This window comes from Ascaphus truei, chromosome 6 (assembly GCF_040206685.1).
Source record: "Ascaphus truei isolate aAscTru1 chromosome 6, aAscTru1.hap1, whole genome shotgun sequence".
Taxonomy (NCBI): Eukaryota; Metazoa; Chordata; class Amphibia; order Anura; family Ascaphidae; genus Ascaphus; species Ascaphus truei.
The window spans coordinates 132,044,907-132,279,906 of NC_134488.1; the positions used below are offsets into that span (position 1 = coordinate 132,044,907).

Here is a 235,000-nt window from a genome sequence, read left to right on the forward strand (position 1 = left end):
CTCACATCTCCTGCACTTCACACATCTCCCTACCGCAACCGGACCGCGAAGCCCCCTACCCCGCTACACCATGCCACCAATGTCCCTCCCCCTATCCCGCTACCTCACACAGTGTAGCTCCCGCGGACCGCACAGCACGCCTCACATCTCCTGCACCTCACACATCTCCCTACCGCAACCGGACCGCGAGGCCGCGGCCTACACTCACACACCATGGCAACGATGTCCCTCCCCCTATCCCGCTACCTCACACAGTGTAGCTCCCGCGGACCGCACAGCACGCCACATCTCCTGCACCTCACACAGCTCCCTACCGCAACCGGACCGCGAGGCCGCGGCCTACACTCACACACCATGGCAACGATGTCCCTCCCCCTATCCCGCTACCTCACACAGTGTAGCTCCCGCGGACCGCACAGCACGCCTCATCTCCTGCACCTCACACAGCTCCCTACCGCAACAGGACCGCGAGGCCGCGGCCTACACTCACACACCATGCCACCAATGTTCCTCCCCCTATCCCGCTACCTCACACAGTGTATGACAACACCTACCACTGGAAATCAGATGTTCGTTGAAATAAAATTTGTTTTCCTAACTATTTTACTGTCTGTATAATGTACACAACACTCACCCACACAAAAACCCCTCATACACACACACACACACACGCAAACATCCTGTCATTCTATGCCACACACTACACTCAAAAACATGCCATTTTTAACATATGTATGACCAACAACACGCACTCACACACGTCACACACACAACATGCCTCATACACACACACACGCCATCACACACCAGCAACACACACACATGCTCTCACACACACCACACACCATGCCACCGATGTCACTCCCGCTATCCCGCTACCTCACACACTCTACCTCCCGCGGAACAACCAGCACGCCTGACATCTCCTGCACCTCACACATCTCCCTCCGCAACCGGACCGCGACGCCGCGGACTACAGTCAAACAGCATGCCACCAATGTCACTCCCGCTACCTCACACACTGTATGACAACACCTACCACTGAAACTCAGCTGTTCCTTACAATAAAATATGTTTTCCTAACAATTTCACTGTCTGTATAATCTACTATATATTTCTGAAAGCACTGTATGTCTGCGTCCCTAGCGGCAATCTCATTGGTCCCTTTGCCCGCCCGCCCCCGCACACCTCTCATTGGGCTCACACACTCACACCACCCCCTTGGCCCACCCCCCACACCTCTCATTGGGCTCACACACTCACACCACCCCCTTGGCCCGCCCCCCACACCTCTCATTGGCCTGAGGCGGAGTGACGGGCCAAAGGTCCAAAAAAAAAAAAAACACACACACACACATATATATCTCTGTCCTCTCCCCCCCCATCACACTCACCTCCCCCCCTCCCCGGTGCTCACCTCCCTCCCGCTCCACTCCCTCCCCGGCGGGGGGACACGCGCCCACCTAAGACGCGCCCGGAAGCCGCTCCACTCCCGCACTCACCTCCCTCCCACTCTTACCTCCCGCACTCACCTCCCGCTCCACTCCCTCTACACTCCACTCCCTCCCGCTACACACCACTCCCTCCCGCTCCACTCCCGCACTCACCTCCCTTCCACTCACCTCCCTCCCGCTACACACCACTCCCTCCCGCTACACACCACTCCCTCCCGCTACACACCAATCCCTCCTGCTCCATTCCCTCCCGCTCCACTCCCTCCCCCGCTCCACTCACGTCCCTCCCCCGCTCCATTCCCTCGCGCTCCATTCCCTCCCGCTCCACTCACCTCCCTCCCGCTCCACTCCGTCCCCGGCGGGGGAACAGGCTGCCACGCGGCGCGTAAGATGGCGGACCCCCTTCCTCCCTCGCGGCGCCGAGTAAGAAGATGGCGGCGGCCGGAAGTACAGGTAGGTGTCGCTCCCCCACCTCCCCCCCACCTGTGGCGCCGCACGAAACTGAGAAAGGGCGCATCACGGGTGTGTGTGTGTGTGTGTGTGTGTGTGTGTGTGTCACTGCCCCCCCTCCTGTCCACTGCCCCCCCCTCCTGTCCACTGCCCCCCCTCCTGTCCACAGCCCCCCCCCTCCTGTCCACAGCCCCCCCTCCTGTCCACAGCCCCCCCTCCTGTCCACAGCCCCCCCTCCTGTCCACAGCCCCCCCCTCCTGTCCACAGCCCCCCCTCCTGTCCACTGCCCCCCCCTCCTGTCCACTGCCCCCCCCCTCTCCTGTCCACTGCCCCCCCTCTCCTGTCCACTGCCCCCCCTCTCCTGTCCACTGCCCCCCCTCTCCTGTCCACTGCCCCCCCTCTCCTGTGCACTGCCCCCTCTCCTGTCCACTGCCCCCCCCTCTCCACTGCCCCCCCCTGTCCACTGCCCCCCCCCTCTCCTGTCCACTGCCCCCCCCTCTCCTGTCCACTGCCCCCCCCTCTCCTGTCCACTGCCCCCCCCTCTCCTGTCCACTGCCCCCCCCTCTCCTGTCCACTGCCCCCCCCTCTCCTGTCCACTGCCCCCCCCTCTCCTGTCCACTGCCCCCCTCCTGTCCACTGCCCCCCTCCTGTCCACTGCCCCCCCCTCCTGTCCACTGTCCTCCCTCCTGTCCACTGTCCACTGCCCCCCCCTCCTGTCCACTGCCCCCCCTGTCCACTGCCCCCCCCTCCTGTCCACTGCCCCCCCCTCCTGTCCACTGCCCCCCCTCCTGTCCACTGCCCCCCCTCCTGTCCACTGCCCCCCCCTCCTGTCCACTGCCCCCCCCCTCCTGTCCACTGCCCCCCCCTCCTGTCCACATCCCCCCCCTTCCCACCCCCCCCCCTCCTGTCCACTGCCCCCCCCTCCTGTCCACTGCCCCCCCCCTCCTGTCCACTGCCCCCCCCTCCTGTCCACATCCCCCCCCTTCCCACCCCCCCCTTCCCACCGCCTCCCCCCCTCCCCCCCTTCCCACCGCCTCCCCCCCTCCCCCCCTTCCCCCCCCCTCCCCCCCTTCCCACCGCCTCCCCCCCTTCCCACCGCCTCCCCCCCCTTCCCACCGCCTCCCCCCCCTTCCCACCGCCTCCCCCCCCCCTTCCCACCGCCTCCCCCCCCCCCTTCCCACCGCCTCCCCCCCCCTTCCCACCGCCTCCCCCCCCCCTTCCCACCGCCTCCCCCCCCCTTCCACCCCCTTCCCACCGCCTCCCCCCCCTTCCCACCCCCTTCCCACTGCCTCCCCCCCTTCCCACCGCCTCCCCACCCTTCCCACCCCCCTCCCACCGCCACCCCCCCCTTCTCACCGCCCACCCTCCTTCCCACCGCCCCCCCTCCTTCCCACCCCCTCCCCCTTCCCTCCCCCTTCCCACCGCTTCCCACCACCCTCCCCCCTCCCCACCACCTCCCCCCCTTCCCACCCCCTCCGCTCCCCTCCCCCCCCTCCCCTCCACCCCTTTCCCCTCCCTTCCCCTCCCACACTTCCACCCCTTCCCCCCCCACACTTCCACCCCTTCCCCCCCTCCTCTAACCCTTCCCCCCCCTCCTCTAACCCTTCCCCCCCCTCCTCTAACCCTTCCCCCCCTCCTCTAACCCTTCCCCCCCTCCTCTAACCCTTCCCCCCCCTCCTCTAACCCTTCCCCCCCCCCTCCTCTAACCCTTCCCCCCCCCCTCCTCTAACCCTTCCCCCCCCCTCCTCTAACCCTTCCCCCCTCCTCCACCCCTTGCCCCCCTCCTCCACCCCCTCCTCCCCTTCCCGCCGCCCTTCGCCTTCCTGCCCGCCTTACCGCCTCCCCACCCCCGCCTCTGCCTTTCACCCGCCCTTACTCCGGCCGCCTCTGCCTTTCACCCACCGCCTCACAGCCGCTGCATGCACTCAACAGACACCCGCCACACTCGACACATACCTGCTGCCTCCCGCCCCTACGCACCGACATCACTGACCCACCGCCTCACACCCTAACAGGACCCCCACTCACACACAGCACTCACAACCCACGCGCCACCCGCCGCCTCACACCCTAGCAGGACCCCTACTCACAGACAGCACTCACAACCCACGCGCCACCCGCCGCCTCACACCCTAGCAGGACCCCCACTCACAGACAGCACTCACAACCCACGCGCCACCCGCCGCCTCACACCCTAGCAGGACACCCACTCGCAGACAGCACTCACAACCCACGCGCCACCCGCCGCCTCACACCCTAGCAGGACCCACACTCAGACAGCACTCACAACCCACATACCACCCGCCGCCTCACACCCTAGCAGGACCCCCACTCGCAGACAGCACTCACAACCCACGCGCCACCTGCCGCCTCACACCTTAGCAGGACACACGCCTCACATTTTTACATCACTTATGGCACCAAAATATACATTGTACTGTGGTGTGGTTACAATAAACCATTTTTATACAACATCGTATTACATTTTCTTCCATCTTTCTTTTCAATATTATTATCCAACCTTTACAACAAACAGTCACCTATTGTTCCACAATTTATAAATAATACTACCTATTACGCATTTACATCCCGGGCAACGCCGGGTCTCTCAGCTAGTTATAAATAAAAATGACATTTTGCCTGTTTCTAGGCATTTTAATGGTTGTCACTCAGGTGATATCTCTAATTTCAAATGAATGGGAATAGAACATGTACCCATGCCAATAAGAGGGGGAGACAGACTCAAACTCCTTAATCAAAGGGAAATGTACTGGATACATGAACACGACGTTCTATCCCCAAAGGGTATTAACACAGAGTGGGATATCAAATGTTTTTTGTGAGGTATTCCTGCATGTGATACCATTGTTTTGTGAGGTATTCCTGCATGTGATACCATTGTTTTGTGAGGTATTCCTGCTTGTGATACCATTGTTTTGTGAGGTACTCCTGCTTGTGATACCATTTTTTTGTGAGGTATTCCTGCATGTGACACCATTGTTTTGAGAGGTATTCCTGCTTGTGATACCATTGTTTTGTGAGGTACTCCTGCTTGTGATATCATTTTTTTGTGAGGTACTCCTGCTTGTGACACCATTCCTTGTTATTTTCTTGTTCCATCCACTTTCCTGTTTTTTCTGGTTGCCCTTCCCACTCCACTAGCCTTAATATTGGCATTGTTGTGGTCCCAGTTTTAGAAACCTGGAGATATAGGGGGTTATGCACTAAGCAGTGATAAGTGCTTTTAAGTGAGATAAAAAGCCTTTATAGCGTGATACTGCCTGCTGTGGGATTCACAAAGCAGTGATAAGTGCTTTTAAGTAGCCATTATAGCGCGATACTGCACTGTTATCACTGCTTTGTGAATCTCACAGCAGGCAGCATCACGCTACAGTATAAAGGCATGTATCTCACTTAAAAGCACTTATCACTGCTTTGTGCATAGCACCCAGAAACCCCACGTATCACTGCTTAGTGCATAACCCCCAGTATATGCTGTGCTATACTTTATTCCAGATCATGATTGACGTTTTTGTGATCTTTAGATAATCATAACTAATCTATAAATCTATATTCTCGTGGCATTCTTATGTTTATATGATGGGCACATCTATTATGATATACTAATATGTAACAGATTTGGCTTTCTTGTGACTAATTCTATTTCAGGTGCAATAATTATGCTATTATACATTTGTGACAAAGATTGTTTCACATTTGCTAGTGGCCCTTTGCTAGGCTTTCATTTGAATAATATTAGTGGTACATTTCACTTCTGTGTGATTCATAGGGGGCTATGCACTAAGCAGTGATAAGTCATTTTAAGAGCGCAAAGTGCTTTTAGAACGTGAAGTTCCGCCGAGCGCTATGCACTAAGCTGCGCAAACGGGCACTCTAAAACGGGCTTTACCTTGAAATTTTTTCTAAGTCCAACTTTGATCGTACAATCAGCTGTTTGCGCTGAATCCTGCCCTTCTGCGGGATTCACTAAGCAACGCAAACTGATCGTACGTTAAAGTTGCGCTGAATAAAGCTCACCAGCTAAAGGCAGGTGATAAAAAAAGCTGGACTTAGAAAAAATTGTTTGTTTACCTTTTTGCAGGCGCAACACCAATACAACAGGCCGGCGGGTGTCCCCGGCTGACCCCGCAGGGGTCCCCGAGGGAGGCCGAGGGTCTAGCGGGTGTCCCCGGCTGACCCTGCGGCCGTCCCGGGTCCCCGCGGGAGTCCTGGGGTACCGCGGGCCTGCGGTACCAATGTTGTGCCAACAAAAATACTAAACATTATTTCTAACTAAATACACCCCCCTAACACATACAGTACAATAATGTGCAACATAACTATTATCCAGATATGGATAATAGATTATTTGCCCATTATTAAACACTGCATTACCATACCTAAATAAAGTCAATAAATACAGTAGCCAGCTAATCCAATAAATACAAGCAGTAACAACATCAACAATTATTTAATTAAACCATTAACCAATGAAACCAATTAATTCCTAAACAAACTCAAATTAATAGTAACACTAACCAATCAAACCAATTAAGTACAACAACATTAATGAATGTAAACATTAAAAGACAAAGAAATACATTCAAACAATCTCTGAAAGAACCATAAAACGCATTAGCCAACATAATACAACATTAACTACAAACGAACACAAATCGCAAACATTTTATTACATTAAGCACGGAAAATACAAACGTCGGCTTGAGTTTGTTTAGGAATTAATTGGTTTCATTGGTTAATGGTTTAATTAAATAATTGTTGATGTTGTTACTGCTTGTATTGATTGGATTAGCTGGCTACTGTTTTTATTGACTTTATTTAGGTACTAGCTGAGAGCCCCGGCGTTGCCCGGGATGTTTGTGGTGTGGGGGTGGCATTTGGGTGGGGAGTGGTCCACGCGGCCCATGGCAGTGTGCGGTGGTACTGCTACTGTGGCTGTACTGATGGTGATTGTATCGGTGTGCTGATTTGGGAGGGTTTGTTGCTGATGTGGGGGTGCGGATGTGGGTGTGCCGATGGGGAGGTGCCAATGTGTGGGTGCTGATGGTGTTGATGGGGGCTGGGAATGGTGGTGAGCCGAGAATGCCAGTGTGCTGGGGGGGGGGGGGGCATGGGATACCGGTGTGCTGATGTGGTGGTGCTGGGGATAGTGTATGTGTGTGTATACGTGTGTGTGTGTGTATATATACACACGTGTGTGTATACATGTGTGTATACATGTTTGTGTGTGTGTGTGTGTATACATGTTTGTTTGTATACATTGTGTATGTGTACGTGTGTGTGTGTATACATGTGTGTGTGTGTATACATGTGTGTGTGTATACACGTGTGTGTGTATACACGTGTGTGTGTGTATACACGTGTGTGTATACACGTGTGTGTATACACGTGTGTGTGTGTATACACGTGTGTGTGTTTATACACGTGTGTGTGTGTATACACATGTGTGTGTGTGTATACACGTGTGTGTGTATACACGTGTGTGTGTATACACGTGTGTGTGTGTGTATACACGTGTGTGTGTGTGTGTATACACGTGTGTGTATACACGTGTGTGTGTGTACACGTGTGTGTGTACACGTGTGTACACACGTGTGTGTGTGTGTGTACACACGTGTGTGTGTGTGTACACGTGTGTGTGTTGTGACAGAAACCAGGGGATGGTAATAAATTCCGTATATAGGGCTCCCAGGATACTAGACAGTTTCTATCCTGTTTGGCCTGGGAGTGCAGCCTTATAATACATACACTCCATCCCACAGTTTGGCAAGCGCTGGAACTGAGGGATGAGAGATCCAGACCAGAGTTTGTCTGCTGCCTGATTTCTGTCACCTGTCATGCTAATTAGGAATCAGGTATGAAAGACTGATTTCCTGTTTGCTCTGGTCTCCCCACAAGAGCCAGGAGGCTGGAAGGCTGCTGAACTACAGAGGGGAGAAGCCTCTTCCCCAAACAGGTTCAATCTTTCTGTTCATTTGTGTAAGACTGCAAAAGTACCATGTTTTGATGTTGGAAGTGGAAAAGCCACTTCCAACCCTGAGTCAGGGATATCTAAGTTAAGTTATCGCTCAGGTGAGCAGCTTTTGTTTTGATCTGTTTTCTGTTGTATGCACTGTGGCAGTCTCAGTGCCTGGGACTGAATAAACCAGGCATAGCCTGTTTAAAGGAACAGTACGTGACGCCTCATCATTTAACCTACCCTAAAAGACCGTGTTCTAAACAGTCCCGGACAAACGACGGAGCCCCGGAGTAAGCCGTTTGTCACATATGGTGGAGAATGCGGGCAGAGCACTAGGGGGTCTGCGGGTTGAAGAACTTTGAAAAAAAAAAAAAAAAAAAAAAAAGTTTTTTTCATCCTCTGCAAACAAGATGGAAGACGTGGTGGGTGCGCTGGTACGCAATGTCGCTGCCCAGAAAGACGCGAATGAAACCCAGCAACAGCTGTTAATAGCCCAGCAAGAAACTAATGCAAACCAGCAGCAGACGAATGCAGCCCATCAACAGCTGCTAATAGCCCAGCAAGAGATTAATGCCAACCAGCAACAGGCGAATGCCAACCAGCAACAGGCGAATGCAAACCAGCAACAGACGAATGAAGCCCTGCAAAACGCGAATGCAAACCAGCAAGAGACAAACCGCTTGCTGAGAGAGGAGCAACAGCGGTTCGCTCAGGGCTTACAGCAGGAACTCGAGATCCTGAGGGGGACTATCAGTAACCTTCCACTGGCAGCGGCAGCCCCAGTACCGAAAGTGACCAGGGCAAGCCACTACCTTCAGAAGATGGGACCCTCGGATGATGTGGAAGCCTATCTTCTCACGTTTGAACGCACGGCACAGAGAGAGGGATGGCCAGAAGCTGAGTGGGCTGGTCTAATCGCACCCTTCCTAAGCGGCGAACCCCAGAAGGCTTACTTTGATCTAGAGCCAGCCGAAGCTAACGTCTATGCAAAATTGAAGTTCGAGATCCTCGCCCGCCTCGGCGTAACCACGGCTGTTCGCGCCCAAAGGTTTCACGCATGGTCCTTCACGATGGATAAAGCCACCCGAAGCCAGATGTATGACCTCATCCACCTCGCCCGGAAGTGGCTACAACCCGAGATCAACTCAGCCAGCCACATCGTGGAACGGTTGGTCATGGACCAGTTCTTGAGGAAACTTCCCTCTGCCTTACGCCGTTGGGTCAGTCGGAGTGACCCCCACAATGCGGATGAGCTTGTGGCCCTCGTAGAAAGGTACAATGCAGCAGAAGAGCACCCGCAACCCACAGTCGTGGAGCAACCCCACTACCCGAGGTTCCAGGACTCTTCCAGAGACGGTAAAAGGGTACCGGGGTTAAGGGGCGCTGAAGAGCGGCGACCACCTTCACGCAGCACCAGCAACAGTGGTTCGCACACTAAGGGCAATAGCCAACATGGGGAGCCGGGAAAAGGCTCTAAGTGGGACACAGACTATGTACCTAAATGTGTAAATTGTCATGAGAGGGGCCACACAGCAAAAATCTGCCCACTAAATGATGAGCCCATGCAATGCAACAGCGTGGAACCTTATTCGCTGTTGTCCCAATGTATGGGCCCTAGCCCAGAGGACCCCTTGAATAACCATCTGTGGGCATTTGTAAAGGTTAATGGTAAGAGGGTTCGGGCACTTCTTGACTCTGGGAGCATGGTCACACTAGTGTCCGAATACCTCTTGCCCATTAAGAAGAAACAGGGAAACAGTTCACAAAGAGTGGCAATTTGTTGTATACATGGGGATAATCATGAATATTCCACTGTTGATGTTTTTTTTGAAACAGAGTTTGGTTCTTTAGATTTCAAGGTGGGTATTGTACCCAAACTGGCACATGATGTGTTAATAGGGACCGACTTTCCCCATTTTCTAAAAATGTGGTCCCCCGCTCAGAATAGCGCCCAGAGTTCAATAGCGGACCATAATGAAGTATTAGAAGAAACAAATCCTTTCCCTTTTTCAGAAATGGAGGTTGACGAGGGCCCAAATAAGAAGGGGGAAAAGGAGGAGTGCTGTAAAATTCCCTTCCCCATCACTACTTTGGTAGGGAATACCCCAAATCAAGATGTTGAGCAGACACTTACCACCCCAGAACCGGATAAGACCCTCGCTGACATAGAGGTCAGTCCTGGGAGTTTTAAGAAGGCCCAGTGGGAGGACCCCACATTAGCGGTAGCAAGGGGAAATATACGGGACCAGAATAGTACTCCTGGCCAACCAGATAGGTCACTTGCTTACCCCTACTTCGAGGTAGAGAACGACCTAGTATATCGGGTGATAAAAGGAAATCAGTTACAACTAAACAATTGTTGGTACCACGGACATTCCGTAACGTAGTATTACACCTCGCACATAGTCATCCATTGGGGGGACACCTAGGGGTGGAAAAGACAAAAGAAAAGGTTCTTCGAAGCTTCTATTGGCCTGGGATTCTGGCAGAAATTACGAATTATTGTTCCTCATGCCCAGAATGTCAGATCACCGCCCCGTTCAAGGCGTACCGCAGCCCATTGGTACCCCTTCCCATAATAGAGGTACCATTTGACCGGATTGCTATGGATCTAGTAGGACCCCTAATAAAGTCTGCTAGGGGACATCAGCATATATTGGTAATATTAGATTATGCCACCCGATATCCGGAGGCAGTTCCCCTACGTAGCACCTCAGCTAAAAACATAGCAAAGAGTTAGTAGTTCTGTTTTCCCGGGTCGGGATTCTAAAGAGAGACCAGGGAACAACATTTATGTCCCAAGTAACGAAAGAGCTATGTAAACTCCTAAAAATCAAGCATCTCAGAACCTCAGTCTATCATCCACAAACAGATGGTTTAGTGGAAAGGTTCAATAAAACCTTAAAGAGCATGTTACGGCGGGCGGTTGATAAAGAGGGGAAAAACTGGGATTGTTTGTTACCGTACCTGTTATTTGCCATTAGGGAAGTTCCCCAATCATCCACTGGCTTCTCCCCGTTTGAACTATTGTATGGCCGACACCCAAGGGGCTTACTGGATATAGCCAAAGAGACTTGGGAACACGAGGTTACCCCTTACAGAAGTGTAATAGAGCATGTTGCCCAGATGCAGGACCGCATTGCTGCAGTCCTACCCATAGTGAGGGAACACATGGAGAAAGCTCAAGAAGCACAGAGGAATACATATAATAAGGGTGCTAGGGTCAGAATTTTTTCTCCAGGTGATAGGGTACTAGTTCTGGTTCCCACCGTGGAGAGTAAATTCCTTGCTAAATGGCATGGGCCATATGAGGTCTTGGAAAGAGTGGGAGAAGTAAATTATAAGGTAAGACAGCCAGGTAGGAGGAAACCTGAGCAAATTTACCATATAAACCTACTCAAGCCCTGGAAAGATAGAGAAGTCTTGTTAACCCTAGTACCCCCAGGTCCGTCAGAGAATCAAGAAACTGACCCAGAGGTTAGCATAGCTGAAACCCTGTCTGTTCATCAGAACGAGAGGTTCAGAATTTAGTGAAAAGAAACAAAGAAATCTTCTCTATACGGCCAGGTAGAACTAGCGTAATTGAACATGACCTAGTCTCTGAACCGGGGGTCCGAGTTAACCTTAAACCGTACCGAATCCCAGAGGCCAAAAGAAAGGCTATAAGTTTAGAGGTTAAAAAAATGCTAAAACTAGGTGTAATTGAGGAATCCCAAAGTGGGTGGAACAGCCCTATAGTCTTAGTCCCAAAGCCAGATGGTACAACAAGGTTTTGTAATGACTACCGGAAACTAAACGCGGTGTCAAAATTTGATACTTATCCTATGCCCAGGGTAGATGAACTTGTAGAGAGACTGGGCAAAGCCCGATATCTCACAACCCTAGACCTAACAAAAGGGTACTGGCAGGTTCCCCTCACAGAAAGGGCAAAAGAAAAGACAGCCTTCTCAACCCCAGACGGCCTCTTTCAGTATAAGGTGTTGCCTTTTGGCTTACATGGAGCTCCCGCCACATTCCAAAGAATGATGGATAAAATTTTAAAACCACATGCTCGGTATGCTGCCGCCTACCTGGATGATGTGGTAATCCATAGTGAAGATTGGCAATCCCACCTTCCAAAGGTCCAAGCTGTGCGCGACGCAGTCCGGTCTGCTGGACTAACTGCTAACCCCGCTAAATGCACTATTGGTCTGGAGGAGGCCAAGTATCTGGGATATTCTATTGGCAGAGGTTTACTCAAACCCCAAACACTCAAAGTGGAGGCGATACAAAATTGGCCAAGGCCAGTTACAAAAAAACAAGTAAGGACCTTTTTGGGGTTAATTGGGTACTATAGAAGGTTTATTCCCAATTTTGCAACTAAGGCAACCCCACTAACTGACCTCACAAAAGCAAGAGGACCGCTAATGGTAAAGTGGTCCCCCGAAACCGAACAGGCCTTTAGAAGCCTGAAAGAAGCTCTCTGTGCCCAACCAGTGTTGGTCACACCTGACTTCTCCAAAGAGTTCGTAGTCCAAACCGACGCATCTGAGGTAGGGCTGGGGGCGGTACTCTCCCAGGAGTCTCAAGGTGAGGAGCACCCCATCCTTTATTTAAGTAGGAAACTAAATCCCCAGGAGAAAAATTACTCCATAGTAGAGAAAGAGTGTCTCGCAATAAAGTGGGCTGTAGAGACGCTCAAATACTACCTGTTGGGGAGAAAATTCCGGTTGGTCACAGATCATGCACCCCTTACCTGGATGTGTCAAAACAGGGAAAAGAATGCTAGAGTGACCAGGTGGTTCCTAAGCCTACAACCCTTTAAATTTTCTGTGGAACACAGGTCAGGGCACAAACATGGCAATGCTGACGGGTTGTCAAGGATGCACTCCCTAATATCCATGGTCGCTCATCCCTCGAGGTCTGAGCTGGGGGGGAGGATATGTGACAGAAACCAGGGGATGGTAATAAATTCCGTATATAGGGCTCCAGGATACTAGACAGTTTCTATCCTGTTTGGCCTGGGAGTGCAGCCTTATAATACATACACTCCATCCCACAGTTTGGCAAGCGCTGGAACTGAGGGATGAGAGATCCAGACCAGAGTTTGTCTGCTGCCTGATTTCTGTCACCTGTCATGCTAATTAGGAATCAGGTATGAAAGACTGATTTCCTGTTTGCTCTGGTCTCCCCACAAGAGCCAGGAGGCTGGAAGGCTGCTGAACTACAGAGGGGAGAAGCCTCTTCCCCAAACAGGTTCAATCTTTCTGTTCATTTGTGTAAGACTGCAAAAGTACCATGTTTTGATGTTGGAAGTGGAAAAGCCACTTCCAACCCTGAGTCAGGGATATCTAAGTTAAGTTATCGCTCAGGTGAGCAGCTTTTGTTTTGATCTGTTTTCTGTTGTATGCACTGTGGCAGTCTCAGTGCCTGGGACTGAATAAACCAGGCATAGCCTGTTTAAAGGAACAGTACGTGACGCCTCATCATTTAACCTACCCTAAAAGACCGTGTTCTAAACAGTCCCCGGACAAACGACGGAGCCCCGGAGTAAGCCGTTTGTCACAGTGTGTACACGTGTGTGTACACGTGTGTGTGTGTGTGTGTGTACACACGTGTGTGTGTGTACACACGTGTGTGTGTGTGTGTACACGTGTGTGTGTGTGTGTGTGTGTGTGTACACGTGTGTGTGTGTGTGTGTGTGTGTACACGTGTGTGTGTGTACACGTGTGTGTGTGTACACGTGTGTGTGTGTACACGTGTGTGTGTGTGTGTGTGTACACGTGTGTGTGTACACGTGTGTGTGTGTGTGTGTGTGTGTACACGTGTGTGTGTGTGTGTGTACACGTGTGTGTGTGTGTGTGTGTGTACACGTGTGTGTGTGTGTACACGTGTGTGTGTACACGTGTGTGTGTGTGTACACGTGTGTGTGTGTGTACACGTGTGTGTGTGTGTGTACACGTGTGTGTGTACACGTGTGTGTGTACACGTGTGTGTGTACACATGTGTGTGTGTGTGTACATGTGTGTGTGTGTGTACACGTGTGTGTGTGTACACGTGTGTGTGTGTGTACACGTGTGTGTGTGTGTGTACACGTGTGTGAGAACACGTGTGTGTGTGTACACGTGTGTGTGTGTACACGTGTGTGTGTGTACACGTGTGTGTGTGTGTGTGTGTACACGTGTGTGTGTGTACACGTGTGTGTGTGTGTGTACACGTGTGTGTGTGTGTGTGTGTGTACACACGTGTGTGTGTGTGTGTGTGTACACACGTGTGTGTGTGTGTACACACGTGTGTGTGTGTGTGTGTACACGTGTGTGTGTACACGTGTGTGTGTACACGTGTGTGTGTACACGTGTGTGTGTACACGTGTGTGTGTACACGTGTGTGTGTGTACACGTGTGTGTGTGTACACGTGTGTGTGTGTGTGTGTGTACACGTGTGTGTGTGTGTGTGTACACGTGTGTGTACGTGTGTGTGCGTGTGTGTGTGTACACGTGTGTGTTGTGTGTGTGTGTACACGTGTGTGTGTGTTGTGTGTACACGTGTGTGTGTGTGTGTGTACACGTGTGTGTGTGTGTACACGTGTGTGTGTGTGTACACGTGTGTGTGTGTGTACACGTGTGTGTGTGTGTGTGTACACGTGTGTGTGTGTGTGTGTACACGTGTGTGTGTGTACACGTGTGTGTGTGTGTACACGTGTGTGTGTGTGTACACGTGTGTGTGTGTACACGTGTGTGTGTGTGTACACGTGTGTGTGTGTGTACACGTGTGTGTGTGTGTACACGTGTGTGTGTGTACACGTGTGTGTGTACACGTGTGTGTGTGTGTGTGTGTGTGTGTGTGTGTACACGTGTGTGTGTGTGTGTGTGTGTACACGTGTGTGTGTGTACACGTATGTGTGTGTGTACACGTGTGTGTGTGTGTACACGTGTGTGTGTGTGTGTGTACACGTGCGTGTGTGTGTACACGTGTGTGTGTGTGTGTACACGTGCGTGTGTCTACGTATACGTGTGTGTACGTGTCTGCGTGTCTACGTGTGTCTACGTGTGCCTGCGTGTCTACGTGTGCCTGCGTGTCTACGTGTGCCTGCGTGTCTACGTGTGCCTGCGTGTCTACGTGTGCCTGCGTGTCTACGTGTGCCTGCGTGTCTACGTGTGCAGGGCCGGGGGGGGGTGAAGGGCAGGGCCGGGGGGGGGGGTGGTGAAGGGCAGGGCCGGGGGGGGGGGTGAAGGGCAGGGCCAGAGGGGGGGGGGGGTGAAGGGCAGGGCCGGGGGGGGGGTGAAGGGCAGGGGCCGGGGGGGGGGGGGGGGTGAAGGGCAGGGCCGGGGGGGGGGGGGGGGGTGAAGGGCAGGGCCGGGGGGGGGGGGGGTGAAGGGCAGGGCCGGGGGGGGGGGGGGGTGAAGGGCAGGGCCGGGGGGGGGGGGGTGAAGGGCAGGGCCGGGGGGGGGGGGGGGGGGTGAAGGGCAGGGCCGGGGGGGGGGGGGGGGTGAAGGGCAGGGCCGGGGGGGGGGGGGGTGAAAGGCAGGGCCCGGGGGGGGGGGGTGAAGGGCAGGGCCGGGGAGGGGGGGGTGAAGGGCAGGGCCGGGGGGGGGGTGAAGGGCAGGGCCGGGGGGGGGGGGGTGAAGGGCAGGGCCGGGGGGGGGGGTGAAGGGCAGGGCCGGGGGGGGGGGGTGAAGGGCAGGGCGGGGGGGGGGGGTGAAGGGCAGGGCTGGGGGGGGGTGAAGGGCAGGGCCGGGGGGGGGTGAAGGGCAGGGCCGGGGGGGGGGGTGAAGGGCAGGGCCGGGGGGGGGGGGTGAAGGGCAGGGCCGGGGGGTGGGTGAAGGGCAGGGCCGGGGGGGGTGGTGAAGGGCCGGGGGGGGGGGGGTGAAGGGCAGGGCCGGGTGGTGGGGGGCAGATCCGGGGGGGGGGTGAAGGGCAGGGGGGGGTGAAGGACAGGGCCGGGGGGGGGGAGGGTGAAGGGCAGGGCCAGGGGGGGGGGGGGGGAAAGGGCCGGGGGGGGTGGTGAAGGGCAGGGGGGGGGGGTGAAGGGCAGGACCGGGGGGGGGGGGGTGAAGGACTGGGCCGGGGGGGGGGAGGGTGAAGGGCAGGGCTGGGTGGGGGGGGGCAGGGCCGGGGGGGGGGGGGCAGGGGCGAGGCGGGGGGGTGAAGGGCAGGGGGGGGGGGGGTGAAGGGCAGGACCGGGGGGGGGGTGAAGGGCAGGGCCGGGGGGGGGGGGGGATGGTGAAGGGCAGGGCCCGGGGGGGGGGGGTGAAGGGCCGGGGGGGGGGGGGGGTGAAGGGCAGGGGGGGGTGAAGGGCACACACACACGTGTATACACACACACACGTGTATACACACACACACACACACACGTGTATACACACACACACACACGTGTATACACACACACACACGTGTATACACACACACACGTGTATACACACACACATGTATACACACACACACACACATGTATACACACACACGTACACATACACAATGTATACAAACAAACATGTATACACACACACACACAAACATGTATACACACATGTATACACACACGTGTGTATATATACACACACACACGTATACACACACATACACTATACCCAGCACCACCACATCAGCACACCGGTATCCCATGCCCCCCCCCCCCCCATCCCCAGCACACTGGCATTCTCGGCTCACCACCATTCCCAGCCCCCATCAACACCATCAGCACCCACACATTGGCACCTCCCCATCGGCACACCCACATCCGCACCCCCACATCAGCAACAAACCCTCCCAAATCAGCACACCGATACAATCACAATCAGTACAGCCACAGCAGCAGTACCACCGCACACCGCCATGGGCCGCGTGGACCACTCCCCACCCAAATGCCACCCCCACACCACAAACATCCCGGGCAACGCCGGGGCTCTCAGCTAGTATATATATATATATATATATATATATATATACATACACATATATACATATATACACACACACACACACACACCACACATATATACACACGCACCACACATATATACACACACACCACACATATATACACACACACACACCCTGCAGCCCGTTTTTCTCACACACACACACACACACACACACACACTGCAGCCCGTTTTTCACACACACACACACACACACACACACACACACACACACACACACACTGCAGCCCGTTTTTCACACACACACACACACACACACACACACACACACACACACACACACACACACACACACACACACACACACACACACACACACACACACACCTTGGTGCTGTCTGGTGGCTCTGCAGTTGCAATGCCGGGCAGGCTGCAGCCCCATTGGATGGGAGCGGTCACGTGACCGCTCCTCTGCTTCCCCTCAGAGGTTTTTTTTTTGTTTTTTTAAATGAGCTAGCAGCCCTTGTTTCCCGCTGCTGGCGGCCCTGATCGCGGCGCCCCTCTAGCCAAGCCGCGGCGCACCAGGGCGCCGCGGCGCACAGTTTGGGAAACACTGCTGTACCTGATTCGGCAGTCTGTGGTAGCAGACGTGAAGGTTTTGATAGCTGTGAAGCGTGGCCACAGAGCAGGTTGAGGATTAGAGGAAAGCGTTCCCAAAACTCAGTGAGGGGTGGGACAGTGTGGAAGTATTAGGGCATTGGTGTTGGACGCACGCCAATGAGAGGTGTGTGGGGGCGGGCATTGGACGCAGGCCAATGAGAGTCAGTGAGGGGTGGGACGCAGGCCAATGAGAGGTGTGCGGGGGCGGGCATTGGACGCAGGCCAATGAGAGTCAGTGAGGGGTGGGACAGTGTGGCATTGGTGTTGGACGTAGGCCAATGAGAGGTGTGCGGGGGCGGGCATGGCCTGAGCAGGAGTGACAGGCCCAAGGTCCAATGCGATTGACCCTTGGGACGCAGACATACAGTGATTTCACAAATATATAGTAGATGCTAATGCAGTGTTTAATAATGGGCAAATAATCTATTATCCATATCTGGATAATAGTTATTTTGCACATTATTTTACTTTATGTGTTAGGGCGGATGGGGGTCGTGTATTGATGTTTGATAATTATTTTTTTAATATACATTTTAATTATAGTGTACATGAGCAGGGGGTCTCCGAAGCTGAACAGCATTGGTTTCAGGTCCGAGGACCCCCTACTTCAGGAGATACAGGCCCCATTATGGGGTGCCGGTATCCCCTGCACTTTCAAGCGTCCGCTTCACGTGACCGGGACATTGAAATTCTGCAGGGGATACCGGCACCCCATAACGGGGCCTGTATCTCCTGAAGTAGGGGGTCCTCAGACCTGAAACCAATGCGGTTCAGCTCGGGAGACCCCCTGCTCATGCACACTATAATTAAAATGTATTTATTTAGTGTACGATCGCCTGTAACAGCCTTGCATGGAGATGGCAAATCTCCATGCAAATGTTACAAGCGGCTTTTTTTTCAATCAGCTAGCGTACGGGAACTTTAAGTGCGATTGCAGGGGGGAAATACATTGCACGCACGATAAGCCAGTTTTGGGCACGTCCGATAAAAAATGGGCTGCGGGCCTTAGTGAATCGCGCCGCCGGCTTCATTTTTATCGGACGTGCTAATTTTTTTCAGCCCGGCGCGAAAGCTCGGAGCTTAGTGCATAGCCCCCATAGTGTCATCAGAATCAGCAGGGTTTTTTCAAGGGATGTTTTAACATCTTATAAGATCGGTTGAGATATACGCCCAGATGAAGAGCCTTTTTATTCATTGGAGTGTGTTCTATATGGCTATCTTTAGTAAGAGCGGTTTCAGCAACATTGCTTGATTTAACTACAGGGGAGGGTATATGGCACGCTTGCGCATGCCCCCTAGCTGTTTTGAATTTCCCGCAACGCGGCTTTTCTAGCCGGCTCGGCTCTGATTGGTTGCTTGGGAAAGTTCCCACGCGCTGATTGGCTGTCCGCTCTGCTTCTATTTAATGAATGAAGCAGAGAATACTATAAGAAGCCTTGAGCCAATCAGATCATGTGTTACCCTTGAGTCTGAGCTGAAAGAGCGCGGGCGAGCTTTTCAAAGATGTTCCAACGTAGCGGCCGCGGCTGGGATTTTATCTCAATTTGAGTTCCAGGAGATTTGGACTAACTCGCGGTCAGGAGGGACCAAGTACTCAGAAGAGAACGTAGCGGTGGTGTATGGAATTTTATGCCGATTTAGGTTCCAAGAGATTCCGGGCAAAGTCCCGGTCAGGGTAAAACTCTCCCATAGAGTTCCCTGCACCTAGGACAGTCTAGTTTTAGACTCCAGTCCCCAATTAGCGTGTCTTTTTGTCTGTATTTTGTGTATCATTGTGTGTAAGCGAATTTAGGCCGAATAAATTACAATTTATTTTATTACCTTGTTTTGCTCAATGAATGATCCCGGGAAAAAAGTGTAAAAAATCTGGTCTCCCATGACAATAAGAAATTATTGGTTAAAGAAAGCCTTGGGATAAAGAAAGTCTTGGGATAAAGAAAGTCTTGGGATAAAGAAAGTCTTGGGATAAAGAAGGCTTGGGATAGAGAAAGGCTTGGGATAGAGATAGGCTTGGGATAAATAAAGGCTCGGGATAGAGAAAGTCTTGGGATAAAGAAAGGTTTGGATAGAGAAATGCTCGGGATAGAGAAAGGCTTGGGATAGAGAAAGGTTTGGGATAAAGAAAGGCTTGGGATTAAAAAGACTCGGGGTAAGAAAGGTTTGGGAAAGAAAAAGGCTCGGGATAGAGAATGGTTCACAGGCACACGCAGGCGCGTGCTCACGCTAGCCACACACATTGTAGCAATGTGTTTCATCGCGGCGAGCGCGAACGCACGCACCGCTTAGCATCACCCTGTCCACAGCCTTAGGTTTACACGCTCATCCCACAGCGCATTATAATATATTGCATTTCTCTAGCAATTACAGTAACATTACATGTTGTGTGTTATGTGCCTAGAGATCGTTCTGTTACTGGTAGATGCATTGAAGACGCTCTTGCAAAATTAAGGTTACAAAACTAACTGAGTGTGAGCAGGATATGTTACAATCAACTGAAGTCATCAGAGGAATGAGGATGAGTGAGGACCGCAGAGAAACCACATGCCCTGCATGGTCAGCAGCATTACCACACACTGGTCTGTTAGCTTCCTGTTCCATTGCACAGTATGTCTAAAACACACGTGATCAGGCAGTACACAATGTCATCTCAATACTCACAGCTCACCCTAACACTATTGACACTCCCAGCTCACCCTAACACTACTGACACTCAGCTCACCCTAACACTACTGACACTCACAGCTCACTCTAACACTACTGACACACAGCTCACCCTAACACTACTGACACACAGCTCACCCTAACACTACTGACACACAGCTCACCCTAACACTACTGACACTCAGCTCCCCCTAACACTACTGACACTCCCAGCTCGCCCTAACACTACTGACACTCACAGATCACCCTAACACTACTGACACAGCTCACCCCAACTCACCCTCACACAGCTCATACTCCATGTTCATCCTGAAACGCACGGCTCACCCTGACACAGCACACCCTAACACTACTGACACTCACAGCTCACTCTAACACTACTGACACTAACAGCTCACCCTAACACTACTGACACTCACAACTCACCCTAACACTACAGACACTCACAGCTCACCCTAACACTACTGACACTCACAGATCACCCTAACACTACTGACACAGCTCACCCCAACTCACCCTCACACAGCTCATACTCCATGTTCATCCTGAAACGCACGGCTCACCCTGACACAGCACACCCTAACACTACTGACACTCACAGCTCACTCTAACACTACTGACACTAACAGCTCACCCTAACACTACTGACACTCAGCTCACCCCAACTCACCCTCACACAGCTCATACTCCATGCTCATCCTGACACTCACAGCTCACCCTTAAACAGCACACCCCAACACTACTGACACTCACAGCTAACCATGACACTCACAGCTCACCCTCACACAGCTCATACTCCCAGCTCACCCTAACACTCCCAGCTCACCCTAACACTACTGACTCTCACAGCTCACCCCAACTCACCATCACACAGCTCATACTCCATGCTCATCCTGACACTCACAGCTCACCCTGACACAGCACACCCTAACACTACTGACACTCACAGCTCACTCTAACACTACTGACACTAACAGCTCACCCTAACACTACTGACACTCAGCTCACCCCAACTCACCCTCACACAGCTCATACTCCATGCTCATCCTGACACTCACAGCTCACCCTTAAACAGCACACCCCAACACTACTGACACTCACAGCTAACCCTGACACTCCTAGCTCACCCTCACACAGCTCACACTCCCAGCTTACCATGACACTCCCAGCTCACCCTGACACTCTCAGCTCATCCTCACACAGCCCTACCCTGACACTCACAGCTCATCCTCACACAGCTCAACCTGACACTCCCAGCTCACACTCACAGCTCATCCTCACACAGCTCACCCTGACACTCCAAGCTCACCCTGACAATCCCAGCTAATCCTGACAGTCACATCTCACCCTGACACTCACAGGTCATACTGACACTCACAGGTCATACTGACACTCACAGCTCACCCTGACACAGCTCACACTGACAGTCACAGCTCATACTAACACTCCCAGCTCACCCTGACACTCCCAGCTCACCCTGACACTACTGACACTCACAGCTCACTCTAACACTACTGACACTCAGCTCACCCTCACACAGCTCATACTCCATGCTCATCCTGACACTCACAGCTCACCCTCACTCTAACACTACTGACACTAACAGCTCACCCTAACACTACTGACACTCAGCTCACCCCAACTCACCCTCACACAGCTCATACTCCATGCTCATCCTGACACTCACAGCTCACCCTGACACTACTGACACTAACAGCTCACCATAACACTACTGACACTCAGCTTTTTTGGTACACATCCATGGTGATCCATGTTTATTGTCAATTATATATTGTTCACAATAGACAGGAGGCTATAACTGGATACGGTCACTGAACCGTGCCTCAGGGCTTTCTCTCTGCATATTTTATGCCAGCCCTTTAAAGGATCCCCTCTCCTCAGGGTGTTTTTCACCCATCTACAGTATCAGTTTTGTTATGACTATATGTGCAGGCGATTACTTCTCACCAGTCTGAGTTCACTTAGTGACCATGCGCCATACCACACGTGAACCTTCACGACACACTAGTCCTGATTCATAGGTCTGCCAATTTTGGCAAACACTTTATGCAATAGATTATTTCCTTTTGGATTCAGTACTGGTATTAGGTACTACAGTACCCTATCAGTTATTTTAGAAAATAGTATTGCAATACTGATTGCTGTATCTATTTCATCGGGATTTAATCTTTGTATATGATAGCCTACATACTATTAGGTACTATACAGACTAGTGTCTCCCTAGGTGTTTCTTCCTTATAAATCATTATTTGGAATTATTAATAGGAGTGTCATAAGGGAGTGGTCTTGGATCACTTCACCACATCCCTCTGTACAAACTATATTTTATATTATTAAATTGAATAAATAGTCATTTTAAGTTTTCAATTATTCTCACTTCATCGTTTTGAGTGCATTCATTGGGGAATCTTTCTGTTTGTTCTGTGAGTAGTCCCCTTATCCCTATTTGCACCTTATGATTTTCATTATTGTTATCTATTATTCCACTGTTACTTAAGCTGATGCGGGAGCCTTCCCCTCTTTCACCCATTCCCACTTTTTTATGTCCCGACTTTTACACCCAAGTTCTCAGAACCGAACGTAGATAGCGCAGACAGCAGACGTGCAGCAGCTCCAGGCAGAGATACAGCTAGCAGTCTACAAAGATTTGCTGTTGCATCCAGGGGTCCCAGGCAATCGGCAGGCACCGGTACACACAGACGGGGATAGCTGTGAAGTTACCTGGAGAGGATGCTCTTGTGATTCCATTCACCGAGAGCCAAGAGCGGGCAGTTGCCCGGGCAGTTGCCCAGGCAGAGGTGCAGTTGGCAGCTTCCAAGCTTTGGAAGCCAACCCTACACACCATCGCTCCTCTACATTTGGAGCCTCCACACACAGGACGTCGCAGGGATCAGGCAGGTAAGTCAGACCATGCCCGACCAATGTCCCCATGTATGTGATGTTCCCCATTGTGACTTCTGCTCAGACTGTGTGACAGGGAACTATCGGAGCTCAGTGCATTATACCGGGAGGTGGTGCGGGCAGATGCCGATCTGCTTGTGGACCTGGGTATGCGTCCTGTCTGGGTCCCAGCCCCAGGAGCTCTGGCTAGCACAGAAACAGCAAGGGACCAGCTAGTGGTTCCTGGGAAGTATAGGGAAGGCTCTGTGGAGCACGGGGAGACAACTCCCCAGCTTGCAGCTCCCCTCTGTGAGTGGAAGCGAGAGGTGTCAGGGAGATAGAGGGTCCCTGTTATGGATGATCCAAGTGGGACCCAGTGGGCTGATCGCTCAGTAGACCCTGGGGTTCAGCAGCACCCCCCCCCCCCCCCCCCATCAGAATGGGTACAGTGTCTTGATGGGGAGGGAAAGGTTAGAGAGGGAGATAAGGGGCACACAGCAGTAATATAGAGATTTAGTGACCCGCTACAATATCCTGACAGAGCCCCTGACTAAGCTGACCGACCAGAGGGCATTGATGCTGACAGCCTGGTCCCCAGAGGATGGACCAGCAGTTCAAAAGCTATGGTCCTGCATTGCTGCAGTCAGCAGCCCCAAGCCCTAGCAGCCCTTTCTGACCCCAGTGGTCAATGTCCCCAACCCCAGGAGTGGATACCGGGTGGCGGGGGGGTGGGGAGAAACAAGTGTGTTGCTACAACGGATCAGTGCCCTGATGGACGTGGTCCATTTAGGGGGAAAGGAATCCCACCATCCTGGAGGACTGTTTCAGCCACAGAGACTCTATTCTACCCCGGCAACCTCAACTTTTTTAAGGCCAGCAAGCCACCTGATATGGTGACTGTCCTGGAACCTTCATCTTGAGGGGGGAGGTGTGACGGGAGGGGGTAACCAGACTATACAATAAAGGGCAAGCCCCATTTTGGTTACCCCTGCTCCATGTATAAGGGTCCAAGACAGTTGGCTCTTGAAACCAGTAACATTGTATGATCCCATTATACTGTCTGTAATAAAACCATTTTTTGTGTTTTTCCCTTTCCGGGCATGTTGTCAAGCAGGGATTGCTAGGGTATGAGTTTCAGGGGGATCGGGGGGGGGGGGGGGGGGGTTGCAGAGGAACCATTGACAGAATGTGCCTAAGAGGTTGGGGTCCAGAGTTACTGATTCAGCAGGACAGTATATATATTAGTGACAAATTGGAACGGTATGATATAGTAATAAACGACATGAGTGTGTAAAACAGTCTAATTGTACACATCGTTCAGTGTGCTGTTATGCACATTCTCTACCTGTCATCATTAAATGGAGAACGCACAAAACTAGAGCATTTATTTTATTTATACATTTATAAAAATGTTTTACCAGGAAATTATATATTGAGAGTTACCTCTCATTTTTAGTATGTCCTGGGCACAGAGTTATAATGACAAAACATGGTTATATTAAATGAAGAGGTTATACATTCAATTTACAGATATTTCATGAACAGTTAAAGATAATATATATTACAGGCGTATGTAACAGTTACAGACCAGATTAAAATGTGAGACAGCTTTAGTTTTGAAAGAACTTAGACTGGTGGCGGATGTGAGAGTCTCCGGTAGACTGTTCCAGTTTTGGGGTGCACGGTAAGAGGAGGAGGAGCGGCCGGATACTTTGCTGAACCTTGCTACTGTGAACAGTCTTTTGGAGTCAGATCTCAGATAAGTGCTGCGTGTGGTAGGGGTGAGGAGCTTGTTCAGGTAGCTGGGTAGCTTTCCCAGAAAGTATTTGAAGGCAAGACATGAAAGGTGAACTTTGCGCCTAGACTCTAGTGTTGACCAATCTAGTTCTTTGAGCATTTCGCAGTGATGTGTGTTGTAATTGCATTGAAGGACAAAGCGGCTTAGTAAGCTGTAGAGGGTGTCTGGTTTACTAAGGTGGGTTTGAGGAGCCGAGCCATATACTATGTCCCCATAGTCTATAATTGGCATTAGCATCTGCTGTGCGATACGCTTTCTGACCAGCAGACCTAGGAGGGATTTGTTCCTATAAAGTACCCCTAGTTTGGCATAGGTCTTGGATGTCAGGGTATCAATGTGCATCCCGAATGTTAAATGGGAGTCGAGTCATGTGCCCAGATATTTAAAACTGACAGGGGGCTATAATGGTGTTCAAGGTCGCTGACATGGGGGAACGCTTGGACAATGGTATTGGGCTCGGTGGTTGTGGGGGCATGGTCGGCCAGGGCTGAAAGTTGGGTCTGGCCAGAGATGGGGGGGGGGGAGGGGAATTATTATGTGTGTATTGTGGAGGGAGAGAATTATTAATTGTGTATTGTGAGGGGTAATTGTTGTATTGGGGATTGTGGGGTTGAGAATTCTATGAGTATTGGGGGGATTGTGTGTAATTGTGTGTATGTGTGTGGAGGGGGGGATTGTGTGTGTGTGTTTGGGCAGGGAAGATGGGGAAATGAATGTGAGGGGGGATTGAGGGAGTGGAATTAAGTAAAATGGGGGTCAATGAGTGATAGCGATGGGGTGGATTGTGAGAGGAAGAATGGGTGAGTGAGAGGGGGGGAGAATGGGTGAGTGAGAGGGGGAGGGAAAAACATAAGGAGAGGGGGTGGAATAGAGGAATTAGAGGTGCTAAAGAAGGTGAGGTCAAAAGGTCATTTGAAAAAGGGGGGTGATGGAAACGCTATTCCTGGGCCTGGGAAAGATGTCGACGGCATGATTATGTTGGTTCTGATCCATAGCTCTGTCTTTGGTCCAAAATACCATACTGTAGTTACAACTTTGTCTAAAGTTTTGTCATACAGAAGCTACAGTTTTATTTAAAAACTGTTTGTTTTGTGAAATTCAGGATTCAAGTCTTGTAAAATCAGGTCAGAGAGTTCGCGGATGTGTGCATATAAGATTGTGTCATCCGCACACACGTGCATATACGCCCCCTTACACGCTGTAGGAAGATCGTTAATGAAGACTGAAAAGAGCAGGGGCTCCAGGACAGAGCCTTGCGGGACCCCGCAGGGGACATCCAAGAGGTTGGAGTTAGAACCCGAGATAGACACATATTGGGATCTACCTAGGTAGGAGTGAAGCCAATTTAAAGCATGTTCCCCTGTGTCAGAGCACTGACGTTTGTTTAGCAAGATCACACGGTCAGCACTGGCAAAAAGCCTTTGCAAAATCTAGGAATACTGCACCAGCGAGTTGTCCCCGTTCCATTCCACACTGGATCTCGTTGCAAACTTTTAGTAGTTACACCATGGAGTGGTTTGGGCAAGACCCAGACTGGAGGGACTAAGGAAATGTGTCTGAGTATAGTAATCGCCTAACTGGGAGTGGACACATTTCCCATGACTTTGGATGGAATGCGCAGCGACAGTGACAGCACAATAAGTATATTCAGTGATTGGACATGCACGCCGCTCTTGCTGCTCGGAGAGATGTCCCGGATTATACAGCGTGCCATGCATGACACCATTAACACATTGCATGTCAGTGCCACCTAGTGGCAATAATGATGCATAGCAGCACAGGTTATAGACAATGTGCTATATTATATGACACGTTAACATGGTAGAAAAGAGCACAGCGTACAGTACCATGTTCATCCTGTTATATGGGTGCAATAATGTCTGCTACATCTGTATGATCCTCTACCCAGTGACAAGCGCTCTCTGCTTCCCAGGTGTGTTCATGTGAGCAGTGTATGTGTTTATGCCATGTAGTGGCATGGCTCGTAAGTAGCATTTCTAACCAGATTATACCTTACCAGATATAAAACATTGTCTCAGCCCATGCAATGTGGTGTGGGACCAAACTAAAGGGGCTCGGAGATAAAATACTACAACGTGTTAATGGTAATAGCACTCTTAGTAATTATTTATTATTATTATTATTATTGAGTCATGAGATAGATAGATATTTATATAGATATATAGAGGTTTATGTACAGTATATATATATATAGAGAGAGCAATTGGAAATATTACTGTATGCTCAGTTGCATGTCTTAGACAGGTCTGCAAACCCGCCTTTCACCATTATCACCCAGCACTTCTACTGCAGCAAGGGATTCTGGGAAATGACATGCAAATGAGCACACCTTTTGCTTCAAAACCATTCAAAATGGTTCCCCTATAGGATATATATATATATATATATATATATATATATATATATATATATATATATATGTAGCCAGGTCTCCCTTTTCACCGCTGACCCCCCTCCCTTTCCAGCATACAGCCGCAGCGCACGAGGGAGTGAGGGGGCAGGTGCACGAGCAGCGCGTTGCCTTGGGGTGCTGGCCGGTTACCAGGGACACGAGCGGGCCGGTTGCCGGGGACGCGATCGGGCCGTTGCTAGGGCCGCGGTCGCGTCTCTACGGTTCCGGCGGCTCGGTAAGCGTAGCGCCGCCATTGCAGGTGCGCTGCACATGCGCAAGGGCACCTGAGCGCCGGGAAGACCACAGATAGATCGCGCATGCGCAGAAGATAGACCAGAGCTAGGGAGAAGTCGCGCGAGCGTGAGACTAAGCAGGGAAACAGTGAGGCAGCACCAGATAGCTTGCGCACGTGCAGGGCAGGAGAAAGAAAGCCCGCAAAGCCCTAGCCTACCAGGGAAGGCTCTTGGAGAGGACTACAAGTCCCATGAGCCTCTGCGCGCCCCACGTGATGCCAGGGAGCCAATAGGGCTTAGGATCTACAGGCAGGTAAGTGGATACAATTCGCGCGCTGAGCCCACGTTAGGCAGTCAGAGTCAGGAGCAGCCCGGGGAAGGAGGTAGGGTGCAGGAGTCAGGGACTCCCTGCACTAGGCCAGCGGCCCTAAGGTCCAAGTTAGCCCTGATTCCCCACCAGGTTAGTGAGTGTTGCCAGGGATAGCCTCAGGTTAGGGACCCCTGTCACTTACTGTAGTTAGAGCTGGGGAATAGAAAGGGACAAGGGGGGCTGAGTGTTAGTCTGCAGAGCGTTGCTGCAGGAATTAGGTGAGGTAAGCGACGTGAGACAACTGGGGGGTTCATAGCGGTAAACAATCCAGGGAGCCATAGCCCAGGGCCCGTGTTACGAGTAGGGTGGGTGCAGGGACCTACCTGCATAGGATAGGCAACCCCGCTGGCCCTAGGAGTTTTCCTTAAGCCACCTAAGGAAGCTGTGCTATAGAGACGGCCTATAGTACAGTGTGTGTCACGTTGTTATAGTGTTAGGTAGGGACTCAGTGGACGCTGCGGTTCCAGTGACGGAGTTCGGGCTCAAGTCGGGGCCACAGAGAATATCTCCAGGTTGGGATCAGACGGAATCATCACACGTCTGACCCTTTGTGAAGTTGTTGCTGATCCGAGCACCGGATTGCTCGGCAGGTACTATACAGTCATAAGTGCACCAACGGGCCCTTAGTGTAATTGTGACTGCACAGTCACCCATTGCTTCTCTCTGCAAGAGTGCGGGACATTGGGTGGGACTCTATGGACACTGGGTGGGATCACCTGGTGTTGGGAAAGCGTCCTGCGCGACGCAGTGGTAAGTGTCTCCTCTAGAGAGGGACACCGGTTATGTTGGTATTGTCATGATATGTGTTATCTTATGTTCCTAAGTAAATAGTATTAGTTATTATACCTCACCGTGTATGTGATTATTGTGATTGTCCTGCGAGGAACCACTCCCCCTCTGGTGGGAGCCATCGCAGGTGGAGGCGCTGAATTGAGTAAGTGGTTACCCCTAGTATATTGCCCCAGGTTCCCCGTGGCGGAAGCTCAGTCCTCCTGTGAGCCAACAGGTAACGCACCACACACCTGGTAACATTGTATGTTCCCTTTCACCCCACACTATATCTGCGATTGGGAGGGGGGGAATACCCGTTATATATATATATATATATATATATATATATATATATATATATATATGAACAAAGGTAGTAGCGCCAGAGTAAAACTATAAGTGAAATAATCCTAAATGGTGACTAAAGTGATTTAAGCTAAATAATGTGAATAAAATACATGAATTCTAATCTACATATATATCCATACAGTATAACAATATTGTGTAACACAATTAACTTAACAAAATGAATATAGTGTGGTGCAAAAGTGTAAAAGAAAAGTATATAAAAGTATATAAAGTCCAACCAGTCCTTTGATATTAGTCCATGAATATAGGTGAATAATGCTGATAAAGGGGTCTCCGGCTGCTCTCACATGGGATAAACCACATCCAGGGGTATCTAGAAATAAAAAAAGAGAGAGCGCACGCCCCATAGCATAAAACTGTGTATTTAATATTAAAAGGGGAAGGGAAGGGGGGGGGGGAAAGAAACACACTCACAAGATAAAAATGATAATTAGGCGATTTGTGATAATATCACCACCATCCGGTATCTGTGCTGCAAACGTCCGCACTTGTGGGCTCCCTCAGGGCTGCGTGAAGAGGTCGCAGCTCACCGGATGCCAGGGGTGTTGTTTGCCGACTAAAATAAGTCCACCGGAGTCCAGACAATCGCCTCTCCACTTCGAATGGCCGCCGTATGAATCCCACGCTGGATGTGGCCTCGTGCGCGTGCGCAGCGTCGTAATGACGTAATCGCGCTATCAGAGTCCCTGACGCGTTTCGTCACCACCGGGCGACTTTCTCAAAGGGCTGATAGTGGATAGACTGCAGTCCTGTATACTTATAGCCAGTTCGTTGCTTAGCAACCCGTAAATGAGCAAATATTTAACCCGTGATGTTCTGGTTAGAGTAGGCATTACTATATAGGATATATAATATATCAATAACTGGCAAAAGAACAAGATATGGATAAAGTTAAAATTATGAATAAATAATGCAGGAAGGATCTATGGAAAGACCAACATATTTTTTTCCAATAAAAACTTCCATTCATTATGAATATTTTAAAAATGGATTCAAATTACTGATATAAACTATTTAAATGAATTATGTATATGTATAATTTGCACCGGGTATATACATAATGATAATAATCCTGAGTTATCTAAAAAACATGAAATCAACAGGGGTGAAATGAATTAATATAAAATTACTCATTTGTAAAGCAATCTACTATATATTTGTGAAATCACTGTATGTCTGCGTCCCAAGGGTCAATCGCATTGGACCTTGGGCCTGTCACTCCTGCTCAGGCCATGCCCGCCCCCGCACACCTCTCATTGGCCTACGTCCAACACCAATGCCACACTGTCCCACCCCTCACTGACTCTCATTGGCCTGCGTCCAATGCCCGCCCCCGCACACCTCTCATTGGCCTGCGTCCCACCCCTCACTGACTCTCATTGGCCTGCGTCCAATGCCCGCCCCCGCACACCTCTCATTGGCCTGCGTCCCACCCCTCACTGACTCTCATTGGCCTGCGTCCAATGCCCGCCCCCGCACACCTCTCATTGGCCTGCGTCCAACACCAATGCCCTAATACTTCCACACTGTCCCACCCCTCACTGAGTTTTGGGAACGCTTTGCTTTTTGCAACACCTAATCCTCTAATCCTCAACCTGCTCTGGGGCCACGCTTCACAGCTATCAAAACCTTCACGTCTGCTACCACAGACTGCCGAATCAGGTACAGCAGTGTTTCCCAAACTGTGCGCCGCGGCTTGGCTAGAGGGGCGCCGCGATCAGGGCCGCCAGCAGCGGGAAACAAGGGCTGCTAGCTCATTTAAAAAAAAAAAAAAAAACCTCTGAGGGGAAGCAGAGGAGCGGTGTGTGTGTGTGTGTGTGTGTGTGTGTGTGTGTGTGTGTGTGTGTGTGTGTGTGTGTGTGTGTAAAACGGGCTGCAGGGTGTGTGTGTGTGTGTGTGTGTGTGTGTGTGTGTGTGTGTGTGTGTGTGTGTGTGTGTGTGTGTGTGTGTGTGTGTGTGTGTGTGTGTGTGTGTGTGTGTGTGTAAAACGGGCTGCAGGGTGTGTGTGAAAAACGGGCTGCAGGGTGTGTGTGTGTGTGTGTGTGTGTGTGTGTGTGTGTGTGTGTGTGTGTGTGTGTGTGTGTGTGTGTGTGTGTGTGTGTGTGTGTGTGTGTGTGTGTGTGTGTGTGTGTGTGTGTGTGTGTGTGTGTGTGTGTGTGTGTGTGTGTGAAAAACGGACTGCAGGGTGTGTGTGTGTGTGTGTGTGTGTGTGTATATATGTGTGGTGTGTGTGTGTATATATGTGTGGTGTGTGTGTGTGTGTGTGTATATATGTATATATGTGTGTGTATGTGTGGTGTGTGTGTGTGTGTGTGTGTGTGTGTGGTGTGTGCGTGTGAATATATTTATCAAAGTTGCACAATGTTAATAAATAATTTATTCTCACATGTCTTTTTTTTTTTTTCATTTTTAAATATTATATAATACACACACACACACACACACACAGCTACCAAGTGACAAACACACACAGTGATACCCGCCTACCAAGCGCGCTTGCTGTCTCCTCTGCCAGGACAGCGAAAAGCTCCTGGTAGAGCGAGCGGCAGCAAGCAAGAGCGAGCAGCAGCACCTAAGCGCTTACTATGTCCCAGGCCAGAGGAACTATAGCAGCGCTGATTACAGATGCAGGGGCTTTGTGCATCTGTTCAGCCCGGCTCAGCGACGCTGAGAGAGGGAGGCCCGGCGCGCACGCTGGAGGAGCAGCACCGGGAGACTGAGAGAGAGAGTGAGGTCAGAGAGAGAGTGATGTCAGAGAGAGAGAGAGAGTGATGTCAGAGAGAGAGAGAGAGTGAGGTCAGAGAGAGAGAGAGTGAGGTCAGAGAGAGAGAGTGAGGTCAGAGAGAGAGAGAGAGAGAGGTCAGAGAGAGAGAGTGAGGTCAGAGAGAGAGAGTGAGGTCAGAGAGAGAGAGAGAGTGAGGTCAGAGAGTGAGTGAGGTCAGAGAGAGAGAGTGAGGTCAGAGAGAGAGAGTGAGGTCAGAGAGAGAGAGTGAGGTCAGAGAGAGAGGGAGGTCAGAGAGAGTGTGAGGTCAGAGAGAGTGTGAGGTCAGAGAGAGTGTGAGGTCAGAGAGAGAGAGAGAGGTCTGAGAGAGTGAGAGAGAGTGAGAGAGAGAGTGAGGTCAGAGAAAGAGAGAGTGAGGTCAGAGAGAGTGAGGTCAGAGAGAGAGAGTGAGGTCAGAGAGAGAGAGTGAGGTCAGAGAGAGAGAGTGAGGTCAGAGAGAGAGTGAGGTCAGAGAGAGAGGGAGGTCAGAGAGAGTGTGAGGTCAGAGAGAGAGAGAGAGGTCTGAGAGAGAGAGAGTGAGAGAGAGTGAGAGAGAGTGAGGTCAGAGGGAGAGAGAGTGAGGTCAGAGAGAGAGTGAGGTCAGAGAGAGTGAGGTCAGAGAGAGAGAGTGAGGTCAGAGAGAGTGAGAGTGTGTGAGAGAGACACCAACTGCGCACTGCAACTGTTAGGTATGTATATACACCTTTGTTTTTACTTTGGGCGCCGCGTAAAAATCCTGATCGCCTTGGGGAGCCTTGAAAAAATTCTGATTGCCTTGGGGAGCCTTGAACCGAAAAAGTTTGGGAACCACTGAGGTACAGAATCTACACACAACGCACAAACACAGCACACACACACATTCACACAACACCAAACACTGCAGACTGCCTCTTCAAACCCCCCCTCCCCTCCACGCCACACATCTCCCTCCCGCAACCGGACCGCGAGGCCGCGGCCTCCACTCACACACCATGGCAACGATGTCCCTCCCCCTATCCCGCTACCTCACACAGTGTAGCTCCCGCGAACCGCACAGCACGCCACATCTCCTGCACCTCACACAGCTCCCTACCGCAACCGGACCGCGAGGCCCCCTACCCCGCTACACCATGCCACCAATGTCCCTCCCCCTATCCCGCTAGCTCACACAGTGTAGCTCCCGCGAACCGCACAGCACGCCTCACATCTCCTGCACCTCACACATCTCCCTACCGCAACCGGACCGCAAGGCCCCCTACCCCGCTACACCATGCCACCAATGTCCCTCCCCCTATCCCGCTACCTCACACAGTGTAGCTCCCGCGGACCGCACAGCACGCCTCACATCTCCTGCACCTCACACATCTCCCTACCGCAACCGGACCGCGAGGCCCGCTACACCATGCCACCAATGTCCCTCCCCCTATCCCGCTAGCTCACACAGTGTAGCTCCCGCGAACCGCACAGCACGCCTCACATCTCCTGCACCTCACACATCTCCCTACCGCAACCGGACCGCGAGGCCCCCTACCCCGCTACACCATGCCACCAATGTCCCTCACCCTATCCCGCTACCTCACACAGTGTAGCTCCCGCGGACCGCACAGCACGCCTCACATCTCCTGCACCTCACACAGCTCCCTACCGCAACCGGACCGCGAGGCCGCGGCCTACACTCACACACCATGGCAACGATGTCCCTCCCCCTATCCCGCTACCTCACACAGTGTAGCTCCCGCGGACCGCACAGCACGCCACATCTCCTGCACCTCACACAGCTCCCTACCGCAACCGGACCGCGTGGCCGCGGCCTACACTCACACACCATGGCAACGATGTCCCTCCCCCTATCCCGCTACCTCACACAGTGTAGCTCCCGCGGACCGCACAGCACGCCTCATCTCCTGCACCTCACACAGCTCCCTACCGCAACCGGACCGCGAGGCCGCGGCCTACACTCACACACCATGGCAACGATGTCCCTCCCCCTATCCCGCTACCTCACACAGTGTAGCTCCCGCGGACCGCACAGCACGCCTCACATCTCCTGCACCTCACACAGCTCCCTACCGCAACCGGACCGCGAGGCTGCGGCCTACACTCACACACCATGCCACCAATGTTCCTCCCCCTATCCCGCTACCTCACACAGTGTATGACAACACCTACCACTGGAAATCAGATGTTCGTTGAAATAAAATATGTTTTCCTAACTATTTTACTGTCTGTATAATGTACACAACACTTACCCACACAAAACCCCCTCATACACACACACACACACACGCAAACATCCTGTCATTCTATGCCACACACTACACTCAAAAACATGCCATTTTTAACATGTGTATGACCAACAACACGCACTCACACACGTCACACACACAACATGCCTCATACACACACACACACGCCATCACACACCAGCAACACACACACATGCTCTCACACACACCACACACCATGCCACCGATGTCACTCCCGCTATCCCGCTACCTCACACACTCTACCTCCCGCGGAACAACCAGCACGCCTGACATCTCCTGCACCTCACACATCTCCCTCCGCAACCGGACCGCAACGCCGCGGACTACAGTCAAACAGCATGCCACCAATGTCACTCCCGCTACCTCACACACTGTATGACAACACCTACCACTGAAACTCAGCTGTTCCTTACAATAAAATATGTTTTCCTAGCAATTTCACTGTCTGTATAATTTATTCTAAAACACTTCTCACACCACCACTCACACACAACACTCACCCACACAAAACCCCCTCATACACACACACACACACACGCAAACATCCTGTCATTCTATGCCACATATAACAAATCACACCTCACCTTCACCCTCATAATACACACACTACACTCAAAAACATGCAATTTACAACATGTCTATGACCAACAACACGCACTCACACACGTCACACACACAACATGCGTCATACACACACACATGCCATCACACACGCCACATACACACATGCTCTCACACACCACACACCATCACACACAACACACACACAAATACACAAACACATGCACACACACACGCACTCAGCAACGCCACACGCCCTCAACCACGCAACACACGTACTCACACACACACACCAACCTCCTCTGCTGATACAACACACAAAACAACACTTCAACATAACCTTAACTACCACACACAACACAACCACCACTAAACAAACACACACACCCAACCCACTGTTCCAATTACCTACCCTTCACCATACACACTACACTGAATACAATGCACATTTACACGTCTCACCACCCACTCCCATTGCACATCAACATCCCACCACACACAAACATATACAACAACACAACACCTCCGCTACTAACACACCTAGCACAATAAATCACCTCTTCCTTTCAATAACATATTTTACACAAAACATTACTATTTACACATCTGTCTAATTTATTGCACACAAACACTCAACTAACCAACACTGACACACACACTCACACACCACACACTCACTATCACATCACACACTCACTCATCCACACACACACCCCACACAATCAACAATCACAGACAATAATTACATACACAGTCACCCACCCACCCACTCAGTCACCCACCCACTCAGTAACCCACTCACTTAGTCACTCAAAAACTCACTTAGTCACCCACCCACTCACTCAGTCACCCACCCACTCACTCAGTCAAGTCACCCACCCAGTCAGTCACCCACCCAGTCAGTCACCCACCCAGTCAGTCACCCACCCACCCACCCAGTCACCCATCCAGTCACCCACCCACCCACACACCCACCCACCCACACACCCACCCAGTCACCCACCCACCCAGTCAACTCAGTCAACTCAGTCACCCACCCACTCAGTCACCCACCCACTCAGTCACCCACCCAGTCACTCAGTCACCCACCCAGTCACTCAGTCACCCACCCATTCAGTCACCCATTCAGTCAGTCACCCAGTCACCCACCCATTCAGTCAGTCACCCACTCACTCACCCAGTCAGTCACCCAGTCAGTCACCCACTCACCCACCCAGTCAGTCACCCACTCACCCACCCAGTCAGTCACCCACTCACCCACCCAGTCAGTCACCCACTCACCCACCCAGTCAGTCACCCACTCACCCACCCAGTCAGTCACCCACTCACCCAGTCAGTCACCCACTCACACACCCAGTCAGTCACCCACTCACCCACCCAGTCAGTCACACACTCACCCACCCAGTCAGTCACCCACCCAGTCAGTCTCCCACTCACCCACCCAGTCAGTCTCCCACCCAGTCAGTCTCCCACCCACTCTCCCACTCAGTCTCCCACTCAGTCTCCCACTCACCCACCCATTCAGTTTCCCACTCACCCACCCATTCAGTTTCCCACTCACCCACCCATTCAGTTTCCCACTCACCCACCCATTCAGTTTCCCACTCATCCACCCATTCAGTTTCCCACTCACCCACCCATTCAGTCTCCCACTCACCCACCCATTCAGTCTCCCACTCACCCACCCATTCAGTCTCCCACTCACCCACCCAGTCTCACACTCACCCACCCATTCAGTCTCACACTCACCCACCCATTCAGTCTCACACTCACCCACCCATTCAGTCTCACACTCACCCACCCATTCAGTCTCACACTCACCTACCCAGTCTCACCCAAAACCACCCACCCAGTCACTGACCCCACCCACCCACTCACCGACCCCACCCACCCACTCACCGACCCCACCTACCCACTCACTGACCCACCCAGTCACCGACCCCAGTCACTGACCCACCCAGTCACCGACCCTGAAAAAGTCACCCAGTCACCGACCCACCCACCGACCCAAACTCACCCACCCACCCACCAACCCAGAGTCACCCACCCACCCACCTACCCAAAGTCACCCACCCACCGACCCAAAGTCACCCACCGACCCAAAGTCACCCACCCACCAACCCAAAGTCACCCACCCACCGACCCAAAGTCACCCACCCACCGACCCAAAGTCACACACCCACCGACCCAAAGTCACACACCCACCGACCCAAAGTCACCCACCCACCGACCCAAAGTCACCCACCTACCGACCCAAAGTCAAACCGACCCAAAGTCACCCACCCAGTCACCGACCCAAAGTCACCCACTCAGTCACCAACCCACCCACCCACCCACTCAGTCAAGTGTCACCCACCCACCCACACAGTCACCCACACACTCAGTCAACTCAGTCACCCACCTAGCTGTCAAGGGGGGGGGGAGCCTAATCCTGTCGTACGCCCCCCCCCCCCCCAAAATTACATCCCGGGCAACGCCGGGTCTCTCAGCTAGTAAAGCAATAAAAAGCAATAGAAACTCATCCTTACAAAATGCACATATAGACAATATACTATACACATATCAGATAAAGAAAATAAATGAACACTACTAATACAATCAAAATATATGAATAATACAGGTAATACAGGCAAGAATATATATATTAAAAAATATATATATTTTTGAAAAAAGAAAATGGTAATAAAAAAGATAAATAACATTAACAAAACAGTCACCTGACAACCAAATGGCTCAATTACGTTTTACTGGTACCCCAATATATGTACATGTTAAAATGTATCAGAGTACTTAACCATCACAAATGAGGTAAAAATTACCCCCTAAAAATATAACAATAACACATATTCAATCATGTACATATATTCCCAGAGACAATGTACTTGAATATAGAAAAATTATTTCAATTAACAAATTTCCATATTGGATAGTGGCCCCAATCTAATTGTTACCAATGGATGATTATTACCAAAAAGGGGGCATAGGCAAGGAAAAAGAGAGAGAAAACTAACAAGGGCATATATATGTAATGAATAAACTACCTAAAATATGTAATTGTATAACCCATCAGAATAAGATAATATTCCAAATACAAATATTGAATATGATCCGTGGAAGATGATGGAAAATGTAAATGGAGGGGAGGGAAGGAGGGGGAAGGGAAGAGGGATGAGGGGATGGGGAAGGGGGGGGGGTGGAGGAAAAAGGGGGGGGGGAGGGGGGAAAAGGGAAGGGAGTGGGAAGGAAAGTGGGGGAACGGAAGGAATAAGGGAAGTGGAAGGAAGGATGGGAATTATTCAAGTACATTGTCTCTGGGAATATATGTACATGATTGAATATGTGTTATTGTTATATTTTTAGGGGGTCATTTTTACCTCATTTGTGATGGTTAAGTAATCTGATACATTTTAACATGTACATATATTGGGGTACCAGTAAAACGTAATTGAACCATTTGGCTGTCAGGTGACTGTTTTGTTAATGTTATTTATCTTTTTTATTACCATTTTCTTTTTTCAAAAAGATTATTTTTTTTTTAAATATATATTCTTGTCTGTATTACCTGTATTATTCATATATTTTGATTGTATTAGTATTGTTCATTTATTTTTTTTATCTTATATGTGTATAGTATATTGTCTATATGTGCATTTTGTAAGGATGAGTTTCTATTGCTTTTTATTGCTTTACAAATGAGTAATTTTATTTTAATTCATTTCACCCCTGTTGATTTCATGTTTTTTAGATCTCAGGATGATTATCATTATGTATATACTCGGTGCAAATTATATATATACATAATTCCTTTAAATAGTTTATATCAGTAATTTGAATCCATTTTTAAAATATTCATAATGAATGGAAGTTTTTATTGGAAAAAAATATGTTGGTCTTTCCATAGATCCTTCCTGCATTATTTATTCATAATTTTAACTTTATCCATATCTTGTTCTTTTGCCAGTTATTGATATATTATATATCCTATATAGTAATGCCTACTCTAACCAGAACATCACGGGTTAAATATTTGCTCATTTACGGGTTGCTAAGCAACGAACTGGCTATAAGTATACAGGACTGCAGTCTATCCACTATCAGCCCTTTGAGAAAGTCGCCCGGTGGTGACGAAATGCGTCAGGGACTCTAAGGCGATTGTCTGGACTCCGGTGGACTTATTTTAGTCGGCAAACAACACCCCTGGCATCCGGTGAGCTGCGACCTCTTCACGCAGCCCTGAGGGAGCCCACAAATGCGGACGTTTGCAGCACAGATACCGGATGGTGGTGATATTATCACAAATCGCCTAATTATCATTTTTATCTTGTGAGTGTGTTTCTTTCCCCCCCCCCCTTCCCTTCCCCTTTTAATATTAAAGACACAGTTTTATGCTATGGGGCGTGCACTCTCTCTCTCTATTTTTGTTTATATATATATATATCAAGCCAAAAGTTACGCAATTATGTTGCAAAAAAAACTGCACAAGATGTATCAAAAAAGAAAATCCTTTTGATTTTTAATGGGATATATACACACACATACACATACTATAGTATACACTATATGCATATGTATCAACACAAACACGGTGCAAGTCTGGAGCAAAACTTGCTGCATATTGTGCATATGGTGAATACATATTTAACATACAGTAGACCCCTAAATTATTTTCTGAACTGAAACATACTAATATGCAGACTAATCAAGCACTTATTGCCCAAAATGCCTACTGCTATTCAGTAAGCGGCGAAAAACGGCTGAATTACCCCAAAAATGTCACTAAAAAAAATCACCCAGGCAGCGGTGATAAGCCACTAATCGCCGCTTTTCGGCATGTTCATAAACTCGTGCAATTCTAGTAGCAGTGATTTGGCTATGAACGCCTATCACCGCTCTAGAATGGTGATTTTCTCCCAAAATGCTCACGCCAGAAAAAGTTGGCGTAAAGGTGTTGGAAACCTGCAGAGAAGCGGCGAGATGGGACTTAGAAAAAAATACTTTTTTTTTCATCGGATTCATGCCGGGAATCTCTGGAGCTGACACCGATTAATATCACCACCGGAGACCTCTGTACACGCACGGGGACACCTGTGGGGCCCCAGACACCCATGGGAACCACCCGAGGGCCCCCAGCCATCCGTGGGAACCACCCGAGGACTCCGATGACACCCGGGGGGACCACCAAGGGACCCCTGCTGGCCTATAGTATCAATCCTGTGTATAAAAAAAATAAAATATGGTTTTATGTGGGGGTACAGGGGGTGGGTTGTGTTTTTGTGGTTATTACTTATTTAAATATAAAATGTTATTACTAGTATATTGTAGCAGGGGGTCCCCGGACTGGAAATCAACACGGTTCTTTTCCGGAGATCCCCTGCTCTTCTACACTAGTAATAAAATGTAAATTAAAAATATATAAATTTCGGGCGAGATTTGCGCAGGGAGGGGCGGCTCCCTCTGAGCAGCTCTCTCAGCAGCAGATATAACTCACCGGGTGAGGCCTTTTCAGGGAGGCGTTCATTACGTCGCCGGCTACTCGCCCGTTTTATGAATTTTGCTATCACAGGTAATCAACGCTTTCTGATACCGTGATAGAACGGTCACAAAAACGGCGATTTAAATGGCCCGGCGATATTTTTTATGAATCCTTACAGCATAGGCCACGTAGTATTTTTTGAGGACCTTCTAAGACCACTTTCAATCGTACAGGTACTTTAGAGACAATTATGCAGTAACCTCTAGTAATAACCATGAGAAGCATATTATTGGTGTGATTGCCTTGTGAATGGAGATAGGAAAATGTTACAATGTTACAATGTGCTGCCAATTACAGGTGGATGGACTAATCACTAATGCATAGATGTAAAGTTATCTGTAAAGTTGCCACACCACCCTCATGTATCAATTTGACTCTTGAACAGTTCATGACAATATCAATTGTTACAATCTGTGCCCCTTATGCAAATAATGAAATGTCCTGACAATTTCAGGCGAGGATACCATCCAACATTCATTGCTTCTAATCCCTCTATTCGCAACTAGTCCCCTCACTTGAGGTCTTCTTTGGGGGTGTTCTAGTGCAGTCGGGTGAAGTGCGTCTCTTGGTCAGAAAGGGACCTGGACTTGCCCTGGCTATCGGTAGTTTTCCCAGGCTCCTCGCTGAATGCGCTTTCAAACGCGGAAAGAATGGACCTCCGGAATGACTCTTTGAAGTCCCTCCCCATGAAGACGTAGAGGAAGGGGTTCAGGCAGCTGTTGAAGAATGCCAAGCTGGTAGCTAGGGGGGTCCCAATATGGACAGCAGTTTGGAGCCCTTTGCTTTTCCAGCGGTCCATGACGACCTCCAGCACAGAGAAGATGTGGTATGGGAACCAGCAGAGGAAAAAAGTGGCCACTACAGCTGCCATTACTCTGAAAGGGCGGCTGGACCAGGCTAGGCGATTCCTCCTCAGCCTCAAAGCCATCAAGGAGTAAAAGACCAATATAAGGCCAAACGGGAGTAGGAAGCCAAACAGAAAGCGGACTGAAATCATGATCTGGTGTCTCATGGACCTGAGAGCCACTACCTCTGTGTCCTCAATGTCACTAGACAAGGCGTAGTTGTTGTAGCAGATGGTGACATTGCTGTAATTGTCCCTGATAGTGTCCCGGAAGGCCAAGTAAGGGGAGCAGAGGAAAAAGGCTGCTATCCAGATGAATAGGGACACTATGGAAGCCAGCCTGGGTGTCCTGTGGTTCTGTGACCACACGGGAAGTACCACAGAGACACAGCGATCAGCACTGATGACAGTGAGGAGGAAGACACTGGCAAAAAGGTTTAAGATAGCAATGGTGCTGTTGAACTTACACAGGAAAGTACCAAAGGGCCAATCGAAACCAAGGGCCGTGTATGCGATGCTCAAGGGCAGGAAGAAGGTGAAGATAAAGTCAGCAATGGCCAGGTTCAGGAACCACACGGTGTTGACCGTTCTCTTCATCCTGAAGCCAGCGAGCCAGATGACCAAACCATTTCCAGCCGTCCCCAACAGGAAGGCCACACTGTAAATTACAATGGATAGGAAGTGTAGAGGGTTTTCAAAATCAGAAGGCATCTCGTCAAGCAGTCCGTCGTCCTCCTCCCATTGAAAGGAAGGGGAAGGTGGGGAGAACAGAGGGGAGGTGGAGCTCTCCATTCTAAGGAACCCTGCAAAACACAAATACTTACATCACTGCTGAGGAAGGAATGAGTGAAAGAGGGGTCACTGGCTGTTATGTTATGCTAATAAGGAATTGGAGTTTGTTAATTGTCTATTATATATAAAACAGTCCAGAAAACCAGGCACTCACACATGCGTAGATACAGGTAGCAGTAGGGTGCAGACCGCCAAGGTGTCAGCAAAGCCTCTCTCTCTCTCTCTCTCTCTCTCTCTCTCTCTCTCTCTCTCTCTCTCTCAGGGCATGTCCTTTTCTCTGACACAGTAAACGACATGGGGCATGTTTATCAGAGCAAAAGTGCAGAGATTCAGGGGCAAAATAAACTGCACCCCATGTATAATCAAAATGATCCCATTGATCTGAATGGGATTTTGCCCTTTGATACTGTACATGCTGCAGATTGTTTTGCCCCAGAATTGCTCTGTGTTTGCCTTGATACATATATACCCCCTGCATTGGCAGGATAGCATTGGCATCTTAAGAGTGATGCATTTAAAGTGATCATTTTAAGTGACAATATATAGTTAGACTATTGTTTGACTAGAGGTGACTGGGAACTGCATCCTTTCTGCAAACTCTCTTACTCAAGGCAACAAATGGTGAGCTTACTGTAAATGACCACACTTTGATCCCATGCTTGTTAACCTGCATATTTTAACCCCACACCCCTTTACAACTTATTTTACTGCAGCCTCTCCCAAAACTGACTGCACAAAAATACCTCACACACCAACTCAGCCCACTGAAACCCAGAACTGACTCTAGCATTGCAATGCAGCAAAACATTTTACAAGGAACAGGCACACCCCTGCTGTTTAGTCTGCACACACTCACAACAGTTCCATGCATCACTGCCTACCTCTGGCATCATGAACCTGCTATGTATCTTACCTTTTTTCTTTCTCCTGGCCTCATGGAGATGTTACTCACTCTATACACTACAAACTCCTCCATCCTGGCCCACACCCAACATCACCATACACCCTGCACTACTCAAAAGCCTTGCACTATCTACGGAATGTTGGTGGAGAACTCTAAAAACCAGCACACCAACCACCGCACACTCTAATGGCAAACACCATACATCTACAACTGGCAAACAACTACCCAAATTTCTGCTCATACTATTACTCTTTTTAGCAGGTGATATTGAACCTAACCCAGGTCCTCCCATTTCAAATCTGCCCCATGCCCCTGAGAATTCCACCTTTAAGTTCCAAAAAGGGCTATCTGTCGCCCATATAAATATCCGGAGCCTGCTGACCAAACTGGACAAACTAAGGGCATGGTGCCTTATGCATAAACCAAAAGCCATCATTCTCATAGAAACATGGCTAACCCCTAAAACCCCTGTTGCAAATATCGCCATTCAGGAATACTCCATTTTTAGGAGAGATAGGTGAAAGAGAGGAGGAGGGGTGTTATTTTATATTGCAGACACATTACAATTTACACTGTTAAATTGCCCCCCAAGCCCACCCTCTTTTTAAATTCTAGTTGGCAAAATCTGCCTCCCCTTTTCTAAGCCCAACCTGCTCGCTGGTATCTACCGCCCCTCTAAAGCCCCTCTACAATCCCTGGCTGATATCACTCAGTTTATTGGCTCCATTTCCTCTCACAACGAGAAGAGTGAGCTGCTAGTTCTTGGGGATTTCAACTTCAACTGGCTTGACCCTAAAAACCATAAAATCCAGATACAACTCAAATCACTTAACCTATCACAACTCATTTCCCAACCCACACGGACAAACCTGAAATCGCATAACTATTCCTTGCTAGACTGGATTCTCTCCTCAAACCCCAGCAGAATCCAATCCTCTGGCATCCTTCCTGACATTTTCAGTGACCATGCAATAGTGTACTGTGTAAGGAAAATTAAAACGCCCCATTCAAGCCCTAAAGTTCTCCTCACTAGAACATTAAAAAACTTTAACCCACAACAGTTTCTGAATGACCTTACCAACTGCCCATGGCACATAATCGATTTAATTCCCGACCCTGATTCTGCGTTCGAGTATTTCCAATCCGAGTTCTTAAAACTCTGCGATACCCATGCTTCACTACGCAAAATAAGGGTACGGGGGACCTACATTCCATGGGTTACAACTGACCTTATTGCACTCTACCAGTTCAGGGATGCCTTGTGGAAAAGCTACAAAGTAACTAGCACTACCAAGGATCTCAATCACTACAGATGCCTGCGGAATATGTGCACAAGGCAAACAAGGCATACAAAAGCACAATATTACTCTGACAATCTCCACTAAAATACATCAAACCCAGCTAACTTCTGGAAGGTTATCAACAATATATTCCAGCCTCCTAACCATACCCAACCAAGTAATACCACTAAGGGGGATATTACTCTGACAAGCCCCACTGACATTGCAAATGCATTCAATGATTACTTTGTGGGGTGTGCTACTAACGTATTAGCGAAACGCAGCCCAAACCACAAACCTGAATCTCATCCTGGGAGTACCCACATAGCCCAACCCCCTCCCAACACTGCCCACAATTTTCAATTTGGCCCAGTATCTGAAGAGGAGATTACACAAGTGCTCCTTAAATTAAAACTAAGCAGCCAATGCGGACCTAAATTACTACAATCTAGGTTCCTACGATTTGGTGCCCCAGCCATTGCCAAACCAATTGCTTCCATCGTCAACTCTATCCTGTCTGCAGGCCATACCCCTAAGACCTGGAAAACTGCCAGAGTTGTCCCAATCTTCAAAAGTGGGGACAAAAACACTGTCTCAAACTACAGACCAATTTCACTTCTCCCAATTCTATCCAAAGTCATGGAAAAATGTGTCCACTCCCAATTAAGCGATTACTATACCAAGACAAATTTCCCTAGCCAATTCCAATCTGGCTTTCGTCCCAAACACTCCACCGTAACTACCCTGCTAAAAGTTTGCAATGAAATCCAGTGTGGAATGGAACAAGGACAACTCACTGGTGCAGTATCCCAAGATTTTGCAAAGGCTTTTGATACAGTTGATAATACTATCCTGCTTAACAAACTCCAGAGCTCTGGAATAGGGAAGCATGCTTTAAACTGGTTTCAGTCCTACCTATCAGGAAGATCCCAACATGTGTCCATCTCAGGCTCTAACTCCAACCCCCTGGATATCACCTTTGGTGTCCCGCAAGGCTCTGTTCTGGGGCCCCTACTCTTCTCAGTGTTCATTAATGATCTTCCCACAGCTTGTAAGGAAGCCTCATTATACATGTATGCAGATGACACAATCCTATAAGCACACAGCCATAGCATCTCTGACCTTCAACAAATACTTCAGTCTGACTTTTTGAGACTCGAAAACTGGATTTCCCAAAACAAACTGATTTTAAACACTGACAAGACTGTAACAATGGTATTTGGGACCAAGACTAAATTTTTAAAGCTTCCAGCGACTGAGCTCCTGATTAGAACCAACGCTAACACCACCCTAACACCTGTCACTAGTTTTAAATACCTGGGCTTATGGTTTGACTCCCACTTAACATTCGGGATGCACATTGATACCCTGACAACCAAGACCTATGCCAAACTAGGGGTACTTTACAGGAACAAATCCTCCCTAAGTCTCCTGGTCAGAAAGCGTATTGCACAGCAGATGCTAATGCCAATTATTGACTATGGAGACATAGTATACGGCTCGGCACCTCAAATCCACCTTAGCAAACTTGACACCCTCTACAATTCAATTTGTCTTTTTGTTCTCCAATGCAACTACAACACACATCACTGTGAAATGCTCAAAGAACTAGATTGGTCATCACTAGAGTCTAGGCGCAAAGTTCACCTTTCCTGTCTTGCCTTTAAATACTTTCTGGGCAAGCTACCCAGCTATCTGAACAAGCTCCTCACTTCTACCACATGCAGCTCCTATCACCTGAGATCTGACTCCAAAAGACTGTTCATGGTCCCAAGGCTCAACAAAGTATCCGGCCATTCCTCCTTCTCTTACCGTGCACCCCAAAACTGGAACAACCTACCAGAGACTCTGACATCCACCACCAGTTTAAGTTCTTTCAAATCTAAGGCTGTCTCACATTTTAATCTGGTCTGTAACTGTTTCATACGCCCATAATATATTTTCTTTAACTGTGCACGCAATGTCTTGTATATAATGTATACCCTGTTCATTTATGTAACTGTATTTGTAACCATGTATTATTTGTCTTAACTCTGTGCCCAGGACATACTTGAAAACGAGAGGTAACTCTAAATGTATTACTTCCTGGTAAAATATTTTATAAATAAATAAATATACCCCATGTTGTTTACTGTATCACAGACAATGAATAGCATACAGCAGGCCTGCACAACTTGTAAAGCGAGAAGGGCCGAACTGCTCCAAGGAAAAAGAAATTGGGCCGCACAGGTAAAATCATCATCATCATCTCTCCTCCAGCACCTCTCATCATCATCCTCATATCTCTCCCAGCACCCCTCATCATCATCCTCATATCTCCCCCAGAACCCCTCACTATCAACCTTTGCGATACTCCCCATCTACCTCTCATACCCCCATCTCTCCCCCTCACCCACACACATAATACTTTCTCTCCACATCAAACACACAATACCCCCCTGCACACCACACACATCCCACCCCCCTGCACCTCACATCATTCTCCCCCCCTACACCTCACATCACTCTCCCCCCTGCACCTCACATCACCCTCCCCCCCTGCACCTCACATCACTCTCCCCCACTGCACCTCACATCACTCTCCCCCCTGTACCTCCAATGACCCCTAGCTGCAGCTCCAATGACCCCCCCCCCTGCATCTCCAATCACCCTCCCATTCACCTCCAATGACCACCCCCTGCACCTCCAATGACCCTCTGCACCTCCAATCACCCCCCCTGCACTTCCAATCACCCCCCCTGCACCTCCAATCACCCCCCCTGCACCTCCAATCACCCCCCCCCCCCCTGCACCTCCAATGACCCATCTCATCAAGCAGTCTGTCGTCCTCCTCCCATTGAAAGGAAGGGTAAGGTGGGGAGAACAGAGGGGAGGTGGAGCTCTCCATTCTAAGGAACCCTGCAAAACACAAATACTTACATCACTGCTGAGGAAGGAATGAGTGAAAGAGGGGTCACTGGCTGTTATGTTATGCTAATAGGGAATTGGAGTTTGTTAATTGTCTATTATATATAAAACAGTCCAGAAAACCAGGTAGATACAGGTAGTAGTAGGGTGCAGACCGTCAAGGTGTCAGCAAGGCAACACATCTGATAGAGGATCTCTCTCTCTCTCTCTCTCTCTCTCTCTCTCGCTCTCTCTCGCTCTCTCTCGCAAAAGTGGAGAGATTCAGGGGCAAAATAAACTGCACCCCGTGTATAATCAAAATGATCCCATTGATCTGAATGGGATTTTGCCCTTTGATACTGTACATGCTGCAGATTGTTTTGCCCCAGAATTGCTCCGTGTTTGCCTTGATACATATATACCCCATACTGTATCGCAGAAAATAAATAGCATACAGTATGCCCCTGCACCCGTGTGCTGTTTTTAACTAGTCTTGCCCCAGTTTTGCAGCCCGGAGACTTTAGTAAATAGATCCCTAATTGCCACCAGTAAGTCTGCATAGTAAAACCTATTACTTTATAAACGCTCATTATAACTGAAACGGATTAAATCCATTTGGCGCTGACCTCCAGAGCAGACATCGCACGGTATATTACACGGTATATTACACGGTATATTACACGGTATATTACACGGTATATTACACGGTATATTACACGGTATATTACACGGTATATTACAGTGATTTATGTTGAATGGAACTTCCTACAATCTGGAAACATGATGAACAGATGTATAAAGCCTCACTGTGTACAGTGTCGCTGCCACGTGTGGCCCCGAAGAATTACCGCACGGACCTCTTGCAGTGCGACCGCGGCCCCGATGGATTAACGCATGGACCCCCTGCAGTGCGACCGCAGCCCCGATGGATTAACACTGGACCCCCCGCAGTGCGACCCCAGCCCCGATGGATTAACGCATTGAGCCCCCGCAGTGCGAACGCGGCGCAAACCATCCCTGGCACCCCGGACATTTGCTTGTCCGCCCGCTGTGCTGGGGACTGTAAGGCTGCGGCCAGGTGAATGAGAGCGTGCAGGCGCTCGGGCTCGGCACTCATTTTGCTTGCGGGATTTGTGGCCAGCCAGTTGCGCGCTCAGGGGGCGTTTCAGAGGCATGGCCATGACATCACAGAGCTCGTTCGCCCTCATTGGGCGAACCGCTCACAAGACGCGCCAGCAACAAATTTACTTGTCTCTGCAAGCAGCTGAGCGCCGGGCACTCACGGGCACGTGCAGGCTGGCCACACACATTGTAGCAATGTGTTTGATCGCGCTGAGCGTGTGCTTCAGCTCAGCATCACCCTGGTCGCAGCCTGGCCGCGAGTCAGTGGGTCAGCTGCATGGGAAGATGAGATCCGACTGGGTGGTGGGCATGGTGGAGGCGCAGCCGTGACATCACGTGGCTGGTTCGCCCTCATTGGCTGAACCGTCGCCACAAGAAAACTCAAAATTCTTGTCGGCAGAAAATCTGCTCGTGCATCGCGATTGCTACACGCACGCGCGCCGGTAGCTACTGGGACCCGCCCCATTGAGGGGCGGAGCTTGTTCCTGCAGCGCACACTGTAGCAAGCACAGCATTACCGAGGCATAAGTCTTACTCCATCTGCATGTGCACACAGACCCCACTTTCGGCAGCCTGGTCTATTGGTGTCTCCGGGTTAATGCCGGGTGGGGGGGGGGGGGGTGTCAGTCTTTCCTGTCGGTCTGGAAGATAATGCCCAATATAAAACTGAAACATTTATAGTGTGCGAGCTGAAATACATCCAATTCATTCATATCTTTCTCCAATCCTCCCTGAAAGGAACGTGGCCATTACAGCACTGCCCAGTGCATGTTAGCACCTGATTTCCATCCCGGCGATGGTATATTGAGCAGAATTTAACTTAATAAGGCTTTTAACCCATTTGCTGCCATGCAGACCCCTATAACAGGCGAGGTTACGTGCCACCTCCCACCTGGCTGGGATTTCCAATGCATTGCCAGGCTCTCTGGCAGCGAAGGAGTTAAACCCACTGATTGATAACTATATAGCAGCCCCCACATCCCGCAGAAACCGCCGCTAGTAAAGTGCGCGGGAAAATGTTATTAAATATCCCGCTGTGCATGTCAGTAGTGAGTGCCTTCTCCCCGTCTCTGACCCCGCACTCCCTGTGTGTGTCTGGGGCCATATACCTGAGCCCCTGCGTGCCGCGCCTGTTACCCTCTGTGTGTACGTGGCAGGACCACCCTCTGGTACGGGATGTGTTCATGTGCGTTCCCGGGCTGCAGAGTTTCGTACCTGCCGTGTGACGGTTTCCCTGGGTTCTCTCGGCTCACGGCAGGATCTGCTGCTCCTTCTGTCTGAATCAGAGGGAAAATCCAGAGCCCGGGTCCCTGTGTGACTCAGAGATACACTAACTCTTCCCTCCGTAACCACTTCCCTGCCAGGGAGCTGCCAGCACCCTGCCTCTCTTCTCATGGCCCTGAGCGGAGACTTGCAGAGCACTGCAGAGCACTGCAGAGCAATGTATACCTGAGCTAAACTACTGCATATCTGCGAAGCCGTGTACATCCTATGTACATTCAGATATGATCAGTAATGGGGTCTCTGTATAGAGACAGTCATTTATACTTGGGCGTGCAAAGTACGATGTGTGTATATATCTACACACGCACGATAGAAAGGCTGAGAATAAAGAAACCTAGTGAGGGAAGGTATGAAATGTAGAGATATGGTGAGGACCGCTCTATAACAAATAGTCATAACGGAATCACTAGGAAAAATCACAAGATTTTCACAGTGTGGTAAAAAAATGCATCACACTACAGTACTTTGTGTTTTTTTCCCCCCAATACTTGTTGCACGGCTTAAACTGCAGCCTGGAAGAGCTGCACGGAGATAAGCTGCATCTCCCTGCACAGAGAGAGCTGCATCTCCCTGCACAGCTCTTACAGGCGATCTCCCTGCACGGAGAGAGCCGTATCTCCCTGCACAGCTCTTACAGGCGATCTCCCTGCACGGAGAGAGCTGCATCTCCCTGCACATCTCTTACAGGTGATCTCCCTGCACAGAGAGAGCTGCATCTCCCTGCACAGCTCTTACAGGCGATATCCCTGCACAGAGAGAGCTGCATGTCCCTGCACAGCTCTTACAGGCGATCTCCCTGCACAGAGAGAGCTGCATCTCCCTGCACAGCTCTTACAGGCGATCTTCCTGCACAGAGAGAGCTGCATCTCCTTGCACGGCTCTTACAGGCGATCTCCCTGCACAGAGAGAGCTGCATCTCCCTGCACAGCTCTTACAGGCGATCTCCCTGCACAGAGAGAGTTGCCTCTCCCTGCACAGCTCTTACAGCCTGCATCTCCCTGCACATCCCTTACAGGCGATCTCCCTGCACAGAGAGAGCTGCATGTCCCTGCACAGCTCTTACAGGCGATCTCCCTGCACATCTCTTACAGGCGATCTCCCTGCACAGAGAGAGCTGCATCTCCCTGCACAGCTCTTACAGGCGATCTCCCTGCACAGAGAGAGCTGCATCTCTCCTAGAACATTTATATTCGTTTGGCATCACAAAACTATTTCAAACCTCTTGTACACATGCACACAATCAGATCACACACACACACACACACACACACACACACACACACACACACACACACACACACACACACACACACACACACACACACACACACACACACACACACACACACACACCTCTTCAGCAAATGGGGGCCCTGTACAACATTTGTGTATTAGTACCTACCCACCAGTCTCATTCATGGGGTTAAATAATAAATAAAAATTATATAATTTTTATTTATTAATTTTTTAATAATATACACTTTAATATATACACGTAACTCCTAAAAAACTGATTTCAAATATTTCTTTTTATTTTTTCCTATCCATTTTTTTTTTTCAATGCTATTTATTTCTAGGCATTAAATCAGAATAGAATATTTGTGTGTATGACTGAGAGAGGGTAGTGGGTGCAAGAGAGAAATATAGGGGGCAGTGGGTACAGGGGGCAGGCAGAGACGGGCACTGGGTACAGGAGGGAGAGAGAGTGAGAGGGGAAAGTGGTGCAGAGACAGGGTGGTGCAGTGGGTGCAGGAGGGAGAGAGACAAAGAAAGGGGCAGTGAGCAGAGACCCTGGGCAGGGAGTTCAGGAGAGATAGAGGGGGAGGAGGAAGAGGGGCAGTGGGCAGAGACAGAAGGGCAGTGGGTTCAGGAGGTGTGACAGAGGGGGAGAGGGGCAGTGGGTTCAGGAGGTATGACAGAGGGGGAGAGGGGCAGTGGTTGCATGAGTGAGAGAGACAGATGAGGGTTTGGGTGCAGGAGAGTGGGCAGTGGGTGCAGGAGAGGGGGCAGTGGGTGCAGGAGAGTGGGCAGTGGGCAGGGAAAAAGGTGCAGTGGGTGTAGTGGGCAGAGAGAGGGACAGTCTGTTTTGTACTTTCAACTTTATAAAAATGCCCTCAACTCAATGAAGTTAGTGGGAAGGTAATACCCCTCCTCCCCCCCTAACCCCCCCTTCTCCCCTCCCTCCTCCCCCCTCCCCCCACTCCTTGCCCCCCCTCCTCCTGCCCCCACTCCCCCCTCCTCCCCTCCCCCCACCCCCCCCCCCCCCTCTGTTTTCAGCAGCAGATGGGTATATATGCTGAATAAATTAGTTTTAGCAAAACAAATCCTAAAACCCCAAACTGACTGGCCGGGTTCCCTTGGGGAGTTTGCAGTAACCTGCCAGTACAATGAAGGAATGTGACCACGCGAGCCCGATATGAAACCGCAAGGACGGTATAAAGACAGCATTAGTTAAAGGGCTTCTGTTTGCTCTTCCACTGCCAGACATTTCAGCACGGACTGGATGTTTAGGGGGTGACGGTGGAGCCAAAACCTTTCTGCCACCCCATAGCTGCCCGGGAGGCCAAGCCGGCAGGAAGGTGAGAGGGAGGAGCAAGTCAGCTCTTCCAGAACAGGCTGGTAAATCACAAGGGGGCTATTTACTAAGGTAATACTCTTACTGACAGCCGAGGGGGGCATATGTATCAGCACAGAGAAAAGTGGGTTTAGATGCCCTGTTCAGTTTTTCAGAGCCAAGCTGGGGCACATGTAAGAAGATAAGGATTTTTTGGGGGGAGGGGGTGGGGAATAATTGCAGTATGTGATACATCTCATTATAATCCGTGCACCATGTAACTCCCCCCCCAACTCCTCCTACTGACTCTCCCCAGGGTGCAAGCTGGGGCAGAGACGCAGAATGTGATACATCTCATTATAATCTGTGCACCATGTAACTCCCACCCCTCCCCCCCCCCCCACTCCGTCTCCCCAAGGTGCATGCTGGGGCAGAGACGCAGAATGTGATACATCTCATTATAATCTGTGCACCATGTAACTCTCCCCCCCCCCCCACTCCGTCTCCCCAAGGTGCATGCTGGGGCAGAGACGCAGAATGTGATACATCTCATTATAATCTGTGCACCATGTAACTCTCCCCCCCCCCCCCCCCACTCCGTCTCCCCAAGGTGCATGCTGGGGCAGAGACGCAGAATGTGATACATCTCATTATAATCCGTGCACCATGTAACTCCCCCCAACTCCTCCTACTGACTCTCCCCAAGGTGCAAGCTGGGACAGAGACGCAGAATGTGATACATCTCATTATAATCTGTGCACCGTGTAACTCCCCCCAACTCCACCTACTGACTCTCCCCAAGGTGCAAGCTGGGGCAGAGACGCAGAATGTGATACACCTCATTATAATCTGTGCACCATGTAACTCCCCCCAACTCCTCCTACTGACTCTCCCCAAGGTGCAAGCTGGGGCAGAGACGCACAATGTGATACATCTCATTATAATCTGTGCACCATGTAACTCCCCCCAACTCCTCCTACTGACTCTCCCCAAGGTGCAAGCTGGGGCAGAGACGCAGAATGTGATACATCTCATTATAATCTGTGCACCATGTAACTCCCCCAACTCCTCCTACTGACTCCCCCCAAGGTGCAAGCTGGGGCTGTTGGGGGAATATTGGAGCAAATGCTTTGATACATAGGTGCTGGTTGAAAATGCTGATTTCTTCTCTCCAATATTGCCTTCAAACAAAGACCCCTATACGTGTTATTTATTAAATCAAACTGAAGAAAATTTATTTTTTGTATCACTTTTCCAGCAGAAAGACGTTAGTAAGATAACTCTATAAGAGGTTTTTACTAGAGTCCCCTGACTCGCATGAATCAAGGTAAAGTTGAGCAATTCTGGGCCAAAACAAAACTGCACTGTATGTATAAAAAAAGGTGTCTATTTATTAAAGTTTCCCGGCTACAAAATTAGGGCAAAAACAGAACCATATTCAGACAAGGAATCCCGTTGAAAGTAATGGGGGTTATTTCATTCATAAACAAGACTTTGCCCCCATAATCTGGGGACATGTCTCCAATATTACATTCCCCGGTGAAGCCGGGCACAAAAGCTAGTAGCACATAAAATCCCTTGAAATCAAAATGATGTTTTCCTTTGATACGTCTGGTACCAATGTTGTGCCCCAGAATTGCTCCCTTTTTGCCTGTGCTCCATAATCTCCTAAACGTCAAATTTCATTCATTACTTTTCTTGGTAAAAATGGTGGTGTTTTTGCTCCGGTTTTGATACGCAAGGCCTGGGACATAGCGCCTCTACAGTGCTGAGGTGCCTCATAGCGCCTCTACAGTGGCCTTAGACAGCGCGCCGTCAGGGGGCGGGCCAGTGACGTTACGGAGCTGGTTCGCCCTCATTGGGCGAACCGCTCACGTGACCGGCCCTGAGCGCCAAATTTTCAAAACTCGGTGGGACACGCTTCCGCACGCTTGCAGCGAGCCCCTGCTAAAGCCGCTCTCATTGCGGCTGCAGGGGCTCAGTTCCGAGCAGCAGCACGCCTCAGCACGGGTCAGCGCATAAGCGCTGACCATGCCCGAGGCCTTAGGCTTCATTAAATTGGGAGCGCCCTTCTCCTTCCAGGGATACGGAAGCAGGAAGTATATGGAATATTCAGTCTATCCTTCCCACCGCAAGATAAAATACATACGGAAACAAAGATGGACGGTCTATTGCACTGGTCCACGGTGCAGTGAATCAGGACACACTGTACAGCACAGCGCAGAGAATCAGGACATACTGTACAGCGCAGAGAATCAGGACATACTGCACAGCTCAGAGAATCAGAACATACAGCACAGCGCAGAGAATCAGAACATACAGCACAGCGCAGAGAATCAGGACATACAGCACAGCGCAGAGAATCAGGACATACTGTACAGCGCAGAGAATCAGGACATACAGCGCAGAGAATCAAGACATACAGCACAGCGCAGAGAATCAGGACATACTGCACAGCGCAGAGAATCAGGACATACAGCACAGCGCAGAGAATCAGGACATACTGTACAGCGCAGAGAATCAGGACATACTGCACAGCGCAGAGAATCAGGACATACAGCACAGCGCAGTGAATCAGGACATATAGCACAGCGCAGTGAATCAGGACATACAGCAGAGCGCAGAGAATCAGGACATACAGAACAGCGGAGAGAATCAGGACATACAGCACAGCGCAGAGAATCAGGACATACTGTACAGCGCAGAGAATCAGGACATACTGCACAGCGCAGAGAATCAGGACATACAGCACAGCGCAGTGAATCAGGACATATAGCACAGCGCAGTGAATCAGGACATACAGCAGAGCGCAGAGAATCAGGACATACAGAACAGCGCAGAGAATCAGGACATACAGCGCAGCGCAGAGAATCAGGACATACAGCACAGCGCAGAGAATCAGGACATACAGCAGAGCGCAGAGAATCAGAACATACTGCACAGTGTAGAGAATCAGGACATACAGCACAGCGCAGTGAATCAGGACATACTGTACAACACAGCGCAGAGAATCAGAACATACTGCACAGCGCAGAGAATCAGGACATACAGCACAGCGCAGAGAATCAAGACATACAGCACAACGCAGAGAATCAGGACATACAGCACAGCGCAGAGAATCAAGACATACAGCACAACGCAGAGAATCAGGACATACAGCACAGCGCAGAGAATCAGGACATACAGCACAGCGCAGAGAATCAGGACATATAGCACAGCGCAGTGAATCAGGACATACAGCACAGCGCAGAGAATCAAGACATATAGCACAGCGCAGTGAATCAGGACATACAGCGCAGAGAATCAAGACATACAGCACAGCGCAGAGAATCAGGACATACAACACAGCGCAGAGAATCAGGACCTACAGCACAGCGCAGAGAATCAGGACATACAGCACAGCGCAGAGAATCAGGACATACTGTACAACACAGCGCAGAGAATCAGGACATATTGTACAGCACAGCGCAGAGAATCAGGACATACTGTATAGCACAGCGCTGTGAATCAGGACATACTGTACAGCACAGCGCAGAGAATCAGGACATACTGTACATCTCTTTCCCCTGCACACATTGCTTTTTTATTGGATAGTGTAACAGGGGACTTATCCCTGTTCACAAATGTGCCTCTAATCCAGAAGTGTGGTGGTTAACGGCTGGTAGCAAATTAACTAACACCACCTGCCTGATTAGAGGTGGTAGAAAAAGCCTGCCTTTGAGACAGGAAGTGACTCCTTAGCTCTGAATGAGAGCTGACCTTTGGAGAGAACACACATCTCTGGAGCTGACCGGTCTTGAGCTCTGCCCAGCATAGCTGATTGCAAGACACCAAATAAGACTTCTAAACCTGGATGCTGATTTTCTGTGCACGCACGGGTGCGGTTCCAGGAGAGCAGAGAAGCTTACTCTACAGCAGCTAACAGATAAGACTTTCATTCTAAAGAGACTTCTTATATCTGCTTATGTCATGCTATGTGTTTGGGGCTGGGAGACCTGCTTAACTAGGAGTTGTGAATTGCATGGGATTTCACTAGAAATACTCCCAAAGGGAATTAAGCTTTATTTCCCCCCCCCCGTGTTGGATGATTTCCTGATGAAAAGGAAAAGGCACAATAAAGCCTTATTATAATTTCACCTTATAAAAGCCTCCAATTGTGTACCTCTGTGAACGTCCGTCTACATTTGGTGTCCGAGGTGGGACAAGAGGTGTCTTTGAAGTTAAAAAGGACCGGAGATTTTTATGTGAAATTTTTTGTTATGCTTTTTGGCCTACAAACAGTCTGGAAAAAAAAAAAAAACCCCTCATGCAGCAGAGATCAGAGTTAAAGGGATACACACTGTACTGAAACTTACAAAAACCCAGAAGAGACTGCTGAAGTAGCTAAACCTTATTTTGCCTATCACAAAGTGTAATATGGTCATTGAAATAGGGGTTTTGCCTTCCAGCCATAGTCAGGGTTCAAGAAGTGAGTCAGCCCTTAAAAAGGGATAGGTGTTTGTTGTTTTCAAAAGTTTCGCTGAAGCAGTGAATACAGATGGTGACCCACGAGTGGTACTGATTTTGCAAATAAAGGTTGCCACACCGTATAGGGCTACGAGATGTGAATGGAGTATATGCAGAAAAGTGTGAAAATTGATACAAGACTGTGCTGAAGCAGGGGAATTTTTAGCAAACAAATGCTGAGTGTTGAGTCACCCTGCCGGGAATGAAAGAATGTTTTTTTTTCTGCAAGTAAAAAAGTCTGCCTATATATATCTTGGGAGCAAAAACAGACACCCAAAGTATGAAGTGTGAATGCCATAATACCCAAAGATGAGACTGAAAATTACTGAACTCAGGCAGAAAACCAAATTCTGTTGCTGAAGCGGAGAGATTGCACCTAGCAAATAAATGGTGTAGAGCAAATAGACTTTTTTTTACCTAGCAACTGCACATCTTGTATACCTGATAAGAGAAAATGCATGCACAGTACTGCTGATATTGAAAAAAAAAAAATCCCAAGAAAGAAAGTCTACAGAGATGCCTGTGAGAGCTACGACCTCTACAAGCAAAATATGCCCATCTGTAGGACTACCAATATTCGGGGTTCTAGCAAATACAGCTGCAATAGTGCCTCCTGAGGTCAGGAAGAAAATTACACCTGATAGCCTAAAAATGGAGGACAAGATGCAGCGTTCCTGTAATGAACCCTACCCCACGGAAGAGTGGCCCTTCCAGTCCAATAAAGAGGAAGACCTCTCTTACGGGGAACCCGAACCGAGTCACACCCACAAAACACCCCAAGAATGGTGGGGGTGCCTGAACTCGGCACAAACAGAAAAGACCGCTCCCTTTGATGACGAATATGATCAGCAGGAGACAGAGCGGGAGCAGCAGATCACCCAATATTTCTGTCAGCTAAAGCAACTGCAAGAAAAGCCTGGCGTATATAATGAAGCTGCTAAAGTATCAAATAAAGAAGGAGACCCCAGTATTCCGGATGGGACGGAGTCATCCAAAACAAAGAAGCAGAAAAAGAAAAGCGGTTCTTCACTTACCGTGGAAGGAACAGACACATCCGCAGATCCTGTGGAGAAAAAGGGGGACGAGTTGCCCTGCAGCCTAGAGAAAATGGAGAATTCGTCCCGCGGGTAACCGAATATCCAGAGGGCCCAAGGCAGAAGTCGTGTACCCCAAAGAAGTGTCTGTCCGGTGCCAACAGTGAGGAACCCTCAACCAACCATCCCAGGGAAGTGGAGCCAGAACCAGTGAGTGACAATCCCTTGACCAGCCCTGAAGATGCCCTGAAAAATGCCAGGCATGACAGTGATCTGCTTTGTGAAGAATTGGAAAGGGAGAGAGAAAATAATGCTGAGCTACAGAGACTGTGCTCGCAATTTACTCTGCGGCCAAGACCGGATTGGAGGATCTCAACACTGAGCTAGATACTGCAAAGGCTACTATTTCCGCCATGGATGAAAAGCAGAGCCAATCTGATAAAATGGTGGCTACGCTAAAGCGGAAGTATGAGGAGGCACTGAAGCAGATGACAGTCTTCCAGCAAGAGGTTCACACTCTTCGTATAGAGCTGAATGCCTCACAACAGGAGGTCAACAGTGTCCGGATAGAAGTGGACGTATCTCAGAAAGAGGTTCAGACACTGCAGAGCACTTGATGCCTCACATCATGAGACCAACAGCTGCCGCACAGACCTGGAAGTTTCCAGAAAGGAACTACACAGTCTCACTGAGGAGCTGGACATTGCCAAAGAAACTATTGGTAATCTTGATACAGATCTCAAAGTCTCTCAGAAGGAGCTTCAGACCCTCAACCTAGAGAAGGAAGTCTCACGCCAGGAGAGTGTCATTCTCAAAGCAGATGTGCGTAAATGGAAGGAGGACTGCGAAGAAGCCCTGAAGAATACAGAGACTGAAAAAAGAGAAAATTCAAGATTAAAAAGAGAAAACTTAAAACTGAAAGAAGAAAATTTTCAGTTGACAGAAGAAGTCAAGGAAAAGTTTGAAGCAGAGCACCGACTGCAGAACCAACTGCAAGGTCTGCGTACACACCTCCAGTATGCTGAGGAGAAGCAGCAAACGCTACAGGAAGAAAAACTGCAGGCTGCTAAAGAGGTACAAGCGCTGCAGGAACGTCTGAATACCCAGTACGTCCCCACAGAGCAGTATGAGGAACTAAAGGCCACGCTGCATGTCACCAGAGCATCATTGGAAGCGGAGCTTCGATACCAGGTGACTCTGTATGAGAGGGAGCGTGAGAAGGCTCAGAAACTGGAGCAAGAGCTGAAGAGACAGGGAGACTGTTCCATTCCCTTGAGTCAGTACACCAAGGAGAAAACAGACACAGCGGCAACCTTGACGACAAAAATTACAGAGCTCCAGAATATGAAGGAGACTCTGATACAGACTCAGAGGAAGCAAAGTGCGCAGATAGATTCCCTGAGAAGAGACTTGCAAGACGCACTCAAACAGGTTGAGACTCTGCAGGCCAGTAACTTACAGATTCCTCCAATACAGAAAAAGGTATTGGCTCTGCCCAAGCACCAGTATCCCACAGTAACTAATGCCCGCGAGGACAAGGGTACAGTGGGAGTTGGGGACTCCACGCAACTTCAAAACAAAATTACGAAGTTTGAGCCACCTAAGAAAGCACTAGCCAAACCTACAGCTGCCCAACAGGCAACAAACAGAGGTAGGAGTGCAGAATCAAAGCCAGAAGAATCCTTAGCTGAGGAAGCTGAAAAAATAGGACGTTCTCTGGAAAAGGAGGTGGAGGTGCAACTCAGTCCCAAAGAAGCTGAACTGGCGACTCCATGGTGTGGAGAAACTGCAGAAAGACTGCTTCAAGAGCAGAAAACTCTACGGGCTAGTCCTAACTGCTCTACAACTGTTGCCATACACTTTGTCTACAAAAAGAGGAGTGCCCGACGCAACAGAAATCTCAAGAACGCGCACGCGATAAAAAGACTTTACGTGGAAAGAGTCCTCCTCGTGCGACTGAGGAGTGCTGATCTCAAGCATCTTCGGGAGGAGACAAAAATAAACTGGAGAAAGGGCTCCAATCCCAGCGGGACAAAGGGTTCTCTTCCTCCATCCACTCTCATTCAAGTCACAGAAAGATCTCGAATGAGAGTGGAAGGATGGGCTTTGGCCATGGTAAGCCCGAGCTTCCCACAAACAGGGGAGGTATGTAACAGGGGACTTATCCCTGTTCACAAATGTGCCTCTAATCCAGCAATGTGGTGGTTAACGGCTGGTAGCAAATTAACTAACACCACCTGCCTGATTAGAGATGGTAGAAAAAGCCTGCCTTTGAGACAGGAAGTGACTCCTTAGCTCTGAATGAGAGCTGACCTTTGGAGAGAACACACATCTCTGGAGCTGACCGGTCTTGAGCTCTGCCCAGCATAGCTGATTGCAAGACACCAAATAAGACTTCTAAACCTGGATGCTGATTTTCTGTGCACGCACGGGTGCGGTTCCAGGAGAGCAGAGAAGCTTACTCTACAGCAGCTAACAGATAAGACTTTCATTCTAAAGAGACTTATTATATCTGCTTATGTCATGCTATGTATTTGGGGCTGGGAGACCTGCTTAACTAGGAGTTGTGAATTGCATGGGATTTCACTAGAAATACTCCCAAGGGAATTAAGCTTTGTTTCCCCCCTGTGTTTGGATGATTTCCTGATGAAAAGGAAAAGGCACAATAAAGCCTTATTATAATCTTACCTTAAAAAAGTCTCCAATTGTGTACCTCTGTGAACGTCCGTCTACAGATAGCATCAGATTTTCACTCACACACAATTATTTCTTTTTTGATCAACAGTTTTATCTCCAAACACGTGGGACTGCTATGGGGACTTCTTTTGCCCCCTCCTACGCCAACCTTTTTATGGGTTGGTGGGAGATGTCCCACGTGTTTGGAGATTCCAACCCCTTTAGGCATCATATAGCGTTTTACAAGCGCTATATAGTTGACCTTCTTATGATCTGGAGTGGTGGGGAGGATGACCTGGAGAAGTTTTTTGATTATCTGGCAGATAACACACTGAATCTCAGATTTACGCATTTGTTTGATATGTATCAAATACAATTTTTAGATCTCAATTTATATATTGACATTGAAAATAAAATTCAATCTGATATATTCAGAAAAGAAAATGCCAGAAATTCATTACTTCATGCCAGAAGTTGTCACTCCCGCCCTCTGGTCAGAGGCATCCCAAGAGGACAGTTCCTTCGTTTACGTCAGAACTGTTCCTCTTTGGAGGAGTTTGTACACAGGGCGGGTGAGATGAGGGATAGATTTCTGTTGAGGGGGTATGCTAAAAAGGATCTTGATCAAGCCTATGACATAGCTCTTGGCACTGAAAGAGATGTGCTAATTAATATGGACAAGAGTCAATCCAGCCAGGGTGGATCAATCAAGAGCACTGATGCGCCCTACTTTATTACTAACTACAGCGAACAAGCCCGCGCTATTAAATCGATAATTTATAAACATTGGGCCACACTATCTTTGGACCCAATGTTGCAGAAAATGGTTTGTACTGGCCCTCGTGTAGTTTTTCGCAAAGCGGCTACATTAGGTAATTTCTTGTCACCAAGTATGTTACAGCCCAATACCCAAAAGAAAAATAGGTTATCTTTGTTTCCCAAGTTATTGGGTTCATACAAATGTGGTCATTGTACGATATGTCCCAATATGAGCAAATCAATACATTTTTCTAACCGGGATGAAACCCGCAGATTCAAGATAAAATCTTTTATGTCTTGTCAGACAAATTTTGTTGTTTACCTGTTGAGATGCGGATGCAGTAAACAATACGTGGGCCTAACGAGCAGAGTCCTTAAGATTCGCATTTTAGAGCACTTAAGGCTTATACGTAATCACGATATGCTGCATCCGGTATCTTTACACTTTAACACCTGTCCATTGGGTTCGGTGGGTTCCTTGCGATGTTTAGCCATTGAGCATATTCCTTTACCCCCTCGACGAGGAGATCGGATTAAAATCTTGCATCAACGAGAGGCCCATTGGATTTTTGCATTGAACACCCTGCAACCCAATGGACTTAATGTAGAATGGGATCTGCGATGTTTCTTATAATATGATTTGTATCTCTTTGTTTATTGGTTTAGGTAGAGTTTGCTTTGTCTTTGCATAATTTTAAGTTTTAAATCAGGATTACTTAGCTCATTTTATTTTAGGTGCAATGTTTTTTATCCTCCGCGTCTGTCTTCTTCTTTTTCTTTTTCTATTCACTTTCATCCCCACCACCCCCCCTCACCCCGCCCACCCCCCGTCCTCCTCTTTCTTGTTGCCCTTTATGTTTCATTGCTGTTTCCCCAGAATTATATCATTATTCAGTCCATCAGCCACTATATACTCAACATATGATTACTGTTGTGAAATGTATTTAGTTATCCTTTTCACTTAGTTTAATGGTTTTGTGGCTGTATTTTTATTGAAAGATTAATATCAGGGGTGCAGTTTTACTATGAATGTTGCAACCAGATTTTTAAGATACCCTTTGTGTTATTGCCTTATAATAATATGAGCCATATACTGTAGAATTGATCTAATTTATGAATGTTCTGTGGCCTCTCAAAATACATACATTACATAGACATGTCTTATGATAATGATATTGCTTTATAATGGGCATTTTTCTATGAAGGGGTTAACAATTCAATCCGTTTTCGCGGGCTTTTATAATATAAATGTTCAGGCTCATACCACGTCTCCCCACTCCGAGACGAAGCGCTGTACTCCTTTTCTCATACTGAACAGCACAGCGCAGTGAATCAGGACATACAGCACAGCGCAGTGAATCAGGACATATAGCACAGCGCAGTGAATCAGGACATACAGCACAGCGCAGTGAATCAGGACATACAGCACAGCGCAGTGAATCAGGACATACAGCACAGCGCAGAGAATCAGGACATACAGCGCAGAGCAGAGAATCAGGACATACAGCACAGCGCAGTGAATCAGGACATACAGCACAGCGCAGAGAATCAGGACATACAGCACAGCGCAGAGAATCAGGACATACAGCACAGCGCAGAGAATCAGGACATACAGCACAGCGAATCAGGACATACAGCACAGCGCAGAGAATCAGGACATGCAGCACAGCGCAGAGAATCAGGACATACTGCACAGCGCAGAGAATCAGGACATCCAGCACAGCGCAGAGAATCAGGACAGTCAGCACAGCGCAGAGAATCAGGACAAACAGCACAGCGCAGAGAATCAGGACAAACAGCACAGCGCAGAGAATCAGGGCATACAGCACAGCGAATCAGGACATACAGCACAGCGCAGAGAATCAGGACATACTGCACAGAGCAGAGAATCAGGACATACTGCACAGCGCAGAGAATCAGGACATACAGCACAGCGCAGAGAATCAGGACGCACAGCGCAGAGAATCAGAACCTACAGCACAGAGCAGTGAATCAGGACATACAGCACAGCGCAGAGAATCAGAACATGCAGCACAGAGAATCAGGACATACAGCACAGCGCAGAGAATCAGGACATACTGCACAGTGCAGAGAATCAGGACATACAGCACAGCGCAGAGAATCAGGACGCACAGCGCAGAGAATCAGAACATACAGCACAGAGCAGTGAATCAGGACATACAGCACAGCGCAGAGAATCAGAACATGCAGCACAGAGAATCAGGACATACAGCACAGCGCAGAGAATCAGGACATACAGCACAGCGCAGAGAATTATGACATACAGCACAGCGCAGGGAATCATGACATACAGCACAGCGCAGAGAATCAGGACATACAGCACAGCGCAGAGAATCAGGACATACAGCACAACGCAGAGAGTCAGGACATACAGCACAGCGCAGAGAATCAGGACATACAGCACAGCGCAGAGAATCAGAACATACAGCACAGCGCAGAGAATCAGGACATACTGCACAGCGCAGAGAATCAGGACATACAGCACAGCGCAGAGAATCAGGACATACAGCACAGCGCAGAGAATCAGGACATACAGCACAGCGCAGAGAGTCAGGACATACAGCACAGCGCAGAGAATCAGGACATGCAGCGCAGAGAATCAGGGCATACAGCACAGCGCAGAGAATCAGGACATGCAGCGCAGAGAATCAGGACATACAGCACAGCGCAGAGAGTCAGGACATACAGCACAGCGCTGAGAGTCAGGACATACAGCACAGCGCAGAGAATCAGGACATACAGCACAGCGCAGAGAATCAGGACATACAGCACAGCGCAGAGAATCAGGACATACTGCACAGCGCAGAGAATCAGGACATACAGCACAGCGCAGAGAATCAGGACATACAGCACAGCGCAGAGAATCAGGACATACAGCGCAGAGAATCAGGACATACAGCACAGCGCAGAGAATCAGGACATGCAACGCAGAGAATCAGTACATACCGCACAGCTCAGAGAATCAGGACAAACAGCACAGCGCAGTGAATCAGGACATATAGCCCAGCGCAGAGAATCAGGATATACAGCACAGCGCAGAGAATCAGGACATACAGCACAGCGCAGAGAATCAGGACATACAGCGCAGAGAATCAGGACATACAGCACAGCGCAGAGAATCAGGACATACAGCACAGTGCAGTGAATCAGTACATACAGCACAGTGCAGAGAATCAGGACATACAGCACAGCGCAGAGAATCAGGACATACTGCCAGCGCAGAGAATCAGGACATACAGCACAGCGCAGAGAATCAGGACATACAGCACAGCGCAGAGAATCAGGACATACAGCACAGCGCAGAGAATCAGGACATACCGCACAGTGCAGTGAATCAGGACATACCGCACAGTGCAGTGAATCAGGACATACAGCACAGCGCAGCAACCAAAGGGGTAATTTATCAAAGTTTCCCATGTGCAATACTAAGGTAAAAGTGGAGCAAAAAATGCCCCAGATTTATCCGCCCAAACAAACCCTGACTTCATTATTTCCCAATACATTACCTTTTCATGTAAGAAGTAATGTGCTGTAGAGTATTTTCGCTCTTGTTTTGCACACCGAGACATTATTACATTTCCCCCAAGGTGACTAGCGGCCCTTTGACCAAAACTTTCTAACTGTGTACGTACTGTAATAATGTTTCGCAGCTGCAAAAACGGGGCAAAATCAGTGCTAAAAACTGCACCAGAAGCTGGAGTTTTCCCCTTTGATGGACGTGGTGTCACCTTCTGCGCTGATTTCTGCGCTGGTTTCGCTCCAGTTTTGCAAGCGGGAGACTTTAGCAAATGACCCCCAGTGGTGACAGAAGAGCCCTATGCAAGCTGTGTCCCTCACCGAGGAGCGTCCTACAGACAGAAGCATCTGAGCGTTTAACGTACCGCTAGCTTCTAAGGTCTCGGGCATGGTCAGCGCCGTGCTGAGCCGTGCGGCTGCTCGAAACTGAGCCCCTGAAGCCGCAATGAGAGCGGCTTTAGCAGGGGCTCGCGCACGCTTCTGCACGCTTGCAGAAGCGTGTGTCTCACACAGTTTTGAAATTTGGCGCTCGCTGGAGCGCAGGGCCGGTCACGTGAGCGGTTCGCCCAATGAGGGCGAACCAGCTCCGTGACGTCACTGGCCCGCCCCCTGACGGCGCGCTGAGTAAGGCCAGGAAAAGCACCGCTTACCCTGAGCCTCAGCGCGCCTCCGCACTGTTTGGGGCACTATGTCCCAGGCCTAATTCCAGTAACTCCAACAAAAGCTTCATGGCAAGAGAGTCTGACATTGCTGAAGAGAAGGGGTTAAATGTTCAGAGCACAGATACAAACATTCATTCCTTTCCTGTGCTCCAGGGTTGGGAAGTCCTGGCAGATATAATTATCAGGCAGTGGGTTACAGTGGCGCCTTGTAACCAGTCACTCTCCGTTTCCTGCAATGTTCTGCTCTCCACTTTTCCCTGCAGAGAAAACCACGGATTGTGACCCTCCCCGTGACAGAGGAACAGAGCCAGAATGGAACCGTGGCCCATCCAGTCTGATTCTCCCTCTTCAGGAGCATAGAGGCAGAAAAGGATTATGGTCAAATAAAGCTGTCCCTCCCAGTGACAGGGACACAGAGACACGGGGAGTTTTTAGTTACGTCTCCCAACGTCAACACCCCTGCAAAGGAACAGGAAAACGCTATCTGCTGTCAAAGGGGTTTCTTTTCTTTGGGAAACGTCGGTCTGTTATTTGCACTGATTTTGCCCCAGTATTTAATCTTAAATGGGTTTCCCCCGCAGAGTCAGGCATGTCCTACACTAGGGCACATCGACCCAGAAACATCAAGCAGTGGGAAGGGAAACCGGAGTTATCTCCAACAATTAGTACATTTTTGGTCATGTTCCAGACTAGTTAAGTCCTCCAGCTTTCCTTACCAATGCGTGATGTATCTGGCCTTAATTTATCACTGTCTTTTGTGACTTTAAAACTAGGGCAACAATGCCCCAGATTTATCTACGAAGGGCAATTTCAACTTTAATGGCGCACAGTTCTGCCTCACTTTTGCAGCTAGGAGACTTTGATAAATAATTATGTAGCCATGCCATCTGTGGCTACTAGTTTGTCCCCTCCTGGCAGAGGAGCTGCACTTGAATGTCAGCGAGAGGCGGTGACATCAGTCCTGGGCATGACCAATCATGAGCAAGACCTGGTGTCCTCCTCCTGGTAGTACTTAAAAGGCAGGACCGGCCTAAATTTAGTAGTGCCTTCCCCCACTTGAGTAAGGCAGGTCACACAGTGGAAAGGCTGAGATTGGGCCTTCTCCAGTCCTCTTCCCTCTGGGGGAGAGTGAATGTGGACCATTCCTCTGCCTCTGCTAGAGAGGTGGGGAAGAGCTAGGATGGCTGCGGGTGCCCTTGGCCTGTACTGATGGTCCAGGGACAATCCTTCAGTGAGAGCTGTGATGTACAGAGTGAATAAACCAGTCCTGTTGTTATATACCTCCTGCCTGGTGCATGACCTTACTGAGGGGAGAGGTAATAGTTCTACTGTGGGAGATCACCTTCAGTTCCTGGAGCCTATGGCAGATGGAGGCACTGAACTGCTAAAGAGATATGTGGGCTATGAACCCCAGAAGCCTGATGATCCTGTGTCCCCACTACCACCGGCGGACGACTCCCCCCCCCCCCCACCCATCATCAGGTCAAACATGAAAAATACCAATACCCTCTAGATTCTTCCACTTAATGCTGCTTCAAAGCCTACAATACATAATTAACCATTTCTTATTTCGTACTTTCATTAAACCTCCTGCACAAAGCACAATATAATTAACCATTTTCGCATGTCTTCATTTAAAAGATGGGATCTTTAGTTCCAAATCTTGGTCAAAACATAAACCCAGCCGCCTGCCTGACCGCGGTAATTCCCAAAGGTTAGGTCCGACACAGGCGATACATTGTTACCTGGTCCCTGCTTCCCTCTTTCATATACAAGAGAATAAAATGGACTCCGACACGTTAAAAACACTTGCTGCCTACCAATTAGTGGATCACCTGGGTGGGTGGAGGTGGAGGTTCAGGCAGAAGTAAGCGATGGCCCAACGAGGATACAGAAAAGTTCTACTAGTAATGTCTACGAAGGGACCTATTGTCTGGCAATGGCTTGGTCTCTCCCGGGACATGTTACTGATTTGGCCTGTGCATGACCGTGTGAATTGTCCAGTATTTATTGGGGTATTGTGGGATACTTGAAGCTGGATGTCTTCTTGCCGCACTAATAATGTACGTCACCCGACGTTATTACATAATAAACTGTTTTATTTGCAGGTTGCAAACACACAACGTTTCGGGGATCTCCCTTCCTCGGGTGCAATATTTACCTGCACCTTACAAAGGAAAAGGGCACCCACTACAATTATCTATAAGGAGTGCGGTAAGATCCAAAACCTGTGTCCTGACTATTGTAGGGACGCCGTAACAGAAGGGCTGTGTCTAACTGTGGTTATCACTGAAGTATATTGCAGTGACCAAGCCTGTCCTACACAGCACAGGGTGGCAGTGATCAGACGTCAGTACCATTCCCCTGCACAGGATAACAGTGATATAGAGACAGACCGGAGCTATTATCCATCAGTCCTGTCCCTACCATACGATAAGATCAGTCTACTTTACTTACTGTGAAAGCAAACCGGCAGAGCTAGGAAAGGGTTAACCCCGGGACGGCCTTTATGTGTTGCTGGCCTTTCTGGAAGCGGAGAGGTTAAATAGGAGAATACTTTGCATAGAAAGCAAAGCTTCGCTAGTGAAATGGCAGCCGATCAGCGCCACACACTGTATCTCGAGCCCAGCGCATGAAATAACGGTTTCTGTACTTTGTACATTCCTGCGTCTTACCCAAAGCCACAACTGGCGTATTTTCTAAGTACAGCCTAATTGAGAGCAGGTGAGTTGATGCAGCTGTTTCCGCAGCAAATATATTTATTTTAGTTCACATTTTACTCTGGTCTTCCTATAAACAGAAAGGAGACCGGGGATTGTGGGACTGCAGCCTCATCCCTTTAGGTGTCATTCATCAAAGAAAACAACAGGAGTTCTTCTGGTGCAATTCTCTTGCACAGAGTTTGCACCCGGGAGACTTTGGTAAATGCCCCCCCCCCCCCCCCCATGACTTTGGATCAACACTGTGCAGTTTGTTTTTCTTGCCCCTGGTTTGCAGCGGGAGACTTTGCCACACGGGGCAGAATGTATCAATGCAAAAGTGGTGCAACCCTGGAGCAAGCAAACTGCAACATATGTATCAAATAAAATATCCATGTCCCGTGGGTGCTTCAGCTGCAACCCCCAACTGCTGGCCACCCACGCCACCCTCTTCTCAGAGCAGAGGCAGGAACGATGGTGCTGGTGTGAGCCGTAGCTTCTCCCTGCTCCTTCAGCTGCTACCCCCAGACTGCCTGTTGCCCCCCAACCCCTAAGCCAGGGGAGACCAACTCCAGTCCACATTGGCTTCCAACAGGCCAGGTTTTTGGGATATGCCTGCTTCAGCACATTGCTCAGTCATCAGTACTTCCAGGTGTCAGTATCAGTGTCCCTATGAGCAGCTCTTGAGCTGTCCAACCCTAGAGGTAAAGTTCTAGCTGTCTGTAAAGGGGCAGGTTCAATTTTGTGGGTTCAAAACGATTCGTTTAGGAATATTTAAATCCCCCTTAAGGTAGCTGTATCTATCTTGTGTAAACTGAAAATGGAGGAACAGAGAGTTAAAGCGGTTCAGCCACTTATGTATATATGCTAGCACCATAATTACTTTATAAACAAACAGCTAAGCTAACAATTTGGGGGACTTATTCATGTCTTTTCGAGATAAGATTGTTTGTCTAACATTGTAAAAACTATGTCCAAGTATTTGTTTACCATGGAAATGTAAAATGTTTAATTTACAATAAAACACATACTTGGCTGTCTTTCTGCTTTTTAATGGGTCAATCTGCTGCGTTTAACCTTTTCACCACGGTCCAGTCCCTGGAGGCTGGAACTGACCCTATAAGTTCGGAGGGTGGCAGGATCTGGTTACCGAACCGTTTTACGTACAGGCGTTTGTACAAAATAACAGAAGTCTCATAGTGGGGACAGATTTCTGTGGCTATGAAACAGAGCAACGCCTGAACCACAGACATCCTCAGTCTGACAAAAGATATGTTCGTGCTGCTTCACGGGCCATGAGCAAGCAGAGCAGCCGGGGAATCTGCCAAGGGGCTCAGTATCCAGGATGTGGCAGCTCCTGGGGATGGAATTCTCATCGTCCGGACTTCACACCGAGCCCCCACATACTGTACCTTTCATTTCACCGTGAGCTCTCATTCCCTTCGGGGAGAGACGGAGGAGAAGCAAACAGAATAACATGAATTTCATGTTTTAAATTCGATGTTTATACCCAGTGATTATACTACCTGTTTGAGGCAGATCATCCACGTGCACATTTACCCTTTGACGTTTCAATCGCTTTTATGTAGGTAATTACTTGGCCAATGAAAGTATCACACAACCTTTCTGTTTCATGTTATGTTTTTGTTCTCCCTTATGCAAGAGACCTGCACACATGAAAACGAGACAAGAGACCTGCACACATGAAAACGAGACAAGAGACCTGCACACATGAAAACGAGACAAGAGACCTGCACACATGAAAACGAGACAAGAGACCTGCACACATGAAAACGAGACAAGAGACCTGCACACATGAAAACGAGACAAGAGACCTGCACACATGAAAACGAGACAAGAGACCTGCACACATGAAAACGAGACAAGAGACCTGCACACATGAAAACGAGACAAGAGACCTGCACACATGAAAACGAGACAAGAGACCTGCACACATGAAAACGAGACAAGAGACCTGCACACATGAAAACGAGACAAGAGACCTGCACACATGAAAACGAGACAAGAGACCTGCACACATGAAAACGAGACAAGAGACCTGCACACATGAAAACGAGACAAGAGACCTGCACACATGAAAACGAGACAAGAGACCTGCACACATGAAAACGAGACAAGAGACCTGCACACATGAAAACGAGACAAGAGACCTGCACACATGAAAACGAGACAAGAGACCTGCACACATGAAAACGAGACAAGAGACCTGCACACATGAAAACGAGACAAGAGACCTGCACACATGAAAACGAGACAAGAGACCTGCACACATGAAAACGAGACAAGAGACCTGCACACATGAAAACGAGATGAGACAAGAGACCTGCAGACATGAAAACGAGACAAGAGACCTGCACACATGAAAACGAGATGAGACAAGAGACCTGCACACATGAAAACGAGACAAGAGACCTGCACACATGAAAACGAGACAAATCGCCAAAAGACCCTTTGTTGTTCTTTCCTGTTTTTAAATGGAATCTAATAACACATTTCACATTAGTCCATACGGGCATTTTTATTTCTCTTGGGATCGATGCATCAAAGTATATCGCTCCCGCCTGGTCCATGCACGTCAGTTTGTAATTCCGGCATTATCAGCACAAGGAGTTGGGGAGGAACGGACATGTGCTATAATATTGTATTATTATAACCCGGAGGAATAGCATGTTAAAGATACTATTTAAATGAGACAGCATGGCCAAAGTGAACAACGAGTCTAAACAACTGCACTGAACCTCACTAGAGACCATGCTCAGAGCCCATAACCAGTGGCATCATTGATTTCACACCAAGGAGTCATGACATAATCTTCCCAATATGTCCTTTGCACCCCCCCCCCCCCCCCCCCCGCAATGCATATATGGAATTGGGTCAGAACCACTGACAAGCATGGACTCTTGTGCAGACATTGCTTCGTTCACAGTCTGGTGATCTCTACATCTCCCAAACTGCCGGCCCACGTTTCTTGGGTGTTCCCCATCTCTGTCTCCCCCGCCTGCGACAGATAATACTTTCCATATCTCTTCCGACAGCATCTTCTGACCCACAGAAAGTACATTGTGATGATGCACACCCAATACAGACAATAGGCTACAAACCCATACATGAGATACATTCTCTCCTGATGCTTCTCTGGGGTCTCCCAATCTTGTGTGAGAGCTTCTGCAGTGGCACACACCAAGCCCCCACAGAGAATGGTACACCAGACAGAGAGGGGAACAAGAGCCACATAGTTGCCCACGCGATTCCTCCGGCCTGAAGTCCCCCAGCACGTCTTGTTGATGGTGAAGATGGCAAAATACTTGGTGGGCAGAAGGCTAGCCATGTACAGCAAGGAGTAAGCTGACATGAAGACCATGACTGGGTTTCTCTGTAGCCAAGCGGCATAGAGCCCTTTAATTAATCCCACAAGCTGAATGCAGAGCAACACCCAGAGAATGTGCCACAAGCCCCCCGTGTAGAAGATCTTCACTACTGTGACTGTGACCAAGAATGGGAAGAGTCCTGACACCACAGACTCGTAGGTCATCCAGATGTGGTGCTTGTGCCACCACTTGGCGTTGTACAGCCACTCCCGGAAGTAGGACTTGGTCCAGCGAGTCTGCTGGTTCAGCCAACGCAGTAACTGAGCCGGAGTCTCTGTGTAGCAGATTGAAGAGAAGATGTATCTGGGGAGTGATACAAGAACATAAAAGGGGAATATCAAAGTTTCATAGCTGAAAAACTAGCGCATAAAAAACCCCAATAGCTTTATCAAATATAACATCTTATTTAAAACAATGGGGATTTTCTTTGTGTTAGCGCCTGTATTACAGCCGGAAAAGTGACCCTCGGGTTATATAAACTAGATGTAAAACATTGCTTTTGAGGTGCGTTTTAGGCCTTTATTCAATATGCTGTGAAAGTTACGTTCATTTCCATGGGGGCTCAGAGGCTTTTCTGAGAAGCATCTTTATAGCACATTAAATAAGGGTGTGTGTGTCTGTGCATACATTCCTCTGTGTGTATCAGTAAATGATTTATGGCAAACAAAGAGAAAAAGTCCTTGGCGCACTACCAGGTATATTAAACCTGGTGAATAAGTTCCCATTTCTCTGAAAGAAGGAACAGTTCGTAGATCTCACAGATGATCTTTCAGATATTCTTTGCCGGTGAATGTATATCTGAAATCAGATAAAACAGAAGGACCATTGCGCAGTACTCTCTGATACTGGAGATCCCACCCACACAGCTGCTAGCTACTTACATGAAAGTAGATAGCAAGAGGCCTTGAAAGGTATCTTTAGCTGGTGCGCTGGTGTATGAGACTGGATAGCAGTGGGTCTTCAGGTGGTGATAATTGCCCTCTCCACATGGATCAATCACAGTCACGGAAGATACATAAAATAATAAAAAATGCCAATGGTGTAGTACCATTAAATACGTGAGTGAGACCGCAATCACCATATGTTCATATACTATATGTAGTCTATGACAGGTGCTGTAAAGGGTAGATGCACAATAGTATCAGTGTAGATCAAAAAGATTTGATCAGAAAGAAACCCTTTATAATTAGCACTCAGAATGTCACACTTATTATTTTAATGGACAAAATAGTCCTGCAGTGAATTACTGCTTGTATGTCTGGTACTCCCGAATCACCGAGGATATCAAAAATAATAAAATTTTATTAATTCTACATAGAAATTTTAAAAACACAGATACATTCTTAAAAATCCCTATAGTCATGTGGTAGATATGTGCAAGTCAATAAGGTAAGTGCAAATGACTCTTCAATATATTTACATATCCTGACATCAATTCTCAAAGCTGTGAGATCTATGAACTGTTCCTTCTTTCAGAGAACTGGGAACTTATTCACCAGGTTTAATATACAGTACCTGGTAGTGCGCCAAGGACTTTTTCTCTTTGTTTGCCATTTGTCTCTAGCCTCATGGATAGGCTTATTGTACAGTCCTAGACAGTCCCCCTCCCACCCCCCACTCACTCTTGGTGACTGTGGGGTCTCTTTGCACTATTGGTTTATCCTTACACAATTAGGGTTAATCAATCTCACAATATTTGTTATCATTACATTGATCTGCATATATGTTTGTTGAGTTTCACGTTTATGTAAATAGGTTGAGCGCTTAGTATATGTTTTAGGTTCTCCTTTCTTTCAGTAAATGATTTAGGGGTTGGTTTAGGATGAGCTAGGGAGGAGCACTGTCCCATGAAACACGTTTCATCCCTTTTTCTGCCAGATCTGAGATGCCAGGAAACGCCCTGGCCAGGGATGTTCTGTAACTGCAAGACATTTCATTACCAAGTTTCTCCAAATGACACTCTGACTGCTCATTGGCATGTCATCACCCAGAATCCCTAGCTGCAGTGGAAGCACTGTTTGCTCAGTGATAACGGGGATAGGCGGGGTTGCAGATCTCTCTGAGACGTGCAACTTTAGCCACAAGTGGTAATTCAATTTCATACAAACCTAAGTAGAAAAATAGATTTCTGTGAATCATGAGCCACTTTTGTGATTCTCAAGAGCAGACAGACAAGTAACACCATACATTGGGAAACTGCTCTGTCCATAAACATCTTTGATTATCATCAAAGCCTTTGCTGTAGCAATAAGTTGGGAAGTATATATATACAGTTATGTGAAAAAGAAAGTACACCCTCTTTGAATTCTATGGTTTTACATATCAGGACATAATAACAATCATCTGTTCCTTAGCAGGTCTTAAAATTAGGTAAATACAACCTCAGATGAACAACAACACGTGACATATTAAACCGTGTCATGATTTATTTAACAAAAATAAAGCCAAAATGGAGAAGCTATGTGTGAAAAACTAAGTACACCCTTACTGCTTCCATAGGAATTAAGATGCTAAGTAGCAGATAGGTGCTGCTTGATTAATTGATCATCAGCAAGTGTGGCCACCTCTATAAAAGCCGAAGTTTTATCAGTTTGCTGGTCTGGAGCATTCAGGTGTGTGTTAACACAATGCCAAAGAGGAAAGACATCAGCAATGATCTTAGAGAAGCAATTGTTGCTGCCCATCAATCTGGGAAGGGTTATAAGGCCATCTCCAAACAATTTAAAGTCCATCATTCTACAGTGAGAAAGATTATTCAAAAGTGGAAAACATTCAAGACAGTTGCCAATCTTCCCAGGAGTGGACGTCCCAGCAAATTCACCCCAAGGTCAGACCGTGCAATGCTCAGAGAAATTGCAAAAAACCCAAGAGTTACATCTCAGACTCTACAGGCCTCAGTTAGCATGTTAAATGTTAAAGTTCATGACAGTACAATTAGAAAAAGACTGAACAAGTATGGTTTGTTTGGAAGGGTTGCCAGGAGAAAGCCTCTTCTCTCTAAAAAGAACATGGAAGCATGGCTTAGGTTTGCAAAGTTGCATCTTAACAAACCATAAGACTTATGGAACAATGTCCTTTGGACAGACAAGACCAAAGTGGAGATGTTCGGCCAACATTGCACAGCGCCACGTTTGGCGAAAATCAAAAACAGCATATCAGCACAAACACCTCATACCAACTGTCAAGCACGGTGGTGGAGGGGTGATGATTTGCCCTTGTTTTGCAGCCACAGGACCTGGGAACCTTGCAGTCATTGAGTCAACCATGAACTCCTCTGTATACCAAAGTATTCTAGAGTCAAATGTAAGGCCATCTGTCCGACAGCTGAAGCTTGGCCGAAATTCGGTCATGCAACAGGACAATGATCCCAAGCACATCAGCAAATCTACAACAGAATGGCTGAAAAAGAAAAGAATCAAGGTGTTGCAATGGCCCAGTTAAAGTCCAGACCTCAACCCGATTGAAATGCTGTGGACCTTAAGAGAGCTGTGCATAAACAAATGCCCACAAACCTCAATGAACTGAAGCAACATTGTAAAGAAGAGTGGGCCAAAATTCCCCCACAACGATGTGAGAGACTGATAAAGTCATACAGAAACAGATTACTTCAAGTTATTGCTGCTAAAGGTGGTTCTACAAGCTATTGAATCATAAGGTGTACTTAGTTTTTCACACATGGCTTCTCCATTTTGGCTTTATTTTTGATAAATAAATCATGACACGGTGTAATATGTCATGTGTTGTTGCTCATCTGAGGTTGTATTTACCTAATTTTAAGACCTGCTAAGGAACAGATGATTGTTATTATGTCCTGATATGTAAAACTATAGAATTCAAAGAGGGTGTACTTTCCTTTTCACACCAGTGTGTGTGTGTGTGTGTGTGTGTGTGTGTGTGTGTGTGTGTGTGTGTGTGTGTGTGTGTGTGTGTGTGTGTGTGTGTATATATGTATATATAATTTTTTTCTTTTTCTTGCACTTCATTTTAGATTTGTGTCACTATACTAACTAGGGTACTCCTGGTTTGAAAGCAGTTGTAACTGCACTGATGCTCATACAGTGCTCCTAAGCTGTAACCCCTAAGAGACACATACATGTCACACACCCCTCGCTGGTGGATATATTAGTGTTTTGCTTCCGCTTTTCTCTATGCAGTGGGAGAAATACAAGGACCTGGTATAACATGGCCAGTGTAGGAACCGGCTAAAAGGAGTCACTGTCACATGGTTGCAGGCGGGAAATGTTTTGGCCAACAGGTTGAACTAAATGACCCACACTTATGAGAAGAATTAACAAAGAAAAACCATATAGTAATGACCTGAATAATGTGGGTGTAGCACTGGGGCGTCTTTGTTTATTGAAACAGCTGTTTTCTGGTAACATTTAGTGTACAGTTATTGTGATAATGAGGTAAGCGCAGATCTTACTGCTAGCAAAGGAACACGAGGAATCCTGTTATCTCGTTAGTGTCACATACCTCCTCCCTAAATCTCCCTATTTAATCTGCTTTTAATGCATGTTACAAATCACTCTAGGCAGCCATAACTGTTCTTTGTAATACCCCTAGTGCTGGGGGGCTCAACTCCATTCCTCAAGACCCCCAACAGGTCAGGTTTTCAGGCTATCCCTGCTTCAGAACAGTTGGCTCAATCAGAGGCTCAGTCTTCGACTGAGACTGAGCCTCTGATTGAGCCACCTGTGCTGAAGTAGGGACTGATTAAGATACCTGTGCTAAAGCAGGGATATCCTGACCTGTTGAGGGGTTTTGAGATCTGGAGTTGAGCCCCCAGCATTAGTGGAGACGTGTAGCAAAGTCTCTGGGGTGAGAAAGCAGTGCCCACAGCTGTGCAAATGTCGTGTCAGTGACGGATCATACGACCCTTCCCAAAACAGGAAGACATCTTTATTCTAATGTACACAGCTGCGGCTAAACTTACTCTCAGGCGGCCTGCACCGCGGGTAATTTAAAACCCCGTGCAGACGCGGCCGTTTTTTTTTCCGGCGCCGCAGGCGCTTCTATTGTTCAGCGCCATTAGGCGCTGATTGGAGAACCGGCCGCGCGCGGCAGTGAGATGCGGTTGGCGCGTGGCCAATTCCGGCCGGGAAAAAAAAAAAGCTGGAAAAAAAAAGCGGGTAAGCGTTAGATTAAGTGTCAGTGTGTCACTGTGTATTTCAGGGACCTAGTCACAGGGTAAGGGAAGTACCAGGTGACTTCGGTCCACCTGGGAACGGGCCAGAAGAAGGGGTCTGTACCCCGAAACGTTACGTTGCCCCCCTTGCCCTGCCCTTTTTATTTCCTGTGTTTTTTTCTTCCTCTCCTTTCCTCTCTTTCCTTCCCCATCCCTGTCTTTGTCCCTGTTCCCGTATATATACGTTGTCCCTCTGTTGCGGTTTGATGACGTTATATGCATCATTAATGTTTAATTAAATTTGACTTTTTGGCTGATCCTTTATTATTTCTTTTTTCTTGGTGTGCTGGGAACATTTATGTTCTATTTGATTATTTGAGAGGAACGAGGGTCCTCTCTGTTCCCGTCTGCACCCGTTATTGCTGCACAGACTTTCTTAGTGTGTGCTGTCTGTACTTACTTTGTTATATCCAATAAAAGGTATCATACCCCTCCTCCCTCACTCCCTACTTTATTACTACTTTGATCAATCTGGAACCTTTAGTCCCATATGGGAGACCCCTGTGCCTTTCCTTGTGCCCTTGGAGCTGGACGAGTCACATACACCTTGTTTGTTACTCTGTTACTCTGTGGTAAGAGTGAGACTTACTCTCTGTTACTTTGAGCAGAAGAGTTATCTGTAAAATTAAGGGGCACAAAACCATAATAATGGATGTTATGTATCAATGCAAAATCAATGCAATTATCGTCATTTTCACCTTGCATCTACATGCGTACCTATGTCACGCGCTTTGCACGCCCTTATCTGTTAGATTGTGATTTAGCGCTACAAAAACACAGATTAAAATGAGATATGCCAAGTAGAACTAGCTGTGAGCCCAGCTGCGATAGTGCCGAGTCAAAGAGTACTTCAGTATTAGGTGAAACCTTTGATGAGATGTATGACATTGAGCCCCTCTGTGCATCACTTTTCTCCCTTCAACTCTCCACGTTTGGAGTGTTTAAGGAGACCTACTTGTATGACTTCTAGGAATATGCACCAGATGTAGGAATCTGTGCTCCGAAGCACAGTGCAATGCATCAGCACACTTCCCCTGCTCCAATAATACGTTGATACATATTACCCAATGTGTATAAGAGCTGCTTCCCAGGGATCTAACTCACTTGGTGCCATAGCCCATTCTGAGTATCTGATTGGTCAAGTGCCGGTCATCACCAAAGGTGCAGCGAATCCCGAAGAAGGTCTGGTGGTACCAACATTCCAGGAAGTTCTGCAGAAGGTCATTCCTGTAAAGTCCTAGGAGGAAAGATCAGACACACAGCCTTGTAACGGACTGATAATGCTCCATCCCAGCAGCAGGGAAACCTGGCAGCCCTCAAGCTATATCCATCATAAACAAATGTAACTGGCTGCCCTGGTCCTTCAAGGAATATGGGATACATGAAGATGTCAGGTACCTGACATCACCTGAGCCCACCCAAGCGGTCCTTATACTTCTACAGATTTACATCACTGTTACTATTCCCTGTGTCAACCTGTCCTAGAGGTGCTAAGGGGTTCGTCTCTGCAAACTGCTGAGCTATAAGGTCAAGCATCCTGGGGGTTATCTATCCATGTCTCCTGGCTGCAAACCTGGGGCACAAATACTGCACCAAATGTATTTAGGACAAACAATGGGATGTTCTAGTTTGATAGATCTGGGCACTAGTTTTGCCCTGGTTGTGCAATCAGCAGGCTTTGATAAATTACCCCCTCTGTCTTCAGGCCATTGTTCGGTGATTGTTCAACTCTTAGATCCTATGGTCTGATTTCCTGTGCCTGTTGCATTTAGTCATCTAGCCCTAAAGGTGGAAGGGTATTTAAGTGACACTCAGTATGCCTGTATGTTTCACCTGAGCTGTCCAGTTTCACCTGTTTCTTAATCCACCTGGTTATAAAGATACAAGTCATTGTGTACCTAGACCCAGTTCCAGTTGGGAGAAGATGTTCATATCTCCAGTTGTCCCTTGATTCAACCAGCCCTAGAGGTGACATACCAAGAGGTCCACTGATGCAGTTCACACAGTTGAAGTAGGACTGGCAGGCTCTCTCCATGTTAAATGCCATCCAGTACCTCAGGCTGCTCATGAAGCTGATTACGGATTCTGAGTGATTGAGGATCCGCACATCTCCTCCCACCGCTCCGTACTGATCGCTGGACTCTAGGACCTTCACCAGCTCCACGGTGGCCAGGCGGTGCAGCTTAGTGTCTGAGTCACATACCTGCCATACAGAGGAGAAGAGAGGACAGACCTCACGCTGCTTCATGGGTGAGAGACACAGTACATAGCAGTGCAAGCATTTTGAGGGCCCTACACAAAATAGTTACGGAGCCCTTCAGCACACCCATTATTTCCACAAACCAATAGTTCTTCACACAAAACTATGGCCTAAATCCACCAATAGTTAATATTGGTATTGATTTGAAAAATGTACACACACAAACACATACAAAATCACACACACACAAACACACACAATACATTAGGATTAGTTTAAGGTTACAGTAAGAACATTTCCATTGAATGTTTAAATTCTAATGTCTGCTCTCATTCTGCCTTACTTGTCAAAATTAGATTGTAAGCTCTTTGGGTAAAAGATATATATCCCTTTATAATTATATGTACAACACTGCATATATTTTCGTCTTTTTCCGGAAAAAAATAAATATATTATTACGGTAAAAAGACACAAATGAGTGAGTTCTGCATTTTCTGAGCGAAACCACTTAACCACTAAAATGTTAATAAAACACTGAACTGCATCTAGTATTTTAGAATGAGTTCCGGGGCCGAGCCTGGTGGGTTAATCAGCAACTGCTGCGTTTGCTTGTGCCCTGGTAATCCCAATGGATAGATTTGAGAACCAATTTGTATATACATTTATGGAACTGAAGTGGAGATATTGTAAGTTCCCGATATCAAAACATTCATCATAAATGTAGTATCTATCATTCAGTGTTCCTAAAGCACTAGGGTGTTCTGAAGAAGCAGACATGGGAACTCAACTATATTTACCGTGTTCACTGGGAAACCAGGTGGTACGCAGAAGCAGAAGGGAGCTGGGGAAAGTGTGGTATTAATATATTCTGGTTGCGGCACTTATAGACAGAGCCACATATGGGTGCTGGAAAGAAGTATCAATTTGATCCAAATAATTGTGGCTAATCAAGTTTCAAAAATGTAGAAGTCTACATTCACAAAACCAATTTTAAGTAGAGAAAATGCCCATTTACCAGGAACATAAACACACGTAGCAATGCGTGGGACCTGTAAATGAGCTCTTTATATGGTGCTGGAGCAACTTCCATTGTAATGTAATAACTCTGTTAATTAAGAAAGAAATCACCATGACCAGACGTAATGTAAAACTTTGTCCTGGTTTATAAGATTCTACTACGTATGGAACCCACGACCAACCACCAGTGCCCGCCCACCACCAGCACCCACCCACTACAAGTGCCACTATCTGAGTCATCCCATCCATCTCTTTGCTGCCATAGGGGAACACCAAGCGTTGAAACAAATAGTAAATGTGGACTTGGTCATTCTGTGCCTGTGCTGACACCCTATGGATATCTGCAGCAACTACAACCCAAGGACGAATAATTCCCCACAGATGGGGGTAGATCCACAGAGCTGCGTTACATCCGGCCTACTAACGTGACGCTACCGAAATAAGGTAACATCTCATTAAGTGAACAGGTATCCACAAAGCTAAATATATGTGTAGCCGAGTCCCCCTACCCTGTCTCCGGTGCGGGGGAGCTGTTTAGTGGTTTCACGGTGTGAGGATTGGACCCCGGCTCTGCCCCCGTGACGAGACGGGTGACGAGCGTCGCGCTACAAGGCTGGGGGACACTGAACGCAATCTATTTCAGACCCCTATGGCCCTTTCTATTACTGTGTGCAGATCTAAGCTGAAGACTGGTTTGTGACTAATGTGTGTGTGTGTGTGTGTGTGTGTGTGTGTGTGTGCGACACCCTGCTAGAAATGTCCTTTGCCCTGTATGTAAGTCCTGGTAGTTGCAGGCAGTGCCGTGATTAAGCCCTCACAAGGCTCTGACGTGCGTTAGATATAATTATGTTTCTATAATGTTGCACTTCCTAGGCACGTCGGGCGTTGTGCTTCTTTAGAAGTTGCTAGATGGTCATATGCCTAGTGGTGTGACCAAGTGGCAACAGTTAATCTGGCCAGATACTGGGGCAGAGTGTCGACCAGGTCCTGAGTATAAAGGTGGGGACCCACCCTTTTTGTACCCAGACCTCCAGGGATCCTGAGTCCATTCAGACCCCAGTCTCCAATTACCATCAGAACCACCGAGCAACATGCTGCTCACAATCTGGTGCTCTAAAGTCATCCTCATTAGTCTCTTGTTAATGGGAAAAACAGTCCAAACGTATACGTAGCGGTGTGACATTAATCCTCTAATATTAAAGTAAGTTATTTACTCACGGCTTTATGAACGGTGACGCATATAGTCCCGCAGCTCCGCGACTCGCACATCCACGTGTGGCCGGTTACTAATCTTCTTGGGGTGCAAAAGTAACAGGCATAACAGATAGCACAATGCTGTTGAACGGCAACACACTCACCAACTACCGGATTCGTCTCCTGCCCGGTGCATGTAGTCCCGCAGGCTCCGTGACTCCGCGCATCCACGTATAGCCGGTTTAATGATATTCTTGGGGTATAATAGCCAACTGGCATAACAAAAGGCACAATATTGTTGAACTGAAACACACTCACAAACCGCTGGACCGTCTCCTATCCGGCGCCCTCCCAGGCGAGTTCCGTGCAGAGGGTGGACATTCCAAACAGGAAAAAATGCCGGTGCACGGCTTCTCACAAAAGAAATATTGGGATATATTGATCAAAAGGATTTATTCATATAAAAACATGGAAAAGTACTGACACAGACACTCTTACGCGTTTCACACGCAGGGTGCTTTATCAGAGGATTTTATTTGATAAAGCACCCTGCGTGTGAAACGCGTAAGAGTGTCTGTGTCAGTACTTTTCTATGTTTTTATATGAATAAATCCTAAAAGCAGCAGAACACCTTTGTTGTTCTCCAGCAGGGACAGTATCCTAATGTTGGGCACTTATGGGACTCTTAATTGACTATGAGAAAGGCAGACTAGAGGGAGTGGTCTCTGAATTAGACACCAGCCTAAAAGACATCTCTAGGTTTAACAAACTGGATGGCTTTGAAGAGAGTGAATGTAAACTCAAATTGAATATGAATAAATTCAAAACAGAGATCAAGGAGCGGAAACACCACATGTGAGAGAAGCGAAGGATTATGGATCTGGGATTATATATAGACACCAATACAGAGTTATCAAATATAATACTATGAACTATTCATCAACAGAAACCTCAGAAAATGAGATGACAGGCGCGGCCACTACACATACCGCGTTCATTCGTCAACCAACTAGTTCTGCCGGGTTTTTAGACCAATCACTGTTAGGTCTAAGACCAGACAAGGCAAGACAAGAACTAAGGTCAAAAAGGGGCAAAGGTACACAGATCGGCCTAAATGATCATGAGACTATTGACTCTTTGCAAATGTTTAATTTGTCACAAGAACCATTTAGTCAGTAACAACTTACATTACTAAGGAAAGACCTATCCTTTTTCACCCACATCTGATTTGAATCTTTTTGAGTGTGTAAAAGATGTGAATCTTTTTGGACGACGACTTTTGTTGCACAAATACCATCTGAAAAAAAGTTATGAGAACCCAGGTGAACTGGATGCAGCAGATAGAGGCAATCTGGCAGACCTAGTAGCCTTGCTGGAACAAAATAAAGATACAGGGAATTACAATCAAGGTCCTTTCACTGACTTGAAGAAAAAGAGTCACTTTACACCCCTTATGTCTATATGTCTGGCTGTTGATCTATTTGTCACCTGTGTAACCACAGACCTGGTAGCCCAACTGGCTACACTACAGTCTAGTGACAATCTGACACATTTAGAGAGGATAGGGCTCAAGGAATCAATGTCCAATACACTATATACTATCAAACCTTCAGACAAAGGCGGTAATATAGTGATTCAAGATACCAGGAAATATGTTACTGAGAATAAAAGACATGTTAGCTTGATAGTAGCCCTACAGTTCAATACAAAAAAGAACTTATGGTCATAGGTTTGGACAGGAAACAAAAATGAGTATGACTTTATGTCTCCGAAGGCACCTACTGTAGCTACTTTCTACACTCTCCCAAAAATCCATAAACACAGCCTAAATCCACCTGGCAGACCGATCGTGTCTGGGAACAACAGTCTTACAGAGCATACGAGCATCTGTTTGGATAAGGTTCTTCGTATCTTTGTGACGACTTTACCGTCATTCGTGTGAGAAAGTCCCACGGGACGAAACGCGTTGGTTCGTTTGCTTTTTTCACCCTCCTGTGAGCTCGTTCAATAAACACCCTTCAGTTTTATTCTGGAGTTGCCCGTGACATTTTTTTCATTCAGGATTTCTTCTGATTGCTGTGCTCCTTTGCTCCATCCACCATCATTTCCTTTAAATGTAAGCCAGGATTTCCAATGCAAACAACAGCTAATATAGCAACACGTTAAAAAAAAATCCCAATGATTTCAAAACGATTTCTTTGATAAAGCTGATGATGTCTTTGGTAGTAATATTGCCCCAGGTTTGTAGCCATGCGGCTATAATAAAAATGTCCCCCTCTCCCCCACTCACACAATGTGTATGCTGAAGAGCCTTAAATAGCCATGGTTCTGTGTCTGTAACTTTCTTAAAGGTGAAAATGCTCCCTCCCCCCCACCCCAAAAAAAAAGTTTCTGTCCCCCTAGGTGGGAAGCAGGGGGTCTCCGGAACAGAAATGATTGGTATGAGACTGCCGCGTCCCAAAATAAAGCAACCGCAGCTCACCAGGATAGGAAAGTATAAAAAATGTTTATTAGACTACATAAAAACGAAAAAAAGACAAACAAATACAAAAAACCCCACCTCCTACGCGTTTCAGGCTACAGCAACCCTTTCTCAAGGAGTATAGTTTGGTCTGTGAGGAAAGCTCCTTAATATAGCCCCTCCTGTGAACTGAACAGCAGCTGTGGATTGCAATATAATCAGACAGAATCACATTGGTTGTTATGACGATTGAAATGGCTTGCATGTTAAAAGACACACTTTGGTTCCTGAAATTACTTTTAAACCAATAAGATATATATATAATATATAGAGTATAGTGTATCTATATTATGTCTCTTCATGGTAGAAAGAGCATCAGGTAACAAGTTTTAGCCAAAGTAAAAAACTGCTTAGTAATACATTGCACAATACAAAATATACCTAAAAATAAAAAACAGTTAATTATTTTGTCTGATACAACAAATATGAACATAGGAACTGCTATACGAGAAATAAAAAAGAACTTGATAATCATAATATAGTAAATATGTTAAGGAAAAAAGAAACACAAGGATATTGGACACAAATCATATGTATCAACTGTACCATGAATATATTATTTCTCAGTATGAGAATATCTTATTGGTTTAAAAGTAATTTCAGGAACCAAAGTGTGTCTTTTAACATGCAAGCCATTTCAATCGTCATAACAACCAATGTGATTCTGTCTGATTATATTACAATCCACAGCTGCTGTTCAGTTCACAGGAGGGGCTATATTAAGGAGCTTACCTCACAGACCAAACTATACTCCTTGAGAAAGGGCTGCTGTAGCCTGAAACGCGTAGGAGGTGTTTTTTTTGTATTTGTTTGTCTTTTTTTCGTTTTTATGTAGTCTAATAAACATTTTTTATACTTTCCTATCCTGGTGAGCTGCGGTTGCTTTATTTTGGGACGCGGCAGTCTCATCCAAATCATTTTTGCCTGCATGCTGTTTTTCGGATTGGAGAGACGCACTGTGGCCTGGAGGACGTGCCATATGGGATTTGTTGCTGCACGGAGCGAGGGGAGCGTTCCCGGACGGACCGGAAGCAGGTGTACACGCCACCGGCACTCAGGAGCTCCAGCAACTTGAGTAAGAAGCAGACGGAGGCAGGTTGGAGAGATTTGTGGGGTCTGCACCAGGACCGGAACAGACGGACCTGTGGAGGTAACGGAGGCTACACTGAGGGATCCCAAAGAGAGGTAATATTACTTTCCTCCAACGGTGTATATATCCCATGTAGCGATTTCCAAAGGAACTCCCACTCCACATACTCCTTTCTCTGGTCCCATCTCCAATCAACTTATTCTACATCCCACGTTCTTCATTCAACCTCGTAACACAGACCACAGTTGTCCCATACACTATTGCCTATTATTCATTATTTTTAAGCTCTCCGTTTTAGAGCTTTGGGTAGCCCCTTTTTTTGAGGTCTCCGGAACAGAACCCAATTAATTTCAGCTCCGAAGACCCCCTGCTTCCCGAGATACTGACCTCTGTAGGGGGCGCCGGTAGCAGCTCCGCAAGATTAAAGTTCCCGGTCTCACAGACCAATAGGAAGCCGCCAGGGATGATGTCACGGCTTCCTATTGGCCCGCTGAATGCGGAAGCCTTAAATCCGCCATTTCGATAGCCCCACATAGCCCAGCCGGAGCTGCTACCGGCACATCTCCGGAAGCAGGGGGTCCCCGGAGCTGAAATGAACGCGGTTCGGTTCCCGAGACCCCCTGCTGCAATCCCACCACTATACAGAACATTAAAACAGGGAAGCAGGGTCGCTGATTTAACCATTTAAGCAAAGCTACATCCGTCGCACGGTAGGGACACAATCAGTATTAATGTTATAAAAACAGAAAGCGAGTCTTTATAAAAGAAAAAAAATGCTAAATGTCACAAAATGTAACCCCTTCACTGCCAGAGTCATCTCTGTACTGCTGGATAAGAAAGATATGGTATTCTAGACTAGCAGATAGAAATAAGTGATAACGGCCCATATATACTAAGTGGTGTTATGCAAAAAGACACATTTTAAGTGAATGTGAGGTAAAGTGTCCTCCAGCCCTGGAATATGTCTAGTGGAAAACCGCTGTTAGTAAATATGGACCATAACCCACACTCCCTAAACAGGTCTTCCCTCAACTTTGATGTGTGATCCAGTTGCTGAGGCACTCATCAGTTTATCAACAAAATAATTCATTAAAGCTACTATAAACTGGTGTAAAAACTGCAGTTAAATATTGTCATTTAGATCTGTGGCAAAGTCTCATCAGAATTACAGTAATTTTAAATGTAATTTTAAATTCTTGCTTTTCTGATCATTTTAATGCAATACAAAAACAAGAACTCAATAGGTGTACTTCTTCCACAGGTTCAAAACATCTGCTTCATTTACCCCAATGTCCCACGTTAAACAGAGATTAAACTGCACACAAGGATTCTGGGAAACGACATGCAAATGAGCACACTGGTGTCTGGGTGTATACAGTATATGCATGCAAATTATTTTATTGACACTATACATTAAAATTATGGTATGTTTTGTTTTCGAACAGGGAACCATACTGGTTAGTCTGCATCCCCCTTAGGCCTTATAACCATCACATATCAACCACTGGCAAAAGGTGATCTCGGAGTTGCTTACCTGGATATAATCCACAGAGTCCCCCAGGGCTTTGAATGCTGTGTACATGACTTCTCTCTTCCCCCCCCACTTCTGCATGATGCACACACACCGCTTGGTACTCACTAGCTCCTCCACTCTTTGCTTCCCATGGTCTATAACAGTATGATCGTAGCTGCCCTTGAGGTGGTCTCCCTGACCAGCATCTCCTCCACCTCCTCCTGTTTCCAAAGCATGGTAATTCCCTTCCCAGATGTATGTCCCCACCTCCTCTCTCGTAAAGACCTCCTTGAACATCTCCATCATGTATAAGTCTTCTTTAGTGTTCCCGTCCACCACCATAACGATCTTCAGCAGGACCTGTGGATACCTGGATTCTATGGCTGACACCAGACACTGCCGTAGGTACCAAGGGTCCTCTTGAAAGGCGGAGATTACCAAACCTACTTTCTTGGTGTAGCTGCATTGAAGCTTCTGCCTCTCCAGGCGTTTGTGCTCACAGTAGGCAAAGAGGCTTTGGCTCAAGAGGTGGAAGATCAGCATGGAGCCATAGATACTTAAGGAGGTCAGGCAGAAGGAGTCACGGGTCAGCTTTAAACCTACGGTGTTGGCGGCGAGTACCCCAGCGCACAGGGCAGTGGCAAAAAGCCCTGTAAGAATACATCTGACACCGGAGGTGGGGGTGTCTTTGAGTGTGTGGTCCCTCATGCCTGTGAAGTGAAGGAAAAAGAGGGGCATTTGGTTGGAACATACTGTACACGTACTGCAAGCACACTGCCCTGCATACTGTAACATGGGATTGTGTCCCACAGGCTGCGGGAGGAGCAGCAACTACATATTAGTCAGACTGGTGAACAGTGCCCCCTTTTGGACAGAAGCAGTTACTGCTATCTGCTGGAGACCTCTCCTGCTGCAGCATCACACCCCTGGAGCTGCCAGCACTAAATTTGGTCACTTAGACCGTCCCGGGGTCTAATCCCCCCTATCCAGCATGCCCGGCTCCCCCTCCCCCCATACCCAGCACACCCGGCTCACCACACCGCTCCCCAGCACACCTGGCTCCTGTGACAGGACAGAACCCCTGTCTAAAATAAAAAGGCTGTATTGGTCTGAGAAATCCAGCAGGGAGCTGGTTAATTGCAGCTACAGATGCAGTGGCCGTTATTCGAACACCACATGGTGTATACCTCGGTATACCCAGGTCATGGCGCAGGATTTCTTCCAACCGTACCGCCTTTAGATGCGAGAGCAGGCGAGTGCAGAAAATGGCATGTTAGTGTTGTGGCTTTTAAACACCTGAAATTGACAGGGTGTACACATCACAATTCATTCATTGTGCAGTACTGTACACATCACAATTCATTCATTGTACAGTACTGTACACATCACAATTCATTCATTGTACAGTACTGTACACATTACAATTCATTCATAGCATTGCAGATAATTGCACACAATCCATGAAATTCAAACAAAGCAACCGCGATAAACACGTGTGCCTGGGGCGATTGGCAGCGTTCATGCTGCGTGGAGTACAGCAGCGCACACGAAAACAGCGCCGTGATTTGTTTCAATAACGGCTGCTGCATCTGTAGAGACAAGTAACCAGTCTCCACCTGGCTCATCAGACAGGTAGAAAATCTTCCTGCTGGGACTGCAGAGGATCTCTGGAGCACAGAGGGACTGTGTTGGCAGAAGAGATTCCTAGGAACAAGTGGTCCTGGGCAGAGGACTGTGCTTCCCGCAAGATCCCCAGGAACCAGACCTATTCCTGGGCACAGAGAGTGCCTCCTAATGGACACCAACCTAGACCCAGAGACTGACATAAAGGGCCCCCTGCTTCCATGTGGACTTTGGGATCATAGGTTGGCAAGAGGCTTATCCTCCCAGCCCTGCAGATAGGGACAGGTAGAGTGAGTTATCCCTTACACGGGATAGGATGTTTGTTTATTGTGTGTACTTCCTTAAACTAAGCTACGGGCTGAATAAAATCCATGGTTTTTCTTCCCCAAATATGTCTCCCTGATTGTACTCTGCAAAGGCCTCTTATATATGGTGTCAGAAGTGGGTGGCCCTTGAATGTGTAAGACCGTCTGGGAGAATTTGTTATGCCTTTTTCTGCTTACAGTTCCTGCAACAAAACCAAGAACCGAAGAACCACATGCAGTGGTGACCACAATTAGGCGGCGTTTATAGTGGCGTGCGAGCGAGCGACGGTCCTCATGGCGTCACGCGTGCCTGTTCCTCGAGCGATTTGTACTCATAGGGTTTGCGCGACGGAGACGCAGAGGCGTGGCTGTGACGGCACCAGGCTGGTTCGCTGTAATTGGCTGAACCGGTCACGTGACGCGGCCGTCGCCGTGCGAAAAGACAAAATGATTTGTCTTTTGAAAAATCTGCTGCATGGTTGTTCTTAATCGCACAAGCAGCCGCACACTGTGGCCTCATAGAGAAGAGGGGCGGGCACATTACCTGCCACACACTAATACCCAGCACAGGGGCGGGAACATTACCTGCCACACACTGATATCCAGCACAGGGGCGGGCACATTACCTGCCACACACTGATACCCAGCACAGGGGCGGGTAAATTATCTGCCACACACTGATACCCAGCACAGGGGCGGGCACATTACCTGCCACACACTGATACCCAGCACAGGGGCGGGTACATTATCTGCCACACACTGATACCCAGCACAGGGGCGGGCACATTATCTGCCACACACTGATACCCAGCACAGGGGCGGGCACATTACCTGCCACACACTGATACCCAGCACAGGGGCGGGCACATTACCTGCCACACACTGATACCCAGCACAGGGGCGGGCACATTACCTGCCACACACTGATACCCAGCACAGGGGCGGGCACATTACCTGCCACACACTGATACCCAGCACAGGGGCGGGCACATTACCTGCCACACACTGATACCCAGCACAGGGGCGGGCACATTACCTGCCAGACACTGATACCCAGCACAGGGGCGGGCACATTACCTGCCACACACTGATACCCAGCACAGGGGCGGGCACATTACCTGCCACACACTGATACCCAGCACAGGGGCGGGCACATTACCTGCCACACAGGGGCGGGCACATTACCTGCCAGCACAGGGGCAGGCACATTACCTGCCACACACTGATACCCAGCACAGGGGCGGGCACATCACCTGCCGCACACTGATACCCAGCACAGGGGCGGGCACATTACCTGCCGCACACTGATACCCAGCACAGGGGCGGGAACATTACACTGATACCCAGCACAGGGGTGGGCACATTACCTGCCACACACTGATACCCAGCACAGGGGCGGGCACATTACCTGTCTCACACTGATACCCAGCACAGGGGCGGGCACATTACCTGCCACACACTGATACCCAGCACAGGAGCGGGCACATTACCTGCCACACACTGATACCCAGCACAGGGGCGGGCACATTACCTGCCACACACTGATACCCAGCACAGGGGCGGGAACATTACCTGCCACACACTGATACCCAGCACAGGGGCGGGCACATTACCTGCCACACACTGATACCCAGCACAGGGGCGGGCACATTACCTGCCACACACTGATACCCAGCACAGGGTCGGGCACATTACCTGCCAAACACTGATACACAGCACAGGGGCGGGCACATTACCTGTCACACACTGATACCAAGCACAGGGGCGGGCACATTACCTGCCACACACTGATACCAAGCACAGGGGCGGGCACATTACCTGTCACACACTGATACCCAGCACAGGGGCGGGCACATTACCTGTCACACACTGATACCCAGCACAGGGGCGGGCACATTACCTGCCACACACTGATACCCAGCACAGGGGCGGGCACATTACCTGCCGCACACTGACACCCAGCACAGGGGCGGGCACATTACCTGCCAAACACTGATACCCAGCACAGGGACGGGCACATTACCTGCCACACACTGATACCCCGCACAGGGGCGGGCACATTACCTGCCACACACTGATACCCAGCACAGGGGCGGGCACATTACCTGCCACACACTGATACCCAGCACAGCGGCGGGCACATTACCTGCCACACATTGATACCCAGCACAGGGGCGGGCACATTACCTGCCACACACTGATACCCAGCACAGGGGCGGGCACATTACCTGTCACACACTGATACCCAGCACAGGGGCGGGCACATTACCTGCCACACACTGATACCCAGCACAGGGGCGGGCACATTACCTGCCACACACTGATACCCAGCACAGGGGCGGGCACATTACCTGCCACACACTGATACCCAGCACAGGGGTGGGCACATTACCTGCCGCACACTGATACCCAGCACAGGGGCGGGCACATTACCTGCCGCACACTGATACCCAGCACAGGGGCGGGCACATTACCTGCCACACACTGACACCCAGCACAGGGGCGGGCACATTACCTGCCGCACACTGATACCCAGCACAGGGGCGGGCACATTACCTGCCACACACTTATACCCAGCACAGGGGCGGGCACATTACCTGCCACACACTGATACCCAGCACAGAGGCAGGCACATTACCTGCCACATACAGATACCCAGCACAGGGGCGGGCGCATTACCTGCCACACACTGATACCCAGCACAGGGGCGGGCACATTACCTGCCACACACTGATACCCAGCACAGGGGCGGGCACATTACCTGCCACACACTGATACCCAGCACAGGGGCGGGCACATTACCTGCCACACACTGATACCCAGCACAGGGGCGGGCACATTACCTGCCACACACTGATACCCAGCACAGGGGCGGGCACATTACCTGCCACACACTGATACCCAGCACAGGGGCGGGCACATTACCTGCCACACACTGATACCCCGCACAGGGGCGGCACATTACCTGCCACATACAGATACCCAGCACAGCGACGGGCACATTACCTGCCACACACTGATACCCAGCACAGGGGCGGGCACATTACCTGCCACACACTGATACCCAGCACAGGGGCGGGCACATTACCTGTCACACACTGATACCCAGCACAGGGCGGGCACATTACCTGCCACACACTGATACCCAGCACAGGGGCGGGCACATTACCTGCCACACACTGATACCCAGCACAGGGGCGGGCACATTACCTGCCACACACTGATACCCAGCACAGGGGCGGGCACATTACCTGCCACACAGGGGCGGGCACATTACCTGCCAGCACAGGGGCAGGCACATTACCTGCCACACACTGATACACAGCACAGGGGCGGGCACATTACCTGCCACACACTGATACCCAGCACAGGGGCGGGCACATTACCTGCCACACACTGATACCCAGCACAGGAGCGGGCACATTACCTGCCACACACTGATACCCAGAACAGGGACGGGCACATTACCTGCCGCACACTGATACCCAGCACAGGGGCGGGCACATTACCTGCCACACACTGATACCCAGCACAGGAGCGGGCACATTACCTGCCACACACTGATACCCAGCACAGGGGCGGGCACATTACCTGCCACACACTGATACCCAGCACAGGAGCGGGCACATTACCTGCCACACACTGATACCCAGCACAGGGGCGGGCACATTACCTGCCACACACTGATACCCAGCACAGGGGCGGGCACATTACCTGCCACACACTGATACCCAGCACAGGGGCGGGCACATTACCTGCCACACACTGATACCCAGCACAGGGGCGGGCACATTACCTGCCACACACTGATACCCAGCACAGGGGCGGGCACATTACCTGTCTCACACTGATACCCAGCACAGGGGCGGGCACATTACCTGCCACACACTGATACCCAGCACAGGAGCGGGCACATTACCTGCCACACACTGATACCCAGCACAGGGGCGGGCACATTACCTGCCACACACTGATACCCAGCACAGGGGCGGGCACATTACCTGCCACACACTGATACCCAGCACAGGGGCGGGCACATTACCTGCCACACACTGATACCCAGCACAGGGGCGGGCACATTACCTGCCACACACTGATACCCAGCACAGGGTCGGGCACATTACCTGCCACACACTGATACCCAGCACAGGGGCGGGCACATTACCTGCCACACACTGATACCCAGCACAAGGGAGGGCACATTACCTGCCGCACACTGATACCCAGCACAGGAGCGGGCACATTACCTGCCACACACTGATACCCAGCACAGGGGCGGGCACATTACCTGCCACACACTGATACCCAGCACAGGGGCGGGCACATTACCTGTCACACACTGATACCCAGCACAGGGGCGGGCACATTACCTGCCACACACTGATACCCAGCACAGGGGCGGGCACATTACCTGCCACACACTGATACCCAGCACAGGGTCGGGCACATTACCTGCCAAACACTGATACACAGCACAGGGGCGGGCACATTACCTGTCACACACTGATACCAAGCACAGGGGCGGGCACATTACCTGCCACACACTGATACCAAGCACAGGGGCGGGCACATTACCTGCCACATACTGATACCCCGCACAGGGGCGGGCACATTACCTGCCACACACTGATACCCAGCACAGGGGCGGGCACATTACCTGCCACACACTGATACCCAGCACAGCGGCGGGCACATTACCTGCCACACATTGATACCCAGCACAGGGGCGGGCACATTACCTGCCACACACTGATACCCAGCACAGGGGCGGGCACATTACCTGCCACACACTGATACCCAGCACAGGGGCGGCACATTACCTGTCACACACTGATACCCAACACAGGGGCGGGCACATTACCTGTCACACACTGATACCCAGCACAGGGGCGGGCACATTACCTGCCACACACTGATACCCAGCACAGGGGCGGGCACATTACCTGCCGCACACTGACACCCAGCACAGGGGCGGGCACATTACCTGCCAAACACTGATACCCAGCACAGGGACGGGCACATTACCTGCCACACACTGATACCCCGCACAGGGGCGGGCACATTACCTGCCACACACTGATACCCAGCACAGGGGCGGGCACATTACCTGCCACACACTGATACCCAGCACAGCGGCGGGCACATTACCTGCCACACATTGATACCCAGCACAGGGGCGGGCACATTACCTGCCACACACTGATACCCAGCACAGGGGCGGGCACATTACCTGCCACACACTGATACCCAGCACAGGGGCGGGCACATTACCTGCCACACACTGATACCCAGCACAGGGGCGGGCACATTACCTGCCACACACTGATACCCAGCACAGGGGTGGGCACATTACCTGCCGCACACTGATACCCAGCACAGGGGCGGGCACATTACCTGCCGCACACTGATACCCAGCACAGGGGCGGGCACATTACCTGCCACACACTGACACCCAGCACAGGGGCGGGCACATTACCTGCCGCACACTGATACCCAGCACAGGGGCGGGCACATTACCTGCCACACACTTATACCCAGCACAGGGGCGGGCACATTACCTGCCACACACTGATACCCAGCACAGAGGCAGGCACATTACCTGCCACATACAGATACCCAGCACAGGGGCGGGCGCATTACCTGCCACACACTGATACCCAGCACAGGGGCGGGCACATTACCTGCCACACACTGATACCCAGCACAGGGGCGGGCACATTACCTGCCACACACTGATACCCAGCACAGGGGCGGGCACATTACCTGCCACACACTGATACCCAGCACAGGGGCGGGCACATTACCTGCCACACACTGATACCCAGCACAGGGGCGGGCACATTACCTGCCACACACTGATACCCAGCACAGGGGCGGGCACATTACCTGCCACACACTGATACCCAGCACAGGGGCAGGCACATTACTTGCCACACACTGATACCCAGCACAGGGGCGGGCACATTACCTGCCACACACTGATACCCAGCACAGGGGCGGGCACATTACCTGCCACACACTGATACCCAGCACAGGGGCGGGCACATTACCTGCCACACACTGATACCCAGCACAGGGGCGGGCACATTACCTGCCACACTGATACCCAGCACAGGGGCGGGCACATTACCTGCCACACACTGATATCCAGCACAGGGGCGGGCACATTACCTGCCACACACTGATACCCAGCACAGGGGCGGGCACATTACCTGCCAAACACTGATACCCAGCACAGGGGCGGGCACATTACCTGCCACACACTGATACCCAGCACAGGGGCGGGCACATTACCTGCCAGACACTGATACCCAGCACAGGGGCGGGCACATTACCTGCCACACACTGATACCCAGCACAGGGGCGGGCACATTACCTGCCACACACTGATACCCAGCACAGGGGCGGGCACATTACCTGCCACACAGGGGCGGGCACATTACCTGCCACACACTGATACCCAGCACAGGGGCAGGCACATTACCTGCCGCACACTGATACCCAGCACAGGGGCGGGCACATTACCTGCCGCACACTGATACCCAGCACAGGGGCGGGAACATTACACTGATACCCAGCACAGGGGTGGGCACATTACCTGCCACACACTGATACCCAGCACAGGGGCGGGCACATTACCTGTCTCACACTGATACCCAGCACAGGGGCGGGCACATTACCTGCCACACACTGATACCCAGCACAGGAGCGGGCACATTACCTGCCACACACTGATACCCAGCACAGGGGCGGGCACATTACCTGCCACACACTGATACCCAGCACAGGGGCGGGCACATTACCTGCCACACACTGATACCCAGCACAGGGGCAGGCACATTACTTGCCACACACTGATACTCAGCACAGGGACGGGCACATTACCTGCCACACACTTATACCCAGCACAGGGGCGGGCACATTACACTGATACCCAGCACAGGGGCGGGCATATTACGTGCCACACACTGATACCCAGCACAGGGGCGGGCACATTACCTGCCACACACTGATACCCAGCACAGGGGCGGGCACATTACCTGCCACACACTGATACCCAGCACAGGGGCGGGCACATTACCTGCCACACACTGATACCCAGCACAGGGGCAGGCACATTACTTGCCACACACTGATACCCAGCACAGGGGCGGGCACATTACCTGCCACACACTGATACCCAGCACAGGGGCGGGCACATTACCTGCCACACACTGATACCCAGCACAGGGGCGGGCACATTACCTGCCACACACTGATACCCAGCACAGGGGCGGGCACATTACCTGCCACACTGATACCCAGCACAGGGGCGGGCACATTACCTGCCACACACTGATACCCCGCACAGGGGCGGCACATTACCTGCCACATACAGATACCCAGCACAGCGACGGGCACATTACCTGCCACACACTGATACCCCGCACAGGGGCGGGCACATTACCTGCCACACACTGATACCCCGCACAGGGGCGGGCACATTACCTGCCACACACTGATACCCCGCACAGGGGCGGGCACATTACCTGCCACACACTGATACCCAGCACAGGGGCGGGCACATTACCTGCCACACAGGGGCGGGCACATTACCTGCCACACACTGATACCCAGCACAGGGGCAGGCACATTACCTGCCGCACACTGATACCCAGCACAGGGGCGGGCACATTACCTGCCGCACACTGATACCCAGCACAGGGGCGGGAACATTACACTGATACCCAGCACAGGGGTGGGCACATTACCTGCCACACACTGATACCCAGCACAGGGGCGGGCACATTACCTGTCTCACACTGATACCCAGCACAGGGGCGGGCACATTACCTGCCACACACTGATACCCAGCACAGGAGCGGGCACATTACCTGCCACACACTGATACCCAGCACAGGGGCGGGCACATTACCTGCCACACACTGATACCCAGCACAGGGGCGGGCACATTACCTGCCACACACTGATACCCAGCACAGGGGCAGGCACATTACTTGCCACACACTGATACTCAGCACAGGGACGGGCACATTACCTGCCACACACTTATACCCAGCACAGGGGCGGGCACATTACACTGATACCCAGCACAGGGGCGGGCATATTACGTGCCACACACTGATACCCAGCACAGGGGCGGGCACATTACCTGCCACACACTGATACCCAGCACAGGGGCGGGCACATTACCTGCCACACACTGATACCCAGCACAGGGGCGGGCACATTACCTGCCACACACTGATACCCAGCACAGGGGCAGGCACATTACTTGCCACACACTGATACCCAGCACAGGGGCGGGCACATTACCTGCCACACACTGATACCCAGCACAGGGGCGGGCACATTACCTGCCACACACTGATACCCAGCACAGGGGCGGGCACATTACCTGCCACACACTGATACCCAGCACAGGGGCGGGCACATTACCTGCCACACTGATACCCAGCACAGGGGCGGGCACATTACCTGCCACACACTGATATCCAGCACAAGGGAGGGCACATTACCTGCCACACACTGATACCCAGCACAGGGGCGGGCACATTACCTGCCACACACTGATACCCAGCACAGGGGCGGGCACATTACCTGCCACACACTGATACCCAGCACAGGGGCGGGCACATTACCTGCCACACACTGATACCCAGCACAGGGGCGGGCACATTACCTGCCACACACTGATACCCAGCACAGGGACGGGCACATTACCTGCCACACACTGATACCCAGCACAGGGGCGGGCACATTACCTGCCACACACAGATACCCAGCACGGGGCGGGCACATTACCTGCCACACACTGATACCCAGCACAGGGGCGGGCGCATTACCTGCCACACACTGATACCCAGCACAGGGGCGGCCACATTACCTGCCACACACTGATACCCAGCACAGGGGCGGGCACATTACCTGCCACATACAGATACCCAGCACAGGGGCGGGCACATTACCTGCCACACACTGATACCCAGCACAGGGGCGGGCACATTACCTGCCACACACTGATACCCCGCACAGGGGCGGCACATTACCTGCCACATACAGATACCCAGCACAGCGACGGGCACATTACCTGCCACACACTGATACCCAGCACAGGGGCGGGCACATTACCTGCCACACACTGATACCCCGCACAGGGGCGGCACATTACCTGCCACATACAGATACCCAGCACAGGGGCGGGCACATTACCTGCCACACACTGATACCCAGCACAGGGGCGGGCACATTACCTGCCACACACTGATACCCCGCACAGGGGCGGCACATTACCTGCCACATACAGATACCCAGCACAGCGACGGGCACATTACCTGCCACACACTGATACCCAGCACAGGGGCGGGCACATTACCTGCCACACACTGATACCCAGCACAGGGGCGGGCACATTACCTGCCACACACTGATACCCAGCACAGGGGCGGGCACATTACCTGCCACACACTGATACCCAGCACAGGGACGAGCACATTACCTGCCAAATACTGATACCCAGCACAGGGGCGGGCACATTACCTGCCACACACTGATACACAGCACAGGGGCGGGCACATTACCTGCCACACACTGATACCCAGCACAGGGGCGGCACATTACCTGCCGCATACTGATACCCAGCACAGGGGCGGGCACATTACCTGCCACACACTGATACCCAGCACAGGGGCGGGCACATTACCTGCCGCACACTGATACCCAGCACAGGGGCGGGCACATTACCTGCCACACAGTGATACCCAGAAAAGGGGCGGGCACATTACCTGCCACACACTGATACCCAGCACAGGGGCGGGCACATTACCTGCTACACACTGATACCCAGCACAGGGGCGGGCACATTACCTGCCACACACTGATACCCAGCACAGGGACGGGCACATTACCTGCCACACACTGATACCCAGCACAGGGGCGGGCACATTACCTGCCACATACAGATACCCAGCACAGGGGCGGGCACATTACCTGCCACACACTGATACCCAGCACAGGGGCGGGCACATTACCTGCCACACACTGATACCCCGCACAGGGGCGGCACATTACCTGCCACATACAGATACCCAGCACAGCGACGGGCACATTACCTGCCACACACTGATACCCCGCACAGGGGCGGCACATTACCTGCCACATACAGATACCCAGCACAGGGGCGGGCACATTACCTACCACACACTGATACCCAGCACAGGGGCGGGCACATTACCTGCCACACACTGATACCCAGCACAGCGACGGGCACATTACCTGCCACACACTGATACCCAGCACAGGGGCGGGCACATTACCTGCCACACACTGATACCCAGCACAGGGGCGGGCACATTACCTGCCACACACTGATACCCAGCACAGGGGCGGGCACATTACCTGCCAAACACTGATATACAGCACAAGGGAGGGCACATTACCTGCCAAACACTGATATACAGCACAAGGGAGGGCACATTACCTGCCACACACTGATACCCAGCACAGGGGCGGGCACATTACCTGCCACACACTGATACCCAGCACAGGGGCGGGCACATTACCTGCCACACACTGATACCCAGCACAGGGGCGGGCACATTACCTGCCACACACTGATACCCAGCACAGGGGCGGGCACATTACCTGCCACACACTGATACCCAGCACAGGGACGGGCACATTACCTGCCACACACTGATACCCAGCACAGGGGCGGGCACATTACCTGCCACACACTGATACCCAGCACTGGGCGGGCACATTACCTGCCACACACTGATACCCAGCACAGGGGCGGGCGCATTACCTGCCACACACTGATACCCAGCACAGGGGCGGGCACATTACCTGCCACACACTGATACCCAGCACAGGGGCGGGCACATTACCTGCCACATACAGATACCCAGCACAGGGGCGGGCACATTACCTGCCACACACTGATACCCAGCACAGGGGCGGGCACATTACCTGCCACACACTGATACCCCGCACAGGGGCGGCACATTACCTGCCACATACAGATACCCAGCACAGCGACGGGCACATTACCTGCCACACACTGATACCCCGCACAGGGGCGGGCACATTACCTGCCACACACTGATACCCCGCACAGGGGCGGCACATTACCTGCCACATACAGATACCCAGCACAGGGGCGGGCACATTACCTGCCACACACTGATACCCAGCACAGGGGCGGGCACATTACCTGCCACACACTGATACCCCGCACAGGGGCGGCACATTACCTGCCACATACAGATACCCAGCACAGCGACGGGCACATTACCTGCCACACACTGATACCCAGCACAGGGGCGGGCACATTACCTGCCACACACTGATACCCAGCACAGGGGCGGGCACATTACCTGCCACACACTGATACCCAGCACAGGGGCGGGCACATTACCTGCCACACACTGATACCCAGCACAGGGGCGGGCACATTACCTGCCACACACTGATACCCAGCACAGGGGCGGGCACATTACCTGCCACACACTGATACCCAGCACAGGGACGAGCACATTACCTGCCAAATACTGATACCCAGCACAGGGGCGGGCACATTACCTGCCACACACTGATACACAGCACAGGGGCGGGCACATTACCTGCCACACACTGATACCCAGCACAGGGGCGGCACATTACCTGCCGCATACTGATACCCAGCACAGGGGCGGGCACATTACCTGCCACACACTGATACCCAGCACAGGGGCGGGCACATTACCTGCCGCACACTGATACCCAGCACAGGGGCGGGCACATTACCTGCCACACAGTGATACCCAGAAAAGGGGCGGGCACATTACCTGCCACACACTGATACCCAGCACAGGGGCGGGCACATTACCTGCTACACACTGATACCCAGCACAGGGGCGGGCACATTACCTGCCACACACTGATACCCAGCACAGGGACGGGCACATTACTTGCTACACACTGATACCCAGCACAGGGGCGGGCACATTACCTGCCGCACACTGATACCCAGCACAGGCGCGGGCACATTACCTGTCGCACACTGATACCCAGCACAGGGGCGGGCACATTACCTGCCACACACTGATACCCAGCACAGGGGCGGGCACATTACCTGCCGCACACTGACACCCCGCACAGGGGCGGGCACATTACCTGCCACACACTGATACCCAGCACAAGGGCGGGCACATTACCTGCCACACACTGATACCCAGCACAGGGGCGGGCACATTACCTGCCACACACTGATACCCAGCACAGGGGCCAGGGGCGGGCACATTACCTGCCACAAACTGATACCCAGCACAGGGGCCAGGGGCGGGCACATTACCTGCCACACACTGATACCCAGCACAGGGGCGGGCACATTACGTGCCGCACACTGATACCCCGCACAGGGGCGGGCACATTACCTGCCACATACAGATACCCAGCACAGGGGCGGGCACATTACCTGCCACACACTGATACCCAGCACAGGGGCGGGCACATTACCTGCCACACACACTGATACCCCGCACAGGGGCGGCACATTACCTGCCACATACAGATACCCAGCACAGCGACGGGCACATTACCTGCCACACACTGATACCCAGCACAGGGGCGGGCACATTACCTGCCACACACTGATACCCAGCACAGGGGCGGGCACATTACCTGCCACACACTGATACCCAGCACAGGGGCGGCACATTACCTGCCGCATACTGATACCCAGCACAGGGGCGGGCACATTACCTGCCACACACTGATACCCAGCACAGGGGCGGGCACATTACCTGCCACACACTGATACCCAGCACAGGGGCGGCACATTACCTGCCGCATACTGATACCCAGCACAGGGGCGGGCACATTACCTGCCACACACTGATACCCAGCACAGGGGCGGGCACATTACCTGCCGCATACAGATACCCAGCACAGCGACGGGCACATTACCTGCCACACACTGATACCCAGCACAGGGGCGGGCACATTACCTGCCACACACTGATACCCCGCACAGGGGCGGCACATTACCTGCCACATACAGATACCCAGCACAGGGGCGGGCACATTACCTGCCACACACTGATACCCAGCACAGGGGCGGGCACATTACCTGCCACACACTGATACCCAGCACAGCGACGGGCACATTACCTGCCACACACTGATACCCAGCACAGGGGCGGGCACATTACCTGCCACACACTGATACCCAGCACAGGGGCGGGCACATTACCTGCCACACACTGATACCCAGCACAGGGGCGGGCACATTACCTGCCACACACTGATATCCAGCACAGGGGCGGGCACATTACCTGCCACACACTGATACCCAGCACAGGGGCGGGCACATTACCTGCCAAACACTGATATACAGCACAAGGGAGGGCACATTACCTGCCAAACACTGATATACAGCACAAGGGAGGGCACATTACCTGCCACACACTGATACCCAGCACAGGGGCGGGCACATTACCTGCCACACACTGATACCCAGCACAGGGGCGGGCACATTACCTGCCACACACTGATACCCAGCACAGGGGCGGGCACATTACCTGCCACACACTGATACCCAGCACAGGGGCGGGCACATTACCTGCCACACACTGATACCCAGCACAGGGACGGGCACATTACCTGCCACACACTGATACCCAGCACAGGGGCGGGCACATTACCTGCCACACACTGATACCCAGCACTGGGCGGGCACATTACCTGCCACACACTGATACCCAGCACAGGGGCGGGCGCATTACCTGCCACACACTGATACCCAGCACAGGGGCGGGCACATTACCTGCCACACACTGATACCCAGCACAGGGGCGGGCACATTACCTGCCACATACAGATACCCAGCACAGGGGCGGGCACATTACCTGCCACACACTGATACCCAGCACAGGGGCGGGCACACTACCTGCCACACACTGATACCCCGCACAGGGGCGGCACATTACCTGCCACATACAGATACCCAGCACAGCGACGGGCACATTACCTGCCACACACTGATACCCCGCACAGGGGCGGGCACATTACCTGCCACACACTGATACCCCGCACAGGGGCGGCACATTACCTGCCACATACAGATACCCAGCACAGGGGCGGGCACATTACCTGCCACACACTGATACCCAGCACAGGGGCGGGCACATTACCTGCCACACACTGATACCCCGCACAGGGGCGGCACATTACCTGCCACATACAGATACCCAGCACAGCGACGGGCACATTACCTGCCACACACTGATACCCAGCACAGGGGCGGGCACATTACCTGCCACACACTGATACCCAGCACAGGGGCGGGCACATTACCTGCCACACACTGATACCCAGCACAGGGGCGGGCACATTACCTGCCACACACTGATACCCAGCACAGGGGCGGGCACATTACCTGCCACACACTGATACCCAGCACAGGGGCGGGCACATTACCTGCCACACACTGATACCCAGCACAGGGACGAGCACATTACCTGCCAAATACTGATACCCAGCACAGGGGCGGGCACATTACCTGCCACACACTGATACACAGCACAGGGGCGGGCACATTACCTGCCACACACTGATACCCAGCACAGGGGCGGCACATTACCTGCCGCATACTGATACCCAGCACAGGGGCGGGCACATTACCTGCCACACACTGATACCCAGCACAGGGGCGGGCACATTACCTGCCGCACACTGATACCCAGCACAGGGGCGGGCACATTACCTGCCACACAGTGATACCCAGAAAAGGGGCGGGCACATTACCTGCCACACACTGATACCCAGCACAGGGGCGGGCACATTACCTGCTACACACTGATACCCAGCACAGGGGCGGGCACATTACCTGCCACACACTGATACCCAGCACAGGGACGGGCACATTACTTGCTACACACTGATACCCAGCACAGGGGCGGGCACATTACCTGCCGCACACTGATACCCAGCACAGGCGCGGGCACATTACCTGTCGCACACTGATACCCAGCACAGGGGCGGGCACATTACCTGCCACACACTGATACCCAGCACAGGGGCGGGCACATTACCTGCCGCACACTGACACCCCGCACAGGGGCGGGCACATTACCTGCCACACACTGATACCCAGCACAAGGGCGGGCACATTACCTGCCACACACTGATACCCAGCACAGGGGCGGGCACATTACCTGCCACACACTGATACCCAGCACAGGGGCCAGGGGCGGGCACATTACCTGCCACAAACTGATACCCAGCACAGGGGCCAGGGGCGGGCACATTACCTGCCACACACTGATACCCAGCACAGGGGCGGGCACATTACCTGCCGCACACTGATACCCCGCACAGGGGCGGGCACATTACCTGCCACATACAGATACCCAGCACAGGGGCGGGCACATTACCTGCCACACACTGATACCCAGCACAGGGGCGGGCACATTACCTGCCACACACACTGATACCCCGCACAGGGGCGGCACATTACCTGCCACATACAGATACCCAGCACAGCGACGGGCACATTACCTGCCACACACTGATACCCAGCACAGGGGCGGGCACATTACCTGCCACACACTGATACCCAGCACAGGGGCGGGCACATTACCTGCCACACACTGATACCCAGCACAGGGGCGGCACATTACCTGCCGCATACTGATACCCAGCACAGGGGCGGGCACATTACCTGCCACACACTGATACCCAGCACAGGGGCGGGCACATTACCTGCCGCACACTGATACCCAGCACAGGGGCGGGCACATTACCTGCCACACAGTGATACCCAGAAAAGGGGCGGGCACATTACCTGCCACACACTGATACCCAGCACAGGGGCAGGCACATTACCTGCTACACACTGATACCCAGCACAGGGGCGGGCACATTACCTGCCACACACTGATACCCAGCACAGGGACGGGCACATTACCTGCTACACACTGATACCCAGCACAGGGGCGGGCACATTACCTGCCGCACACTGATACCCAGCACAGGCGCGGGCACATTACCTGTCGCACACTGATACCCAGCACAGGGGCGGGCACATTACCTGCCACACACTGATACCCAGCACAGGGGCGGGCACATTACCTGCCGCCCACTGATACCCCGCACAGGGGCGGGCACATTACCTGCCGCACACTGATACCCAGCACAGGGGCGGGCACATTACCTGCCACACACTGATACCCAGCACAGGGGCGGGCACATTACCTGCCACACACTGATACCCAGCACAGGGGCCAGGGGCGGGCACATTACCTGCCACACACTGATACCCAGCACAGGGGCGGGCACATTACCTGCCACACACTGATACCCAGCACAGGGGCGGGCACATTACCTGCCACACACTGATACCCAGCACAGGGGCGGGCACATTACCTGCCACACACTGATACCCAGCACAGGGGCGGGCACATTACCTACCACACACTGATACCCAGCACAGGGACGAGCACATTACCTGCCAAATACTGATAACCAGCACAGGGGCGGGCACATTACCTGTCACACACTGATACACAGCACAGGGGCGGGCACATTACCTGCCACACACTGATACCCAGCACAGGGGCGGCACATTACCTGCCGCATACTGATACCCAGCACAGGGGCGGGCACATTACCTGCCACACACTGATACCCAGCACAGGGGCGGGCACATTACCTGCCGCACACTGATACCCAGCACAGGGGCGGGCACATTACCTGCCACACAGTGATACCCAGAAAAGGGGCGGGCACATTACCTGCCACACACTGATACCCAGCACAGGGGCGGGCACATTACCTGCTATACACTGATACCCAGCACAGGGGCGGGCACATTACCTGCCACACACTGATACCCAGCACAGGGACGGGCACATTACCTGCTACACACTGATACCCAGCACAGGGGCGGGCACATTACCTGCCGCACACTGATACCCAGCACAGGCGCGGGCACATTACCTGTCGCACACTGATACCCAGCACAGGGGCGGGCACATTACCTGCCACACACTGATACCCAGCACAGGGGCGGGCACATTACCTGCCGCACACTGACACCCCGCACAGGGGAGGGCACATTACCTGCCACACACTGATACCCAGCACAAGGGCGGGCACATTACCTGCCACACACTGATACCCAGCACAGGGGGGGGCACATTACCTGCCACACACTGATACCCAGCACAGGGGCCAGGGGCGGGCACATTACCTGCCACACACTGATACCCAGCACAGGGGCCAGGGGCGGGCACATTACCTGCCACACACTGATACCCAGCACAGGGGCGGGCACATTACCTGCCGCACACTGATACCCCGCACAGGGGCGGGCACATTACCTGCCACATACAGATACCCAGCACAGGGGCGGGCACATTACCTGCCACACACTGATACCCAGCACAGGGGCGGGCACATTACCTGCCACACACTGATACCCCGCACAGGGGCGGCACATTACCTGCCACATACAGATACCCAGCACAGCGACGGGCACATTACCTGCCACACACTGATACCCAGCACAGGGGCGGGCACATTACCTGCCACACACTGATACCCAGCACAGGGGCGGGCACATTACCTGCCACACACTGATACCCAGCACAGGGGCGGCACATTACCTGCCGCATACTGATACCCAGCACAGGGGCGGGTACATTACCTGCCACACACTGATACCCAGCACAGGGGCGGGCACATTACCTGCCACACACTGATACCCAGCACAGGGGCGGGCACATTACCTGCCACACACTGATACCCAGCACAGGGGCGGGCACATTACCTGCCAAACACTGATATACAGTACAAGGGAGGGCACATTACCTGCCACACACTGATACCCAGCACAGGGGCGGGCACATTACCTGCCACACACTGATACCCAGCACAGGGGCGGGCACATTACCTGCCACACACTGATACCCAGCACAGGGGCGGGCACATTACCTGCCACACACTGATACCCAGCACAGGGGCGGGCACATTACCTGCCACACACTGATACCCAGCACAGGGACGGGCACATTACCTGCCACACACTGATACCCAGCACAGGGGCGGGCACATTACCTGCCACACACTGATACCCAGCACAGGGGCGGGCACATTACCTGCCACACACTGATACCCAGCACAGGGGCGGGCACATTACCTGCCACATACAGATACCCAGCACAGGGGCGGGCACATTACCTGCCACACACTGATACCCAGCACAGGGGCGGGCACATTACCTGCCACACACTGATACCCCGCACAGGGGCGGCACATTACCTGCCACATACAGATACCCAGCACAGCGACGGGCACATTACCTGCCACACACTGATACCCAGCACAGGGGCGGGCACATTACCTGCCACACACTGATACCCCGCACAGGGGCGGCACATTACCTGCCACATACAGATACCCAGCACAGGGGCGGGCACATTACCTGCCACACACTGATACCCAGCACAGGGGCGGGCACATTACCTGCCACACACTGATACCCCGCACAGGGGCGGCACATTACCTGCCACATACAGATACCCAGCACAGCGACGGGCACATTACCTGCCACACACTGATACCCAGCACAGGGGCGGGCACATTACCTGCCACACACTGATACCCAGCACAGGGGCGGGCACATTACCTGCCACACACTGATACCCAGCACAGGGGCGGGCACATTACCTGCCACACACTGATACCCAGCACAGGGGCGGGCACATTACCTGCCACACACTGATACCCAGCACAGGGGCGGGCACATTACCTGCCGCACACTGATACCCAGCACAGGGGCGGGCACATTACCTGCCACACAGTGATACCCAGAAAAGGGGCGGGCACATTACCTGCCACACACTGATACCCAGCACAGGGACGGGCACATTACCTGCCACACACTGATACCCAGCACAGGACCGGGCACATTACCTGCCACATACAGATACCCAGCACAGGGACGGGCACATTACCTGCCACACACTGATACCCAGCACAGGGGCGGGCACATTACCTGCCACATACAGATACCCAGCACTGGGGCGGGCACGTTACCTGCCACACACTGATACCCAGCACAGGGACGGGCACATTACCTGCTACACACTGATACCCAGCACAGGGACGGGCACATTACCTGCCACACACTGATACCCCGCACAGGGGCGGGCACATTACCTGCTACACACTGATACCCAGCACAGGGGCGGGCACATTACCTGCCACACACTGATACCCAGCACAGGGGCGGGCACATTACCTGCCGCACACTGATACCCAGCACAGGGGCGGGCACATTACCTGCCGCACACTGATACCCAACACAGGGGCGGGCACATTACCTGCCACACACTGATACCCAGCACAGGGGCGGGCACATTACCTGCCACACACTGACACCCAGCACAGGGGCGGGCACATTACCTGCCACACACTGATACCCAGCACAGGGGCAGGCACATTACCTGCCGCACACTGATACCCAGCACAGGGGCGGGTACATTACCTGCCGCACACTGATACCCAGCACAGGGGCGGGTACATTACCTGCCACACACTGACACCCAGCATAGGGGCGGGCACATTACCTGCCACACACTGATACCCAGCACAGGGACGGGCACATTACCTGTCACACACTGATACCCAGCACAGGGGCGGGTACATTACCTGCCACACACTGATACCCAGCACAGGGGCGGACACATTACCTGCCACACACTGATACCCAGCACAGGGGCGGGCACATTACACTGATACCCAGCACAGGGGCGGGCACATTACCTGCCACACACTGATACCCAGCACAGGGGCGGGCACATTACCTGCCGCACACTGATACCCAGCACAGGGGCGGGTACATTACCTGCCACACACTTATACCCAGCACAGGGGCGGGCACATTACCTGCCACACACTGATACCCAGCATAGGGGCGGGCACATTACCTGCCACACACTGATACCCAGCACAGGGACGGGCACATTACCTGTCACACACTGATACCCAGCACAGGGGCGGTACATTACCTGCCACACACTGATACCCAGCACAGGGGCGGACACATTACCTGCCACACACTGATACCCAGCACAGGGGCGGGCACATTACCTGCCACACACTGATACCCAGCACAGGGGCGGGCACATTACCTGCCACACACTTATACCCAGCACAGGGGCGGGCACATTACCTGCCACACACTGATACCCAGCACAGGGGCGGGCACATTACCTCCCACACACTGATACCCAGCACAGGGGCGGGCACATTACCTGCCACACACTGATACCCAGCACAGGGGCGGGCACATTACCTGACACACACTGATACCCAGCACAGGGCGGGCACATTACCTGCCACACACTGATACCCAGCACAGGGGCGGACACATTACACTGATACCCAGCACAGGGGCGGGCACATTACCTGCCACACACTGATACCCAGCACAGGGGCGGGCACATTACCTGCCACACACTGATACCCAGCACAGGGGCGGGCACATTACCTGCCACACACTGATACCCAGCACAGGGGCGGGCACATTACCTGCCACACACTGATACCCAGCACAGGGGCGGGCACATTACCTGCCACACACTGATACCCAGCACAGAGGCGGGCACATTACCTGCCACACACTGATACCCAGCACAGAGGCGGGCACATTACCTCCCACACACTGATACCCAGCACAGGGGCGGGCACATTACCTGCCACACACTGATACCCAGCACAGGGGCGGGCACATTACCTGCCACACACTGATACCCAGCACAGGGGCGGGCACATTACCTGCCACACACTGATACCCAGCACAGGGACGGGCACATTACCTGCCACACACTGATACCCAGCACAGGGGCGGGCACATTACCTGCCACACACTGATACACAGCACCGGGGCGGGCACATTACCTGCCACACACTGATACCCAGCACAGGGGCGGGCGCATTACCTGCCACACACTGATACCCAGCACAGGGGCGGGCACATTACCTGCCACACACTGATACCCAACACAGGGGCGGGCACATTACCTGCCACATACAGATACCCAGCAAAGGGGCGGGCACATTACCTGCCACACACTGATACCCAGCACAGGGGCGGGCACATTACCTGCCACACACTGATACCCCGCACAGGGGCGGCACATTACCTGCCACATACAGATACCCAGCACAGCGACGGGCACATTACCTGCCACACACTGATACCCCGCACAGGGGCGGCACATTACCTGCCACATACAGATACCCAGCACAGGGGCGGGCACATTACCTGCCACACACTGATACCCAGCACAGGGGCGGGCACATTACCTGCCACACACTGATACCCCGCACAGGGGCGGCACATTACCTGCCACATACAGATACCCAGCACAGCGACGGGCACATTACCTGCCACACACTGATACCCAGCACAGGGGCGGGCACATTACCTGCCACACACTGATACCCAGCACAGGGGCGGCACATTACCTGCCACACACTGATACCCAGCACAGGGGCGGGCACATTACCTGCCACACACTGATACCCAGCACAGGGGCGGGCACATTACCTGCCACACACTGATACCCAGCACAGGGGCGGGCACATTACCTGCCACACACTGATACACAGCACAGGGGCGGGCACATTACCTGCCACACACTGATACCCAGCACAGGGGCGGGCACATTACCTGCCACACACTGATACCCAGCACAGGGACGAGCACATTACCTGCCAAATACTGATACCCAGCACAGGGGCAGGCACATTACCTGCCACACACTGATACACAGCACAGGGGCGGGCACATTACCTGCCACACACTGATACCCAGCACAGGGGCGGCACATTACCTGCCACACACTGATACCCAGCACAGGGGCGGGCACATTACCTGCCGCACACTGATACCCAGCACAGGGGCGGGCACATTACCTGCCACACAGTGATACCCAGAAAAGGGGCGGGCACATTACCTGCTACACACTGATACCCAGCACAGGGGCGGGCACATTACCTGCTACACACTGATACCCAGCACAGGGGCGGGCACATTACCTGCCGCACACTGATACCCAGCACAGGGACGGGCACATTACCTGCCACACACTGATACCCAGCACAGGGGCGGGCACATTACCTGCCGCACACTGATACCCAGCACAGGGACGGGCACATTACCTGCCACACACTGATACCCAGCACAGGGACGGGCACATTACCTGCCACACACTGATACCCAGCACAGGGGCGGGCACATTACCTGCCGCACACTGATACCCAGCACAGGCGCGGGCACATTACCTGTCGCACACTGATACCCAGCACAGGGGCGGGCACATTACCTGCCACACACTGATACCCAGCACAGGGGCGGGCACATTACCTGCCGCACACTGATACCCCGCACAGGGGCGGGCACATTATCTGCCACACACTGATACCCAGCACAGGGGCGGGCACATTACCTGCCACACACTGATACCCAGCACAGGGGCTGGCACATTACCTGCCACACACTGATACCCAGCACAGGGGCCAGGGGCGGGCACATTACCTGCCACACACTGATACCCAGCACAGGGGCGGGCACATTACCTGCCGCACACTGATACCCCGCACAGGGGCGGGCACATTACCTGCCACATACAGATACCCAGCACAGGGGCGGGCACATTACCTGCCACACACTGATACCCAGCACAGGGGCGGGCACATTACCTGCCACACACTGATACCCCGCACAGGGGCGGCACATTACCTGCCACATACAGATACCCAGCACAGCGACGGGCACATTACCTGCCACACACTGATACCCAGCACAGGAGCGGGCACATTACCTGCCACACACTGATACCCAGCACAGGGGCGGGCACATTACCTGCCACACACTGATACCCAGCACAGGGGCGGGCACATTACCTGCCACACACTGATACCCAGCACAGGGGCGGGCACATTACCTGCCACACACTGATACCCAGCACAGGGGCGGGCACATTACCTGCCACACACTGATACCCAGCACAGGGACGAGCACATTACCTGCCAAATACTGATACCCAGCACAGGGGCGGGCACATTACCTGCCACACACTGATACACAGCACAGGGGCGGGCACATTACCTGCCACACACTGATACCCAGCACAGGGGCGGCACATTACCTGCCGCATACTGATACCCAGCACAGGGGCGGGCACATTACCTGCCACACACTGATACCCAGCACAGGGACGGGCACATTACCTGCCGCACACTGATACCCAGCACAGGGGCGGGCACATTACCTGCCACACAGTGATACCCAGAAAAGGGGCGGGCACATTACCTGCCACACACTGATACCCAGCACAGGGGCGGGCACATTACCTGCTACACACTGATACCCAGCACAGGGGCGGGCACATTACCTGCCACACACTGATACCCAGCACAGGGACGGGCACATTACCTGCTACACACTGATACCCAGCACAGGGGCGGGCACATTACCTGCCGCACACTGATACCCAGCACAGGCGCGGGCACATTACCTGTCGCACACTGAACCCAGCACAGGGGCGGGCACATTACCTGCCACACACTGATACCCAGCACAGGGGCGGGCACATTACCTGCCGCACACTGATACCCCGCACAGGGGCGGGCACATTACCTGCCACACACTGATACCCAGCACAGGGGCGGGCACATTACCTGCCACACACTGATACCCAGCACAGGGGCGGGCACATTACCTGCCACACACTGATACCCAGCACAGGGGCCAGGGGCGGGCACATTACCTGCCACACACTGATACCCAGCACAGGGGCGGGCACATTACCTGCCGCACACTGATACCCCGCACAGGGGCGGGCACATTACCTGCCACACACTGATACCCAGCACAGGGGCGGGCACATTACCTGCCACACACTGATACCCAGCACAGGGGCGGGCACATTACCTGCCACACACTGATACCCAGCACAGGGGCGGGCACATTACCTGCCACACACTGATACCCAGCACAGGGGCGGGCACATTACCTGCCACACACTGATACCCAGCACAGGGACGGGCACATTACCTGCCACACACTGATACCCAGCACAGGACCGGGCACATTACCTGCCACATACAGATACCCAGCACAGGGGCGGGCACATTACCTGCCGCACACTGATACCCAGCACAGGGGCGGGCACATTACCTGCCACATACAGATACCCAGCACTGGGGCGGGTACGTTACCTGCCACACACTGATACCCAGCACAGGGACGGGCACATTACCTGCTACACACTGATACCCAGCACAGGGACGGGCACATTACCTGCCACACACTGATACCCAGCACAGGGGCGGGCACATTACCTGCTACACACTGATACCCAGCACAGGGGCGGGCACATTACCTGCCACACACTGATACCCAGCACAGGGGCGGGCACATTACCTGCCACACACTGATACCCAGCACAGGGGCGGGCACATTACCTGCCACACACTGATACACAGCACAGGGACGGGCACATTACCTGCCACACACTGATACCCAGCACAGGGGCGGGGACATTACCTGCCACACACTGATACCCAGCACAGGGGCGGGCACATTACCTGCCACACACTGATACCCAGCACAGGGGCGGGCACATTACCTGCCACACACTGATACCCAGCACAGGGGCGGGCACATTACCTGCCACACACTGATACCCAGCACAGGGGCGGGGACATTACCTGCCACACACTGATACTCAGCACAGGGGCGGGTACATTACCTGCCACACACTGATACCCAGCACAGGGGCGGGCACATTACCTGCCACACACTGATACCCAGCACAGGGGCGGGCACATTACCTGCCGCACACTGATACCCAGCACAGGGGCGGGCACATTACCTGCCACACACTGATACCCAGCACAGGGGCGGGCACATTACCTGCCACACACTGATACCCAGCACAGGGGCGGGCACATTACCTGCCGCACACTGATACCCAGCACAGGGGCGGGCACATTACCTGCCACACAGTGATACCCAGAAAAGGGGCGGGCACATTACCTGCCACACACTGATACCCAGCACAGGGGCGGGCGCATTACCTGCCACACACTGATACCCAGCACAGGGGCGGGCGCATTACCTGCCACACACTGATACCCAGCACAGGGGCGGGCACATTACCTGCCGCACACTGATACCCAGCACAGGGGCGGGCACATTACCTGCCACATACTGATACCCAGCACAGGGGCGGGCACATTACCTGCCACACACAGTGATACCCAGCACAGGGGCGGGCACATTACCTGCCACACACTGATACCCAGCACAGGGGCGGGTACATTACCTGCCACACACTGATACCCAGCACAGGGGCGGGCACATTACCTGCCACACACTGATACCCAGCACAGGGGCGGGCACATTACCTGCCACACACTGATACCCAGCACAAGGGCGGGGACATTACCTGCCACACACTGATACCCAGCACAGGGGCGGGCACATTACCTGCCACACACTGATACCCAGCACAGGGGCGGCACATTACCTGCCACATACAGATACCCAGCACAGGGGCGGGCACATTACCTGCCACACACTGATACCCAGCACAGGGGTGGGCGTATTACCTGCCACACACTGACACCCAGCACAGGGGCGGGCACATTACCTGCCACACACTGATACCCAGCACAGGGGCGGGCGTATTATCTGCCACACACTGATACCCAGCACAGGGGCGGGCACATTACCTGCCACACACGGATACCCAGCACAGGGGCGGGCACATTACCTGTCGCACACTGATACCCAGCACAGGGGCGGGCACATTACCTGTCGCACACTGATACCCATCACAGGGGCGGGCACATTACCTGCCACACACTGATACCCAGCACAGGGGCGGGCACATTACCTGCCACACACTGATACCCAGCACAGGGACGGGCACATTACCTGCCACACACTGATACCCAGCACAGGGGCGGGCACATTACCTGCCACATACTGATACCCAGCACAGGGGCGGGCACATTACCTGCCACACACAGTGATACCCAGCACAGGGGCGGGCACATTACCTGCCACACACTGATACCCAGCACAGGGGCGGGTACATTACCTGCCACACACTGATACCCAGCACAGGGGCGGGCACATTACCTGCCACACACTGATACCCAGCACAGGGGCGGGCACATTACCTGCCGCACACTGATACCCCGCACAGGGGCGGGCACATTACCTGCCACACACTGATACCCAGCACAGGGGCGGGCACATTACCTGCCACACACTGATACCCAGCACAGAGTCGGGCGCATTACCTGCCACACACTGATACCCAGCACAGGGGCGGGCACATTACCTGCCACACACTGATACCCAGCACAGGGGCGGGCACATTACCTGCCACACACTGATACCCAGCACAGGGGTGGGCACATTACCTGCCACACACTGATACCCAGCACAGGGGCGGGCACATTACCTGCCACACACTGATACCCTGCACAGGGGCGGGCACATTACCTGCCACACACTGATACCCCGCACAGGAGCGGGCACATTACCTGCCGCACACTGAGCACCTGAGTCTGTTGGAGGGAGAGTTCTGTTTCCTTTTAAATGTGTCCCAAGTTCTAAAAGTGCTTCAACCCCTTCAGTGCCGGAGGGGAATGGGGGGCATTGCTCTGCAACGCGGCACAAGCCCTCGTAGCGGCTTGAGGCAGGACACGGGACATCGGCTGAACAGGTGGGACAGGGGACACAGGTGATAGGAGACACAGGTGACAGGGGACACAGGTGACAGGGGACACAGGCTGCACAGGTGACAGGGGACACAGGCTGCACAGGTGACAGGGGACACAGGCGGCACAGGTGACAGGGGACACAGGCTGCACAGCGGGGACAGGGGACACAGGCTGCACAGCGGGGACAGGGGACACAGGTGACAGAGGACACAGGCTGCACAGCAGGAACAGGGGACACAGGCTGCACAGGTGACAGGGGACACAGGCTGCACAGGTGACAGGTGACACATGCTGCACAGGTGACAGGGGACACATGCTGCACAGGTGACAGGGGACACAGGCTGCACAGCGGGGACAGGGGACACAGGCTGCTCAGCGGGGACAGGGGACACAGGTGACAGAGGACACAGGCTGCACAGCAGGGACAGGTGACACATGCTGCACAGGTGACAGGGGACACAGGCGGCACAGGTGACAGGGGACACAGGCTGCACAGGTGGGACATGGGACACAGGCTGCACAGGTGGGACAGGTGACACATGCTGCACAGGTGGGACAGGGGACACAGGCTGCACAGGTGGGACAGGGGACACAGGCTGCACAGGTGGGACAGGGGACACAGGCTGCACAGGTGGGACAGGGGACACAGGCTGCACAGGTGGGACAGGGGACACAGGCTGCACAGGCTGCACAGGTGGGACAGGGGACACAGGCTGCACAGGTGGGACAGGGGACACAGGCTGCACAGGTGGGACAGGGGACACAGGCTGCACAGGTGGGACAGGGGACACAGGCTGCACAGGTGGGACAGGGGACACAGGCTGCAAAGGCTGCACAGGTGGGACAGGTGGGACAGGGGACACAGGCTGCACAGGTGGGACAGGGGACACAGGCTGCACAGGCTGCACAGGTGGGACAGGGGACACAGGCTGCACAGGCTGCACAGGTGGGACAGGGGACACAGGCTGCACAGGTGGGACAGGGGACACAGGCTGCACAGGCGACACAGGCTGCACAGGGGACACAGGCTGCACAGGTGGGACAGGGGACACAGGCTGCACAGGTGGGACAGGGGACACAGGCTGCAAAGGCTGCACAGGTGGGACAGGGGACACATCAGAGGAGGAGTAGGGCGGGACAAGAGCAAAGTGACAGACATTGGGGCGGGGGACAGGGAGAGAGACAGACAGGGGGGGGACGGGACAGGGAGAGAGACAGACAGGGGGGGGGGGGGACAGGGAGAGAGACAGACAGGGGGGGGGACAGGGAGAGAGACAGACAGGGGGGGGGGACAGGGAGAGAGACAGACAGGGGGGGGGACAGGGAGAGAGACAGACAGGGGGAGGGGGGGACAGGGAGAGAGACAGACAGGGGGACAGGGAGAGAGACAGACAGGGGGGGGACAGGGAGAGAGACAGACAGGGGGGGGGGACAGGGAGAGAGACAGACAGGGGGGGACAGGGAGAGAGACAGACAGGGGGGGGGACAGGGAGAGAGACAGACAGGGGGGGGGACAGGGAGAGAGACAGACAGGGGGGGGGACAGGGAGAGAGACAGACAGGGGGGGGGACAGGGGAGAGACAGACATGGGGGAGCACAGAGGGAGAGACAGACATGGGGGGGAGCACAGAGGAAGAGACAGACATGGGGGGAGCACAGAGGGAGAGACAGACATGGGGGAGCACAGAGGGAGAGACAGACATGGCGGGAGCACAGAGGGAGAGACAGACATGGGGGGAGCACAGAGGGAGTGACAGACATGGGGGGAGCACAGAGGGAGAGACAGACATGGGGGGAGCACAGAGGGAGAGACAGACATGGGGGGAGCAAAGAGGGAGAGACAGACATGGGGGGAGCACAGAGGGAGTGACAGACATGGGGGGAGCACAGAGGGAGAGACAGACATGGGGGGAGCACAGAGGGAGAGACAGACATGGGGGGAGCACAGAGGGAGAGACAGACATGGGGGGGCAGAGGGAGGGACAGACATGGGGGGGCAGGGGGAGAGACAGGCATGGGGGAGCACAGAGGGAGAGACAGACATGGGGGGAGCACAGAGGGAGAGACAAACATGGGGGGAGCACAGAGGGAGAGACAGACATGCGGGGGGCAGAGGGAGGGACAGACATGGGGGGGAAGGTGGAGAGACATGCATGGGGGAGCACAGAGGGAGAGACAGACATGGGGGGAGCAGAGAGGAGAGACAGACATGGGGGAGCACAGAGGCAGAGACAGACATGGGGCTAGTACAGAGAGAAAGACATGGGGGGAGCACAGAGGGAGAGACAGGCATGGGGGGGAGCACAGAGAGAGAGACAGACAAGGGAGGGCACAGAGGGAGAGAGAGACATGGGGGGATAGAGGGAGAGACAGACATGGGGGGAGAACAGAGGGAGAGATAGACATTGGGGGTAGAGGGAGAGACAGACATGGGAGGGGATAGAGGGAGAGGCAGACATGGGGGGAGAACAGAGGGAGATATAGACATGAGGGGGCACAGGGAGAGACAGACATGGGGGGCAAAGAGGGAGAGAGACATGGGGTGGCACAGAGGGAGAGAGACATGAGGGGGCACAGAGGGAGAGAGACATGGGGGGGCACAGAGGGAGAGAGACATGGGGGGCACAGAGGGAGAGAGACATGGGGGAAGCACAGAGGGAGAGATACATGGGGGAACACAGGGAGAGACAGACAGTGGGGGGGACACTAGAGAGACAGACAAGGGGTGGAGAACATAGGGAGAGACAGACATGGGGGCCCAGAGAGAGAGACACATGGGCGGCACAAAGGGAGAGACAGACATAGGTGAGCACAGAGGGAGTCACAGACATGGGGGGGAGCACAGGGGGGTGACACAGGGGGGGGGCACAGAGGGAGATACAGAAATGAGGAGGGCACAGAGGGAGAGACAAACATGGGGGGCACAGAGGGAGACAGACATGGGGGGCACAGAGGGAGACAGACATGGGGGGAGCACAGAGGAAGAGAGATTTGGGGCAGGGAGCACAGAGAGGGAGGCAGACATGGGGGGCATGAGAGGGAGAGAGATGTGGGGCAGGGAGCGACAGACTTGGGGGAAAACAGGGAGAGACAAACATGGGGGGAACACAGAAGGAGAGACAGATATGGGGGGACACAGGGAAAGACAGACATGGGGGGGCACAGGGAGAGACAGACATGGGGTGGCACAGGGAGAGACAGACATGGGGGGGCACACAGGGATAGACAGATTTGGGGGGGGATAGAAAAGAGACAGACATGGGGGGAGAACAGAGGGAGATATAGACATGAGGGGGCACAGGGAGAGGCAGACATGGGGGGCAAAGAGGGAGAGAGACATGGGGTGGCACAGAGGGAGAGAGACATGGGGGGGCACAGAGGGAGAGAGACATGGGGGGGCACAGAGGGAGAGAGACATGGGGGGCACAGAGGGAGAGAGACATGGGGGGACACAGAGGGAGAGACAGACAGTGTGGGGGAGACACTGGAGAGACAAACATGGGGGAAGCACAGAGGGAGAGATACATGGGGGAACACAGGGAGAGACAGACAGTGGGGGGGACACTAGAGAGACAGACATGGGGTGGAGAACATAGGGAGAGACAGACATGGGGGCCCAGAGAGAGAGACACATGGGCGGCACAAAGGGAGAGACAGACATAGGTGAGCACAGAGGGAGTCACAGACATGGGGGGAGCACAGGGGGGGGGCACAGAGGGAGATACAGATATGAGGGGGGCACAGAGGGAGAGACAAACATGGGAGCACAGAGGGAGAGGCAGACATGGGGGGCACAGAGGGAGACAGACATGGGGGCACAGAGGGAGACAGACATGGGGGGAGCACAGAGGAAGAGAGGTTTGGGGCAGGGAGCACAGAGGGGGAGGCAGACATGGGGGGCATCAGAGGGAGAGAGATGTGGGGCAGGGAGTGACAGACTTGGGGGGAAAACCGGGAGACAAACATGGGGGGAACACAGAAGGAGAGACAGACATGGGGGGGCACACAGGGATAGACAGATTTGGGGGGGCACAGGGAGAGACAGACGTGGGGGACACACATGGATACAGATTTGGGGGGGGCACAGGGAGAGACAGACATGGGGGGGCACAGGGAGAGACAGACATGGGGGACACACAGGGATAGACAGATTTGGGGGGGCACAGGGAGAGACAGACGTGGGGGACACACATGGATAGACAGATTTGGGGGGGCACAAGGAGAGACAGACATGAGGGGGGGCACAGAGGGATAGATAGAGGCAAACAACAGCACTAGTTCTATCACAGAAAATAATTGTATTAACCTGTATGGGGGAGGGTGCGTGAGTCTGTGCATATACTAGGAAAACGCTATATTTTATACCGCGTTGTGGTATAAGCGCGTAACCTTTGCTTGTATTATGTGTGCATGGTCAGTGTTCTGTTTTATCCGTGACATCGCAAGCCGGGCGCTAACTCCAATCAGCAGCTTCTAGCAAGAAAATCAATTCTATATAGCCCAGGTCCTCTGGTCTGCCGTTTCCCCCCCCACCCTCCCCTTACCTCCGCGGCCGCGGGGGATGTTGCGGGTGGCGGCGGGCTCGCCGGCGGCTCCCTGTGCAGGATGCCGCCATGTTTAAGGGCCGGGCGCACGCGCGGAGTTTCGTGCATGCGCAGGAGTCGTGGCGGCCATTACAGTGAGCGCATGCGCAGTACGCTCGGAGCACGCGGCGGCTGATATGAAGTGGCTCCGCGGGGACTACAAGCCCCATAATGCATAGGGGCATGCAATCACATATGCGCAACCAGCCAATAGGGCTGCCAGGATCACGGCTAGCTAGGGGTTAGGTTTGGTGCGAATCTGAGACCACATCAGTCGGAGATGGGACACAGAGAGGTGAGGGTGTAGGTGCAGGGTGTCTGTGACCCCGATAGGCCCCAGCTAGGCCCCGACTCCCCTTTACGTTTGTGGCAGCAACAGGGACAGGCTTTTAGGTAGGGACACTGCCCCATTAGCTGTTTGTCAATAGGGAATACAGCTGCGCAACGCTTAAGAGGGAGGTGTGACAGTAGGGGGAAATGTGGCTGCTGTTTATAAAGGTTAAGTCTGCCATTACCCCTACCTGTCAGTAATACCTTGGTATTGTATTACTGTATATGTTATGTATATATGTATCTTTGCTTGGTTCCAGCACCTCAGGAATCAGGGGTTAATATGTTTGCAGTAGAATTGTTGCAAATGTTATGTTGCAGTCCTGCCCACCAATCAGGGCCTGGCATGTAGGCAGCACCTTCCTACCCACCAATCAGGGCCTGGGCAGGTAGGCAGCTCCTTCCTACCCACCAATCAGTGCCTGGGCATGTAGGCAGCACCTTCCTACCCACCAATCGGTGCCTGGGCAGATAGGCAGCTCCTTCCTACCCACCAATCAGTGCCTGGGCATGTAGGCAGCACCTTCCTACCCACCAATCAGTGCCTGGGCAGATAGGCAGCTCCTTCCTACCCACCAATCAGTGCCTGGGCAGATAGGCAGCTCCTTCCTACCCACCAATCAGGGCCGGGCATGTAGGCAGCTCCTGGCCCTGAGTGTTGCAATATTATGGTTCAAGTGTAGGTAAGTGTAGACCCCATGCAGACAGGCTGGAGAGAGTTACAGGGGAGGGAGACCCCTAGCAGACAGGAGGGAGACCCCTAGCAGACAGGCTGGAGAGAGTTACAGGGGAGGGAGACCCCTAGCAGACAGGAGGGAGACCCCTAGCAGACAGGAAGGGAGACCCCTAGCAGACAGGCTGGAGAGAGTTACAGGGGAGGGAGACCCCTAGCAGACAGGAGGGAGACCCCTAGCAGACAGGGAGGGAGACCCCTAGCAGACAGGCTGGAGAGAGTTACAGGGGAGGGAGACCCCTAGCAGACAGGAGGGAGACCCCTAGCAGACAGGGAGGGAGACCCCTAGCAGACAGAGGCTGGAGAGAGTTACAGAGGTGTTGCTGTGACAGGGAGAAACTGCAGTGTCCACTCCAGTGCTGGTCTCAGGCCTGAAAACCAGTCCTGTAGGCACTGGGCAAAGAAAGAGAACAGGGGAAATCTCTGCAAGAAGTTCCCTGCGACTAGTTAGGCCGGGCATCCCCCAGTTGGGTATGTGTGATGTTTGTGTCTTTTGTATAGTTGTGGATATGTTTTTCCAATAAATTAATTGTAGCCAGGTTGACCCTCTCTGCCCCGCGACCCCCCCCCCCCTCGTTACCTCCGCTGCCGGGGGTCACTCGACAGACCGCCGGCACTTCTGGAGGGTGGGGGCCGAGCAGGGAGTGCTCCGGAGGTCCCCAGCGGCTCCCGAGCAGGGCGCCGCCATCTTGCGCAAGTTCGCGCATGCGCAGTGCAAAAATACACGCAGCGGTCAGCAGAGACATTGCGCATGCGCAAGGATATAGCGCGCGAACCCTACCCTACCAGGGAAGGCTCTTGGAAGGGACTACAAGACCCGTGAGCCTCAGCAGCACCCCCATGACGCCAGGGAGCCAATAGGGCTACAGGAGCTCCCTGCTTGCAGGGAATAGATACATTTCGCGCGCTGGAGAAGCGAGGTAGTCCAGACCAGGAAGAGCTAGGGGTAGGAGGTGCGTGCAGGGGTCTGTGACCCACTGCATTAGGCCAGCAACCCCCCTAGGCCCCAAATAGGTCCTAAGCCACCTTATAGCTTGTGGTGCTGTAGGGACAGGCCCTAGGTTAGGGACCCTGCCCCATTAGCTGTTTGCCAGTTAGGGACACAGCGGACGCTGCGCTTCCCGCCAAGAGGCTTGGGCGCAAGCCTACGCCATAAAGAGAACTGGACTATCTTCAGGGTGGGATCGCCCCTGACGGATCACCACGCGGGTGGATCCTGGATGTCGTGCAGGAACTCGACTGATCCTTTGTGAAGATCCTTTAAAGCCAGGTGCCGCCGCACCAGGCAGGTATCGTTATAAGTGCACCAACAAAGTACTCACACATAGTGGCAACGCTGACCACGTGACAAAGGGGTTATACTGTGGACACGGTGTGGGGGTACACGGTGGTGAGCACGGGGTATACGCTCCTAAGCGGGAGTGACTGACACTTGAGACTTTGGTACAGTTATTGAGTTGATAACATATGGTTAATGTGAGTGTAAAGTGTTATGTTGATGCTGCATATAGTAAACGGTTATACCTATACTCCAGTGTATGTGATTACTATATGCGGGTCCTGTGTAGGGGACATTCTACACTCCTAGAATCCTGCACAGGTGGAGGCGCTGATCAAGAAACGTTCCAGAGAGCACCCCAGGTTCCCAGCAAGCGGAGGCTCAGGCCCCTGGTGAACCTGCAGGTATACGCACCACACCCGGTAACACATAGGTCCCCCCCTCACACACAATCTGTATGCGGTTGGGTGGGGGAATACCCGTTACATAATTTTATAAACTCTCGTGCTCTGTCTGGCGATATTGATCCCTGGTATTAGTCCTGGTCTCCCGTGACACTGCCCCATTAGCTGTTTGTCAATAGGGAGTACAGCTGCAATGATGCGCAGCCCGGACAGCTTGTGATCTGGGACCAGATCACACCCAAAGTGTATAGAGACTATCTGCATGCGGGACACGCCGGCCGATACCACCCACGCGGAGGAGGACTCATCGCAAAGGCGGGCACCATCGCTGGATCAGCAGATCCTGTACAGCTATCAGTCGGCGCGCCCGTACCCGGCAGGTACCTACCTCACTAAGTGCACCAACCAACTAACACACACCAGGGTGGCAGCGCTGACCACATATAGGGGTGGTGGCTGTATCCTTGCGGACACCGGGGTGGTCGGTTGCCCGAGGGCCCCGTCCGGTACTGTGGGCACGGTGTGGGTTACACGGTGGTGGGTTATGGCTGTGTGAGGCTTGATGGGTAGCTGTAACCAGTAGCATTATTATTCTCATAACTGTTATATAGATAGTTATAGGAAAAGGTTGTTGTTAATTTTATACAGTGTGTGTATCAGTATTTTAGGGTTCCTGTGAGGGGCTCCTCCCACTACGCTGGGATCCCTCCCAGGTGGAGGCGCTGCACCGAGATTGTTGTTGCTATATCACCCAGGGGCTCCCCGTGGCGGAGGGTTGGGATCTCTGTGAGCAAACAGGTAATGCCAGCACCAGTAGCCTCTCTACACTAGGGGGAAAGAGAGCTACTTGTACATATATATTCAATATTTTCAACATTTTGAATGAATGAAAATCATAGTACGTTCGCTATCCTTCAGCGAAACACAATAAGTTCAATACAATTTCTCAGCCACCATTTCCACCCCTCCCCACCAACATTTGCAGTAATAATAAATATAGTCAATCAATTGATTTATATTATTACGGCTCCAAGAACTCGCGGCGAGGAAGTAGCTGTCATCTAGGGTTGCCAAGTGGCTTCTCCAAAAATACTGGCCACAAGGGTGAAAGGTGTGTCACTCACGCACACACACACACACACACCTCCGCTCCATCTGTTTCCTCCTCTCCTTGGCCCCACCCCCAGGCTCCTGACACCTCCTGCTGATTGGCTGCATTTCCCAGCAGCAGCAACTCAGGGTGGAAGAAGCTACCCAGCCCCCTAACAACAGCCCTGCCCTCTCCCTCTGGGAAATCCCGCGGCCCCCCAAGCCGGTCACTATGTCCAGAGAAATAATATCAGGGACAATGCCAAACTCTTGCATTTGTGTAAGATGGGGGCCTCAACTCCAGGCCCCAAGACCCCGCCAGCAGGTCAGGTTTTAAGGATATCCCAGCTTCAACACAAGTGGCTCAATCGAAGACTGAGACTCACCTGTGCTGAAGCAGGGATATCCTTCTAACATGACCTGCTGGCGGGTTTTGAAGACTAGAGTTGAGAACCCATGGTGTAAGGCAGGGGTGCGCAAAGGGGGGGGGGGGCGCCCCCGTGGGGGCTACAGAGGTCCCACGCTCTCTCTGAGAAACCGCGCGAGGACTCTGCAGATTCAACTACCTGATCTTCGGCGACGCATCACCATGGTAACCGGTGTCAAATGATGCTACACATTTCACACCTCTCCCCTTAATCAGCCAATAGAGAACCTCACTAGAGAAGAAAAACATGCGTTACAAACCCTCAAATCAAATAAAAACACTGTCATTAAGGGAGCTGACAAGGGAGGGGCAGTAGTGGTCCGGGACAGGAGTCAGTGTAGGGCTGAAGCTCTTCGTCAGCTTGGGGACCCTACTCCATATGCCACGCTCCATGGAGATCCCATTGTCCCTTTTCCCAGGGAATTGAAGTCGTTATTAGAACTGGGGGACGTTCTTGGTATACTAGAACAGCGGTGCGCAAACTCCCCACACCTGTGCCCCCCCCCACCTGCTCCTTCCTCTCGTGCCCCCCCCCCCCCCTCATGTCTGATGCGTCAAATAACGCGGTGGGGTCATGTGACGTCACGTGACCCGCAACGTCTTTTGCCGTCACGTTTCCATGGCAACGGGCGTGACCAGGGACGCGTGACCAGACCCCCCAGAAAAATCTTGGGGCCCCCCCAGTTTGCGCACTGCTGTGAAAAGAAACTCGGTATATGTCGATACAGAGTATAGCCAGCAGGTGGCAGCAAATATTAATTACTAAATAAGCAGGACCTGTATGAGCTTATAAAGGTCCATGTTAAAATATACTGTTTGTGCTCATTTGCATGTCATTACCCAGAATGCCTTGCTGCAGTGGAAGCACTGTATGCTAAGAGATAATGGGGAAAGGCACGGTTGCAGACCTGCCGAGATGTGTGAATGTGCTCACAATGGGTATTTTTATTTACGAAATAATATTATTCATTAGATTTAGAGACGTACGTGGCTGGTGCCAAAGTTCTGCAGATCTGTTCCTGTCTGAGAGCCAGGCTCCTCTCTTTCCTATCTATGAAACCATTTTACACCTTTAATCAAATGCTTGGGGAGAGGGGAGGACTGATACGTGATACAATGCATGTGCTGCTTCTCCTTTCTGCTTAAGCTGCAGGACTCTAGTAACAAGTCATTGTATTTTGTAGGCTTTCTGGGTCTGTGTAAAACTGTTAGAATTAAATGCCCAGCCTGTCACTGGTATTCACAGTCTCAGAGATACGAGATTATTCTCTCCGTAACAGACACAGGGTCTCAATCATAGAGAACTTGCAATTTCCAGGTAAGGCCAGTTGTTTGTCCAGAGTCCCAAAAACGCACTGATTTTGGCCTTTGGATGGCGACACCTCTGGTATCGTAGGGTGTGGAAGGTGAAAGTAAAAGTGAAATGCTGCAAAACTTTAGCATGTTTTGGTTTCCTGTGGGTTTTTTTTCTTATTTTTTGTTATCGTTGAAATTGTTTTTTTCCATAACAATAAAACATAATACATTTTACCAAGACAACCGTGATTACAATATTCCTTTACATTTAACGGTATAGTAAACCAGTAAATTATATATTCAAATTACATATATTTTAGACAATGAGAAGAAAAAAAAAACTAAATCCAATTTTAAATCGATAAGTCCTGCCTGCAATGCATCAGAAATGTGTATTTCTATCGGCACGTTTCCCCGTTACCCACAGTTCCAGTTCCAAACAAGATATACGGTCACCAACTTGTTGTATAACCCTCAATGGAGAGATGCAGTGTTTTTATATTGATCAAAGTCTCACACAATCTGCTTCAGGTTTATTAAACAAAATGATGTTTTATTGGATTTTTTGCTGGAAGAATTACGTTGCTGTTTTTGCACAACAGATTTGCCCAATTTTAGCAACTTTTGAAACTATTTTTTATTTGTTTTTAATCCACCTTTGTCTGTCTTGAGATGTCTGGGGAAAGGTCAACATAGACAGTAACTGTGATATACTGAGGTAATCAAAGCAACTGAAGCTAATTTGATTTCCTTGTATCGGGTCTGGGTAGTTCCTTATCAGGTATGACACCATATTAAATGCCCCAGGGTGTTCAGAGAGGTACCTACAGTAGGTGTCTAGTAATGGAATTGGTTGTAAAGCTGACAGGGTGAATTTGTCTGGATAAATATCCAGCAGTTTTAGCTGAGAGAGAGACGGGTTAGCATCACGACCAAACAGAAGGATTCCTCTCAGAAACAGATAAAGCAGCCATCTTAGATGATATCCGAATTTATCTGGACATCATCGCCATTTTGTACTATTTTTGTATTTATCTTCAAAATAAACGTTTCTGTTGGTGTTCGAAAACCAGAATGCTGAGTTCTGTTATGCTGGAGCAATCGATAAAAAAAGACAAAGGACATTTAACAATAAAATATGGACATTTTCCTCCCTAGAAACGCTGCTGTGAGGATGTTTCCAATGTAGGCCTATCCTACCTCTCCTAACAGCACATTGCAGGTCTATCCTACCTCTCCTAACACAGCACATTGCAGGCCTATCCAACCTCTTCTAACCAGCACATTGCAGGCCTGTCCTACCTCTCCTAACACAGCACATCACAGGCCTATCCTACCTCTCCTAACACAGAACATTGCAGGCCTATCCAACCTCTTCTAACACAACACATTGCAGGCCTATCCTACCTCTCCTAACACAGCACATTGCAGGCCTATCCTACCTCTCCTAACACAGCCCATTGCAGGCCTATCCTACCTCTTCTAACACAACACATTGCAGGCCTATCCTAACTCTTCTAACACAGCACATTGCAGGCCTATCCTACCTCTTCTAGCATAGCACATTGCAGGTCTATCCTACCTCTTCTAACACAGCACATTGCAGGTCTATCCTACCTCTCCTAACACAGCACATTGCAGGCCTATCCTACCTCTTCTAACCAGTACATTGCAGGCCTATCCTACCTCTTCTAACACAACACACTGCAGGCCTATCCTACCTCTTCTAACACAACACATTGCAGGCCTATCCTACCTCTTCTAACACAGCACATTGCAGGCCTATCCTACCTCTTCTAACACAACACATTGCAGGCCTATCCTACCTCTTCTAACACAACACATTGCAGGCCTATCCTACCTCTCCTAACACAGCCCATTGCAGGCCTGTCCTACCTCTCCTAACACAGCACATTGCAGGCCTATCCGACCTCTCCTAACACAGCACATTGCAGGTCTATCCTACCTCTCCTAACACAGCACATTGCAGGCCTATCCTACCTCTTCTAACCAGCACATTGCAGGCCTATCCTACCTCTTCTAACACAACACACTGCAGGCCTATCCTACCTCTTCTAACACAACACATTGCTGGCCTATCCTACCTCTTCTAACACAACACATTGCAGGCCTATCCTACCTCTCCTAGCCCAGCACATTGCAGGCCTATCCTACCTCTCCTAACACAGCCCATTGCAGGCCTATCCTACCTCTCCTAACACAGCACATTGCAGGCCTGTCCTATCTCTTCTAACACAGCACATTGCAGGCCTATCCTACCTCTTCTAACCCAGCACATTGCAGGCCTATCCTACCTCTCCTAACAGAGCACATTGCAGGCCTATGCTACCTCTTCTAACACAACACATTGCAGGCCTGTCCTACCTCTCCTAACACAGCACATTGCAGGCCTATCCTACCTCCTAACAAAGCACATTGCAGGCCTATCCTACCTCTTCTAACACAGCACATTGCAGGCCTATCCTACCTCTTCTAACCCAGCACATTGCAGGCCTATCCTACCTCTCCTAACACAGCACATTGCAGGCCTATCCTACCTCTTCTAACACAGCACATTGGAGGCCTATCCTACCTCTCCTAACACAGCACATTGCAGGCCTAACTAACCTCCTCTAACACAGCACATTGCAGGCCTATCCTAACACAACACATTGCAGGCCTATTCTACCTCTCCTAACACAGCACATTGCAGGCTTATCCTACCTCTCCTAACACAGCACATTGCGGGCCTATCCTACCTCTCATAACACAGCACATTGCAGGCCTATCCTACCTCTCCTAACACAGCACATTGCAGGCCTATCCTACCTCTCCTAACACAGCACATTGCAGGCCTATCCTACCTCTCCTAACAGCACACTGCAGGCCTATCCTACCTCCTCTAACACAGCACATTGCAGGCCTATCCTACCTCTTCTAACACAACACATTGCAGGCCTATCCTACCTCTCCTAACACAGCACATTGCAGGCCTGTCCTACCATTCTACCTCTCCTAACACAACACATTGCGGGCCTATCCTACCTCTCATAACACAGCACATTGCAGGCATATCCTACCTCTCCTAACACAGCACATTGCAGGCCTGTCCTACCACTCCTAACAAAGCACATTGCAGGCCTATCCTACCTTTCCTAACACATGTTTTAACATTAAAATGAACGGGATGTGCAAAACTGTTTATTTTAGCTTCACATCGTCATCTTTGTATATAACAATGCTAGTATAAATATTTCAGTTCAGTTCATGTTTAGATTTTCAATGGTCCCTTCAGTCAGAATAATCTATTTCTAATTTTTGGGGCCTCTTAAACTTGACATCGTTTAGGGCCTCGGAGGGTCAAAGCACGGCCCCCCTTGCACCACTTTTGCCTTAATACACATAACCCCTCCTTACCCGGCTCAAAACGAGTGTCACATCAAGATGTATTACAGGCACACCCCGGTTTAAGGACACTCACTTTAAGTACACTCGCGAGTAAGGACATATCGTCCAATAGGCAAACGGCAGCTCACGCATGCGCCTGTCAGCACGTCCTAAACAGCAATAACGGCTCCTTACCTGTACCGAAGCTGTGCGCAAACAGGGAGACTATGGAGCCTGTTACAAATGCGTTATTTACATCAGTTCTGCACGTATATGACGATTGCAGTACAGTGCATGCATCGATAAGTGGAAGAAGGTAGTGCTTCACTTTAAGTACATTTTCACTTTACATACTGTACATGCTCCGGTTCCATTGCGTACGTTAATGCGGGGTATGCCTCTATTACTGTACATGTGGAGATCGGGGTCTCCGATTACCTTTCTCAGTGTGCTGGCATCCGTGCAAGCTGGGCTTATAAGTAGTGATGTTGCCGGTTACTAGAGCAGCCCCATTGTGTTACTCCAAAGTGCATATTAAAAGGAGCTCCAGTGGAGTAACGTGTATTCCCCTCATTGGCTGGGAAGTGACTCACCCTCATAGCGTGGCCCTATATTAAATAAGGGACACGTTCCCTAACTGTAAAAACAACAAAGGTGACCATACATCATTACACACATAGTTCCACACGCAGACAGGAAACACTCGATATACAATGAGATCCCCCATCTGTCTCTCCTCCTGGGAACCTGAGTCTAGAACCTCACTACAGTCTAGTGATATCACAGGTCACCATGCCTCCAGGGGGGGGTATTTTTACTTGTTAACCTGGACCAGGTGACAGGGTAAGGGGAGGGGTGTTACACTGCAGATAACCCATACAGTTAACCCTCTAAGGCCCTTAACGCTTTAAGGTGATACAGTAATCCCAAAGTGGGATTACATACCCATACCCCCTTAATACATATACCCCCTTAATACACATACCCCTTTAAATTCACATATCCTCTTGCGTCAATTTAACAACAAGAAACGTATTTTTACTGTGTGTGCACCTAGAGATCTATATTCAGTACTAATGCTTCCCAGGTGCAAAACGTGGGCAAAACCAGGCAGAAAATGGGCACCAAAACGTATTAAAGGAAAAGATCAAATTGCTTTCAATGAGATTCCTTTTCTTTGATTGATCTGGTGCTGTTTTGGGAGTTTTGAAACTAGGGGACTTAAGTAAATATCCCCCATAACCCTGCGAGTGTCTATTTCCCACTGCCTATAATTTGTGGAGATGTGATAGCAGCAATAAGCTCCGATTTGAAAGGAGTCCTCACTGTGCTATCATTATGACACTGCAGTATCAGACAGGCTCCTGCAATAGAACAGGTTAAAAGGTCTGTTAACCAAGGGTAGCACTATCTGCTCAGCTCAGCCAAACTGGTATAACAGCTGCATTACATGTCACGGGCGTGAACGCCTCTCTGTGGGCGTGATAGGCGGCTCAGTGACAGGCGTCAGGATATAATTTCTTAATAAGCACCATTTTATGGGCAATTTTTGAAATCAGCTTTTCCATTTCACAAATGAGTGCGTACATTGGCTGTGAAAGTGAGACGGTAAGAGGGGACGGGAGGTGGGTGTATTTTTTATGTACATAAGGTCAGATGGGCATGCAGGGCTCACAGACTGGGCTGCAAAACTGGGGCAGAACCAACGTAGTATAGCTAGGGTCGCCAGGTGTCCTGTATTGAACCCGACTGTCCTGTATTTGGACACACTGTCCAGTAAAAGATTACAGGTAATGCTGGACATGTGTGTGTATACCGGTATTACCTCTCTGGGCGGGTATGTGTATACCGGTATTACCTCTCTGGGCGTGTATGTGTATACCGGTATTACCTCTCTGGGCGTGTGTGTGTATACCGGTATTACCTCTCTGGGCGTGTATGTGTATACCGGTATTACCTCTCTGGGCGTGTATGTGTATACCGGTATTACCTCTCTGGGCGTGTATGTGTATACCGGTATTACCTCTCTGGGCGTGTATGTGTATACCGGTATTACCTCTCTGGGCGTGTATGTGTATACCCGTATTACCTCTCTGGGCGTGTATGTGTATACCGGTATTACCTCTCTGGGCGTGTATGTATATACCAGTATTACCTCTCTAGGAGTGCATGTGTATACCGGTATTACCTCTCTGGGTGTGTGTGTGTGTATACCGGTATTACCTCTCTGGGCGTGTGTGTGTATACCGTTATTACCTCTCTGGGCGTGTGTGTATACCAGTATTACCTCTCTGGGCGTGTGTGTATACCAGTATTACCTCTCTGGGCATGTATGTGTATACCGGTGTTACCTCTCTGGACGTGTATGTGTATACCGATATTACCTCTCTGGGCGTGTGTGTGTGTACTGGTATTACTTCTCTGGACATAGTGACCTGAAGACTTGTGGGGCAGCTGGATTTCCCCGAGCAGGGAGAGAGAGCAGGGCAGTTGCTAGGGAGCTGGGCAGCTTCCTCCATACTGGTTGGCTGCTGCTCGGTATTGCAGCCAATCACGGGGAGGTGTCAGGAGCACAGGGTGGGGCCAAGGAGAGGAGGAACCAGTATGGAGCGAAGAGAGGTGTGTGTGTGTGTGTGTGTAACCCAAGCGCATCGTACCTTTCACCATTGTGTCCAGTATTTTTGGAGAAGCCGCCTGGCAACGCTGAGTATAGCAGCGGTTCCATCAAAAGGGAAAATCTGATTGATTTGAATTGGTAAATCCTACAGACTCCAAAAGTCTCCAGACTGCAAAACTAGACTGAGAATCAGATCCACAAAAGGGTGCTAAGCCGAATGGCAGTCAATGAAAGCTTAGCAGCCTTTGTGGATCTAGGCCTTAGGGCCGTACTCTACGCCTGCCAAAATGGCTGTCCTGGCCATTCTCAGCTGAAAACAACCATTGAGGTCCAAGGCAATTTTGTCCAAAATCAGCTTTAATGGGCTATGCCAGCAGATAAAGAATTACCATTTAAGGCACGGATCCATTAATAACTTAACGAGCCTGTAACAAATCGGTCTCCATTATATGTACCTCTGCACACATCTCTTACAGAGACGTTACGTTAACGCCACGTTAAGTGCTAAAATAGGACGCTCTCTTTCTCCTCATTAGAGATTTGCAAAACTGTCAAAATCCGTTTCGCGGAACGTCCCGAGCTTTCCATGCATAGGATAGTTACAGGTTCAACCCGCGCCGATTCATCCAAAACCGCCATAGGATACAATCCGTGGATTCTGTGTCTCCCCGTGCGGATTGTTAAATCCGAAGATGGATTGTCGGTGATAAAAACACGGACAGACAGAGAGATACAGATATATATATGTGTGACTTCCCAGGTGGCAAACAGATCTGGGGTCCCAAGTGTGCCTGCTGCGGGGCACAGTTCCTAAAACCCGTGCTGCTGTGTGCTACGGAACCCGCAGAGGAAGATGCGGCTAACCCGCCTACCTCAGCTACAGAGGGCTCGTCCAGGTGAAGAGGAAAGACAGCAGCCAACCAGCCGTGGTGGTGCGCCAGCCGGCGGACCACACACGTGAAGCTGAAGCATCTGCTGCGGACCCTGCTGTGGACCCGCTGCGCCTCGATATCCCTCGGCAGCAAGCGCTGGTGCGGCTGGAGCCGCGGAAGAGGCTCCCAGCCGTGGCGACTCCCAGTGTGTTGGAGGGACATCCAGAGACGGGACCGGAGGAAGAGGAACCCATCGCAAGCCAGCGGAGTGGTGCGGAACCTCCTTACTCCCCACAGGCTCCGATGGAGGCGGCCGTGGAAAAGGTCCGAACTAAGGCTCCTAACCTGAGGGTGAGCCTGTGCGCTCCAACCCAAATGGTCCCAGGACTGGGATCCAACGCTCACGAGTTTCAAGACAGTGAGTGGACTGCCCCAGAAGTGTCGGGGACAGGTCCCCAGACTGTCGCGGTGGGAACTGACAGCGTCCCCGAGGACCTGTTGGCCACCATGAATCACCGCAGTGGTAAGGTATCAACCCTTTACCCCCTGCAGGATGAAACAGAGACATTGCCAATTGCTCGCTTCCCATTGGAAGCCTCGCAAGTACTCAGGGAAAAGGACTGTGTTGCGAGTGATTCAGTGAAAATTGCCTCCTTTAAGCCCAAAAAGGAGCGCTCCATTCACCATGTGGTGGACCGCGGAAAAGGTCAAGGCCTCCTGGCCTACCGCATCCATGTCGCGGATGGCCGGGTAAAGGTCTGGCCAAGAGACACTGTGCTATTCCTTCCACCAGGGGGAGGAAGTAGTACGGAAACGGTGACTGTTACCCCAGAGCGTGCTCGCCCAGAGATTCTCCCGGGGGAGGCTCACAAACTTAAAAGTGAGGTACCCCCACATGATCAGTTAGGGGCACCCCACCATTGGTCTCAGCAAACAGCTAAAATTCAGCTGGCCTTGGGTATTACTGTGTGTGATATGCCATGTATCAGTGATGTTAAAGTCAACATGTTAAGTTGTACAGTTTATGCAATGCATTTTTATTGTGTAACTTTCTGTAATGTGAAGCTGTTCTCCAAGCGGGGACGTTGGTATTTTCACCAGGGGGAGAGTATAAGTGCGTTACCCCTGGTTCCCCTGATCTTCCTTTGCCCCCTGCCTTACCCCTGTGGCAGTAGGGGAAGGGGACGGCGACTTCTCCCGACGGGCACCGCCATCTTGGTTGCGGCGCGAGGTTCGCGCAATGCGCAGAGGTTGGCCAGGGTAGCGGTGGCCATCGCCAGTGTGCCGGAGCTCTGGGAGGTTGCGTAGGCGCAGTTAAGCATCACGGCGGCCATTACAGCGTCGCACATGCTAGTAAAGATCGTGCACGCGGTCCCCATAGGAAAGAGCTGTGTCAAGGACTACAATTCCCAGCAGCCTCTGGGGACTGCACTTTAACCCTGGTCAGAGGCAGCATTGAAGCCAATAGAGCTGGCAGATTCTCATGCTGCAGAGTTGCAACAATGTTGTGTGCAGACAGGGTTTTTGTCTGTTGGATCCAGGAAGAGATTGGGGAAGGTAGTGTAAACCGAGCAGGGCTCTGCTGTACTAGGCCAGAGAACCCCCTGGCCAGAGGTAGGCCCCACTCCCCACTAGGTTAGTGGGTAAGTTCATAGGGAAGGCCCGTAGGTTAGGGACCCTGCCCTTAGGTGCGTGTGTGTGCGTCTTGTCAGTGTCACGGCTGTCAGTGCTGTGAGTACTGACAAGAGGGCATCGTGTGTGTGTGCAGCACGTTCGCTGCAGGCACCAAGTAGGTTGCAGTGCGTTGCGGCAGGAGTTGTGAGGATCCGTTAGGAGTCAGGACCGGGAAGAGCTAGGGGGAACGGATTAGGGCAGTAACCCCTAGGCCCCAGATAGGTTTTCACTCCCCAGCTTGTGGTGCTACAGGGACAGGCCCGAGGTTAGGGATCCTGTCACAGTAGTACTAGTGTTAGATAGGGACACATCGGACGCTGCGCTCCCAGAGAACAGACTTGGGCTCAAGTCTGTGCCCACAGAGACAGAGACTATCTCCAGGGTGGGATCGCCCCTGGCGGACCCATGCGAGGAAACATCGGATCAGACGGGATCACCAAGCGGCAGATCCTTTTCGAAGTCGCTTGCAGGCCCAAGTGCAGGAGCGCTCGGCAGGTACCCCCATAAGTGCACCAACGTATCCTAACATATCACAACTACACATATTGGCAGCGCTGACCACGGGACAAGGGGGTTGGGCTGTGGACCCAGTGGGGATATACGGTGACTGTGGAGTTACTCGCTAGGGGGGAGTGTTAGTAGTGTATGTTATTAAGTGTGTTATTTCCTGCATATATAAACTGGTTATATACATTCCTGTGTATGTGTTTATTGTATATGCGGGTCCTGTGTAGGCAACCTTCTACATCCCTAGAACCCTACACAGGTGGAGGCGCTGTTATGTAAAATCGTTCCAGAGGATTCACCCCAGGCACTCACTGGCGGATGCTCAGACCTCCTGTGAGCCTGACAGGTATAACGCACCACACCTGGTAACATAGGTTCCCCCCACATTTACTGTATCTGCGATTGGGGGTGGGGGAATACCCGTTTCAGATAATATATATCTGTGTACACACACAGACACACACGCAGACCAACACATTCACAGATAGAGACGGACACAGAGTGTGTGTATGTATACTGTTTTCTTTCTAGCTGCTTCTAAAATTAGAGGGTACTGTATGTCTTTATATATATATATATAGGGTCACTTTCTTTCTGGGGTCGCCCTATAATCGGGCAAATACTGTACATCTTACAGACTTCTAAGGTGAATGTATCCTGTCTCCTATCTGCAAAATGCGGATAAAAACCTGCACCAGATTTGTGAAGGAAGAGTACTGACACCAGAATTTTGTGCAATGTAGCCCCATTGTTGCTGTGAGACGTTGGTGAATGACCCTCACAGACCCTTACATTTCTGACCGACCGGTTAGACCTGCTATCAGGACGTTACGCGACATTCTTGTGCCGCAGTGATTTCTGCAACATTCCTGTCTTTTTGAACAGCGACATTAACTGAAGTTTTTCCCATTATTAGTTGGACAGGTTTCGTGCCGTGTGTCCCACTGTGCTGGAAGTTTTTCATTCCAAGCACATGAACCAAAGGGGACTTTTTATCAAGATTTGATTATCCAATTCCAATGCTACAATTAAGAGCCATTCATAGTAAATATCGGGTCTTGAGACCAGATATATCAGTGGGCCGTGCAATTCTGGGGAAACAAAATGTATTAGATTAGGGGTGGCCAACTTCAGACCTCAATGGCCACCAGCAGGTCAGGTGTTCATAATATCCCTGCTTCAGCACAGGTGGCTCAATCAGCAGCTCATGTGGCCAACTCCAGTCCTCACGGGCCACCAACAGGCCAGCTATTAGGGATATCCCTGCTTCAGCACAGGTTGTGCAGTGTTTGAGCCACTGATTGAGCCACCTGTGCTGAAGCAGGGATATCCAGAAAACCTGGCCTGTTTGTGACCCTTGAGGACTGAAGTTGGCTGCCCCTGCACTAGATGTATTAAAGAAAGAAAAATCCAATGGAAATCATTGTGATTTTTTTGGTTTCTTCTACCGCATGCAGTGTTTTTGCCCCAGAATTGCACCACTTTTGCCTTGAGACAGATGCCTCTTTGGCTTGTTAAGGTAAGGGGCTGGTGGCCCGTGCGCACGTGGCCCCGCGGCTCTCCGCCTACCGCAGCGGGTCCTCAGCCTCAAGGTAAGAGTGGCCCGAGATAATAGATGGCTTACGAGGCAGAGTAAACGGTTCCAATTGCTTCACGCAGAAACAGGTCCCGTCTTCCTAAAACCAGGGCCAACTGGGAAAAGAATTGCCAAGAAAAATGGGCGATATCCTTTAACGTGTGCATCGGACCCAAAGATTTTCAATGCGAGTCCTTTTCTTGGATAAATATAGTGCGTTTCCCCCAGTGTTGCCTTAGTGCAACCTCTTCGGGTACGTTACTCAGGTGCATTTTCAGCAGGGCTGGCTGGTGGGTTTGCGGGGATTGTACAGGGCCTCTTATCAGGTCCAGCGCGGCATCTCCTCTTCCAACAACGCAGCATCAACATGTCTCCATAAATGAGCTGACCAGGACAGTCCTTTCAACCTACCCTTGTGTGTCTCCTCACAGCACCATAGGAGGTTTAACCCCTAATTAACCAATCTCACAAGGAGTCACTTTCACCTTGATTATAAGTCTGTGGGGTTGTGTTGTGTAGGTTTATTTAATCCCTACATTGCCACATCTCCGTAATTATATGTAACCCTGGTCCCCCGTAGCCCTTACCTCCTGGAGCGGGTGCGCTAGGCAGCGGAGACGGGTTTCGGTGCCGACGGGAAGGTTGCGCTGGCGAGCGCATCGCCGGAGGTTTCCGGTGGCTCCCTTTGCAGGGCGCCACCATATTGTGATAGGCCGCGCATGCGCAAGATGCCGCGCATGTGCAGTATAGGCAGAGCGGTGGTCATTAGTTAGAATAGACTCTGCAAGGGAACTAAAACACCCAGCAGCCAGTGGGGCTGCTAGCCATGTGGTGCCCCACAGCCAATAGGGCTGCAGCTTTCCCCTACACCAGAATATAGATACATTTTGCACGCTGCAGCCACGTTAGTCGGAGCTGGGACGATATCAGGGAAGGGTGTATGTGTGCAGGTGTCTGTGGCACCTGCACTAGGCCAGATACCCCATTAGGCCCCAGCTAAGCCCTGACTCGCCTCAGCTTGCGGTTGCTGCAGGGGCAGGCCCATAGATAGGGACAATGCCCCTGTGGCATTAAAGTGAGTGACACAGCCAGGACGCAGCTGCATTCTGGCCTCAGGTGTTCTGGGACCAGACACCCATCTACTGCAGAGACTATCAACGGTGGTACATCACTGTGGGACCCACCCACCGTAGAGGCGGAGGCTTCGCGGGTTACTGTAACCGCTCCGTGGATCCCATCATATGTACAGCATCTGCGCGCCCGGGTGTGGACACACCCGGCAGGTACCAAACTAAGTGCACCAACTCACCTTCACATTAGTTGGGGCAGCGCTTGGGTGGGTGGTTGATTCTGGGGACACTGGGACGGTCTGGTGCCCGGAGCACCTCAATACATTGGGGTAAACCCCGCAGGATATGGACACGGTGTTGGGAAAGGCACGGTGAGGGGTTGCGGCCCTGTGAGGCCTAATATTGCGGTATTGGTGCTAATGTTATGATTGTTCTATGCCTATAGTAAATTGTTATTGTTTCACTGCATCAGTGTGTGTGTATTGGTCATATATGGTCCTGCACGGGGCTATCCCACATAGGATCCCGGGCAGGTGGAGGCGCTGTCACCCATCGAATCAGGTACAGCCCAGGCTCCCAGCAGCGGAGGTCCAGGCCTCCTGTGAGCCACAGGTAACGCACCACACACCGTAGCCACCATATCTCCCTGGTGGTGGGGAAAGTGCGCTGCATATATACTCTAGCACCCACTAAGTGCAAAATGTGGGTATTATTCGTCTATCGTCGCTGTATTACTCCATTACCGTAAATGTATCTATTCAAAGTGTGTTTTATCTATCACCATCAATTCATTACTCAAGGTCTCACAAGCTGGCATTGTCCGTAGTATTTCGCGTATCGTTGTTTCATTGGTTATCACACCAATAATATACCATAAGTGTACTTCAAGGTGGTCACGGTATCACGAGTTTCCTTACAAGTTATACAGTGATGTGTGCGTTTATTTTCTTCACACATTCACCGGATGTCACTTGTTCGAGGGACCAGCGCCAAGGAGGACTACATCTTTTCCATTACTCAGGCTGATTGAGCGCCCACAATGTGGCTTGCTTGTTCTAGTTCTAGTTTCCCCTAATACCTAGCCCAGAGGTGCACCTTCCTCGTTCCCTGTCAGGCTGAGTGAGGGTTACCTTTCTTGCATGCTTTGTTCTGTGCCTGACTCATGGAACGCTTCACTTCTGAATATAGCCTCTACATGTACGTTCTTATACATCAATAACAATAGAAATATCTCAATAAGATACACCCAGAGATGTAGCGAACATGCGATGTCTCTGCTCATGTCCACTAGCTCGGGATGTGTCACGGTAGGTGACGTTTTCCGGGTTAATGACGCCTTGGTCATGTTCAAGTGGGAAACGAACATACTGCTGTATAGGGAGGTTTCTTTGTCCTATACAGCACTGCAGTCTGAGTAGTTCTCTATGTACAGTAGGACTTTTCAGGCCTTGTACAGCTGATTGTCTAAGCCAGGGGAGCGCAATCTTTTTTCCCTGCGCCCCCCTGACGGCTGTCCCCCTCTCCTCGCGCCCCCCCCCACCCCCACTCCTTACCTTGGCTCTGACGTTCTTGCGTCATGATGTCACGTTGCTGTGGCAACACGTCACCAGGAGCCGTCTGAACCAAGTTAAGGAGAAGTTTAGCGAGGCCTTGCAGCTCCCCCGGCATTAATTTAAATGCCTCTGGGAAGCGCGCAGGGCCTCTGTGAGTCTCGCGCCCCCCCCCGCAGCGCGTCTCGCCCCCCCCGCAGCGAGTCTCGCGCCCCCACTTTGCGCACCCCTGGTCTAAACTATCTATCTGGTTGGGTCTCTGCCGCTGTGTCCATACTGGACTTTCTAACATATTTCCCAAGAACAAAACAAGAGTGACAGTGCTTAATTATACCCTATAAATTGCTCAGTAATCCAGTTAATCAATAAGTGGCTTGTTTATGTAGAGAGTTGGTTAATGTAGCTGACAAAGAAGGGCAGAGGATCCAAAATGGACCCGGCGCCCTCGTAATGGCCGCCGGGCGTCCGGGGTTTGCTGGGATTGGCTTTCTCCTCCCCTCCCACTCACCACGAGGCAGCGTGGAGTTGCGCACGCAGCAGCGGGGGGGGGGGAGCAGGAGGGCGGGCTATTTAAACCCTCAGCGTGAGGGAGAATTCACTAATCCTGTTTTTTCTTTCTCCCTGCAGGTACCCGTGAGCGTGTCTCCCGATCGACCGCAGCATGAATCCGGAAGGGAGCAGCAGCACGAGGCTGACCAACAGCCAGCCCAGCCGCATCCAGCCTCCTGATCGCCGGACATCCGCCGGCGGCCCCACGGAGGCTGTGGCCCGAAGAGGAGGAGCAGCAGCCGCAGCCCTCTCCCAGCCGGGGAAGGAAGCGGGCTGCCAGGCAGGCTAGCTCCGCCCCCCAGCCTCACTCCCAGCCCTCTCCCAGCCGGGGAAGGAAGCGGGCTGCCAGGCAGGCTAGCTCCGCCCCCCAGCCTCACTCCCAGCCCTCTCCCAGCCGGGGAAGGAAGCGGGCTGCCAGGCAGGCTAGCTCCGCCCCCCAGCCTCACTCCCAGCCCTCTCCCAGCTGGGGAAGGAAGCGGGCTGCCAGGCAGGCTAGCTCCGCCCCCCAGCCTCACTCCCAGCCGGGGAAGGAAGCGGGCTGCCAGGCAGGCTAGCTCCGCCCCCCAGCCTCACTCCCAGCCCTCCCAGCTGGGGAAGGAAGCGGGCTGCCAGGCAGGCTAGCTCCGCCCCCCAGCCTCACTCCCAGCCCTCTCCCAGCTGGGGAAGGAAGCGGGCTGCCAGGCAGGCTAGCTCCGCCCCCCAGCCTCACTCCCAGCCCTCTCCCAGCCGGGGAAGGAAGCGGGCTGCCAGGCAGGCTAGCTCCGCCCCCCAGCCTCACTCCCAGCCCTCTCCCAGCTGGGGAAGGAAGCGGGCTGCCAGGCAGGCTAACTCCGCCCCCCAGCCTCACTCCCAGCCCTCTCCCAGCCGGGGAAGGAAGCGGGCTGCCAGGCAGGCTAGCTCCGCCCCCCAGCCTCACTCCCAGCCCTCTCCCAGCTGGGGAAGGAAGCGGGCTGCCAGGCAGGCTAGCTCCACCCCCCCAGCCCTCTCCCAGCCGGGGAAGGAAGCGGGCTGCCAGGCAGGCTAGCTCCGCCCCCCAGCCTCACTCCGGTGCCTGCCCACAGCAGAGCAGGGAAGGGAGGGCTGCTGTACCCCCCCTCATGGGAGAGCACATTCCCCATCACCCTGCCGCTCTGGTCCCCGCTCCCCCTGCTGCCATGACCCCCCCCCCTCCCTGCAAAAACGGCCCCCCTTCCTCCCCAGCTTCCAACCACCCTCTTCCTGCAGCTTTGAGCCATGCTCCCACTGTTGGCCTGCCCCCCCCTTCCGCTGCACAGCACATCCCCCCCCTTCCGCCCATATAACCCCCCCCTGCTGACCAGACCCCCCCATGGCCGGGCCGAGCCAACCCACCGCCGCTGCAGAGTTACCCGCCGCGTTCCTGGCGCCTTACCCCCACGCGCCTTACGCCCACATGCCTTATGCCCACGCGTCCCAAGCCCCCCCGTACGCACCGGCACATTACACGCACTACGCCCCTGCGCCGTATGCACCTGCCCCCTACGCCCAATACCCGGCGCTAGCACATGTACCCGCACACCATGCCCCTGCACCTTGTGCACCTGCGCCAGATGCGTCTGGCGCGCCGGCACCAGCCTTGGATCCATCAACGGCAGTCCCACTGCCCCTGGCTGCGGGGTGCCCCCCCAGTGTCCCGGGCCCCTCCCCCAGTGGATGCGCCGGTGCCAATGGGCGCCGGTGCCAATGGCGCTGGGAAGCATCACCGATCCGGGGAGCAGCACCAGGAGCCGTGCAGCGGCCAAAAGACCCAGGACCGGTCACCCAGGTGCACAAGCCACAGGATCAGGTGAGCATGATAATGCAGCATTGGAAAGTAATGATGATGATGTTGATGTTAGTGATGGGGTGTCGGTTTGGTCAGGGTCGGACTGTGAGTCCCAGGGGTCAGACAGCGAGGATAGTGAGAGCGCAAGAGCGAGCAGCGAGTCAGACGCAAGCAGCGGCGCAGACAGCGACGATACCCCAGGGGTAAAACGCATAATGAAACAGGTAGAGGCGTTGAGCAAGGCGGTAAAACTGAGAAGGACAGATAAAGGAAAACGCAAAGCGTGCAAAGACAAAGGGGCGGCTTCCACCCACAGCGGGGAGGATTCGTTTGCAGTCGAAACTTGCTCCCTTCACACACAGCTGCCCAGGAGAACACAGAGAGACATAGGTAACAGGAAGTATGTGGATATGTTTACGCTGTTTGTAAAGGCGCGAGCAGAGAGGAAACGCGCGCGAGAGGCGGGCGAGAAAGGGCAGGTAGTGAGGAATAATGCGAACTGGATTATGGGTTCCTTTCAAAACATCCCAAGGAATTGCATAATGTGTTGAGATACATGAGTGTGATACAGAACATACATGACGAACACGGGGGGTCAGCGTGGCGGGATTATGATGAGCAGTTCAGGCACAGGTGGCAGGGAGATACACGGTTGAGTCTGGGGAAGATGGACATGGAATTGTGGATGAAGCTAGTGGGAAACACGAAATGGGGGTAACGCGCCCTTTCGCAAGGGGCCGGGCGGTCGGCCCGGGAGTCATTCAGCAAGCAGAGGCAGCAACGGGGAGTGCTGGGCGTTTAACGATAAATACTGCAAACGGGGGGAGAGTTGCAAGTACAAGCATGTGTGTAGCCAGTGCGGGGGTAGCCACCCCGTTAAGAAATGCTTCAAAGCCCGGGGCAACCGCAGCCAGGGGAGAGGAAGGGAGGCACCTAACACAGGCCCCAACACCGGTCAGCCTTAGCGGGCTGAGCTATTGGTTAAGGGGGTACCCCGACCAGGAGAAAGCAAGGTTCCTGGAAGGGGGGTTTAGAAAGGGGTTTCACATACCAGTGGCGGGGGGTGGTACAAGCTAGGGGTGTTAGCCGGAACTTGAAATCCACTGCATAGTTAAAGGAAAAATAGAGAAAGAGATAAAATTGGGGTGTATGGCGGGCCCATTCGCATCCCCCCCTATCGCCCAGTTAATTATTTCCCCGCTGGGTGTAGTGCCAAAAAAGAACCCGAGCAAATTCAGGCTAATACAACACCTGTCATACCCAAGGGGGGGTTCTGTGAATGATGCCATAGACCCGGAGCTATGCCGGGTACAATACCAATCATTTGACACCGCCATAGGGATAATTACAACATGTGGGGAGGGAGCACTATTGGCAAAAATCGACATAGAATCAGCCTTCCGGCTGTTACCTTTGGCCCCCAGCAGCTTCAGATTCACAGGGTGTAAATTTGAGGGTGCGTATTACATTGATAAATGTCTCCCCATGGGTTGCGCCATTTCATGCGCCTACTTTGAGGCTTTCTTGCATTGGTGCATAGTCAGTAAGACGGGGACTAGCACAGTTGCGCACTATCTGGATGACTTCCTGCTGGTGGGTCCCCCGGGTTCACTGCAGTGCAACAGTTTGCTGGAGAGTACTCAGGGGATCATGAGGGAATTGGGGGTTCCCATAGCAGAGGAGAAAACCGAGGGCCCAACAGAAATCCTGTCATTCCTCGGTATAGAGATTGACACGCTGGCGAGGGACTCACGCTTACCCGCAGACAAGGTCAGGAAGCTTAGAATGAACCTAGGTCAGGTCAGAGAGGCCAGGAAGGTGACCCTGAAACAAATGCAGTCACTGCTGGGTCTGCTAAACTTCACCTGCAGAGTAATCCCCATGGGCAGGATATTTAACCGCAGGTTGGAAAGGGCCACTGTGGGGGTAAAAATGCCCCAACACCGTATCCGAATCACCAAGGAGCTTAGGGCAGACCTGGAGGTATGGGGGGTTTTTCTCAGGGAGTTTAATGGGAGAAGGCTGTGGGTTACGGACGGCGAGACCAGCGACGCCCTGCAATTATTCACTGACGCGTCAGGGGGGCACGGGTTCGGGGCATACTTTAGAGGGGTGTGGTGTGCGGGTTCAAGGCCAGCTGACTGGGCGGGGACGGGGCTAACTAAGAACATGGCTTTCCTGGAGTTGTTCCCCATTGTAGTAGCGGTAGAGCTATGGGCCAAGGAGTTAGCGAAGAAGCACATAATATTCTGGTCAGACAATTTGGGGGTAGTGGAGGCAGAGAACGGCCTATCGGCTACGTCACCACCAGTGATAAGGTCGTTGCGCAGGCTGGTCCTGCAGTGCATGCAGGGGAACATAAACTTTAAGGCAAAGCACATCCCCGGGAAGCTTAATGTACAGTAGAGGCAACTCTTATTCGAGCAAAAACCAGTGGCAATTCCCCAAAAAACCCAGGAAACACCCAGGCACATTCTGAATACATGCCTTAAACTTTCCTTAAACTAGCCCCAGCATTTCTGCATTGATTAATGGCCTATCAGATTAACAGCGGGGGTCCCTGGCAGTCCCATTCAAACTGAATTGGACTGCCAGGGATCCCTGCTGTGTTAATCCTATGGGTCGTTAGTCAATGCAGAAATGCCTTAAACGTGCCTCAAACTAGCCCAGAACATACCCAGCACATACCCAGCACATACCCAGAATGTAACCCGGCTAGTTTACGGCAAATGTTAGAATAAACGTTGCCTCTACTGTAATTGCAGACGCGCTATCCCGCTTTAACTGGCCTGCATTTAGGCGGGCAGCCCCAGACGTGTAGGCAAGAGGTTTCACCTGCCCAAATTATCTGTACCAGCTAGGGCAGAGGGAGTGATGGCTTTGGTGCAGCAATCGCTAGCCCCCCACACCTGGAAGACGTACAACAACGCATGGCGGCAATGGCGCAGTTTCAGGAAGACCTCCAAGGGGAGTGGTAATGTTAGCAGAACCCATCAGCTAATCAATTTTTTACTTACCCAGAAGCGGGCGGGCATGTCAAGGGCTAAGGCGGGCAGTAGGCTAGCGGGTATTGCCTTTTTCCTGAAGTTGGGGGGGCAGACGGACATCACCAAGGACTTTCTCCTCAGGCGAATACTGATCGGGTGGGGCAGAGGGGAGATAAGAGGGAGCCGGTAACGGTGGAGAGGTTACAGAACTTGAACCAGGCAGCAGAGTCAGTATGCGCAGGACCGTTCAAAATAAATCTATTTAAAGCGGATTTCACTTTTGCCTTTTTTGGAGTCTTTAGAGTAGGGGAACTTGTAGCAGCGTCAAAAGATAGCGGGGACACTGGCCTGTTGCTAGGAAATGTGATTATAGGGGAGGAGACAGTGGCATGCCGCATACACAGGTCAAAAACTGACCAAGCAGGGAAAGGGGCCTGGGTGCACCCGAGACGGCACGAGAATAGGAAGGTGTGCCCTGTGAGGGCGGCAAAGCGCTACGCCAGGCAGCGATCGCAAGGGGGCGAGGTTTTCCTGTCACATAAAGATACAACTCCCCTAACCAAGTTTCAGTTTAACACGATTTTTAAGCGTTGCCCGGAGGCAGGGGGCATAGATGCCACCAATTTTGGGACCCACTCGTTTCGGATTGGGGCAGCAACGGTAGCCTCCGAGCAGGGACTGCCGATAGCGCAGATTAAGGAACTGGGGAGGTGGAAGTCAAACGCCTACAAAGGGTACATTAGGTCCCAGCAGGGGCGCAAGTAGATGATCGTGCAGTTTTCTAACATGTTTTCTGTCTTCACAGCGGGAGAGGCAGGCGCAGCGCGGGAAGTCTGGCTGATCAGTCATTCTTTCACGTTCTGGGCCCGGGAGCGGGCAGCGAGCACGCTGGGTCTGCAGCTGGGAATCCCACAGGAGAGCATGAACATACGATGGCTGGGTAAGAGAGGAATGTGCTGGAGAGATTTGGTGCCGACCAAAACAAGTGCGCTAGCAGTCTATGGCAGGAAGCCCCACGTGATAATGATCCACCTGGGCGGGAACGACATGGTGGCCACCAAGTCTTTAGACTTAATCCTCCAGATACACGCCGACTGCGCCAGACTTAAAGCCCTCTGGAGTGACGCAGTCATTATTTGGTCAGAGATCAGACCTCGGCTGGCATGGAGGGGGGGCGCAGCTGGGTGGGCATCGAGAAGGCAAGGCGAGAAGTCAACAGAGACATCCGTAAGTTCATACTCTCTTGTGGGGGGCTGACGGTGAAGCATGGGGAATTCGAAGACAGGGGGCGCAGTTGGCACAGGAGGGACGGGGTGCACCTGACGGACGAGGGCCTGGATATTTTTATTGACAACATGCTCAGACCATTACAAGCGATCAGCAGTCAGGGCTTAGGGGTCACAGCTTGGTGTGTGGGGTGAGTCCCCAGTAAGTTGCCTTAATGGGTCCTCCGGGTGGCGGAACTGTCAGGCCAGTCATCATAGGGACACCGTAAATACCCGAAATGGGGCTCCACCCGATGCGGATGGGCCGCCAGGTAACGGTCCCCTGGAGAAGATCGTGCGGGCTGGAGGCGCCGACGCAGGCGGTCGGTCGCTGTACCCCTGGCACCAATCTTAGGTAGCTGGGCTCTATCCTATGCGGGTAGGCCCAGGCGGCCATGAAAAGGGGGACCTGGGGAGTACGGATGACGGGGCCGTGGTAAGGGGCGAGAGTGCTCCTCGCGGCGGAGACTGTGTCTCCCGGTTGACGCGTGTCGTCATTTATGGCCTGACAGTTATTTGATAGTTTTGTTAAACAATAAAGCTGTGACCATTTTTACTTCCACAAAAAACTGTGTCGTCTAAGTTTGTATGGTGGGGTAGGCAAACCACGCAGTAGGCCCGCTAGGCCGTTATAGCATAACTCGTCATAACAACATTCTGCAAACAAATAAAAAATGCCATTGGCTTCCTACATCAAACGTAATCCTCCTTATAGATTAAAGGTAACTGGTTTGGAGCCTTGTTGCAACACAAAATAAACCTTAGTGAAAAGAACAAAACACGCAAAAGATAAACTTAAATAAAACTGTGAAATGCCAACGTGATGTGTCAAATGATGACCGATCCTGCCTGGGATGAAGCGCTCAGAAAACAGTCCCCCAGTCCGTTCAAATAGAAAGTTTTGAGGGTAGCTAAGGCACAAACAACCCCAGGAAAACATTGTGCTTCAAAATACAGGTGAATATTCACCCTCCCCCCCCCAAAATTCATCTCAGTCCTTCCAGTGTTTGAAAAATGTCCTGATGAGAAAGAGAAAGGACATAGTGTAAGCTATGTGATGCTAACACACATCAGAAGACATGAATCACACTTACAGGATACGTACATGTAGGGATTACTTTATCTATACTCAGACAAATGCCTTGTATATTCATTCCTATCTTATCACTGATACTGTGGAGTTTAGATAATAGACAGTAAAACCGTGGTGACATTTTCAGGATTGTATATAGGGTTTATTTTGTGTCACTTCCTTATAGGAAGTATTGATAGCATTCACAGGTAAAATAACAAATAGCTCAGGGTGTTTCACATTGATTTATATGATACACCCTGTCACTAACTGCACACCTGTCAGTATATGTGCCATGGGTTAATACACACAACTATGCAGCTGATCCAATCTTCACCTACACAAAATAACTCTCACGAATAATATCTCCTCTCAATCAGTCACAATATATCATGACATTGCTTTTCAAAAATGTAATTTGCAGTCGTTGGTCCCTATCAACTAAAGCAAATCTGCTGTAGCAAAATGTGGCTGAAAATGTAAATCACTCTCTACAAACAGTTCAATCCAAGCCCAAAGATATACTTATTCAGGTTTAGATGTAATATACGAAAGTAGTCAAGTGCTTGGTTTACAGAAAAAAAGATTATTACAAGAACAAACAATACAATTTAATCAGTTTCATCAAATAAAAAGGATAAACAACCAGAATTCCCTAACATACAGTACGTTACCAAACATGCACAGTGCCAGATTGTGCCTGGAAGGCTCTTTGAGTTGAGAATATGAGACTTTACGTCTCTAGTTGGCATAGGCCCCTCAGTCGGTTAAAATGTCATTGTTAATCACAAATGCATGCTTTTTATTCCAGAAATCCTTCTGCCTTGCAAACAGAATGGGACCACCCTTCTGGGGAGGTCCTTACCCACCCGTTTCATCAATCTCTCTATACCAGGGGCGCGCAAAATTCCTGAGCTGCGCCCCCCCACCCCCCCACCCCCACCTGGCAGCCCCACCATCCCTCATCAAGGAGCCAGCGTCATTTGGCATTGAGTCACCTGACTGCGGCGTCATTTGCCGCCACGTTGCCGTGGCGACGTGTCGCCAAAGAGCCAGCAGAGAGCAGGTGAGGGAGTTACAGAGGCCTCACGCCTCCACAGGCATTTAATTTAAATGCCTTGGGGAGGAGCGCGGGAGTCTCTGTAACCATTGCGCCCCCTTTAGAAATTCTTGCGCCCCCCAGTTTGCGCACCTCTGCTCTGTACACTTCTTTAACCCACGTTGTGCTCACTTGCATGTCATCCCCCAGAATCCCCGGCTGCCGAGCAGCGCACGGTTTGCTAAGCGATAATGGGGAATGACAGGGTTGCAGACCTGCCTGAGACGTGCAAACCCACGAGTGGTATTTTTATTTACTGTCAATCTTTCTGGGTAACATTTTAAAGGGGAAAAAAAGACTTTTAAAAATTAACTGAATATATAAAAGATTTCCTAACTTCATTTCTATAATATTTAGACGCACGCCATGTTCAGTGTTGCGCCTGTATACGTAATATGCATGCCTGATAAACGTTATGTGTTTAGTGCTCTGTCGGAGTGACAAATGGAAACCTCACATATGCAGTTTAACTAGTCCAGAATTTTTGGGCTCCATTGGACAGCTGAATGTGCTGCTTAGAAATATATGTCTTTTGTATCCTTACGCTTCACATGTGATACAAGATATATTTTATTTCTAATATAGACCTCAAACTAAATGTGACCTATTCGTCACCTCTCTGTAATTCACAGTAAAAGTCTACACGGATCACAACGGTGATCCAAAACACCAGCACGGCACAGGAGTAGAAAAACTAAAACATGTAGCCCGATGTTTCCAGACCCCTGAAGAAGGTTCCACCAGGAGACCGAAACGTCGGGCGTACATGTTTGCTTGTTGGACTGAATTTTTTATTTGTTCTACTCCTGTGCCGTGCTGGTATTGTGGGTTCGTTATAGACTGACCGTTACCCCTTTTTGCCTTGCACCATCTGCCTGTATAGGCACTCTACCTAGTGTGTGCCGCCATTTATATGCTGGTTCACATATATGTGAGGTCCCTTACTGCAGTGATTGTGGGGACCCTAGTCCGCTAGTCGGTTTATTATTGGAGCTATATCAGCAGCTTTCACCTATTCTATTTGGGCTTATTCAGCCATTCAACCACAGGGGGGTTGCACCACAGGATTCTCCTATCAAGATATATTTTTTGTCTTAAAAGGCTTTTTTTTGCAGCACCACACATTTGCTATTTTACCTTACTAATGCTGTATATACCTGCTGTCTCACCGAGATCTGAGCCTCCGCTAACTTGGAGCCTGGGGCAACAATAGTAAATGGCAGCGCCTCCACTTGCCCAGGATCCCCTAGATGTGAGATTCCCCTGGACAAGAACAATAATAACAAACCACAAGTATATGTAACAGTTTACTATATATATATATATATATATATATATATATATATATATATATATACACACACGTTGGGCCTAATAACACATATGCATGAAATAACATTAGCGAACATACACACTTATATGGCAGTTATAACCTTGAATGACATATACACATATAAGAATGATATAGCTGTATACCAGTAGTTCAGAGTGCACCCACTGTGCAAGTGTCCCTTCCCCACCACCGTGTGCACCCCACACCGTGTCCAATGTACTGGACCAGTCCCTTGGTCACTTAACCTTTAGTGTCCCCAAGAAACCCACCCCCCAAGGCGGGATCAGCGCCTGTAGGTACCGGTGTTGGTGCATTTTATAATAATACCTGCTGGGCGCTCCAGCACCTGGTCGCTGATACTTCGAAAAGGATCCGCAGATCCAGCGTCGTCTCTCACGAGTAGTTCCTCACTGTCAGGGAGGTCTCTCACGAGGCTTGACTCCGCAGTGCAGTCTGATCCCAAACTACAGATCACTTTGTAGCGCAGGAAAATGCTGTGTCCCTGACTGCTACTATCAGTAAATGGTAAAGTCCCTATCTAGGGCTGTTCCCTGCAGTACCACAAGCTTGTGGTGACTCAGGGAATGAGCTGAGGCCTAGGGGGATATTCTGGCCTATGCAGTGGGACACTGACCCCATGCACTATGCACCTCCTCTCCCCTTGCCTCCCAGCACCAACTGTCACCAACTGCCTCTTTTCTCCAGCGCGCGGAATGTTTCAGAATCAGAGAGCAGAGAGTTCTGACAACCCCATTGGCTGCTGTGACCACCTGGTATCCCAACTCCCTGAGGCTCATGGGACTTGTAGTCTTCCCTGGTAGTGGCCGCCGCTAGGGATGCTCCTATCTAAAATGGCCGCCTCTCCTGTATCACTGCGCATGCGCAACTCTATCTGTAGGGGCCGCCGCAACTATCGTGCTACTGTGCATGTGCGAATTGCGCCTAACATGGCGGCACCCTGAGCCAATACTTATGGGAGTCCCCGGCGCCGCGGCCGCCCCGACAGCTCCTACTAGCACCAGGGTAAGAAGGGGTGGTACATGACCTATTCGTCACCTCTCTGTAATTCACAGTAAAAGTCTATACGGATCACAATGGTGATCCAAAACACCAGCACGGCACAGGAGTAGAAAAACTAAAACATGCAGCCCGATGTTTCCGGACCCCTGAAGAAGGTTCCACCAGGAGACCGAAACGTCGGGCGTACATGTTTGCTTGTTGGACTGAAATTTTTATTTGTTCTACTCCTGTGCCGTGCTGGTATTGTGGGTTCGTTATAGACTGACCGTTCCCCCTTTTTGCCTTGCACCATCTGCCTGTATAGGCACTCTACCTAGTGTGTGCCGTCATCTTGTGTACAGGCTCTCTACCTAGTGTGTGCCGCCATCTTGTGTACAGGCACTGTACCTAGTGTATGTCGCCATCTTGTCTACAGGCACTCTACCTAGTGTGTGCCGCCATCTTGTGTACAGGCACTCTACCTAGTGTGTGCCGCCATCTTGTGTACAGGCACTCTACCTAGTGTGTGTCGCCATCTTGTGTACAGGCTCTCTACCTAGTGTATGCCGCCATCTTGCCTTATTCACAGGGGACATTTCAAGGATGTGCGGTTCCCTTGAGGCTGACAGCCAGGGTACTGTCACCAGACTTCCATAATATACATATTTCACTTTGAGTGGTCCACCAATGATAACCCCCAGGTTACGCTCACTGTGAGTGGTCCACCAATGATAACCCCCAGGTTACGCTCACTGTGAGTGGTCCACCAATGATAACCCCCAGGTTACGCTCACTGTGAGTGGTCCACCAATGAGAACCCCCAGGTTAAGCTCATTTTCTAGATCCACACAGAACCAGGAAGGGACTTGACCTGTCATTAAAAAAAAATAATCCCTCTGACGTGCTAGATTTATTCAAATACTTAATCTCTCACAACATTTGTTACACAACCCTTTTTTTAAACTAATAAAACAAAGTGTCTCATTTCTGCCACTCTTAGATTTCTCATCATGTCTGTGTACCCGCCCATACAAAGTTATTTCTTTTTAAAATATATATTTATTTTGCGTGTTTTTCAAAGTTTCTGATGGGACCTTGTATCTTAATATACTGTAATACTATTAAAAGTTATATTTTAGCATTCAACTATATCATCTCTACTTGAGTGCATTATCTAACATAGTATTCTGTGTTTTTGGAGTGTTCTACAGTACATTGGAACCCACTTGACTTGCACCTCCTCATCACCCATGTCCTATAACTGCTCCCCTCAGGGGATAGTGAGGAGAAAAGGTGAAACCCCCACGCCCAGGGGCCTAACCAAGGTGGATCTGATTCATAAGCTTCAAACATTCATTGTTATACCTCGTTTCTCTGTTCTGGGGTAACGGGACATGATCTGTGGGAGTCCTGAGACTTATCTCTTACAGCTGCATAGCCGTGTGACAGGTGTATGAAAGAGCTCAGAGTTTGGTCCATCACGCCATACAGACAATCCCCTGCACCTATAATGCATCCACTGATACAGCTAATCCCAGGTACCATTTATAAGTGATTTACTTAAAGGGGGTGTGACTTGTATACGTTCTGGAATAGTGTTGGTAAAGGGAACACACGTGCCCCAAAAGTTAACCCTACTGGCTGCCAGAACAAGGCAACACTTCTTGGTGGCCATTCTGCACCTTAAAATGTTATATTTTAATGGTCATATTGTGATAACATCCTCTTTCTAGAACGTGAGCAATGGGAGCTGGTCTATATCAAGTCTCGTTGTCCACCTGTGTGGGCCACTCCCCCTGACGTGATGGACCATCTGCACTGACATGCTGCACCTTCACATGATACAGCTGGAGGGCTAGTTCACCTGGTTAACCTCCCGCTTGCCTTACTACACCTACTGTACAACTTTTTTTTTTTTTTATAACTTGTATTTTTATTGAGGTATAAGGTACAGGAGCATAATATAACATAACATTGATATAAGCAATGAGAACAATATTCAGCTAATCCATAGAGATGTTACATTGCACTGGGGGTACAACTTGACTTTTTTATGGCTATATCAGGACAGACTCCATCATGTTTTCTCTGATAAACCTGGTTGGACCAGCTTTGCAGAGAAACATTCACTCATGCCTTCCGTCATTTGCAAAGCCAATGGGTATGGTAAAGCTTGTGACGGCTCACTGCACAAGGAACGTCTTTTCACGCACTGCTCCGCTTTCTGACCGTGTGTGAGTCAGATGGAAGAACGCGCCTCCTACATTTTTACGCAGATTGTCGGCCAGGATCTGACAGATTTGTGGACAGTAGTAAAAGTTAAAAAAAGAAACTGGCAATGTATCATACAGGTGTCATGTAACCCCCCACCCCACTCATCCCGTCCTCCTGCACCTCGCCCACATGCTCATTGGACAAAAGTCAAAGCAATACACCATGATGCGTCAATGCAAATAGACACAGGGTTAAATTGACTCTCCAAGGCCAACACTTCGGGTGCAAACATCAGTGCCGGATTTATCCAAGCTAAAGACCTCGCTGATTTCAGTGGGATCTCTTTGTTCTTTAGGTAGGACGACAACACTAAGGAGTCTGAAGGACCACTACTTTTTTATCTACAAAAATGAGAATACTACAAGGTTTTTTTTTGTTTTTACACACATATATATATTCTGATTTCTTTCTAAAGAAAGGACATTTATTTCAAAATAAGGTATCCCCTGACCTGGTTTTCTAATAGTACACGGGAAGTAGAAATGCATAAGTTTTCATCTATGAAGACCTCAGCTGTCTACATTTCTCCAGCACCAGTAGTTACTAGAAAGGTTTTTATAATATAAATATTGTATACAGTACATCTTTCTAAATGAAGGCCTAAAAGAATTGTCACAATTTTAAGAATACGTAGATTTTAGACTTGGTACAACTGGGTTTTTTTGTTGTCATTTTGACCACTATATTTAAGTAATTCATTAGAGGGTTTTTTTGCCACCGTTTTTTATCTGGAAACGTTCTCGTTCCTCCTCGCCCCATCACGTCAATTATCCCACAACGTCCAGCCCAAAATAACTTGCACAACGTCACATTGGGCATCTATGGAACATCAAATCTGCCCTTTCACAGACTCCCAGACCCTGAGTCATAAGTGCAGTCCCGGTGGCTTGCCGTGAAGAGGTTAATGACATACAGTGCAGTAGTTACACCCAAATGACTAATTTGGTTTAAATGTATTTCTTTTTTAAACCCCCTTTCTTTCCATGTTGTTTTAAGGCCGCCCTGACTGGGAGGCGCACAGAGCTGTCGCCTCCAGTCCTGTCCTGTGAACTCCCAGACCCATCTCCTTCACCTTATAGAGCTGAGAAGCCCGAGGAGCTGAATGTTCCGCCCCATAACACACCTTCACAGTGACACGGGAGGAATAGGTCTGGGGCATTTCTGACATTTCTAGTCATTCGTTTATCCCGAGGCTTCTCACACAGCTTAATAATACAGCACTGACTGCCAGTCTTGGGGAATGATTATAGAAAATAATTAAGAATATTAGACACTTCTTTCTTTTTCATAATCTCCGGTTGTCGGTGCGGGTATTTGTGTCTGCCTTGGCATACACTCTCTCCTGTTGTTGGTGCGGGTATTTGTGTCTGCCTTGGCATACACTCTCACTCCTGTTGTCGGTGCGGGTATTTGTGTCTGCCTTGGCATACACTCTCACTCCTGTTGTCGGTGCGGGTATTTGCGTCTGCCTTGGCATACACTCTCTCTCCTGTTGTCGGTGCGGGTATTTGTGTCTGCCGTGGCATACACTCTCACTCCTGTTGTCGGTGCGGGTATTTGTGTCTGCCGTGGCATACACTCTTTCTCCTGTTGTCGGTACGGGTATTTGTGTCTGCCTTGGCATACACTCTCTCTCCTGTTGACGGTGCGGGTATTTGTGTCTGCCTTGGCATACACTCTCCTGTTGTCGGTGCGGGTATTTGTGTCTGCCTTGGCATACACTCTCCGTTTGTCGGTGCGGGTATTTGTGTCTGCCTTGGCACACACTCTCTCTCCTGTTGTCGGTGCGGGTATTTGTGTCTGCCTTGGCATACTCTCTCCTGTTGTCGGTGCGGGTATTTGTGTCTGCCTTGGCATACAGTACACTCTCCTGTTGTCGGTGCGGGTATTTGTGTCTGCCTTGGCATACACTCTCTCTCCTGTTGTCGGTGCGGGTATTTGTGTCTGGCTTGGCATACACTCTCTCTCCTGTTGTCGGTGCGGGTATTTGGGTCTGCCTTGGCATACACTCTCACTCCTGTTGTCGCTGCGGTATTTGTGTCAGCCTTGGCACACACTCTCTCTCCTGTTGTCGGTGCGGGTATTTGTGTCTGCCTTGGCATACACTCTCACTCCTGTTGTCGGTGCGGGTATTTGTGTCTGCCTTGGCACACACTCTCTCTCCTGTTGTCAGTGCGGGTATTTGTGCCTGCCTTGGCATACACTCTCACTCCTGTTGTCGGTGCGGGTATTTGCGTCTGCCTTGGCACACACTCTCACTCCTGTTGTCGGTGCGGGTATTTGTGTCTGCCTTGGCACACACTCTCACTTCTGTTGTCGGTGCGGGTATTTGTGTCTGCCTTGGCAACACCCTCTCTCCTCTTGTTGGTGCGGGTATTTGTGTCTGCCTTGGCATACACTCTCACTCCTGTTGTCGGTGCGGGTATTTGTGTCAGCCTTGGCATACACTCTCACTCCTGTTGTTGGTGTGGGTATTTGTGTCTGCCTTGACACACACTCTCACTCCTGTTGTCGGTGCGGGTATTTGCGTCTGCCTTGGCATACACTCTCTCTCCTGTTGTCGGTGCGGGTATTTGTGTCTGCCTTGGCATACACTCTCTCTCCTGTTGTCGGTGCGGGTATTTGTGTCTGCCGTGGCATACACTCTCACTCCTGTTGTCGGTGCGGGTATTTGTGTCTGCCGTGGCATACACTCTTTCTCCTGTTGTCGGTACGGGTATTTGTGTCTGCCTTGGCATACACTCTCTCTCCTGTTGACGGTGCGGGTATTTGTGTCTGCCTTGGCATACACTCTCCTGTTGTCGGTGCGGGTATTTGTGTCTGCCTTGGCATACACTCTCCGTTTGTCGGTGCGGGTATTTGTGTCTGCCTTGGCACACACTCTCTCTCCTGTTGTCGGTGCGGGTATTTGTGTCTGCCTTGGCATACTCTCTCCTGTTGTCGGTGCGGGTATTTGTGTCTGCCTTGGCATACACTCTCCTGTTGTCGGTGCGGGTATTTGTGTCTGCCTTGGCATACACTCTCTCTCCTGTTGTCGGTGCGGGTATTTGTGTCTGGCTTGGCATACACTCTCTCTCCTGTTGTCGGTGCGGGTATTTGTGTCTGCCTTGGCATACACTCTCACTCCTGTTGTCGCTGCGGTATTTGTGTCAGCCTTGGCACACACTCTCTCTCCTGTTGTCGGTGCGGGTATTTGTGTCTGCCTTGGCATACACTCTCACTCCTGTTGTCGGTGCGGGTATTTGTGTCTGCCTTGGCACACACTCTCTCTCCTGTTGTCAGTGCGGGTATTTGTGCCTGCCTTGGCACACACTCTCACTCCTGTTGTCGGTGCGGGTATTTGTGTCTGGCTTGGCATACACTCTCTCTCCTGTTATCGGTGCGGGTATTTGTGTCTGCCTTGGCATACACTCTCACTCCTGTTGTCGCTGCGGTATTTGTGTCAGCCTTGGCACACACTCTCTCTCCTGTTGTCAGTGCGGGTATTTGTGCCTGCCTTGGCATACACTCTCACTCCTGTTGTCGGTGCGGGTATTTGTGTCTGCCTTGGCACACACTCTCTCTCCTGTTGTCAGTGCAGGTATTTGTGCCTGCCTTGGCATACACTCTCACTCCTGTTGTTGGTGTGGGTATTTGTGTCTGCCTTGACACACACTCTCACTCCTGTTGTCGGTGCGGGTATTTGCGTCTGCCTTGGCATACACTCTCTCTCCTGTTGTCGGTGCGGGTATTTGTGTCTGCCTTGGCATACACTCTCTCTCCTGTTGTCGGTGCGGGTATTTGTGTCTGCCGTGGCATACACTCTCACTCCTGTTGTCGGTGCGGGTATTTGTGTCTGCCGTGGCATACACTCTTTCTCCTGTTGTCGGTACGGGTATTTGTGTCTGCCTTGGCATACACTCTCTCTCCTGTTGACGGTGCGGGTATTTGTGTCTGCCTTGGCATACACTCTCCTGTTGTCGGTGCGGGTATTTGTGTCTGCCTTGGCATACACTCTCCGTTTGTCGGTGCGGGTATTTGTGTCTGCCTTGGCACACACTCTCTCTCCTGTTGTCGGTGCGGGTATTTGTGTCTGCCTTGGCATACTCTCTCCTGTTGTCGGTGCGGGTATTTGTGTCTGCCTTGGCATACACTCTCCTGTTGTCGGTGCGGGTATTTGTGTCTGCCTTGGCATACACTCTCTCTCCTGTTGTCGGTGCGGGTATTTGTGTCTGGCTTGGCATACACTCTCTCTCCTGTTGTCGGTGCGGGTATTTGTGTCTGCCTTGGCATACACTCTCACTCCTGTTGTCGCTGCGGTATTTGTGTCAGCCTTGGCACACACTCTCTCTCCTGTTGTCGGTGCGGGTATTTGTGTCTGCCTTGGCATACACTCTCACTCCTGTTGTCGGTGCGGGTATTTGTGTCTGCCTTGGCACACACTCTCTCTCCTGTTGTCAGTGCGGGTATTTGTGCCTGCCTTGGCACACACTCTCACTCCTGTTGTCGGTGCGGGTATTTGTGTCTGGCTTGGCATACACTCTCTCTCCTGTTATCGCTGCGGTATTTGTGTCAGCCTTGGCACACACTCTCTCTCCTGTTGTCAGTGCGGGTATTTGTGCCTGCCTTGGCATACACTCTCACTCCTGTTGTCGGTGCGGGTATTTGTGTCTGCCTTGGCACACACTCTCTCTCCTGTTGTCAGTGCGGGTATTTGCGTCTGCATTGGCACACACTCTCACTCCTGTTGTCGGTGCGGGTATTTGTGTCTGCCTTGGCACACACCCTCTCTCCTCTTGTTGGTGCGGGTATTTGTGTCTGCCTTGGCATACACTCTCACTCCTGTTGTCGGTGCGGGTATTTATGTCAGCCTTGGCATACACTCTCACTCCTGTTGTCGGTGCGGGTATTTGTGTCTGCCTTGGCACACACTCTCACTCCTGTTATCGGTGCGGGTATTTGTGTCTGCCTTGGCACACACTCTCACTCCTGTTGTCGGTGCGGGTATTTGTGTCTGCCTTGGCACACACTCTCACTCCTGTTGTCTGTGCGGGTATTTGTGTCTGCCTTGGCACACTCTCTCACTCCAGTTGTCGGTGCGGGTATTTGTGTCACCCTTGGCACACACTCTCACTCCTGTTGTCGGTGCGGGTATTTGTGTCTGCCTTGGCACACACTCTCACTCCTGTTGTCGGTGCGGGTATTTGTGTCTGCCTTGGCACACACTCTCTCTCCTGTTGTCGGTGCGGGTATTTGTGTCTGACTTGGCACACACTCTCACTCCTGTTGTCTGTGCGGGTATTTGTGTCTGCCTTGGCATACGCTCTCACTCCTGTTCTCGGTGCAGGTATTTGTGTCTGCCTTGGCACACACCCTCTCTCCTGTTGTCGGTGCGGGTATTTGTGTCTGCCTTGGCATACGCTCTCACTCCTGTTGTTGGTGCGGGTATTTGTGTCTGCCTTGGCACACACTCTCTCTCCTTTTGTCTGAGCGGTTCTTTGTGTCTGCCTTGGCATACACTCTCACTCCTGTTGTCGGTGCGGGTATTTGTGTCTGCCTTGGCATACACTCTCACTCCTGTTGTCGATGTGGGTATTTGTGTCTGCCTTTGCACACTCTCTCTCCTGTTGTCGGTGTGGGTATTTCTGTCTGCCTTGGCATACACTCTCTCTCCTGTTGTCGGTGCGGGTATTTGTGTCTGCCTTGGCACACACTCTCTCTCCTGTTGTCGGTGCGGGTATTTGTGTCTGCCTTGGCACACACTCTCTCTCCTGTTGTCGGTGTGGGTGTTTGTGTCTGCTTTGGCATACACTCTCTGTCTGCTGTTGTCGGTGCGGGTATTTGTGTCTGCCTTGGCACACACTCTCTCTCCTGTTGTCGGTGCGGGTATTTGTGTCTGCCGTGGCATACACTCTCACCTGTTTTCGGTGTGGGTATTTGTGTCTGGATCCAGGCGGCTGGCCGATGAGTGAGCAAGGATGTATAATTGGGCGCCAGGAACTTTTGTAGTATTAGGTTGGTACCTTCGGCTTATCAACTCTATTTAGTTGGTATGGAAATCCCTTTAGGAAGTGCGAGATAGGACCCATTTAAATATTAAAAAGCATTGTCTCAAATGACCAAATGTGTGTCCTTTTGGGAAGTTTTAATTGGTTAATAAAAGTTAAGTCATATTTTATTGTGATGGGATATAGTGTTCCCTTCACCCTGGGGACTTGTTCCTCATGATCCTGCAGTATTTGTTGTAACATAGTAGACACATTAATTGATGCTAAAATTCTTTTTGTAATGTTATTCTTATAAAACAATAAAGTAAAAAAATAAAGTAATATAAAACACCTGTATAAATTATGAGCTTTAAAGTAAGTCGCAGGTGCTGACTCATATGTCTTTTTTTTAAACTTTACTATTGTAAACATTCCTGCATGACAGTATTCATTTGCTTGCAGGCACTGACCTGCGGGACTGAATTACAGTTTGGTTCAAGGGAAGTTGGATTAGGTGTGGAGTAATAGCCCGAAGGGAAGTGGTATGCAGTGTGTATTGCTAGCATTGGTACAGTAAGTAAGCTTAGAGAGTGTACAGTTGGTTAATTTATTTTGATTGTGTGGGTATTGGGCGTTTGCGGCCAATTTTTTGAGAAATTGCAGTGGGTGTGAGAGCTACTGTAATTGTGCTCTAAACACACCTGATTGGTGCGAGATTTAAACAAAGGTTTGTAACGAATCCTTGAGCCTGGGAGCCCTGGGCTGCGTGACTGAATTGCAGTGTTGATTAAGTGTGGAGTTTTAATAACTAGAAGGAGTAGAAATAAAAAAAAGGGCGTCTGGGGAGCTTTAATTAATAGCTAGAGGGAGCAATATGATATCATATTCATTACTGAAACATGGTGGGATGAAACTCATGACTGGGCAGTTCATTTAAAGGGTTATTCCCTGTATCAGAGGGATCGAGCAAATAGAAGAGGAGTTGGAGTATGTTTATATGTTAAACCGGATCTAAAACCTATTACAATAGGGCCCCGCTTCTCTGCGTTCCACTAATATGGCGGTACTGTTTCCTGACCACCCATGTATTTGTCATGTTTCCGCGCATGCGCAGAAGGAGCTGACCGACTCCGCGGATGCGCAGAATGCTGCATTCTTGGACGGCGTAGGAGGGACGGGATATCGCCGGTGAACATAGCTTTTTTTGTACAGAGCGCACAAATTATGCTATGTTTCGCCTTTCGGCGGGGACTGGAACCGAACCCGCCGTATGAGTGGGGCCCACCTGTATAAGGGATGATGTTTATGAAGGGAATGATGAAAATGTAGAGACCTTGTGGATAGAAATTAGCAGTGGAGGTAAAAGTACAAAGAAATGTTTGTGGGAATATGCTATAAACCACCAAATATCTGTGAGATTGAGGAAGCTAAAATACTTTTGCAAATGGAGAAGGCATCAAAACTGGGTCATGTTTGCATAATGGGGGATTTTAATTATCCAGACATAGACTGGGGCAATGAGATTAGCATTACAATGAAAGGACGCAGGTTTTTGGGGGTGCTTAAAGATAATTACATGACCCAAATTTTTGAGGAACCTACCAGGAGAGTGGCAGTACTGGATTTGGTCATATCAAACAATGTAGAAGTAATAACAAATATTCAAGTCTTGGAACATTTGGGTAACAGTGATCATAACATGGTCTCATTTGAAATAAAATGTTCAAAAACCATATTACTTGGGTTTAACAAAGACCTTAAACGTTACAAAGTTAGATAAGTACACTTATCAGTGTATATCATAGTTGGCTTGATGACTGAGGCCCGCGCTCTTCCCCAGCCCAACTCCCGTAATCACAGTTTAAATGTTGTGGTGGTTAAATTAACACCAACAACATTTAATGCTGAATGCCGGGGGAGAGCGCGGCGCCTCAGTAAGTGCCGACATGTCCTCCTGCTGCTATGACGTAAGGGTGGACAAGAGTCCCTGTGTGTCACATGAAGTCATCTGGTGATGTTGCGTCGTCAAGGTGATACATAGTAGTAGGAGGAGATGTCAGCCCGGGAGGAGGTAAAACGCCACAGTACAGTGGTGTATACCCATGTGTAATAAATATATATAGCCTGGCCTTCGGCAGCTATGTATTCTTCTGGGCCTTTCCTCTGTCAGTCCTGTTAGAACAGGCAGTGGAAAGGTTAATTCCTTCAGTTAGCCTGTTTGCATTTCAGCTCTGAGTATTGTAGCAATATTCAGGGGCAGGCCTAAGCAACCTTTGAGCATGTTAATCCAAAGGGTGGATATGGGTTGGAACACCCCCTGATGTGTGTGAGCCAATCGGTATCCAGCTTTGAGTTGTAATGATTTAAAGTTAGAGACACTCCCTGAGGATATTCAAATTGAGACATGTTTCCTAAAATAAGTTATCAGTTAGGATGAGGAGTTAGTCTGAGAGAAGATCTTGAGGAGAGAGGACAGAGAATGGTTCTCCCCCTCTTGCCCCACCTGGGTAAGGAGGGGGGGAGGGGAAGTTAAGCTGCCATGAGCAGAATGGCAGAGAGCAAGATCAGGCCTATGATGTTCTGCTGTATGCTGTGTATGCTGCTCTGAATAAACAACCACAGAAAGAAGCTGCTGTGTGTGCGTCCCTGTTCCTGGTGTCTGGAGAATGGAGTGTCAGTGAGGGTCTCTCCTCTGGAGACCCCAGGGGATCCCTACTGGCTGGAGGCGCTGTGCACCCTAGAGAACAAGAACAAGGTAACCTGTCCCACCACCACCTCCTGTCCCTGTCCTGGTTCTCCCCACAACACCGCGGAGCCCTCAGACCTCCTGTTTGCCAGCAGGTCACAGCACCAAGACCGTGTACAGTAACCAGAAGGAGTGTACCCCACCCAATCTCATGTAGGGGGGGGGGTGAAAGATGGTTACATATAAAAGAAACAAGTCTAAAACAATGTGGCTGAATAACCATTTAGGGGGGGGGATGTTCAGGAGGAGACCGATCCCCCTGTATATTGTTACTCGCGCTAACAGAATGTTCAGGAGGAGACTGATCCCCCTGTATATTGTTACTCGCGCTAACAGAATGTTCAGGAGGAGACTGACCCCCCCTGTATATTGTTACTCGCGCTAACAAAATGTTCAGGAGGAGTCTGATCCCCCCTGTATATTGTTACTCGCGCTAACAGAATGTTCAGGAGGAGTCTGATCCCCCCTGTATATTGTTACTCGCACTAACAGAATGTTCAGGAGGAGTCTGATCCCCCTGTATATTGTTACTCGCGCTAACAGAATGTTCAGGAGGACTCTGATCCCCCCTGTATATTGTTACTCGCGCTAACAGAATATTCAGGAGGAGTCTAATCCCCCTGTATATTGTTACTCGCGCTAACAGAATGTTCAGGAGGACTCTGATCCCCCCTGTATATTGTTACTCGCGCTAACAGAATATTCAGGAGGAGTCTAATCCCCCTGTATATTGTTACTCGCGCTAACAGAATGTTCAGGAGGCGTCTGATCCCCCCCTGTATATTGTTACTCGCGCTAACAGAATGTTCAGGAGGAGTCTGATCCACCCCTGTATATTGTTACTCGCACTAACAGAATGTTCAGGAGGAGTCTGATCCCCCTGTATATTGTTACTCGCGCTAACAGAATGTTCAGGAGGAGTCTGATCCACCCCTGTATATTGTTACTCGCGCTAACAAAATGTTCAGGAGGAGTCTGATCCCCCCTGTATATTGTTACTCGTGCTAACAGAATATTCAGGAGGAGTCTGATCCCCCCGTATATTGTTACTCGCGCTAACAGAATGTTCAGGGGGAGTCTGATCCCCCTGTATATTGTTACTCGCGCTAACAGAATGTTCAGGGGGAGTCTGATCCCCCCGTATATTGTTACTCGCGCTAACAGAATGTTCAGGGGGAGTCTGATCCCCCCTGTATATTGTTACTCGCGCTAACAGAATGTTCAGGAGGAGACTCATCCCTCCTGTATATTGTTACTCGCGCTAACAGAATGTTCAGGAGGAATCTGATCCCCCTGTATATTGTTACTCGCGCTAACAGAATGTTCAGGAGGAGTCTGATCCCCCTGTATATTGTTACTCGCGCTAACAGAATGTTCAGGAGGAGTCTGATCCCCCCTGTATATTGTTACTCACGCTAACAGAATGTTCAGGAGGAGTCTGATCCCCCTGTATATTGTTACTCACGCTAACAGAATGTTCAGGAGGAGTCTGATCCCCCTGTACATTGTTACTCGCGCTAACAGAATGTTCAGGAGGAGTCTGATCCCCCTGTATATTGTTACTCACGCTAACAGAATGTTCAGGAGGAGTCTGATCCCCCTGTACATTGTTACTCGCGCTAACAGAATGTTCAGGAGGAGTCTGATCCCCCTGTATATTGTTACTCACGCTAACAGAATGTTCAGGAGGAGTCTGATCCCCCTGTACATTGTTACTCGTGCTAACAGAATGTTCAGGAGGAGTCTGATCCCCCTGTACATTGTTACTCGCGCTAACAGAATGTTCAGGAGGAGTCTGATCCCCCTGTATATTGTTACTCACGCTAACAGAATGTTCAGGAGGAGTCTGATCCCCCTGTATATTGTTACTCGCGCTAACAGAATGTTCAGGAGGAGTCTGATCCCCCCTGTATATTGTTACTCGCGCTAACAGAATGTTCAGGAGGAGTCTGATCCCCCTGTATATTGTTACTCGCGCTAACAGAATGTTCAGGAGGAGTCTGATCCACCCCTGTATATTGTTACTCGCGCTAACAGAATGTTCTGGAGTAGTCTGATCCCCCTGTATATTGTTACTCACGCTAACAGAATGTTCAGGAGGAGTCTGATCCCCCCATCTGTATATTGTTACTCGCGCTAACAGAATGTTCAGAAGGAGTCTGATCCCCCTGTATATTGTTACTCGCGCTAACAGAATGTTCAGGAGGAGACTGATCCCCCTGTATATTGTTACTCACGCTAACAGAATGTTCAGGAGGAGTCTGATCCCCCTGTATATTGTTACTCACGCTAACAGAATGTTCAGGAGGAGTCTGATCCCCCCCCCCTGTATATTGTTACTCGCGCTAACAGAATGTTCAGGAGGAGTCTGATCCCCCTGTATATTGTTACTCGCGCTAACAGAATGTTCAGGAGGAGTCTAATCCCCCTGTATATTGTTACTCGCGCCAACAGAATGTTCAGGAGGAGTCTGATCCCCCCTGTATATTGTTACTCGCGCTAACAGAATGTTCAGGAGGAGTCTGATCCCCCTGTATATTGTTACTCGCGCTAACAGAATGTTCAGGAGGAGACTGATCCCCCTGTATATTGTTACTCGCGCTAACAGAATGTTCAGGAGGAGTCTGATCCCCCTGTATATTGTTACTCGCGCTAACAGAATGTTCAGGAGGAGACTGATCCCCCTGTATATTGTTACTCGCGCTAACAGAACGTTCAGGAGGAGTCTGATCCCCCTGTATATTGTTACTCGCGCTAACAGAATGTTCAGGAGGAGTCTGATCCCCCCTGTATATTGTTACTCGCGCTAACAGAATGTTCAGGAGGAGTCTGATCCCCCCTGTATATTGTTACTCGCGCTAACAGAATGTTCAGGAGGAGTCTGATCCCCCCTGTATATTGTTACTCGCGCTAACAGAATGTTCAGGAGGAGTCTGATCCCCCCTGTATATTGTTACTCGCGCTAACAGAATGTTCAGGAGGAGTCTGATCCCCCCTGTATATTGTTACTCGCGCTAACAGAATGTTCAGGAGGAGTCTGATCCCCCTGTATATTGTTACTCGCGCTAACAGAATGTTCAGGAGGAGTCTGATCCCCCCCTGTATATTGTTACTCGCGCTATGAATTCAGTAGAATGTCCTGAATGTGTCTCTCAATGCACAAGAATGTTCTTTCAATACGCAGTACGCAAACACTCACCATTACAACGTAGTCTTGCCTCGTGGGATTGGAGAAATCTGCGGGGGAGGAGATCGAACACTTACATAGTTATTTCCAGGAGGTTCATCATGTTAGTCCATCCTGAGAAAGGTCCTGATAGATAGAAGGCCGAAATGCCGATTCACCTATTAAACCTCCAGAAAATGTCCTCCTCTTGAAATAAACATAACAACATTTATTAAGTCTGAATAAAAACATAGTAATATCAAAAATATATCATACTAGTTAAGAATGGATCTGTGTGCCGAAATAGCGAATAAAGTGCGTCAAAATTGACCGCCAAGTTCAACTTACTAAGGGCCTCATGCAGAGAGCATCGTTATTTCAAAACTCGCCATTTTTTGTACAATTTCGCGCAGAAAACTGCAGAAAATGGCGAGTTACGAAAAACGCACCAATTTTTTTTTCCTATTTCTAAAACTCGCCTCGCGGCTGGCGAGAACCTCCATCTCGCCTCCAACTCTCCGAATGCAGAGAGGTACGAACGGCATGTAGCGGCTGTTCGCGCCAAGAAAATGGCGCGATTTTCTCATTTTGCCGCGCCAGGAAAAGATGGCAAGAAGATGGCGCTCGCCGCCTATAGTAAAGGGGACAAAAAAGGCGCTATTTTTTGTTTACACGTTTCTGAAGCGCGCATCTTTCCCATTTCAACTCGCCACACGCATCCATGTTAAACATAGCAGAATGCGCACTTTTCTGCATATGGAGAATAAAACTCTCCAAAAAAGCTACTTTTTATGAAATTCGCCAATTTGAAAATTCTATGCTCTCTGCATGAGGCCCTAAGTCTGTTAATATTCGAAACATCAACACCTAATTTCTCCAGAAAGGCGGCTACTGTCTGTTGCGGAGATCGCGCGCTGTCTGTCGCAGCGAAGAAGCGTTGTCTGTCGCGGTGATCGCGCGCTGTCTGTCACTGTGATCACGCGCTGTCTGTCACTGTGATCACGCGCTGTCTGTCGCTGTGATCACGCGCTGTCTGTCGCGGCGATCACGAGCTGTCTGTCGCGATGATCACGCGCTGTCTGTCGCGGCGATCACGCGCTGTCTGTCGCTGTGATCACGTGCTGTCTGTCGCGGCAATCACGAGCTGTCTGTCGCGGTGATCACGCGCTGTCTGTCGCGGCGATCACGCGCTGTCTGTCGCGGCGATCACGAGCTGTCTGTCGCGGTGATCACGCGCTGTCTGTCGCGGCGATCACGCGCTGTCTGTCGCGGCGATTACGCGCTGTCTGTCGCGGCGATCACACGCTGTCTGTCGCGGCGATCACGCGCTGTCTGTCACAGAGATCACGCGCTGTCTTGAAATCAAACAAAAATGTAACATAACCAGCTGTGTGATCAATCTCCACAGCTATTTTTTGATAACCGGATGGCCCAGCACCTCACGTTAAGAATATGGGCTGCCAGCCATACGTCAGGAGACACTGCCAGCCATACGTCAGGAGACACTGCCAGCCCCACGTCAGGAGACACTGCCAGCCATACGTCAGGAGACACTGCCAGCCGAACGTCAGGAGACACTGCCAGCCATACCTCAGGAGACACTGCCAGCCATACGTCAGGAGACACTGCCAGCCACACGTCAGGAGACACTGCCAGCCATACGTCAGGAGACACTGCCAGCCACACGTCAGGAGACAGCCAGCCACACGTCAGGAGACACTGCCAGCCATACGTCAGGAGACACTGCCAGCCATACGTCAGGAGACACTGCCAGCCACACGTCAGGAGACACTGCCAGCCACACGTCAGGAGACACTGCCAGCCACACGTCAGGAGACACTGCCAGCCACACGTCAGGAGACACTGCCAGCCATACGTCAGGAGACACTGCCAACCACACGTCAGGAGACACTGCCAGCCACACGTCAGGAGACACTGCCAGCCACACGTCAGGAGACACTGCCAGCCACACGTCAGGAGACACTGCCAGCCACACGTCAGGAGACACTGCCAGCCACACGTCAGGAGACACTGCCAGCCACACGTCAGGAGACACTGCCAGCCACACGTCAGGAGACACTGCCAGCCGTACGTTAGGAGACACTGCCAGCCACACGTCAGGAGACACTGCCAGCCATACGTCAGGAGACACTGCCAGCCATACGTTAGGAGACACTGCCAGCCATACGTCAGGAGACACTGCCAGCCACACGTCAGGAGACACTGCCAGCCACACGTCAGGAGACACTGCCAGCCACACGTCAGGAGACACTGCCAACCACACGTCAGGAGACACTGCCAGCCACACGTCAGGAGACACTGCCAGCCACACGTCAGGAGACACTGCCAGCCACACGTCAGGAGACACTGCCAGCTATACGTCAGGAGACACTGCCAGCCACACGTTAGGAGACACTGCCAGCCACACGTCAGGAGACACTGCCAGCTATACGTCAGGAGACACTGCCAGCCACACGTCAGGAGTCACTGCCAGCCATACGTCAGGAGACACTGCCAGCCACACGTCAGGAGACACTGCCAGCCACACGTCAGGAGACACTGCCAGCCACACGTCAGGAGACACTGCCAGCCGTACGTCAGGAGACACTGCCAGCCACACGTCAGGAGACACTGCCAGCCACACGTCAGGAGACACTGCCAGCCATACGTCAGGAGACACTGCCAGCCACACATCAGGAGACACTGCCAGCCACACGTCAGGAGACACTGCCAGCCACACGTCAGGAGACACTGCCAGCCACACGTCAGGAGACACTGCCAGCCACACGTCAGGAGACACTGCCAGCCGTACGTTAGGAGACACTGCCAGCCACACGTCAGGAGACACTGCCAGCCATACGTCAGGAGACACTGCCAGCCATACGTCAGGAGACACTGCCAGCCATACGTCAGGAGACACTGCCAGCCACACGTCAGGAGACACTGCCAGCCACACGTCAGGAGACACTGCCAGCCACACGTCAGGAGACACTGCCAACCACACGTCAGGAGACACTGCCAGCCACACGTCAGGAGACACTGCCAGCCACACGTCAGGAGACACTGCCAGCCACACGTCAGGAGACACTGCCAGCTATACGTCAGGAGACACTGCCAGCCACACGTTAGGAGACACTGCCAGCCACACGTCAGGAGACACTGCCAGCTATACGTCAGGAGACACTGCCAGCCACACGTCAGGAGACACTGCCAGCCATACGTCAGGAGACACTGCCAGCCACACGTCAGGAGACACTGCCAGCCACACGTCAGGAGACACTGCCAGCCACACGTCAGGAGACACTGCCAGCCGTACGTCAGGAGACACTGCCAGCCACACGTCAGGAGACACTGCCAGCCACACGTCAGGAGACACTGCCAGCCATACGTCAGGAGACACTGCCAGCCACACGTCAGGAGACACTGCCAGCCACACGTCAGGAGACACTGCCAGCCGTACGTCAGGAGACACTGCCAGCCACACGTCAGGAGACACTGCCAGCCACACGTCAGGAGACACTGCCAGCTATACGTCAGGAGACACTGCCAGCCACACGTCAGGAGACACTGCCAGCCACACGTCAGGAGACACTGCCAGCCACACGTCAGGAGACACTGCCAACCACACGTCAGGAGACACTGCCAGCCACACGTCAGGAGACACTGCCAGCCACACGTCAGGAGACACTGCCAGCCACACGTCAGGAGACACTGCCAGCTATACGTCAGGAGACACTGCCAGCCACACGTTAGGAGACACTGCCAGCCACACGTCAGGAGACACTGCCAGCTATACGTCAGGAGACACTGCCAGCCACACGTCAGGAGACACTGCCAGCCATACGTCAGGAGACACTGCCAGCCACACGTCAGGAGACACTGCCAGCCACACGTCAGGAGACACTGCCAGCCACACGTCAGGAGACACTGCCAGCCGTACGTCAGGAGACACTGCCAGCCACACGTCAGGAGACACTGCCAGCCACACGTCAGGAGACACTGCCAGACGTACGTCAGGAGACACTGCCAACCACAAGTCAGGAGACACTGCCAGCCACACGTCAGGAGACACTGCCAGCCACACGTCAGGAGACACTGCCAGCCACACGTCAGGAGACACTACCAGCCACACGTCAGGAGACACTGCCAGCCACACGTCAGGAGACACTGCCAGCCACACGTCAGGAGACACTGCCAGCCACACGTCAGGAGACACTGCCAGCCACACGTCAGGAGACACTGCCAGCCACACGTCAGGAGACACTGCCAGCCACACGTCAGGAGACACTGCCAGCTATACGTCAGGAGACACTGCCAGCCACACGTCAGGAGACACTGCCAGCCACACGTCAGGAGACACTGCCAGCCATACGTCAGGAGACACTGCCAACCACACGTCAGGAGACACTGCCAGCCACACGTCAGGAGACACTGCCAGCCACACGTCAGGAGACACTGCCAGCCACACGTCAGGAGACACTGCCAGCTATACGTCAGGAGACACTGCCAGCCACACGTTAGGAGACACTGCCAGCCACACGTCAGGAGACACTGCCAGCTATACGTCAGGAGACACTGCCAGCCACACGTCAGGAGACACTGCCAGCCATACGTCAGGAGACACTGCCAGCCACACGTCAGGAGACACTGCCAGCCACACGTCAGGAGACACTGCCAGCCACACGTCAGGAGACACTGCCAGCCGTACGTCAGGAGACACTGCCAGCCACACGTCAGGAGACACTGCCAGCCATACGTCAGGAGACTCTGCCAGCCACACGTCAGGAGACACTGCCAGCCATACGTCAGGAGACACTGCCAGCCACACGTCAGGAGACACTGCCAGCCACACGTCAGGAGACACTGCCAGCCGTACGTCAGGAGACACTGCCAGCCACACGTCAGGAGACACTGCCAGCCACACGTCAGGAGACACTGCCAGCCATACGTCAGGAGACACTGCCAGCCATACGTCAGGAGACACTGCCAGCCACACGTCAGGAGACACTGCCAGCCACACGTCAGGAGACACTGCCAGCCACACGTCAGGAGACACTGCCAGCCACACGTCAGGAGACACTGCCAGCCATACGTCAGGAGACACTGCCAGCCATACGTCAGGAGACACTGCCAGCCACACGTCAGGAGACAGCCAGCCACACGTCAGGAGACACTGCCAGCCACACGTCAGGAGACACTGCCAGCCACACGTCAGGAGACACTGCCAGCCACACGTCAGGAGACACTGCCAGCCATACGTCAGGAGACACTGCCAGCCACACGTCAGGAGACACTGCCAGCCACACGTCAGGAGACACTGCCAGCCACACGTCAGGAGACAGCCAGCCACACGTCAGGAGACACTGCCAGCCCCACGTCAGGAGACACTGCCAGCCACACGTCAGGAGACACTGCCAGCCATACGTCAGGAGACACTGCCAGCCACACGTCAGGAGACACTGCCAGCCATACGTCAGGAGACACTGCCAGCCATACGTCAGGAGACACTGCCAGCCACACGTCAGGAGACACTGCCAGCCATACGTCAGGAGACACTGCCAGCCGTACGTCAGGAGACAATGCCAGCCCCACGTCAGGAGACACTGCCAGCCACACGTCAGGAGACACTGCCAGCCACACGTCAGGAGACACTGCCAGCCATACGTCAGGAGACACTGCCAGCCACACGTCAGGAGACACTGCCAGCCACACGTCAGGAGACACTGCCAGACGTACGTCAGGAGACACTGCCAACCACAAGTCAGGAGACACTGCCAGCCACACGTCAGGAGACACTGCCAGCCACACGTCAGGAGACACTGCCAGCCACACGTCAGGAGACACTACCAGCCACACGTCAGGAGACACTGCCAGCCACACGTCAGGAGACACTGCCAGCCACACGTCAGGAGACACTGCCAGCCATACGTCAGGAGACACTGCCAGCCACACGTCAGGAGACACTGCCAGCCACACGTCAGGAGACACTGCCAGCCATACGTCAGGAGACACTGCCAGCCACACATCAGGAGACACTGCCAGCCATATGTCAGGAGACACTGCCAGCCACACGTCAGGAGACAGCCAGCCACACGTCAGGAGACACTGCCAGCCATACGTCAGGAGACACTGCCAGCCACACGTCAGGAGACACTGCCAGCCACACGTCAGGAGACACTGCCAGCCACACGTCAGGAGACACTGCCAGCCACACGTCAGGAGACACTGCCAGCCACACGTCAGGAGACACTGCCAGCCACACGTCAGGAGACACTGCCAGCCACACGTCAGGAGACACTGCCAGCCACACGTCAGGAGACACTGCCAGCCACACGTCAGGAGACACTGCCAGCCACACGTCAGGAGACACTGCCAGCCACACGTCAGGAGACACTGCCAGACGTACGTCAGGAGACACTGCCAGCCGAACGTCAGGAGACACTGCCAGCCGAACGTCAGGAGACACTGCAAGCCACGCGTCAGGAGACACTGCCAGCCGTACGTTAGGAGACACTGCCAGCCACACGTCAGGAGACACTGCCAGCCACACGTCAGGAGACACTGCCAGCCGTACGTCAGGAGACACTGCCAGACGTACGTCAGGAGACACTGCCAGACGTACGTCAGGAGACACTGCCAGCCCCACGTCAGGAGACACTGCCAGCCACACGTCAGGAGACACTGCCAGCCACACGTCAGGAGACACTGCCAGCCACACGTCAGGAGACACTACCAGCCACACGTCAGGAGACACTGCCAGCCACACGTCAGGAGACACTGCCAGCCAAACGTCAGGAGACACTGCCAGCCACACGTCAGGAGACACTGCCAACCACACGTCAGGAAACACTGCCAGCCACACGTCAGGAGACACTGCCAGCCACGCGTCAGGAGACACTGCCAGCCATGCGTCAGGAGACACTGCCAGCCATGCGTCAGGAGACACTGCCAGCCACGCGTCAGGAGACACTGCCAGCTCTACACGTTTCCTGGCAGCAACCACTTCATCATCTCCTGAGCGGCACACCTCCCACGGAGAGCGGCACACCTCTCACGGAAAGCGGCACACCTCCCACTGAGAGCGGCACACCTCCTACAGAGAGCGGCACACCTCCCACAGAGTGGCACACCTCCCACGGAGAGCGGCACGCCTCCCACAGAGAGCGGCACACCTCCCACGCAGAGCGGCGCACCTCCCACGCAGAGCGGCACGCCTCCCACAGAGAGCGGCACACCTCCCACGCAGAGCGGCACACCTCCCACGGAGAGCGGCACGCCTCCCACAGAGAGCGGCACGCCTCCCACGGAGAGTGGCACACCTCCCACGGAGAGCGGCACACCTCCCACGGAGATCGGCACACCTCCCACAGAGCGGCACACCTCCCACGGAGAGCGGCACACCTCCCACGGAGAGCGGCACACCTCCCACAGAGAGCGGCACACCTCCCACAGAGAGCGGCACACCTCCCACGGAGAGCGGCACACCTCCCACAGAGAGCAGCACACCTCCCACGCAGAGCGGCACACCTCCCACTGAGAGCGGCACGCCTCCCACAGAGAGCGGCACACCTCCCACGCAGAGCGGCACCCCTCCCACGCAGAACGGCACCCCTCCCACGGAGAGCGGCACACCTCCCACGGAGAGCGGCACGCCTCCCACGGAGAGCGGCAAGCCTCCCACGGAGAGCGGCACACCTCCCATGGAGAGCGGCAAACCTCCCACAGAGAGCGGCACGCCTCCCACAGAGAGCGGCACGCCTCCCACAGAGAGCGGCACGCCTCCCACGGAGAGCGGCACAGCTCCCACGCAGAGCGGCACACCTCCCACGCAGAGCGGCACACCTCCCACGCAGAGCGGCACACCTCCCACGGAGAGCGGCACACCTCCCACGCAGAGCGGCACACCTCCCACGGAGAGCGGCACACCTCCCACGCAGAGCGGCACCCCTCCCACGCAGAGCGGCACACCTCCCACGGAGAGCGGCACGCCTCCCACGGAGAGCGGCACGCCTCCCACGCAGAGCGGCACGCCTCCCACGCAGAGCGGCACGCCTCCCACGCAGAGCGGCACGCCTCCCATGGAGAGCGGCACGCCTCCCACGGAGAGCGGCACGCCTCCCACGCAGAGCGGCACGCCTCCCACGCAGAGCGGCACGCCTCCCACGCAGAGCGGCACGCCTCCCACGGAGAGCGGCACGCCTCCCACGGAGAGCGGCACGCCTCCCACGGAGAGCGGCACACACCTGAAATCTCTGGCTATGCCTCAAAAATGGGACATTTCTTTTATCACAGATAAGATTTTACTATCTGACTATTCTATGGGACTTTATATTAATACAGGCTGTTAGGTACCACTGATTACATTTGTTTATTTGATATGTCACTGTATTATTTATACATTTTTGGATAATAATTATCCCATAATTTTTGTATTCACATTTGATTTATATCTTTATTTTTCTTAGGTGATCACTTTAGCAGCCCACTATTACATTCCCTTCAATATGCTATGTTTTACATGGCTGTGAGTACGGGCACCTTGTGGGTACATTTCTTACGGTTATTATTTTGTGATAAAGTACACATTTTAATGTTCAGTTGCATCCTCATGGAAGATGGTATCGCCCGCCACAAAAGAAAATGTAAAGAAAAAACTAAATGAGGTCACGATAATGGAAAAGCTTACGGCCTTCCTCAAACGCTCAATGGAAAGTTTCTATAAAATATGGGAGCCTTGGCTGACCCACTAACCCAACCCAAAATATACCCTGCTTGGTAATATGAGCGTAGGAAGGCCTCAAAGCATAGATGAAGGAGTCCCAGCAGTCGAGAGGAGGGGGGACACTTAAAGCAGCATTCTGCCCGTTTTTTGTTTGCTTCTTTAAATCTAATTAGTGGCGTCTCCGACGCCCAGAAGCCACACAGCGCCCCCGGCCTGGCATTGGGCAAAATATGTACTAACTGGACACAAACTGGTGGCTGGGTCAGGGCTCAGCGCTGTCAGCTGATCATTGTGTGGCTTTCTATTGGTGATCCCACAGCCATGTTTGTAGTCTGGCAGCCATATTTGCATTTTTATTGTGTCGATATCGGCAACAACAAAAAAAACTCCAAATATCTCAAGAACCGCCTGGTCTCGGATGTTGAGGGACCACGAATAAGCTCCGTGCGACCCTTCTAGTTGAGGAACTAATCCCTTTCTAGAGGAATGCTCTTTTAACGTGAAATTAACCTAACTTACCGTCTCGTTAACACTATTAGTGTATCATCTTTTTTCCTACATTTTTAATTACATTTGGCGTTACTTCTTCCCAGAGAATAAAATAGGGCATTTAAAGTGTTTGGATGGGTGTAACGCCCCAGTTAGGAATAATTTAAATAACTTGGCGTCTGTTCCCGGCGTTATTTCCCTCTACTTTCTCTCCCCGCTTTAGATTTATTTCGGGGTCTGGATAGGAGTATCCCCGACACAGGCACATTGTCACGTTATTGGAAGTTAATGCCACGTTATTCTATTTATGTGATGTTAATAAGAGGGGGTTGGGGTGCTGCATTTGCATATAATTATCTCTGAGGATACCATGTTAATTCAGGAACATAAAGTCTATTCCTGTTTAAGGTAACATCACATTATTAGCCTGGATTTAACAAAGCTTTGAGAATCCGACCCTAAGAACCTGTTACCATGTAGCGTGCTGTGTGCTGTGTGCTGTGTGCTGTGTGCTGAAGAGGCAGAGGTCCAAGCATGGGGTCGTAGGCTCCTTAAGGGCTGCAACGTCCTGATTGGCGTGAGCTGGGGGGGTAGGCTAACCCCTCGCCCTTCCCCCTCGGAGTGGGGAAGGGTGCTTGTCCCCTCCCATTCAGGGGGAGGGGGGAGAGGGTATAACGTGTGGGCCCCCAGGGGAGAGAGACAGAGCTAACGGAATTCCCACCCACCCATCCCCAATGTTTTGCTATTGTATTAAACTGTTTGGAGTATTATTAACATGGTTTTGTATCACACAGGAGCAGTTTGTCTCCTCGTCACAGCGCCAGCCAAGCTCTGGAGACGGAGAACGGGCGAGGACTTTAGGGTCTGTCCGTCAGCTGGAGCCCTTAGAACAGCTCGGCAGGCTGGAGGTGCCGGCTGGAGGGCCGGGCCGGCCTATGCCCAATCAACGCTGGTAAAAGGCTGGGCGCCAGCTTTAGGGCTGGGCCTAAGCTGACCCTAGGGGTGGGAGGGCGAGGGAAGCAGCCCAACATCGGCTGATAAGGATCTCCCCCTCCCACTTTACTGTGCTTTGGGCGGGGGGGGGGGGGAGGCGCGGCCATTTGCTGGCTGCTGGGCAAGGATCTCCCCCCCCCATTTTGCATGGAGCATGCTGGGCTGGCGGGCAGGCTGGTAGGATTTTAACAGCGGATGTTAAAATAAAGCTGTGACCTTTTCTTCCAACATTGTGTGGTCTCGCATTATTTGGTTTAGCGTCACAAAGGAGGGGCGGCGCATAAAGCCTTTATGTGGGCTGCGTGCTGCGTGCTCACTTTTGCTGCGCTTTGGGTTGGCTCATGTGGGCGTCTCCACCTCCCAGTCTCAGTCTGTTGTATTCAGACCAGTCGGGCTACATTCCCCGTGTCAACTTTCTATGAGATTTCTAGGTTCTGTCTCCAGTTTGCTGCCTCATGAAAACATTTGAACTCAAAATGATATCACTGACACACACAAAAAAGAGGTCTTAGTGCTGATAAAGGGTTTCTTACTCACTACCAGCATTTTGTTTCATGTTTCTCCCTATCTCTTCATTGATCTTACTATTGAACCCCTCCCCCCCCTTCACACTGCTGATGGATGGTCCTACGTACCCTCCACATTTCTCACTATCCAGTTCATTCATTTATTGCCCTGTTTGTTTCTTTACTATCCCCTATGCCAGGGGTGGGGAACGTCCGGCCCGAGAAATCATTTGGTCCGGCCCCCGAGAAGCAAGCCTGCAAGAAAGGTTAAAAAAAACAAAAAACCTCCCCCTCTCCTGATTGGCTGCCCGTGCTGTCACTCTGCCAAGATTTTATTTTTGGCCCGCCTCTTCCGACATGGAGCAAGTGTAGGGTGCAAGCCGGGTCTCCCCTTCCCTCAGCACTGCCCCCCTCCCTTCTCCTCCAATAATGCCGGGCTCCTTAGGCTCCGCCCCTCTGTCCCTCCCTTTAGCTCCGCGGGCCTGCCAGTCTCATCTGCAATGGCCATGCTGCTCCAGCAGCCCATCCACGGGCCCCAGGTAACCCACATGCCCCCTTATACTCCCTCCCAGGCACCTTACCCACCCCAAGGGGGGAGAGGCCTTATGTTTGTGTGTGTTTGCAGAGGTGGGCTTATTGTGTGTGTCTGCCTCTGTCACTGTGTGTCACTGTGTGTGTGTGTGTGTGTGTGTGTGTGTGTGTGTGTGTGTGTGTGTGTGTGTGTGTGTGTGTGTGTGTGTGTGTGTGTGTGTGTGTGTGTGTGTGTGTGTGTCAATGTCACTGTGTGTGTCTGGCACTGTCACTGTGTGTGTCTGGCACTGTCACTGTGTGTGTGTCTGGCAATGTCACTGTGTGTGTGTGTGTGTGTGTGTGTGTGTGTGTGTGTGTGTGTGTGTGTGTGTGTGTGTGTGTGTCACTGTCTGTGTGTGTGTGTGTGTGTGTCTCACTGTCTCTGTGTGTGTCACTGTTACTGTGTGTGTGTGTCACTGTCACTGTGTATGTCTCACTGTCAGTGTGTGTGTGTCACTGTGTGTGTCTCACTATCACTGTGTGTGTGTCACTGTCACTGTGTGTGTCTCACTATCACTGTGTGTGTGTCACTGTCTGTGGCTGTATCCTCCCCTCCAAATTCCATCAACATGGCTGCGCGACGTCACGTAATGCCCATTGCCATAACATGCATAACGCGGCATCAAGTTGACATGACAAGGGGACGTATTATGGCGCAGAGGCATCACGTGATGCCACATTGTCATGGCAACATGTCACTGCCTGACGTCAGTGTCTCGTTGTCATGGCAACGGGGTGCGTCACGTGATGTAATTTGTTTTATAAATAATTTTTTAACGTGGCCCGGTTTTTCATATTGAAAATCTGGTCACCCTAAGCAAGTGGTAAGTCTGCTCCATGCCTCCGATTTCCCCCCCTCCTGGCGCACGTCCAAGTCCAGAGCAGCAGCCGCCTGAGGTGATGAAGATCCTGAGTATTACCCGGGCGGCGCGGGTAAGCAGCGCTCCGGGGGGGGGGGGGGGGGGGGAGAGGGTATAAGCGGAGTGGGGCTTGGGGGATGGGGGGGAAGGGGGTATAAGAGGAGTGGGGCTTGGTGGATGGGGGGGGAAGTGGGTATAAGAGGAGTGGGGCTTGGAGGATGGGGTGGGGGTATAAGAGGCTTGGGGGATAGAAGAACGAGTCTGCGGAGGGAGAGACACCTCACTACCGTCTCTCCTCCCCGCACCGGGCAGCAGCTGCGGAGGAGGGCACCTGCCCCACAGTGCCGCAGTGTAAGAGGAGAGGGAGCTATGCAGGGCCCTGACAGGGGAAGGGCAGGAGGGCCCTGGGACACCACCAGGCCTGACGCCTAATCCCAGCATCATTGGTCTCCTTGACTTCAATACATGTTGTATGATTAACTTTTGCAGACACCCCCCCCCCTAATGATCTGTGCCCCATAAAATGACTCCGTGTGATCTAAGCTGTCAGACCGTCCCTCATGCATCTCAAATTGCCACTTCTTGCAGCTGATTGTCATTCTTGTTTAGAGAGTGTCTGAAAGTGAGTGACAGAGAGTGTGTATGAGTGAGAGGGTCTGAGAGAGTGTGTGATTCCCCCCCCCTGCTCCGATTTTTGTGTCTGTGAGAATACAGACGCCAACCCACAGTCAGTCATAGTCACCCACCACCCAAGTGTCAGTCAGTCACCCAAGTGTCAGCCAGTCAGTCAGTCAGTCACCCAAGTGTGAGCCAGTCAGTCAGTCAGTCACCCAAGTGTCAGCCAGTCAGTCACACAAGTGTCAGCCAGTCAGTCACCCACCCAAACCTGGAAAACCAATTGCGAGTAGCAACATCATCAATACCAGCTAACATCACATGCCTCACCAAAGAGAAGCAGTTCCAGCCATCACATTAGGGGTGAGTTAATTAAATGTTTGACCAAATATAGCAGGCTAATTTTTAAGTTGATAATTTTGTATGGCCCGCGAATGATGTTATAAATATCCAAATGGCCCTTGGCAGAAAAAAGGTTCCCCACCCCTGCCCTATGCCATTCACAGTCTCAAGGTTCAACAAAGTATCCGGCCGGCTGCTCCTCTTTCTCTTACCGAACACCCCATAACTGGAACAATCTACCGGCCACTTTTAAAGCCGCTTGGAGGCTAAGCTCTTTCATAACTAAAGCTGTCTCACATTTGAATCTGGGCTGTAACTGTGTCATATGCCTATAATCCTATATTATCATTAACTGTTCATGCAATGTCTTTATACATAATGTTCATTTAATGTAACCATGTATTTGTCACCATGTATTATTTGTCATAACTCTATGCCCAGGACATTCTTGAAAACGAGAGGTAACTCTCAATGTATTACTTCCTGGTAACACATTGTTTTATAAATAAATTCCTTCTACCTCATATATTTAAGATTGTTATCTGTGTGTTTACATCTGTGTTATTAAACTTCTGGAATATTGTGTAAATCAGTATTTCCGTCTGAAGGAAGAGAGGAGAACTCTCCAAAGCTTGTCTTATAATATCAATTATTAGAAGATTATCCAAGGATAGCAGCGGAGCACAGCCGAACGACGGGATCATCACCAGCAATGAGAGGGTTAAAATTCTTCTTTATTGAAACATGGTGCAGTGGGGGAGACAGCAAAAAACTCTAACGCGTTTCAGGCTATGCAGCCCTTTTTCAAAGAGTGAAATTGCGTCTCCACTACTCGCAGCTTTAAAGGGGAAACCCCGCCCACTTTTCCCAGAGATGCCGTGCGGTTTTCGCGCGAGTGCTATTGAGTCTCTGATTGGTCAGAGTAGCCCTCCAACTGGGAACTAGAGCGGAGAGGCGTCTCTGGTAGCTGTGGATACCAGCTAGCCTTCTGCTTGGTCAGAGTTGATCTCCAATCAGATTACTGATTTGGAGATGCATCTTTGGTGGTCAGGGTTACCCGTTCAGCCGCGGGAGTGGGGGAAATGACAGAGGGTATAACATACAATTGTGAGTGACAACAGACATATAAAAATACAAATCAATGACAACGCAATCAATTTCCTCGTATGGATAGACACAGGATGTAGAATAACCTAAAGTATATTGTTAATGTACAGTGTCTAGTTATATCAGAAAAATATATAATTCCTTCTAGCCCTTAATTTATTATCAATCAATATATAGGGCAAAGAATTGTTCATGATAATATTTAGTGATGAACAGTATGTTCCTATTTTTGTGCAGAACAATAGATGCTGAATCCATAGAGAATGAATACACAAATGCAAAGAGAAGGCAACAGAAGAAGATGGGAAGATAAATAAATAAATAAACAAGGGGGAAAGTACTCATTTATCCTCCACCTCATGAAGGAACTGAGATAAAGAGGGGCTTTTCTTTGCACCCATTTTTCAGTCCTAAAACTGTAATAAGTAACCATCACAGCACCATTTCAACTCCATCTGGGTGATAATCTGACTATAATTATGTGGCACAGCGAGTCCTTTAATTATAGCCATCCATACAGGTTACTTTAATAAAAAAACAATAGTCAGTTGGGATGGGACACGTGTAGCTAATCCAGCTATTAGTGTATCTCACAGGTATCCCAGGTGTGCTCCACAAGGGACATTAACCTGTCAACCCGGAAGTGGAAGTAGTTGCATGTTGTTACAGTTCCCCTTATAACAGACAAATAACATGGCAAAACAATGGGTGCAAAAACATTATTTGTACATTTAATTACTTGAGCCATTCAATAGCTACCCCGCAGCCAGCGACAAATACAGTCACTGTGCCGTCTGCCAGACACTTACTGAATTGAAGTTCAAATAAATAATACTCGACAATAAGCAGACGGTTATACCACTGGCTTTCCGCATCGCACAAAGGGTTATTGGGTTGACAGGTGTAAGGCACTGCTCCCGCCCTGCTAGGTGACAGAGTGCTGCGGTGTCCTCTCATGGTGGGAGAGGCTGTTCTATAGCCCATGCTTGGTGGCAAAGTTTACAGTTGTCCTAGGAGATAGAGGCGTGCTCAGGGCCATTGGCAGGGCGGGGGGCAGCCTGGACTACTCCCACAGACGGCATACTACAGTGTAGGGCACAATCTGCAGGCTGCTGGAAGGTTTCTCCATAGAACTTCAGTGGGCTTCCACCAAGTACTTCCACAGGCCTCTGGCAGGCCCCTGCAGCAAGTCCCTATGCAGGACTTCCACAAGCTGCATGTAAGTCCATGTGGGTGGTCTCACTGTCCTCCTACACACTCTGCTCCAGGCTCCCTCCTCTGCTCAAGGCTCCCTCCTCGACGGAGCCCCGGATGCTGCCGTCCACACTCGTCCACGAGAACGCTGATTTTGGGCTGCTTTTCCTGCTTGTTATCATCTGCTCTCCCCCCCAGTTCCATAACCCCTTCTCCCTCCCCCCACAAGACAGATACCTTCTTTTCCCACCACAGACTCATACCTAGCCCCCCCACCCAAGCACATACATTCTTCACCCAGGTCTATATATTCTTCCTCTCTCTTGCCTTGTCCTGGGCCCAAATTCTGCTGGTGGCCAAGGCAGTGCTAACTCTCAACGGGGAGCAGCAGGCCACAGTGGTGTCCTCTCAAGATGGGAGAGATGGTGCTAAAGCCATTGCTTTATATTGAGAGAGAGAAGCAAGGCATGTCTCGGCCTGTTGTACAGAGCTTCAAGAGGTGTCCTGGGCCCCTCCTATCACTTTGCAGCTTCTCCTGTTCCTAGTGCTCATTCAGTCAATAGAAAGGTCTCCTGGAAATTATGGGTTAAATTAGTAGGAGGCAGATATCCATATTTACGATACCTTTTGACTTTGATGAAACAAAAAAGTGCGCTCTGTCCCAGTTATCCTTCTCTCTTCAAAACGGGCACTGCTGTCTCTCTGCTGCTCCTGTTCTCCCGTGATCAGCGGGGCAAATTCAGACAAGCACAAACACAAAGACAGGGCGCAAGAGAAATAAACAAAAAACTAAGTCAGTAAAATATTCAATAACATTTATATTAAAAAGGAACATTCATCACTTACAATAAAATAGATCATGCAGATCTGAACATCCGCTCATCAAAGGAGGATCGGGCCCTGCAGGTCCAGGACCCCGTGATTTATAGTCCCAGTTGGTAAAAGGGAGTGAGCTGTAGAACCCGCAGATGATAACAAGCAGGAAAAGGAGCCCAAAATCAGCGTCCTCGTGGATGAGTGTGGATGGCAGCATCCGGGGCTCCGTCTGTTACGCCGGTGCTGCCCGCAGACCAGACCCGTCCCTTATACTGAGGTGGGGACGTATATGTGCACCACCCGCAGCAAAAGGAGCGTGTCCGGAGTGTGGTGTTTTAGGCGTTGCCAGGCCAGGTGGTGTTTAGCTTTAGCAATACTTGCCGGTACCGGTAAAGAAGTTCCGTAGTCGTTGCCATTAGCCAAGGACAGGGATTGGAGAATTCCGGAAGGTGGGTGTCCAAGCAGGGATCGAGAGCCAGAGATTGACGTCCGCCAAGCCAAGTCGTGTCCTGAGTAAATAAAGAGAGAAAGTGCCAGAGTAGACATCCGCAAGTGGAGACTATGACGAGCGATGTGGGAATGGCAGGACAGGCATAATATAGTGAGGCTGGCGGATAGGGAGAGGGGGCAGACCTGGAGGAGTGCATGGAGCTGTCCTGGATAGGCTGCCTAAAGATGAATACAGGTGAGCAGTCTTTGTGCCTGATTGAATTCTGTGAGAGTGTTGGGGGCGGGGCCTCACTGCAGGAGCAGTGAATAAATGAAGGGGCTCTGGCGCGCGCTCTGTAACGGGAGAAGGCGCGCGCCCGTGTACAGTGGCAGCCGCCATAGCTCGAGCCGCTTGCGGCTCAGCAACCGACCGCCGGGGACGAAGAGGGAGTCCCCCAACCACAGCAACCGGACGGGGCCGACGAAGGGGGCGCCCCGCAGTAGTGGCTGGGACATGAAGTGAGGGGAGGTCACGTCGCGGCCATCGTGACCCCCGGATCCTTACACCGTCGTCACTGAGTTGCGTAGCTGCGGAGTGACCACAACGCATTTCGTGTCAGAATTACGCTTCATCAGGGGATGGATCTTAACGGCCCCAAGGCATTGCTTAAGTACAAAAACAAAAAATCGTACCCGAAAGCCTATTGGGACACCATAATGTTTATTCTAAATCCTTCAATCAGTGAAAGGGCATGCAAATGAGGAACTACCCAGCACGAAGTGCAGACCTAACAAACAATTATAAAAACCTGACATAACAGCAATTGAAACAACAACACAAAGCTAATATGAAACATAATACACAGAAAATATAAATGTCATAACTAACAATCATAAAAAACCTAACACAACAACAATTAAAACAACAACACACAATACTAATGTTTGCATATGAAAATAATACAAATAAACATGAATGATGCAATAATATACACGATTATATACCATGAAATCATCCAAAGATAATGACCTTCTGTGGCATCACAAATTTCAATACTAATAATCTTCTCTAACCTAATTGTAAATACAAAAAAAAGGGAGTGAAAAAATCAAGGAATATAAAAAAATAATAATTAATCCCTACTAAATATAATAAATCAATGTAACAATATTCAAAATATTATAGCACACAAAACTCACATAATCATGATCAATATATCTAAGAAATGAGTTACAGTAAAGTGATTTAAAATGAATAACAGTAAAACAACAGAGGTAACAGCAATAAGAAAAGGGGTGAGTCCCACAAGACTCTTAACGGCGGGGGACAAAAATAATCAATTTATTAAGCAAACTGTAGACAAGACCAATGCTAACAAACTAGAATTAAAGCACTAAAAAACATTCATTTCATTCTGACGCGAAACGCGTTGCGGTGTGGTCGCTCCGCAGCTACGCAACTCCGTGACGACGGAGCCCCGGATGCTGCCTCTTCCACGAGGACGCTGATCTTGGGCTGCTTTTCCTGCTTGTTATCATCTGCGGGTTCTACAGCTCACTCCCTCTTACCAACTGGCACTATAAATCGCGGGGTCCTGGACCTCTTGACTTTGTGATGCACCTCTGAAATCTTGCAACATATTTACCTCCCCTGCCTCTCGTAGGAGACTGTTCCATGCATCCACTACCCTTTAAGTTTAAAAAACAAAACAAAAGTGTCCTCATGTTTACCCTGAGATTGCCGCACTCTGAACCGGAAATCCCAGTATTCCTCTGCAGAGCGGCGTACTGTAGATATTATGACTATTGACTACAGATGCAGCGGCCGTTATCCGAACATTTCACGGTTTGTATTCCTGGGCGTACCCAGGTCGTGCCGCGTGATTTCTTCAAACTTTCCCGCGTTAAGACGCGTGTTTACTAGTGTTTTTATCGGGTGCAGAAAATGGCATTTTAGTGTTGTCTGCCAGGTAGCAAGGATTGCCGTTCACCAGGTTTTCACTGACGGTCGGACCGTTATTGTAAGCCGGGGCCGGTGCTGGTGCCGGCGCCGGCACATTGCTGGATTTGGACAGGTGTGACTGGTGTAATTGGCGGCATTCGCGCGGCGGTGTTCACGGCAGAATAACGAGTGAACGCCGCGCGGAATACTGCAGAGGTCACGAGAACGGCTCCGTGAAATGTTCGGGTAACGGCCGCTGTATCTGTACATGTCAATATATATTGAGTACCAAATGTGATGGAGTTATTCACAAAGGCCTCCCAGCTGCCAAACGCTTTCAGGTTTACCAATAGAAAAACGTAACCCTGTGGCTTTTATGACAATAATCGTGCCCCAGGTTTGCACCAGAGGAATGTTCATATTGATATTTTGATAAAAGGGGGAGGATTCTTTACTAAAATTTCCCGACTACAAAACCCCAGGTGCTCCTAATGGAATCCCTTTTCTTTCATTCATCGGGTGCTGTTTTGAGCACATAGACCACGTGTGCGCCCATGTTGGAGTCATTTAAATAATTAAACCATTTGGTAAAACAAATCTGTCTGAAGACGGGACCGTCGTAGTATTGAAAGCGCACACTCTGTGTAACCACGTGCTAGCTATTATAGGTACCACTTCTCCTTTACTTTTGTTTGCATAAATTAGGAAAAGACGCCTCCAGTCCGCGTTTTGAGTCGTTATATTAACGCCCCCCATGTGGACTTCTCAGTCACAAAACCGGACATCTGTACCTACAGTATGCAATGAGTTAGCGCTATAACTCCACCATTATCACAACTCTACATGGGCCCCAAGGTTTAATGTCCCGGTTCCATTCACCAGCTAGGGTGGCCAGGCGGCTTCTCTAAAAATACTGGAAACAATGGTGAAAGGTGCAGTGTGCTTGACACACACGTGCACACGCGTACACACACACACACACACACACACACACATACATTGCTGTTTCCTCCTCTCCTTGGGCCCAGGCTCCTGACACCGCCACCTGATTGGCTGCATTACCCAGCAGCAGCCAATCAGGATGGAGGAAGCTGCCCAGCCCCCTAGCAGCTGTCCTGTTCTCTCCCCGCTCTGGGAAATCCCGCGGCCCCCACAAGTCGGTCCAGTCACAATGTCCAGAGAAGTAATACAGGTATACACTTACATGTCCAGTGTTACCGCTAATTTTATACTGGACGGTGTCCAAATTCAGGACAGTCCGGTTCAATACTGGACACCTGGCAAACCTATGACACCAACACGTTTGCAATAAGGTGAAAAGAACTTTCTGGCTGTCATTTGTTTTTAAGAGGGATCAGCAACGCATTGCAAAGCAACGGAATTGGCCTCCGTAGCAATCATGGGGTTAATAAGCTTTCATTAATAATTACTGGAGAATTTCCTAACCAGCACAGATCACGCCCATGATGTAAATATATGTCCCACCGAGCCAAGATATAGTGTGTGGGGCGAAAGAAAGAATTGGAGACCACACTGCCTAATAAGATGCTAAACCCTAACTAATCTGAGGGGAGGGGTGCTATGGGACTGAGCTGAGGGCAAATACATAAAGAGAAAGAGTCCCTGTAAACAAGCTCTCTTCCTCCACTAGAGCAATACATTGTTTATTGTGAAAACGAGAAAACAAATGGAGTTAAAACCTAATAGATGCGGAAGTGCTATAAACCGTAATGTGCTAAGTGTAAATGGGTCCATCAGGTAAATGCCTAATGCCACTATGGTGTGGAACAAGCTGGTATGGATGTCCTTACAGTGTAGAGGCAGACACAGGTGACTCCCATGAGTCTGAGTAAGTAGCCCTTGAATGTACCCTCCACTAAATAGAGATATAATGATCCCTAAAGAATCACTGTGTGTAATGGAATGATTCTCCCCCAGGACCAGGCTCTGGTCACTAAGATGCACACAATTTCCAAAATATAAAATGCTGAAAATATTAGTTAAATAGCATTTAACTCTTTGGGTGCCACTGAGTCCTGCCCCTTTCTGCGACCCCTTTCTGCGACCCCTTTCTGCCGGGGTGATCGATTCTGCTCGCCAATGGAACGCAGAACGCGATCCGTCGCGTTGGGGATAGGAAGATGACGTCTCCTCTTCCATTTCCCGGATGAAGTGACGCTGCGACCACCTGATTTCCCCGATGAGCGGTCACGTGATCGCGGTTTTCCGGAGAGGGACCGTGGGCTCCTCTGGCAACCAATGGGTTAATAAACATAATCCTAATGTGCCGGAAATCGCGCTGATTAACCCGGCATTTCCTCATTTCCTGCCTCTCTGTCATGCCACACTGAGAGCCGAAGCTTCCTTCAGAAATGCCACCCTGATTAGTGAGATCGGGCTCAGTCGTTGCCCGCGCTCACCCCTCTGCTGGGTTTGATGACAGGGGAGTTCAGTCACTCCTTGTTCTTCCACTACTACAGTAAATCACAGACCAGAGAGATAGCTCAGTCATTCTAAGTCATCACTCCACCCCTCTCTGTCCTTGGGACGTGAGAGGTAGCTCAGCCACACGGGCCCCTGTTGGTTTGTGTGACTGTGATGGCTTTTAGGAGAGGCCGTGACATCATTCATCGGTCACTTTCATGTTCCACATGTATTTTACTTGAGAGCAGCCAAGCCTATTTCCAACATTACAGAGAGCCACACTGGAATGTGGGCCTGCCTGTTACCTATATGTAGCCGGAGGACAGCGAACAAACTGCTTGCAATATTTATTTATTTACTCATAACATGTTTTACAGTGAGAGTTCCCTCTCGTTTTCAAGTATGTCCTGGGCACAGAGTTATGGTGACAAATACATGGTTACAAATACATAGTTACATTAAGTGAACAGGGTTATACATTATATAGAGAATAAGACATTGCATGAACAGATAACACACACACACACATTCAGTGGGGCCGATTCACAAAGCAGTGATAAGTGGTTTTAAGGGCAATAAATGACTTTATAGCGCGATACTGCCTGCTGTGCGATTCACAAAGCAGTGATAACAGCGCAGTATCGCGCTATAATGTCTTTTTATCACCCATAAACAGTCAATGAAAAATAAAGTCGTCCGATAGGCCAGAAAATAGCAAACACGCCGGCGGGGGTCTCTGGGTGGTCCCCGCGGGTGTCCGGGGATCCTCGGGTGGTCCCCGCCGGTGTCTGGGGGTCCCCGCGGGTGTTCGGGAGCCTCCAAGTGGTCCCCACAGGTGTCCAGGGGACTCCAGGTTCTCCCGTGGGTGTCTGAAAGCCCCACGGGTGTCCAAGGGTCCTCAGGTGGTCCCCATGAGGGTCTGGGGGTCCTCTGTTGGTCCCCGTGGGTGTTCGAGGGGCTCCAGGTGGTCCCCACAGGTGTCCGGGGGACTCCAGGTGGTCCCGTGGGTCCCTGCTGGCCTGCGGTACCAATCCTGTGCCGCAAAGACTATTGTGCCATACATTCTAATAAATACACCTCCCTTCCCCACCCCTCCAAACACATACAGTACAGTAATGGGCAAAATTACTGTTATCCAGATATGGATAATAGAGCATTTGCCCATTTAAAAAAAAAAACATTAACCAGCAGCATAAAATAAATAAAACTTGTACAGTACTTACCCCTGCCAGGATGAAGGCTGTCCTCATCCTCCTCACCGTCCTTGTCCTCCGTGGCAGCAAAAGTACAATAAAAATACAGTACAAACTTATGGCCCCTAACCCCTTAATCACCTTAGCGGTTGGTAACCGCTATAGTAATTAAGGAGTTAACCCACTGTGATGGTGAAGAGGTAGCCAGGCTCCCTAATAAAGGTTAAGCCCATTTGGATACCTCTGATCCATGTTTTGGGGTTCAGGAGTGTCAGTTCTTGGACCCAACTGTAAAAGCATTACCTGTAATTATGCGACAATAAAGAATTTTTGTGTTTTTACCTTTCCAGGGATGCCAGTAAGCAGGGATTGCTGTGGTTTGAGTTTCAGGGGGGGAGGGGCGGGGGTGAAAGTATTGTCAGACTGTGTCTATCTAGTTATGGCCCAGAGTTGCTGGTTTCCCTAAAAATGAACCCAGAAATCAGGTTGGATGGCTGGATGCATGTAGGGGTCCCTGCTTCAGCACAGCCCAGAAAGGTAAATAGGGCATAGGGATGTGAGGTGTCCCTGAAACAGTCAAGGGGTCCTTAGGTTATTGGGGATACCCAGGTCACCCAGAACCGGTATAGGGGTTCTGGGGATACTCCAATCATCTACAAGGTACAATCTATCTACAATAGATTGTAAGCTCCTCGGAGCAGGGACTCCTCTTCCTTAATGTCACTCTTATGTCTGAAGCACTTATTCCCATGACCTGTTATTTATATTATTTGTTATTTATAATTACAACAAATTTCCCATGCCCCTTGATTCATTCAGATTTCCAGGTAACCCTGATGTGTCTACCAACTTGTCTCTGATTGGTGTCAGAGAAATTTCTCACACTTTGGATTGGGCTATAGTATTTTTTGTAATGAAAGTCAGAGATATTATAACCCCTTGTGCCCATGTGATAGTGAGTTTCCAAGTGTTCTCCAGTCCTCTATGATTCTCTGATTCTAAGTTTCCAGTTGCAAATCTCCAGCAAGAAAAGGGCTGCTTCAGCAAAAGCTGCCTGGAATATTTTCTGTCCTGTTTTTGCAACTGTTCTCAGGGATAGGATTCCCTGCATCTAGAAGAGCCTAGGTTGTTACCACAATTCCCAAGTAAGTGAGTATTTTTGCTGTAGTTTGTGTAACATTGTGTGTTTGCCTTTTCCTTTGAATAAATTTACAATTTATTTCCTTAACTTGCTTTGCTCAATGCATGATCCTGTTAAAAAGGTGTAAATGGCCTGGTCCCCCATGACACCCACCATCCCCCGCTACCCACCTGGTAGGCCTAACCACCCACCCTGAGAACACTACCCCCACTATTCATTGATTGGCATAGTGTTAAAGCATGCTTTAACACTATAGCAATAAATGGGGAAGCTAAAAAAAAAAACAGGTCCAAAATAAAACACATTGCATAGAAAAATAAATACATTACAAATGACAATAAACCAAGTAATTGACACAGTGGTACATCATGGCCATATTATATGGGTATGATTTACCACTATCACAGACAATGGTCAACCTAATAAAAAAAAACAACCACCAACAATATCAATTGAATCAAAACAATCACCAAATAAACAACAATAAACAAGTAAACACAATAAAATAACCAGCAATCAATAAAGCAAATACCAAACAAGCACCAGAATTAAAAATTCAATCACCAAAAAAACACATCAATTAATAAAATAAAATTCCAAATAATCACCATTATTATAAAGCAAACAACAAAACGTAACAGAAATAAACAATTGAAAACACCACCAAAAGTTCTCATCATTAAAAACCTAAACACAAAAAAATGCCGAAATTATTAAAAGCAAAGAACCAAAATACATTTAAAAGACATAAAGCAAGCATTTGCAAAAAAAAAAAGAAAAAAACCCTTGCTTGTCACTGTATGTATGTATAGCCCTGAAGGGGCTTACATAAATACAGTGGCAATCAGTGGGCAATGAAAAAACCTGCAAAATAAAAATAACATACATCCAATGGTTTTTCTTACCTTTAGATGTCTTCACCCTCAGTTTCTCGTGGTCCAAGCATCCTCTCGAACAAAGCCAGGATCCAAAACAGCAATGGGCCTCAGCTAAAGTCCAGAGTCCTTTTCTTTTTTCTTTTCTTATTTCTTCTTTCTTCATCTTCATCTGTTAATTGTAAGCTATGATACCTCAGCCTTAAGTCCTGCCGCCCCTTTTTTTACAAGTCCAGGGCTTTCTTTCTGCACTGTTAGTAATGCCACTAATGCCACTCATTAGTTAGTAATGCCACTCATAACTATCAGGTTGATCCCAAAATGTGTCTATCTCGAGGTCTAACTCCACCCCCTGAGATATCACCTGCGGTGTCCCACCAGGCTCTGATCTGGGGCTTCTACACTTTTCAGTCTTCATTAAAGATCTTCGTACAGCTTGTAAGGGAGATTCAAAGCATATGTTTGCAAATGACACAATCTTATATGCACACAGCCCTCATCTCTCTGACCTTAGACACATACTTTAATCTGATTTTTAATACTTGAAAACTGGATTTCCCAAAACAAACTGTTTCTAAACACTGACAAGACTGTAACAATGGTATTTATTTATTTGCTTTTATTTATAAAATATTTTACCAGGAAGTAATACATTGAGAGTTACCTCTCATTCTCACGTTTGTCCTGGGCATAGAGTTAAGATGACAAATAATACATGGTTACAAATACAGTTACATAAGTGAACAGTGTATACATTATATACAAGACATAGCTTGCACAGTAGAGATAATATATATTATAGGCGTATGTAACAGTTACAGGCCAAATTAAAATGTGAGACAGTTTTAGTTTTGAAAGAACTTAAAATGGTGGTGTCTGTGATAGTCTCCGGTAGATTATTCCAGTTTGGGGTGCACGGTAAGAGAAGGAGGAGTGGACGGATAATTTGCTGAACCTTGGGACCATGGACAATCTTTTGGAGTCACATAGTTACATAGTTACATAGTAGATGAGGTTGAAAAAAAGACGTACTGTACGTCCATCAAGTTCAACCTATGCTAAATTAGACAACAGATACTTTATCATATATCATACTTACTTGTTGATCCAGAGGAAGGCAAACAAAAAAACCCCAGAGTCATATCATCCAATAATATCTCATAAGGGGAAAAATAAATTCCTTCGTGAGTCCAAGAATTGGCAATCAGATTAATCCCTGGATCAACATCCTTCCCATGTATACTTATTTGATTGACATTAGCATCTGCTGTGCGATACGCTTTCTGACTAGCATGCTTAGGGAGGATTTGTTCCTGTAAAGTACATCTAGTTTAGCATAGGTTTTGGATGTCAGGGTATCAGTGTGCATCACGAATGTTAAATCAGCAATAGTCAGCAAAGTCCTGAGCGGAGATGGGGGAAGGAGAGGCAGCTGAGGGTGGTTTGAGTAGAGTATCAGAGAACCGGGGGGTTGATGGAGGTGGATAAGGGGAGAAGCGAGATAGAGAGAATGAGATGAGATGATGGTCAGAGAGAGGAAAAGGGGAAATGGAGAAATCGGAGAGAGAGAGAAGTTTTTAGTGAAAACCAGGTCTAAGTAGTGGCCATCCTTGTGGGTGCTGGCTGCAGTCCACTGTTGAAGGCCAAAAGAAGTGGTTAGAGAGAGAAAGCGTGAAGCCCAAGGGAGAGAGGGGTCATCAATGTGGCAATTGAAGTCCCCAAGGAGAAGAACAGGGGAGTCTGAGGAGAGAAAGAAAGAGAGACAGGATTCAAAGTGAGAGAGAAAGGCAGAAGGGGGATGAGTAGAGGTAGGTGGGCGATAGATGCCTGCTACATGGACAGGGAGAGGAGAGAAGATCTGAACAGTGTGAGTCTCAAAGGAGGGAAAAGCAAGAGATGGAGGAATAGGAAGGGTTCAGTAACGGCAAATAGAGAAGAGCAGGAGCCCCACGCCTCCACCCCTGCCATCAGTGCACGGAGAGTGGGAGAAGGAAAGGCCACCATAGGAGAGGGCAGCTTCCAGAGCAGAGTCAGACTGAGTGAGCCAGGTCTCAGTTATAGCAAATAGGAGCAGAGAGTGAGAGAGAAAGAAGTCATGCACAGAGAGGAACTTGTTAGAGAGGGAGCGAGCATTCCAAAGGGCACAGGAGAAAGGGAGAGAGGAGGGATGATGACAGGGGATGGGTATGAGGTTGGAGGGGTTAACACCAGAAGGAGTAGAAGTTGCATGTGGGAGGCGAGGACGAGAGCAAGTATAAATAAGGCAGGGACCAGGATTGGGAGAAATATCCCCAGAAGCAAGGAGGAGAAGCATGGATAGCACTTAATGTAACCATGTATTTGTAACCATGTGTTTGTCATTATAACTCTGTGCCCACGACATACATGAAAACGAGAGGTAACTCTCAATGTATTACTTCCTGGTAGCACATTTTATAAATAAATATATGAAAGAAGAGAGCTTCACTTGCAAGCTGTATGATTTCCTCTGTGATGCATCTGGTGCAACCTTTTTTTGCCCCAGAATTGTACAACTTTTCCTTGGAACAAAGTCCTGTTTTTAGTATTTGTTATTTTCATGATATGATTACATTGGTTATACACATATAATTCCATTCAATAATAAAGTCTATACATGTACCTGCACACGGATATCCGTGTCTCCTCCACTGTACCCCAACTCCACCCATTTAATGTAGTTTTATATCCTTATTTCTTATGATTTACTTATAAGTACAGTAGAAACAAAGGGGGTTTATTTATCAAAGGGTGCACACCCTGCCCAGAGCAACACAGGACCCCAAAAACATCCGTTTTAACAAAAGCAATAAGTCCAGTTGAAAGCAATGTAATATGTTCATTAGTAACTCGTATTTTACACTATATTGTATTCTACAGCTCAACCCCGTTATAGCGCGTTCTGATACAACGCGAATCCGCTTATAACGCGATGAAAGCGCGGCTCCCAATTTATGTATATATGAATACTTTACAACACGATTATTGGTGTCTTAAATGCTTTATTGTACAATGCAAACAATTGTACATAATTTCTAACGTGATCCGCTTATAGCGCAATGTGATTCTTTGGACCCCAAGCACAGCGTAATAAGGGGGTTGAGCTGTACCAATTTGGGAGCAAATATAAATTATCCCAATATCTCCCCACGCCTGCTCAATTACTATGGCTATGTCCCTGATGGCGTGAGCTGCAGGGACAAGAACCACCTCTCAATGGGGCCGGCCTCACTAGCTGCCCTGGCGCGCAATTTGCCGCCGCGATGCACGACCAGATTTTCTAAATACTAGGAAATTGTCTTCAGAACTGGAGATGGAGCGCTGGCCACCCCCCCACCCCCCCCCCCGGCGGTTCAGCCACTGAGGGCGAACCAGCTAGATGACGTCATGGCTGCGCCCCATCACGCCCCCACCCTCCCATCTTTCCTTTACAGCTTCACCACAGACCGCAGATCGCGGTTTTAAGCGGTGCAAGCGCCGCCAGGATGCCAGGCGCGCGTGCAGCAGCCGCCACTGGGGGCCTAGCCTAAGGATGGGTCTAGCAGCGTGCGACTTACTTTAGCTGCACTATACCTAAGGGTTCCGGTTTTAAGGATAAAGCACCAGACACCAGTCACTGTTTTTTATTTTGGTCGAACCCAATAAAGTCTGGAAAACTACGAATTAAATTGATATTAGCCACCAATACCTTTCATTCGGGGAGTGTCCTAATGTGGTGCGTTTCCCGCATGAATATGGCTGCGTGGGCGCGGGACGAGGCGGCAGCACCAGGTAGCCAACGGAAGGTGGAGTGAGGCAACCAGGTACTGCCACCCCTACCCCTGGCACAGATCCCTATGCCACTGGCACACATATCTCCTGATCCCCGCACAATGATCCCCTGCCCCAGCACAGACTCCCAGCCCCCGGCACAGACTCTCAGCCCCCGGCACAGACTCCCAGCCCCAGGCACAGACTCCCAGCCCCCGGCACAGGGTTCCAGCCAACGGAAGGTGGAGTGAGGCAACCAGGTACTGCCACCCCTACCCCTGGCACAGATCCCTATGCCACTGGCACACAAATCTCCTGATCCCCGCACAATGATCCCCTGCCCCCAGCACACAGATTCCCAGCACACAGATCCTCTGTCCCCAGCACACAGATCCTCTGTCCCCAGCACACAGATCCTCTGTCCCCAGCACACAGATCCTCTGTCCCCAGCACACAGATCCTCTGTCCCCAGCACACAGATCCTCTGTCACCAGCACACAGGTCCCCTGCCCCTGGCACACAGATTCCCAGCACACAGATCCCCTGTCCATGGCACACAGATCCCCTGTCCCTGGCACACAGATCCCCTGTTCACGGCACACAGACCCACAAGCAATAAGGCCCCCTGTCCCTGGCACACAGATTCCCTTCCCCCAGCACACAGATCCCCTTCCCTCAGCACACAGATCCCTGTCCCCGGCACCCAGACCCCCAGCACACAGACCCCTTCCCCCAGCACACAGATCCCCTGCCCCAGCACAGACTCCCAGCCCCCGGCACAGACTCTCAGCCCCCGGCACAGACTCCCAGCCCCCGGCACAGACTCCCAGCCCCCGGCACAGGGTTCCAGCCCCCGGCACAGACTCCCAGCCCCCGGCACAGGGTTCCAGCCCCCGGCACAGACTCCCAGCCCCTGGCACAGACTCCCAGCCCCCGGCACAGGGTTCCAGCCCCCGGCACAAACTCCCAGCCCCCGGCACAGACTCTCAGCCCCCGGCACAGGGTTCCAGCCCCCGGCACAAACTCCCAGCCCCTGGCACAGACTCTCAGCCCCCAGCACAGACTCCCAGCCCCCGGCACAGACTCCCAGCCCCTGGCACAGGGTTCCAGCCCCCGGCAAAGATGCTCTGCCCCCAGCACACAGATTCCCCTGTCCCCAGCACACAGATCCCCCTGTCCCCAGCACACAGATCCCCCTGTCCCCAGCACACAGATCCCCCTGTCCCCAGCACACAGATCCCCCTGTCCCCAGCACACAGATCCCCTGCCCCAGCACACAGATCCCCCTGTCCCCAGTACACTGATCCCCTGTCCCCAGCACACAGATCCCCCTGTCCCCAGCACACAGATCCCCCAGCGCACGGCACGCAGATCCTGAGACACCGGAAAACAGGTTCCCAGCCCCCAGCACACACATCCCCTGCCCCCAGCACACAGACCCCTGCCCCCCCCCCCCCCCATCCCTTCTAGGACTTGAACTCCTTGCCCAAGCATACCGACAGCCCCATTGGCATGTCAGCTGGCATGTATGCCATTTGATGCTTGTGCAGTAAATACATTTGTACTAGAATTATACTGTTTTTTGCTATTTTTTATTGTTATATATTATTTAATCAGTGAAAAACACTGTGCCTATTCTATCGACACATAGAGCATTTAGTGGGTGTTGTGTCCTCGGGTGTGGCTCTGGTCAGAAGTAATATTTCTGGCTTGAAATCTGCAGTTTTGGGTGTAGTGAGACTGATGTCAGAGCCTTGGGCTGCTCCCATGCCTTTCAGAGACCATAAGAGGTGTCAGATCACTCACAGCACACAGCGATGCAGACACACAGCCACACACAGGCTTAGCACACTGCTCTGTGTGACACTTCCACAGGGCGGAGAGAGCAACATTGTCCCCTGCAGCTGTATCAGGTAAGAGAAATATCACACTGTCTTCTCTCTATCTAACAATATAATAATGTATCTATCTTATCTCCCTACCTGTGTGCAGTGCTCACGGTGTGATACAGAATGTCACTGCTGCTTTTTTTCATTTACGTGCTAAAAATTGCACTTTCTTTAAAAAAAAACAAAGGGATTTACTTTAGAAATCTACTCTCTTTTTTACAGCATGCATTTGGCTTAAATTTTTCTAAAATAAAGTCTAAAGAGCTGTGCCCCTCTGTTTAATAAAACAAATAAATGTTGATTTTTTTTAAAATCAGGGACACTTCATTTAATAAGTCACTTTGACCACTGTTTGTCTACCTACAATATATCTATATAAATTCATATATACTAACAGTATTCCCAATATATTTTATATATATATATATATATATATATATATATATAATCACCACTCTATATATATATATATATATATATATATATATATATATATATATATATATATATATATATATTAGTATGCATATTATTTATCTACAGTATCTATCTTTCAATAATCATTATCATAGGAACTGTGCATAGCCAATAAATAATAATATTAGAGTCTGCTGTTACAGTAATTTACCATGTCAAGTATTAGCTTGGTGTCAAAAACCTGTTTTTTTCTTTCTTCTTCTTCTAATTTGTGAATGAGTTTTACCCCGGATCACACCTGCAAAGCAGCAGCCACATCATTATAAATTATGACAACTTTCCCTTCTCCTAATGTTCCTCCATTTATCCATTTCTCAAATGTGTCACTGACGCAAGGCGGGTAACACCCCAGCACCTTCATACCCTGGTAAAATGGTCTTGGAGACCTCTGCTGGTGGTCATTATTTTCCTCTCCCCTCTCGGTCCCACTTCAACAAAAGCCTTATTTCGGGGTTTGGGACAGAGGTAACACCAAGACTGGCATAACCTCGTGTTACTGGAAGTTGAAGCGACTTTATGATACAATAACATGTTGTGAAGCCTGTGCCAATTAAATGCAGTTCGGACGTTTTCCGTATAATTCGCTTTAAGGAAACCATGTGAACTGAGGCAGCGTAACATCCAATCGAGCTATTTACTTGGCCCCTGATATCAGGAGGCGGAGGGGAAGTCACTAGTCCTTTAAGGTGGGGAGGAACCGTAACAGGAGTTTCAGATCCAGTCACTGTCCTGTCTCCTTTATACCCAGGTGAAATAAATCATTCTGGGGTTTAGGATGGTTCCCGACAGGAGGATGGGAGGAATACACCAATTTATTCTGTGTAGATAGAGGGGAAAAGAAAAGACAATATGTATTAAAGTGTATATATTAAAGTGGATAAGTCTCTGAGCATACGCCTCATAGCAATATCATACTAACGAATTCCCTAATCACTGCAACCTTCTCCCCTCTACTCCACTTCACACCTAACCAGGTGTGCTTCTGTTAGTAACCATCAAGCTAAGGAGATGTTGAATATCCCGAGGCTGCCATTTGTGTTCGGGCTCTTTGAGTTCTGACTATTACAACTAGTTTGTGATTCATTCATTAAACTGCAGCACTATTTACACTTCCATTTGTACTGATGCGGATGTGGCACAAGGTCCAAGACCTAAGATAGATAAAGTTACTTGACCCTTAACTTTTATGCCGTAGAAAATGTTTTAATCCATGCCCTTATGATCGCAAGTATTGATTCATGTAGACTACATTCCTCAACCACTATACTGTATTTTACTTTTATTTTAATGAAAATGTAATTTTTTTTTATTGACAGCCACCTGGGTTGAAGTGGTCTTTCTCAAACGTCCTCTACGTGGCGATGGCCGAACCAAGAAAGCAAAGGGCTTGGGTCGGCATTGTAAGAAGGATATTGACCTTTGGGTTTGCTTTGCTAGTACTGGGTGGCGTGAGTTGGGCTTTCATAGACAGCATCCCTTTAGTGACAGATGAGTTTCGGATCTTGGCCTTTGGCCTCTATGGAGCCTTCTTAGCCATCCACCTGATCATCCAGAGTTTCTTTGCATTCTTGGAGCACCGAAAGATGAAGAAGATTGGTCAGGACTGCAGTTACACTAAAACTGTGGCCTTGACCATCTCAGCTTACCAGGAGGACCCAGCCTATCTACGAGAATGCCTGGAGTCTGTCAAGAACGCCCAGTACCCTCCTGACAAACTTAAGGTAATCATGGTCATTGATGGTAACCGAGAGGAGGACAGCTACATGATGGATATGTTCAAAGAAATGTTTGAGGGGGAGGATGTGGGAACCATTGTCTGGGAAAACAACTACCATTCTTGGGACCCAGAGAAAGCTGCTAAGACCAGCAGTATTAGGGCACATCCTGAAAAACACATAGAAAACGCTGGAGCCCAGTGGAATAGTGGCACTAACCAAGGACTACCTGTGATTTATGAGGGGTCTATGGAGAACATTGAGCAAATGGGCTACCAAAGGAGTTCTTACTATGAGAACATAAATAGATATAATCAGGAACTATCTGACGACATGCAAGAGACAGACTTGCCCATCTATGATGAGGTTGAAGTTGAGGATCCTATGAGACAAGAAATTGTGAACATGCTCCAAACCACGCGGTGTGTGTGCATCATGCAAAAGTGGGGAGGGAAGAGAGAAGTCATGTACACACCTTTCAAAGCCCTGGGGGACTCTGTGGATTATATTCAGGTAAGAAGCTTTCTTTGCAGCAACGGAGAGTGAGAGAAAGAAACCTTTAGTTCTTCTATGGCTGGTCTCTTACACATGCTGTCAATAATCCTGCCTCTTTGTTACTTTGTCTTTAATCAGTTATCTGCTACTGTATTGTATATATTCTTCTCTCTGTGCATATTTAGAGTTTCCACTCTGAGATCACTAAGGTCTCCAATGAGCTGTTTGGTTGCATCAATGTGTTTTTCTGTCACTCTGGGAAATCTTAGTTTCTCATGAGAATACTTCCAAGACCATTCGATCTTTCCTCTCATGGGCTCACAAGGATGTATTTTGGATTCTCAAAATGTAGGTGTTTTCACTCTGGCAGGCAGTTGGATATAATTAGAATTATTTTTATGGCTAGTAGGACTCTCGTCTCTAGGTCTCTACATGAGGTCTTATTAGGATTCTCAGAATATAGTCCATACATGACTCCAATTACAGTGGGGTCTCATTAGCAGTTTCTCTGGGTGAGTAATTTTTTTTATCTATTTGCACAGGTTTGTGACTCAGACACCAAACTCGATCCATTGGCTACTGTAGAACTAGTGAAGGTCCTGGAGTCCAATGAGCAGTATGGAGCCGTGGGAGGAGATGTCCGGATCCTCAATCTTTCCGATTCCTACATCAGCTTCATGAGCAGTCTGAGGTACTGGATCGCTTTCAACGTGGAGAGAGCCTGCCAGTCCTACTTCAACTGTGTCTCCTGCATCAGTGGACCCCTCGGTAGGTCTCTATTCGGGTTTGTCATCTCTGAATATAGGCAGTATGCACTACAGAAAAACGGTATCTCTGGCACAGTTAGGTGGACAGAATGATGGCTCCAGAGCTCCATATTCGGTGTGCCACAAGCCTCATTTGTCCATGTGTCGCCATGTTACAGTGTGGTTAAAGGGAAAGCTTTGTCTGCTAACATTTCCCCTTGATCCCAGTCAATCTGTAACCACTATGTCTTCACTTTATGGACCATAAATAGGTAGAATCTGCGTACTGTATCTATGTATCTGTCTCTGCATTCACCTGTAACTAACAATTGTTTCCCCAAACACTCAGGGCTTTACCGGAATGACCTTCTGCAGCAGTTCCTTGAGTCCTGGTACAATCAAAAGTTTTTAGGGACCCACTGCACTTTTGGAGATGACCGTCATCTTACCAACCGACTGCTCAGTATTGGGTATGCAACCAAGTAAGTATAACAAGTAAATTGGATGATGTGAAGAGTTTAGAAGGCACTGCCAGTATGTACAGTAATATAAAACATTGAGTTCACAATTACTACTGAAATGTAGCCTGTAATAACAATAAGAATTATTGATTTGCCAATTGTATTCTGTCTGTGCTTTGCAGCACATCTCTTACCAGCACCAGTAATCTATGTATCATGGCAATTAGGAGTGAGCCGTATAGATCACACATTGCCAGAAAGCTCTGCTGCTTTACTGAAACAGCACACGCATAACATTGTGAATAAAGTCTGTAATAAGAACTATAGAGAGCTGGGGAACTGCAATGTGTGGGGATTGAATACAAAGAAAACAAAACATGTAGAGACGGGGGAAGAGCTAAAGAGAGTGAGCGTGACAAAATAGCAAAAGTGACAATTACAAAGAGAAGACCAGTTTAGAAGAACAATATAAAGGTATGTAACAGAGTCAATGTCCAGGATCTGTGGACAAAAGGCCCTGAATAATTCTTACTGCTTCCAATAAGAAAGCAAAAAAGTAACGACATTACATTAACTCCATCGCAATCAGGTCCAGTGAGTAAGACTTGGAGGTGCTGGACCAAAAGTTATATTCTAATGGATTATCTCTAATTTCAATCAGCAATACTCAATTACGTTAATTATTGACAAGTGATAATCACCAGTGAATGAGACTCACACCGAATGAATAGCTTTTAATAAGTAAAGAATAGTCCCAGTAAGGGATATTTGACAAGTGTCTAACCCAAACTTTAACCCTTTAGATACACAGCACGGTCTAAAGGCTACTCAGAGACCCCCGCCGAGTTCCTGCGTTGGCTGAACCAGCAGACTCGCTGGACCAAGTCCTACTTCCGGGAGTGGCTATACAATGCCCTGTGGTGGCACAAACACCACCTTTGGATGACCTACGAGTCAGTCATTTCTGGGATCTTTCCATTCTTCGTCACAGCCACGGTGATAAAGCTCTTTTTCAGCTGTCACTTGTGGGACATTCTGTGGGTCCTCATCTGCATCCAACTCATTGCCACCGTCAAAGCTCTCTACGCCTGCTGCCTCCGGGGAAACATGGTCATGATATTCATGTCCCTGTATGCAGTCCTCTATATGGTGGGTCTCCTCCCCACCAAGTACTTTGCCATACTCACCATGAACAAGAGTAGCTGGGGCACATCGGGACGGAAAAAGATGGTGGGGAACTACATGCCACTTGTCCCGCTGTCCATCTGGGGGACAATTCTGTTCGCAGGTCTCCTCTACACTATCATCATGTTGTCGCTGTGCACCCAATGCAGGCTCATTGAGGCCGAGATAACCTACCTCATCTATGGCTCTATCGCCTACGTTAGCTACTGGGTGTTCATGATAAGTCTCTACTTTGTGTGGATCAAGCGCTGCTGCAGGAAGAGATCTAATTACTATGACATCCATGACTGACAACACCAGATGCATCCATCTGAGCATCCGCCTCAGCGACAGCTTTAGGGAAGGACACATAACAAATGTGGGACATTTTTCACCCCTATTCCCAGCCTCTGCTTTCCAGCCTTGTACATGTGGACTCAACACATGAAGGTTACATAATTATGGTCCCTCTTTCTAATAAGTATTGCTGGATATGCTCTCCGTGAACATACTGCACCGACACACTTTATTCGAGCAAATGCCCAGTTTGTACCTGGCAGATACCTGGAATGCGCCGCTCCTCACCTCTGACAAGACCCGTTGCGTTTGCCTTCCCAGCCTGGGTTCATGCCTGGCTGACGGGCAGCTGATCTGTTAAATGATAATGATTAGGATTTAATAGGCTGCAATGCTTCGCGTGTCTACCAGATGGCATAAATTCATGAATTGTAATGCAGTATATATATATGTACTGTGCAGTATTGCAGCCAGCGGGAATAAAATGCTTCAATCCCTGCCTGGAAAATAACCCAATACACTCGGGCAGAAAACAGTCACAAACCTCAATACACCCGGGTATACCCGAATTCGTGGGACTAGCCAAGCTCGAATAAAGTGTGTCGCCAGTGTATGAAGTCGTTTTTCAATCCCATCTGTACAATTAACCACTATTTTATCACCAGCATTACTGGGTATTAATATTATCAGGGGTGGAGGCAAGTGTCCAAATTGTTAAAAATAAATTGGGCCTCTCGTGCCCTGTTCTGAATGTACTCTATTCCCCCTTATATTTGCACACTTATACCTTTCCATTATAACACTACCGTGATTCCAGACCTCTACTCCGTGCATTGGAAAATGCTGCTCTGCAGGCTCTGGGAACATGGTAAGGAGGGTGGATTAGAGGTGTAAGAGACCATTTCATAGCTGGCACAGGGGAGGCTCAGGGAATGAAGCGCTGGTTACTGTGTGAAAGTATATGGGGAAATCCTTAGGACAGACAGCTATTGTACTTTAGACTCAATTGATTTCAGTGGAATAAAGGCCTCTGGAGACAGCAATATTATTAACTTATAAAATTATATGAATAAAGTTTATATTATTTATTCAACTTTCTTAAATGTATATAACCTTGCACAATTGAGTGAATAAGCAAATGTGTCAGGACTGCAGAATTCCCCAGGCCTCATACATTTCCTGCAGCATGTATCTGCAAGCAGAGCGCTGTAATGCAGGCACCTTCAGTAATGTAATATATATATATATACATCTTTATCAAGGAAATTGTGACATTGTTTGTGCACATGTGAATAAATACATGTATTTTCTAATAATATTGGCTACGTGTTATATTCTTTTTGGCAGTTTTATATGTATGTGTTATTTTTGCAAACGTGTTAGCTCATTTATTTTGCGTGTGTGTATATTATATATTATATATATATATATATATATATATATATATATATATATATATATATATATATATCAGAAAAAAGTGGGACTGCGCCTGGATCAGATCAATCTTAGTTCCAACATTAAGTTATTAAATCTATTATTTGTATCTGATGACTATATTGTAGGACTAATAACCCTACGGGAAGTATATTTAGCTTTGTATCAGTACTATGGGTAGCCAATAATAAAGAAACAATACATGAATCAATTTAAATCCACTGCTAAGCCAATAGATTTTAATAAAAATGATATACAATTAGTACATTATAAAAAGGAAATGTCCAGAAAACTTAACATCATTGCCGAAAATATGATCACATGAAGCATATGATTCCGCCCCAGGTCGTTCTCTGGAGGCTGCTTAATGCATAGATACTGTACATCCACCTCTTCAAATGAAAAATAAGAAAAAACAATAAGTCAAAAAATAATAACCCAATCTTTTTTCAATCTCTAGAGAATTCATGAATTCTCAATCAATTTGTCCTATGTGAACATTGATAGGCAATCAATATCAGATACATTTAATTACAACTTTAAATATTGAAGTCTATTAACTAATATCTAGTATATTGAGCCATCCTAGAATTTGCATAGGTCACATAGAGGTATATCGTATATGTGAAATAATGTTTTAATTAAAGCCATATGAACTTCATTTCTGTTTCTACTGTTCTCCAATTCTAGCCATATGTGGATTCATTTTTCCATTTTTAATTTTTTATAATGTTTGTATAAATTAGACTAATATAACTGTATTATATATTATAATTTGTGTTAAAATAATTTTTAATGTGATGGGATCTTGCTGCCTTTAATATATGTTTCTCACCTCTACACATAAAACATTTCCTATAGTTCAGGTTACATTCAATTGGTATTAAGTATCCATTACCTGTTTTGTGTCATACTTTTTCCTAGTGGACAATGGGACAAGGTCAATCAGGACTGGGTAGCGTCATCCCCTGATGAAATCAGCGTTTAGCTGAAGAAAAGCGTAGGGTTGCTGCTCTTAGCTTACAATCGTTGCCACTCACATCATTGGACAAGGAGGCTGCTAGCTGATCCGGACGAGTATCCTGGAGGTGGAACCAATCTATAACCGCTTGGATTGCCGGGGGACTCGATTTGGAGGGAGGCAGAGTCAGCGGAGTTCCCCAGGAACTACGCAGGATATCAGATCCAGCGGAACCACGTCCTTGGAGCATGAGTTTACTCCTAAACTGCCCGCTTTAAACGGATGTTTGTGTGTGACATTGTGCGACGTGAGGGCGTAACCAGGCTTACACTAAAGGTTTAAGCCCATTTGGTTACCTCTGATCCATGCATTTGGGTTTGGGAGTGTTAGCTCTTGAGCCCAGTGATTGTGCATGCATTCTGTAAAATTATGCAACTGTAACCCTGCTTTCCCCCAGACTCTATGGTGGTGTCTAGGGTGCATGGGGGCAGATTACATGCGGTGTGGTGCATACCTGTGAGTTACAGGAGGGCCTGAGCTTCCCGCGATGTTGTGGGGGAGCCAGGACCGGGCTTCTGGGGTGGTAGCCTCCATGATCTCTTAATGATGCAGCGCCTCCATCTTCTATACTCCCAGGAATATGGGACAGGACCTGTATAGAAGAACCCCTGGGGTCCCAGGGTAATACCTTCCAATTCACACACAGTCTTTGTTTATAATGAATAGTCTCTTTTATTGACAGATCAGCAATCTCCCAACGGTGGTGGCTTCCAGTAGCCGCAACAACAACAGCAAAGACTTGTTATTACGCCGCTCTCCTTCCACACATATAATTCCTCCTCTCCTTCCCTCCAAGTCTCTCCTCCGACAGGATGGTCTGGGCTAGGGCTTCAATACCCCGTGGCCCACCCCCGAGGTTATCCTCGCGGTGGGGCTTGAATTCTCCCCATCACCCCTGGCAGCGGGGTGAGGGCATTGGTCCACCAAGTCTATAATTCTATCAGCTCTACTAAAGGAAGCTGATCTTTCCACTCCTTTCTCTCTCTCTCTGCTCCTGCACTCTGTGCAGGGGAGACCGCGGTCTCCTCCAACTCCTCCGACCGATCCGCAGGATTCTTGGACTCACGGCATACAAACGGAACTGCATACTCCCGGCATAACTAGAAAACTAACCTACTACACAGGAGTTGCTGCTAAATATAGAGCTAGCCCCGCCCTTCGTGATGTCAGCAGAACCTCCCCTCTTGCTCACGCCTGCAGCAGAGTCCAGGCCTGCATCTACCACTCAGGATAGGGCTTTGAAGGGGGAAAACCCATAATGATTACTGGTGCCTGATCTTAACAGGACTTACCACAGTAGAAGGGAGATAGGTATAGCCTGTGCTGTTTACAGGGGGCTACACAACAATAAAGAATTATGCATGGCTGGTTACCTCTGATCCATATTTGGGGTTTTAGAGGGTCAGCTCTTGAACCTGTTTGTTGTACTTGCAATGTATGTAATAGATGTACATACAATGTATGTAAAAGACCAAGGGGTTAAATACCGCTGGGGGTTCCCCTTCAAGTTGGTGGTGCTCCGCAATGGCCGCCACCACACAGTGTCCGCCCCTGAAGACGCAAAGGACTTCCTAAAAGCATTAGGGGTCCCCCTCCCTCCACAGAAGAACAACCGTCCCCACACGGATGCGACGTCGGAGACGGCCCCCCAAGAAACCCCCCGAGCATCGGAGAGACTGGCTAGTCAGCGACTCCGGTGAATCCAGATGTCCCCGCTGCCTGCTGGAACTCAGCAAACTACAGGACGCCCTCACAGACGTCCCTCGCAGACCCAGAGGCCCTAAAGACCGAAGCAAATAACTACCATCAAAACCCACAACGAACGAGAGTCCCCATGGGCCCTACAGACCCCAACACAACTGCCCACAAACCTTTGCCCCCCCCTCCTATACCCTCCCCCCCCTCCTATACCCTGCCCCCCCCTCCTTCCTCTCCCCCCTTCCCTCCGTTCCCCCCATCCTCCTCCCCCCCTCTCCCCCCTCCCCACCGCTATTCCCCCCCTCCATACCCCCCCCTCCCTCACCCCCTACCCCCCCCCTAAACACAAATATCCAGTCCACTTACCTTCCCGCTTCCCCCCGATGCCAAGAGAACCGAAGCTGCACCCGCGGAGTTCCAGACACCAGCGTAGAACAACAGCACCCGTGCCACTCCCCAAGCTCCACAGAAGCCGTCTTCTCGCGATCTCTTCGAACGAGACTATCACCCGGGCCCCAACCCGAGGAGGCCCGACTCCGGGACCGGAGAACCAGGGACTCTCCTAACAGACACCTCACTCCAGGGACACCTGCCGGACCCCCCCCCCCTCCCTCTCTCCCTACACGTGTCTCTCTCCCCCCCTGCCATCCCTCCTTAACCCCCCCTATCCTAACCCCCCCCTCGACCCCCACGCCCCCCCCCAAACCAGAGTACCCAGCCTACTTACCCACACGTTTCCCCCCGATGCCAAGGGAACTACAGCTGCACCCGCGGAGACCCAGCCACCAGAGAAGAAGAACAGCATGCGCGCTGCTCCACAAGCCCTCTCTCCGCGTTCCCGATTGTCAAGAACCCCTCCAGACCCTCAACTCGGGGAGGACCAACTCCGAGACCGGAGATCCAGGGACTCTCCGAATAGACACAGCTATACAAGGACTGCTGCCGGAGGCCCCCTCCCCCCCCGCCCACAACAATCAGGTTGTATGAACGAACAATGACACCCACCCCCCACTCCCTAATCAAAATGTGATGTACCCCATTATCCTCCAAGGAAAGCCCCATTGGCAATATACAAACCACATGTGTATAAGTAAGGTATAAATATACAGTTTAAGCATGGTCCAGGGTTAAGAAGGAGCTCTCCTCAGGAGTATCCCCCAAACAATAAAGAATGTTATAAATAACGTGCCCCCCTCCCCCCCTCCTTCCCCACCCCCCTCCTTTCCCCCATCCTCCCCCCCCCCCTCCCCCCCTCCCCCCCTCCCCCCTTTCCAATCAGACCAAGGACCTTGTTAGCTGACTCCCCATAAGAACCCTCCCCCCCCCATCTCACCCCAAGGTGTCCCCCCCTCCCTCCCCTCCCCCCCCAGGGTAGATCTGCTATGTATAACCAACCTGTTCCACCCTATATCAATGTATGCACCAATATCGAGTGTATAGAAGACAACCACAATGTTTAGGCGATACCTCGGCCTAGGAAAAGAACTCCTCCCGAGAGCAATGTTTTAACCACCTATTGAGAAAGCAAATATTGGGTCGTCCCCCCTGCCCCCCCCTTGTCCCCCCCATCCCCCCCTCCCCCCTCATCCCCCTCCTCTCCCCCCCTCCTCCCCCTCCCCCCCCCATCCCCCACCTCCCCCCCTCCCCCCCACTAGCCAATCAAACGATAATGATAAGAGCACCTCCAACTACTTAACCCAATGCAACCTCCCGTCCCTCACACAACAAGAACTTGAGTTCCTAAACCAGAGAATAACCCAAGAAGAGCTAGATAATGCAATATCCTCACTCAAAATAGCCAAGACACCCGGACCGGATGGATTCTCTAACGGTTACTATAAAAAATTAGCAAAATCCCTGTCCCCCTACCTCCTAGAAATGTTTAACTCCTTTCTACAGGGAGAACAGATCCCAGGCACTATGTCAGCAGCCAATTTGGCCATCATACATAAAGAGGGCAGAGACCCACTTCAATGCGGCAGCTACCGCCCAATATCCCTGCTAAACACTGACCTCAAGCTTTTCAGTAAAATTCTAGCAAACAGACTGAACCCTATTCTCCCAAGGCTAATTCATATAGACCAGGTGGGATTTGTGTCAGGAAGACAGGCCTCTGACAACACCCGCAAAATTATTGATATTATAGACCACGTGCACCTCAAACAATCTCAGGCCTTGATACTCAGCCTCGACGCGGAAAAGGCCTTTGACCGGATCAAATGGTCCTTCCTTGACCAGACGATGCGCCAATTCGGCTTCTCCGGCCCATTCCTTGATGGAGTCCGAGCCCTCTACACTAACCCCACGGCCTTATTAAAACTACCGGGTGGCCGATCCAACCCAATAAAAATCCAAAACGGTACCAGACAAGGCTGCCCCCTTTCCCCTTTACTCTTCGCCCTGTCCATAGAGCCCCTAGCCGCCAGAATCAGAACTGAACCAACCGTAAAAGGAATTTTAGTCGGTGACAGGGAGTATAAAATCTCCCTGTTCGCCGATGATATTATCCTTACCCTATCAGATCCCCTCACTTCCCTCCCCAACCTAGAAAAACTGTTAGACCAATTTGGCCGCCTCTCAGACTACAAAGTCAACACAGACAAGTCAGAGGCCCTCAATATCTCTCTACCGAATCCCATATGGACAACCCTGCAAAAGAAATTTAAGTATAAATGGAATAGCTCCCATATCAAGTATTTAGGGATTAAAATAGCGAGCTCATATGGCTCACTATATCAAACCAACTACCCTCCCCTTTTCCGTCAGATCGTAGGAGATCTCGAGACCTGGCAGACCCACCAAATATCCTGGTTCGGCAGAATAATATCCACCAAAATGAATATCCTTCCCCGCTTGCTTTATTATATTCAGACCCTCCCTGTCCCCGTCCCACTAGCAGATCTGAGGAATATCCAGACCCATATTCTGCGTTTCATCTGGCAACAACGAAGAGCCAGGGTCCCACGGTCAGTACTTTTAGCGTCGAGGACGATAGGGGGTCTGGGGGCGCCGGATGTAGTCCGATACTACCAGTCAGCCCAGCTGAGGCAGGTGGTGGTTTGGAACAACCCCCCGACCTCTAACTGCTGGCTGGAGATAGAGACGCACCACGCGTCCCCGACCCCCCTCTCAGCCCTACTATGGACCCACGCCCACAAAGGCAAGAAGCCCATGAGACTCAGCCTTGGAGCAATGAGATGCACGTGGTCGACATGGTTGAAAACCAAAGGGAAATATGGCCTAGCTTCAACCCCCTCTCAATTGACCCCCTTATTCGGGAACCCGGATTTCCCGCCCGGTTGTTCCCGACCCCAATTCAGCCAATTTCAAGGCCTAAACATCAGAGTGGTTGCGGACTTACTGGAAAACGACGAGGTCATGCCCCTCCGGGAACTACGAATCAAATTAACGTCCCCTGATCTACCTATATTCCAATATTTACAGATTAGACATTTCCTGAAAACCCAATCCCCTAGCCTAAAATTCCCACCGCGCTCCAGATTTGAGACCCTCTGCCTCAGAGGCGAATACCAAAGAGGCCTCATCTCCGAGATATATAGAATACTAGAGGCGGCCCAGCCCTCCCCTAGTCATTTATATATGCAAAGGTGGAGCGAGGACCTGAACACCAATATAGACCTTGAGGACTGGGAGGATATCTGGGAGGCAGCTACCAAAACTTCAATTTGCTCCGTCACAAAAGAAAATATTTACAAAATATTATTTCACTGGTACCTGACCCCGAGTAGACTGAGCCAAATCTACCCAGGCACCCCCGACGAATGCTGGAGGGGATGTGGTCAAAGGGGGGACATGTCCCACATTTGGTGGACATGCCCGGAGATCCAAAAATTCTGGACCCGGATCCAGGGCCTTCTGACCGAGACCCTGGATGTTGAGATACCCCTGGACCCCCTGACCTACGTGCTGGGAAAACCAGCCGACGACCTTCCCCCCCCCCTATAGCCAGACTCACGGCAGCGATCCTAACGGCCGCCAGATGCTGCGTAGCGGCGGCTTGGAAGAAAATCAAAGCCCCCTCTAGAAGAACGGTAGTCACTAGGATAGATGGAATTATGGGTATGGAAAGACTAACGGCAATGCTGAGACAAAGGATGCCGCAATTCTACTCAACCTGGGAACCCTGGCCAGGATCAGGCGCCCTGACTATCACATAAATTTTACCGCAGGACTAACTCCCCGACCTCCGAATCCCAAAGCTCCCCACCACCGCCCTCCCTCCCCCCCCCCCTCTTTGTCCAAGTCGTTCCCAACTATCCACCCCTCCTTCGTCATCCCCTCTCTTTTTCACCACTGAAAATGGGAAAATGGACTATTGTGTGTCATCAACTCCTCCCATGCTATGTACATGTACCGCGCCGTATTTCTGTGCTGGCTCGTTTTCCAATGTCTGTAACATGTACCAATACACCGTCTGACACCAATAAAGGAAAAAATATTTAAAAAAAAAAAAACAGTTTGTTTTGGGAAATCCAGTTTTCAAGTCTCAAAAAAATCAGATCCAAGGTCAGAGAGGCTAGGGCTGTGAGCATATAAGATTGTGTCATCCGCATACATGTGTAGTAAAGCTGCCTTACAAGCTGTACGAAGATCATTGATGAAGACTGAAAAGAGTAGGGGCTCTAGAACAGAGCTTTGCGGGACACCGCAGGTGATATCCAAGGGGTTGGAGTTTAAGCTCGAGATAGACACATGTTGGGATCTACCTGATAGGTACAGTAGGATTGAAACCAGTTTAAAGCATGTTCCCCTATTGCAGAGCACTGGAGCTTGTTTAACAAGGTAATATGACCAACAGTATCAAAAGCCTTTGCAAAATCTAGGACTATTGCACAAGTAAGTTGTCCCCGTTCCATTCCACACTGGATCTCATTGCAAACCTTTAGGAGGGTGGTTACTGTGGAGTGTTTGACAGATATACAATTAAAGCAACCACTATGGGAGGCACACACTATCGCAGGAACGTGGTTTAAACACAAGCATGTGTTCTTAAACTAACACAACTAAAAATGAGACTTAAAAACAATTCAAGCAATGAATTGAACACTAAAAACTATAAATCTAAACAACATAGAATATTTAAAAAGATTAATCTAAAACCAACAGTATCTGAACATGTGAAACATTACAAAGTTGAGAAACATCAATGTCAGAAATAATGATATATAATGAATATGAGATATGCAAATGAGTGTGTGTGTGTGTGTGTGTGTGTGTGTGTGTGAATATATATATATATATATATATATATATATATATATATATATATTGTATATCTCAATAAAAGAACAATGGAGACCTCTTGACCCGAATACTGATAACAATGATATTACTGTATGTGATAATCAGAATTTTGAATATTTCAAAGACAGGGACATGTGAAAAATAGTAAGAAATCTCAAAGTGGTGGAAGAGTATGGAATAATACATTCAGTCTTGGAGAAAATGTTTCAATTCCCATTCAACATTGATACCTCTGGGATAGAGAGTATATAATGTGACTATCCAAAACATTTCTCATTTGTTGTGAACATTGAGTCTATCGTCTCCTCGTTTATGGGGTGTAATGTGTTCTATACCCATCAATTGGATATTGAGTATGCCCCCTGGGGAACAAGTGGAGAAATGTCTGGACACAGGATGTGATATATAACCTTACTCACGCATAGACCTGGGCATCTTTTGAACATAGATGTCGGATATAGGTTAAGAGACTGAGAATCCCAGATCGTGACACAAATAAAACACACTACCACTAGCCAAATCCAACATTGTGGGGTTAAATTCTATGGAATAGAACAACCACACATGAGTATACATTTAGAATTTGGCTAGCTTAGCAGTGTTCCACTACTGGGTCCACGCAGAACCCTCTGTTTTCGCCGTTTTAGTTTACAAAACCCTACCTATTTTACATTGTGTATATACTCTAAATAAAAGCTTTTTCATTTACCAAGCATATCATTCAAAATAGGCACCGAGTGCTCACAACTGGGATTCTTCTCTCTATTTTTGCATCTAATAGTACGACCCACAAACCTCTTCCCACAACCACAAATAAGAATGTAAATCACCAAACTCGTGTGATCGTTAATAAATGTAGTATTTTTATAACTGAGTCTAGGTTGCAAACTATTGTTTTTTTTGGTGGGTTTTATATATTGGCAGACTCCATAGTGTCCGCATTTGTGGAAACCTGTAGGGATGCCACGAATATGTATATCGGTGGAAGGAGAATGGAACAAACTACAGTAGGAGATAAGTAAGAACCTGAAGCAAATCTTAGGTCCTCCTGAACAAATGATTGAAGATCTATATCTAATTTCAATATATCCCAGTGTTTATGGACCATGGTGCGAATCTGGTTCGCTTGTTTGTTGTATTGAGTCACAAATAAAGGACCAAGAAACAATCCCCTGTTCGTCCGAATATGTTTATTGTGTCTCGGCTCTTTCAGAGACACTAACTCTCTCCTATCAGTGTGTTTAGCATGCACAAATGCTTCTTGTACAGTAAGTCATCCTGTAAATATCCCCTGGCTGCAAGTCTTTAACTCAGGTCTCTGCAATGCTTCAGAAATGAATGATCATCTGAGCAAAGTCTTCTGTGCTGGAGAAATTGTCCTTTCGGAGTCCCACATATAAGGGATCTGGGGTGACTAATCGTAGCGCTGAGGGAGGAGTTTCGGGAGTGTGGATTCCTATAAATATCAGTCTGTATTAGATTGTTCATGTCAACATAGAATGTCACTACAAGAAAATGAATATGTTGTGCATTAACCTCAAAGGTAAATGTTACATTTACATCCTTATCATTAAGGGTTGGAATAAACGTGTTTAGTATCGTGGTGTCCCCATCCCAAATAAAAAATAAGATCATCTATAAACCGTTTACAGAAGATAATGCATTAACGAAAAGCATTGGTGCCGAAAATGTGATTGTGTTCCCGTAAAAAGGTTCCCGTAAGACGTCTGACGCCAGCGCTCTCTGCTTCCGGTGCGAGACGGCACGAGAGGGAGGCCTGTGTGAAGCTCCCGTGGGACAGAGGGACAGAGACATGCAGGCTGTTGCTGAGGGGAGAGTCGGGGTCCGGCCGCCAGATCACCGGCAGCCGGGCCTGGCCAGAGGTCAAGTCCAACTTGTAGAGCCGGCCCCCACATCCTCTGGACCCGGCCTGATAATCCACAAGGTACGTTTTTTTTCTAATATGTATTGTGGGGATCTTTGTAATATGTATTGGGGAGGTGGGTGTCTTTTTAATATGTATTGGGGGTGGGGGTCTTTTTTATATGTATTGGGGGTGGGGGTCTTTTTAATATGTATTGGGGGTGGGGGTCTTTTTTATATGTATTGGGGGTGGGGGTCTTTTTAATATGTATTGGGGGTGGGAGTCTTTTTAATATGTATTGGGGAGGTGGGGGTCTTTTTCATATGTATTGGGGGGGTGGGGGTCTTTTTTATATGTATCGGGGGTGGGGGTCTTTTTTATATGTATTGGGGGTGGGGGTCTTTTTAATATGTATTGGGGGTGGGGGGGGGTCTTTTTCATACGTATTGGGGGGGTGGGGGTCTTTTTTATATGTATTGGGGGGGTGGGGGTCTTTTTAATATATATTGGGGAGGTGGGGGTCCTTTAAATATGTATTGGGGGTCTTTTTAATATGCATTGGGGGTCTTTTTAATATGCATTGGGGGGTGGGTGTCTTTAAATTGCGTTGGGGGTGGGGTTGTATTTTTTAATATGCATTGTGGGTGTGTATTTTTTAATATGGGATGGAGGTGTATTTTTTAATATGCATTAGGGGATGGGATGTATTTTTTTTTTATAATGCATTGGGGGGTGTATTTTTATTATGTATTTAGGTGGGTGGGGTTTTTTGGTATGTATTTTGTGGGGAGGATTGTGTGAGAGTAGGGTAATTGACAGAAGGTGGGGGCGAGTGAGAGGAGAGAGAGGGGGGAGGGTCCGTGAGGAAAAGAGGGAGTAAGCGTGAGATGGAGGGGAGAGAAATACATGGGAAGAGGTGGTAAATAGAGGGGCTCATGGTGTGAAATGGGGGGGGGGTCGCAAAACCGCCAAGAGGGGGGGTGGCCCGGACGTAACTATAGTTCTGGGCTCCGGGAAATCTGTTGGCAGCCCTGACACTGTGTGCTCATTTGTATGTCATTTCCCAGAATCCCTTGCTACAGAGGACGCCCTGTATGCTAGGAGATAATGCTGAAAAGCAGGGTTACACACCTGTCTGAGACATGTGAATGTGCTCACACGTGATCTTTTCATTTGCATTATTCTAGGGCTAAAGAATTCATCAACCCCAGTCTTGCGGTTATCTGTATTTCAGGTATTCTCTTTAGCACTTCACTGCCTCCACCTGGTGGTTATCCAGGTGTAGGAGCTAGTTTATTATCTCCAGGAAACTATAATGATGTATACCTATCACACTGTTGGAGCTTACTAATAACCAGCAGCTCCTTCTTCATAATCAATGGAAAGTAAACATTTTCCAGTAGGTGTATTAACTAATACAATGGCAATAGCAAAACAATAAACATGAATAAACAGACAGGAATAATCAGATACTCATACACATGGATATTAATTCCCTTCCAGGTTACACAACACTAATAGGGAATATTTATTTATTTATTAAAATCTTTTACCGGGAAGTAATACATTGAGAGTTACCTCTTGTTTTGAAGTATGTCATGGGCACAGAGTTATGATGACAGATACATGGTTACAAATACATGGTTACATTAAGTGAACAGAGTTATACATTATATACAAGACATTGCATGTACAGTTAAAGATAATATATATTATAGGCGTATGTAACTGTTACAGACCAGATTAAAATGTGAGACAGCTTTAGTTTTGAAAGAACGGTTGTGGCTGTGAGAGTCTCCAGTAGGTTGTTCCAGTTTTGTGGTGCACGGTAGGAGAATGAGGAGCGGCCAGATACTTTGTTGAACCTTGGGATCATGAACAGTCTTTTGGAGTCAGATCTCAGATGATAAGTGCTGCTTGTGGTAGGAGTGAGGAGCTTGTTCATATAGATGGGTAGCTTGCCCATAAAGTATTTGAAGGCAAGACAGGAAAGATGAACTTTGCGCCTAGTCTCAAGTGATGACAAATCTAGTTCTTTGAGCATTTCACAGTGATGGGTGTTATAATTGCATTGGAGGATAAAGCGGCATTGTGAGTTGTAGAGGGTATCAAGTTTGCCAAGACACGTTTGGGTTGCCATGCCATATACTATGTCCCCATACTCTATAATTGGCATCAGCATCTGCTGTGGGATGCGCTTTCTGACCAGCAGGCTTAAGGAGGGTTTGTTCCTATATAGTACAACTAGTTTGGCATACAGTAGGTTTTGGATATCAGGATATCAATGTGCAACCCAAATGTTAAATGGGAGTCAAGTCATGTGCCCAGATATTTGAAACTAGTAACAGGGGCTAGGATAGTATTAGAGTTGGTTCTTATCTGGACCTCATTCATAGGAACCTTTAGAAATGTAGCCTTGATCCCAAATACCATTGTTACAGTCTTGTTAGTGTTTAAAAACAGTTTGTTTTGGGAAATCCTGTTTTAAAGTCCCAGAAAGTCAGATTTAAGTACATGAATATGAGCACCCTAAGATGCCCTTCTTCTACTATCTGCCCAAGATGCATAAGAGTTTGACTAGGCCACCAGGCAGGCCAATAATTACAGGAATTGGAGCATTAACCCAAAATGTGTCTGAATAATATGTTACAGCCTTCTCTTCAACAATTAATGTGATATTTGCGAGACACAACCCAGGTTCTCAAGCTCTTGAAAAAAGTTGTATGGAATGAAGATATCATTCTGGCTACATGTGAGATTGCATCCCTGTATACCTGCATTGATCACCAACAGGGATGCAACACCATATTCTATAGCCTGAAAAAATATGAAAACATGAATGATAATCAGATGGACTTAATAATAGATGGCATCTCCTTTATTTTGAGACACAATGTGTTTTGGTTCCAGGATGACTATACCTCCAGATTCAAGGAGCAGCCATGGGTTCCTCGTTCGCGCCCAGTTTTGCAAACCTTTTTATGGGACCTTACATCTGGGCCAACAACACCTATGGGGCGAACCTGGTGCTCTGGCAGAGGTATATAGATGACATAGTAATAATATGGCGGGATAGCCAGGAACCTTTAGATACCTTCTTTGGTAAGTTAACCATAACCAATACAACTTGAAATTTACACATGTTGCAAGCAAAACTAAATTGGAGTTCCTTGACCTGGAGATTAATATAGAAGAAGGAAATATAAATACCAAAAACTTATTTAAAGAGGTCAACTGCAATAATTATATCGCAGCCAGCAGTTGTCACTAAATAAACTGGTTAGAAAATATACGATTTGGTGAATTCAGGTGCCTCAAAAGAAATTGTTCAAGGAAGGCTGACTATGACACACAAATTTTACCTATGAAAAATAAGTTCTTGAAAAAGGAGTATAAAGAGGGAATTATAAATACAGCTCTTAAAAACGATGAGGGAATTGTTAGGGCAAGAATGCTAGTCACAAGAATTGAAGTCAGATAGGGAATTTATACTTTTCATCATGACATTTAGTGATGAATCGTACAAAATAACCGCAATTTTCAAAAAACATTGGCATGTTCTTCAAAAAGATGACTTATTAAAACCATCATTAAAGATAAACCTGATGTGATCTTCTCAAGTTCACCGAACTTAAAACAAAAGTTAGTACCTAGCTTTCTGAAATCTAATAGACAGGAATGTTGGCTGCATACTAATACTAAAGGCTTCTTTAGATGCCTCAAAAGTAGAGCCTGCAATACCAACAGGAAGCAGGAATCTATATTGAGAGAATTCAGCTCTGTAAATACATCGATCAAATATAAGATTCAGCTCAACATATCCGGTCAGAGTAAAGGAGTGGTCCACGTGCTGGAGTGCAGCTGCGGACTCCAGTACGTGGGCAGAACTGTCCGCAAACTTAAAACGCAATTGGGAGAGCATGTAAGAAACATCATCCAGGGACTAGAAACACAGTGTGTCAAATCATTATAGGATTACACATAATAGTGATCCCAAATGTCTTAAGTTCTATGGGATGGAACAGGTGACCCATGATTGGAGAGGAGGTGATTACATCCAAAGGATTTCCCAAAGGGAATCCTATTGGATTTTCACTCTCCATACATTAGCACCTGCTGGACTTAAAATAGATATGGATATTGCCTTCTTTCTTTAGGTCTATCTAGACTATATGTGATTTTTTTGGAATTTCAGCAGTTAAGAGCAAATACAGGGTTTTACCACTGCTGCATAATCTCTAATTGTGTAATGCACATCTAACTAATATATATATATATATTTATATTTATATATATATATATATATATATATATATATATATATATATATATATATATATATATATATATAGCAACTGTAAATATTACTGTATGTTCATTTGCATGTCTTAGACAGGTCTGCAACCCTGTCTTTCCCCATTATCGCCCAGCATACAGCGCTTCCACTGCAGCAAGGGATTCTGGGAAATTACATGCAAATGAGCACTCAGTGCCACCTTTTGTCTCAAGCTCGTATTACACAAGCAAATCCTCAAGCCAATGCATGCTGTTTTAAACACAGCTTTTAGACAGAGGCTGGGATGAGATGCAAAGCCATTCAACCCACTCACAGACATGTTTCAACCTTGATGGGTATCATCAGTGTGAGGTTGGTTGTAATGGCTAAGCTGGCTTGAGACTAGACTAGGTAATCACCACTATTATTAAGGTTATGGTGGGTAAAAAAAGTGACAAACACCCTCCACAGTAGAGCATTGGGAGCATTGGGAAAGGGGTGAGAGGGTGAAGGTGGTTGATGAGGGTGGGGGAGGGGGGATGAGGGGGGGGGGAGATTACAGCAGTGGATGGGGAAATATTAAAAAGAGGGGGAAGGGACTAAAAGGACAGCAGAGAATGAGACAGAGAAGACATACCCAGAATGTTTCTAACAAGCCTATACCAGAGTACTGGTATCCAAACATTAATTTAGACCACCGGGGGTGAGTGTCCCCAACCGGTGTATCCAAAAAGTCTCCCTTCTACAGAGTGTTTTGAATCGGTCCCCACCTGATTCACTAGGAGGAATGTGCTCAATACCCATAATTTTAAAGATTCCAGATCCTTATTGTGTATTTTGATAAAGTGTCTCGGTAAACTGTGGGTAGTGACACCATTTATCACATTCCTCCTGTGCTCCAGGAATCTGGTACCAAAAGGACCGAGTGGTGCGACCTACATATTGGAGGCCGCAACCACATTGTATTAGATAAACGACAAATGTGCTAAGGCAATTAATATTGCCCCTTACACTATATCGTTCATCCTTGTGAAGGAAAGCAAACTCCACTGTGATATTTAGATGTTTGCACGTGATGCACCGACCTCTGCCACATCTGTGATTACCAATAAGGCTCACCGAAGTGGCACCGGCAGCTGCAACCGTAGATTTTAGTTTGCTTGGAGCTAGAATGTTTTTAATATTTTTAGCCTTCCTATATACAATGGGAATTTTCTCAGGAATAATATTCCCCAAGTGGGGATCACATTTCAAAATGCTCCAATGGGTATTCAATATACACTGGATGGATCTGTGAGATTGGTTAAAGGTGGTAATAAACCTTGAAGCCCCATCTACATGTAACCCTGCTTCCACCCCCCCCCCCCCCCAGACTCTACGGTGGGGTCTAGGGTGCATGAGGGCGGATTACATGCGGTGTGGTGCGTACCTGTTAGGAACAGGAGGGCCTGAGCTTCCCGCGGTGTTGTGGGGGAGCCAGGACCGGGCTTCTGGGGTGGTAGCCTCCATGATCTCTTAGTGGTGCACTGCCTCCATCTTCTATACTCCCAGGGTAATGGGACAGGACCGGTATAGAAGAACCCCTCGGGTCCCAGGGTTATACTCTCCAAGTCACAACACAGTCTTTACGGATGAAGAATAGTCTCTTTATTTGACAGAGCAACAATATCCCAACGATAAGGCTTCCAGCAGCCGCAACACAATCGCCAGAACGGGGTATACATAGCTCACCTCCGCCCAAATACTTCCTCCTCTCCTTCCCTCCAAGTCACTCTTCCGACAGGATGGTCTGAGCTAGGGCTTCAATACCCTGTGGCCCACCCCCGAGGTTATCCTCGAGGTGGGTCTTGATTTCTCCCCCCATCACCCCTGGCAGTGGGGTGAGGGCATTGGTCCACCAGTCTATAATTCGATCAGCTCGACTTATAGACGCTGATCATTCAGTTCCTCTCTCTCTCTCTCTCCCGGCACGCTGCGCCGGGGAGCCCGCAGCCACCTGATACTCCTCGGACCGATCCGCAGGATTCGTGGCTCACGGCATAATAGCCGGCAACTCTAGACTCTCGATATACTGTTCACTCGAACTCTTTCTGAACTACCACTCAGGGTAGGGCTATGAAGGGGGAAAACCCATGATGATTACTGGCGCCTGATCTTAACAGGGCTTACCGCAGTAGAAGGAAGATAGGTATAGCCTGTGCTGTTTACAGGGGGCTACATACATTTGATAATCCAATTCTTGGAGTATCATAACTAATGTTTTTGTTTTTAATAGTGCACTTTTTAAGCAGTGATGACCTGTCAGATAACACTACCCTGTTGAAAGAGTCAGAGACCAGGTCGGAGTTATAACCCTTCACCAAAAACTTTTCATGCAAATCTTTGGATTGGCAAACAAAGTCACTATCCCTGGAACAGTTCCTTTTGAGACGATGAAACTGTCCAAGGGGGATGCTCTTAAGCCACTGTGCATGATGGTTACTAGAAGCATGAACATAGTTGTTCACTGCAACAGGCTTGAAATGTGTGGTGGTAATGATATTACCTTCTGGATCTGCGGTCAAAACTAGATCCAGAAAAATCACTGATGTAGGATTAATGTCAAAAGTAAATTTCAAGCCCATAGCATTGTGATTGAAGGAAGCCAGGACATTAGAAAAAACAGTGCTATCACCCTTCCAAATAATAATAATATCATCGATGAAACGACCATAGTTTCCCTGAACAGAAATGGCAGTGTATAAGTACTGAAGTGTCTCGATCGCGATTGGTGGGTGAACTAAGTGAAAGTACCTCCCCTAAAAACGAGCCGTAACATAATAGAAGTGCAATTTGACCTTTAACCAATTTAAATTTTGCAATTTATGACAAATCTAAGGACAAATAATATATATATTCCAAAAGGATAAATAAATAATTAATCAAACTTACTCTCTAGTGCAAACACACTGCCATAAGCTCAGGTCGCATAATAGGGATACGCTGCATGTCATTGACTCGATCTCAGAGATCAAATGGAAGCCCAGTTATCTTTGGGCTACATGTGACGTGTCATCCTTGTACACGTCAATAGATCACTCCAAGGGGATCAGGGCCATTGACTTCTGGCTGAGCACGGATTCCTCTATTCCCACTATTCACAAAGATTTTTTATTAGAAAGTATTATGTTTATTTTAACTCACAATTATTTTTCTTTTGAGGATCTTTTTTACCTACAAATCTGTGGAACGGCCATGGGTTCAAGGTTTGCCCCAAGCTATGCCAATCTCTTTATGGGATACTGGGAAGAAACATCTATTTGGCCCAATTTAGAGCTGGGGGCGGGCCTCGTATACTGCTATATTTTAACTTGCACATTGTGAGTGTTTTTAATCCCCCCACCCATTCTTCCCTACATTAAATGTTACAGTGTTACACAATGGGGCGTGCGCTCTCTGTTTTGTTTTTCTCATAGATTCTGCTATGGAATTGGTTTTTCCATGTGAGAGCTGCCGTGGACCCCTGGATTCTGTACATTGTCCTGTTGTTACCTGTCAGGACTCACCTTAGGGTTTGGACATTGGACTACTATTATTGTACAACTAACTAAAGTTACTCAGTATCAATGTGCATTGTATTGATGTTCAGTGTATCCAGTAACCAGTAAACGTAATGGGTGCTTATAGGATAAATTCCTCTTATATAGCAGTGAAGGTTCTGTAGTAAACGTGTGTTCAAAATACAATATAGGAATACAAAGTTGAAAATAGAGACAGATCTTAGGGATGTTCCCTTACACTATGATAGAAATTGTGAGGGTTTATTAACTGTGCATCTTCCGTAAGCACCCACTATGATGGACACATTTACACAGGTATTACTATATACCTTGTGAATCTCTCTCTGGTACACACTGCTCTCAGAATATCTCCATAAGAGACATAGATCTCCATCAAACAGCATTACCTGGTTACTGGATACACTGAACATCAATACAATGCACTTTGATACTGAGTAACTTTAGTTAGTTGTACACCCTATTAGAGGGTATACACCATTTTTAACTACATTTGAATTTATTAATAAAGTGTTTTTATATATACATATTTTTTCACCTCTGACCGCATTATTATATAAAGGTCTGCAGTGCGCCTATATCAGGGATCTCATGTACCTTCTCTAGGTACACCTTTTTGACTATATCTGCCACTCTCCCTAGGCAGCACACACTCACCAACAAGGGGTGTGAGCAAGGTCTCTCTGTACAATAGGTGGACAACCAAATGCAGATTTTTCAAACATCTTTAACTAAATTAAATTAACTATATCAGCAAATAACTAACTATTATAGTATTTTATGATAGATCAATTAACTGGAAACAGTATTTAAGACTCCCTGAGCCATATCCCTGACGAAGCAGTTGCGAAACGCGTTGGATTGGAACTTACAGGTCACCGTAGCGCCTGTGACGTGTGGATCTCCCTTTGTCTAAGCCGTCAGCTGACTGTACCACAGGTTCCCGCATGCGGACGCGAGCGCAACCCGGAAGACACCGCTCATGAAAGGTCTCCTCCTGGCTACCTCCTGTCCGTGCGCAACGTACAGGAAGGATGGAGGCGCGACGTGTCTCCCCCCGCATGGAAATCTGAGCAGACGGGCTCAGAAAACGTGTAGCAGTAAAGGGAGAAAAGACCGCCTGGATTCCGTGGCGCCTGAATTGTGAGCAGGACCACAACCACAGAGCGAAGAGTCCACTGCCACACGCTGGGAAGCTACCCACAAACGCTGATTTATCAAGTGCTGGCTGTAAGTGCAATACTGTTCTACCCCAGTCTAGTGCAATACATTTACTGTGCCATGATGTCTTCTCTTTTGTTTCTATCAAGTCTATATCCTGAATAAGCTGAGACGTAGCCTCATCTATCTGATAAACTTCTGCAAGTCCAAGTGGGAATGAACTTATAGATCACCAACTACATTAATCTGTAAGTGTAAAAGTTTAACTTGAAATGTTTAAATAGTCTAATATATTAATAACCTTTAGTAATACATTGTTGTCCCCTTCTGCATTTATCCACTGTATAGATAACAGCTGTACCTGAGTCATCGCGCGGGAGGACATCGCGCTGGAGGACATCTTTCTTTCTTGCTCACGTGCTGGAGGGACGTGGAACTCTCTCCTGGACTCCGGTTGCTGGACTTCAGTATATTTATATTGGACTCTAAACCTTCTTCCATTTACACTTATTTTGTGTGAACACTGTATTGTATTTATTGTTTTATTAATGTAATAATATTAGGTTAGTGGTCAGCGCTCCTTCTTTTTTCCATTTATACATAGTGCAGCTGCCCTAGAACTGGACATTAGATTCCCTCACAGGACATTCGCAGCCCAAGCTCTGCATGTTCCCTGTCTGGGATGGCTGCGGCCCTCTCAGTTCTGGTCCTATTTAGGAAAGGAAAGTGTGCCAGAGATATATTGGGCCAGGCTTTCCCTGCTGTTCCCCACATTGGGGGGTTAGTAATGTATCTACAGCAGTGATTTTCAACTCTGTGGTGCCACGGCCGCCAGGGGGGGACAGCTGGGATAACTCTCCCAGATGTTCCAGACCCGGCGGCGTGGCGGTAACCCCACATAGCAATGACCTGGCATCAGCAGCCGCCCGGTCACTGCCATCTTTTCTATAAGGGAGAAAGTGTGGGGGAGAGGCAGTGTAAGGGGGAGAGTATGAGGGGGGAGAGACACGAGAGACGGGTGGTGAGGGGGGCGAGAAACATTGAGGCAGGGGGGGGGGGGTTGAGAGTTGTGGTTCCCCAGAATTTCACAATCAAACTCTGGGGTTCCCTAACCAAAAAAAGGCTGTAAACCACTGATCTACAGTATGGAGCACATTTCTATGTCTATACTTCTATAAAGGGTAAATATAAGTGTAGCCCCTGTAAGAAATAGTGGGCTACCTATCCTTCTCCTACTGGAGTAAGGCCTGTTAAGGGCAGGCGCCAGTAGTAATCATGGGTTTTCCCCCACCAAGCCCTGCCTTGAGTGATAGAGGTAGGACTCTGACTCTGTGGCAGGCCTGAGACATAGGGGAGGCCCTGCTGACATCATAAGGGGCAGGGCTGTATCTATTTAGTGGGCTGCTCCTGTGTGTGTCTGAGTTCAGTCTGTTGGAGTTGAGAGAAAGGAGAGTTCTGTCTGGGAGCTGGAGAGGTGTGTGAGGAGTCCTGCCCTGGCAGTTGGGCAGGAGTGGAATCAAGAGAGAGTGGAGAGTGCTGGAACAGAGAGAGCATGGTCAGGGAGTTCAAGGAAACAGGAGACAAGACACTCAGCCTTACTGAGTAGAGCTGATAGCACTAAGTGCGGTGGACCAATGCCACTCACCCTGCAGATTGGGGTGAGGGGGGAGATCTAACCTCACCCAGAGGGCCTACGCTTGGGTGAAGGTAGGGGTATTGAAGCCCCAACAGCCCATCTTGCTAGGGTACAGCCTGGAGGAGAGGAGTGGAGAAATAGTTCAGTTACATTTGGAAGCCTGCTGTATATGAACTGCTGCGGTGCATATGAACTGCTGCTGTGTGCCGTATCACTGGTAAAAGGACAATAAAGACCATTGCTGCTTTTATAAAGAGACTGTGTGTGTGAGATTGGAATCTCTCGCCCTGGGACCAGGGCTTTCTCTGGGAAGATTCCAACCTATCCTCTAGGTTTCGCCAGAGAATGGAGGCGCTGCACCACCACCACTAAAGATGAAGGCATATACCCCAGAAGCCTGGTCCTGTCACACCCCACACAAACGCGGGAGACTCAGGCCCTCCTGTTCCAAGCAGGTATGCACCACCATAGTACATATAGCCAGCCCTCACTACACCCTAGAGGTCCAGTCTGCGACCGGGGGGGGGGGGGGAACATGGACTACATAAGCTTTTAGTGAATGTTATCAGCAATAATGTGGAATTCCCCTCCTGCGCTGAAGCAGTAACTCAGTAAGTAAAGGCGCTGGGGCTGAGAGACAATCACACTGACTTCAGAAAAGAAGAGCAGGGTTCAAATCGCTCTCAAATCAGCTGTGTATTCCCTTGGGCACGTTTATGTCACTTTATCTTCCCCAGGCACCAAAACTAAACTTTGAACTGTACAGACAGGAACACAATGTAACAGCAAACCTGTCTGCGTTCACTGTCAGCATTGTATAAGGGGAAAATATTAGGGTGTGTGTAGTAAAGTTTAAGTGGAAAAACAACTACACCAGATATATGAAAGCAGAGAGCTTCACTTGAAAGCTAGGAGTAAAGCTAGCACTTATGTACAGTACTTAGAAAAATACAGCTTGCAAGTGAAAGGCCGATGTGGACAAAGCTCGCTTAAACCTGGAAGATAATAGTGTATGAAGGCGTGCGCTATCTGGGAAATTATCACAGTACCAGGAGAAAAAGTACTGTATGTACTTAGAAAAGAAATCCCTTAGTGGCTCACAACAACCCAAGTAAATGGTTTTAACTAAAACTTCCAACTTTTATTTGGCATATTTTAAAATAAAAGCGAAGTACACGACAAACAAGTGCTCTGATCCAGTGACATGTATAAAAGGTGTGCGTCCTTCTGTATGGTATTATACCAGATCGCGTAGTGACATGCACATATAAATATGTGTATGCACACTAGTATATGGTGGTCTGAGGGGCTGCAGATATTAGTATAAGGTCGCGGGCATAGTAAAAATAATAGCGTGCTGAGCCGCACTGAACCGCGCTGAGCCAGCACACTTACCTTCTGCATCTTGTATGTGTGCGGCTTCAGCGGGCTCGTGTGGGTGCATGCGGGGGCGTGCGGAGGCGTGCTGCATTGCAGCGACATATTAAATTACGTTTTCATGCTTTCCGGAGCGCAAACCGCAAACATCCAATGGGAACGAGGGAATAGCCCCGCCTCCAGCCACGCCTCCGCTCTGCCTCCGCCACGCCTTCGCCCCGCCTCTGCCCCGCCCCCAAAGCGCGCTCACTGCCTCACCTGCCAGGACGCAAAAAAGCACCAGATTGAGCAGGCGAGTCTGAGCAGGAGCATGGCTCAGCGCGGCCCGAGGCACCATGCCCGCGGCCTAAGAGTTCAGCCTACATACAGACTTCTGGGAATTATAGTATATCTGGTATAGGTCTTTCATTTAGTTTTAAATAAATATACTGGTTAAAGCTGCAGTTCAAACGGCCATTTTAAAAAAATATATATATTTTTTTCCCCCATTTACAGTAATATGTGCATCAATACAATCTGCACACTGACAAGTGATTAGCTAAGCTGCAGATCGATCTGTTCTCCTGTAATCAATCGCTTGCTTGGCGCTATTTCATTCAGTTCTTGCACAGCATTTTGGGCAAGGTGGTTCCTGCAATATGAGTGACTGGGCAGTTACTAGATACAATTGGTGCACTGCTAGAGAGTGGCGGGTCTCAAGAGCCAGCGCCTATCAGAAGGGGAAGGGGCTGTCACTTTGGAAATGCTTCCTACATTAGAAACATTAAAAATGTCTTATTTTAATTTTTTAAATGCTACAAGTATTTTCTCATAATACATAACTGATTTATTTTAAAAAAAAAACCACACATGTAGGATATTGCTTGAACTGCTGCTTTAATAGCACAGGGTCTCTCTGTTGTGTCTAATGGCAAATGGGTATGTAGCTATTAAGCAACAGGAAGGATGGGCCAGGGCTCCACGGGTTTCTTTAGGAAAGAATACAATGTTTCGGCCTCACTTAGGCCTCAGTCACTTGACAAAGGCCTAAGTGAGGCCGAAACATTGTATTCTTGTCACGGTTGTGCTCGCCACAAACTCGGGTCGGACCGCGTGGCTGAGGTAGGGTTGTAAAAGCACCGACCTTAAACCTCGCAGGCTGATCCGGATTGCGCAGTTCATAGTCGTACGTAGCAGGGTCTGGATTGGAGAAGACAGCATCGTTGTTGTACAAGCCAGGGTCAGGATAGGAGACGTCAGAATAAACATTGTCCAAGCAAGAGTTCGGCAACAGGGAGTCAGGAGAACCCCGCTTCGGCTTATGAGCGCGGGGGGGTTCTCTGCGCGTGCGGCGACCATGGCCCATGGTACTGGTCTCAGGAGGTGGAAGACAGACCAGATTTACACACCGCCTAGCTGCACGGTTAAACCAGCGCTACAGCGCAAGAGTCCTGAGCGGGTTAGGGAATCCTCTGTAGCAGCGCAGGAACCAGGACACGGCCTCTCTAGATTAGGGAAAAAGTAGGCCCCAGGAACCAGGAAGCTGTAGATATACAGGGAGACCTCCGCTTCAGTGTAGGAATCCAGGAGACTGAAGGACGCAGGGGCGAAACCTCCGCTTCAGTGCAGGAATCCAGGAGGCTGAAGGACGCAGGGACGAAACCTCTGCTTCAGCACAGGAGAACAGGAAGCTGACGGACGCAGGGACGAAACCTCTGCTTCAGCACAGGAGAACAGGAAGCTGAAGGACGCAAGGGAAACCTCCGCTTCAGCACAAGAGAACAAGCAAGAGCTTGTGGCAGAACAGTTGGTGACATCCGGTAAGGACTATGCTCGGCAAGGAGCATTATGGGAAGGCAATACTTAAAGGCCAGCAGGCCAATCCCCAGCGGGGGTGTGAAGGTATTGCTCCAATGAATGAATGCAAGTCTAGGTTGCATAATAGGCTGCACAGCTGCAGTAGATACCAGAGGGAGTGTGTATAGCTTTGGTGAGTGAATCCAGGCTGCAGCAAACATCAGGAGAGCTGTTCCAGAACTGCACCGGTCTGCAAGGTAAGGTAACCAGTAACCCGCGGAGCGGATTCCTGACAATTCTTTCCTAAAGAAACCCGTGGAGCCCTGGATCATCTTTTCTGTTGCTGTATACCTGGGATTGCTGCAGATAGCCATCAATGAACCAGGAGATCCGGCATTGCACAAGTATCGCATTTATTTGCAATTTTTTGGAGTGCTACACACCCATATATGTCTATGTAGCTATTAAAACACATTGTAGCAGCTTTGTCAAGTATAGATACTTTTATCACTTTTAAAGTTGTCCTATCCCTGAGATATATTTGTACCCCTGGTTTTCATGTTTGGTGCTGTCAGCTGTCTAGCCGTTTGATACTATACAGAACCGCATAAGGAGAGGTAAACCCCCAGTTGCGAAGTTCGGTCCCAGGTGAATCACAGTGAGGGGGTTGTGTAAAAAACCCGGTGCTGATCCGGGCAGCAACGCAATCTTTTTCGAAAGAGCAGTGTCAAACATATACAGTATACAGTATATATCTTCCTGATATTCTGCTGTGCAGCCCGATTCCACCTCCTTCTAACCGCTAGTGGATCACTGTGCATAGAAGTTAATTTTACACACGTGAAGATACACATATTTATACACATTTATATGTGCATATCCCAGATCTGGTATAATACCATACTGTATAGAAGGACTGCACACCTTTTTTATACATGTCCCTGTATCTAGAGCACTTGTTTGTCCTGTATTTTGCTTTTATTTATTTATTTTAGTTAAAACCATTTTTCTTAAGTTGTTCTGAGCCACTAAGGGATTTCTTTTCTAAGTACATACAGTACTTTTTCTCCTGGTATTCTGATCATTTTCCAGATAGCGCACTCATTCATACACTATCATCTTTCAAGTTTAAGCGAGCTTTCTCCTATCTGCCATTCACTTGCAAGCTGTTTGATTTTCTCTGTGATACATCTGGTGCAACTTTTTTGCCCCAGAATTGCACCACTTTTACCTTGGTACATAGCCCTGTTATTATTAATGGGTATTTTCATATTATGGTTACATTGGTTATACACATATAATTCCATTCAATAATAAAGTCTATACATGTAAATGTTCTGTGTACCTGCACACGATTATCCGTTTGAAAGTAATACGATATGTTCATTAGTAACTCTTATTTTGCACTGTATTGTATTAAACCAGTTTGGGAGCAAGCATAAATAATCCCAATATCTCCCTACCCCTGATCAAAGACCACTAAGGAATGGTTTTAGCAGTGCGTGACTTACATTAACTGCACTGTATATCGATAAATAGAATATTTGGTTGGTGTTTTATTATCCGGAGGTGTGGTTCTGGTCAGAAATACTATTTCTGGCTTGACATTTTGTTTTTTTTGGGTGTAGTTAGACTAATATCAAAAGCTGGGGCTGGTTCCATGCCTTTCAGCGTCCATAAAAGCTGTCAGAACAGAAAGCCACACAAGATTAATGATACTGCACAGGGGCAGAGAGAGGAGCATTGTCACCTGCAGCTATCAGAGAGAAGAAAGTATGGCATTTCTCTTTCCTGTCTTCCTACAGTGTCTATCAATATATGAATCTATGTATCTAATCTCTTCGTAGATGAGGATCAAGATGTCTGAAATCTCCCTGCTTTGAGGATATAGACTACATCTTGTTTACAGTATATCCAAAAAGGAAAACGAGAAAAGCATGTTTAAAATACCCAAATGCTGCGCTATTTAGTTGGCCACTTACATCAATATGTGTCACGGTAGACCAGGTCTTTTAGCACCATTTATATTTAAGGGATCAGTTACAGGGCAAAACAAGACACTGAAATAAAATTAGGTTTATTTTGGACTAGCTGAGAAACCCGGCGTTGCCCGGGATGTGAAGTGTGAATAAGTATGTGTAAATGTTGTATGTGAAAGTTGTAATGTGATGCCAATGTTATGTAATATTAGTTAGAATTGTGTTTGTAAATCAACAGTAGTAGAAAGCACATGTATATGAGGGCAAATGTTTGAAGTGTATGTTAGTTGTTACGGTAGTTATTTTTGAAAATGTTATTGTTGGAAATGCTTCTTGAAAGATGTGAATGTCCATTGTTGAGAGGAGTGTATTTGTTAAAGTGTGTGTTGTAAAATAATGTAGTAATAAAAGATGACAGTAGTGTATTGAGTGTCTTTCATTTTTTTGTAATTTCTTATGGCAATATGTAGAGTTCATGGAAATTGAGGAAAGTCAATGTTCATTGTAATGCTTGTTTGTAAACGACATTTTTGGTAGTTCCAGTTGGAGCAAAGATGTACAATTGTTGGGGGGATCCAACTCTAGAGCACGCAACATATAACTGGCCGTGGGAGAAACATGGTGATTCTAAGTTGATACCAGTGCACTTTATAGATTGTCCTTGTGCTTTGTTAATGGTGATAGCAAAAGCTAGTTTGATGGGGAACTGTAGCCGTTTGAAAGTAAAAGGCATGTCTGTAGGAATGAGTGGAATGCGGGGGATGAAGACATCTTGGCCTTTGGCGTTGCCAGTTAAGATAGTAGCTTCAATTAGGTTGGGCATCAATGTTTTTATGCACAGTCTGGTTCCATTACAAAGGTTAGGTGTGTGTAGGTTGCGAAGTAGCATGATGGGTGCTCCAACTTTGAGGCGAAGATGATGTGGTGGCATCCCTGATGGTTCGAGGGAGTGTAGGAATTCAGGTGGATAGTTAACGGCTTCATCGCAATCCACAACTGTATCGATTGAGTTGTATTGAGTAATTGTGTTTGGAATAATGTCTTGAATTTGATGATTGATGTCATTGACAGAAGTATTTTTGGCAGCAAGGATGGCTCTTTCACAGAGCCACTGGTGGTTTGTGTAATTGTGTAAGAGATTTGGATAGACGTAATGTATGAGATCTTGAAGTGATGTCATCATGTGACAAAAATGTGTGGGAAAAGCAATTTCACCTGATGTTAAGTCAGTAGGTAAAGTGCCTTCACCTATTTGAAGAAGTGTGTGTGCAAAAAGTTGTTCATTTGAGTGGCCGAGAAGTTGGACTCGCATATTGGTTGTTAATGGAAAATGTTTGACATGTTGCCATAAAATAGAGGATTTAAGGCATGCATGAAGTTCGTCTGCTGGTGTGGATCGTGGTATGACTGGAAGTGTTTGTCTGAAATCACCAGCTAAAAGAATGACAGCACCACCCATTATTTGTTTATTGTTACGCAAGTCTTGCAAGGTTCTATTAAGGGCTTCAAGTGCTTTTTTATGCGCCATGGTACACTCATCCCAAACAATAAGTTTGCAAATTTGAAGAACACAGGCTTGGCCAGATGTCTTGGTAATATTACATGTTGGGTTTTCTTCATGAGCAATGTTTAGTGGTAATTTAAGAGCTGAGTGCACAGTTCTTCCTCCATCCATAAGAGTGGCTGCAATGCCAGATGATGCAAGTGCAAGTGCAACATGATTGTGCATTCTTATTTCTGTGTAACGGGTGTTCCCTATGACTACCGCCGCTACTACTTGCTGTGCAACCTGTGTGGCTCTCAGGAGCCTAAGCCTCCGCTTGGGGAACCTGGGGTACATCTTTATCATACATCTCTAGGTGCAACGCCTCCACCTGGGAGGGATCCCAACGGAGTGGGAGGAGGCCCTCACAGGAACAACCACACAACACTACCGAATATAAAACAGGACGGGCTTTACTGCATGGAAACACACATATCACGTAACAGCATAACATCAAAACAGCATAACAGCATTATGCGCCACGGCGGACGCTAACCACACTATGCGTCACGGCGGACGCTACCACCTTTAGGCGTCACGGCGGACGCTATCACCTCTAGGCGTCACGGCGGACGCTATCACCTCTAGGCGTCACGGCGGACGCTAACCACCCACAATGTGACCCCACCCTGTGTCCAGTAACCCCCACCCAAATGTCTCGTGTTCTCGAAGTCAAATACCACTGTACATGTGTATGTGTGACTGCGCAGCCACTATGTTTGGTGATAGGCCTGGTTGGTGCACATGAGTTGCAGGTTACCTGCCCGGGCTCCAGCCACGGGTACCGCGATATAAATCCACACGATCCGACGGGATCCTCCACACCGCGTGGGTTGAAAGTCCAGCGCGACAATGTCACTCCTTGTCGCAGGGTCTTGGGTGGTGTTCTGAGCCCAGAACCCACCTCACAGGGCCGCACGGCTTCAACACTGTGTCCCTGTCTATTCAACCAATAAATGGGGCAGTGTCCCTATCTAGGGCCTGTCCCTAAGCTCCACAAGCTAATAGATGGCTCAGGACCTAACTGGGACCTTGGGGGCTGCTGGCCTAATGCAGAGGGTACTCACCCCTGCATCCACCTCCTACCCCTAGCTGGTCCGGATCCTGAATGCCTGCGTGGCTGCAAAACCCCGCGAAATGTAGCAATCTCTCCCCAGTCAAATCCCTCAGCCCTATTGGTTCCCTGGCGTCAGGTGTCTCTGCCCCTATGCACCCTGGGGGCTGGCATGCTCATCTCGCGCATGCGCGAACTATCTGGTCCTCCCGCGCTGGGTTGGGGCACTGCGCATGCGCAACAGCCCTAACATGGCGGCGCCCTGCTTCCCGAGCCGCCGGGCCGGTAGCAACGCAATCGCGGCCTTAGCGACGGCCCGATCGTGTCCCCGGCAACCGGCCTGCTCGCCGCTCGCGTCCCTAGCTACCAGGGATCGCTCCTTCGCGCGCGCGGCCCCCCCTCACTCCCTCGCACACAGCGTCTGCCGAAAGGGAGGAGGGGGTCAGCCATGACAGGGGGGAACCTGGCTACATCCTCCCCCTGGTGAGAACTCCAACGTCCTCGCTTGAACCACATAACCTTCCAACAGTGTACAAAAATTATATAATAAAAATGCAGTGTTAAAGTACAACTTAACGATTACTCTAAACGAGATTGTACAGTTCAACAAACATATTGATAACTGAGGCTAGCTTGGCTTTAGCTTGCTGCTGAGACTCATAGTGAGGTGCCCCTAATGAATCATAAGCCACTCTAGTGGGAGGGCGAGTCTCAGTCTCCATTTCTTCCTCTTGAGACAGACCATCGTAGGCTTGAGGCCTAGACTCTCTGGCAGAGGGTGAACCAGTTTGGGGAAAGTCTCTTTGCAACTGAACATTGTCTCTTTGAGGCACAAAACTCGGAGTGGTAGGATCTAGTGATTGATTACTTGGTGAAAATTCCAATGGAGGTACTTTGTCAGCTGGCCCCTTACTTGTTGCGCCTTCGGGAGGTGCCCACCAGTCCCTGTTGGATGTTCCCTCCAAAGGATCCTGAATGGTCTCATCTATGGGGCCGGGATTCGCAATAGCCTCTTCAGGCTCACTGTCGTTCATTACTGTTTCTGTTTCAGGTTCACTCTCTCCCAGTTGGGAGATAGGTAACAAGTGGTTTCGGTGCCAAACTTTTACTTTGCCATTCACATCACGTATGCGATAAACAGGGAGGCCCGGCATTTGGGACTCTACTTGAAAAGGCCCCTCCCTCCAGCGATCAGCTAACTTGTGCTTGCCTGGAATCCCTAAGTTGCGTAGGAGAACTGCGTCTCCTGGTTGGAGCGCTCTATAGCGTACTTTGTGGTCGTACCGTCTTTTATTATTGGCATTCAGTCGAGCGGTGGCTCTTTCAGCTAACTGATAGGCACGGTGCAGACTGTCCTGGAGTCTCTGCACATATCGATAATGAGCCATGTTGGGTATCCCGTCGGTAGATACCCGTAGGCGGATGTCGATTGGCAGTCTGGCTTCTCTCCCGAACATCATGAAGTATGGGGTGTATCCGGTGGACTCGTGCCTAGTGCAATTGTAGGCATGCACCAAGGCCTCAACATGTTTACTCCATTCTCCTTTTTGGGAATTTTTCAGAGTGCCTAGCATGTCCAGCAATGTCCGATTAAATCTTTCAGGGAGCGCATCTCCCTCCGGGTGGTAGGGAGTAGTCCTGGACTTTTGAATGTTCAACAGTGTTAGCAACTCTTTGATCAGCTTGCTCTCAAAATCCCGTCCCTGGTCAGAGTGCATCCTGCTGGGCAGACCATAATGCACAAAATACTTCTCCCACAGCACTTTAGCCACTGTGGTAGCCTTCTGGTCCTTCGTGGGGAAGGCTTGAGCGTATCGAGTGTAGTGATCTGTCACTACTAGCACATTTCCTATACCCTTTGAATCTGGCTCTATGCACAAAAAGTCCATACAAACTAAATCCATAGGCCCAGCACTTTTGAGATGGCCCATTGGAGCAGCACGGGTGGGAAGGGTCTTCCTATGAATGCACCGTAGACATTTTCTGCAGTGTTGTTCAATTGACTCCCGCATCCTAGGCCAGAAGAACCGGTCTCGCACTAAACCCAAGGTCTTATCCACCCCCAAATGTCCATGATCATCATGTAGTGATCTTAAAACGAGACCTTGCATACGCCGAGGTAGAAATAGTTGTCGACGGTCAGGATGATTGTGGAATTGAACAACCCTATAGAGTAGGCCGTTATCCATCTCAAACTTATCCCATTCTCTCATGAGAAGACCCACATCCTCGCGAGGAGCCCGTTTCACCAGTGCAGAGTCATTTTTGTGTAGGGCCTCTCGGACAGCCTTAGCCGCAGGATCATGTGTCTGTGCTAGTACCAGTTCCTTCACCGTGAAGATGACGTCTTGTGTTAGACCCATGCCATCAGGGTGGCAGTAAGCTTCTGGAAGGGCTTGAGGTCGACACCCTAAAGAATCCACTACTCGTAGCTCGGAGAATGCCACTCGGTCGTTTACAATAGCAGCAGTGGAACACATAGCTCTCATTCCTGGTCCTGGAATTTCTTCCCAAGGGACCATCGTCGGCGGTCTCGCCCAGTCCCGATCTCCTAGATAGAGCATCGGCTCCTATATTGAGAGGTCCAGGCTTATATTTCATAGAAAACTGGTAATTGGCGAGGGTGGCCAACCATCTGTGACCGGTCGCATCTAATTTGGCCGTGGTTTGTACATACACTGGCGACACAGTTTATTACACTGCGGCCAGATCCGCAAGCCGGGAGATTTCCCGGCTTGCTAGTGGCCGCCCCTCGGCGTGCCGCGCGTCATAGACGCGCGGTCACGCGTCTTCGGGAGCGTGCGCCCCCTGCACGCGCGTCCAGGGGCTCCCCGAGGGAGCCCTGGTGTCCCGCGATCGCGGGACAGCGGCAGGGGGTTCCGGGGGACCCGGCGGACCCGGCAGCGGTAGGGAGAGCGCCCCGATCGGAGGGCGCTCTTCCGCTGCTTCGGCGCGCGCCCGTCACTCTCGGGCGCGCGCCAGGCTACTGCTGCGGCACAGAACGGGCAAATGCTCGAATAAACTGTGCCGCAGCAGTAGGTCAGCGGATTGTTGTCTGTTCGGACCTCGAAGGTGACCCCATATAGGTAATCATGTAGTTTGTCAGATATGGCCCATTTGAGGGCGAGGAACTCCAATTTGTGAACTGGATAATTCTTTTCACTGGGAGTCAAACTTCTACTTGCATATGCCACAGGACGAAGCCCAGTGGGGTACTTCTGGTGTAGCACAGCTCCCAATCCGTTGAGGCTGGCATCCACGTGCAGAATGTAAGGCTTCTCCGGGTCAGCATATGCTAGAACGGGAGCCTCTGTTAAACTATTCTTCAGCCTCTTAAATGCTTCCTCACAAGCCGGCGTCCACCGATCCCCGAAGGGGGTCCTTGGGGGGGTCCTCTTCTGCTTGGGTTCCTCTGGATAGACCTTCAGCAGATCGTTCAGCACAGCTGCCTTCTTGGAGTATCCATCCACGAATCTTCTATAATATCCACAGAACCCGAGAAATGACCTCAGCTCCATCACATTCTCGGGTCTTGGCCAATTCACCACCGCCTCCACCTTGGCCGGGTCGGTGGCCACTCCGTCTGCGGACACGATATGACCCACATAAGTGACCGATGTTCGACAGAAGCGGCACTTATCCAATGAGAGCTTCAGGCCTTCTTTCCCTAAGCGATCCAATACTTTCATCAGCCTAGTCTCGTGTTCTTCAAGGGTGGCTCCGAACACGATTATGTCGTCTAGATAGACCAAACACTCACGCGGACACATATCTCCAATCGTCTTTTCCATAAGCCGTTGGAAAGTGGCTGGAGCGCCACAGATACCTTGGGGCATCCGAGTGAACTGATAAAATCCCAGGGGACAGACGAACGCCGTCTTTTCTTGATCAGTAGGGCTCATCGGAACCTGGTAATACCCAGATCGAAGGTCCAACACGCTAAACCACTGGCTTCCGGACAGTGCGCTGAGAATCTCCTCTATTCGGGGTAGCGTGTATTGGTCAGGCACAGTACGTCTGTTCAATGTTCTGTAGTCCACGCACAATCGAACAGACCCATTCTTCTTTCGTACCACCACAATCGGTGAGGCATAGGGACTTCGAGATCCGGTCACTATGCCGGCCGTTTCCATCTCGTTCAGGACACCCCGCACATCCTCCACATCTCTGGGAGCTAAGCGGCGCGACCTTTCCCTAAATGGCGTGTCATCATTCAGACGAATCGTGTGCTGAGCGCTTCTGCTGCATCCCACGTCCATCTCACTAGTAGAGAACACATCTCGTCTCTCTCTCAACTGAGCACATAGCTTCTCTTTCCATGCTTCTTCCAGGGGAGACTCTCCGAAGTCGAATTGTAGTGCCTCGGCCTCTTCTCCCACACTGGCAGTGTGAACGGTCACTGGGTCGTCTACAGGATCCACAGGATAAATTCTACCCAACCTTTGTCCTACTTCTAGCGGCACAGTATGGAGAGACATGTTCTGGATAGACACAGTAATCTTCCTGGGGACGGTAGATGGCCAATCCCGTACTTCAGGTATCATTCGGTATCCCCACTGATTCTCAGACTCGGGGAGGGTCTCTAGCGAGAAGTATCGGTCGTGTTCGTGCCGACTGGGGTACTTGATCAGCGCTGTCACGTGCCTCACTCCCCCTGGTGGAATCTGCAATAACCCTCGCTCTTGATTAAAGATTTCACCATACTGTTCCTCATACGCCACCCTATAGCATTCTTCCCGCAGGCCAGGGGCTATATTCAGGGATGACAACGGTAGCTCACCGGCTTCTTGTAGGAATGAGCGAATCACCGACCTCACAATATCGGCATTCGTGCCTAGTATGATGGGGGCACTGGGATGTTCTCGAGCCTCTGGACAGACCAAAGCTTCCACCAGCATGGGATGCGACTTGTTAGTGTTCAACTGCAAGATATCCAGCTTGACCGCTACTATTCCGTCTATGGGATAATCATCTTTACTCAGTCCCCATAACTTCATCTTTTCGGCTGACTGCAAGGGAAGATGGCTGAGGTGCTGGTCGTAGAATGGACGGTAGATGATGGTCACTTGTGATCCAGTGTCCAGAAGTGCTGAAGAGTATATCCCCTCCACGACGACTCTTATTACAGCGGTGGGCCCTACTCGGCAGTAAGCATCGGCCGGGGGCGTCTCCTCCGTGGAAGGCCTCCCCGACTCCTTGGCAACATCTTCGGGTACGGTTGATAGGGACGAGCTTGCCTTCCGCACGGTCACGGTGTAGGTCTGGGCCTTAGTGGGGTTTGAACAGTTCCTTGCAACATGGCCCTGCTCGCCACAGTTGAAGCAACGGAAGTCTGGGCGGGGACCCGGACCATCAAGTGACCTGGGAGCGGACCTAGGCACCTCCGGGGTGGCCGTATCCTTACCGCTCTTGCTCCCCTTTGCTTTGGGCACTGTTGCTTCCTTGGTCTCATCCTTGCGCGGGTCTTTGGCCTTCTTGGGCGTATGCAACCTAGTATAGGCCTCATGACCCTTCACCTCATCCAGTAGGGATTCGTGCTTGGGCCTACCCAGTTGTTGGATGGCCTGGGCTAGTAATTGGATTTCTCCCATTCTACTGGGGCTGGAGCTCCGTCTGCTTGAGCGACAATTAGCACAGGATAATACACTGGCCTCATCCCCACATATACTTTCTGGTGGGGACAGGGACATGCTCATACTAGTCTCTAGCAGGTCTGTCCGGGGGCTACAGGGTTCGGGTTTTATCGGCATTTCAGGATATATAACAGGACACCCTGAGCTGAGGGCCCCGTGGAAACGCAAGTTGGATGGGCCTTGTTGGGGCGACAATTCACATCCCCCAGTGATTAATACGGTGCACCATGACCCGTCGGGGTCGGAGCGGCGACCCAAGATTCTGGCATCTTCTAAGCCTGGGTACTGCATTAGGATTAAACATAGTTCATAGGATGAGGCATTGGCGGGCACTTGTCCTACAGCAAGGGTTTGTGAGGGCGGGACTTGCCTTTTTACCGCCCACGTGTACACCTCTTGGCGGGAAGGTAACGTGTAACCTAACGACATTTTTACTGAGTTCGGGCACCCCAGGTCTGACCTCTCAGCAGCGCCTCCAAATGTAACGGGTGTTCCCTATGACTACCGCCGCTACTACTTGCTGTGCAACCTGTGTGGCTCTCAGGAGCCTAAGCCTCCGCTTGGGGAACCTGGGGTACATCTTTATCATACATCTCTAGGTGCAACGCCTCCACCTGGGAGGGATCCCAACGGAGTGGGAGGAGGCCCTCACAGGAACAACCACACAACACTACCGAATATAAAACAGGACGGGCTTTACTGCATGGAAACACACATATCACGTAACAGCATAACATCAAAACAGCATAACAGCATTATGCGCCACGGCGGACGCTAACCACACTATGCGTCACGGCGGACCCTACCACCTTTAGGCGTCACGGCGGACGCTATCACCTCTAGGCGTCACGGCGGACGCTAACCACCCACAATGTGACCCCACCCTGTGTCCAGTAACCCCCACCCAAATGTCTTGTGTTCTCGAAGTCAAATACCACTGTACATGTGTGTGTGTGACTGCGCAGCCACTATGTTTGGTGATAGGCCTGGTTGGTGCACATGAGTTGCAGGTTACCTGCCCGGGCTCCAGCCACGGGTACCGCGATATAAATCCACACGATCCGACGGGATCCTCCACACCGCGTGGGTTGAAAGTCCAGCGCGACAATGTCACTCCTTGTCGCAGGGTCTTGGGTGGTGTTCTGAGCCCAGAACCCACCTCACAGGGCCGCACGGCTTCAACACTGTGTCACTGTCTATTCAACCAATAAATGGGGCAGTGTCCCTATCTAGGGCCTGTCCCTAAGCTCCACAAGCTAATAGATGGCTCAGGACCTAACTGGGACCTTGGGGGCTGCTGGCCTAATGCAGAGGGTACTCACCCCTGCATCCACCTCCTACCCCTAGCTGGTCCGGATCCTGAATGCCTGCGTGGCTGCAAAACCCCGCGAAATGTAGCAATCTCTCCCCAGGCAAATCCCTCAGCCCTATTGGTTCCCTGGCGTCAGGTGTCTCTGCCCCTA

General features: G+C 50.1%; 3 protein-coding genes across 7 annotated transcripts; 1 reads left to right on the forward strand and 2 right to left on the reverse strand.

Moving 5' to 3' along the window:
• Positions 1-38,979: 38,979 nt before the first annotated feature.
• Positions 38,980-49,370, reverse strand: LOC142497919 (chemerin-like receptor 1). 2 transcript variants are annotated; one of them, XM_075606365.1, is made up of 3 exons: positions 49,069-49,370; positions 46,638-46,743; positions 38,980-41,672 (listed from the first exon to the last, which is right to left on the reverse strand). In XM_075606365.1, the coding sequence occupies exons 1-3, from the start codon at positions 49,339-49,341 to the stop codon at positions 40,564-40,566; spliced, it is 1,488 nt and encodes a 495-aa protein (XP_075462480.1). In that variant the 5' UTR covers positions 49,342-49,370; the 3' UTR covers positions 38,980-40,563. The 2 variants fall into 2 exon arrangements, with proteins under 2 accessions (XP_075462480.1, XP_075462481.1); XM_075606366.1 differs by lacking the exon at positions 46,638-46,743 and having other exon boundaries at positions 38,981-41,672; positions 49,069-49,365.
• A 21,053-nt stretch (positions 49,371-70,423) lies between these two features.
• On the reverse strand, positions 70,424-148,555 carry LOC142497920 (hyaluronan synthase 1-like). Of its 4 annotated transcripts, XM_075606369.1 has the most exons (6): positions 148,207-148,555; positions 123,382-123,474; positions 85,698-86,386; positions 78,119-78,344; positions 77,246-77,378; positions 70,424-71,256 (listed from the first exon to the last, which is right to left on the reverse strand). In XM_075606369.1, the coding sequence occupies exons 2-6, from the start codon at positions 123,404-123,406 to the stop codon at positions 70,506-70,508; spliced, it is 1,824 nt and encodes a 607-aa protein (XP_075462484.1). In that variant the 5' UTR covers positions 123,407-123,474; positions 148,207-148,555; the 3' UTR covers positions 70,424-70,505. The 4 variants fall into 4 exon arrangements, with proteins under 4 accessions (XP_075462484.1, XP_075462485.1, XP_075462486.1 ...); XM_075606370.1 differs by lacking the exon at positions 123,382-123,474; XM_075606371.1 differs by lacking the exon at positions 123,382-123,474 and having other exon boundaries at positions 148,514-148,545.
• Positions 148,556-192,803: 44,248 nt separating this feature from the next.
• On the forward strand, positions 192,804-199,526 carry LOC142497922 (hyaluronan synthase 1-like). The gene is made up of 5 exons (XM_075606375.1): positions 192,804-192,929; positions 194,699-195,610; positions 196,135-196,360; positions 196,688-196,820; positions 197,603-199,526. Exons 2-5 carry the CDS (start codon positions 194,744-194,746, stop codon positions 198,273-198,275), a joined length of 1,899 nt encoding a protein of 632 aa, XP_075462490.1. The 5' UTR covers positions 192,804-192,929; positions 194,699-194,743; the 3' UTR covers positions 198,276-199,526.
• Positions 199,527-235,000: the final 35,474 nt, after the last annotated feature.

Bases quoted from the DNA above. Each gene is read 5' to 3' on its own strand.
- LOC142497919 (XM_075606365.1), bottom strand. From the start codon at position 49,341: ATGTACACGGCTTCGCAGATATGCAGTAGTTTAGCTCAGGTATACATT. The intron at 46,744-49,068 runs GTACGAAACTCT...TGTGTTTTGCAG, and splicing joins GGGAAACCGTCACACGGCAG to GGTTCCTTAGAATGGAGAGC. The intron at 41,673-46,637 runs GTGCAGGGGGGG...TGTGTTTTGCAG, and splicing joins GATGAGATGGGTCATTGGAG to GGTTCCTTAGAATGGAGAGC.
- LOC142497920 (XM_075606368.1), bottom strand. From the start codon at position 138,531: ATGTCCGGCGATCAGGAGGCTGGATGCGGCTGGGCTGGCTGTTGGTCA. The intron at 77,379-78,118 runs GTATGTCACCTC...CTTTCCTCCTAG, and splicing joins CTGCATCAGTGGACCTCTTG to GACTTTACAGGAATGACCTT. The intron at 71,257-77,245 runs GTGAGTTAGATC...ATCACTCCCCAG, and splicing joins AGAATGGGCTATGGCACCAA to ATACATCTTCTCTTCAATCT.
- LOC142497922 (XM_075606375.1), top strand. From the start codon at position 194,744: ATGGCCGAACCAAGAAAGCAAAGGGCTTGGGTCGGCATTGTAAGAAGG. The intron at 195,611-196,134 runs GTAAGAAGCTTT...CTATTTGCACAG, and splicing joins ACTCTGTGGATTATATTCAG to GTTTGTGACTCAGACACCAA. The intron at 196,821-197,602 runs GTAAGTATAACA...TTAACCCTTTAG, and splicing joins AGTATTGGGTATGCAACCAA to ATACACAGCACGGTCTAAAG.